We start from the raw sequence: 237,805 nt of genomic DNA, 5'->3' as shown, positions 1-237,805 counted from the left end.
ATGGCTCAAGGTTACCCGGCTAGGCTGTGGCAGGGCCCCCACCCGAGCCCGGAGGCCCAGCCGATGCTCCCAGGGGAGAGCAACAACTTCTGGGGCAAGCCGGGGAGGCAGGAAAGGCGGGCGAGGCGCCCAGGCCCCCATGGGCTCCGTGCGTCTGCAGGGCCCCGGAGGACGCACAAGGCGCGGGGCCAGCTGGGCGAGGCGGCGAGCCCGGCGCCCGGTGACGCTCCCCTGCGGGGTGGCGGCTCTGGCATCCGCCCTGCACCGGGCAGCTCGCTCCCCGCTCCCTAACCCGGAGGAGGAAGGTGGGGTCAGGGCAAGAGTTGAAAACGCAGGCAGGGAGGGGTCGCAGTGCTCACCTTAGTCTGACCTCCGAAGCCCACAGAGGGGGAGAGGCTTGACCGTGGTCGTCGCGTGCTCGAGAGCAGCAGTAGCAGCGCAGCTGACACTTGTGGCTCCTGGGACCCACTTCCCACCTCTCTCTGGTCTCCACTGGGCTCCCCTCCAAGGGGCAACCCTAGACGAATCAAGGTAAGGGGCAGTGAGTCTACAGGATCAGACCTGTGGGGGACAATGGGTGAGGGTATGCTTGGTGGCCCCAAGATCATGCCACACAGAACATTGTTAGAGGGGACCTTTGAGGCCGCTGGATCTCACTTCCTTGCTCTAATAACTGGGGAAAGTGAGGCCAAAAAGGGGTGGAGACAAATCTCCATTTCATCAACCACTTACAATTAGTAGGTCAAGCAGACAGGACCTTCCAAGGTCAGCGAGTCCATAGGCCACTTCACAGATAGGACTTAGGGAGGACCCAAGTCTTGCATCCATTTATTTAACATATTTATTGAGCACCTGCTGTGTAGTTAACAAATGGCTCTCAGTATCATCCCCCCCTCCCCCCTATTTTCCAGCCACAGGAACTGCATTTCATTAAGGAAAAGACCTGGGGCCTTCAGCAACCCTGTCAGCAGCCTCCGGAAGATCTGAGACATACAGGGCCAAGTGTTCAGTCCCACCTCGCCTGTTTCCCCTCCAAGAATCTCACCCCAACCAAGCTATTAGAATTAAGAGGAAATCGCAGGACATGCCTCACCCTCATCCCCCCCCCACCCCCCCCCAGCAAATGTGAAAAGGCAGAAGGGACATGGAATTGGTCACTTACTTTTCAGTCCCTTTCTGTCAAGTTCTCCCTCCTGCAAGCTCCCCCAAGCCCAGGGCTTATCAAACTTCTAGGAGTGGCAAACTTCTAGGACTCCCTGATCCCAAGTCCCAATTCAGGCATCTGGGGCCTGAGTTCCTGCATTTCTAATAAAGGTTTGCAGTGTTGCTGGTGCCATGGGGCCACAGACATTCTGAGCAGCGCTGGTGGAACAGGGTTAAGTCCAGAGCAGGAGGAAGACTACTGCTCCAGCTCCAAGGGGAGGCTCCTGGAGCATCACCTAACTCTGGGCCCGCCCCACTCCCATCCCTGGGGGCCCTTTGATTTCCCACCTAGCATGCAGCCAGGATCCGGGACCCTTCTCAGGATTCACCATGGCTATAGAGTTGGTTCGAAGTAGTAATAAGAGGGAAGGAGTTGAACCAGCACGGCCAAGGCACTTCTGGAGATGGCGTAGAAGGGATTTCATAGAGTAGCAATGGCTCCAGCCAGGCATATTTTGCAGGGCACTGGTTCTGGAAGGTGCTTGGTGAAAACAAATCCTGGTTGGGAAGGGCCCATTGAAAGCCTCCAGACCTTCTGGGGCTGGGCTCACACAAATTAGGAAGGGCATACAAATCCCAGGGTCCTCTGAAGCATCTCTCTTCCCATCTTTCGGCTTTTTTGTACGCTTGGCCATTGGATCCTTGATTCTGATCACAACCCGTGCCTCTTCCTGCTTCTCCAACTACTTCCCCAAGGAGCCCTCTCCCCCTCCATGCTGAGGACAGAGCCCGACTCCCAACTCCAGCCAGGAAGGCAATGCCGATGGTACCACTGCAGGCTGGGAGCAGAGACCAAGGTGCCCCACCTGAGCTGGAGCGAGGGGGCCGGCAGAGGCAGTGGTGATGTGGAAATGTGCTCACTGAGGACTTGCAGCTGTGACCTTTCATGGTTTGGACCGGGCAGACTCCAAGATTCCCAAGGGCCTAAAGTCCTATTGGCACCAGGGGACTAGGGACTAAACGTGCCTGACCCTGGCTGAGTAGGCCAAAGAACGAAAGCGCGTCTGTGCCAGGCCTATTTCTTCTTTATAATCAAGGAGCTTTTCAATTACAGCATTTTCCTCTTTACAGAAAACCTCAATGTAAGAGCCTTATAATCTCTAGCTTGTCTGGGGGGGGGGGGGGGGGGCAACGTTCTGAGACTGTCAGGGCCCCTGGGGAGAAGGCAACATGTGCTGTAGGGGGCTGGGCACAGAGCCTGGCATGAAGCCTGGGTATGCAAGGGAAGATTGGACAAAGGCCCCGCAGCTTTGCTTTCCCTGCCCTATTTCAATCCAAACCACTCAGGACTGACCAGTCACGCATGGCTGCCTCCGGGCACAAACCTTTTCTTTTTCACGTAATACACTGCGACCTAGCCACTACCCCTGTTCTCCAACTACTGAGAAATGAAAGCTGGCTTCAAAATATCTGACATCTAAGAAGTCTATAGATTGAAAAGGTGGGTGGCACAATAAACTCGGAATAATGCACAATGGAGTCCTAGAGTGGGAAAGAGGCCTCTTGGAAATTACTCTCCTCTCAATGCCCACCCCTCCCCGGCCTGATCAAAGGGGAGAGATGGTGCTAGAGACTGCCCAGCAGGAAAAGCAAGGGGAGAAAATGCAAAAGCAGTGGGTCCCCAAGGCGTGTTGTCTGTGTGGCAGTTAAGGTCTCATAAAAGGGCTGCGTCTGCAGGGAGATGGGAGAAGACAGTGCCACTCCAGTGAGCATAAGACAGGATGAGTGGGAGTTGGCACCAGGGCACGTCCCTCAGGGAAGGACACGGGGCCTCAACGTCTGGCCACCCCGATGCTGGAGACAGAACAGAGGATGCAACTCTGGGGAACCCACTCTTGAGGTCACAGGAATCTGGATCAGGAATGTGAACAGCTAGAAATCCCCATTTTGATAAAAGAGACAAGCCTAAAGGTGGGGCCAGCTCTGGTGATACCGAAGTAATAGATGCTCTCTCCCAGAGTTCTTGCCGTCACAGAAAAAGAGTGTCTAGTGGACCCTGAAGAGTTCCTTCATTTTCCTTGCTGAGAATATGTCATGCGGCCCATGGTGGGACGCGGCGATGAGTAAGATGGCTGAGTGAGCCCCTGCCCTCGGGAGCTAGAACAGTCTAATACTAATTAGGTTGATTCATGTCTGGGATCAGGGTGGTTTTAGGTGCAAGACATTAAGATCCAGCCCAGGCTTAACTCTGGCTCCCCAGAAAGGCAAAAACATATAAACATTCACTCTAGTTCCAGAATTCTAGACGGTCTAGCACAGCGCGGAGCCGCTCAGCCAGCGTCAGCGCATGCTACAGATGGGAGATGCAGCAGAGCACGCCAGGCAGAAACCAGCCACAGAACCGGCTCAGGACTCACGGAGAGGTCCTCAGAGGCGGCCGGTTGGGCGGTTTTCCAAATGCACTCCCCGGAGCTTCAAGGCAGTGGGTGGGGGTGGGGGTGGAGCTGAGGTGAGGCCCCACCGTCTCCTCCCACCTCGTTCATGTTTGACAACTTCCACATCCAGCTTCCTTTCAGAACACTTCGGCCCAAAGGGGAACACACTTGCCCAGGATCATAAAGAGAGGGGAGTTTAGTGTTTCCCTAGGTTACAAATCCAAATACAGCAGAGAACACTGGGGGTGAGGGGGGGCCAAGATACAAGTGTGAAAGCGGCTGGCAAAGACTCTACCCTGCACAGAGAGCCTAGGCCTTGTCTCTCCTGGGGCGTGTCCCCCACTTCCTGTGGCCAAGGGCCGGCTGGCCTGGCAGCACTAACGGATCTGGAATTGAAGCTGCCATTCCAGCTGCTGTTATGAGGCTGGCTCCCTTCCTGACCAAGAGCAATTCCACTTCAAAGGGCCTGGCCTCCTCAGTCTTAGCCAAGTCCTTGAAAGCAGGGTGCTTTTTTCCTTTTTTCTTTAAGGCCATTGGGGAAAACAGATGATGTCCTCTACTTGAGATCAATACAGTAATTACGTTGGGCAAGCTTAGGACTGACTTCACGGGGACTCGGACAGCCTCAAGAACGAGAAAGCGCGAAAGCCGAATGAGAAGAGCTGACGTGTCACTTGTGCTTGTGGGATGGAGGCCACCAGGCAACTGGATCCACCTCGAGGATCCTGGTGTTGCTTCTGCTGGGCAGGACACAACAAAGGCTTGGTCCAGTAATGAGCTGGTGCAGGTCCCAACCCCAGTAACAGCCCAAGGTCACCCAGGTCGTACTCCTCGACAAGCTACAAGATGAGTTCTGCAACCTTCTTCCCCAAATCTGATGAGGCTCAGAAAAGATGCTTAAGTCTTACCATATGAAGAAATACCACCAACTTGTCCGAAACAAGCATTTTAAAAAGTGATGAACCCTGGCCAGGTGGCTCAGTTGGTTAGAGCATCATCCGGATATGCCAAGGTTGTGGGTTTGATCCCTGGTCAGGGCACATACAGCAATCAACCAAAAAATGCATGAAGTGGAACAAACCAATGTCTCTCTCTCTCCCTTCCCCTCTAAAATCAGTTAAAAAAATTTTGAGTGATGAATGTTAGCAGTATGCTGTACTAATTTGACAAAAACTGGTCCTGTGGTTTACTTGTTGGGAAAGAGAAAGTGCAATAAATACCTGTTCTGTGTACTCTAGTCTTGAACAGTATTATTTTGTCTCAAGAGGTAAATATTGAAAAGCATGATTCTCAGGTCAGGAAAGTAGCCTGTGAGCACCATTACTCGTGCTGCCTGGTGCCTGCACAGCCCTGCCTCCGAGGCTCACGCGCGGCACCTGTTCCTGATGTCCTTGGCAGTGACGACCAAAACATGGGAAGCTGCCCCTCTGGGGCAGGACCTGCCCGTCACAAAGACATAAATCTTCAGTGCGCGTCCTAAGTGTTTTGAATACCTTCCAACATGATCCTGCAAATAAACAGAGTCAAGGCGGCTTAGTGTTTGGCCATTAGCTTCAGGGTCCTTACGGGCCAAGAGGAAAGATTTATGTCACAGGATATCCAACACCTTTCCAGTCATCATTTTAGCTCCAAGGGCTTCCTGCATAAGGTGGTTCTACACCTCCCAGAGAAGGGTTTCCAGGGAGCTTGCTTTTGCTAACTCTTTTTGAAGACTGGCTGAGAACTCCACAGCATTTTCTCATAAAGGCTAGTTAATTACAGAGGAACACAAAGTATTTTACCCCAACAATATTACTGCTTAACATGTGTGGGAGGATAAACAAGGCAGCAAACATTGCCTTGTTCTACAAGATAAGAAAACTAGACAAAGTAACTTTCCTAGTTACAAGGTAAGTGGTGAAATTATCAGGAACACAGGTGACCAACTTCTCAGACTTGCCGTTTCAACCCTTGCCGGCACACGTGCACGCTAATGCGAGCAGCTGGCAGGCTCCTGAGCCCCATGCACTCCATGGCCAGACTGGAAAACCCCCCACAAAGGTTTGGGATGTATGAGAGGGAGAGGTGGTTTTCTGTGCCTCCCTACTAGACTTTCCCTGGCACATAGGACTTGGCACAAAGCTCTTTGTTCAGTGAAATATCTGTCAAGCAAAGTGGTAGTGTTTTACAAGTGTTTCAAATTTATATTTTAATGAATAGAGGATTCCAGTGTCGATCATCAAATCCCCAGCTAAAACTGGTGTCCATACAGTATCTGAGGTTTGGAGGTGGTGAACTCCTAGCCTCAAGGATCAGAATTGCAGCGGGTGACGAAACCCTGCACCTTGTGGGAAAAGGTGGTGGAGTTAAAAGGTATGTAGGGTGTGAATCTTTTAAAAATGAAAGCCCTGGCTTTTCACCAGGCTGAACTCTGTTCACAGTCCCCTGTAACACTGAGCAAGCTGAGCATTAAAATGCCAGGGAGAGAGGATGTGATCTCTGCCACGGTTCTGTATCAGGAAAGACAGGCCTTAATGCTCATTTCACTTCAGCAGCTACATCAGTGATAAATCATCCCTTGGGTATTTAAAACAGGTTATTCAATCCCAGCATTAGCTTCAATTAACCAGGGTCTGACCACACAGACTAACCAACTGGACACTTAAAAGTAACAAAAAATTCACTCTGGATTATGATTCCATAGAAATAAAGGGACACTCATTTCTTTTTAATTTGGCAGAAAGATAACAGTAATTCTAAACAATAAAGTTCATTAATACACAGAAAGATACTTATTCCCCCAGGGAATGAAGATGTCCGAATGGCAACCCTATATTTCAGGCAACGGCACACTTTGTACCAGCATATGTTGTACACGGTAGTTTGGGATTAAGGAATGGTCAAAAATATAAGGGTGGTGGGAGGAGTTGGGAAACCTCAAACTTTATAATACCTTCTACAGAAGACTGAGCTAATAAAAAGTACACATGCACGTTAGAAAACCCATTGGGAAGTCTCTGCACTTCAATGTGGTCACAGCCAATTGGTCTCCATCTATTTGTAAATACAAAGCAAGAATTGGGTTTTAGGTTACAGCTTATACCTGTTTTCCCTGTACAAAGTGGTGAGGGTGGCAGCGTAAGGCCACTAAATACTGGGAAAAAGGTCCCAGCCCAAGGCTTCTCCACCTCAAACAGCAGAGGAGAGCGGCCTGTGGATGCAGATTCCAATTCAGTGGGTCTCGGCCAGAGTTCCTGCAGTTCTAATAAAGCTTCAAGGCGCTGCTGGAACAAGGCAGGTTGCCTGGGCAGGAGGAAGACAACTGCTGGGGCTCCGAGGACAGACTCGTGGAGCATCACCTGCTCACTCTAGGCCCACCCGACTCCCACCACTGGGGAGTATTAATAAAGGAGCCAGTACTGAAACTGGGTTATCAGCCTGGAAGACGTACAAAAGGCTGCTACTTTGTGCCACTGCATGAGAAGAAGAGACTCAAGTAACGAATTTTAAAACTATTAACAGCAGATTGGGAGAAATATATCAGGTTTCTGGGGGCCACTGACAGGTTGATGTCAATCCCCAGGAAGATTCTCCTCTGGCCAAACAGCTGCCTAGCAGGGAAAAGGCAGCGGCTGCCTCCAGCACTAAGCGAACTGTGCACAGCCTTTACCTTGGGAAAGAATACGTTATTTTATGCTTCAGCTTCACTTCTTTGGAGCAAAATAAAAGACTGAGATCTAAAAATGAGGATCAGCTATCCGTGATCTCGACCTTCCCTGGGCCGACCTCCTGGTGGGAACCCCTGGTTCCTAGGATGGCTTTTGAGGGTCCTGCGTGCAGCTCTCTCCCACACAGGCTCATTAGACAACCCCTGTGTCCTCAGGGCACAAAGACCGAAGACATTGCAAACACAGAGGGAAAACACAGCAAGAAGTTATAATTTTACCAAACAGCCATAATTATTCTGATAAAAAGAGCCATTCAAAAGAGATGCTGCCAAGGTTACTGGCCCATTAGAAACCTGCCCCTCCATTATTTGAGTTTAAATTTTCAGAAGGGGGAGCAGGAAACCTAGCACAAACCCAAGGCTAAAAAAAATGTTAGCAAGAGAGATGCCTGAGCCAGCATCTCTGCTCCAGAGATGTACATACATACTCAACAGAGGAGACAGTGAAACAAACTCCAGTCTTAAATTCCATTTAAAAGTCCTTTGATATTCTTAGGAATATTGCTTAGGTTATATGTTGCTAATAACAAGAATCCTGAATTGGATAACATAGCACACCCCTCCACACACTTTTTCCCCTTTTTCAAACAACGTGATGTAAAAGATCCTTTCTGGCCACTTCGGAAGAATGCTTTCGAAAAGAGGAGATGCAAGGATCGGTGGACTTGAGAGATGGGAAGACATTTTACAAAAGCCTTGTGTCGTCCACATGAACTTCAGTCCACTCCGCTCTTCTGACAAGGTGGCTGGATTTTTCAAAAGCGCAAGGTGGACTTGATTTCCCACTTTTGAGTAATAGCAAAACTGGAGGAAGATGCTACCACATGTAATAACATTCGTTGTCCTTTCCGCAATGCTTGAAAGCAAAAGCCTTTGAAGTCAAAAATGAGACAGAAGAGTCCCTTGCTCACTGCAGGAGACACTCGGGTGCCCCCTCCTGTACCCAACACTAAGACAGACCGCTGGGCAGCGTGTGAGGCGGGCACGCTGCACCCGACGGAGAGGAGTCTAATCTGAAGACACTTTTCCACAATTATGGCAAGTTCTTCACTTTCATGCTTTATTGAAAGTAAAATATGAATCAAAGACAGGTATTGGTAAGCAGGTTATGTCTCTAAAGAGTTACTTTTAGATCAGAGCAGAATGTTGTCCCATCTACTGTGATACAAATCCCTCATGGACCAATGCGTCTGGTATGAAACTCGAGCAAGGAAATAGAACAGAACTTGATTCCCTCCCGTGACTATAAATCTCATATGTAAACATGATTTCCTGTTACTGCTACTAAACTTGTTCGATCTTTATTGGCCCTTTTCCCCACCCCCACCCTTAAATAGAAAATCTGAAACATTTCCTTCAAGTCTGATGTCCTTCAGTGCAATCGGCTTTATTTGACATAAGGCATTTGGGACAGTCACTTTTGAATGGTTTTCTGCCTTTTGGAAGAGTCATGTAATGATTTAATTCTTAAATCCAGCTTTTCTTTAATGCCCTAACATGTCAAACTCCTCTTCCCTTCTGGTCATTTCTTAGCAGTCAGCTCAAGTGTTCAAAAGATTAATGTCCAAGGAGACCAGTACCTGGGGAGAGAAACACACGTGGAGGTAGGGTTGTGAACCAAAAATTAAAGAGCTCACGTATTCCATTCGCCCAGAACGCACGTCAATAGGGAACATTCAACTTAATAAATGAGCACGGCAGTCCCTTGACGCTGAAGGGTAAGAAAAAATATCAGCCAACCTGAGGCTTCAGCCAAACCCCACTGCTGTTGGAACCATGTATTTCCTGTGTGTCGTCGTCACACAGTTAATCAGATTTTACTGACACTTTCATTTGAATGCCATTTTTCATAAGGAAATTTTTTGCTTTGCTTTAACCATATCAGGAGTTTCTTTGTAGAGGAAGGCTTTCTATAGGCTAGCAGTTTTGTTCACTCATTTCCTTTAGCAAAGAACCACTGATATTTTATTCAAACTTACTCCTGGGCAAAATCACAACCCGCCACAGGCCCCTGGAGCAGACCGCAAACAACCAAAATGGCAACAGTGAAATCTGTAAATGTCAAAGGTCCGTATTTGATGATTAATAAATATTACTGGTGTGCATAACTATAGCAGCCAAGATGTACTACAAGGTACTGCCGTGTCTCCATCTAAAGTAATAATCCGAGAAATGCCGTAATGCTAAATAGACCAATGAAACCTTTTCACTGAACCGCATATAATTCAGCAAATTCTTCTCCTCTAATTCTTATCAGTTGCACACAAACTGTTTTGCTCTAAGATGGGACTGACAGGGTGAACTGGAAAAAGGTTAAATATAAACCTGGAAATGCCACTAGCTAATTCCCCAGCCTCCCCCCGAGAGGAAGAGAGCAGGATGGACATCTGGCGGTAGATACTAACACGCAGGCCCCATCTGAGGCCTGGGTGCCAAAAAAGATAATGAAGAAGCTCGAATAAAAAATGCATTTAACTAAAATTAATTTCAGTCATGAGACTCAGATTGAATTAAATTTTAAAATCAAATTATAGCCTTCACTTTAATAGAAAATTACAGTATGACTCTGACATTCATGAACAGAACATGACAAATGTAACTTACCTTTAAACCCTTCTTCTGGCATACACACTGGGGGGGGAAAAAAGCCAAAATGAAAAGAGCGTCGTGACAGAGAGTAAAGATCACTTCAATTCCCAAAGACGGGAAGTTTAAAATAACTTCTAATTACCTTCCTCACCCACAATGATTACTTTTGAAGTTATGGATGACAATCATCAGATGACATTTTTTGTTTTTATTTTTATCCAAGTAATACATATGCATCATTTAGAAAGTCAAATGCTAGTAAGTAAGGGTTGTAATAACCGGAGCCAGCACTTTGCACGACTCCGGGAAAGGCCTGGAGAAAATCCTGTGACTGACGCCCTTGAGCGCTGGTCCCCCCCGCCCCCCCATTGCCACAGTCCAGAAGGAACCACTTTGGACTGCTGCAGCCACTTCTTATGGTATACAACCTCTTTACTTCTAAATAATATGCTTATATTGCTATTTCATTATTTTAGACAAGATCGAACAACTTCCTCAAGGAAATCTACCAGCTACCCATTCTCCTGACGCAGTGATTCTGCTGTTAAGCCCATCTCCAGCATTTACATTATTTTTAACTCTATTAATGCTGCTTGTAGCTGAACCCGTTGCTGTACTCTGGCTATCCTGATTGTGGGGCATGACTGTTTCGTCTCTGTACTGCGTTATGGACGTGTTTCATTTTCTCTGTACCATCTCCCACTCAAGTGTAAACTCTTAAAGATCTGTGAACCTCAGGACAGTCACGTATCACCTTCCCCCTTCCCTGTGGACACCCTTTTCCAAGCCTGCATCATCCATTTCCTCTGGGCTCCTGTTTCCCACTCTGTTGACAGCTTTCAGTTCTACGCTCTCCTTCCTCAATTGTCTGGTGACCGAGCTGCCTGTTTCTGCCCAGTTAAGAACTCTGCTCAGGGGGCACTGGTGAGCTTCACTAGGTTACCTGGGAGATGAACCACTTTCTTTTTTATATCTGTAGGTTATTTTCTTGAACTGACCAGTTTCCCCAGAGTGGAATCTCCTCCTTCCTGTGTGGAGTTAAGAGATGGGCTGCCAGCGTTTGAACAAAGAGCTAGGGGATGGTCTCCCTATTTGGTACATAATGGGCCTCAGTCTCACCTTCCTAGTTTAAGTTCTTCAATGAGCTGAAACACATACTCTAGTTTCCATCTGAGGTGCAAGGGGAAGAGGCAGTGACACGGATGTAAAGGAAGGGGCTGTGAGAATCTGGGGGCACTGAGTTGTCTAACTGCTTTTTTTTTTATACAGTTTTCCAACCCAGTTTCCTGTTTTTAGGCGCACCCTCACACTCCCTTTCAGGGGTCTCTGGGCCCTCCAATTCCTGTGTGCCCGAGGCTCTGCGACTTGAATGAGCTTTGCTTCTTGCTGACCTCTTCCATCTGTAGGCTTGCATTTATTTCTGTGTGTTTTTACCAGGTCAGCTAAATAATTACTACTCTTCTCTCTGCTTTCCATTTTCCAAATTTTTGTAGATGCCTTTCTCTATCTATGATTTTATGAGGTAAATAATTTAAGATTCTACCTTAACATGCAGCTTTTTTTTAAGGTTAGAAGTATTGCAGACTAAAGTTTCAATGTCTATAATTCTATCTTCTTCTAACAAGTTAATCAACATATTCCTAAAATAAATTCGTCTTTACCTTGCATGACATCATCCATTGCAGCATAATCTGCAATTGGTTCATCAGCCTAGAAAACAAATGAGGACAATTCAAAACCACAGGGGAGAGGCAGCCAGGAGGAGCAGCAGGCGCTGAGGTCTGGCCCAGGCGCCGACTACTGTGTGGTCACAAGACACAAATCCAAGCACTGTCCAGGAGAGAACTGGGTTCAAGCCACAGCCGGCGATGTCCAGGATTAACAAAGGATGCCCTGCCAGTAATGGGTCCACACTCATCACCCAGAAAACTGCACAATGTCTATGGCATGTTTTCCTGCTCCTAAAAGCACCTCTAGATTTAGAAATGTTTAGACACCAAGGTTACTAAACTTTGACTTAATGTGAGTTAGGATGCTGGTGGTGACCCAGTGATTTAGGTGGAAATAAAGTCACACTGGTCCTCTAAAAATATCGACTCGGTTAAAAATCCATTTTTGTCTCGCCTCACCACCAAGAACAAAATATCCATATCCTTGTTAGAGCAGAAGCCAACACTGAGCACAAGTTTATGGTGGGATTAGCTGGAAGTGACCAGTAGAGTCTGGCCGTCCATTGGAAGTATACGCCCGTTAGTAATCCAGGCTGTTTCTAGGATTTTAGACAGGCCTCTTAGGATCCAGCAACTCAACAGGTTTTCAAAGCAATTCCACAGAACTGACAGTTCCAAGAAAAGTAAGAAGTAAACAGAGGGAGGGGCAGGCGGTAGGGGAAGGGTGTGTGTAGTGTTGGCGGCAGATAAGGGTCTGCTCCATCATTTCCAGGGCCTAACTATCTCACTAGAACCGAGGCCTTGGGGTATGAGAAGCATCGATTTCACAGTTCAAACACCTGACATTTTACCATGTGATGCGGTGGTGTCTGGCACAGTGAGAATGCTCTGGCCACAAAGAAACAAGAAGCAAAGGGATGTGACAAAATCAGATAGGTACCTCTAGACATGAGTGCCACGGGGCTAACGAGGCTGGTTCAATTATTCATTATTTTCTTCAACAACTTCTCAGAAGCCCTACTTTCTAAAACACCTTCCACCTCTCCTACATCCATTCTACTCAAAGCCAGTTTCCAAACACTGGACAACAATTCCATGAAGACAACCAAAAGTATTTTGACTGTTGTGGCCAAGCCTCAGATCTGTGTGTTTCCTAGATCAACTGGCCGATGCCTTTAAGCCAAGAGGAAATGAGGAGATGCTTTAATAGTAGGACTATGGTTAGTTCCACTGATCCAGAAGTTAGAGAAGAGGCTCAATCTAGATCTATTTTTTTTTAAACAAAAATTACGAAAACCCCACAAGACCCAACGATGCTGTGACCTCCTCTAAGTCTCCATGGCTCGGCCAGAGCTGCAGAACACAGAAGCCAGCACAAATTCCCAGCTGTCACTTGTTATTGCACCGTGATGAGGACCTGAGGCCACCGTAACCACCACTGCATACATTCACACATGGGTGTTCATCACCAAAACCTTGTAGAATTCCTCAGGTAGGGAAACTGTTACGTACCTTTAACAAAATGACAGATTCAGGAATGACACCAAGGGTGCCAAGGGTGGCACAGTCATCAGTTAAAATCTTTCCATCAATGGACAGGTTCTGGTCAAATGGAGCGACTGAAAATGCATGCATGATCTGTGCCAAAAAAAAAAGGAAAAAGTGTTTACTAATGAGAAAATGGAATTTCAGAATGAAGGAACAGGCCAAAGACACGGAGGCCTTTGGTACAATAACACAAACCCTAAGTGCTAGGAGAATGCTTGAGTATAATATTATTACACAGGTCTGTTCAACCAGTAGGTACAGCTTTCCTGCTGTATGGAGCAGATCAGGAACAATGCTTTCCTAAGTGGCTCCATGCTGCTTGGTAGTGTGTGAGTGTGTGTGTCTATCTGTCTGTCTGAAATAAGGAAATGCAGAAGCCATTTCTACTGCCAGCCATTTGCCCTGTGCCAAAATTTCCTCCTTTCTGAGGCAAGCAATACCACCCCCTCAAAACCTATCTTTGGGAAAATGAAATGACACAAACACTGAGCACCTTTGAGAAAGGAGAGGAATAAATTATACTTCATTTACTTTATGACATCACAGGTGGATGGCTTAGTAATTCGGAAAGCAAGTTTCCTCGGGGTTTAAGCAACTGTAAATGGGTAAGTCTAGAAGAAAACACTGACAGTTTTACAAAGCTTGTCATCCTATTAACTTGGAATTGCAGAGTCCCCTAGAGGAAAGGCTCCATCCAACATAAAAGCCTATTACATGCTTTTCAAAAAACCACCCGCCACCGCTGAGGATCACACGCATGCCCACCACAAACTCCGACACTGTCCAGGCTGCTGGCAAAAAGGTCACGTCTAGTTGAAGCTTTCAAAGCCAGCACCACTGGGCAGTGAGAATTACATTGCATTGCCCTTTGTTTTGACTCTGCCTGGATCACAGCGGTCCCCGAGGCAGGTGGGAGATGAGAGGAAGGACGCTGCAAAGGAACCGTGTCAGCAGAGCCCTCTTCGGGGGGTTCGCCCGAACAGCTGCTGCCTTCTAACAGCTCATTTGTGCAGGTGACACGCTCCTACATCGAGGTTATTTCTGCTGACTTTCTGACTGAATCTTCTATAATAGAAGCAGCACAGGCTTTTCAGACATCTTTATCCACAGGGGTTCTTTGTGCAGCGCAAAGGTTTTGAATGTTCGAGGTTTACCACTGACAGGCAGAAAGCCGGTGACAGAAGCAAGCCTTCTCAGATGTAAAAGGTACAATGACGGAGGAAAAATATGGTGCCAACATGTTTATTTTCAGAGCCGTGGGTTCAGCCGAGGGAAATACTGTTCCCAGGACAATCTGGATCGCATAACACCCTCAAAGGAAGCCTGTACTTTTGCCTCAATTACGATGATAAATATCAGCAACGAGAAAAAATGCATAACCGTTAAACTATGCCACATGAAAGTAGCAAAGAGGGAAATTTGGTCAACTTTTTGGATATATATCAGTGACTGAAACAGATTAGGGGCCAGATTTTTTTCACGACATCTTGAATTTATCAGCCCCCTCGCCTGGGATTTGAGAAATACCACTGGCATGCTCACTTACAGTACTTCAGCATCGGTACCAAGAAATAACACTACCACGAAGCCTTTTCAGCACGCCCACATTGCATTCATTGAACTGATTTGCAAAACAACGCATGTTTTGGGGGGATGGAGAGAAAATGATCTAAATGGACCTTTAAAAAACAAGTTAGAAAACACCGGTCTATAAAGAAGGTAACTTTAAAATTCTACCAGATAGACTTATCTGACACTAAAAATATTGTGATAAAAAGAATTTCTGACTCATTCGGGTGAATAAACAGTTAAGTAGCTGGCTTTGATTGCCCCTTAAATTTCACAGGTCCTGGTAATCGGCTCAAATACCTATTAAGTAGTCAAAGAAAAGCACACAGCACATAAAGTGAGAGAGCAATCATCCCGCAGCTGAGACATGTCAAGAAACGGCGCTCAGTGTTTCTCATTGGGAAGCCACCCAGAACTTGCTCAAATTTCAGAATCCAAAAAACACCTTCATCTTCATAGGAAGATTCTTGGCTATTCTGAAAACTTTGTTTTTTAAAAGAAAGAATTATTTTAATTTGGGGGCCTGCGGGCATTATTCTGAAATCAATAAAACCCTCTCTCAATGGCTTAATATAGAAGTGACAGAGGTCAACCTAGAAAAAAAGCAGTTACACATATAAACACAGGTGGAAAGCAGGAATTGATGAAGCTCCTCTTAGTCCACAACATACTCAAAGGAATGTCATGTTGTCCTTACCTGAATTTTCAACTCTTTTAATGTCTGATTAGCAGAAACAAGAAGTGCTTTCTCACCGCGAACTTTTCTGTGTCGCATACTCCGCCGAATAACTTGCTTTTGATAGGCAATATAATTTTGATGGGATATCTTTTGCCTCTTTGTTCCTCCGTTGCTCTGTAATAAAGATCCGAAACAAAGAAAGCACTGAGATGATCCACAGTGGTTCACACTCACAAAATCCACCAGGAGAGCAAAAGCAATCTACGTACTGGTCCCTCAACCATCTGAAAGTCAATGTAAAAAGTGAGTAGAAATTCGTTCTACTTAGCAGGCTCACATAAAATTGAAAAAAGGATGAATGAGATATACCTCTAACTACGTGTAAGTGCCAAGATTTAAAAAAAAAAAATTATAAAAAGGACATTTAAAAGCAAAATGATACATCTGACTTTAAATCAGAACACACATGATATACCGAAAAGCTTTAAGATTATTAATTTTTTTTAATCTTCACCTGAGGATGTGCTTATTGATTTTAGAGCGGAAAGGGGGGGGAGGGAGAAACATCAATGTGAGAGAGAAACACCAACTGGCTTCCTCTTGTACGAGCTTCGATAGGGGATTGAACCTGCAACCTAGGTATGTACCCTCCCCAGGGGTCAAACCCTAAACATTTTGTTGTACGGGATGACACTCCAACCAACAGGGCTAAGATTATTAATTTAATTCATCATCCTAATTTGTTTGTATTAAAAACCAGAAAGAGACACTGTGACTTGACATGATCACAATATGTAACTTTGCCTATGAAATATTCTAGCGAAACCATTAAACCTGAATCTAATCTTTTAGACCCAACTTCCAAATTAGAGAAAACAGAGAGAATAGAGAAATGTTAAAATCAGTAACATAAGGAAGTCGTCAGCTGGGTCTAGAATGTGGGACAATCTACAGGAAATCGAACTGGTCTCTGTCGATGTCAAAAAGGAAAAAAGGGGGTGGGGGGTGGGAAGGTAGGGTAACTATTCTAGATGTCCAGTCTGAACTGATCAAGAACACTGCGCGCTGCTTTGAGGGGAAATGTTGAAGACATGTCTGGGAGAGCTGGAGAGATCTGAGTACGAATGACAGGACACTGTCTTCACTTCTGTACTGGTTTAAGTACTTAGGTGTGACATGTCACGATGGACACGATTTACTTAAAGGCAGTTCAGCAAGAAAGTACAGAAATACACATGGGTACTATAACACATCTTATACTAGTCTAAGGAAAAAATAAGAGGAGACCAAACGTCTTTCTATAAGACTTCTATAGATGCCTCACCAAGAGGTCAACAGAGTCAAGATTCTTCTGCTAGGCAGGCCAAGCAATGAAAGAAACAAGAAAGTTTTAAAGATTCCTTTTCCCTGGTTTTATGAAATGTGAATGAGAAACTGCGAGGCCCTGGCTCTGGATTCCGTGGTTGTCACTGTGTCAGCCATGCACAGCAGAGCGGCTGAGGGGGAGTTACAGACACAGATGCCACACGGTCATTACCACCGGAGTTTCGGAGATTCACGAAGCAGATCAGGATGCAACATGGAAGAGCACTGGCTAGGCACTGCGCAAGGCCAGGTTCAACGATAATAGTCATAAGGAAAAGTTAAGTAAACAGGGGAGTTAAAAAAAGTCAAAGCTGATGGAACATTTTTCTCAATCTTGACTGTTGAAAGAAAAGGTAAAACTGGGCCTGAATCCCACAATTAGGAATATAAGGGAAAATATCAAAAATATCAGATTTTACTTTAGAAATACACAACACAAACAAATAACAAAGCCCTGAGCATTAAACAAGATATATTTTTTAATGACTGACTTTAAATGGGACTAAAAGCTTTCCCCAGAATTATAAAAAAATAAATAAAAATCTACAGAATTTAAATCCAACTTATCTAACAAAACCAGCCCAGGGTTTTAGATGGCTTTCAGTTACCTAAGTGATAGCCAATACTGGGTGCATTATTAACCTAAATTGTAGGCAAGGTCAAAGTCAAAGGAACTGGGTTGATCTAGCTTAGAGAGAAGAGGAAAGGAGATTTGCTCATCTCCATTAAGGACAAGCAGAAATGCATCATTTTCCATTACAGGGATTTAAAACAGCAATTATAAAAGCTATCTACGTACTAAGATACTGGAACGTACAGATGAACCTTGAACATGGGTTTGAACTGTGCGGGTCCATTTAAACATGAATTTCTTTCTGTAAATACAGTAAATGTATTTTCTTTTCCTTACGATTTTCTGAATAATATTTTTTCTATAGCTCACTTTATTATAAGAATACACTATATAATACATGTAACAGACAAAACATGTGCTAACCAACTATTTACATTATTGGTAAGCCCTTCCAGTCAACACTAGGCTATTAGGAAAGTTTTGGGGGAGCCAAAAGTTATATGTGAATTTTCAACTGTGCAGGGGGTCAAAAGCCCTAACCCCAGTGTTGCTCAAGGGTTAACTCTGTTATAAAGAGAAGGTTTGAGGAGGTTGACGTTCTGAAAAGGCCTGACATTCCAGGACTCCTCTTTCCTAAAGAAGTAAGGTTACACTTGAGATTTTTTTTGTGGGACAAGAACTATTTAAAACATTTTAGAGTATTACAACATCCAAACAAGGAGACAGAAGACAGAAGAAAATTATAAAGTAAAAAATGTAATTATAGCATAAAAAGCAATGTTTCCCAACATTCTCTATCATATTTGCAAATGTGAAATCTGTTGTCATCCACAACTGAGAAGAATTCCACATTCACTTTTGTAAATTGCTGTGGTTATGACCATAATGAATAAAACTACATATTCAAAAAAGTCAGCTTCCCCAAAAATCTCAATCACTTGAAAATGTAAAGAGTTTTCTAAATACTTCTTAGGCTGAAAAATAAAGCTTGAAATAACAGAAACTAAGGCCAATAAGAACATACATATCCAGCTTTACAAACTAATTTACCAAAAGAAGAGAAAATGAGTTTGTGTCACAGGTAATTAAAAAAAAGATGACATTCCCAACTGATTATTAGACCATACTCCCAAGAGATAATAATTACAACAGTATAGTACTGCCAGCCAAGAAAATTAAAGGGAATGTAGTCCTAAATCAGGATGGGTATGTACACACACACACACACACACACACACACACACACACACACACACTTTTAATATATCAACTACAAAAGCAAACAGACTTGACTGTAGATCTGTGACATGGAAGATGGACCGTATATGGAGATGGGACATGAAAAAGTTGACAACAAGTTACAAGGAAAAAAGATAGGTTTGCAAACACCTTCAAGAGACATATTATTTGACTCTGTAATCTCAAAACCCATCCCAAGGAACAGAAGGCATACATGTACGTAGATTTTAATAAGGGCATTATTTACCGTAGGAAAATATCGTCTCACAGCTGAAAGCCTGCATTCCTATAAAATGTGTAGATCCGAACTGGCACTGAAGCCAGGGGCCCCCCAATGCTGACTGACTGAAATACAAATCTGGTAGGACAGGTTTAAGGAGAGAGGCTCATCGCCATCAGCAGGGTGGTGCCCAAAAGCACACGATTTTGCTCTTTCATAGGTGTTTTACAGTTAACATTTATGAGATCTGACAGCCACGGAAGGCAAATGCTGACATCTCTCTCTGCCAAATGGGAAACTACAAATAACACTTAGCTCAGGGGGACCAAATTCCAAGTTAAAGAGGGCTTTTCAGACTTTCTCCATCAATGTTAAGAATGAAGTAGCAGGGCCAGTGTGTACGGACAGGCCAACCAGCCCAGAGAGCTCTGCTCTAACAGATACAGCAGATGACCACTGCAACACTCCCTCAGAGAGAATGCTGACTATAATTTGACTCTACTGCCTTTTGGCACAAAAAGAAAATAAATCTCTCACCTGTTAAAACTAAACTCTGGTTAGAGTGGAAATGCCATGAATTTAAGGTATCCACCGAATATCCTGGAACAGAGTGGTCTGACTTTTGGAGAAGCTGAAGCTTGGCTACATCACACATCGACCACGTTGATCTGGTCATCTGTCTACTTAGAGACCTAAAAATCTCATCTGTAAACTCCATTATTAAATCTACTATTTATTTTACATATAACGAAGGAATCTGGGATAACTAATTTTTTCATACTTAAGGATTCCACGATTAAGCAACAAACCAAGGTATGGGTCTTGTTTTAGTCTTCTTTCCCAGCTAAAAATTTAACTGTTACATTAGTTCTGGAGTAATGTTGTCCACAGCTTTGCTGTGGAGCGCCAGCAAAGCTAAGGAAAGGAACAGCAAGGGAGCGGCGAGCCACGCCCCACACAGCGCGGAGCGGCTCTCCCCCGCAGCAGAAGGCACGACAACGACAAGCAGCTGCGGCACGTACTTGATTGAAATCTGGGTCTTTTTCTCCGTCTGGTTTGGCCTCTTCCTTATCTTCCTCTGCTTCGGAACTGCTCACGTTCAGCTCCGGAGCCGAGTCCTTCATCACCTGAATGAGAGGGAGGCGGAGAGCGGGGTCAGGCCCTGGGAAGACGCGCTGCGGGCGCTGCCTGCCTGCCTTTATCATCGGGGGGCCACAGGCCGGGGGATCAAGACTCGGGGGCTCTCTGTCTCTGTACTTTGAACATGTTAGTTTTTACCCTACGACTTCTTCTTGTGCGTAATGCAGTCACCATGCACGTAAGCGATCTCTACAGAACAGTGACTGTTACAGGGCTGTTACAATGACGTTACTTCGCAGAAGTGCAGAGACGCTCTACATTTTCCCTAGCACACTGACTGTCAGGCCTTTTCAGGGTTCAAATGGCTCACACAGCAGGAGTCACGATGCTCCTTAAGACTGAGGTGACGATCCAATGTCACCCCAATAAATTCAATTAAAAACAATTTTTTTTAAAAGACTGAGAAAATGAAAGGCTCTTTGCCCGATGAAATACTGCTGTTAAACTCAAATAATAAAACCTTAGCTCAAGTGGGTACTATTTTATACTAGATAACAACATATACATGTACTAACAACAGGTACAAAAGACAAGAAAATTTCAAGGGGAAAAACTGAGACATTTATGCTCATTAACTTTATTTTCTCATTAATAACTAGCTAAATCCACATAAAATAACTATTATTCACTTTCAAATTGTTTAATTCTTAGGAAGTGAAGACCTTAGTTCAACTCGTAAAGCAGAACCCTGGACCTTTACAGCATACTTAGTAAGTCGCCTTCTATAACAATGTGTTTGGTAGCTATCGAATAAAATGTATTCTATTTTCTCTTAATTCCAAAAACCTTGGAATCAAATTAATAAGATGTCCAGAGATCTGGGTCAGGATCTACCTATGTTATCCCCAATAACAAATTTTTTAAATGCTCCAAATCCAACCCATAGCAAGTTTTAACACCTCTGCCCCAAAATTATACCCAAATCAATCCACTTCACCTTCGCTTATAAATCAAGGCTCTAAATTGGCCTTCCTACCCTGTTATGCTCCACCAACTCCAAGCACAGTGGCCAGGGTGACCCTTTCAGACCTTTCCAAAGCATAAATCAGATCATACCATAATCTTGCCTGAAACTCTCCAGTGGCTTATATCTTAGAATAAAATCCCAAATTCTTGGTATGTACAAAGTCTGACAGCAGTTGGTCCCTCATCCCATCACTATCCTTCCTTGGGACAAACTTCACTCTAGAACAGTGCTATCCACTTTGGAATCCAAGGGGCCACATGTGGCTATTTCAATTTTTTAAATTTCTTTTTTATGTAGGAGAAATATACTACTACTCAACCTCTACTGTAAGGCTGGCAGCCCTGAGAACTCCTTTGCTAATGTAGCATGTTATGGATGTGTTCCTGCTCCCAAAGCAATGAGGAGCAGACATTATTTCCACATGCAAGATATTTAAATGAACTAAAAACCCAGTCTCTCAGTCACCTAGCCACAATTCAAGTGCTCCCCAGTCACGTGTCCAGATACAGACCATTTCTCTCATTGTGGAAGGTTCTATTGGACAGCGCTGCTCTGGAAACGACGGTGTTCGCTCTAAGGCTTGGGCATACCAGGCTTATCCCTATGGCCCTTCCCTTTGCTTGGATACTCTTCCTAGGCTGGATCCAAGTCGCCTTTCTGTCTACTTCCTATCTACACTGTACCCTCCACCTCGATCGGCCTCTCACTTTACCCTGCTACATTAACTCCAAAACACTCCTCCCTGCTCCGTGAAATCGAATTAATTTATGGGTTACAGGTTTATATATTTATGGGTTCATTCTTGACCTTCCTCGGTAGGTACAAATATTCTTGAGGGACTGTACTTTGTCTTCAAACTGTATCCCCAGCAGTAAAACCATTCCGGGCACACAGGTAACATTCAATAAGTATTTGTATGTTGAGTAATAACTGAGTAAATCCACATACAATCACTTAACTGTTTTCAATTTGTATCTAAGTTTAATTCTTATACCAAATAGTGCCAAGGAAACAAAAATGTGCTCCTAGGCTGTCCCCAGTGAAACTCTAACAGCAAGTCAAGAGGCAGCTTGGCTGCCACCAGTCATGGCCAAAGGAGGCCGGTACCTTTTTATTGTCCACGACTTTGTGGACATAGATGGTGGCTTGAGTGTACTCTCGCAGGTCCCTCTGCTGCTGGCACAATAAGCCCTCTCTGCATTCCGGACAGAGTTCTGAAGAAAAGTGAAAGAGAAGTGACTGAGGACTTACTGTCCAAGAACCAAAGCTCTAAAGCCACGGACCAGAGTTACCAGTGAGTATTCATTCAACAATCGCTCGTATTTTCTATTAATTGTTGTACTGTTACGTGCAAATAGTAGTAATAAGGACACCCATTTACTATCGACAGATTGACATGCGAATAATGATACAATCACGTGGCAGCTCCCACCTGGGGAGTATTAGTGTGAACTGCGGCGCCACCTTTCACTTTAAGCAGAGGCCACAATGGTGACATGCTCCTCCTTCCCGACAGTGTCAGCTTTTCACTACACAAGCCAAGGGCAGCATGAACACTTACTAGGCTCAGAAATATGCTGTGTTTCTGAAGGGTTTACGTCGTTCACTTCGGTTCTTGTGATTTTAATTACATGATCCACAACGAAGAGCTTTTGTATCATTTGCCACTCACTGGGCCATATGAGAGCTATACTGTGCAAAAAAACACAACATGCCTTAAGACACATGGAAACTAAGAGAACTGACATCATTCATTAGTCTCCTAAGCCCAAATCATCACAACCACCACTTCATACAAAGGAACCAGAGGGGAAAGATACATCATCGTCAACGAGGAATGGTAGATTTTCTCACATTAACGAATGCTACAGAAGCAGAGAAACGAAATGGACTGGAGCTACATGAATCAACATGGTTAAATCTCAAAAACCTAAGAAGTTAGCTGCAGAAGGATAAATATAGCATGATGCCATTTATACAAAAATTTTTAATTTATTTAATCCTCACCTGAGGATGTATTTTTACTGATTTTAGAGAGGGTGGGTGAGGGGGGGGGGGAGAGAGAGAGAGAGAGAAACATCATTTGGTTGCCTCCTGTAAGGGCCACAACCAGGGATCAAGCCTGCAACCTGGGCACGGCCCTGACCGGAACCGAACCAGCGATCTTTCGGTGCACGGGATGACGCTCAACCAGTGGAGCCACACCGGCCAGGGCCAAAAAAAAATAATTTCAACCATGCAAAAAATTACTGTATGTATACATTTTTTTAAAAAAAGAAATACTTTCTGAGACTAATAACCCTCAAATCAGGACAGCGGTTACTATGAGTCAGGAATAGAGAAAGAAGGAAGAATGGGAGAAAGTACAGAGGGCCCTCAATTATATTTGAATTGTTTAACTTTTAAACTGGTTGGTGGCTCATTTATTTGTTTTATTATTATAGATATTTTCCTGGGTGCCTGGTATTTACAACAACAAAACAAACAAAAAAAGAAAGAAAAAGAGTTGAGGGGAAAACCTAGCTTCATCCCAGAGGAATATTTACTTATGTGTTTCAATTTTCTTTTCATGGTTTACAGGCAAGGTCAGAGGTATTCTACCTTCTCTTATATAGCTATTTTTAAATTATTTCAAAAGACAAACTGGTAACATCAGGGGTGAATTTCACAGATGAGCCCTTTTGGAACCACCTGAGGAGTGGAACAAAATATTGGTCTTAAGACCCTACAATTCCAGCTCAGTGCCATGCTGTCTTCCTCCTCTCTATTTTATGAAGCCTGGTGGCTACAGATAAAAAACTACAAGCGAGACCCTGGGGATTATGTGATCCTGGGGAAGAAGGCCCCCCAGAGACACTGTTACCAGCAGCTTGAAAGGAGAAAGCAGGGCTCCAGGAAGAAGAAACACAAAAGGCAAGGCGCCCGAGGTCAGCCTCTTGCCTGCTATGGAATCTTTCTTTTTCAAACAAAATGCTCGCTCTAGAAGAGCGCATATAAAAGAGAAAAACACACACAACATAATTCAGCAAAGGACCAGATTCTTAAAATGACTTTACGGCAGATGAGACATTTACTAATCATTAGGAACAGAAAAATCACATGAAGAGAAGAAACTCACAGTTTAGAATCTTCTTTGGTCATGGAAGCAAATGTAAACATGAGTCCCCCGTGGGGACACAGAAGAGCACTGTTTCCGACCGATGACACAGGACTACACCTGGTAGGTTTCCTACTCAAATGAGACAAGGAGGATCAATGTGCTTCACTACTGCATGAGTAAAGAGAAAATTAAGATAATTATCTAGAAATGAGAAATATACTTAAGGGGATATTGGTAATAAAACATTTCTTGAGTATTCCTTTAACTTAAAAGAAAGCTTTCAGTACATGCAAGTAAAAGTAACTAAAAAGATATCATGATCAGAACCCACGAATTCTTAAAAACATTAAAATCACAAACACTCCCCTGCCCCAAAAAAAGGGAAATAAAAAAATTTCGGATTGTACCTCACAAATTTCCGCCACTCTTCTACAAAGAACTGTGACACAATGTAGAGGACATCCGTATCCTAGAACAGAAAGGTGACATGCAGGAATCCACTAATTCACTGCGTCCTTAACACAAATCCTCTAGGGGAATATGTTTGTTTGTTCATGGGCTATGGTTTTCCTTTTTAAAGCTTTATGAACAGAACAGAAACACAGCCCGATACCAAGGAGAGCTAGAGTAAAGCCCCCTGATTAGTTAAAAACTAAACAAAGGAGAATCAGAGACCCTCTGGGGTTGTTTTGGAACAGTACATCAGGAATGTGGGGGTAAGGGGAGGAATTTGAAAGAGCCTTTAAAAAATAGGATGAATTCTATCGCTGGTGGGGATCATTATACCTCTGGCCAGTTACTAAGACAAGGTCTGCTTTTATCCTGGAACAAATTCGGGAGAGAAGTCTTTTGCTCATTCGCAATCATCTTATGTAAGGCTTCGTTTTCTTCCCCTTCTCTTTCCAGAATCTGAAAGAGAACAGAGCAATCAACCACCTCCTGCTGACAGCTCGGGGCTTGCCTCCTCCCCACACCCCCACCAGAAGAACAAGGTGACAAGCACTCCCAGCACGGCCTCCAGTACCTTGCACTGCGAACAGCATTCTCTGTAACTTGGAAACTCGGGAGCCTTTGGAAAGTACTGTTGCAGTTTGCTCCAGGCCTCTTGAGAAACAAGCCGCCTTTCGTTTTCAGATATGCACAACTCCCCTGAGTTAAAAAAAAAAAAAAAAATTACATTAAAAAAAAAGCTACACTCGATGTATAGCCTCCAAAAAGATACTTCCTATTTCTTAAACCCAAGAAAAATATTCTCTTCCATCTTTTCTAAAGTGTTCAATTCTCTCTTTCCTTAGTTTCAAAAATCTCCAAATTTTTAATTTCATCTAATTCTAAAGGAAACATTCCTTAATGGCCTTCATCTAGATCTGTGGTTGAAAATCCAGGTGATAAAAACAAATGTATGAGACGAGAGCCATGCATTCCCTATCCTTCTTCCTGCCAGTGAAAGGGGCCTCCGCCCACACTCATCTCTCAGTTTCCTGCAGACTGTATTTTCTCCCATTTGATTGTGTTACCTTACTGAAATCCTCCTGAATTAAAATGGTATATTTTCAAGGTGGGGTCCAATGCTCTCAGGGCCATTCTCTTAAGTTTACCGATTCAAAGTTAAGTAATAAAGCAATCCACTGTACAACTGGTAAACTGTCTCCAGATAAGATCCCATTAGTTTGCTACTGCCATCACCCCAGTCCCTCTGGATCCTTAAAAATCCCCGAAGAGAAAAGGAACAGTATAGTCACCACCATCCTTCCTGTTCTCGGAAGGTCTCACAATGCCCAGATGGCAACAACCTGCAACGTCGGCAGCCCTGCCTCCGTTTACTGTGTTGACACACCTACATCTCGCTTTCCAGGGTCTTCCCCCAACCCTCTCATACATTTGTGGTTCTAGTTTTCATTGTTCCAGCTGTTCCTGATTGTTAAATTAATGAACTGTACTTTGTACCTTTATGGGTCATTACCCAGAAAACCAACTTTAAGCTTCCAAGGCCTTATGCTTTTCTACCCTCACTGACCAGGTACCTGCATGTTTGTTAAGAGTAACAAAGCCAGGAGCTTTCTAAATACAGTATCATCATTCTTTGCTTCATATGTTTTACACAATAAACAAACTGAGAATCAGAGAAATTAATATACCCAGGTCACCACAGCTGGTGAGTGATGAAGCTGGGCTATGAACCCAGGTCTGTCTCATTCAAGCCCCATAGTTCTAATACCTAGAAATACATACATCTCTCATTGAGCTTTGAATAATTCCAAGAAAACATGACTTTGCTTTAATAAACTTAATACCAGAGAAAACTACGTCACAATGTAAAGTTTAACTTTCTTTCTGAGTAGGCCATTAACTTAAATTTCCTCTGAAGCTATAAAAACCTACTCCAACATGCCTACCCTCAGACACATTTAGGGAATTTTTGTAAAAGATTAATTGGGTTATCAAGCCCTAATACAGCATGTCTTTATAGTGAAATATAATGCAGCCACAATAAGGATTAAGGTAGATTTCTACGACCTAATTTTTTACAAAAGAGTTCCAAAGCAACTAAAATTTTAAAATGGTTTCCTTTTTTGTTCTTCTTCTTTAAAAAAACTCTTCCTCTGTGTGTAAGTGGTATAATCCAATTGGTTTTAAAGGGGGGTAGAGCCCTGGCCCGGTACTCAGCTGGTTAGAGTGTTGTCCTGATACACCAAGGTTACGAGTTCAATCCCCAGTCAGGGCACATACAAGAAGCAACCAATGATGCATAAATAAGTGGAACCACAAATCAGTGTGCGCCCCCCCCCCACCCCGCTCCCACCAAAGTCAATAAAAAAAAAAAAAAAAAAAATCCACCCTAGCCAGGTGGCTCTTTGTTGGATGGTCATCTGGTACACCAAAAAAGGTTGTGGGATGACTCCCAGTCAGGGCACATCCCTAGGGGTCGGGTTCAATCCCCAGTCGGGCAGAGATGGGAGGCAACCAACTGATGTTTCTCTCTCACTGACGTTTCTCTTTCTCTCTCTTCCCCACCCCCTACCCCTCTCTCTAAAATCAACTTAAAAAAATAAATAAACAAAATATTTTTAAGGGGGGAGAGAAAGAAGGAAAAAATAACACAAACACACATTTCGATAGGATTCAATAGACACTATGAATGTACGGCTTGTTGTTCTGATGTGGGAGTACTTTTACTTATTGACTGACAGTAATGTTGTCTGTGCATTACTCATGATTAGAAAAAAACAACCCAAATTTATTTGTGAAATCAAAGAAGCATTATTTATTTATTTATTTATTTATTTATTTTTTATATATCTTTATTGATTTCAGAGAGAGGAAAGGAGAGGGAGAGAGAAACATCAATGATGAGAGAGTCATTGATCAAGTCTGCAACCGGGCATGTGCCCTGACCGGGAATCGAACCCCGATCGCCTGGATGCTAGGTCGATGCTCAACTGCTGAGCCACGCCCAGCCGGGCCAAAGAAGTATTTTAATAACTCACTTTGCTGCAGTGTACTTGGTAATAACTAAAGTCCTCCACCCTAACTTCTTAGCCATGTATCTAAACTTAGTTTCATATCATTTTAATAACACCATGATTTAATATGAGTATTACTTATGACCTCACAATAATCAAGTTTTACCTGTGACATGAGTTTTTAGGAATTAGACTTGTATCCTGCAATAAATAACAGTCACTTGCATTTGGAAAGGGAAAGCCAATCCACTGAATCTATCCTGTAAGCAACATTTCTCAACATAAGAGCAAACCAGTCATGAGAGATTTAATTCACCAAACATAAATGGATAGCCTAATCCCCAAAGATTCTTCTGGTAAAAATAGAAATCCAGTTAGCAATAGGCTTAGATTCTGGATAAATAACTTCTCCCTCAAAATCTAGTTCAAACTATCATAATTTGGGCCATAGAACAACCGAAGAATGTGAAACAGAACAAAGCACTGCCCACCTGTTAAGCAAAGGAGATGTAATAAACAAGTTAAGTTATATAAAACTTATCCAGCCAAATGAACATAAAATTAAATAGATAGGAAGGCCTGATTACACGCAATATCTGCAATAAATGCCAAAGTCTATGGTAGTAGTAAATCTCCTAATGGAATATAATCCAGTGATTAATTCACATAAAACCTACCATATGTTATATATACACATGGCATAAATACATGAGGATTTTGTTATAAAAATAAGAAAATTCAAAACAAGGACTTCTAGATAAAAACAATGTTTTAAAACTGCATTTACTGTCAGTTGCCTCTTGAAACACCGATAAACCCCAGTAAAGGGATTTTTAAAAAGATATAAAATCTTAATGATGGATAAAAAGAACAGAGAGGGAACAACAACAACAATTTTAGAAGCTTAAAAGCAGACAGATGAGACACATGAAAAATGAATTCTAAATTGGCAAAAGTCAAGAAGTCACTAGATTTACCACACTGTGGAACTGCCCCCAAAGCCCAGAAACTGGGCACTCGGAAGTATGGGTGGAGTTAAAAAAATAGGAGAATAGATTAAAAGTCTACTTAAGAGGCACTACACATTTTCAGTCCCCCTCCTCTATACAGATAACTGCCCCTCTGCCCACTAAAGACCACAAGCTTCTCGGACGATATAAAATCTAAGGCCTCTGCACCAGGGCACAAGGATGAATGAGGCAATGCGCTGAGAAGGGGAAAAGGAAAGGTTTCCACACACTGTGCCGAGACTCCCAAGCCCTCTTCTCTCTGCTACCCCAGAACAGCGACAGCCATGCCTGCATTTTCCAGGCAGGACATGGAAGACACCTGTGGAGAAATGTGAGCAGCCCAAGAGCAGACACCGACACTGGGAACTCCCCAGCGAACAGCCCAGCCAGGGCGCCTAACAGCAGGGCCCTCCTAGACGCACACGGCCTCCGCAGAGCACCTGGCCAACAAGTGAGGCAGGGCCCGCACCAGCGCGGGGCAGTGGGAGATGCCAGTGAACACTGGGGACAATCTTACAAGCCGCCAGAAATGGAATGAAAGAATTACCTACAAATATGGACAAATGGCACAATGAACGAGAGAGCAAGTCCTTCAAAGTTTTAAAGGAAAGTAATCTGAGACAATTATGTACCTAGGCAAAACTATGCACTAAACGTGGTGACCTTGAGCAAGACTCTCGCCTCTCTATGCCTCAGCTGACTTACGTACTAGTACAATGGCCTCTCAGCATTGCTGCATAAATGAGTTAACATCTACACACTTAGGAAACTGTCAGCATGTGTGTGTAAACACTCAGTAAATGCCCACTATCACCTTACTACTACTCGTACTTTAGTACCACCACATTCCAGGAACAAATTTTAATATAAACCTAATGAGTGAAGTGGGGGTTTTTAAAAAATATATATCTTTATTGATTTCAGAGAGAGGAAGGGAGAGGAAGAGACAGAGACACAGAAACATCAATGATGAGTCATTGATCGGCTGCCGCCTGCAAGCCCCCTGCTGGGGATCAAGCCCAGAACCCGGGCATGTGCCCTGACCAGGAACTGAACCACGATCTCCTGGATCCTAGGTCGATGCTCAACCGCTGAGCCACACCTGGCCGGGCTGAAGTGGGGTTTTAAGGTCCAATGTCCTGCACATAGTACACCGACAGATGATGTCCACAAAAACAGTAGTTGAGAACTATCCTTTAAAAATACTAGATAACAAAGCAAAGCAACAAAAGGCCAACAAGTCACAGATCAAGCCAAAGATCTAAAAAACAGCTCAAGTATAATTTCTGCTGAGGAGAGCAGTACGTGTCCTGAAATCACACTCAGCTCTGCCGTGCTTTCTAATCAAAACTGTAATACTGAAATGACAAGATGAGACACGAGGTGGGACGACAGAGCAGAAGTCAGCGAGCTGAGGAATGTGACGACAATCTGAGATCTAGCACTGGTTCAATCAGCGGGACAGACCAAGCATCCCTCAACTCTCAAAATGAAGGCACTCATCCCAGGACCACGTCTATGCTATGAAGGTAAAATAAGAGTTGACAGAAAGCATTATGAGAAAAACTAATCTACTTTCGGCTATTCACTCCGCCTCCTCCTATTTACTTATTCAATCTCTCCACCACTTAGGAGGCCACTTCTCCTCTCACATTTGTTCTCCTGTTGTGTGTAACTAACTAGTGCAAGGGGGACAAACCGGGTGGCACGTGATGGCAAAGACAGGTGGGTCTGGGATGCAGAGACCTGAATCCAAATCCTAGGATGACCCCCACCCCAGTGTGTGGTCAGTAAATGAGAATGCCACTTAGCTAGTAAGCTAAAGTGCAGTAAGACAATATCCAGAAAAATCAGCATGCAAGGACCACTCAAGGGACAATTATTATCATCAGTGTCATCAAGGAACCTTGATATAAACATGCTAGTGTGCATGACAGCGTGAGACGTCATGTACTGGTTCATAATGAACCAATGAAGAAAGAACTAAAATTATTAAGAAACTAAACACAAAATACCCCTAATAATAATATATGAACACTGTTCTCAAAATGTTCACACTGGACAAAGGCAGTCATGGGAAGTAACTGAAATTCTTTCCTTCGACTCAGAGAGCCCTTCAAGATGAGAATTGACAAAAGTTTCTTCTCCACTGACTATGGGGGGGAAATCCTATTTTTTATTTTAAATTTTTTGCAAGGAGGGAAGAAAAGGTGTGAGGCACACTGGCATGAAATGAGGCAGTAGAAACTAAGAGTTAAGAAGGGTATGAGAGCGGAAACATCAGAATCAAGTACAGTTGAGAAAACCATGGCTGCCATCTCAGGGCCTCGTCCCTGAGAGAAAGTACGAGACGATTAACAAAATATTTACGATATGCTCAAGTCTGACCAACAGCGAAGGTTCACGCTGCTCGCTTACCATGTGGACACAGAATGTCTTCGTTAAAGTTTAATTCCTCCTCCTCTTCTTTTCTTTCATCCTTTGGTTCATCTAATCAAAAGAAACACAGATAGTAACTGCTCTGGCTGCTGTATTTAAAGTTCAAAGTAGCAGAGGTAACTCCGCACAATTCTGAACAAAGAAAACCTTACAGCATTCTCAACATTTGGCCTGAGTGATTCCTACACAGTTCTGCTGAAAGTGTGATATTTCTTTCCCTTAAAAGGGAAAAAGAATCTCCGAATGGCAGTTTCACGTTTTAAAGATTTAGGTTATGCAAGAAAATGTCCTTTTTTCAAATTGAAAATTAATTTACATATCCTTCCATTAATTCTAGTCAAGGTATTCAGAATACTGTGTCATAAGCCAAGTTAGTCATCCACATGTCATGTCATTCTCACCCACCCATTATTTGAGGGGTTGAAGAGAAAGCTTTAGAGACTAATGAAACAAAAACTTAACCTTTAATGTCAAACACATAATAAGAACTTTGCTTTTCCTAACATTTCCCTTCCGGTATCTACTTTTCTTACTTGCCCACACTGTATCAACATCAATCTGTAGCTGTGTATAGTGGGAACATGAAAAAATAAAAGAAGTCCTAAGTGCCAGGAGATAAGGATAGTTATCCTATGCATGGGTTTTCCAGGTTAAGTACATAATACATTTTACACACACACACACACACACACACACACACACACACACACACACACACACAACACATTAAGAAGTTCAAGTAGAGAAACGAGCAAAGGAAGGGGATGACCAAGTAACTCTGTCACCTCCTCTCTCTCATACAGGCACAAATACAAGTAACGTCTCAAATACATGACGACGTCAACCTCAGGGATGACTGTGAAAGGTAAGCCTTGACACTGCTATGTCATTTTTCATATATGTCAGACTGGAGAAAAGGGGTGTGGCGGATGTACTCTTCACATTGATGAGAGCATGTGGAAACAAGCCCCCGCTATAATTCCTGGAGGGAACTTATCAACGTGTCAGTTTACTGCATTTATATATGGGTATAATTCTCTGATCCAGCAATTTCTAGGAATTTATTTAAACTCTTCAAATTTAAAAGTGTTAAAAATCAGAGCTTAAAATAGTGGCTTTGGTGTTTTTACTTCCTCAAAGAGGTAGTGATATGAGAGATCCACAACAAGTAGGATCTGAATAACATGCTTGAATGCAGAAAATGCAAAGTATTTCAGTAAAATGGTTAAGAATATTAAAATGATAAAAATATATGTATGGAGATACTAATATTTGGAGATAAGAAAATTAAGTAAAATAACTGCTTATGGGTTACCAATCATACCTCTGAATTAGTAAACTGATCAAACCACTAGTTTCCATTTTAAATCTAAAAATAGTTCCTATGCCTTAATTTCCATTGATATCTTATAAAATACTGGTTAAAGAATTAAGTTTAGTGGTTTACTTAGGCTAACATAATTTCCTATTTGAAAGCACAGCTTCAAAAAAGCTCAGAAACCTTTAAAAGGAAAAAGCTATCCAAAAGCTGCCTTCTCTCCTGGAAGTACAAGCTCCTTTACTTGATGAGGGCAGCCTGTAAGCGTGGCAGACAATCTATAACCAAAACATCCTGAACTTACAAAATACTATGCAATCTGCAGCAGACTTACCTTTCTGAAAAACTGCGTGTGATTAACGAGAGAGGCCCTGAGTGCAAAGCATGCCAGGTTATAAAGAATTCCTCACATAAGCTGCTGAACCTTTGACCCTTGCTCGATTTCATTAGCTTAAAATTTTTTATTTGTTATGAGACATTTTTCAGAGCTTTAGGTTTCATAAAAATTGTCTTTAAAATTACATGGATGGGAAATAAAGCAGTTTACTAAAAGCAAATGTTTACGTTTTGCGGCAGAATTCGCCACACGCAGGCACAGCTCTCACAGTACCTTTATTCAGGGTGTTGCCGTTCACCTTCCCGTTGCTCTGGTCCGTGTCCCCATCTTGCTCATCCAGCTGTTCAAGAGCCAGTTGGCGCCAGCTGCGCAGGGACGACTTCCCCACCCAGAAGCCCTCGCTGCTGAGGAACAGACAGAAGGCGAAGTCACGGCGTCCCGTTTCCCAGCACCCCCGCCCTTCTTTCCCCGGCAAGGCCACACTGAAATGAATGCCGCATATTCAAAATGTGCCGATGGGTACACAATTCCTTTAACCCGATTCTTCCTTCTGGATGTTTCTACTCCTCACTGCTGAATTTCTTAGTTTGTCTCCATCCTAAACCTCACCCTGCTTCTAACTCTCATTTACATTCATGCCAATCACCCCAATCAACTGGCTGCTTCCTTCCACTTTCATTACTGTTCACAGCTATGTACAGCTGTGCCTCGAAGTACACACAGAGGCACTCACATATATACAGCCGAGTCTATACATAAACACACATTTAGGGGACTCAGTGGGCTGTTTGTGGAATGACCAAAAATGGTGAACTAGATTAATCTTTGTTTGGGAAATCTACAACTTCCATCAAGCCCAGACATAATAAATGCCGTCTGAGTCTATTGGATGCGGAGCCCAGAAGGACTCCATGGAGTGGGGCACAACATGCTCTAGAGGACGCTGGATGTTCCTTTCTTTCTTTTTTTAATTGAATTTACTGGGCTGGATGTTTCTGACAAGGATGCTCTGCCGGGTACCATTTAACACACTTCCTTCCCTCTCTGAGGCGGACACCCCCAGGCCTGGCTGGCTGATTTTCCAACTAAGCCTTCTGGAATTCCACGCCACAGGCTTCACTGGGCCTCAGATCCACATCTCTGTGTCTTTCTAACAGCCGGACACAGTCGCCAAGGCTGTAGACCCAGCTTGCCTTATCTTTGCCACACTGGCAATCACTGCAGAACTTAACGTGGCTCTGCTGCCCACACCATCACCCTTCTTTCCTCAAAAAACCCCAACTCCCTATTAGCTAAAAATAATCAGCTGCTTGGTTATTACGTTTTAAATTTTTTTAGTTTATCATAAACAATACACACTGGAACATACCCCTTTACTGTTGCTTTTAGCAGATTATTAACGGTTTTATAATCTTCATTTAGTTGGTTCTTCAGACGCAACACGCGGCAACGTTCCACTACACATTCCTTACACAGGGCTTTCACTAGAGGCAGAGAGAGCGAAAGAAAATACAGTTTATTCACACATAGGTTTCCTGCTAGGAAAATGTAATATTAAATGTTTAATAGCTTCACGTGAACACATCAAAGCACAGAACACGAAAGGGGAAAGAAAAGGGCCCAATTTAAATCACAGTTCCAAGAATCATATGAAATTTGATTCTTTGAAAGATTGTCTCATTGCAGTTTATTGACTGTAAATCAAAAACATCAATTTAGAAAGCAAAACTGCAGATGAGTATAGAGAAGGCTTGAATCAAGTAGTTAAATGTCAGTTTTTATGCTAAGTAAGTGGTACATGATCAGAAAATAGCATTTAACTTAGGGAAAAAGAGGGCAGTGGTGGTCATACAATTGTATTAGACCCACCTATAGACGGGGGGGGGGGGGGCTGTGGTGCGAGTTAGAAAGAAAACCGTTATGAGGAGAGGTAACAGAACCAAATAGATTATGGACACTATGTGGTTATTTACAGCTCTATATTCAGGGTAGAATCACGCCGATTTCATTCATAAGCTAAGTAACAATCTATAGATCTCACAGGGAGTTTAAGTACTTTGAATTAAAAAAATTTTTATTATTATTATTTTTTTTAAAGAGACAGAGAGAGGAAGGAAGAGAGGCAGAGAAACATCAATTTGTTGTTCCACTTATTTTTATGCATTCATTGGTGATTCTTATAGGTGTCCTGACCAGGGACCGAACCTGAAACCTTGGCATATGGGGATGCTCCAACTGAGCTATCTGACCAGGGCTCAAGTACTTTGAAGAGTAATGTATAAAGAGACAAAATACTACCAGATGATCTTCTCAAAAGTATCCTATTTGTCTGCTTTGAGAAAAAACAATGAAACTCAATGAGCAGTATCAGTTTCTTTCTTAATATTATAAATATACCATGTATAATGCTGCTTAACTTCTACTTCATTTAGCGAATCCTTTCCACAATGTGAGGAACATTTGGTCTAGCTTAGTTTGGGTCCAACAATCAGAAAGACCATATGGTGGGGCCTTACAGCATTGCTTTATTTTAAAGCAGAGAAGACATCTCGAATTACCAGTTAGTCGTGGTCCTCCTCCATATCTACTGTAGAAAATATCAGCTGCATATTCAGATATTCTCTTCATAATCGATATTTTATCGGGATGCAGCTTGTCATGGGAACAGAGGCAGGCATGGTTATCGATAGGCTTGGTAGGTGTCGACTCGTCCAACCACTTCTGCAGCCACTCGAGAGAGACAAATTCATAGGGCTCTGAGGAGGAAAACAAGGGGAAGAGCCTATGTATTTTTACAGCTTTCTGACTAAGTGATACATCCATTTTTCTCAACAGACAACGCAAACTCTGTCCAAAGTTAGCAGAACTAGAATCATTGTTGAGGGAATGTGTCTGCTGAGTATGACACCGAGCTCCATGTAACTGCCCCTATTCTGAGTTCAAGGAGCTGTGTGAGATGCTGCGTGTGACAGGGCGAGCCTGCCCAGTGCCCTAGCAGATCGGCTGGTATTATTAACCACATTCCACAAAAGAGGTATCCACAGAGAGAAGTGTCTTGCTTGATAACACAGCAGAGCTTTGATCAGGACACCGGGATTGTTGACTACAAGCCACGCTCCGCGCTGGCTGGTAAATCACATCACCTCACCCCCTACCGAGTTTATTTCAGAAATGATTTGCAGAAACCCTTTTTCATCAATACATGATAGACATCTGAAAATTAAAAGAAGCTTGACTGAGTCCTAAGCTTGAAATTAACCTCATCAGCCAGAATCACACTTTTCCAAGCCTGTTTCAACCACTGAACTTCTTCCTCCAAGATGATACGGGTATGTCGATGAAAAGGCATGTGATTTCCCCATCCCAATCCACATCGTGATCTATTCATTGCATCATTATATGTTTCCAGAAAATAAGTGATTTTAAACAAATTCCAAGACGGAATATACTAGAATTGAATGATCAATTTTGAAGTTGTAAAAATTAAGACAAAACCAAACACCTCAACATGAGTTTTAACTTGGGAGAACAGAGTGCCTGAGTTCCCTAAAATTAGAGATAAAGGGCCAGCTTTGATTACTTACAAAGATCTCCAGTGAGTCCCAGCATAAAACATAGAAGAAAACATACAGAGGTTCAATTTATATATTTGTATTATATACTACTTCTGATGAGATCTGAGGAACAGACAATTCAATTCAAAGCCCATTCTGAACAATTTCTTACTTCTCTGAGAGTTACAAATCTAGAACACTAACTCCCATCTTAAGTTTAGCATAAAACATTTCAATGTTTACAAAAACAAAATTTGGAATTACTGGATCCCTTATTTGTGCTAAAATTGCACATCAAGAGAGACTCCTTGCCGATCAGCTCAGACGCAGCTGCAGAGGAAGAGTGTGTGACTACAAGTGGAGACCCAGGTCTAATCCAAGTTCTGCCACCAAGAAACTGAACTTGAGCAAGTCACTTAAACTCTCCATGCTTCAGGTCTTTTATTTGTAAAATGAAGGTAATAATACCTGCCTTCTACCTACCTCACGGGGATGTTGTTGAATGTAAAAGATAAGATATGTGAAGCATTTTGAGCTTTTTGGAAGAAAAGAGATATAGAAAAGTTAATTATATATTCACACAATATATAAAAGAGGAGACCTTAAGATTCAGTATAGGTAACATGGCTGTGGCTTTTCACAATATATAATGCTATGGTTAATTAAATCTAAGACCTCTCAATCTCATTTGCCACTTATCAAGTTTAATCTGGCAGGGATAAAGTACACTGGGTATCTACCTTAAGAGTGTAAAGACACATGATCCCTCTCTAAGAAAGCAAAATCAAAGTATTTGACCTTTTCCCAAATATAGTCACACTGATTAAAATTTTTAGTAATCTGCCCAGCCGGGCATGGCTCAGCAGTTGAGCATTGACCTAGGATCCAGGAGATCGCATGCAGTTCGATTCCCGGTCAGGGCACGTGCCCGGGTTGTGGGCTCGATTCCCAGCCAGGGGCGTGCAGGAGGCAGCCGATCAATGACGACTCTCTCATCATTGATGTTTCTCTCTCTCTCCCTCTCTCTGAAATCAGTAAAGACATATTTGAAAGAAAAAAAGTTTTTTAGTAATTTGAAGGCTACTAAAGGAGGGAAAACAGGATTGTGACACAGAGCAACACTCAAGAATAATTCACCAGGTGTTCTTATTTCCCCCACAGCTGGGGAAGGGTGAGTAGAGGACAATATCTGCTATTGCCAACTGAAAAAAATAAGCTGTAAGAATCTTGACCTCTGTAAGAAATTTAGGGAAACTAAAAGAGCAAAAAGCATTCCTCGCCAGGGAATGTCTCCTGGATTCAAAGCCCAGGGTGACTATAACCCTGGCCCATATAGTAACGAACAACAGGACTCAAAGGCAGCTAGTTCAAGACATTTCCCAATCCCCTACAAAAAACTTCCGAGTGAAGCTTATTGTTTTGGTTCAATGTACTATATGAAGAGTAGAAAAATCACATGTGGTTTTATAGTAAGAAGAGGAAGGAAGAGGGCAGAGACTGGGCCTATAATTCTGGTGTAATTCCACACTCAGCCAGGTGTCCAGATTTCGGGTGCCAGTTTCAGTGTGCTGGAAAACCCATGGAAGTGACTGTGGTCACTCACAGAGCTCTTTCTCTCTCTCCATTTTCAATCTCCATCACTATAAAGAGTCATATGAATCTCTGCCCACAGCTTCCCTGAGAATGAAGGTCTGGCATATGTCTCAATAGTTAAGGCAGAGTCTGCTTGTGGAAAGTTTTTACACTACAGATGCTTCTGCACTAGAGAAAGACTCCTGGCAGGTTCTCAAAGATGTCCTCTACTTTTCTGATTCATAAACTACCTAAGCATCGCCTTCCAAGGTGTGGGTAAACCAACTTACCAAATGGCGATGAGGACTCTCTTTAATTATCAATTTGAAGATAACAAACTGTGTAAAACCTCAGCATTTGATAAACCAGCAAAACAACTGTTAAGACATTTACCAAAGGGAAATGTACATTTTGGTTCAAAGTTATTTATAAATTTTTAATGCCTGGATTTTGAACACAAAAATTTTCTTTTGGAAAGTTATGAAGTCTAGAAAGATTGAGTCATCAAAAATATTTAAAATACTTTATCTACAGATAATTTAAGACTATTTAGAGATAACTTATTTCCATTTAAATAAAAAAGGCCAAAAGGGTTCATGTTCCCCTTGAGGCTTCTATTTTAGGATAAGTGACTCTTCTTTAAATATGTTCACAAACAGAGATTCAGAAAGTGTAAAATGGAAGACTTTGGCCATACAAAAACATGGTCCCATACAAGTGGCCATATAAAATCCCATCAGCTTTTGGATTTTACAACATTTTAGGACAACATGGACTTTTAACTTAAGTTTACTACAAAAACTTAAGAAAAACTGTAAGGCTCACAATTGGTAAAAATATTAATAAAGCTATATTCTAAAAACATAAGCACAGTCCTTATAGACTGAATGAAAGAGCCAAGAGAAGCACAAGCATGTGTGAACTTGACGCATAACTTTGGACCATGCAGTTTGAAAGAGTTGGTCCAAAGAGCACTTTACTATAGACTTAGTAAGTCCCCTTCTCTTGTCCAGTAAATACTGGAAACTGAATAAAGTTCAAAAACCAGATTTCCAGGTCCCAACTCCTATAAGTGAATTTAGAACTTTGAATCATATGTTCATTTCCAAATCAGTTCCAATAAAATTAAGGCCAGTTTAATTCTTTAGGATAATCCCCAACCCTTGGATAGAGTGAGATTAACAGGTTACAAAGAAAGGTCAAAATCAAATTAAGATGTCATTTAGAAAGAACTTTTAAAAGGTATGCCTCCAGATTTAGCAATTTATATTTATCTTTTGTTTAAAGTTATAGCAATAATGGAAAATTAAGATCATCAAAAAGACAAAAACCACAAATACAATTATGCTTGAGTATTTATTTTCTAAAATTAGAATTAAACTGCCTCTCTTCTTTAAGTAGAGACTGGGTATGGGGGCATTCATCTATGAAATGACAAAGACAACATGTTATCACAAATGGCATACCAGCTTTAAAAAGTCGAAGTTTCCTTTTGAGGCACTAGGTAAACTTGCGTTAACATATACAGCAAAGGGATGAGCTGGATTATGTGGGACAATTCTTATGAAATTAAACGTCAGCAGAACTCTTTCCTATTCTCAGCATACTATTTGATATTAAATTTCAAAGTAATCTAATAGTATCCTAAAAAATAGTACTCAAAAAAGAATGCCTGTTAATACTGTGAGGGTACACAGTGTACAAGGAAACAGAATAGATGAGCTGCCTCCATAGTAACTCAATCAGATTTTTAAGAACAAGTTAATATCTCACAAAAATAGAAATAGCTATTGTGAGTCATATATGCAGAGTGCTGCCCTAAACTTTATCATTTATTAAGAGCCTCCGATTTTTAAAAGTACACGACAATGAAAATTATATGAAACGCTACACGTCAAGTTATTGCCGGTTTACATAGAATTTCATAGTGTATAAGCTGGCATTAGACACTGGTTAGAAGACAGGGAAGGGAAAAGTTAGTTCATACACATTTGTGAACATAAAAGAAACAAGGCACTCAATGGCAACAGTGCTGTCCCAGAATATCTTACAGACCAGCTCCAGCAGGTAACCTTTGGTACAGCTCCTTAACCTCTTCGTGCTTTGCTTTGCCTTTATCCACACTTTGCTTACGCATCTCGGCCATTTCAACACACCACTCCTCAAACTTGGAATTATCCCGATCTACCAGCTCTTGAAGAAAGGCTATTCAAAACACAAAGGAAAAAAAATAACTTTATCCTGTTTTCAGACAGAGTCATGCTGGTCTCTAAATTATGGTTTCCTTTTCCATTAGAGACACCCCCCGAACCTGAAGGCAAAAGTAAAACTGAACACAGATACTAGAGTGTTATCCCCTACCTGGTTGTCCATGACATCATAAGCCAATCAGAATCATCAAATGGCTCAGAAACACAACCTCAAAATACATAGTGCTGCCCTGGCCGGTGTGGCTCAGTTGGTTGGGCGCTGTCCCATGCACCGAAAGGTTGCTGGTTCGATTCCCAGTCAGGGCACATGCCCGGGATGTGAGCTCGATCCCCGGTGGGGGCATGCAGGAGGCAGACAATCATTGTTTCGTTATCACATCAATGTTTTTCTCTCCCTCCCTCCCTTTGTCTCTCTCTCTCTCTAAAAAAAGAAAAAAAAAAAAATCAATTAAGAAAATCTATAAAAAAAAAAACTATAAAAAAAACTATGGTGCTACAGAGCACAGAAGAGTATTAGGTAAAATGGCAACTGAAGAATGCCTTCAGGCCAGCAGCAACTCTTCCTTCTTTTTTAAAATCTAGAAAATTTATAAATAACCAGCTTTAAACTCACAAATACTTTACAAATTAATCAAAATAAAACCAAATCGCTCTTTAGCTACATCTTGATTACCTACTGGATTTTTAAAAATTGCTTTTGCTTTTCTTGGTGGGGGTGGAATGGGGTTCAGTGGAGTAGTTCTGTTAAAGGTTCCTTTATTTTAAAAACTCGCTACTTTAAAGCAAACTTATGATTATATCTACTTTTACCAATCTTTACCATATGCAATCAACCTATATTAATAGCAATTAAAAGCAATCTGTTCTTGTCATTGACCTCTGAGCATGGTATTCTAAAATATTTGCCTTACACAATCTGGGAAAATCGCTTACCTGGTACCTGAACAGTTGTACTGGGCTTTTCTTGAGTTTGTAGTCTATAAACCAACATGTATGCATTTCGAGAGCAGTGAGTTCCTTTGCCACACTTGGGTTTACGTGTCTGGGACTTAGAAGGTTCTGCTGAGGTAGGGAAATCAAAAGATGACTAAATTAGAATGCCTAGTTTGTTCATTCTTTTATTGGGGGGGGAGCGCGTAAAAGCCAATTCCTTCAGTATATGAGAAATTTTAACATGGATTTAAAATATTAAAAGGCAACACAAATTTAGCAGTTTATATAGTTGTTTGAATCTTTTAAAAAGTTTCATACCCTCCCCCCTTGCCTGCCATATTCCAATTTTTTTAAATAAGTATTTTTTTTTTTCATAAGGACAAACCTAGAACAGAAAGAAAAAAGTACTACTACTGAGTTTTACTTTAATGTTAGTCTTAAATTAAAAAAATAAATCCAGACTTAATTTAATTACCAAAAGATACGGAATGGCACATTCAAAACAACTGAAAAGAAACATCAATGAGCAGAAAAGAATTAAGTAGTAAGACAGTCAAACAAAACCAAAAAATTAAATAAGTCACAATTTAAAGCTACATGTCAATTTCATTCCTAGTAAGGATATCACAGTAAGAAAAACTATAAGGAAATGTTAAGAACTTGAGTATTGCTTAGGTAAAGTGGGAGCGAGACTGCTAAATGTCTATAAACACCCAAATGTGATTTAAAAATAGAAAATACTCTACTACAAGAATATAGTCACCACATGAGTATCTGTAGCAAGATTACCCATATGCCTTGAAAGCCAACTCCCAAATGCGGTGTTCCTCCCCGACACCTTGAGAAAGTGGTTCTGACCCATTAAAAAAGAACAGTGGCAGGAGACACACACTTAGCCACATTCCTTTTCTCTTTAGATTCCCCAGTCCAAACCTCACCCCAAAATGACAAATATGGTAAGAAAGTAATGAAAACCTCAGCCAAGATGCCTTCTACTGGAAGACTTGTTCACTCCTTCAGGGGATAAATGGGTATTTTGGCCTAAGAAAACCAAGGTGATAAGAGATCCATACTAGGATACTAATACAATTTCAAGAAGTACTTTTAAAAATATGTATGTATATATCTTTATTGATTTCAGAGAGAGGAGATAGAGAGAGAGATAGAAACATCATCAATGATGAGAGAGTCACTGATCAGCTGCCTCCTGCATGCCCGGCACTGGGGATTGAACCGTGATCTCCTGGGTCATAGGTCAATGCTCAACCACCGAGCCAAGCTGGCCTTTTTGATGAGGAACATCTCATCGCCACAATGGCAAAAAGCTTCCTCCCCAGAGGTGCTGCTGCACGTTCCAGGGCTGGGATAAGATACTAAACGAGGGGGAACAGATACTGCTTTTGGAGCATAGTCTCCTTGCTATAGTCACTTCCAAAAATAAATTTCCTGACCCAGAGACAAGGACCACAAATCCTACTCTGTTAAATCTGCTAGTCATCATCTTCAGCTTAATGCTCACCATCCTCTCCCACAATTAACCTGGTAATTGAAAATTAAATATTTGCCTTCAAACATGATATTATGGAAACCTCTGGAGCAAGCCGGTTTTCTAAAAAAAATATTCAAGCATTGCTAATAAAAGATGTTCAGAGATTTTCTGTTTTTAAGAAATGTAAATATCCTTGATAATCCATAACAATCTTGGGCCGTAATAATTTATTACAAATATTCCGGTTTAAAAAAAATTTATATTTTAAAAGGGCACTCACAACTTAAAGGTTTTACCTAGATCTTCCTCAATCCCCAGTTGTAATTTCTTCCCCTCCATCTTTTCTATGTCTTCATCATTGAACTTATACCATTCACCAGACTGTGGATCTTTCACGTGGGCAATGTAGTGGCCAGAATAAGCACTCACTCCTCTGTGTATGAGGACTGCACTGAGCTCATACACATAGGACCCACCTAGAGAAGGAGAGAGGGAGAAAGTGGAAGAAATTGAGGATAACAATATTTCTTCTTGTATCTAAGACTAAGTTATAATGAATACAATTATTTATGCATCTGATAGAATTCAAAACATGTCACCAAGGATTAAAAAACAAATTTAGACTTACACAATAATGTAGCAAGTTGCTTACAAGCTCTTAAGCAGCTCACTGTATCAGCGCGCCATCCCTCATATACAGACGGAAAGCTAGGCCTTTCTGGGCACCTGGGGCTACAAAGCTACTCTGTACTGTACTTCACCTTTCCGCATCAACTGGCTGGTCACATACTTACCAAAAACCTGTTCACATTCTCCAACTTGTCACAAATATCAATTATACAAACTAATAAAAGATGAGTTCAAAAGTAAATCTCTATTGTAAGAAAAATGTTTTAGAAAAAAAATTGGAGATAAGTCATTAAGAAAACCTGCCTTTCAAAATAGGTATAGACAAGACAACTGGAAACAACAGGAGAGAAAACATTGAAAATCTAGAATGATTCTATACTCAGCTGTCTTCCATAAGCATTTAAAGTTCCCATTCTACGTTATTTATTTTCCTTTTTTTTCTTCTCCCTCCCCTCTCCTCCCCTTCTACTTTAAATAAACAAAGTCTACAAATCACAGCCTGTATATTATGCCAGTGGTTTATGTAAGAAGAGAAGGCCTTATCCATCTAGTAATATATCAGCAAATGAACGAACATTTCTATTTTAAGATAAAACAAACTATTTTAAAGTCTGACAAAAGTCTTTTGAAGATTCTAAAACCAATTATAGGAAGGAAATTAAATAAGTGTTGGAAAAGATCACTTCTACTACATGTTTTATGATTAAAAATTAGACAATAAATTCATTAGCAATCCTACAACAGACATAACTATTAATATTGAAACCTGCAGTTTTTTCCTAACAAATAATATCATTAACATCTTTCCATATCATTAACTATTCTTCTAAAAATTATTTATAATAACTAAGTACAAGTTCTACACTATACTGGACCACTCCCATACTGGTAGCATCTTACGGACATTATAAACAATAATTATTATCTTTGTAGTAAAAATCTTTGCACGTATCTTTGACTATTTCATCACCATAATTTCCTTAAAACTGTAAGGAGTGAGTCACAAGATAGAACCAATCATTCATTCGACAGATAACAAACATGATGGACACTGTTTTAGGCACAGAGGATACAGGAGTTGACTGAAAGGACAGAGTCCCCACATACTTGTAGCTCAATAGGACACAGAAATGCAGATTAATATCTAGACCAAAACCCACCAAACCCACCCCAACTGAAAATAATTTAAAAATACTGGGTAAGAGCCCTGGCCAGTTTGGCTCAGTGGTTAGAGAGTCGGCCTGCAGACTGAAGGGTCCTGGGTTCGATTCCGACCAAGGGCATATACCGCGGTTGCAGGCTTGATCCCCAGCCCCAGTCATGGCTCAGAGGCAACCAACTGATGTGTCTCTCTCACATCGATGTTTCTCTCTCTCTCTCCCCCTTCCACTCTCTCAGAAAAGCAATGGAAATATATGTGTATATACATCCTTAGGTGAGGATTTAAATGAATAAACAAACAAACAAATAAATAAAACACTGGATAAGATAAAAAATTTAAAATATTTTAAAATGCATTAACTAACCTACAACAGGAGTTAATAGTCTTTCTCACTTTCCTAAATTAATGACGACAATAAACCACAGAAGTACTGGCAGGAACTATGATTCTATTACCAATGGAGACTACAAGAAAATTCATTTCCTTTAAAGGTTTTATTTTATGGTGTATTTGTGCTGTATGCTGCCTCCAGAACCTTTTTATGGAAAGAGACAGAGTTTATCATATAATTTCTACACCAAAAATTTCCTAAGCAGTACAATCAATCTTAAAAGGGAAGTAAGCCCGGCCGGGTGGGGCTCAGCGGCTGAGCATCAATCTATGATCCAGGAAATCCTGATCTGATTCCTGGTCAGGGCACATGCCCGAGTTGCAGGCTCGGTCCCCAGTAGGGGGCGTGCAGGAGGCAGCTGATCAATGACTCTCATTGATGTTTCCATCTCTCTCTCCTTCTCCCTCTCCCTTCCTCTCTCTGAAATCAATAAAGATTTTTTTTAAAAAGGAGAAGTAAGTAAAACAGTCCTTCCAGTAAGGGCAAAATGTTGGTGTTCTCTGATAAGAGTCACCGTTCGGTAAGGCAAAGACTATCAAAAAGGAGATGCAGTAAATAATTTCTTGTTGAAATCATCTCATAGCATCCTAGAACTTACCAGTGGTCACAGATATGAAGAATTACAATATATATATATTGGAATTATACCACCTAATGTTTTTGATAAAATGTTAAAAGAAAAAAATGAAAGGAGGCAGTTTGGAGACGCTTAATTTTATAAGGAATTACAGGTAGGTACGCTATTGACACTAAGGTAGCAAGTGTGGGTTCGGGAACAGTGAAAGTATCTTTTTCATTTCTTATCCTTTTATACCCTTAATTATGCAGATACTGATGAACCACCTAATCTTTGTTATGTACTTTACTCATAGACAATGGAAGTTATATCTCAGCTCACCTAAAAAGCCTTTGTTCCCAGAGATTAGCCAATAAAATGCAGTAGTACTATTCTGTATTCATCATAGGCAGATCACAAGTTACATTCTCTGAGCATTATAATTATCACTGCTCAGTAAAAATATTACCTTTATGTTCCACATAAGGCTCCATATCCAAAATCTCTGAGAAGCCAATGTAGGTATTCAGCTTTTTCTTATGTCCAGTTTGCCTAACCAAGAGGAAAGCTAATTATATTTATATTTAAAACAATCATGAAACAATGTATAAGCTCTGTCAGCTATCTTAATAAACTCAACAGTAGCTAGGTAGACTTCCTTCTTCAAAGACCTGTATGATTATAAGTAAACATAATACTGTCTTAGAATTGGGCAAAATAAATCAATTGCTTAAAAGGTATGAATTTAAAGTGCTAATTCCAACCACATCTTATTTCCAGAGGTTTTAATCTAATCACAAAAGCACAGATGCTCCTGCCTTTTTAATAAAAGAAATGCATATGTGTAGGCATTGCCTGATTTTAATTATAAAATAAAAGATATATTCCCATGGGGTTGGGGGCACCATACTGAGTGGAAAATTTATTCTGGTTCTTACATGATAATAATACAGAATGTCAAGGTAATTCAGTTCCTACCCAAGTGTTTGCTTTTCCTTTGCATTTTAAAATAATTTCTTAGAATAAAAAATGAGTCTCTACTTTTCTAGTTCTCAATTTTATATAGCTGGTCTCTTAAAGTTTGTGATAAAATCATGAAATGTTGGTATTTCAAAACAACAGGCTCCATCTATAACTTTCACCCTCAACTCTAGCATTTCAAATGATAAGCATGTTATTATCTTATCTGTCTACAGTGAGATCTGCGCATATTAGTCCACACTGAGCAGCAAACACTATCATCTGCACACACTTACCTGTCAAAGACAAAACGCATGAGCTGCAAGTTCAGCGTGCAGGGGAGACTTAGGAGGCGGATCTTCCTTGTTGCGTTCTGTTTGCTTTGACAGTTTTCACAGAAGTATCGATTGTCTCCTTCTAGTCGTTCTTCCTGATAAGGAATAAAACGTTATTTTTTAAAAACTAGAAGATGGAAAGATTTTTTAAAACTGACCTATCTCTGATGTAAAGCATAACTTCACTTTAATGAATAGCTCCCATTCAGGCTGTTTAAAATCAAGCTACTCTCAGTAATGAAGGACATGCAAGATAAAAAGCACTGCCCGGCCGGGCATGGCTCAGCGGTTGAGCTTCAACCTAGGATCCAGGCGATCGGGGTTCGATTTCCGGTCAGGGCACATGCCCGGGTTGCGGGCTCGATCAATGACTCTTTCGTCATTGATGTTTCTATCTCTCTCTCTCCCTCTCCTTTCCTCTCTCTGAAATCAATAAAGATATATTTAAAAAAAAAAAAAAGAAAGATAAAAAGCACTACTTAACATGACATGAATTTGTATACAATGATTTAAAACTGATGTGCCTTGGGGCAGGGGGGTGGTAGGAGGGGGTCAATGGGGGAAAAGGGGACATCTGTAATTCTTTCAACAATAAAGATAAATTTAAAAAAATAATAAAATTGATGCGCCTCTTTTCAAAATGTATAAGTATTTGTTTTGGGTCCTCTGTCCTGAAAATGCCACTTTTGGGAATTAAAAGGAAGTAGGTTTTGAAAAGAAATATCGCTCAGCAGTTGAGCGTCAACCTAGGATCCAGGTGATCGGGGTTCGATTCCCGGTCAGGGCACATGCCCGGTTGCAGGCTTGATCAATGACTCTCTCATCATTGATGTTTCTCTCTCTCTCTGCCCCTCTCCTTTCCTCTCTCTGAAATCAATAAAGATATATTAAAAATTAAAAAAAAAAAAGAAATATCATATGCACTTTGATGCAGCAAAATTAACTTAAAAATAGTGAAAATAGGTGTAAACTACACATGGGCACCAGAATACACAATCATTACACACACACACATACACACACTTAAAATTACTGAATGACATTCATGAGAGAAACCTAAAGGAAGAGTGCAGGAAAATTCCATGTTACACCTCATGGTGGTTTCTTTTTCCATCTTTCCTTTTTGTTTCTCTAACAGTGTTTTGATAGATTACTGTACTTAATACAACACTGGCCCCACCACTTTACTCACTTGGCTCCAGTGAAGTGAACACCACTCACCTGCCTTCCTCTTAACTCACTGGCCAGTCCCCTCCCCAGCATCCTTTGTCAGCTGCTCCTATCTCCCTGATCTCTTAACGTTTGAATGTCCTAGGGCTCAGTCCTTGGTCCTTCAGTGTTTGGTGATTTTACCCAGCCCCAACTTCTCCCCTCAACTATACCTCTCAAATGTAACATGCCCCAGTGCAAACTCCTAATTCCTCTCCCAAACCTGCTCCTCCCCCCATAGTCCTTCACATCTCCATATGGCAATGACATTCTTCCAGTGCTCAGGCCAACCTTAGGAATCCTTGACGCCTCTCCCTCCATATCCAATCTGCAAATTTTATCAGCTCTACTTTGAAAATACATCTAAAACCCAAACACAACTTACCAGCTCTTCCACTAACCCTTGGTCCAAGCCGCCATCATCTCCTCCTGTTTGCCCTTGCCCCACATCAGCCTACTCTCAAGAGAGCAGCCAGTTATCCTGTCAAAGCGGGTTGCATCCTTCCTATGCTCAGCTCTCCCAGGCATCCCACCTCACTCAGAGTAAAGGCCAGACTCCTGACAAAGCTCTACCACCCTATCTGAACAGTCCTCGGTTGCCTCTGCAACTTCACCTCCTGCCATGCTCCCCTTCTTTATTCACTTCAGTCACGCTGAACCCCACCTACCCCAAACATTCTCCTCCCAAATCTTGCATGGCTCATTTCACCTTCTATCATTTTTTTTTCCCCAAAAAAATATGTCTTCATTCATTTCAGAGAGAGGAAGGGAGAGGGAGAGAGAAACATCAATGATGAGAGAATCACTGATGAGCTGCCTCCTGCACGGCCCCTACTGGGGATCGAGTCCAAACCCAGGCATGTGCCCTGACTGGGAATCGAACCTCGATCTCCTGGATCCTAGGTCGATGCTCAACCTGCTAAGCCACGCTGGCTGAGCTGTCATTTTATTTCTAATTGTAACCAACCCCACCCTCACCCCCACCACATTCTCCACCCTTCTTCCCTGCTTTAGTTTTCTCCATAACACTCGTTATAGTTGACACTGTATGAATTTTACTTACATTTATTTTACTATCCCTCCCTAGTCCCAATACCATTACACTAAAAGCAGCTTAAAGGCAGAAATATTTTGTCTGTTTTGCTCACTATGGTTATCCCCAACGGCTGAAACAGTACATGGACACAATAACCACTCAGCCAACATATAGCTGAATGAATTCGATAAAGGAGTGCTTCTAGCATCTAATGCTTGTGCTAAAAGAGTAGGAAAAGTACAAAAATATTCTAAGAAAGCTTTATAATAAACTCATCTATTATGCTATGTGTCTGTTCCTCCTTGATAACAAAGGTTTCCTCTTAGCAGCTTTTCCACTCATAACAAAAGGGAACCACTTCCACATCAGCACATAAATCTAAATATACAGAGAGTAGAAATAGCGAGTGGCAGGGCTGAAGAATGACGACACTGATGTAAAACTATTTACATTCAACACATTCTAGTTCTCATTAAATGAAAAGGTAAATTAACCTTATGGTAACAGTTTAGATTTTCTTAAATACTCTACTACCCCCAATCACAGTAAGTTTTTACACACATAACTTTACCTATAGAATAGCCTGAAATAGCCAAAAATTATTTTAAGATGCAGCCTGCTTCCAATACTTGATAATTTAGAAAGTTTCTTCTAGATCATTACATAAAGAGACACTTCATATATAAAAAAACACACTGAAATAATGAATTTATCCATTAAGTAAAAAAACCATTCAGAATAGTATTTAACTGTTAATGAGCAGAAACAATATATACACTAAAATTGAATACCTTCAAAAATTCCGAGATACAATCTGTTAACTGTTTGTGGCCTTGGATATTTAACTCCAGTTCATAAAACTTTGATAAAAGCTTGGACTCTCTGCCACACTGATTGCATCTATAATAAAATAGTGATAAAATTAAGATCAGAATGGGAAAAACAATCGAGTTCTCTTGTATTACATCTGAGAAACATGGGTAGAAGCATTTATTACCTTAGTTCTTTCAAAGAAATTGTTTACACTATATATATTTAGAAAATAAATAAAAACAAAGTGATTGGTGAGGCCATGTATTTTATGATTAGGAAAATTTTTAAGAGTTATTTCATATTTACTCTTAGTATTCTAGCTGGCTTTAATCTTACTCTTTAAGCTCACAGCACAGCCATAAAATAAATGGCAAGAGCTCAACCAGACACAGTTCCCAACACCTCGGTGGATTCAACTGCAATTACCAAGTCAGTTGTTTCCATGCTCCCATGGCAATGTATTGCTATAAACATTTCAGGTCCCATGATAACTCACCAAAGCTTTAACTTGGAACTGAACTGAAAATTAGATAACATAAGAGCACCTGTCTTAGAGTAAAATGTATCATGAAAAAGCGGAAACACACTTACACAGTTACATAAGCATATTCCCCACAGAACTGTTGTTGGACAATGTTCCGCACATCTGGATTCTTTTGTTTAGACAAAGTATCTTCCAAAAGAGACATAAAGAGCTTTGAAAATTCTTGGGCATCCTACAAGTTTGGGTTAATAAAAAGAAAAATCATATCTTGCTTTTCAACTTCTGATACAAATAGTATTAAGTTAAATACTCCCAAAACTAGCTGTACTTTGGAGATTTTCAAACAAGAAATATGTTGAATCAGTTTTGTGCCCACATATGAATTTTCAGAAATGGGATCAAGGAAAATGTAAAACAAAACTGAACAGTAAATAAATGCTCTAATTCAAGATAGAAAAAAAATTTTTTTAAAGCATTTCATTTTATTTCTTTCTATAAACATTCTAAGTAATGCTTGGGCACCTTTTTATATTTAAAAAATAAACAAAAGGTTCTTACCTGCTGTTGCCCTGTGTCCAAGCCCAAGGCTTTAACAAATCCTGATGGATCGATGTATCGCCTATTACTGTTTTGCAACAAGGCAAACAAGTACTGGAGATGTTCACAAATTGTTTGAGGTTCATAATCTATTTTTAAAAAACGTTTGTTTAAAAAACTGCTACTTTAAAAAATGTATTTCATCTTCACATGAGAACATAATTAAACACCTTTACATCCAAACTGTATAGTGTTTTATTATCGTTTTAAAACTTCAAAAGAAACAAATTAATATCACATGTCTTTTGGAAGTAATGAGGTAGCCATAGCTGTTTATATACATCCCATAAAAGCAAGAGGCCATATGTACATTACAACAATCATAATCACAACCAGTTTCTAAAATGTCAAATCACACCAAAACATCCATTCCAGTAATAAAAGCCATATTTACCATTCATATAAGATGGCCAAATACTTTAATCAAATCTCATTAATGTGGACTTGCCACAAACAGAGCAAGTGACAGGAATCTCAAGCACAGATTCAAACTTGGATGAAGATTTTGCTGTTAAAAATCCTAGAAGTTTTGAGTAGCAAATTTTAATGAACTCAGGGAAGGTAAGCAAATAGGAAGCATAAATCTCAAGGGCCCAAAAAGACTTGAGTGATATCTTCTGTGCCAGTTATCAATTTATTGCACCTCACTTCCAAATCCACCCTTCTTTGCCTACTCTGTGATAACAGAGATGAGCTCTGCAAATATTTCTCCTTTGCCAGGTAGCAAAAGGTTAAGTCTTCTCCGGAGGGGGCACTGGAAAGTTCAGTTGTGCCTCTCACCAGGCTCCTGTGTGGTACAACTTTCTCAGGCCTCCAGGTTTTGCTCAGTACCACCTCTGGTAGCTTCACAGGGGAATGCGTCTGCTGAGGCACTTCCTCTTGAATGACCTCTCAGGTGACTTCACAGGGGGTTCTGAAGCTCAGCACCTCCCTATAGACAGTTTCTAGCACAGAGTCCTGAGGAGGCATCTCAGCACACACGGGCAACTAGTGGGGCAACTAGTGAGTCACTGTAGTGCCCTCTCCAAAGAGGGCTGGATCTCCGCCCCAGGGGTAGTGGCTGCTCCCTACATCTGCTACTCCTGTATTATTCCTGTTTAATTCTTACTAAACAATCCCCCATTATTTGAGTTTCCTGTTAATAATTCCCTATGCTTTCTCTGTTCAAATTATTGTGCAGTTTGTCTCCTGATTGAACTCTGACGGTTATCTCTTTACTACCAATTGTGACTTTCAGGAAATCAGTATTTCATTTGCAAGATAAAGATAAAAATCTTACTTCCTGGGGTGCAAGGGCTTTGCAGGCTGTTAAAAGCTATTCAAGTAAGTCTGTATCTACTCTAGCTCTCTTTACTTTACAGGCTAGATCTTAAATAACCAAATAACTCATACTGTCCTGGATTACATATTTGTAAAATAAGGGAATGGGTGAGCTGGGACTAGAACTCAGATCCCACCATTCCCAGAATAAACTCTTTCCACTACGCTGCACTGTGACTGTTAAGCTAACACCAGAAGTGTACTTTCTTATCAGAGAACAAGGGGAAGAACTTCGGTGAAATATTAGAATTTATGTGTTTAGAAACATTTTTTAAATTTCTTGAAGATACCCAAAGAATTCTGGCCACGGTACATCATTTTATGAAATAGAAATTTAGTTTTCACTTGTTATTTAACTGTCTTCTCATTGGTAAATTTATATTTCAGCAAAACAATGCTAAAAATAAAAAAATAATACATTTTATGACTCATCCTTTACATACACTATTACCTTAAATATTTAACACACTATTAATCTAGATTTAAATATTCAGAACTATAGAAATAAAGCACTGGGGAAACAAACTTAAGAATTTTTAAGCATTGTGTTGTGAAGCCAAGATCACTGTTCACGGGGACCAAGACCCTCAGGTATCACCACTGTCTGGAGGGCTGCGAGAAGATGTGGGGCTTACAAATCCTGTCTTTTCTCTGACCTCCATGTAATCTTCGAGTTACACTGAACTATTTATTAAAATACTTCAATGTAACCAACTAGGCAAAAGAGTAACCTTGTCTACTTTATTGACTGATGTTTACCAGTCACTAGAAATTAATGGACTACAATTACAGAGTATTACTTAGAAAAACTGTAACTGCAAACTGCGTAAGAATAATCGATTATAGCCCTGGGTGGGTAGCTCAGTTGGTTAGAGCGTAATCCTGATACACCAAGGTTGTGGGTTCGATCCCCAGTCAGGGCACATACAAGAATCAACCAATCAATGCATAAATAAGTGGTAAAACGAATCAATGTTTCTCTCTCTCATATCAATAAATAAAAAAAGTTACTGTTAAAAATTTTTTTAGCCTGGCTGGGTGTGGCTCAGCGGTTGAGCATCGACCTAGGATCCAGGAGATCGGGGTTCGATTCCCTGTCAGGGCATATGCCCGGGTTGCGGGCTCCATCCCCAGCAGGGGGCGTGCAGGAGGCAGCCGATCAATGACTCTCTCATCACTGATGTTTCTCTCTCTCTCTCTCTGAAATCAATAAAGACATATTTTTTAAAAAAAAAACAATTTAAAAGAATCATTAAATGTATTTCCTTCACTTGAATATTAGCCATTTTGTATATAAATGATAAAAATACAGTGGAAAACAATGATTTTGAATCCTGACAATGTTTATAAAGGACTACAACCATGCATGGCACGTAAGGAACACAGGAAATAAGTTTCCTCATTTGGGTGGTTCAGAAGTGATCTAGCCGGCAGTGTACTCAGAAGTGAGCCCGCACGCCCCGTGCCCACTGACCTTTCTCTTCCTGGATACCATCTCCCATCATGTAGTCGCTACAGGTGCTTGGACATAAGTAGAGCGCCTGCCGAAGCTCCAAGTTGAGAAACCAGACTTGAAGAAATGTGTTGACGTAACAAGTGGCTCCAAGGTTAGTGAGGCCCACAAATGAGTTCTTACAAAAACAGAAAATTTACAATTAGAAAAATCAATGTGCCTTTAAATGAAATTTTTAAAAATTATAAGCAGCATTATTTTTTAAATTTCAGATTACATATTTGTCAAAACTGTCTCAACCAACGTGGTATAACCACCTTCACCCTCTCGGGGCGGGGCACCATTCTGATAGAAAGCTTTACTGGGGCCGGCTACAGGAGTGAAAGGACTAGGACAGCACCTCAGCTCGTGGGCAGTCTTCCAGTCATCTTCCAGTCTTCTGCAGCCACTGACGTCTAAACTTACAACAGGGGGCTCTAGGAAGGATTAGTTTTGAACATGGGTACATAGGTTTTTCTTGTGCTATCTTCCTAAACTGCCAACATGCAACAGAATGACAAAGTAAAACTTCCAGAAAAGCTCCTTTAATCCTACAGATCTGGGAGATGGGAGAAAAGGGGAGTTGGCTGCAACTTCTTCCAAAGATAAGAATGAGAATTCCTGAACTTACAAAGAATCCTTCTGTTTTAAATAGAGAAATATCTACACAGCTGACGATTTTGTGAATGCCAGGCCTTATGATTAGGAAATAATGTACTAAAACAAAAAGTAAAACCATCTCTTATGTATATGATATATAAAAATACAAGCTCAAGAAAGCAAAGTGATATCATTATGGGAGCTCGGTCCATTGACTTACCACCTCCTTTAAAGAGATTTAAGAAAGAGTTCAAAATAAAATACGCAATGTTAAAGAGAACACAGAATCAGCATTTAAACGAAAACTACTATTGAAAGGCTTCCTGGATTACACAGCTACCTATTTCAAAGCAGACCATTAAGAACTGTTCCAATTAAAGCAGTTTAGAGTCTTATGTCCACTACTTATCTTAAAGCTGCACAGGTTACCTGAAATCAGTTTAGAGTCTTATGTCCACTACTTATCTTAAAGCTGCACAGGTTACCTGAAATGGTTCCTGATCACAGGCACAAAACAAATAAAAATAGGAACACCACATAAAGTCACTTAAAATGATGGCTTACCTTTTTTCTCCTCTCACAGTTGGGATCATCAATGTTATGAAAACTATTTTCATCTATTTCTCCTAACCAAATATGCTCACCAATCCCAACCAAGCAATTCGGATTTCCTTTGCAGTTTCGTCTACAAAAAAAAAAGTTTAATTTTAAAATACCACAGTTCCATGATAAGAAATATGCAGATTAAAGCTATAATGACACACCATTAAAAAAAAATCTATTTCTTATCTATAAGATGAGCAAAACTGAGAAAGGATACCACAGCACTCAGTTTGTAAGGCTGTGGAAAAGAGAACTCATTTACTGCTAATGGGAATGCAAACCGGTAGGACTCTGGTAGAGAGGGACTTTGCAGTCTCTAACAAATCTAGATATACAGCCAGCCACTTCATTTCTAAGAATTCACCCTGAAGATATAACCCCACTGGTGCAAAAGCACATGCACCAGGTGATTGCAAACTAGTGGAAACAAACCAAATGACCATCTGAGTGGATGTGGCACGCACACGTAACAGAGTATTACGCAACCGTAAAATGCACACACACAAAGCTCTCCATGAACTGAGGTGGGGTAATTTCCAGGGTATATTGATGAGTAAAAAAAGCAAAGTGCAAAAGACTATGGGTAGCATACTATTTGTGTGTGTGTAAGCAATAGCAAACACAAAACGGGTCAAGCAGAGACTAATGAAATTGGTTGCCTACTGGGATAAGGGTAGAGAAAGGAAGGGGGTGTGATTCCTCTGAATATACTATTCCACAGTGTTGAATTCTGGAGCCATCTCTCACACACACACACAATCAGTAAGGATGGGGGAACCCTAAATTCAACACAAACACATTTCAACTGAGTAACATCCACACTGGGCGGGAGGGGAGCGGGGTCGACTAACCCAAACAACCTCCAAGGTCCTCAGCAAGCTCATTTAGTAGTTAGTGCCCTTAGGCTAAAAACAAAAGAAAGAAAACACCAAACTCTTAACAGCTTCCTTTTCACAGAGACCTGGATTAACAATTCTGAAACAACTTTCTGTACATTCTACAACTCAACAAAAAGTAAATACACTGGGGACAAAGGGAACCAAGCTTTGGAGAGGAAGGTTATAACTCAGAAAGGGGGGAAGAACAGAATGAACCCTGCAGCACCAAGAGGTACAAAGCTAACCTCATGGGTCTTACTAGAGAGAGAGGCAGATCAGGGTTACCAGATAAAATATTTGTCTATCTGAAAGTTAAACTTAATTGCGTAGCCTAAGTGGGATAGGTTTTTGTCAGCTGAGGCCCTGAAAGCAGTAACGAGAGCACACCTAGCAACCAGATACTGATTTCTAAATATTCCCCACTAGAAGAACCCAGGGCTCCTTGGAGAAATGGCGTTGTCAAGGCCGGGCAGGCAAAGCACAAGATAAACATGGAATATCTTACTGTGCCCAAAAAGTAAAGATGCACTCGAAGAATGATACAGGCATGTTAAAAGGACAGCTTTAAGGGGGCTCCCATGGCCAAATCTGGAACCATTTGAGCAGCAAAATAAATAACGACAGGATTGTAACTACTGAATACAGTAGGAATCTACAGTGAGATGGGTGGATGGAGGGAGGGTGGATGGGAAACCTCTTCTTTAGAGAAGAGGGCGACTTACAAAGTAAAGGAAGGAGAGAATTAGAAAGCCACCATTTGGCGTCCATCAGATTAACTAAAGAACCAGGCAAGAATCATCAAGGACGCTGGTGCAGGCAAGTTCAAGAGAAGCAACAATATTTACAGTCTCATAGTAGCTCAGCACAAGCTGTTTAATTACAAAAGGCAGAGGAGTAGCTTTGAGTGGAGAAACCTGGCAGTTACCACCTTAACCAAGTGATCCAAGGTGAGTAACCAGTCATGGGTCTAACGGTTGACAACAGGCACCTCCTGATGTGATGCACTTAAGAGCAGCACCAGCCAAACCCAAGTTGAGGTACTTTCTACAAAATAAGTGCCCTGCACTCTTCAAAAGTGTCAGTGTCACAGAGTACTAAGAATGACTGAGTCATCATTCCAGATCAAAGGAGACCAATGAGGCACTGCATTGTATGAACGTGGGCTTTCTTTTGTTACAATGGACATTATTAGGTTAAGATGTGTGACTATTTCAGAAGGCTACCTACTAAAGCTTTACAGATAGCAGTAAAAGACTGGAAACATAATAAATGGCCAGTGATAGAAAACTGATAAAATAATATAACCAAATAATGGAAACTTCTGGAGTCAGGAAATAAAAGGGAGAAACTTTTTAATCTTGTGATATGTAACAACATCACTAATTGAAAAAGGCAAGGTACAAAACACTGTTTAAAAATGAGTGTGATAGGCCTGTTTGTTAGACAAAGGTAGACACTCTAAACAGGAAACCACCATCTGGGGGGGCCGCCTGTGCCCTCCCCGGCTGCAAAGAAAGAGGCAAAGGCTTCCCCATCACCCTCTCTCCCTTTCAGACCTGGAACTATGGAGTGTACTAGGTTCCAAAAGTAACTGTTCCTAATGTTCCACCTAAACATACTGTCTTCCTGGCTTAAAAAAATAAAAATGAAAACAAGCTTGGTCAACGTAAGAACAGCTCTGTCAGGTTTATGTCAAAGCCAGGCTGGAAAACAGCTTACTGAAAAAATAAAAGTGGAACTGATTCGCTGGGGGGGGGGGGGGGCGTCTGAAGGAAGTTACTTTCGTGCCTAGGACTCATCTCTAATAGGAGAGGACTACATCACAATGCTGAGAGTAAAAAAAAAAAAAAAAAAAATCACTCCTTTTCACCAAAGTAGTTTTCTCTTCTATCAAACAAACAAACAAAACCCGATTCAGAGACCTTCCCTTGGAGCAGCGACAAGGTTTACCAGGAAGATTCCTTTAAAAAAGTGACAGCCAGCAGCACTGGACCACAAGGTCTTGGGGGGCTAAAAAGAGTGAAAATCTACTAAAAACAAGTAGGTACATGATCCTTCAAGTCTGTTTTTCAAGGCGCACTACAAGGCTCATTTGTGCTTTCTCCTCGTGGACAGGATGGTGGCAAGACTTCCTCACATGACGGGTGGGGAGACAGGCGCTGTCCCGGGGTCAGGCACGCACATCCTCTCATTCCCTCAGAGAAGGGCTCCTGTGGGCTGGTTAAGGTTTTAGTCTCCTGCTCCAGACAGCAAAACAACAGGAAAAAATGAATTTAAAAACTGGCTCTCCTGTCCTCACCACCCCCTCCCCCCCAAATCCCGTGTCCTCAGTCTAAAGCTGGCTTCAAAAAGCAAATACAGCCCTGGCTGGGTAGCTCAGTTGGTTGGTTGGAGTATCCTCCTGATGCACCAAGGTTGTGGGTTCGATCCCCGGTCATGGCACACAGCTGGAAGCAACCAATGAATTTGCATAAATAAGAGGAACAAATTGATGTTTCTATCTCTCTCCCTCCTTTATCTCTCTAAAATCAATAAATTTTTTTAAATAAATACAAAGAGCTACCAAGCCATGAAAAGACAAGAAAGAAGGCCTAAATGCATATTGCTAAGTGAACGAAGCCAATCTGAAAAGGCTATGTACTGTGTGACGGACTAACTTACATTCTGGAAAAGCGGAACTATGGAGACAAGAAAGATCGGTGAGGGTGAGGGTGAGGGAGGGATGAGTAGGCAGGGCAGCGAGGTTTTTTAGCCAGTGAGACTGCTCTGTATGAGGCTATAATGGTAGATCCATGTCATGCGTCCAAACCCATAGAATATGTAACACCAAGAGCAAACCGTAAGTAAATAACAGACTTCGGGTGATAACGAAGAGTGAATGAAGGCTCATCAATTGTCAATAAATGAACCATCCTTTGTAAGACTGTCAAATATAAGTCTAACTTTTTCTTTTTTTTTAAATATATCTTTATTGATTTCAGAGAGAGGAAAGGAGAGGGAGAGAGAGAGATAGAAACATCAATGATGAGAGAGTCATTGATCGAGCCCGCAACCCGGGCATGTGCCCTGACTGGGAATCGAACCCCGATCACCTGGATCGCAGGTCGACACTCAACCGCTGAGCCACGCCTGGCTGGGCAAGGCTAACTTTTTCTTAATGACTAGATCAAAACCTCAGAAGCTGAGGGAAATGAGGTGCAGAGGATTTGTGAAGATAATCGTTTGGTTGTGTTAATTTTTTTGCTTAATTCCGCCCCCCTTATATAGGTCCTCCCTTTCACTTAGAGCTGTCACTTCTAGCATCAGAGAGGTTTCCCATTAGCACTCATTCAACCTTCTGCTTTGCTATGGTCACACGGGACAGGAAACCCTCAATTCTTCCATGCCCATACTTCCCGACTATCAAAAATAAGTAAGTGATTCCAGGTGGATCTTAGATCTAACTACGAAAGATAAAACGATACAGCCTGTGGAAGACAATAGAAGACAGTACCTTTAGGATCTTGGGGAAAGATTTCTTAAATGAGATACATGCAAAAAAAAGCAATAACCATGAAGAAAAATATTGACAAATTTAGACTATACTGGAATTAGAACTTCTACTAATCAAATATGCCATTAAGAAAGTAAAAAAAGCAAGATACCAGCAATACATATATTCAACAAAGCATCTGTATCCAAAATAAAGTACTATAAGTCAATAAGGTAATTAAAGGGACAAAAATGGACAAGAGCCCTAGCCGGTTTGGCTTTTATTTATTTATTTAAAATCTTTATTGATTTCCGAGAGAGGAAGGGAGAGGGAGAGAGAGAGAAACATCAATGATAAGAGTCATTGATGAGCTGCCTCCTGCACGCCCCCTGCTGGGGATGGAGCCCGCAACCCAGGCATGTGCCCTGACAGGGAATTGAACTGCAATCTCCTGGATCCTAGGTTGACGCTCAACCGCTGAGCCACGCCCGGCCAGGCAAAGATATATTTTTAAAAATATATTAAAAAAAAATTTTTTTAAATGTATATATAGCACCAAAAGATACATACAAGAATGTTCATTGCAGCTTTATTCATGACAGCCAAATACTGGAAAAATCCCTAATGACCATCACCAATAGAAAGGATAAAGTATACAGTAACACAATGGAACACTGCACAGCCCTAAAATGATCACACTGCTGCCACCCACAATGTGTATGAGTCTCACAATGCTGAGCAGAAGCCAGACAGAGGAACTACAATGTATACCTAATTGTATACAAAGTTCAAAATTGGCAAAATCTGAGGATGGAGGTGGTACTGACCAGAAAGCAGAAAATGGGAGATGGGGATATTCTGGAATGCTAGTAACATTTTAATCTTGGCAACAGATACATGACTGAGATAGTCCCTTTGTGGTAATTCATCCAGTGTAGTTCTTACCATTTGTGTACTTTACTGTAAGTAAAAAAACCAAAAAATAAAAAATTTTAAGTCAAGTAAATTTAAATAAGAACCATTAGAAAAATTCTATCAGGAATTAAGAAGGGTCTTGTCTTACAGATATTTTAAAAATATTATCAAGAAATTAGAACTGTGGTCCTAGTACAAGAGTATTGAGTCAAATCAACAGCAGAAAACCAGGCTAAGAAATAAACCCAAGTACACAGAAGAATTTGTCATATAACAAAAGTGGCTTTTTAATTAATGGGGGAAGACTAGATTACTCAATAAGTGATTTTTAAAAATTTAGCCATTTGATAAAAAGTAAAATAAAATAAAGATGGATCTGTACACTTCCCTCCCTAAATTAAATGCTGAAAGAACAAAGGTTGAATGCATAAAATGAAACCATCAGTACCAAAACAAAACATGAGTGAATATTTCTATAATCTTGGAGTTGGGAAATCCAGAAACCGTAAAGAAAAGCATTGATAAATATGACCACATAAAAATACGGGTTTTGATGCGCCAAAAGGAAAACCACCCACAAAGTCAAAAGAAAAAAAAATTTTTTTAAATGGGGAAAATGTCTTCAATAGAAACATTCAATAAGCTCTTGAAAATCTAAGAAAACAATCAACAATTCAAAACACATAATTCAAAGGAGAAATACAAATGGCCAGCAAATATAAAAAGATGATCAATGTCACTAGCAAAAAAATAAAATAAGCAAATGAAAATAAAAGATGCTATTTCTCACTAATCAGACTGGTGTTTGAAATAGGAATGCCTGGGGTGGGAAATGGTATTAAATGGTCTGAAATTTTACCATCTATCAAACTTTAAAATGGTCATGGGGGGGGGTAAAAATAGAAAATAAAATGGTCACTGTGCCCTTGACCTCAGGGATTCATCTTGCAACCTAAGTGAAAACACTGACTCAACCAAGACACAGGTATAGGGATGTTCACAGCAGCCCTGGCTGTAATATCAAATACTGGAAACCCAAAGGTCCGTCAACAGGGAACTGGGTACATTACAACACATCTACCTCCACACAATGAAATGTCCTGTAGCTACTTAAAAGAATAAAACAGATCCATGTGCACTAATACGGAAAAAGGTGTATTACCAAATAAAAACAAGTTGCAAAAAGTATGTTGTGTGGCACCCCTACCCTTTTTTGGAAAATAACAATTATGTTGTTTGTTTACATCTGTCTTACCGCTAAAATACGTGGCACGTGAAGGAGGGAACTTTAACTTCTGGGGCTTTATCCCAGAGCCACCCAGAACACTACCAGGCCCACAGAAGGCACCAAAAATATTTGTTGCATAAAAGAATGAATACTTACTCCAGCAAAGCATATTATCAGGCACTCAATAAATAAATATTTGTTGAATTTAACAGATACTACAAAGAAAGAAAGAAAAAAAATCAAAGACTAGTAGGGACTGAGTGAAAAAGGGAGAAAAAATTCACGGACAAGGACAACAGTGTGATCTTTTTTTTAAATATATTTTTAAAAATGATTTTGAGCCCGGCCGGGCGTGGCTCAGCAGTTGAGCACCCACCTAGGATCCAGGCGATCGGGGTTCGATTCCCGGTCAGGGCACATGCCCGGGTTGCGGGCTCAATCAATGACTCTCTCATCACTGATGTTTCTATCTCTCCCTCCCTCTCCTTTCCTCTCTCTGAAAACAATAAAGATATATTTAAAAAAACAAAAAACAACAAAAAAAAGATTTTGAGAGAGGAAGAGAAAACGGGAAACATCGCATCAATTGGCTGCCTCTTGCACACCCCCTACTGGGGATGGAGTCCACAACCTGGGCATGTACCTGACCAAGAACTGAACCAGCAACCTCTTGGTGCAGAGGTGGGGGCTCAACCACTGAGCCACACAGGCCAGGTGAAACAAGATATTCTTATAATTGACAGAGGAATGTAAAGTAGAACCATCGTTCTGATGGGCAATTTAGCAATATGAATAAAATTTTTTTAAAAATGTACAACCCTTACCCACCAATTTTACTGCAAGGAACTCGACTATTATCCTCATAGCTTTAAGAATTAAGACACAGTATTTGCAGAATTCTGTGGATATAGAATTTAGCATAGATTGCTTCCCTCCTGTGTTTATACTAAGCAGTCTCAGAAATATCAATAATAGTCATGATTCATCTAGTCTTTAAATGTGGCTAAACACCTCTGCAGCTCTGGCATCTCATAACAAATTGTGTAAAGTATAAAAGAAAACATTGATGAGACCATTAACTTAATTCTTTAATCTCTTCTTAAGAGTCGGAGGAAATGCTTAACTAAAGGGAAAAAGTGAGCCCTGGCGGGTAGGGCTCAGCTGGTTGGGCAACTTCTCCGGTACTGAAAGGTGGTCGGTTTGATTCTGGGTCAGGGCACATGCCCAGATTGTGGGCTCAACCCCCAGTAGAGGGCGTGCAGGAGGCAGCAGCCGGCTGAAGTTTCACTCTCACATCGGTGTTGCGCTCTCTCTCCGCCTCCCCTCCTCTCTATCAAAAAAATAAAAAATAAAAATTAAGATAAAAGGAAAATGTGAGTAGGGGGAAAAAAAGCCTTTTAATATTTAAATAAAAATTGCTTGGACCTTAGATTAAGCATGGTTTCAAAAGCATAAGCAATCCTTGCCCTCCCAAAAAAAGATAAACTGGGATACATCAAAATTAAAAGTTTTTGTACTACAAATGATACCATTAAGAAAGCAAATGAGCCTGGCCAGGTGTGGCTGAGCGGCTGAGCAGCCAGGCAATCGGGGTCCGATTCCCAGTCAGGGCACATGCCTGGGTTGCGGGCTCGATCCCCAGTAGGGAGTGTGCAGGAGGCAGCCGATCAATGACTCTCTAGTCATTGATGTTTCTCTCTCCCTCCCTCTCCTTTCCTCTCTCTGAAATCAATAAAGATATATTTAAAAAAAGAAAAAAGAAAGCAAATGATAAAATATTTGCAGATGTAAGGGACTTGTATCCAGTATGTATAAAGAACTCTCTTACAACTCAATAATAAAAACACAAATAATTGAATTTTAAAATGGGCAAAGAACCTAAAGAGACATTTCTCTAAAGAAGATATATGAATTGGCCAAAAAGCACATAAGAGACACTCAACATTAATAGCTATCAGGGAAATGCAAAATCAAAACCACAAGATACCATTTCACATTCACTAGGATGGCTATCAAGGGAGAAACTCAGGTGTAAAGATGGAGAAACTGGAATCCTCACCCTTTGTATGTAAAATAGTTTAACCGCTTTGGAAAATGATTTGTCCATAATGTCCACACAAAAACCTGTACACAAATGTGCAGAGCAGCATTATTCACAGTAGCCAAAAAGTAGAGTGACCCAAATGTCCACCATCGGATGAACATACACACACACACACACGTGGTAGATGCATAAAATGGAATATTATTCAGCATTAAAAAGAAATGAAGCCCCACTGGCGTGGCTCAGTGGTTGAGCATCAACCTATGATCCAGGAGATTCTGGTTCGATTCCTGGTCAGGGCACATGCCCCGCTTGCAGGCTTAATCCCCACTTGAGGGCGTGCAGGAGGCAATCAATCAATGACAACTCTCATCATTGATGTTTCTGTCTCTGTCTCTCTCCCTTCCTCTCTCTGAGATCAACAGATATATTTAAAAAAAAAAAAAAAGAAAATGACCTAAGAGCACAAGAAAAGATGCTCAAATTCATTAGTCATTAGGAAAATGTAAATCAAAATCACAATGAAATGCCACTTCAAACCCACCAGGGTGGTAATTAACAAACAAATAAACATAGAAAGTAACAAGTGTTGCCAAGGTTGGAGAGAAATTGGAACCCTCTTACATTGTTGGCGGGGATGTAAAATACCAGAGCAGCTATGGAAAACAGTGTGGCAATTCCTCAACAAGTTAAACATAATTTCCACATGATCCTGCAATCCCACTCCTTGGTACAGATCCAAAAGAACTGAAAACAGGCATTCTAACAAAAACCTGTACGCAAATGTTCATGGCAATACTATTCAAAATAGCCAAAAAGGGGAAATTACCAAAATGTCAATCAAGTTAACCATGTTAGGTGATGGTTGTGTTAATTACCTTGATCTTGGTAATCGGCACACAATGTATATCAAATCAGCTCGGTACACACTTTAAAATATATACAGCCCTGGCCGGTGTTGCTCAGTGGTTAGTGTCTGCCCACACATTGAAGAGCCTCAGGTTCTATTCCTGGTCTAGGACACATACCTTGGTTGCAGGTCAGATCTCTCTCCTCCCACCCTTCTTCCTCCTCCCTCCCTTCCACTCTCTAAAAATAAATAGAAAAAATATCCTCCAGTGAGGATTAACAATAAATAAGTAAATAAATAAATAAATAAAACTACTTGTCAATTATTCCTCAATAAAGGTTGACAGGGATTTTTAAGTCCATCGACTGATGGATAAATAAAATGTGGTATATCCAAACAATGGAATATTACTCAGCCATAAAAAGGAATAAAGTACTGGTATGTGCTACAACATACATGACTCTTGAAAACATTATGCAAAGTGAAAGCCAGACCAAAAAAAAGGCCACATATTTTATAAGTCCATTTATAAGAAATATCCAGAATAGAGAAATTCAGAGACAGAAAGATTAGTGGTTGCCAAGGGATGGCCAAGGGGAAATGGGAAGTACCTACTTAATGGATATGAAGTTTCCTTTTAGGGTGACGGAAAAAAAGTACTGGAACAAGACAATAGTGACGTTTGTACAACACTGTAAAGTTGTACAAACTGAATTGGATACTTTAAAGTGGTAAATTTTGTTATATATTTTACATACTTTTTACACAGTTTTTTAGAAATACTGATACATGCATCAATATGGATGATCCTTGAACATATGCTAAGTTTAAGAAGCCAGTCACAAAAGTCCACATATTGTATGACACCATTTACATGAAATGTCCAAAGTAGGTAAATTTACAGGCGGAAAACTGATGGATAATTGCCTGGAGCTTGGGAATCAGGGGGTGAAGGGGAGGACTGAGTGCCGTTCTCTAATGGGTACAGGGATTCTTTTAGGGGGGCCAAAATGTTTTTAAATATGTTTTTATTGATTTCAGAGAGAGGAAGGGAGAGGGAGAGAGAGAAACATCAATGATGAGAGTCACTGATCAGCTGCCTCCTGCTGGAGATCGAGCCCAAAACCCAGGCAAGTGCCCAGACAGGGAATGGAACCCTGAACTCCTGGTTCATAGATGGACTCTCAACCCCTGAGCCACGCCGGCTGGCCGGGCCAAAATGTTTTAAAATCAGCTTGTGGTGGTGGCTGAACAACCCTATTAACACACAAACCAAAACCACCGGACTCTACATTTTAAACAGGTGAATCGTTTATATCTCAATGTTGTTTTCAAAAAGAGAAAAACAACAACTACTTGGATGTAAAGTTTGCAACCGCAGCTTAAAGCTCACCTTCTCCAGGACATCCTCCTGATTGTGATCTCCGCCAATTTCTACTCCTTTACTTCCGTTACAATCAGAACCACGTGAAAGAGTTTACACGTTCTGGTTACTGTTACCTGACTATGCTGAAAAGCTGACTGAAGCTTTACGAATTCTATTATACACCCACTTCTGTCATTCCCGCACTTACTGTAGGGGAGTCGGATCTGCCCTCCTGGGGAGCCCGACGCCCAGAGCTTGCAACGATTCCTTTGCTTTATGGAAGCTCCCTAACTTGTCTGACTTCTCAAACTCGCCTTTAAGCTCCAAAGCGGAGACCATGACTTCCACGCCTTCGGGATCCCGCAGCAGAATGCAGTTCACTCCAGAAAGCCTTTCCTAAAGGGCCTGCTGAAAGGCGGCTACTGAGCATGCCCGGCTTGGCCAAGTCAATTGAACAACATTCCGGAACAAAAACTACAGTTCCCGCGTTAAAAGGTGGAAAAACAGAAGAGGCAGGCACAATGCCTAAGGATTCGATCTAAAGAGGCAGGCGGGGTTCAAGGGCTCAGCGCAAGTGAAAGACAAAACTTACACAGCTCAAACTCCGTACTTGGTAGAGAGGTGTAGAGTCTGAAGGACCAAAAAAAAAAAAAAAAGGGCTAAAAAAAATACTAGATTAACCAGAGAAGGGAGGTCAACAGGGGACTGAAGGGCACCGATGACGTAGGCTAACCATACGTTTTTCCAAAGCAACCCTATCCAAAAGTAATACTAAGATGATCAAGCTTTCAGCGTCAACACTAATGCAAGATACACTGTGATGAAGCTCACTTCGAGGAAGTTTCCTTTTTACGAACAAAAAAAGCCGAGCCGTGGCCAAGACATCCAACCAAGGCTGGCTAAGCTCTCGGCTCCTGCCTTTAACCATTTCCACCGCCATCTTCTAGGTAAGAGCCCAGAACCCTTTCTGAAGGGCTTTCGGCAGCATCACCGCCGTGCAGAGCCCGGGGAGGCTGCGTTTCCCAGGTCGCCCAGGCGGCGGAAAGCAGGAGACCTCCACCTTGCTCCTCTCGGTTCCTGCTAGGTGCACGCAACGGGCCGCAGTCTTCCTTCCCCCACCCCGACCCCCGGCCCGATTTTCCAAGGTCCGACGCAACGAGGGGCGCGAGGCCCGGGCGCGGGCCTCACCTGCACACGCCGCGGATGCAGGGCTCCAGCCAGATGCGGTAGGCGGTCTCGATGTGCTCCTGCGACACCTCCTCGGGCCGCACCGTCTCCGCCCAGCGCCAGGCGGCCTTCTCCAGCTGCAGCCGCGGGGCCATGGCCTTGGCCAGAGGAGCGCCTCCGGAGTCGGGCTGCCGCGGCCGCCTCCGCAGCCGCCCAATTCGGTTCCGCCACCTGCCAGCGATGAAGACCAGGCGCTCCCTCAGCCAGCTGGCCAGTCAATCACCTGCGCGCGCCACAGCCGCCGCGCCCGCCCGCGCCCGACCCGCACGACTGGCCGCAAAGCACCGCCGCCGACACCCGACACCGCCCCCCGCCCCTTACTCCCGCAGACGTTGAGAAGTACTCCCCGCCGCGATGGGCGCATGCGCGTTCCCAGCAGCCTTTGCGCCTCCCGCGCCTCTGGGCAGACGGCGAAGAGAGGCGAGCGGTTGTCAGGGACAGTTTTGCCACGTCCTCATCGGCGCTGCTGGGGAAGCAGCGGCGCAGCCCCCGTCTAGGGTAGCGTCCTGTGTCCCACTACTCTAACGAGCCGGCGCCTCGAGGGCTGGAGGCTGCCTATTCTTGCCCTCTGGTCCTTCCCCTTGAACCGTGAAGGAATCACGCGAGACGCTACTCAACGCACACCATAGGTCCGCTGAATTGTGGGGTGGGACCTGAAACCGGGTCACCAAAGAAAACCAGGCTCTGCTCTCTAGAGGAAGATTTAACTTGAACCGGGACCGGTTCCGACTCCTTTCCCGAGCCCTCCTGACGTCACGGGACGTTCTGGGCCTTTCCTGAACTAGAACTGGACTACGCGTCCCGGCATGCATTGCGCGCTGCCACTCACTGGATTCGAGGCATACTGGGATTTGTAGTCTTCGAGGGGGCGGGCTTGGCGTGCGGGGGATCGTGCAGAGGCGCACGCGGGGGCGGGGGCGGGGGCGAGGGCGGGCTGGGGTTTCCCTGGCCCGGAGGGTCACCTTTGCATCTTTTTCACTACTGTTGTCTGTATGTAATGGTCACTTCCTACTTTTTCCTAGAAGCTCTTCTCTAGCTGCCGGGTTTTAAAACAGTGCAGTTTGCAACGTCTGCCCCAGGATATGAAGAGTGGCCTTATCAGAATGTTTTGCAAACTAAAGGGCGGTGCTAGTGTGAGGATTTATGAGAACTTTACATTTAAATGTGCTCTACTGTGGTCTAAGCACTAATTTCTGACTTGGACTGGATGCTAATGTGTGCTAGTCACTAGATATTCCCTTAAGGCGTTATGAAAATGAGACGTGGCCCCTGCCCTTGGAGGTGGGTTAGGTGAGAAGGGTAGAAGCACAAAGTAAGGTCTCCTTCCCAGGCTGGGAAGGTTTGGAGTACTTGGGAGAAGGGTTCCCAGAAAAGGTAACTCTTGAACTCGCCCTTAAAAGAATGGAATTTAGCCAAGGTAGAAGAAAAGCTCCTTTCCAGATAAAGGGAACTACAAGGAGCAAAGGCACAGAAGAGAGAAACTTCCTGGGGTGGGGCTACAAATTCTGAGACTTGGAGGGGTGAGAGATAAGGCTTGAGAGGCAGGCCAAGACTGCCTTTATCTGCAGGACTCAAAAAGGTTTAAAGCTGGTAAATGATAAAAGGAAGATTTGCATTTTGTGTAACTGCCTCCCTTTGGATCAAGGTTAGGAAGTAATACAGGCCAGATATAATGAAAGCCTGAACTGGGGCAGTGTAATAGGTATGGAGTGAGGAGACAAATTTGAAAGATATTTAGGACATATAATTGCTACAATTTGATGATGTTGGTCTAATCAATTTCTATTCCCTTTTTTGTTGTTTGACCTTCAAGTCTGGGTTATGGCCCTTTCCCTGGTGCTCACAGCTTCCTGTGTCATCCATTGCCTCACTTAGCACATGATGAAACTGTGAATATTATCAACCTTGTGCTGTCAGTGCTGGACTCCAGTTTTCTAACTTGGGTAACTAACTGTATAGTTTCTACTGTTAAAAAGAAACAACAAACCCCAAATGCAATCACTTTGGTAAGCACCACCAAGATTTAATACAGGCACACCTTGTTTATTGTGCTTTGCTTTATTGTGCTTCACAGATGTGCTTTTTACAAATGGAAGGCAAGACTCTGCTTAATTGTTTCCAGTAGTGACAGGCAGCCCGGACCCATTGTCTGGCTTCACTACCAGTTAGTTAGCCTTCTATAATCTTTCCCATCTCAGCAAATGGCAACTTTACCCTTCCAGAAATTTTAGAGGCAACCTTAACTTCTCTTTCTCTTACATCCCCACCCAGTCCTTCCACAAATCCTGTCACCTGTGCCTTCAAAATATATATGGAATGCAGTCACTGTGTAGTTACTGTTACCACCCTCATCTTTCACCTGGATTATTGCAAAAGCTTCCTAACTGGTCTCCCTGTTTTCACCCTTGCCTCTTACTAAAGAGAAAACCACAGGCCCAAAATGGTGTCACTCTTGCTAAAAGCCTATGATACCAAACCTAGATTTACTACCTGTTCTAACTGCAGTTTCACTGTCTCCCACAAACATAATTTTCTGGTCAATACCAATGAGGTAATCTGTCAAGTGGGCTCTCTACCCCCCACGCCCCACCACCATAGAAAGGAGAGGCAACCTGCTTGATAAAAACCCTTCCTATTCCCCCCCCCCCCAAAAGATGTCTCCATCCAAAAATAATCATTTCTTTTCTTTTGTTAATAGCTCCCTTATCCCACCCTTCTTCCTATTAAAAACCTCCCATTGCTAGATGGGATGCTGCCAATTAAAGCTTCAGATTTACTCAGTTGGAATTTTTTGTTTTTTAACACCCTTTATAGCTGTTTTATAGATGGACAGCTCTCTGTTCAAAAGCCTCCCCACACTTCCCATCTTATTCAGAACAAATGACAAAGGCTCTCCCCTCTACACCTCCCCTCCCCAGACCTTTTTCCTACTGCTCTCTCTTCCCCCAGCTGGTCATGCGACGCTGCCTTCTTCCTCCCTGTTCCGTAACTACCCAAGAGCCTCTAGCCACAGGGCTTTCGAGGCTGCTGTTTGCTTTGCCTGGAACACTTCTGCACAGCCACATAGCTCGCTCTTTCACCTAATAAGTTTCACCAACAGGGTGGGGACCCTAAGGAGAAGGAACAACTTAGATATAAGGAGAGTCAGAAGAATTGAGTGTCTCAGAAGCTTAGGGAGGAGAGGAAAGTTTCAAGAAGATGGGAATGGCCAGCAATGTTAAATGCTCTATTTTCTTTCCCATACTTTGGCTCCCTTCACAATAAAATTATTGAAAGAATTATCTACCCCAAGCACCATCCAATAGAAATATGTTGTGAGCCACAGAAGTAAATTTAAATTTTCTAGTAGCCACATTTTAAAAAGTAAAAAGAAACAGGTGAAATTTATTTTAATAATATATTTAACCCAATATATTCAAAAGCTGGCCATTTCTACATGAAATCAGTATTTTTAATATGTTAATGAAGATTCTACCTTCTTGGGGGGGAAGTGGAGGGGGGAAGGTGTAAGAGGGCATAGAGGGAATAAATGGTGATGGAAAAAATTAAATAAAATTAAATTTTTAAAAATTCTACCTTTTTTCACACTACATTTTGGAAATCTGGTGTGCATTTTACATTTACAGCTCATCCCAATTCAAACTCACCACATTCAAGTGCTCAGTAGAAGACAGGAGAGTGGCTCCAGTAGAAGACAGTACAGGCCTGACTCTGGACTTCATCTCCTAGCCACTGTTAACCAACTCCAACCTGGCTCATGACCCTATGGCTCCTCTACAGCTGCTTTATCTAGGTTCCCATGATTTTTATGTTACCAAACCCAGAAATCTCTCGTCCTCAGCTCTCTGCAGTTACCAACACAGGTGACCTTTTGCCATCTTGAAATGTCCTTCCCCTTGTTTCTGGTTTCCACGTCCCTCAGTGGTCGCTCCTCCTCATCCTTTGCCACCTCCTCCCCTTCTAGTGGGCTTCTCAATGCTGGTGTAAAAGAAAAACTCATTCCTACGTGCCTCCTCTATTCTCTGTGCTCCACTACAGCACTGCTGCACTTACGACACCCAGATGTGTGAGGTTTCCACCCATCAAGCAATTCTGTGATACCACCTGGGTGTCCTACAGGTAACTCAGTTCTGACATTATCTACCTGTGTTATAGCTTAGTAAAATCTAGGAAAATTCCAGGACAGGACAAGGGATAGGGGAACTAAGGCGGATCGTTAAACAGCAGCTTGTGGCCACCTATTAGATCCCATCTTCCCTAAACCAAGGACACTTAAGGGTAAATGGTTTGCATTTCTCCTCCTCAGCCAGAGGGTAAATAGCGCAAAACACCCTATTCTTGGAGACAGCAGAAATCCAATTAGTGCCACTTGCCAACCACAACCAAGGACAAGTGATGCTAAGAGAATACACCTTGTTTTGGTGCATCAGTATAAAGCTGATGAATACTCTATTGATCTTCCCCAAGGCCTCCCCTAAACACCCAGCCTTTAAAACCTCTGAACAGGACTATCGCAGGGATGCGCTCTCTCTCCCCCCAGGGGAGCACGCCACCGCCATTTCCTTCTCCCCGCCAAGGGGATCCCAGGAGACCTGCAACCCCGGGAGCAATGGGCAGCGGCAGCTCGTCCCGGGCTGAGCCCCTGAACTTGTCTCCAAGGCCCCCTTTTCTCTGACTTCCCAGTGAGCCAGAGCAGCCCCGCCTCGGCCCTCCTGTCGCTCCTTCTGTGCCCTTCCTTGTTTCACCATCCCAAGTATATTTTTGCTGCGCCCAATAAATTCTTGCTTTCTTTTCTACACTTTGTCTCTCTCTTTTTTTTTTTAATGTATCTTTATTGCTTTCAGAGAGAGGAAGGGAGAGGGAGAGAGAGAGATAGAAACAACCATGATGAGAGAGTCATTGATCGGCTGCCTCCTGCACGCCCCCGACTGGGGATCAAGCCCACAACCTGGGCATGTGCCCTGACAGGGAATCGAACCCCGATCGCCTGGATCCTAGGTCGACGCTCAACCGCTGAGCCACGCCCGGCCGGACTCTACACTTTGTCTCTTGATTGAAATCTTTCCCTCAAGGAGAAAAGAGCTGAGGTCTCCTCATCGTCTCCCTGGTGACACCTGGAGATAGCATCAGATCACAGGTTAAGGATTCAGTCCTATAAGACTGCACACAAGCACACTCTTTAGACATCAGCTGCAAGTACAGGTTGTCACCTGTGCTTTTGCCCAACTAGCTATAAATTGGAGGTTCCATCGAACCCCCACCCCAGTTGGGTTAAATGAACTTGCTAGAGTGGCTCACAGAACCTGCAGCCTCAGTGTATTGGGACAATGCTCTAACCAGCTGAGCTACCCAGCCAGGGGCTTAGTTTTTTAGCTGCGCACTCTCTTATCACTTATGTGACAACAACTGTATGATCTTTTGTACAACAGGACTAGAAAGATAACTCGGTCTTTCTTCCAACATGATTCATCAGAATTAGTTTTTATTAGTTATTGTTCAGATTTCTTCGGCTTTGCAATCCATTATTGGAAAGGTTGTTTATACTCTTGAGGGCTGTTGTGAAACTTGCGATAACCTCTGTCACATTTCTTATTTACATGAACAGTAAGAGTTGGAAGGATTTTCCAGACTAGCTCTGGCTTCATACATTTCAAACCTATTTCTCCTCCAGTACCCTCACACTACAGGGGCCAGGAAAATAATGATTTCTATTCTGCACCTTCATATCACAACATTGGGAGGGCAGCACCGTGGGCATCGGGAGTATTCCTGGAAGGGACACCTGCCCCGTGCCAGACCCTGCTATGACCTAGGGGTTCAGAGATGGACCAGACAGTCATGGAGTGCAATTTTAGTGGGGCCAACACACAATGTATACAAGATATAAACAAAATCATTCCACTGAGTGCTGATAAGTTTGGGGAGATGTGATTGAGTGACAGGGAGAGAGAGTGCTAATTCAGATTGAGAGGTGCTCAGGAAAGTGTGGTCTGAGGAGGTGGCATGTGACCTGAGACCTAAATGACCTGAAGAAGCCAGCCATGGAATGCTATGGGACAAGAGCACTCCAAGTGGAGGGAACTGTGAGCGCAAAGGCTCTGAGGCAGGAATACTTTGTAGGAGAGCCGACTCTGGGTCTGGTGCTCCGTCACCACTTGCTGCCTCTCTGGGCCCTCAGAGGTCCCTTTGGTGTCCTGGGCCTCTCTGAAGCTCCATCCCCACAGTGCTGACTTATTCAGGAGGACAGCAGCATTCTGGGGCCGTGGGTCTCCTTCCCAGAAGCCCTGTGGCTCACCAGGATCTGAGTTTCCTGGTTCCTGTCTGGCAGGGATGAGCAGACATCCTCCCCGCCTTCTCTCCCCAGGCTCCAGCCCCAGCCCCAAATCTCCATGACAACCCTAGACACAATCCTGATCTGCAGGAGGATCTGGAAGGAAGAGCACAAAGATCACTGTGAAGAGGCCAGAGGAGCTGGCGAACTTGCCTCTCCTTGCTCCTTGTATCCTGCCAGCCTCCCCACTGGCCTGACCTTATACCCCAGTTTCCCCAAAGACCCCAAACTGAAGATTCTGCAGGTCTGCCCTCTTGCTGGGCACAGCAGGGCCTGGATGGAGGCCTATCTTCTGCAGCTGCCTCAAAGGCTGCTCCTGCTGGGGGCAGCTGCCCTGACTGTATCTGCTCTGGAGACCGGTGAGTCTAAAGGGACTTGGCTGGGGTGGGCAGGAGATTCGGGCCCCACCACCCCTAGAGACCGTTTCCTCAATCAGCACTCACCCTGATGGGCTGAGACCCCTTGAGTTGGGGGAGGCTGGGAGAAACCCTGTGCCTAGTCTTGCCTGGCTCCCCTAAGTCTACCCAAACCCCTCTGGAAGACTGGAGCTCTAAGTCACCCAGAAGCAGGAGTCTGGAATGGTGGGGAGAGCCCTCAGATCTGGCAGTGCAAACACTGTGGGCTTCGGAGTCGGACAGCCCTGCATTCACACACTCACTCTGCTTCTTCCTGCATTTCTACCATTGAGATTGTTGTTTCAACTCTCCAAGTCTCAATTTCTTCAGTAGTAAAAGGGGAATCATAATAGACCCTTGCGCCTTAAGAGAACTTATCGTGCATACAAGATGAGATAAACCACCCGGCCGGTGTGGTCAGTAGTTGAGTGTCCACCCATGAACCTGGAGGTCAAGGTTCAATTCCCAGTCTGGGGACATGCCTGGGTTTCGGGCTCCATCCCCAGTAAGGGGCGTGCAGGAAGCAGCTAATCAATGATCCTCTCATCATTGATGTTTCTCTCTCCCTCTCCCTTCCTCTCTCTGAAATTAAAAAACAAAACAAAACAAAAACATTAAAAAAAAAAAAGGTGAGATAAACCATGCAAGACACTTAGGCAGCCTGGCCCATTGAAGGTGCTTAATTCACCAGCTCTACACCTCAACCTCCACACTGGCAATGCTGCTCCCTCCTGGCTGAGGTTAAATCGGGTTCTTTTAGCAAGGAGAGGGAAAGGCTGGGTGGGCAGGTGCCCAACTGTGTCTACCCCATCCTTAAATAAGGCAGCAAGAGCTTGTACTGCTCTCACGCTCGTTAAATGCCATGTACCGTCTTAAGCACTGAACACATACATGTCCACAGTCCTAACTCCAAAATACAAAAAGCCGTGGAAACCAAAATTTGTTCTTAACTAATTTACTGGCAACACCTGACCTGAACTGACAGGAGGCTTTTATTTGTCCCGCTTGGGGGTAAATGTTCTTACAATTGCTCTGGAAAGTGTGATCATGGAGGGCTTGCTCCTATGGAAAATAATACAATAATTAAATAATAATACAAGAGTAAACTCTGTTTTGTGTACTCACTGTAAACCTACTTTTGCCCCACCCTGTATATGCATCTAATCTTTCTAAAACCTGGAAAATTCTGAAACACACTCCAGGGGTTTTGAATAAGACGTTGAGGGTGTAAATTAAATTTTTTAACCCTCACAAAATTCTGAGATTGCTTGCTCCTCTCCATTTTCCCGATGAGGAACCGGGCTCAGAGAGGGTGAGTGACTGACTCTGGGTCACCCAGCGCGGGAGGCAGAGCCAGTCCCGGAGCTAGCCACGCAGCCTCAGGGCCGTGCGTTTCCCCGCAGCCGACCTGGTGGACCTGTGCGGGCGGACGTGGCAGGGGGACGGGCTGCTGCTGCGCTCGCACCCGGCGTCCCGCAGGCTCTACTTCGTGGCCCCGGACACCGACTGCGCGCTCTGGGTGCGGACGGCGGCCCCCGGCGACAGGATCCGCTTCCAGTTCCGCTTCTTCCTGGTCTACAGCCTGCCCTCGGGGTCGCCGGCATCCCCCGCACCCCACGCCTCCACCCAAGGGCCTGCCGACGCCTGCGCCCCCGGCTCCTACCTGCAGTTCTACGAGGGCCCCCCGGGAGCGCCCCGGCCCCTGGGCGCCCCTCTCTGCGGCCTCACCATTCCTGCCCCGGTGGTGTCCACCGGGGACTTCCTGGGCCTGCGCCTGGTCACCAGAGGTCGCCAGCCCCGCGTGGACTTCGTGGGAGAAGTCACCTCTTTCCGGTTGGGTAGGTCACGGGGGCCTCCAAGGTGGGGGTAACTGCGGGCCTGGGGCGCCAATAGGGCACTGGACAGATGGAAGGGATTGGGTCCTAACGGAGAGGAGGTGGTGAGGGGTGGCAGGGTTGGGGGTGGTCACAGTAAGGGGCATTCCAGACCCAAAGAACCAACCCCATAAATCTGGCTTCCATGGATGCGTGTATCAGACACACACACTCCCTCACACCACCTCGGACTAACACCCACCCACTCACACACGCTGTACATGTACACAGCTCACACCTCCTACACGTATACTCACAACTCCACACTTGCACACCCGCACTGCAATACACAACCCACACCTCACACACTGCACTCACACATGCAATTCACATTGCACGCACCTCATACACCCACAGTACCACCTTGCACACTTCCATATCGCTCACACACGCTCATGTTCACACACGGTCTCCTCTGTCCCAGGCCAGCCCTTCGGATGATTGCAGAGGGGCCTAGTGAGGACTTGCATAACTAAGACAGAAACCCACTCGCACAAAGAAAGGGAAATGACGTTAATGCCGGTCACTTACTAAGCATGGCCTTGGCCCGTTGCATGCCAGATCTTGGTTCCTCACAGCAGCTCTGCTGGGCCAGTGTCCTTGTCATATGTACCGATGGGAGACAGGCCCAGGGCGGTTAAGTAAAGCAGGCCTCCCTGCTCACAAGAGAAGCTGCAGGGTTTTCACTGCTAGAGTATGTCCTCTTGCTCAAATAGAGTTCAGGGCTTTAGCACCAGCAGTTTCCCCCAGGACTGGAGACACAACTCACTCATGTCACAGCCAGTGTCACAGCAGAGGCTGTGTCCAGTGATGGAGAGCAGATGAGCTGCTAAAGCCTAGAAGATTCTAAAACCATGGTGCTTTATCGCCGTCTTGGGCTGAAAATCCAGGCTGGAGAATTAAACATGGGATGTGATTGTGAGCACTTCGAGGCGAGAACATGGGGGCTCTGAGAGCCAACAGAGGTTCACCAAGAACTAAACCTTGGAATGCCTGGGAGGAACTATATGCAATGTGTATCCTAAATCCTTGAGGCCATGACCCATGGTGCCCGGGGTCCCTTTCTGGCTCCTGCAGGTTCCTATGATATTGTTTTGCAAACAGCTCTCACTGGCTAATTAGAAATCAACCCCTCCTTTCCTCCTTGCCTCTGCTTTTCCCTTCTTCCATTTCTCCCAGTGGCCTTCTAGCCAGGGAGGCCAAAGATGTTGCTGCTGCTCTGTGTTTGGCAGGATTAGGCTCCAAAAAGAAGGTGGTAGTGGGGAAGCTCTTTCACAATTCTGGCTTCCTTGGATCGGTTTTGTCATTTGAATGAAGAAGGCTCATTTCACATCCTTGGCTACATGCACAGTCTCAATCGCTCACACCTGCAAGCACGCCCTGTCCGGCTCATGCACACACCCTTACGTTTACAGTCACATATGGCTCCCCATACACGACCACACTACTTTTCTCTCTCATAGACATCTACTCTTACACCTAAACACCTATATATTAGATTATGCACTTTAGTTGGCAAACGAAAGAAACCCAACTCAAGTTGGCTTATGCCAAAGGAGAACTTGGGGGGTCTCCTATAACTGGGATATTAATGTGTGATTCAGGTATAGCTGGATCCAGGAGTTCAAGTAATGCCACCTGGGCTCTATCTCTTTGTTCTCTCCCTCTCTCTGCATCGTGTGGGCCTGTTTGGCTTCCATCTCAGACAGCTTCTCTTTCTACTTGGCAACAAGGTGTCCCTGCAGCTCCAAGTCCACAATCACCCACGCAGCTCTAACCTCAATGAAATAGAGAGCAAGCATCTTTTTTATGGTTCTAGCAAAAGTCCCAAAGTCAAATCTGGTTTGTCATGGCCAGGAGAGGGAATGCCAGGCCCACCTCTGAGCCATGGTGTCGGGCAGTCCCACCTGAGCCAGCTTTTCTCCACAGAACGGGATGCTGGGTGAGCCAACCTGTCACAGCCTTGCGCTGAGTCACCCAATTCTTTCACCTGTGTGCAGATTAATTGAACAAATATTGAGCACCTGCAATGTGTCAGGTGCTACTCTAGGCTCTAGGGATCCAGCAATGAACAAAAGAGAAGCCCCTGCTCCCTCTGAGCTGACATTTTGGTGGGGGAAACAGACTAAAAGCAAATAGTGAAGTAAATCCTTGTTTTGCCCAGTCCCCCACGTGCTGCAGAGGGACTCAAATCAGGAGCAGGAGGGTGGGAGTCCTGGGGGAGGGGCAGTGTGCGGTTCTCCCACAGACGCTAGGGCAGGGTCACCAAGGTAGCGTTTGAGTGGAGACCTGAAGGGAGCCGTGCGTGACTCTGGGAGGAGAATGTCAGGGGGGGCTGACGGCCAGAGCAACGCCATGAGCGAGGGTTTGCTTGGAGGTGTTCAAATTCCCTGGGATACTGGAGGCTGTGTGCACGCACACACGCAGACACATGGTCACACCCTGCTTGCCACAGTGTTTATGAGCATGGGACTGAATTCCTACTCTGCTACTTAGATGTGAGCTGTGTGGCCTTGACCAAGTGACCTAACCTCCCTGTGCCTCAGTTTTCTCATCTCAAATGGGGTTAATAGCAGCATTTACCCCATAGGGTTATTGTGAGAACTTAGTGAGCTGGGATGTGAATGCAAGAAGTGTTTAGAACCATGCCCCACAAGGAACAGGAACTCAGTAAGTGTTAGCTGCCATCATCATCATCATGATTGTGCACGTCTCCCATGAAATTCTCATTCTCTCATCTGCATGCACATGGAAACAGCCTTCTCTCACCTTCCCCATTCCCTCACTATAGGACTGCACATCCTGCTATGCCAGGGGCTGGCCCAAGGTCCTCATAACACGCCTCCCCTTTTGGCCCTAGGTTTTTGTGGCCCCTACTTCCACTGTCGGAACGGCAGGTGCATCCCCCCGAGCCTGGTGTGCGATCTCTGGGGCATGGACAACTGTGGCGACCGCAGTGACCAGGCTTCCTGGCCACCAGCCAACTGCAGAGGTCAGTGACGGGTGCATCCTGGGCCCTGCTGAGCAGCTAGGAGGGATGCTGGGGCCCAGCTCCTCTTCCCCAGGGCAGGGTGTCAGTGGGGAGGCCGGAGGTAGGGGCATGGCGGGAGTGAACGGTGGGAATCGCTTTAGACCAGAGTATCTGAGGCTCAGAGCAAGTTAAAGCCAGAATGACGCTAGAGATGATCTAATGCAGCTGCTTTCAAGTGATATTTTGGTGGTGGAAGCTTTTCCTAAATGGGAACTTGCACAGAGGCCCAAGACATCAAAAGGAGAGGTGCTCTATTTAAGTGGACTTGGGGACTCCATGTCCCATTGAGGAATCTTTGACTCTCAAGACTGACTTTGAAAACCATTGATGCAGTCTGACTCACACATTTTACAGATGGGGAAACAGGCTCAGGGAGGAGAAATGCCTATGGCCCAAGGTCATAGTCAGTGAGTGACATAACTAGGAATGACCTCTGAGCACAGAGAGACCAGGAATATCCTTCTAGGAATCTGGAGATGAACCTTCTCCCCAACACGGCCGGCACATACTGTTGAACAAGTTGTTTACTGCAAAAAAGCACCTGGCAGAGGGGTGAGATCCAGCTTGCCAGGCCCCCCCCACACTGACCTACCAAGCCACTCAGTCTCCGTGGCAGGTTCCTAGCTGTTCCCTGACCCCGTCCCTGCAGCCCCTCGTCCCTGGTGGTCTCCTTTGTAATGCACAGCCACCTGGAACGTCTTTGAACTCCATAGCCACCTCCCCGCTCATCTCCATGTGGATGTGTAGGCGGCATCTCAAACTTAACTTGGCCCAGAACTGAACTCCTGATCCACCCTTTATTGCTTTTTGCAGCTCATAACCAAGCCACTGGTGTCAGTTTGTCTGGTATTTTTCTCAGGGTGAGACTGGAGTTGGGGGTCATTAGGAGAAAGACTACAGGGGTAACGTGTCGTTTGCATCACATGTGAAAGGTACATACCACCAACCTGACTCATGACTATGGATGTTGGCCTTGAGCCTGGTTGAGGTCGTGCTTCTCCACTTCCTTTCTGCCCACTTTCCATACCGTCCTCTTTGGGAGGAAGTCACTGTGCACGGCCGACACATAAGGAGCGGGGAGTTAAACTCCCTGGCCAGAGGAGCCACCTAAGACACTCAGTCAGATCATGTCACTCCCACGCTCAGAACCCTCTGTGCTCCTCACTCAAAGACAAAGCAGAGCTTCCCAGGGGCCCATCTACCCTCTTGCTCCCTCGGCTCCGCCACACTGATCCCCAGCAGCTCCTCCCACACTTGTCTTGTCCTGCCTCCAGTCTCAAAACTAGCTCCCTCCTCTGCCTGGAAGGTGTTTCCCCAGAGATTTTCATGTTCATTCCTTTGCCTCCTATGGGTCTCTGCTTAACCCTCACTTAGTGAGCTCTCTCCTCAATTCTTTAAAAAAAAGCAACGATGTGTCCATGGATGGGTGAATGGATAAACAAAATGTGATATGGCGCCTGGCCAGGAGTGGCTCAGCGGTTGAGCACCGACTTAGGATCCAGGAGATCGGGGTTCGATTCCCGGTCAGGGCACATGCCCGGGTTGTGGGCTGCATCCTTAGTCGGGGGCGTGCAGGAGGCAGCCGATCAATGACTCTCTCATCGTTGATGTTTCTATCTCTCTCTCCCTCTCTTTTCCTCTCTCTGAAATCAATAAAGATATATTTAAAAAACAAACAAAAAACCCAAAATGTGATATGGCCACACAATGGAATATTATTCAGCCCTAAAAGGGAAATTCGGACACATGCTATAACGTGGGTGAAAGCTTAAAGACATCCTGGTAATTGAAATAAGCTACACAGAAAAGGACGAGTACTGTGTATGATTCCACTTACACGAAACCTGGAGTAGTCAGAATCAGAGACTAAGTAGAATGGGGGGAGATAATGGGGAGTTAGTGTTTAGTGGGGACAGAGTTTCAGTTTTGCAAGATGGAGATCTGGAGATGGATGGTGGTGATGGCTGCACAGCCATGTGAATGTGCTTAATGCCAAGGGACTGTGCACTTAAAAAAACGGTCAATGGTTTATTGTGGTTTATTTTACCTCCAAAAAAAAAAAGCAACCCTGCTCCTATCCAACATGCCCTGGCCCTTTTCCCTGCTTAATTTTATCTCCGCTTGACAGAATTTCTTTTGTGTCTTCTCACACCAAACTGCCAGTTCCACGAAGACATTTTTGTCTATTTTGCTCACTGTTGTATCCCCCAGTCCCTAGAGCAATGCCTGGGTATAGCAGATGCTTGAAAAATATGTCAAATGAGTAGAGGAACGAACCTCTCTCTGTCTCAGCTTCCTTATCTGTAAAATGGGGTGATAAACCTCACTTTTCAGAGTTGTTACGAACTTTAAGTGAAACACAGTAGGGAAAGGGCCCAGCACTGAGCACGGCGTTTGATGCACAGAACACACTCAATACACGCACATCCGCCTTCCTGAGAAGTCTCTCCATTCATAAACCCCAGGCCCTGGAGCTAGACTGCATGAGTTCGAGTCCTCCCCTATCACGTCCAGCTGTGTGACCTGGGCAAGTGATTTAACCTCACTTCCCTGATTGATTGCAACAAACCTCAGAGAGGTTTGGGGAGAATTGAATGAGACATAGTCATGCCTTAGAAGGGGCGGTTCTCAGTGTTAGCTCTGCTATTTCCCACTGCAGGTCCCTCTCTGATGCCCAGCCAGGAGCGGAGTACGGAAGCCGATACCACCAAGCCCCTGACTGTCTCCCCAGCTCTCAGGTCAGCAGGCCCCCTCCAGACTGCAGCTGGGAGCAGTCCCCCAGCAGGCCAGGGCCCTGCACAAGAGGATGCATCTCCAGAAGGTAGATGGCTCTTGTTACCACCTCCTCTCAGTCCTCCCAACAAGATCACACTTATCTCTCTTCAGGTGATGGGAACCAGACAGCAGACCCGGGCTGAGGCCTGAGTGGACTCTCCCTTTCCTTCCCCAGGTCCCGGGCTACAGAAGGTGGCACTGGCCTCCTCGCTGCTCCTAGCCTCTGCTGGCCTCCTCATCGGCCTCCTCTGGTGCTGCTGCTCCTCCAGCCAGCCAGCCTGGAGGGCTGGTGCCCATGGCCTCTGCCTTAGCTGCACCATCTGTCACACATGTCCTGGCCAGGTGGCCCCTGGGAGGCTGCAGCCAAGCAGGCCAGCCTTCCAGGGTCAGGGAGGCCATCAATAGAGAGGTGGCATCAGAGGAAGGAGAGTGGGCTCTGGGGTCAGATAGACCTTGGGTTCTGTCCCCATCCCCCAGAGGGCTGTCTGACCTTGGGCAGGTCACATAACCCTCTGAGACTCAGTCTGCTCCACTGGAAAGTGGGATGTTCTCTGCCTCACAGGATTGTGGGGAGGGCCACAGGAGGTAACTGGCCCTGTACCTTGCGTGGTGGCTGGCACTGTGCTGGACCTCCATGCCCAGGGCAGGGAGCAGGGGCCTCATTCACTCGAAGCTGCCTTGATTCCCCCCCAGACCTCACCTGCCCTTTGCCCCGCCCTCAGGTTCCACAATCAAGCCCTTGTCAAAGACACAGGGGACTGCCCTGGCGGGGATAGCACCATTTATTAAGAAAGATCAAGACAAAGACCACAGGAGGGTCCCTTCTGGACACAGAAACCCAACATCTGGGGGTTGCTGGTGCGGAGGGTGCTTGCCCCCAGTTGGGCCCTCAGGTTCCCAGGTGGGGCAGGGCTGTCATGGCCCCTTCCTGTCTCGCTGTAATGAGTCCTCGCTTCCCCCAACCAAGGCACTAGCTCTTTCCAACCACTGACACCCTTATCCCCTCATGCCTCTGGGGCCTTCACTTCCAGATCAGTGGGGGGTGTGGCAGAGACTCTCTCAGTGCTGGGCTCTGCCTTTAGCAGCTCCTGGTAAGAGCTGGGGTGGTTTCCCTTGTAGCCCCTGAAGGCAGGGGCTCTGGGCTAGGTGTTGGGTGGGGGAATGCAGACCAGCTGGGCAGGCAGAGGTGAAGGTGGAGGGGGGCTGGGACAGGGGCTAACGGGTGGGGGCTGCCTGTCCAATGGTGAGCTGCCTTTTGCTCCACAGTTGGCACTAAAGAGCTTTTGCTACCCAGGCGAGGGTGGCAAAAGCCATTGCGACGCCCTTTGCTCCTAGTGGCTGGTGAGGACCCAGGCTGTACGCTGAGGTTGGGACAAGGGCTGCCCGAGGGCTGTAGAAACGGGCGGCCTACCTCTGGCATGGAGGCTCTGCTGGTGGGGGCACATCTGAGGCCACTCAGCCACCATGCCTGCCCTTCTGAGGCACCTGCTTCCATCCAGCCTGCCCTGTTCCCCAGCCTGCAGCTTTGCCCAGGTGTGTTGTCTGCGAGGTGGCATGTCTACCCTCCAGTCCAGCCCAGGGCAGTAGCAGCAAAGCGTGGCATCGCCTCAGTTTCTTACAAAATATTCATAATAATAATATTAATAATAATAGACTCGATGTTGTGGGGCTGGGGTGCTGCCCAGGAGTCCTTGTGGGCAGGCAGCTGCCTACGAGGGGCAGGGACGCGTGTTGGCCCCCGCCTGGGCGCTGTGCTGCAGGTCCAGTGGCTGTGGGGGAGGGGCGCCAGGGCCAGCAGAGTGCAGCACCAGGTTCCGGACACAGCCCGTGATGCCCGAGGAGAACCTGCCCCCGGTCCGTGTGGCCACGTTGGGGGCTCCGCCTGTGGGAGGGGAGAGGACAAGATCTGTCAGCTCCAGGGGCCCAAAGGACAGGAAGGCATGTGCTGTAGCTCTGTGGGAGCCCCATTCTTGTGCCGAGGTCTGAGCCCAGGACTTACCGATGTAGATGCTGCCCTTGGTATTGACCGCCACATTCGGGCCTGGGGACTGGCCGCTGACCAGCTCCTCACCATCCACCTGGATGGAACCTCTCCGGCCCTCTCTGTGGTGGGTAGAACTGGGTCAGGGCCTTCACCACCAATTCTGCATGCTCCCTGACCCAAGACGAATCCCTTCCCTTCTCCACAAAGACTCCCCGAGTCCATCCTTCCCCACTGGATGAGAGATCTGCCCCCCCCCCCCCGGCTTCCTAGCACCCACCCAAGTATCATCCACCCCTAGGTACTTACCCGCCCCCCCATGGAATTCTGTCCTGCCCTGAAGCCTGTGCTTGGCTCTCCCCGACCCCGGCTTCAAGTTGTCTCCCCAGAGCCCATTGCCTGCCTCCCCAAGCATCGTGGGGGCCCCTCGTCCTAGTGCCAGGGTGGGCTCCCTTACCGCAGCGCCGTCACCCGATGCCACTCGCCGTCATTGATGGGGTCCTCAGAGACCAGGCGGGCCTCCCCACTGCCCAGCTGGTAGCTGTGGTCACACAGGCCCAGGAAGGTGTGAGGTGGGGCAGGACAGGAGGGAGGGTGGGAGAGGTGTCACTGGGGCACTGGGAGCTGCAGCTTCTTGTGGGAGGAGCCATGGGGTTGACCAGGGGGGAAGCCACTGAGGGGATGAAAGGGGCCAGGGAAGGGAGAGGACCCACCTGAAGACAAGGTGCCCATCCTGAAGCCCGAGACTGATGAAGTCCTTCCCTTGGCCTGCCTCTCCCACCTCCTGCCAGGGAAGCACAGGGTCTCTGGGATCCCCAGCCTGGAAAGCTGAGGCCCCTGATGGTTGTGGCCTCACCTTTTTCTTTCCCACTGCCCTGGTCATCAGAGGGCTGGGAACACTAAGATCCCAGCTGGACACCCACACTCACCATGCCCTGCCAGAGCAGGAGGCCACTGGCTGTGCTGGTCCGAACTTCCAGCTGGATGGTCTCAGGCACCCTGGGCAGGCTGGGGTGGGGGGTGGGGGGGGGAGCAGGTGAGTCCCAGATTCCCATTCCCCTCCCTGCAACCTGTCATCTCCCGGGGCTCACAGGCTCTCCCAACACCCATCTCACCTCCTGGAGAAGACGTAGCTGGGGAGGGCTAGGAAGCCACCATCGTCGAAATAGGCTCCATACTGTCCTGGAGCATCTGCAGGAGAAAAGGGGAATGTAAGGCAGGTGCTCACCTGCTCAGAGTATCCATCTGGCATTGGTTCCCCTGGCCCCACCTCCACCCCGACATGTACGACCAGAGGGCTCTGAACCTGCGGTCCCTGCGTCTCAAGGGGCTGCGGACAGAATTCAGGCGCCTGTGAACTTGGATGAGAAAACATTATGGCTCTATGTTCACTCTCATCTCACTGAAATTTAGCAGTTTCTTTAATTATGCATGTAGGCAACAAACTAAAGGAGTAGCAGCAGGACCTGTGACTTTCTCACTGATAGATTTCCTTTACGGATTACAGTAGCTGCAGATATCTCAAAACATTGCTTACACTTACTGAAGTTCTGTTAGCTGTTAGGACCAGCACTAGATCTTGTTGTTTAATGTGTCAATAAAGAAGCACATAGGATACAATTGAGAACATTTAAAACACTTTGATAATCTTATTTCAGTATGATTGGTTTCCTATGCTTTTTTTTAAGCAGTCAGTAGGTCCAGGTAGGGTGAGCAACCATCCCCACTTGCTAAGTCCTTGCCCTGGTTTTAGCTTTGAAAGTCCCGCATCCCAAGGAACCCTTCAGCCCTGAGGAAACTGGGACAGTTGGTCACCTAAGTCCATGGCACCTGAAAGGTTCATAACCTTTGTGTTCCTTCCATCTTCCACATAGGAAGACAGGCTCTGGGGTGAGTAACTTGCCCAGGAAGCAGAAAGTCTGGATGGCAACCTGGACCTTCTGGCTTTAGCGTCCGTACTGTGTGCGGCTCCAACATCCCCAGCCCTACCTGCTCAGACCTATCCCACAGGCCAGCAGCTACAAGGGTTGGGGACACTTTGCCACCCTCTACCAAATGATGAGAGCAGATAACATTTACCACGTACCTACTATATGCCAATCACTGTGCAGGGAGTTCACATCCAGCTATAAACATAATTTCGTTTAACTGGATCCTTATAATAATCCTATGACTTACATGTGATATTAACAAAAGCTAACATACACCCACTCTGAACCAGACACTGTTCCAAGCACTTTAAATACATTAAATAATTTTACTCTCACGCAAAATTTTATCCAAAGCCTTGTGGAAGGATGTTACTTCTCTCCATTGTATACATGGGGAAACTGAGGCACAGAGAGGTTAAATGACTCACTCACAGTTACACAGCTACTAATGGCAGGGCTGCCTTCAGAGGCTATGCTCTTACCCATCACACTACTACCTCTCCTATTACATTAGTGATGACTACGAAGATAACATCTATAAAGCAGTTAGCACAGTGCCTGTGAATGTTCAATAAACATTAATTTTTAAGCATTACTACTGCTTTTAAACAGATTGCGGAATCCTTGAGAACAAGGATCCTCCCTTATTCATCTTATATTTACTGCCCCCAGGACAAGGATGGACAATGGATGTTTGTTGACAGAATGCATGAATGTGGAGGAAGAAACTGAGGTCAGAGTGGTAGAAGGGCCTGCCCAAGGTCACCTAGCGGGTAGTAGACAGTAGGACCCAGCTCTGTGTGGCTTGGCTCTTCTTTATTCTGTCTATTTGTGCCCAGTGAGCCTCTCACATGGACCTGTTCTGCCAGAATTAAAGGTGTGGGGGTAATGGGACAAGGGGGGCTGAGAGACTTGAAGTCAGGGAGGGGAAAAGCCCTCTCAGCTTCTCTGGCTGGCCCAGCAAATACGTACCATTGCCCCCACTGCCTTCAAGATGCCACTCGGACTCCATTGTGCCATGTCCAGAGCCTATGGAGAAAGGCAGGGTCCAGCCAGTGGGCACAGACACCCATGGGTACTCTGTCCAGCCCCAGGGCTCCAAAAAAGAGATGGGAGAAAAGCCAGGGCAGTTACCTTGTTCGCAGCGTGGGCCAGAGAAGCCGGGGGGACAGAGGCAGCGGGTGCCCTGGCAGGTGCCCCCATGCAGACAGGGCTCACGGAGCTGGCAGGGGTTCTCCTCATGCTCGCAGAGGTCTCCTGTAGGCCATGGCGGAGGTGAGTGGGCATGGGCTGAAGTTGCTGATGACCACCCTGCACCCCTCCCCCTCCCCTGGGCCTGGGTAGGCTCACACACCTTTGAAGCCGTCTCGACATAGGCACTGAAACTCATACTCGCCAGCAGGAAAGCACGTGGCGCCGTTCTGGCAAGGCTGGCGCTCACACGGGGAGCTGTCATAGCACTGTCCGACGCCCCGACTGCCCAGGAAGCTGTAGGTGAGGTCTAGCCGCTTTCCATTCACTGACACCTGTGGGCATAGGGACACTGAAGCACTCAAGCCACACAGGAGGCAGAGGCATCGGTGTACCAGCAGACAGAATGCAGGGGAGGTAGCTGGGAACCCAAGCTGGAACTGGAGCGGTCACGGGACTGTAGGGTAGGGAAGGGATGAGCAGGAGCATCTACTGTGCACCACCAACGTCCATCAGTACAGTCAATCGTCAGCGCAACCCTTCAAATTAGGAGCAATTACCCCCATCTTACAGAGGAGAAAACTGAGGCTCAGAGGTGAAGTTTCTGGTCCCAGGGGCCTTCAGCTACCTGCAGGTGGAGGGGCCTGGTTTTCACCCCTCCCCTCCCCATTAGTTCTCTGGAAGCTGCTCACCTCGCCAATGCAGCCACGGAAGGGAGTGCTCATGTTGGTGGCTGGGGACAGCTGCACAGAGGGCTCCACGCCACCGAGGTAGAGGAGGGTGTGCAGGTTGAGGCCTTGGCTCTTGCCTGGTGAGGAGCGCAGCACAGGGCGCCCGCTGTTCACCAGAAGACGGCCGTCCTTGTTGAGGCGCTCGGCAGACACACGGTGCCAGCGGCCCAGGGCCAGTGGCTCTGTGCTCCGCAGAACAGCCAGCCCTAGAAGGATGCAGGGGAGGGTTGACACAAGGATGACCCCTGCCCTGCCCCACCCCACACAGGGACTTGAGTAAATAGGGAACTTTCAGCCTCCTGGTGTTCCACGAGGAACCTGAGAGGTCTAGGGACGTGACTAAAGTCACACACAGAGAGGACAAACATGAAGGAACAGGGACTTCAACTGGCTGACTTCTGAACTTATGCCTCTGAGCCTCAGGGCACAGGCAGCCAGGGGGGGCACAGAGCTTGGCACCAAGAGCCCATCTGCACTTGGTGTCTGGTACTCACCTGACCCTAACTCGTAGCGGAACTCCAGGTGACCACCAGCCATTGCCAGGGACACAAAGTCTTCCACAGGCTCGCGTTTCCCTCCGCTGAACAGCAGGATTCCGTTGGGTGCCAGTGGCTTGAACTCAATGTCCAGGCGTAGCTCGTGGTGTGTGTTGGTGAGGGCGGGCAGCACCAGATAGGAGCCAGTGCCAGACATGGATGGGGTGGTCACGGTCACACCTGCAGCAGCCACGGCTCAGCCAGGGGCAGTGGGGATACCAGAGTCCCAGGAGGGGTCCAATTAGCCTCACCCTGCCCACCTCACTCCCTAGTCCCAGAGGCAACCGCTGTAGCTGCACAGAAACACCTGGCCCACCTGGCACTGCAGACCAGGCTGGGAGTATCTCCAATAAGATGGACAACCCTTCTGGGGGCTCTCGTGCAAGGGATTCAAGCTGGGCAGAAGCTTGGCCAGGTGACTTTGAGGCCCTCTGGCTCTGGTATAATTTTACCATCCTAGGGTCCAGCATGGCCTCAGAGGGCCCCTGCCTAGCTTCCCCCATTCTTACTGGGATCCCTGGGGGGGTCTCAGGCTGGGCTCCACTCACCTTCCTCACACCTGGGCCCGGAGCGGCCCAGGTGGCAGCGGCAGGTGTAGCCTCGACCATCAGGCCGGTTCACACAGGTAGCGTCGGGCCCACAGGCCTCTGGGGGACATACAGGCCATGAAGAGGACATTGAGGTGACCCAAGGGAAGGTGTGGTCCTGATGCCAAAGGCCTACCTATTGCACCCCAGGGTCCTTGGCTATCTAGGGCTTGGCCAGACTGAGGAGGGGGAATGGATTAGGCAAGGGTGGGGCCAGAGGAGGCTGGGCAGGGGGACAGCACGGGGGGAAGGGAATGGGTGACTCTGTGTGTCCATGGTGTTCTTGAAAGGCTGGACCTGGACAATAGTATGAGGGTGATGAGTGCCTGGGTAGCAGGTAATGGGGTGAGTGCCTTGGTAATAGATGGGAAGATGGTAGATACCTGGATTGCAGTGATTGGGGTGTATGAGTACCAGGGAATCAGTAATGGGGGGCGAGCACTTGGGTAGCAGAGATGGGAGGCAGAGTGAGTATTAGGGTGGCAGTGATGAAAGTCAGCATCTAGGAGGAGGGGTGAGTACTAGGGTAGGAGTGACAGCATGTGGTAAGTACAGTTAGCAGTTGGGGTATAGGCAGATATGAAGGGGCACAGGCAAGTACCCAGGGGTGACAGTGATCAGGAGGGGTGGGCACGCACCTGGGTGGCAATGCAGGGCCTGGGAGTGCTCACAGCGGCTCCCGGTGAAGCCAGCCGGGCAGATGCATACGTAGCTGCTGCTCTCCGAGTCCTGGCACCAGCCCCCATTCTGTAAGGCAGCCCCCGGAAGTCAGGCCGAGAACACTCTGGCCCTCCCCCACTACCCACAGGGCCCTGCTACAGCTGAGGGCAGTGGCCAGGGGCAGCCAGGTGGCATGTGAAGTGTGGGGTTACCTGGCAAGGCTGCTCCCGACAGGTGGGGCAGTGGGAGATGCCATGTGCTGTGAGGTTGAGGTCGTGGAAGACAATCTCTTCACCCTGGATTCGTAGCTCCCGGACACAGCCTGGAGGGGTGGGCAGGTGGATAAGCAAATATGGGGGTGCTGGGAGGCTGGCCCAGCCCCAACCATACTCTGCAGGCTCCCATGGGCTCTGCCTGCCAGCCAGGTAAGGCCTGGCCAGGGCTGGAGATGGGGAGGGGGCTCACCTATGAAGCCGCTGCTCAGCCCCGCTTTGGGGATGGCACCATAGTCAGGGTAGCCGCCCAGGTAGAGCTCCTCATTCAGGTCCAGGCCCTGGAACTTGCCCTGGGGAGTGGAAAGGTCAGGAATGGCAGACAAGCTGAGTGGAGGTAGGGCGGGGGCTCGGAATAGGGGGATGGGTTGGATCTCACCTGGGAAGTCCCGTTGACTGGGGCCAGACTGCCCACAATCAGGGAGCCCTGGGTGAGGCTGCGCAGCAGGGTCACGGTGTGGAACTGGCCCAGCGCCAGTGGTGTGGGGTGGCGGATGGTGGCCATGCCTGAGCCTGCGTCAAACCTGCTCCACGGGGCAGGGCCAGGGCAGGAGAAAATGGATGTCTGGTTTGTAAGAAGGGCTGGGCAGGGGGTCCAGCCTGGGCAAATTGACATCACCATTCCCTGCAGTCCTGTCCCTGCCTTGTCCTCCCACCCCATTACCCACCCCCAGCTTGCCCCATCACTGCACCTTCCCTAGCTCTTCTCTTTTCCCCACACCCCTTCCCTGGGAGCTTATCCAGAGCAGCCCCCGGGTTTCTAATTGCCTCTGGTTCCAGGGCCTTGCAGCCTGGCACCTGGCCTCACTGTTCCTCTGAGATCAACCTTGTTTCTTCCCTTCTTTATGGCTGGTCTTCCCCAACTAGAATATACATTCCCACAAAGGCCAGAACTTGATCTGCTTTGTTTATCCTTGTATCAGTGCCTGGCACATACATAGCAGGTGTTCAGCAAATAACTGTTAAATGAATGAATGAATGAATCCTGGACTGCAGCAGTCCCACCACCTAAGGACACACTTAGCATCACTGAAATTCTTCTGTGCTAGTCTCAGGCTGCTTCCTCCTCCACCTGGCTGGCATACTGTGCCTATTCCAGCAGACCCGGTGGTTACCGAGGGTAACGGCCACATCCCCTGCCTCCAGAACCTCCATGTACAACTCAGCCCAGAGTGGTGTATGTCTGACCAAAGCCCTGCAGTCTAGTCCCCCAACTCCCTCCCCTGTAAATGGAGAGGGTGAGGTTCTCACCGGAACTCGGGCCTTCCACCCACGAGGCCAAAGGAGATGAAGTCGGGCAGCCTGTTGGCCAGATTGGTGCGGCTGCCTGGGATCCGCTTCTGCCCGTTGTACAGCAGCATCCCTGGGCGGGCACAGCTGTGTAAGGGCCTCCCCGCCAGCTGCGGGCTCCCTGTCTGCCCAGCCCAAGAATGAACCACCCAAGCTGGTGAGCCCTCCACTCTAGCAGCGGTCCCTCCCTCTGGCACACCCCACACAGCCAGAGCCTTCCCACTACCTCAGGATGGTGCCCTAAATAGAAGGCCTTGCTCACAGCTCCTAGAGAGACACTGATGTGGCTTCACTCACACTGTAGGATCTACCTGAGCGAGGTGATGGAGGCAGACACTCACCCGAGTAGAGGAGGAGGCCTGGACAGTGCAAGTCAGAGCCCCGCAAGAGGTGGGAGGAGACAGATGAGAGAGAGAGAGAGGAAAGGGTGAGAGGTGGAAGGAGGGAAGACAGAGTGGAGGTAAGAATAGGAAGATGGGACAGGAGGCCTGGGTGTCGATGCACCAATGGCAGAGGGACCATGAGGAGGCTCAGATGGGAGATGTCTCAGAGGTGGGGATGGAAAAGAGAGGAGGCGTGAGAGAAGGCCCAGAGGGGAGGCCCGGCAGGCCTGGGTGTACTGGGACAGGAAGGTGAGGAGGACTGGGGGCTGCCAGGGCTCATACCATGATGGCAGTTACACCAGGAGATATCCCACCCCAGGCCCCCCAAATCAGCTTCTCTCCTGCTCACCATCAGCTGAGTCAGGCCGGAAGGTGATCTTGATCTCAAACTTCCTGTAGGCATCCTTGATGGTGGGCAGCGGCAGGAAGGAGTGGGGGGTCTGTGTGAAGTAGGGCACCACCCGCTCTGTGGGCAGAGCACAGTTAGAGACGATGCCCACCAGGCAGTGGGCAGGGCACTGCTGTCCCCAGGGGGTACTGTCTTACCTGGTACCTGCAGATTGGCAAAGGCTTTGACCTTGCCCTGGCGGTTAGTAGCAGTGCAGACGTAGGTGCCTGCATCCTGGGGTTGAACTGAGGGCAACAGCAGCATGTTGTTCTCCACACGGCTGTTGGGTGGCAGGTTACCATCCAGCTGCAAACACACCCACACTTTGGACCCTGGCCTTAGCCTGCACCTCCATAGGGTCTGTCTCCCATGTCTTCCTCAGGCCCACCCTCAAATCCTGAGTACTCTGTGCCAAGTCTGGGCCAGGTCCTGGGGGCACTCAGGCATGTCCACTGGTCCCCTGCCAGGCATTTTACCTTGCTCCAACTGATATCAGGAGTAGGGTAGCCAGAGGCCATGCAGGGGAAGGTGGCTGCAGAACCAGCAGGCACACGGACCTCTGGGGGTGTTGAGATCTGAGGCAAGGCTAAGAGGGAGGAAGGAGACAAAGACCATCAGTCTGATGACAGCAACCATTTGTGAGCCCAGCCGCCCAGCCTATGCCCTGACTTGTTCAGTCCTGGTTGCACAGGTGGAAGCGGACAGAGCCAGGTCCATTTGACTCCACAGCCCAAGACTCTTTAACGCACCTGCTAAGAAAATGGTGCAGCCCTTTGGGGACCTGAGAAGAGGTAGGTACTAGGGAAGTGTGGGTCAGGAAGTTAGGGGACAGAGCATACAGTTTGGGGTGAAAAGGAAATGACTTTGAAAAAAGCACAGCTTTGTGCCTGCCCTGCATCCACGGCCCTTGTTTTATTCTCCGTTGTGTCTGTTTGGTGTTTACATGTCTCCACCCTCAGATTGGGCTGTAGGTCTCCCTCACTAGAGCAGGTGCTCCAGTAGGTAAGGACTACATATCCGTTTTCGTCTTGATGCCCCTTGGTGTAGCCTTTTCCCACAAGTTCCAGCCTGCCCCAGAGGAACACTCACTTTTATCCCTGCTGCCACCACTATTATGACACCTGCCCCTTAAATACACAAAACTAAAAATTCCCAAGAGAGTGGAAAGGAAGAGTAAAGCAGGCAAGGCAGGAGATGGCAGCATGGGAAGCCCCTGCCATGCTCCCCAACCCCTGCAGAGGTCCCTGCCAGCCTTCACCTTGCACCAGCAGCAGCACATGGGACTGGGTGGTGCCGGCAGCGTTGGTAGCGGTGCAGCGATACTGTCCGGCATCGGCCAGCTCCACATGGGCAATCCTGACAATGCTTCCGCTCTGCATGATGCCAGGCCGCAGTCGTCCTCCAACTTTGCTCCATGTCACTTGAGGCTTGGGGTCACCCATGGCCAGGCACTCGAACTCCACAGCATGGCCAACCACCACAGTCTGCACGGAGGTCCGGATGTTGATGAGCACTGAGGGCAGGGCTGGGGGGAGGAGGCAAAGGCAGCATGAAGCCAACCTGCTGTAGGCCTTGCCTGAGGATGTGGGAAAAAGTGAGCACTGGGCCCCAGGCATTCATTTATTCCTTCATTCCCTTTTTCATGCACTCACTCACTAACACACTCACTAGCTTGCTCTTTTCTTTATTCCTTTACTCACTTGTGTGTCTACTGCCATTCTTCATTGGTTCGTCTGAGCACCCACTCCACCCACACCCCTTCTTCCTCCTTCCCTTGCAATATCTGTCACGCCCCTTACTCTATGCTAGACACAAGCAATATACTATCAGGTCATTCTCTTTATTCATATACATTTAAGGGGCTTCCTGGGGAACATGGTTCGTGTGCCCCACATCTCTGTCCCCTGCTCTTGGCAGAGGCCTGGTGCTACCATCTTACCTTGGACAACTAGCTGGGCACTGGCCTGGGCATGTCCCCATGGTCCATAGGCCTGGCAAATATATGTCCCTTGGCAGCTCTGGTCCAAGTTCTGGATTCTGTAAAGAAAAAATAATAAGTCATCAGTGAATAAAAACAATTGATGAGAATGCTTTGCAATTGCATGGGAGTTCAAAGCCATCAGAGATCAGCACATGGTGCCAACTTCATAGCCCAGTAACCATGTGAGGTAGGTAGGCTGGCAGGCAGGGTGGGTGTCACCACACTCATTGTAGACTAACACCTTATGGTCTAGACTCAAGATAAAAGTTATCAAGTAGCAGAGCTGAGATCTGGGTCACGTGTCTATATCTAGCCACAGAGCCCGTTCTCTTTCCTCTGTACAATAAAACAAATATGGGCCACTATTTACTAAAGGCCTTCCATGTGCTAAACACTGTGTTAAGTGCTTTAGATAATTTTGGTCTCATATAACCCACTATACAGCTGAGAACACTGAGGTTAAGAGACATGAAGTGACTTGTCCAAGGACACTGTTTCATGTGGAGCCCCAAGAGGGCAGATATTCTAATAGCCCCACTGTACACCTTGGGCTAGGGTGCCCAAGTTCGGTCCTGCCCCCATCTCCACTCACCGGAGCACCCCATCCTGCACACTGTGGCCAGAAGGCAGCTGACCCCCTTCCTTGACCCAACGGAGCTGGGTGTCTTGGTCATTAGGCACAGCACAGTGGAACTCCACACTGGCCCCTATGCTCTTGGTTTCCAGCTGAGGCGTGACCTGGACAGTGGGTGTGGATCCTGCTGGGATGGCGGTGGCAGGGAGAGAGCCGGAGTGGCCTGCGGGACAAGTATGAGGTTCTGTGTGGATATGGATTTGTGTGATCCCAGGACCCAGGGAGCCCTGATCCTAATATTTAGGGAATGTTCTTCTCCTGGTAGCTTCTCTGACCAGAGAAAAAAAGACCTTTCATTGGCAGATTCATTCATTTGCTCACTCATGCAGTCATTCAATCAACACATATGAGAGCCTGTGGGGCACTGTGCTTCCACAAGCTCTTGTCTAACCTAGGAGGATCCATGGCCATGGGGAAGCACCTACATGTCCTCCTGCAGGGGATAGATGGGGTGGGTGCAGATATATATTACCACCATTTACTAAGTGCCTACTGTGTGCCACGGGCTTCCCGTATGTGTATCTTTCTAAGTCAGCCTATGTGGGCTCCCCACTTTACAGGCAAAGAAACTGAGGTGTGAGACAACTTGGCCATGTCTTCCCACTGTCAAGTGACCAAGCTGCCCACTGAATCCAGGCTCCTTTGTAGCCCAGGTTGTTGACCAATGGGCTACATGCTTTTCCACTTCTAGAATTTGGGGCCAACAGCACTCATTTGGTCTTGTGTAATTGATGGAGGAGACCATGGAGATTGGATTCTTTGGAGATCCACTGAACCCTGGGCATGCCAGGGGTGGGTGCTGCCCTGTGGCACATGCATTGTCAGCACTGTCCAGCTTTTACTGAGCCCTTTCTGGGTCCTTTGGTGGACAAGCCCAGGGCCGCTGAAATGACTGTATCCAGGCCCTGCCCTAAGCATCCTTAGTCTGGCAGGTGAAGTCTAGAGGACTTATGTAAAAAGCGCTTGGCAGTGTGAGGTCAATGCCAAGGGAGAGATACAGCCATGAGAGCTAGAGGTGCTGAGAACTCAGTGATGGGAGTCTTCCTGGAGGAGGCGGGCCTGCTTCAAGCCTTGGAGAACAGGGGAAAAAGGAAGGATTTCCAGGTGGGGTAATGGAGGGAGGTCTTTGTGTCCTAAGTGGGAGTCCCCAGGTCCCAGTTGCTGGGTGAGTAAAGGGCCTGGAGGAAAGCTGACCCCTGTTGCCCAGCCTGAGCTGGTTGCTCACCTTGAACATGCACCAGGGTGAAGGCCTCAGCCGAGCCCACCTTGTTGGTGACCTGACAGCGGTAGCGGCCTGAGTCCTCAGGGGCCACAGACTCAAAGTGCAGCACCTCGTTCCTGGCCGTCACCCTCCTAGGGAGGCTGCCACCCACGCGGCTCCACTGGAAGGTGAGTGGGGGTGTCCCATGAGCCAGGCACTGCAGCTGCACCGTCTCCCCTGCCCTCACTGAGGTGTGTTCCGGGACTGTGGTGGCATACGGTGGGCCTGGGGTAAGGGGACATAGAGGTGGGGGTAAGGGGTGAGAACAGAGATCAGGATGAGAGCAGGAGACTAGTTCAAAGGACCAAGGAAACTGAATGATAAGCCCCAAGGACTAGGGATGAGGGGGTCAAAGGTCCCGGGAGGGAACGTGGGCTTTAGGCTAGGGGATGCTCTGGGGGCCTGAGGTGCACGGGACCTTCTGGGTGGGGTTCCTAGGGTTCTGTCCAGGGTGTAGCCTGGGGATGCGGGGGCTGAGACCTGCATCCAGTACACACAGGGTGGCCCAAGGAGGGCGGATGAGGGCCTTACTCTCCACATGCAGGAGGATGGTGGCTTCAGCATGTCCAGCAGGGCTAGTGGCATTGCAGATGTACTGGCCCGAGTCCTGCTGGGCTACCCGGGGGATGATCAGTGTGTCACCTTCCAGCTTGTGCTGCCAGGGCAGTGGGGAGCGCAGCTTAGACCAGTGGATGGTGGGCATGGGACTGCCTGTGGAGTAGAAGATGGTGGAGGTCACTGGGCTGCCTCAGGGATCAGCTGGGAGTAGGGATGGTGAGGAAGGGACCTGGGTGATCTCGCCCCTTCATGGGGGGGGCACTAAGTGGGCACCTCAGCAATCACTGGGAGATGAAGCAGCATGACACCATCTTCAGATTTCTTGCATCTAAAATTCAAGCCCCAGGGCACCACTGCTCTGCCTGCCCTGTGTGCCAGCCCCTGTCCATACCTGTGGCTGAGCAGCGCAGGGTGGCCGTGTGTCCAGCTTCCACAGTCAACTCAACTTCTTCAACCTGGACCTGTGGGGCCCCTGGGGTCATGTTGCCCGTGTCCACAATCACCTCCACCCGCTTCTGTGCTGTGCCCAGTGCATTCTGAGCTAGGCACACATAGGTACCCGCATCTGATGGTTTAGCTGACGAAATCTGGAAGAAAGCAAGGAGGATGGTCATGTGCACACTGAGAGGGGACCTTGGCATCAGCCCCAGCTCTGCCTTGGCTTTACCTCTTTCCTCTACCCTTCCCTTTGTTTTTAGCTTTCCTATTTGACTGGCTGCTTGAGAGCAAACACTCAAGACATCCCATTAGTCCATCTATCCACTCACCCATCAAACCGCCCACCTATCTATCCATCCATATACTCACCCATCTACCCACCTCCCCACCCATTCACCCCATATCTTCCCACCTATTTTCTTCTCTCCTTTCTTCCACTTTCCTTCCTTCTTCCCGCCCATCTTTGAGTCTACGCACCATCTACCTATCCCCTTCCTCCCTTCTCTCTCCATCCATTCATCACCCGTCCGCCATCCAGCATTCTTCCCTCCAAGCATCTGCTCAAGGATGGGCCCTGACTGGGCCTTAGATCCAGAGATAAAACTGCTCTGGCCTCTGCCAGGAGAAGCCACGCCTTACCTGTAGCACCGTGTGGCTGTCCACGAACCCAAACTTCTGCTGGTCCAAGTTGGTGGGGGTCCCGATCCGGGTCCAGCGAGCAGAGGAGCGGGGCTCCCCAGCGCTGACACATTCCAGGGTGATGGCCTTTCCCACTTTCACTCGCACAGGACCCTCGGGCAGCACAGACACCGTAGGGGGCCCTGTCCAGAGGAATAACACAGCTGATATACATGCAGGGCTCTGCTGGTCATGCTCACTGTCAGGATTTCATTCTCAGTAACTACCAGGTAGGTACTTGTCTCCCCACTGCACAAATGCGGAAACCAAGGTTCAGAATGCCCAAGAGGGAGGCAGTGGCAGAAGCAGGATTTAAACCTAGAGGTTCTGAGCTTGGAATCGGGGCTGGAAACAGGGAGGCAGAGCCCGTGGGGTTGGCGCCTCTCACCGTGCACACTGAGGTTCACAACGCTCTGGGCCACGCCGTAGGCATTGGAGGCCACGCAGCGGTAGGCACCGTGGTTGCTGGGCCGGGTGCCCACAATGGTGATGATGGAGCCATTGGGGCTGATATGGACGTTGTCTGTGGGGTTGGCATTGGGGAGGGTATGGTCAGTGAGGGTGTCCCATGCCTTGGTGCTGCCAGCAGGTATACCTCTGCCCACGCCCCTGATCCCTCCAGCTTGGGTGGTCAGCTCACAGGGTCACAGATGGCACATGAAAGAGTCCTTGCAGACTCCTGGGTCCAGTCCCCTTTACCATCCAGATGAGGACACTGAGGCCCCAGAGGGGAAGGGCCTTACAGGGTCACACTGTGAGTTTGGTGCCATCCTCAGCCTCTGCCTGTCCCCCAGTGGTGATCACTATGCATTCATACCTGCCTCCAGCCCCACCCACCCCACCAGCTCACCCTCTAGCTCTTGGTTCCGAGTCTTCCACTCAAGGGTTATGGGGGCTGCCCCATCGTGGATGAGGCACTTGAAGCTGGCATCCTGGCCCTGCTGCACTGTGCTGCTGGGTGGGTCGATGGAGATGACAGGGCTATTAAGGCCTGGGGGATGAGAGGTGCAGAGGGCGGCTCAGCAGGGCTGGGTTGGCTCAACCCCTCTGCCTCAGCCCCAGAGTCTCTCCTCCCTCCCCTGCCCATGGCATCTGCCACACTCACGGTAGGAGGAGCCCGCACTAGGTGGGACAGTGACTGTGAAGGAGGCCTCCCGCTCGGGGCCTGAACCACCAACTACGCGGCACACGTACTCGCCGGAATCGGCAGGGGAGATGTGGTGGAGCCGTAGCTGGGAGCCGTGGGTCTGTTGGAGCAAGGATGGGGCAGCCATCAGGCCAAAGCACTTGGCCAAGTCCCTAGGCCTGGCCATTCCAGTGCCCAAGAGTTCTCCCTTGGGTCTCGGAGCTCAGGGCTCCAGCTGATAGATGAGCATCATTCACAGAATCCTACACATCCAACCCACCCACTCTACAGAGGAAACTGGCTCAGGAAACAGTTCAGCCGCAGAGCCAGGAGAAAAACTGGGTGTCTCGACTCCCAGGCTGGTGAACTCTTCCCCCAAAAGAATTTTCTTCCCTGGGGTCCCCAAGCAGGCTGGGGTTTGCATGAGGTTTGGGGTGCAGAAGGCAATTGCAGGTCAAACCCTGCCTGCCTGGAACCACCCCATCCTGGCCCCTGTACCTGGTGCTGGGCGGGGAGGCTGCCCCCGCGCTTGTACCATGTGACCTGGGCATGGGCCTGCCCGGGAACCACACAGTTCAGGTCCAGGGTCTGTCCTTCAGCCACGTGGGAGGAGGAGGCCTCAATGTAGATGGGCTGGGCCAGTCCTGGGGCTGTGGGTACAATGGGTGGGTAAGAAAGACAAGGCTCCTGGGGGTGAAGGCAGGGACCTATGGTGGGGCAGTGAATGCCAACTGGTCCTCCTGGAGGTGCAGTGGCTTGAGAGTGGCTGACATGGCTGGGCACCATTGACCAAAGAAGGGTCTCTATTCCCTGGGGGCCAAGATGCCATGGTGGGACTCGGCGCTAGACCCTGGTGGTTGGGGGAACACCTGGAGGACCTGCATGGAGCCGAGCTCCAGACCCTGCTGGGAGAGGAGGGAGGAGCAAGGCCAGAAAGGGCCCCTGACAAGCCAGTGCCCAGCACCACCCACTGTTCCCATCACTCACCAGGAATGGGGCCTGGGCTGGAGGCCTCAATTGTGACCAGGACAGAAGCCTCCAGGGTATCTGAGTTGCTGGTCACTTGACATGAGTACTCGCCAGAGTCAGCTGGGGACACGTGGTTCAGCCTCAGCAGGGGTCCGTGGACCTGGCCAAGGTTGGGGTAAGAGTGGGGAGAATGAGCTGGGGGCCAGTGGCCAAGGCCTTCAGATGTCCAAGCCCTTTGGTACCTGTACCCCAGGACTGACATGAACAGTTACGCAGGCTGCACCCTGACATCAGACATTGTGGAGTATGTTTATTATGACATTTTTTCTGGAAGGAGGAAATCCAGTCTTGAGTAAGAGCTGTCGCCTTCTAATTCCCAACAAGGTGCTGGGGGGGAGGGTCAGGAGTGGCCCTGTGTGCCCAGCCTGTTGTTGATCAGTTGACACCCAGTGATCTTGGGGCCACCTTCCCTCTGGGGCTGGATTCCAACAGGCCTGCCTGGGCAGGGGTTGGAGTGGGGGGTACCCACATCTTGCTTTCTCCAGCTCCCTTACCTGGTGCCGGGCAGGAAGGCTGCCCCCTCGCTTGTGCCACGTGACTTGGGCATGGGCCTGCCCAGGCACCACACATTTCAGATCCAGGGTCTGCCCTTCGGCCACATGGGAGGAGGAGGTCTCAATTCGAATGGGGGGGGTTCTGCCTGGGGCTGTGACACAGGTAGAGGTCAGTGAGCTGGGAACCCCACCCCTGTGCCCTCAGCCCCTGCCTGGATGCCCAGATGTTCAGGCCAGAGACCATGGGGAGGTGACTTCCATTCCCCCTTTCCCATTCTCCTGAGGGGGGGAGCAGCTAGGCTGGTCTACGGGTTAGAGGCACCTCATTTTCCCAGCCCTGCCCCAGACACTGGTCCCACCATCTCCTCCTGTGCTCCCAGCACCATTGGCAGCCAGGGCTCAGGGCTAGGCACCTCCACACAGATCACTGATGTTTCCTAAACTTGAGCAGTGTGTGGCTAAGAACTCAGACTCTGGGGCTAGACTGCCTGGGTTCAAAACCCAGCTCTGCCATTTATTAGTTCTGTGACCTTTGGAAAGGTGCTTGACCTCTCTGTGTCTCAGTTTCTCTATCTGTAAAATGGAGAGAAGCAATCATACCTACCTCTAAACATTATTGTAAGGATGAAATGAGTTAATATGGGTAAATACAACATTACTTGTGCTATATCATGTTTATTACTTCCTCATGCACTGTTACCATGATGTCTGATGTAGCCATGTGCTCCCCATGCTGTTCATTACATTTTCCTTTTGATTGACTCACTTTAAAAAACCCTTTAATACTTAGCTCCATTATAGGTCATAATTTCCATGAAATCATGACAGGTCTGATATGTTGCCCTTTTCCCCCTAATATACCACTATTAATATAGAAGATGTCTATTAGGATGCCACCTAAAATCACCCACACATGCCCCCTAGAGTTCCTTACAGGTGCACTTCCAGTCTTTAGGGAACTCAGGTAAGTCTTGCAAGGGCACGACTATCTCCACTTTACAGACGAGGAAAGTGAAACACAGAGAGGAGAGGACTGTGCAACATCTCAGATTGTGGACAGAGGAGCTGGAACCCAAGCCCTCACATGCCAGACTCCAAAGTCTGTGCTCTTGGGTCCTAGAGCTGAACCCCACTTGACCTGATTCCTGACCTCTGCCTGCTGGGTCCCCTCGCTCCCTTCTCTAGCCTCCTAGCACCACCATAGGGACCCTCACCAGGGACAGGAACAGCGCTAGAGCCAGAGGCCTCAATGGTGACCAGGACCGAGGCCTCCAGGGAGCCAGAGCTGCTCACCACGCGGCACATGTACTCGCCCGAGTCAGCTGGGGACACCTGGTACAGCCGCAGCCGTGAGCCGTGAGCCTGAGCGGGGACAGGACAGGGAGACAGAGGTGCAGACATGGCATTCGGAACCCTTGAAGGATGGGGGTCAGGGAGGCACTGCACCCCACAGGGTTGCCCAGCCTCCTCCCTGGGCAGAGCTTAGGGGGCAGACCCTGATCCAGGGCCTCCACAGCCAGCAGCCCTCCCACTATATCCTGCCCGCAAACTCCCATACCTGGTGGTGAGCTGGGAGGCTGCCCCCACGCTTGTGCCATGTGACCTGGGCGTGGGCCTGTCCAGGGACCACACAGTTCAGATCCAGGGTCTGCCCTTCGGCCACGTGCGAAGACGATGACTCAATTCTGACAGGCACGGCACCACCAGGGGCTGGGGCACAGGAACACCAAGTCGGGGGTTGGCCATAGTCAGATTTGGGAATAGCCATAAAAGCCCCACCCCCGAGGGAATAATAATAGCTAACACTTATTAAGAACTTACAGTGTGCTGGGCACCGCTCTAAGCATTTTATGTATGTTACTCAGTCTTCATAAACTTTCTTTGATAACTGAAACGTTCTAGCACCTGCACTGCCCAATACAGTGGCTACTAGCTATTACATGTGGCCACTGAGCACTTGAAATGTGAGGATATAGATTTGAAATTTAAAATAATTTAATTGCCACATGTGCCTGGTGGCACTGTTTGAGACAGCTCTATGAGGCTGGGATGACCAATATCCCCATTTCACTGAGGAGGAAACTGAAGCTGGGGGAGGAGAGTAACGCACTCAAGTCCCTTAGTGGTACAGGCAGGATTCAAACCCAGGCGCCTTTTTGCAAGGCCCTTCTTGTGAAAGGCCCAGTGTCTCCCAGTCCCTTCCAGGGTCTTCATCAGACTCACCGGAGGGGTTGCCGGCATTGGGGGAGACTTGGACCATGATGGAAGCCTCCCGGGCATCGATGTTATTGTTTGCCCGGCACACGTACTCGCCCGAGTCGGCCACAGACATCTGGTGCAGCCTAAGGAGGGAGCCCTGGGCCTGGGGGTAGACGGGAGAGGAAGGAGAGAGGGAGTCAAGGGGCCAAGGGGTCACGGGCTGGGTCAGGCCTCCTCCCAGGCCTCCCTTGTCAGTCGTGCTGAGGCTACCCTCTGTCTACCCAGGGCAGGAGGGAGGATGGCCCCAGGGTTGCCAGCTAATGCTTCGGGTTCTTTGCCCACGGGGCTGTTCTTGCACACACCCCAGGAGGCGAGGGTTCCACCAACCCCATTGCCACTCTGTACCTGGTGTCTGGCAGGAAGGCTGCCCCCACGCTTGTACCATGTGATAATGGCCTGGGGCTGCCCAGCAACCACGCAGTTCAGATCCAAGGTCTGCCCTTCGACCACCGTGGGGGACGAAGACTCGATCCTGATCGGTGGGGAGACACTGGGCACTGGGGACAGAAAGGGTTGGATATAGCCAGAGTCAGCCAACAGGGATGGCGCCAGGAACCTCCCCCTGCACCTGCTTCCTGAGCCCCCTGCCTTGTGTGCTCTCACCATGGGAGGAGCTGCTGCCCTGGATGGTGACAATCAACGAGGTCTCCTGGGAACTGGCGCCATTACTGACATGACACACGTACTCGCCTGAGTCCGCTGGTGTCACCTGGGGGATCCGTAGCCGGGAGCCCACGATCTGAGGGGGAGCAAGTGTCAGTGGGTGAGGGCAGCATCTCCACATCTTGGGCACTGCTGCTGCCAGCCCTGGACTCCAGGGGCGTCCTTGCCTTGCCTGGGGCTGGCCCTCACTCTGGTCTCCTTCAGAACTTCCTCAGTGGCCTTCCTCAGGCTCTGGGCTGGGGTGTGTACTGTTCTGCTGAGGCCCATTCTGGTGACTCCACAGTGCCCTGCTGTGGCTCCTGTTACACTGCTATCAGATGACATGTCTGCCTCACTCTCTAGCCTGTGAATTCCTTGAGGGCAGGCACCTGTCTCATTCCATTTGGAATCCTTAGTGCCAGGTGCAGGACTTGGCCTGGAGCAAGTTCTCAGGGAAATGGACTGAGGGAGTGACTCACAGAATGTTCTGTTAAAATGCAGGATTCAACTGAGGTCAGAGGGACTTATCTCTATATCCTCAACACTGACACTGGCCCAGGGCCCATACAATGGATGAAAGAACATTCGATGTTTGTTGAATGACTAAATGATCACAGAGGAGTTAATGAAAGCCCCTCCTGATTCCCATCAGGGCCCTCCCTGCCTGCTGGCTGAGTACCTGGTGCCGGCTGGGTAGGCTGCCTCCACGCTTATACCAGGTGATGGTGTGGGGGGCTTGGCTGGCCACCAGGCAGTTGAGGTCCAGGGTATGTCCATTGGCCAGGGAGGCTGAAGAGGACTCGATGCGGACTGGGTACACCACACTCTGGGCTAGGAGGGTGAGACGAAGGCAGGGTGTGGGAGCCACTGAGGGTGGAGAGGCCCTAGCAGCCGCACACCACTTTCTATGACCCCCAAGATACTCACAGTGGGAGGGGCCAAGGCGCTGTTGGATGGTGACAAGGACTGAGGCTTCCTGGATGCCTGAGCCACTGCCCACACGGCACACGTACTCCCCAGAGTCGGCTGGAGTCACCTGGGGCAGCCGCAGCCTAGAGCCATGCACCTGAGAGGGCAGGAGGCAGGCAGGTTCAGAGCTGGGCATGGGCTCAAAGCCAGGCTCCTGTTCCCTTCTCTGGCCCCTCCCAGCCTCGCTCCCCCGCTGGAGCTTGAGGGAAACACTTCCAGGGAGAACAGCCATTCGTGACCCTTCAGTTCCCTGTCCCAGTGTGGAGACTGGGTCCAACAGGAAGACGTGGGGGACCAGCATTTGTTAATGTGCTACAGCGCACGTGAAGTAGGCAGTGTGAGCCCATGTGGCAGATGAGGACACTGAGGATTGGAAGGTCAAATGACTGGCCTGAAGTTACAGAGCAGGCCAGGGGCAGAGAGCAGCATCTGAACTCGAATATGCCTGAATTCAAAGCCTGCGGTTCTTATTCTGTAGTCACAAAGGCCCTTCAGGCCTTTATTAGCTCCCCACCTCCTACCTGGTGCCGGGCAGGAAGGCTGCCCCCACGCTTGTGCCATGTGATCTGGGCGTGGGCCTGCCCAGTGACCAGGCAGTTCAGATCCAGGGTCTGCCCTTCTGCCACGTGTGAGGAGGAGGACTCAATCCGGATTGGGAGGGTAACCCCGAGCGCTGCAACGGGAGGAGGAGGTGTGGGTGAGGGAAGGTAGGGGCTTTTGGTCTTCTGAGATCCTGCCATTGCTGAGTGGAAGCCTCCCCTGGCTGGGGCCCTAACCCTCCCCTTCCCCCAGCACCACTTACCAGGCACGGAGCCTACAGGCTCAATGGTGACGAGGACAGAGGCCTCCAGGGGCACTGAGCCCCCTATCACGCGGCACACATACTCGCCCGAGTCAACTGGGGACACCTGGTATAGCCTCAGCAGTGAGCCGTGGGTCTGGCAGGAATGGAGGTGAGGTCAGAGGGGGCCCTATGAGACCCCTGCACCTATAACATGCCTCTTCCTCTCTGACCCCTGAGGCCTGGCCATTAGCTAGGTCCTGCTTAGGGGTGGCAAAGAGGGGGGTATCGTCCCAGCAGTGGTGGGTGGCCAGGAGGAGCCATGGTGAACCGGACAAGCACTAATACCACATTCCATCAATTCTGAGACACTTTCTGATGTCTCTGAAGTCCCGATGCATCTTACAGTGAATAATCTTACAATGAAATGGCAGCGTTTTTTTCTTAGAGGCACATAAAATAATGGTGTATCTTGAAATCAATGGCATCCTAAATTCTATAAAATACCGTAATAGCTAACGGTATAATAACCACACAGCTTATAGCACTTTCTATGAGCCAGAGCTCTGAGTGCTTTGCATATTAATTCACTTCTTCCTCAAGACAATTGTGTAAGGTAGGTGCTGTTATTACCACTTAACAGGTGCTGAAACTATGGCGCAGAAAGGTTAAGTACCATGCCCAAGGTCACAAGCTAGTAAGTGGTCAAGCAGCATTCATGCCGAGGACTGCCGTCCAACAGTCTGGGTTCTAACCATTCACTATACGCCCGTTCAATCGGGACCAAGGCTGCCCCTGCCTCAGAGGAGCCCCGGCACTCCCCATCTCTGACCCCACCACCCAGGGGCCTCCCTCCTGTCTCCTTCTTGGCCCATCCATCCTCTAGTCCTGTACCTGGTGCTGGGCAGGGAGGCTGCCCCCGCGCTTATGCCACGTGACCTGGGCATGGGCCTGCCCAGGCACCACACAGTTCAAATCCAGGGTCTGCCCTTCAGCCACATGGGAGGAGGAGGGCTCGATGCGGATGGGCTGCGTGCCAACAGGAGCTGGGGGAGATGGACAGCGGGTCACTCCAGCTCTTTGCAGCCGCCCCTGTCTATCCCCTTTCTCTGTCCCAGCCCAGCCTGGTGGCCCTACTCACGGTAGGCAAAGTTGGCTCCCTGGGTGCCAGTTACTGTGACTGTGATGGAGGCCTCCACACCATTGTTGGCCCGGCAAACATACTCGCCCGCGTCAGCTGGTGACGCCTGGAAGATGTAGAGGCGGGAGCCGCGGACCTGGGCAGCATGGGCAGGGGTGTGAGAGGGTTTCCCAGAGCCCAACAGATGCCCCCTCCCCTTTCCCTGCTCCTCTGAGCCAGGAACTGCCAGCCCCTCAGCTCAGAGGCCAGGATCCCTGCAATCCTATCCATGGCTCAGCCTGGCTGACGCCCTCCCACCTTTTTGCTACTGTGTACCTGGTGCCGGGCGGGGAGGCTGCCACCACGCTTGTACCACGTGACTTGGGCATGGGCCTGCCCTGCCACCACACAGCTCAGGTCCAGGGTTTGCCCCTCAGCCACTGTGGGGGATGAAGACTCGATCCTGACAGGAGGGACAGGTCCTGGGGCTGTGGGGACAGGGGTGAGGGTGGTAGATGCTACCAGCAGAGAGGGCAAGAGCTGCCTATCCTGGAGCCAGCTCAGCCTTGTCTTCTGAGGCCAGGCCCATGTCCGGGGGCTGGTGGCCTGGGCTTGATGTCCTCAGCTGAGCAACCCCAAGGGAAGGGCCGGGGCAGGGGCAAAGCCTTGCAGGATGGAGCGAGGAAGTGGGAGAGACGAATGTGGTTGAGGCTGGGAGAGAGCGTGAGGCAGCAGCAGAAACAGGAGAAGTGACGCGGCCAAAGACCGATGGGCAGATGGTGAATAACTCAGAGAGGCAAAGTCCGCCTGGGCTCCAATGTGAGCCTCCTGCCCCAAGTCACAACAGGAGTCCCTAGGACCTCAGCACCTTGGAAGGCTCTCACCCTCCTCCAGTAAGCCCTGTCATTGGCAGTCACTCACCAGGTATGGAGCCAGTGCTGGAGTCGGAGGCCTTGATGGTGACCAGGACAGAGGTCTCTAAGGGCCTAGAGCCAAGGACTACTCGGCACACGTACTCGCCGGAGTCAGCCGGTGACACCTGGTTCAGCCGCAGCAGCGATCCGTGGGTCTAAATGCAAACAGGGAAGGTTGGGAAGGAGCCAGAGCTGCCCAATCCAATCCCTCCAGCAGGGTGGCCATGGGGGGCTGCTGTACCTGGTGCTGAGCGGGGAGGCTGCCCCCACGCCTGTGCCATGTGACCTGGGCATGGGCCTGCCCGGGCACCACACAGTTCAGATCCAGGGTCTGCCCTTCAGCCACATGGGAGGAGGAGGACTCGATGCGGATGGGCTGGGTATTTTCCTGACCTGGGGCTCTACCAGGAGCTGGGGCACAAAGAGGGTGGTCAGATGGGAGGCCTTTCTGGGGCCGGGACCATGCTCTTCTGGCTCAGCATGGCCAGCCAGACCCCTCTTTCTCTCCCCAACCTCCAACTCAGAGTTCAAGGTCTATTTGCCCACACCTTAATCTGTGATGAGTTGCTCTGGTCTACAGGGAACCAGGGTCCTTTGTGCCCAGGCTAGGCCAAAAGATGCAGGCAATGCCACAGCTCCCTTCTATAGTGTTTGCTGTTTTCCTGCCATATGGTGGTGGTACTGTTCTCATTTCACCCAGGAGGAAACTAAGGCCCCAGAGGTTAAATAACCAGTTCAGGGCTGCCAAGGGGTAGAATCAGGATTTGAACCCAGAGTAGCCTGACTCCCTACTCAGTGTTCAACCCTGATTCTGATGCGTCCTGATGAATTCTGAAAACAGTATCCTTATCATGGGGCCCCAGGTAAACTGGATCAACCTTATCCCCACCTCAGTCCCCTCACTGCCCCAAGCAGGGAGCAGAGGATCAAAGCCTGCCTAGAAGCCCCTCTTGCCCTGAAGAGACCACAAGCACCTTCCCTGGGAACAGCGAGGAGATCCCAGGGCTTGGCCTCTGCCCAGGCCCACCTGGCTCCTCACCTGGGGTGTAGCTGGGGCCTGAATGGGTGCTGTGCAGGACAGAGATGGTGATGGAGGCCTCCTTGGAGCCTGACCCATTCTCTACTCGGCACACATACTCTCCGGAATCAGCTGAGGAAACCTGGGAGAGCCGAAGTAGGGTTCCGTGCACCTGGATCGGGTGGGGAAAGGGGTATGTGAGGATGGGAAGGGGCTGTGGTCACCACTCTCTAAGCTCCCACTGGCTCCACTGAGCCGCCCCCTGCCGGGAGCTGGAGAGGAAGGAAAATAAGGGCTGATCCTTGCTCGGAGGGTGCCAGGGCTGCGTGGGCCTCCCTGGGCACAGGCCCACCCCCAGGACCCTGCCACGGGCTCAGGGACCCTCATACCTGCGTGTGGGGAGACAGGCTGCCCCCTCGCTTGTACCACATGACCTGGGCTTGGGCCAGCCCTGCCACCACACAGTTGAGGTCTAGTGTCTGCCCTTCAGTCACAGAGGGTGATGAGGACTCAATCCGGACTGGCGGGGGGCTGGCACCTGAAGCTGGGGGCAGCGGGGAGTGAGTAGGCCGCAGGGGAGCCCTGGCTTGCCCTCCCCACTCCTTCAGTCCCCAGAGGCCCTGCACCTGGAACGACGACCACTTGGATCCGGGCCTGCGCGGTGCCCGCAGGGCTGGTGGCCACGCAGAGGTAGAAGCCGGCGTCAGCGGTCGTGATGGCTGGGATGAGCAGCGTGGCGATGTCTGTGCGCTCAGACCGGGCCTGCCACGCAGGAGAAGGGTCAGCCGCCCGAGGGGCTGAGGCAGCTGGCAAGGGCTAGCCAGTGAGGGTAGGCAGAGGGGGCAAAAGGTCGAGCCAAGGCCAGAGCCAATATTAGGGCCCAGTTGGGCACAAGGAGGATGGAGCCAGGCCACCCTCTTGGAAGCGAAGGGAACCAGAAGAGGTGGAGATGGGGTAGGATGTACAGATGGAAGGGGCAGATGGCAAGTGCTAGGACTCTGTTAAGCCTGTGGGCCTGGCCTGGATGGATCCCCTCACCTGTGGGGGAAGGCTGCCCCCTTCCTTCCTCCAGGTGATGGTGGCACTGGGCACACCTGCAGCCCTGCAGTACAGCCTGACAGTGCGGCCTTCGTGCACTTGGGTCCTCTCTGGACTCACTTGGACCCTGGGCCCATTGCCCCCTATAGACAGAGCTCTGTGAGAACACCTCTCTGGGCTGCCCATGTGTTCCCAGCCCCACCCTCAGCCCTGCCCTCTCACCATGCACATGGAGCATGGCCCTGGCCACATGTTGCCCGGTGCTACTGTGGGCACGGCACAGGTACTGTGCTTGGTCCGAGGGCTCGACAGCTGGCAGGAGCAGGATACCACCATGGACTTGTGCCTTCTGAGGAAGCTGGCCACCAGGGCCCCCTAACATGGAGAAGTGGGGTCAGCACCTGCCGGGATGGGCATTGCTGCCCCCCTCCCCCGGCCTAGAGTGCTGCCCCTGGCTTCCCATATCCAGGAGAGCCAGGCGCTGAATGTGATTTCTGCAACGGCCTCACCTGTCCACTCAAGGGTGGGCGTGGGGTGCCCTGTGGCGCTGCAGCGGAACTCGGCCAGCTGCCCAGGCTGCACTGTGAGCTGCGGTGGGTGGATAGAGACCACGGGGGCAGATGGGGTGCCTGAGGCTGACAGGGGAGGAGAAAGAACATGTGGTTGGGGGAGTGTCTTCTGACCCATGGCAACAGCCTCTAGGCTGCCCTCTTTGCTTCCACTCCAGCCCCTCATGGCCATTTGTCCGCTGAGCAGTCAGAGGGAGCCTTTGAAATGTCAATGGGATCTTGTTATTTCCTAATTTAAGGCCTATTTATGGCTCCCTATCACTTTTAGAATAAAATCCAAACTCCCTGCTGTGATCCCCCAAGTACTACATGCACTCAGCTCTGCCCACATCTTCAAATTTATCAGCACCGCCCTGCCCCCCCGCCCCCCCAGCTCCACAGCTCTAGCCACACTGGCCTTGCCATTTCTCAAACACATCAACATGCTCCTGCTTCAGGACCTTTGCACGGGCTGCTTCCTCTGCCAAGAACACTCTCTGCCAACTCTTTGGGTGGCTGAACACCTCTTCCTTCAGGTCTCAGCTCAGATGTCACCTCCTCAGAGAGGCCCTCCCTGACCACCCCATGTAGAGTAGCTCACCATTCTCCCACCTCATTTCTCACTTTCCCATCACCATTTATTACTATCCCAGCACGCATCACCGTGCTGTAATTATGCTGGATGTTCATTTGTTCCCTTGTTTATCTCCGTCCTACTAGAACATGTATGTAGTGCAAGAGGGCAGAGCCCCTGTTTGACCTTCTTTGTCCTGTTTCTTCAGAGTCTAGGCCAGGACCTGGCATATCATGGATGCTCAGGAACTGTCAGCTGAACACAAGTCCTGGTGGGCACTGGGGAAGGCTGGGGTGGGTGAGTCAGGCATGGACATGAACAGTATACCTTGCACATGCAGTGTGGCTGTGCCCTGGTCCATGGCGAACATGTTGGAGCCGGTGCATACATAGGTGCCCGCGTCACTTGGCTGGACATTGCGAATGGTCAGGATGCCGTTGAAATCCATGGCTCGGGCTGGCAGTTTCCCATTGTGCAGGCGGGTCCACACCAAGGTGTAAGCCGGAGACTGCAGGTGGGGCAAGGGGATGGGATGGGGGTTAGGGGTGGTGCTTGGAGACCCCAGGAGACAGAGTCTCCCCGGTGACCGCTCCATGCCTTGCCCACCTTGCTCTTGGCTGTGCAGATGAAGGTGACATCGGCTCCGGGGCGCACACTTTGGCTCCGCTGCTCCTCCACTGTCACTGTGATGGGCTTACCTGGAGCCTCTGCGGGGATGGGAGGCCCCCAGTGAGTGATGTGCTGGCCAGGCCCCTATCCTGTGGCCAGTTCTCTCTCTCCTTCATCTTGTCTGGGTGTCACTTGCTTCCCTGTCTAGCTTAGATTCCATTCACTCCCTGGCACCTCCCTCTCTCACCCATTGGAACTCCACTGTCTGTCTGTTTTCTGCTGGCACTGAGCAGCCAGTGGGCTGTGATGGAGAACATCACACCATGATACCACTTGGCTCCAGTTCATGACCACAGACCACAAGTGAGCTCTGAACACTTCGTACTTCACTGCAACTGGGCCTCTGTCTGGTTCAAGTTTCAACCTTCCCCAAAACCATTTCACACCTCCTCCCATCCTCTCCACCCTCCAGAACCTCCTTCCACTTTCATAGCTAATGGCTTCAATTCACACTTGTTGAGAAGACTGAAACTCCTAGACAGGAATTTCCCATCTTCCCTCCTTCCTGGTCCCTGAAGAAAGAGACTCTTCCCACACCCCCCACTTCTGAGTGCCGGAGCCCCTCCAAGGACTTCCTCCCTCTGCTGTGACCACGCTTGCTACATCAGTCTCTCCCTCTCCACTGGATCATTCCTCTCCACAGACAAATGTATTCTAGAATTTCCCATCTCTGAAAAGGCCCCCTTGACCCCATACTCCCCCCAGCTACTACCCCATTTCTTGGTCTCCCTTCAGTGCCAAGACTCTTGAAAGAGTTGTCTACACTGGCTGCCTTCCCATCCATTTCCTGCCTCACTCTAACCCGGTTTCTACGCCTTCTCTCCACTGAAAACAACCCTTGTTAAAGCATGATCTCCAAGGGCTATTCCTTGGCCATATCTCACTTCCTCAGGGCATATGGTGAGGCTGAGCGCCCCCTCCTGGAAGGCTTCGCCCCTCTGGGCTTCCAACACGCACCTCCCTGGTCTCCTCCTTGCTCATTGGCCCACCTGCTCAGTCTCTTCCTGTAAAAGAGACTCTTCAACTTGACACGTTAAAGTTGGAATTCCTTGTGGCTCTGTCCTGGCCCTGTTCTCAAGCCACACTCTCCCTGGGTAATTTCACCCTGCCCCATGGCTTTAAACATCACCCTTATGCCAACAGCTTGCAAATTCATCTCTCTGGCCAGAGCCTCCTTCTTGAGTTGCAAACTTACATATCCAATGCCTACCTGATGTACCTACTTAGATGTTTCCCCAGACATCTCAAACTTGGGATTCTCCCTGACCTGTTTGTAGCAGGTGCTGCTGCTTGCCCCGGCTCAATCCCCTCACCCTGTCCATTCAGTGCCACCCCGTCTGACGCCTGCCAGCTGCTGCACTTCTTTGCACCAGGACTTTCTCAGGTCACCAGAGACCACTGTGCCTGCCCAAGAGGTGGGGCAGAATGCAGGGGAATTGATGCTCCTAGAACAGGCCCCAACTGATGGCTGATAAGAGCTCCCTTGATCCTGGGGCAGGGTGACTCCAAGGTACACATTTTACTCTGGAGTTTCCCAGAGTTCCTTTGGCTGCATTAAACAACTGCTCATGGTGGTAACTTACTCAATAACACCTTTACTGGCTGCCTTCTCTTCCCTGTCTTACTTCTCTGAATAAACTACTTACACATAAATCCTTGTCTCAGATTTAGGGGAGCCCAAATGAAGACACCCTCCTATTAAGCCTCTCTGATCTCAGTAAATGGGACCCCACTTGCCCAGCTGCTTGAAACCAGATGGCTGGGCAACACCCTAGACATTTCTCTCTCCCTCAGTGATCACAATCAAGTCTTGCCACCTCTGCTCTAAAACCAGTCTTGACTCCATCACCTCTCTCCATCTCCATGGCCAGAGGCCTTGTCCAGGCAACCACCATCCCCTCTGGTAGATGGGTGCACCAGCTGCCCGGGTCTGCAGCCTCAGCCCAGCCCAGGACAGGCCGTCTTGGGGACGAGGGAAGTAGGAACTCACCAGTGACCAGCAGTTCTGCCCGGCTGGTATTGGCGTGATGGAGATTACGACAGGTGCAAATGTAGACTCCAGAATCCGAGGGCTGGACACTGGGGAAGTGGAGCTCAGAACCTGGTGGGGGGCAGATGGGAGCTCGTCAGTCCAGATGCACTCCTCCTCCTACCACCCTCCTGCCCTGTGTAAGGACAGGACCCCAGCAGGACAGGGGCAGGCCTGTGTCTCCCTTCCCACTGGGGTTGGGGCCACGGGTACCTTGATGTCGCTGCTGGGTGCTACTAGGCAAAGGCCGTCCGTCCTCACGAGACCAGTAGAAGTAGTGGGGTGGGCTCCCACTGACCTGGCACCGCAGGGAGTGGGGGCCACCTTGGGGCACAATGCTCCGAGTTGGTTGTACCTGGACTACCAGCGGGGATTGGTCTGCTGGTGGGGAAAGAGGGGGACGGGAAAGCTCATTCAGGTAGGAGGCCCCCCGCATGTGGCACTATCTCAGTACCTCTACCTTTCCAAAGACTGGCCTACCCCATTCCCAGCCCTGTCCCCCAGACCTAGTACCTCTCAAACTCCCTAGGCTCCATGACTTGCCCATCACCCCAACCTGGGGCCATGGTCCTACTTACCCTGTGGTAGGCATCGGCCCCCCCGCACATTGGGGTTCCCCACATAACCTGGGGCGCACCTGTAGGGGAGGAACAAGGAGTAGCTCTGTCAGCTCCCCGGGCACTCAGGGCCTCATGGTAGACCTGGGAGCCAGAAGCTCAGCCGGCTGCCCAGTGTGGGGTGGGAAAGCTCAGGGCTCTCAGAGCATTTCAGACACCAAAGAGGCACCAACACAGGGCCTTGGTGAGCTGAGAAAACAGGGTGCAAGGGAATATCAACAGGTTGGGTATGGGGGTGGTAAAGGCTTTATTCCCCAGGCAAACACTCATTCAACTAACATCTATGAAGCAGCCATTATGCTCGGTTATGCAAATACAACAGTGGACACGGAGTCCCTGCTCTTACAGAACTTAACTGCTGGGAAACCAGCATGAAAACCATGTAAAATGAGAGTGAGGGACAGGTACCGGGGGCTGTGAGTGCACAGATCCAGCCCTGAGAATGAAGAGGCTTCCCACAGAACGGGGCTGCGGAGCTGTCATTCCCTGGGAGCAGGCTGCACTCTTTAGAGAATTCATCACTGTTTGTAATGATGTATTCGTATGATCACTGTTTCGCTGTCTTATCTCCCATTCCAGGTGGGAGACTGCACAGGGCTGGACGGAATCTGTTCTGTTCACCACTGTATCTCCGCCAGCTCCGCACACTACGTGGCACCCCATAGATGCTTGATAGAAATGTGCAGAATGAGTGAATAAAGCTGAGCCTTGGAGGCCGCATGGGAGTTAGCCAGGAAGGGGAAGTCTGAGGGTGAAGAATGTTCCAGGTAAAGGAAATGGCCCATGCAAAGACCTGAACATCAAGTAGTCAAGACTCTAAGCCCAACTAGAGCAGAATTAGGTGTTGGAAATGGAACGAGACTGAAGAGTGACAAGGCTACCTAAGGAGCTTGGGCTTGTGCCAAGGGCAACAGGGAATCAAGGAGAGGGACCTGGTCCTGGTGGAGAACTTTCTGAGCAACACAATCTAGGGCTCTCATCTAGGAGTTTACCACACACCCTCTCCCTTCACTCTTCCCATTTGCAAACTTACTGTTCACAGTACTGGCCAGTGTAGCCAGGCTCACAGGCCGTGCAGCGGTACCCACCAGCTACCAGGCTCTCGCAGGTGCGGGAGAACCTGGGACAGAGGAGGCCAAGGTCAGGCCATGGGATGCCCACACCCCACCCTGCTCCCTTCATTCTGCCCTGAAAGCCAGTGCAGCGCCCTCCACTCCCCAATGGGAGTTCTTCCTTGGGCCTTGAGCAAGGGCACCCACATGTTCTCCGGGTTGGTCAGCGGGCAGGCGCAGGGCTGGCAGTCCTCAGGTGTTCCGGCTGTGGCATCTCCATAGTAGCCAGCTGCACACAGCTCGCAGAACTCTCCGGCGGCATTGTGCTGGCATTGCTGTGAGGTATAAGGATGTCAGCCACTCACCCTTTGGCAGAATTTACCAAAAGCCTTATAATTTTGGAATCCTTCGATCTGAAAATTCCACATTTGTGAAGTATCTTAAAGAATGTTCAGCTCAGTGGTGTTTATAAAAGTAAAATGCTGGAAATAAACCTAAACATCCATAAATAGGGAACTAGATAGGTTAAAATCAATATACACCCAACTATCTATCAAGAATGATGATGCTGATTATGTTTCTTACATTTTTTCTCCCTAAACACCTGTAATATCGTAGGAAAGTAAATGTATATACCTGGGTATGCAGGGGGGAAAGTTTAAAGATAGATGCTTTATTATAAAAACATGTGGGTTTCATATTTGTCTCTGAAGAGATTCATGTTTGTTTTATTAATGTAGCATGTTGCTTGCGCTGTCAACCACCTAACCCTGACCACATACCCGGAGGGCTCTACACAACTCGCTTTGAAAAGTTCGGGTATAAAAAGTATTTAATGATATGGAAAGATGTTCATGAACTTGTAAGTGAAAAAAGTTGATAACTAAACACAATGATCCTATGTTTATACGGAAAACAAAAGGTATATTAATATATGTAAATATTTACCTAGAAAAAGAGCAAAAGAGCTGCTCACTAATGTTGACAGTGGTTACCTCCAGGTGGTAGGATAACAGGCAATTTTTACTTTGTTTTGGGTTAACTCTGTAGTCTGACTCTTCTACAGAGAACATGTGTCACTTGCGTGATACAAAATTACAGGAACCGAAGCTTTCTTTATAAAGATGGATGTTATTCCATAGGTCTGGCTATCCTACTGTGCCTGGAGCCCCTTGGTGACCAGACCTGCTGGTCTAGGTTCTTTGCCCCACAGGCCATGCCCTTGACCAAGCCCTACCTTATCAAGCCCACCCCCTCCCTATCCCACAGCCAGCCCTGGTACCCCACCCAGTTCCAGCCAAGCTGACGCCTGCCCTGGCCCTGCTTGCATCTTACCGAGCAGGCCCCGGTCTCTGGGTGGCACAGGTCCGAGTGGCCATTGCATTCACATAGCTCACAGTGGCCAAGGTAGAGCCCACTCCCAGTGCGTGTGTAGCCCGGGGCACAGTCCTGGACAAGGAGAGAGGAAGGTTGGTCTCCATTTCCAGTGCGGTCCCATCCATAGCCAGTAGACCCAGAACCTCACACCCTCCATCCTTTCCCACCATCTGGACTCTCATTGGCTCTTGGAGGGAAAATCCCAGGCCCAGCCCTGTATCACCACGTCCTCTCTCAGCAGCCCCCCTCCATGTCTTCATCTTCACTCCAACACTCCAAAGCTGGGATATTGTCTGACCCCATCCTGGCATCGCCAGCCACTTAAATTTACTGAAATACTAGTTCATCCTGAATGGAGAACCCATCTGCATCCCCAGGACTCTCTTCCTGAAAATTCTTCTGGCAGGGTCTTTATTAAAAAACTTAACCCCTCGATGGAAAAAGAGGGTTCAGGAGACCTAGATTTGGAACAAGCCCTTGAAAAGCTTTACAACTATTCACTGAATAAAGTGAAAGAGGCGGCACTCATACAGCCAAGAGTGTTTTTACTCTCTGAGTGAGTAATCACAGGCTCTGAAGACAACGAATTTCTGCTCGCCACTCCTTCTTTGAAATCTCTCCAGGCACTTCCTCTCTCCCCAACCACTTCAAAGGCATGTTTATAAATCTGTTTTGCTTCACTGCAGAAAATGTGCACCAAGCATTCTACTTTCCCCAGGGGTTCTCCTTCAAAATGCGTTAAATTTTATAATTTCAAGGGACCTGAAGTTCATATATTTGGATTTGAAAGTTCTTGTGGCCACAGCAAAGATGTAAAACTGCAGAGATGTGGACTTCCCACTGTGGGGTTCCCGAGTGGGTGGGGGGGCATTCCCACAGTGGACCTCCCAGGCCCCTGCCTGGTATTGCAGCCCTGCCCCCTCCCCTCAGTGATTCCTTTCCCAGCTCCACATTCACTCATCAAATGCTAACTGGTTGCCTGGGTGGTCAGCAGTAGGCTCAGGCCCGCTCTCCTGGAGTTTGGTATCCAGCCATCCCTGCAGGTGCTTTTGGATTCTCTCCAACTGGCAGCCCTCTGTTCCACCCCCACTGTCCTTCCCTCCCAGGACTCCATCTCTCCCCCTGCCCCATCCATCACATTCACCAACAGCAGAGGATCTTTCTTGGGGCCCAGCTCCCACTGATAGTCTTGTTCCAAGCCTAAGGAAGTTCCCCCACCCCCATCCCCGTTTTCCAGGGGTGACCCTTCTGCATTGCAGGCTATTTCCCCACACATCCCTCCTCAGTGGCTGTGTATTATGCCTTCCTGCCTAGAATCCTACTCCCTCTATGCTGTCCCTCTCCTCTCTGAGACACTTCCATGCTCTGCTTTGGGCTAGAGCACTGTGTGTCAGGGCATGGTCTCCCTGTCTCTGGTAGACACAGTGAGAGCATGAGCTGGGGCTTAACCTCCAGAGATGGTAAGCCATTCTCCCTTCAGTGCCTATATTTTTAAAAAACCTGTTAAAAGGGAATTGCACATTTCCAGGGCTGTTGGGAAGAATAAATGAAAGATTACAGAGTACATTAGAGTTATGACTCGTCACAGGTTGTGGAAATGCCAGGTGACCAGCTTGCTATCCAGCTGTGCCAGAGCAGAGGTATCTGGGCTGGTCACACTCACCTGGCAGGACAAGCCGACATAGCCTGGGGGGCAGCGGCATTCCTCCACCTCCAGGGCCGGGGGTCCCTGTGAGGGCCCTGGCCGGGCGACCTCCAGGCTGACTGCGCTGATGGTGGCCGCCAGTGGCATAGAGGAGAATGTGGCCCGGACCAGGAGCTCGTCCAGGTCAGCCAGCGCCATCAGGAGGTGCTCCCGCGTGGCTGGCTGCCCGTCAGGCCGGCGCCAGAATTCCTGGGTGGGGGGATGACAGCGCATGGGTGAGGGGTATTGGACTCTGTGTGATGCTTCTGCAGCCCCCCCACACCCCATCCTCCAACTCCTGCCTTCCAGGTACTGGCGAACAACTCTGAGGTGAGGGTGGGGGAGCGAGAAGCAGGGTAGCTGGTGCCAAAGCCAGGCTCCAAAGCAAGGGTGGGCTGGATACAGGGTGGCCGAGTGCCCCTTACCTCTCGGAAGACAATCTCATAGCTCTTCCTCTCGGAGCCTTGCAGTGCTGGCTGGGAAGCCACCAGCATGATGTTGTTGCCCTGGGGAGACACCAGAGGGATTTGGAGGGGAAATGAGAGGCTCTTGGGAACAGCAGAGTCCTCCACCAGGTTCCAGCCTCCCTGTAACACCAGCCTCTCATCTCCAATCTCCCAGCTTATGTGCCCAAAGGAATCCAGTACACGCCCACTGCCCCCTTTGCCCAGCAGCTGGGCCCCTGCCTGCGTAGTGTGCAATCAGGTGAAGAGGTGGGGGCACAGGCCTAACTCCCCCAGCTGGTGCCAGGCCAGCTGGGCGATGGGCTGAAAGGGCAGAAGAAACAATGCGGGTGACCCCTTGCTCCCCCATCTGCCTGCCCAGCATGAAATCCACGTGCTCACCATGATCTGGACGTCAGGGTCAGAGAGCGAGCTGCCCTGTGCCCCCGCTGTGTAGGACAGGGTGTACCGCAGCTTCCCGCCATAGGCCGCCACCTGCAAAGAGGCAAGCCCTGCAGTCACAGGCTGACTCTGCCCTCCCCTGGGGCGGGATATAACCATACAGGTGCGGGGGCCAAACCTCTCAAGGTGCTTCTGCACCTGCACCTGTGCTGTCCTCCCCCCACCCCCAACCAGAGGCTGGTGGGTGTGCATGGCCTGTGCTTGCCTAGGAGACAAGCTCACTTCCTTCAGGGCCTCAGAGCTGGTGGCAATCACTCTGAGCAGCCTCTTTTCTGTTTTGGGGGTTTCCCATTTCCAAGTGCCTGACAATCACAGCAAACACGCTCCAAGTCTCTTTCCATTAGAAGGAATTACCCACAAAGTAGACAGGGGGAATTACAGTGACCACCAAGGGGAGGTTGCAGAAGGTCCCAAGTTCTTAGCCAGGGGGATAGGGCTGAGGGTGGCCCCTCAGAGGTCTTGTCTCCTAGGCAGGTGGGTTTTGTTTGCTCAGAATCCATTTCCCCGATTTTTACAAAGTGCAGCCTTGGTTTCCTTTAAAAGAAACCATGTCCTACATGCAGGCCATGTAGTTTCAGTGGAGACAAGAGCCAGGCCTGGCCAATCTGAACATTCTACCACGCCCCCTCTCCGCTCCATTGGGGGTGCACACGTGAACCTGGCACATCTGCTCCTTCTACCGGAACAGAAAAACTCCCTTTACCAGCCACGCTGGAAGCCGGAGAAGGACGACAACTGAGATAAGTTCTAATGAACCCCTGGATCCAGCCATGCCTGACACCAGATATCGTTGGACTTACAATAGATTCTTTTCTTTGTTGCAGAGAAGCCAGCTGGACTTAGGTTTTCTATGGTGCACAATGAAACGGCCCTTACACCTGCCACCGAAGGCTTTCACTTGGGCAGCCAGGGCCTCAGCTCTGACCCACAGGACTTTTCTTTCTTTCCTCTGCCACCAGGGCAGATGTTCAAACCAATACCACAGTGCATCAGGCCTAGCCCATCTATTCACTTGTTTGTTCATTCAGTTTTGAGCATTTATTAAATGCCTATTGACTACATGCCAGGTCCTGGGCTACATGGGCCCCGAGGATATTCTCCACAAGCTCAGGGTAGGGTAAGAAGTTCAGGGCCATAACCAAATAACCATGAAACCCCTGGTTTCCTGTTTGCTTTGGATGCCAGCAAGTTCATTGCCAAGTTCAGGACCAAGCTGCAGGCATGTGCAGCAGGGTGGCTAAGGGAGCAGACTGTAGTCTGAGACCAGAGTTCAAGTCCAGCTGTACTGGCTGGACAGCCTTGGGCAAGTCACTGAACCTCTCTGAGTCTTACTTTCCTCTTATGGAAATGGTGGTAAAAATAATACCTACCTGGGAGGATAGCATGAGGATTAAGTAACACAGGCCACGTAAAATACAACACTCAGTATAGTGCCTGCGAGCACACAACCCAATGCCGCCAAGTCCCCATCTCGTCCAGCTCCGCCCTAGGCTTCAGCAGAGCTCCCCATCCTCATTTTCCCCGGCCAGACTTTCCTGTCTGCTTCTCTATGTTTTACTGTGTTGCAAATGACATGTATTTTTTAGAAGACTAAATCATTTTTGGAACAAGATAGAGGTGATGCCGATACTAACACTGATGTTAATAATAATAACGCTGCTGCTAACAGGCATGATAATCAGACCAGCCATGAACTCTGAGAGGTCAGGGTCTTCTGCTCATACACAACAGAGTGCATAGTTAAGTACCTAATTAATGCTGCTTCTTTTTTTTTAAAAAAAAAAATTTTTTTAAAAATTAGTTAAGTACCTAATTAATGCTGCTTCTTTTTTTTTTAAAAAAAAAAAGGAGAGGGAGGGAGAGAGAGAGAGAGAGAGAGAAACATCAATGATGAGAGAGTCATTGATTGGCTGCCTTCTGCATGCCCCTGACTGGGGATCGAACCCGTAACCTGGGCATGTGCCCTTACCAGGAATTGAACCCCGATCGCCTGGATCCTAGGCCGACGCTCAACTGCTGAGCCACGCCCGGCTGGGCTAATTAATGCTTCTTGAATGAACAAATGTAGTGCCAAGAGCTACAGGGTAGCACTCGCAATCCGGATACAGAGTAAAGGGAGCCTAAAGAAGGGGTGTCTACTTCCTTACGCTCCCTTGAAGGTAAGAAAACCCCTCTGCCAGGGGCTGGTGGCCGCTGAAGAGCAAGGGCTGATCTTGGTTTAATCTCAGCCGTACTTTGACCTGAATGTAGGACTCCAGACAAATCCCTTCCCCTCTCTGGGCCTCGGTCTACCCATCTGATCATGAAGGGCTTTGACAAAGGGCCCTCTGATATTTCAGAGTTGATGACACCCCTGTAACCCTCCCAACTCCTTGTTACCTTGTTCCCCAGGAAGGCTCGGGGCAGCTGCCAATAATAGAGGCTTTCAGGAAGCAGAGAGAAGCCTTCGAAGGAGAGAGAGAACTAGGACAGAAGGACAGGAAAGGTGAGAAGGGAGGGAGCAGGTGCGGGGCCACAAGGGCTGAGGACAGAGCCTGCACCCCACAGCCCAGGTCCTGGCCCTGCTCTTGGACAACTTGCTCCCCCTGTCTGGACCCGACACCCCAAGTGCTCTCGCTGGGTGTGGTTTGGGTCTGTGTCACCTCACACCTGGTGCATGCCTCTTGTGGACCCCAAGGTGACTGACATGGCACATCAGAAATCATTTTTAAGTTTAATGGCCGTCTTAATGTGTACTTAAAAATGTACAGTTAGCATAACTGAGTTAGTAGTGATTGATTTAAAGGAAAATCTGAACTAAATAACAGTCCAGGCAGTGTGCAGAAATTGTCAAGTTGGTTCAGAACCAATCGATGTCTAGAAAACATGTGGGGGCCCCTCGGTGGGTGCCTGGCACATACCTGAGAGCCTATGGAAGAAGACAGAGAAGCTGAGGAGGAGGCGGAGAAGGGTGGAACTGCTCGCAGAGCAGCTGCAGGCTGGGGATGGGGCAGGAGCCCCGGGGGAGGGGGGTGGGGGTGAGCAGCAAAGCTGGAAAGGAGCTGCCAGATCTCGGCATCCATCCTCCTCTGGGCCTCGTCCACCTGGGGACCAGGAGAGGAAGGACAGAGGAAGGAGCAGAGAGGAACAGGAAGGGTGCCACGAGGCTCTGTCCTCCCCTGGCTGCACCAGGCCCAGCCAGCCACCTGACGCTAGGGCCTTGTGCCCGCCACCCTTTGCTCCTCATGAGCCGAATGGGGCTATCCCAGGATGGGCCAAGGTGACTATGGGCCCTGACAGTGGAGAGAAGCCCATATAGGGGGTGCACCCGGCAAGAGAAGGGCAGACCCAGAGGCATCCGTGTGAAGGAAGTGCTCCTTGGGCCTCACTCGCTGTGAGAGTACCCATGATGCAAGACCAAGCCACTCATGGCTCTGGAAAGTTTCCCAAGGACAACACTAGAATGGATTGGGCATCGGGCTGGGGCCTGGTCTGGCATGACAAAAAAATGGCTCAGAAAGGCCAGGGCCTCGGCTCAAGGCTCCTGCTTAGACTACATTCTCTGGCCTCTTCCCTGGGGCCCCTGACACAGACTGTTCAAGCCAGGCCCTGAGTTACCTGTGAGAGCCGCTGTGCAGGGCCCCTGCCCTCTGGGGGTCCTGGGATCCTCCCAGTAGACACAGCTACCCGCAACTGCTCCTCTGAGAGGGATGTGCGGTTCTGATGGGTGGAGGGCATAGGCCAGCTCAGACATCCCAGGGCCCCAGAGCTGGAGCCCTGGAGAGTGTCCTCTCCCCGTGGATATGATGGCCAGAAAGGCTCACACTGATTGAGGAGAAAGGCGCATGCTCCTCTCTCCAGGCTGGCACACAGGGATTAAGTTAGCTCCAGGCTGCTAGAGGGGCACACACACAGAGGGTTGATGGAGGCTGTTTGGGAGGCAGTGCTGGGACAACCTGGGGGCCAGATATAGTCATGCGGCTTTTAGCACTGAGTTAGTTTCCCTGCCACCTCAGCCACCACTCTGGCCACAGACAGTTGGCACCAGAACTGACCACACAGCAGATGAGGCACACACCCTTCCTGACTCTAACTCCCAGCATCACAGGGGCTGGGGCACAGCAGTGAGCTGACTGTGGAGCCATCGGGCACTACCTGGCTTCATGCAGACCCACACTGCCTTGGGCACTGGGCATCTCCCCATGCGGGGCTGAGGGCATCCAAGGACACACTATGCCCATGCCACATCAACTTCACACCACTGAGATCACAGGCCTACCTGGTGAGCCCGGCGCATTCGCGCAAAATATGCCTCCCTCTGTGGGGCATAAGGAAATGACAGGAGAGGGAGTCAAAGAGAGAGGTCTGGGAACTGCAGGACAGGGCAGCAGGGAGGCAGACAGGGAGGCTGGGAGAGGAGGAACCCAAGAAGGGAGAAGGGACTAGAAGGCAGCCACCCCTGGGAGGAGGCTGGGATACTTGGGTCTGTCCAAGGAACAGGGACAGGGCAGTCTCAGGACTCCCCCTCCTAAGTGTCCCTGATCTCTTTGGGACCCTAGATAAGGGGACACATCTGCTTGAACACCAGCCTTAGCCAGCAGAGGACTCCTGGACCAAGACCTCCTTTCCCTGGGTGCCACCAGATGACCTTAACTACCCAAGGAACACTTTTGGGCAGGCTGCCCTGGAGCCTGCCCCTAAGACCCTGTGCTGCATAGTATCACCGTCACCATCACCAGCACCTCCCCACTAGACCATGACTCTGGAGTAGCAAAGGCATGTTCATGTCTGACTAGTGTAGTTAAGGGTGGTTTCAGACCGGGACTTGAATCCCAGCATGGTCACCTTCTGGCTGTGGGAGCTCAGGCAAGTTACCTAACCTCTCTCACCTTAGTTTCCTCACTGGTGAAATAGGGCAGTAGGAGCTCATACAGCTGTGACTTGTGATATGTAAATAAGTGCTTGGAACAGTGCTGAGCACGGAGTAAGAGCTTAATAAATATGACCTATCATAAAAATTATTACTGTACCCAACACCAAGCACAGAGCCGGCAGCACAGGTGAATTCTGAGTGAGCAAATGAACGAAACTGAAACTGTCTCCTCTGTCCTTGTTTTGAAGGCCTCGTTCAGGACCTCACTGCATGGAAGCTAAGAATCATGAACAGGAGAGTACTTACTATGTGCCAGGCACGATCTCCAATCCTCCCAGCCACCCTGGAGCTGAGGTTTATTAAAAGGCAGCCAGTTGGTAAGTGGTAAGGTTTAGACTGAGGCCTATCTGACCCCAAGGGCTGTGCACTTAACTACGATGTGGCTGACACCTGCCTGCCGGCTCAGACTGCTCTGAGGTCAAATCGAGTCTGAGTCCCCACTGGCTCCAGGGCTCAGCAGGGGCCTGGTCCAAAGCTGACAACCGGGGAGGGCCTGCCAGCCCCTGAAGCGTGTCATACCTTGTCTCCCTGGTATATCTCCGGCAGCTGCCAGTAGAAGGACTCGTGGCCAAGTTGGGCGAAGTTGCCAAAAGAGAGCTGGGTACCCTCAGGCACGGGTTCCACAGTGAAGCCTCCCATCAGGCGGCTGTTCCGCTGTGGATTCACCAGGGCAAAGCCTTGGAAGTCCCCAGGGGCAAAGCGGGTAGAGATCTAGAAGCAGGAGGGTGTATGTCAGCTTGGGCACTGGGGCTGGCCCCTTGGTGGGGGAAGGGCAGGGGAAGGCAGGAGGGAAAGTAATGGGGATGGCCGAGATCAGGGCTGGGACAGAAACAATAAAGGAAAAGGAGGGATTGGGCCCAGTGCTGACATAAGCAACAATGGGGCCATGGGGAGTATTAGGGCAGGGGCGAGGGTTGCTGGGATCTGTGCTTAAACAGGCAATAATGGGGGCATGGACATAGGGGTCCTCATAGACAGTGGGGACGCCAATGGGCCAGGCTTCTGCCTTGGTGCCGGGGTGTGCACAGGCTCTTACCAGGTGGCGGGTATAGGAGGAGCTGGCACACTGCTGGGTGATGCCCATGCAGAAGCAGGGCAGGCAGCCGTCCGGGTTGCTGGCACTCAGGTGGAAGTGGTGGGGCCGGCAGTGGCTGCAGGTGAGGCCTTCCACCCGGGCCTGGGAAGATGGGTGAAAAGGTGGGTGCAGGGAGCTAGTCTGGGTCTCTTGCACCTCCAGCCGCCTGTGAGGCCAGTCTTCCCAGTCATTTCCAGCAGTTCTAGAAGTCCCTTTGGTCCCCATGCCTAGGCCCAGCTTCCATCAGCTGCTGCCTGACTTCCCACCAGCCTCGAAGCAGTGGGGCTGAGAGGGGCCCTCTTGGGGAAGGTGGCTGGGGAACAGGCACACACCCAAGGGTACGGTGAGAGAGAAGGCCTGGCAACCGCTGTGGCTGCAGGTCAGGGCCTCATAAAGGGCAGGGTTTGGACTAACCTTGCACTGGCATTGGCCAGCAGCGTCACACTGGCTGCTGACGCTGCCCTGGGGGTCACAGCCACAGCCGATCGGCTCTGGCATTTGGCCGTCTCCTGTGGTGGAGGGAAGCCACAGCTGGAATCCCAAACCCACCACCAAGCACTCCCATTTCTCTCACTCCCTGGTCACCTAACTCACCACTGAGAGAGGGAGTGTTTATTTCTCCACGCCCACAACGTGTAGGCCTTTTACACATTCACAGCAGCCCTCTGGGAGGGGCGTGCCTTTACTATCACCATTTTACAGGTGAAGAAGCTGAGGCTCAGAAAGGGAAGGTCACCTGCCCCAGGTGGAAGTAGAACAAAGGCTGTGTTCTAGTCACCCCTGGGGGAGACTGGGCAGCCCAACCCCAAAGGCCTCCCCAGCCTTACTCACTTCGGCATGGCTGGCCTTGGCTGGGATTGCCATAGTAACCTGGGGCACACCTACAGAGAGAGAAAGCACTGGATGAATGGAGGGCAGAACTACAGAATCCTGGTGAGCCCACAGTGAGCCAGGGATCAACGACCTCCCAGCGCTGGAAGGAACCAATCAGCCTCTCACCCATTTTATAGACGGGAAACAGCTGGGAGAAGAGCAGGTGCATGCCCTAAGAATTATTGTTGTGCCCAAACACAGAGCCAGTGTAGTTAGCATGATCAGGCCTCGAGCCTACAACTTTCACAAGGTGAGGGGTTTTCTGGGAAGACTCTGGCCTGCCTGGGGCAGGGGGTGCTGGGGTTTGAGGTGAAATGCAATCCCAGATCTCTCAGGACCTCAAATGGCAGCCTCAAGGTTGAGGCTCTCAGGGAAGGGAGCTGATCATCTTCTGGAGGCTTGCGTATTGTGAGTGGGAGGCTTCTGGCCCCTCTAGGTCAGGAGGACTGGGCCCAGCCTAACTCCAGGGACAGCCCCTCCTGCATGCTACCCACCCTGCCGATCACTGGCCTCACCTCTCACAGTGACGCCCACTGTGGCCTGGGGAGCATGAGTCACAGGTAGGGTGGCCATCTGTGTCCAAAAAGCAAGTATGGGTGGCCCTGAGAGTGTGGGGGCAAATTTCCAGTTAGAAGGTCAGCATCAACTCCTTCAGGACCAGGGGAGAAGGGAGAGGAAGGGCAGGCACATGAACTAACACATTTTGAGTGGCAGCCATGTACCAGGCACTTTTCTAAGAGCGCCATGTGCGTCATCTCATTCAATCCTTACACAAGGAAACAAGGCAAAGTACATCATTACCCCCATTTCACAGATGAGGAAGTTGAGCCCCAGAGAGGGAAGTGTATCATATCTTAAAAAGACACACTGAGGAAGCGGTAAGGCCAGGATTTAACCACTGCCTTTCAGAAGGGCCTGGGAGGAAGGGAGTCTGGGAGGGGCCAGTGGACATTTCAGGAAAGGGCAGGTATAGGGAGGGAGTGGACGCACTGGCCAGCAGAGGGGGGTCCATAGCATGGGCATGGCTGGCAGTCGTGCGGTGTCCCTCGTTGGGCATCCCCGTAGTATCCCGGCTGGCACTGCTCACACTGAGGGCCCTCTGTGTGGTGCTGGCAACCCTGAAAGGGCAGAGCCTGGTTAAGACTGGGGCTCTGGAGGCCACAGATCCCTGAGGTAGGAAGAAGGGTGAAACTCACCTGGCAGTCACCTGTTTCGGGCTCACAGACCTCCGTGTGGCCGTGGCAGCTGCAGCGTTCACAGGTGCCCAGGTAGAGGCCGCTAGGCATGCGTGTGTAGCCTCTATCACAGTCCTGGGGGCAGAAAGATGGCAGTGGGAGGGGCTTCCTCAGCAGAACCCATTCTGGGCAGGGACCACAGGGTGGTGGGGCTGGGGTGGGCTTAGAGAGGTGGAAAGAGCTAACAGTGGAAGAGCCAGGGAGGACCACGGAGGGGGCTGGCTGGACAGGTGTGTGGGCCCAGGGCTCACCTGGCAGGATGGGCCACGGTAGCCGAGTGGGCAGGTGCAATGTTCCACTTCCACTGCAGGATCCTGACCAGTGTCCTCAGGCACAGCCATGTCCATGCTGATGCCAGAGACCCTGGGCATGACAAAACCCTATGAATGAGCCTCGCTCTACGTCAGGCATCTCTGGAATTCTATAGGCGATTACCTCACTCACCCTCCAACAGTTGTCATGATGCTACTGGGGCCCCATCCAGTTCCCTAACTAGGTGTCCATCCCCCAGCTGCTGCGAGGATCATGGTGAACAGCTTATACCTGTAACTTTCTCCAGAGAATGCACCTTCCTCAGCCAGAAAGGTCACAACACCCCGCTTCCTGTGGTGACCAGTGACAGACCGACCCAGGGCACAGAGGCCCCTTTGCCTCCAAGCAGGATGACTCTGCAGAGCTCCACGGGGATGAAGCTGAGGCTCTACCTGAAACTACTTCCTTGCCTGGCACTTCCCCTTCCTGTGTCCCTCCCTCCCCCAAGGTTCTCCCTGTGAATCATGTGCACCCCAATCCTCATCTGAAGCTTTGCTTCTAGGGAACCCGACCTGAGACAAGCCCTGTGAGGGAGGCAGTTATGATCTCTGTTTTACAGATGGGGAAAATGAAGCACAAGACGGCCACACAGCCTGCAAGAGGTAGAGCTGGCAGTCTGGCTGTACCACATCATACCACTTGGACTGGAACCACCTGCCCAAGGCCCCTTCTGCCCTCCTGCCCCAGCCCCAGACACCTGCTCTCAGCGGGCCGCTGGCTGTAGGATGCCCGGATCAGGAGGCTATCAATGGCTGCCAGTGCCATCAGCAGGTGCTCCCGTGTGGCCGGCTGCCCATCAGGCCGCTGCCATGCTTGCTGCCAAGGCAAGGATACATGTACTACAATCCCTGACATCCTGGAATACTGACACCCCTGAGTAGGAGAAGCAGGAGGCCTGCCCCTCCCCCCGGAAGGCTCCTGGGACAGTGTTGCTCACCTCCCGGAAGGGTACAGTGAAGGTGCTGGGCTGGCCGGGGCTAGGCTCCCGGGAAGGGTGGTGCTCCAAGATGATGCCATTGCCCTGCAGTACCACCAATGGCAGCCTGTGCAGGGGCGGGGAGCCAGGCTGGGGCTGCTGGGTCACTGTGAAGCGCAGCTCTCCTCCATAGGAGGTGACCTGGGGCACAGAGTGAACAGGCACTTAGCTGGGGTCCACACAGTAGGGCCCTCCCACTGCTCCAGCCACCTCTTCTGCCTCTGTTTCCAAGCCTTTGCCTGTGCTCTTCTTGCTGCCCAGAATTCCTTTTCTTTTCCTACCCCCTGCCCACCTTGTCCCCCCGGAAGGACAAAGGGAGATTCCAGAAGTAGGGTTCAGATAGGAGTCTGTCGAAGGAGGAGAAGACCAGTTCTCCAGGTGCGGGGGATGAGATGCCCACGGTGGTCATGTGGGTGTCTGCAGCGTTGATCAGGCTGAACCCACTGGGTTCCTCGGAGGCCCCTTGCACCTGGGAGAGGAGAAGAGGGTGGGGTGGAGCTGTGGCCTGAGACTGGCCCTGAGCCCACCCAGTCCTGGGCTTGGCAGTCCCACCTGTTTCCCCACCCTACCGCCTCAAGTAGGTACCTGGGTGCGGCTCCAAGAGGAGCTGGTACACTGACGGCTGACGCCCATGCAGAAGCACTTGAGGCAGCCATCGGGGTTGTGGGCACTCAGGTGGAAAGAACCAGCAGCACACTCATTGCACAGGCGCCCCACCACGTTGTTCTGCAGGCACAGAGCTGGGAGCTGCAGGATGGCCCATGGGGGGGGGGGGCTGCCTGGAGCTTCCAGCCTAATCCACCTACTTTCACATGGGGACCCAAGTCCAGGGGGAGCCATGGAAAGAACACATGTAGGAAGGGTCGCAACCATGTGAACCTTAATTCTCACTTAAAGGAAGCTTATGCAAACAATCATTCTTTCCTCTTCTCTTCAGTTGCTAGGGGGCTCCCAAATAAACTTAGATTTAAAGTACAGCAGCTTGGTTAAAATAATTACTGCTACCATTTATGGAGTGTTTCATGCACTTTGCTAGTTTCTGTTCACCCATCATCTCACTTAACTCCTCTAAATATCTTGAAAGGTATGGGATATCTGCATGCTTCCCATGAGGAAACTGAGGCTCTGGGGTGGAAAATGATTGACACAAGGTCACTTGGTTTGCTAATTCATTCTGGGATTTAAGGTCAGGGTGCTTGACTTCAAAATCTGTTTAATTCTTTTTTCCAATGACACTCTTTAATGCAAATGACTTCCCTCCTCTGAGCCTCTACTTCCTCACCTGTAAACTGGCAATGCTAATACCTACATTGCTGTGTCCATATGGTCAAAGCAAAGGTACAAAACAGATACAATGGTTGTACAAAGAATGACTAGAAAAGAATATGCGAGTTGAACCTGGGTCACTTGGCTCCACAACCACCTCTCATGAGGGGAAGACTGGCCAGCCAGGCCCATCAGCCTCTGGCAAGGACACCACCCACCAGTCAAGGAGCTATGAAGGGAATGGGCCCTCCTTTCTCCCTCTCTCAGCTGTGTGCTGGGGCCCAAGGCCCCTGGGGTGCAACAGGGGAGATATGCATACCTTACAGCGGCAGGCCTCCCCAGCGTTCCCCAAGCTGCCTCGCTCATCACAGCGTACAATCTCCTGGTCTGGAGGCACAAAGTGGGTGTTGGCAGGGTAGGAAGAAATGATATAGACATAGTCCGGGCAGATGCGGGACAGAGTGGGGCAGCTCCCCAAGGATCATGGGGTTTGTGCTGGGCTCAGGACTGGGGCCTAGTAGGCAGCCGAGGGAGAGGCCACGGGAAGGTGGCTGTGATACTCACTGGTGGGCCTGCACTTCCCACCCGGCTGGATGGGGTTGCCTTCATATCCAGGAGCACAGCTAGGGGAGACAGTGGGTTGTGAGTAGCACTTCCATGCCCCCACCCCATACAAACTGCTTCACCCTGTCCCCTCCGGCCTCTTTCACCTCTCACAGCGGCGGCCTGTGTAACCTGGGGCACATGCATCACACGTGGCTTGGCCATCTGTGTCCAGGAAGCAGGTATCTGAGAATCTGTGGGTATCAAGTGGTGAGGACATGGGACAGGGCTACAATGATGGGCGAGGCCAGGTCTTACAGTCCCACATGGAGAAATGACTACTGTTCACATAGTCATGATGTCACCTCCCTTCCCACCTATTTTGATCTGCAGCCTCATAGCAACACTAGGGATGCAGATGGGACCATTACATGGAAAAGGAAATTAAGGCTCAGAGAGGTCAAGGAACATAGAACAATTCAGTGGCCAGGTTAGGATCTGAACCCAGGTCTCCCACCTCTTTGCCCAGAGTATGCCCCTTGCTTGTTGCACTGCCCCCTCACCCAGACTTATCTGCTCCATTTCGAGCTGGGTCCTACCTGCGGGAGGCATCGATGTATGGGCAAGGGCAGGGCCGGCAGGCAGTAGCTGTGGCCTTTGTGGCATCCCCAAAGAAGCCAGCCTTGCATTTGTTGCACTGTGGCCCCTCAGTGTTGTGCTGGCAATTCTGGGAGGAAGGGGAGGGAGTGGCTCAGAGTCTGTAGAGCAACCCTCTGGCCCCAAGGGGGGCCACACTGAACCAGATGGGCTCTGTGAGGGTGGGCCTCTGAGGCTGCCTCCCCCATTATGCTGAAATTACTCCACAGCTTTGCAGACAGGGGAGCATCCAGCTGCATCCTGATGAGGAGCTCATCACCCCACATGGCAGCCTGTCCCACAGAAGGTTCCAAACGCCTGCTTTCTACTGACCTAAACCTGCCTCCTTCTTCTAATCTGTACCCACTGGCCAGGTCTGCCCTCTGGAGTCCCTTCCTTCTACCCCTGACAGCTCTGAGCCTTCTCTTCTGTCAGCTCCACAATCCCAGCTCTCTCACTATTCCTAAGAAATGGCATGATTTATAGTCTCCTTCCCCTGAGGGCTGCCCTGCCAAGGGCCAAGCTTTGCACAGTACTCTCCAGCATTGGTCTGGCGAGGGTGGAAGAAAGTAGGACTTTCATTTCCCTCATCTAAACATTATATCTCTATTAATGCATCCAGAGGTCATGGTAGCTTGTCTGGCCATGACCCCTGCCTTTGTCCCCTGCCCCTAGCCAGTGTCCAAGTGCCAGCTGGCACGACTCACCAGGCAGTGGCCATACACAGGGTCACAGTAGCTGGCATGGCCATTGCAGTTGCAGCCGGAGCAGGTACCCAGGTAGGGCCCACCAGGCACCCGGGTAAAGTGGGCATCGCAGCTCTCGCAGGATAAGCCAGAATAGCCAACAGGGCATCTGTGGGGAAAGGACCAAGACAGTGGCTGCAGGAACCGTGAAGTCCTGCTGTTTCTCTCCTATCCTTGCCAGGGTCCCTGCTGGGTTAGGCACCTGCACTCCTCTACACTGTGGGCACGGCCGTGGCTGGTGGCGTAGGTGACAGTGGTATCCATGGAGATGTCGCTCAGCCCCACACTGGCCATCTTGGCGTACACTGTCTGGATGAGCACGGCCTCCAGGCTTTGAAGCACTTGCATCATCTCCGCCCGCTGAACTGGCTGGCCAGACTCATGGACCCAGTGCTCCTGGGTGTGGACAGAGGTGGCAGGGTGGAGGTGGGGGTCAGGTGTCAGTGCCTGCCCAGCCCATACCCCCTTTACCCCCAGCCCTGAGGGCTTAGGCACCACCCACCTCAGAGAGCTGGACCTGGCGCTGGTTCAGAGCACCGGGCTGGGTGGATGTGTGGCCTCGGGAGAGTAGGCGATATCCAGCACCCACGAGGACCACGTCCGGCCGCTGCACTGGCTCCAGCGTGCCTCGTGCCACCTCATAGCGTACCTTGTAGCGCAGTGAGCCACCGTAGGAGTCCACCTGGCAGAGACAGGGCAGATCAGGGCAGGGCAGCCATGGACATGCTTGATGCCCAGAGTGTCCAGTCATCCCCCTCCCATTTACTCTGCAGACCTGGTGCTCACTGTGTGCCTGGCATGGAGTTGGGCACAGAGAGCAGAGATGGGTAGAACCTAGGCTCTGCCTTCAGGGTGCTCAGTCCCGTGTGGCAGGGAGTATGAAATGCTATGCCAAAGGTGCCCAGGGAGACTAGAGGAGGGGCCCTTAACTCAGCACTGGTGTGGGGGTGGTCTGGGAGGGCTTTCTGAAAGCTGAGGCGGCATCCCTCCCAATCCGAGAGGGATGAAGAGCTGCTGCCCACAGGAGGCTGTGCTGGGGCACGACCAGAACTTTACCCACAGCTATCTTCCCTGCTGCCACCAGCTTCAGAGGGAGCAAAGCCCAGGCAGGTTCTGGGCATGTGAGGGGGGGCTCGGCCCCTTTCTTATCCAGGGTGGCAGCTGGGCCCCTCACCTTGTTGCCCAGGAACTGCTCAGGCAAAGCCCAGAAAGAGTCGTGGACCAGGAAGCGTCGGGACAGGTCAACCAGCTGGAACTCCTGCAGAGCAGTGTCGATCTGCAGCTGGGTGGAGGAGAGGGGTGGCACGCCGGGCTGCGCGGGCATTGTCACGTTCACGCCTGGGGGTGGCAAGAGGAGGGGTTGAGGGCCATAGCATGTGACTGTCCCAGACACTACCTTAAGGATGGGAAAGTTCTGGGAGAAATCTGATTTAGAGAGAACTTTAGTCTCTCTCCCAAAATAAACAACAAAAAAAGTTTCTTTCTCCTCCTGTAGTTTTGGTGCAGCATTTTCCAAAGCATGCTCTAGGGAGAGCCAATACTGTGGAATGATGGTTGGGAAATATTTGGGAACCATAGGGTCAAAGAAAGGTCAAAGAGATTCTTTGCAGCAGGACTTCTCAGGGCCTTTTACTTGCCAACAGACCCAGGGACTGTCAGGGTTGGAAGAGCCCTCAGGGGGCAGTAAAGAGCTACACGGGACTGAAGAACAGGCACCCAAGTCCTGGTTCTGCCACCCTCCAGATATGAGTCTGGGCAAAGGCCTCAGTTTTGCTATATGTAAAATGGGGTAATGGTGGCTTGCCTGACAGGGTTATTAGGAAGATAAAATGAGCAAACTGATATAAAATGCTTAAAACCAAGTGTGTGGCACAGAGGAAGTGCTCAAAAAACAGCTGTTATTGTTGTTGGATGGTTAGCTGTTGTTGCTGTTACTGTGACCTGTGATCTAGCCCAACCTTCTCCTACACACATGCGCACACACACGGAATTCTCTCCACAGCATCCTCCCAGATCTCTAGGGTAACACCAACCATCCAAGAGAACATTATGTGATGATGGAAATAGCCTGTATCTACTTCCCAATATGGTAGCCACTAACCACATGTGGCTCCTGGGCACTTGAAATGTGGCTAGAGGAAGTGGACTAATTTAAATTTAAATAGCTACAAGTGGCTAGTGACTACCACATTGGACAGCTCTAAGGGATGGGGAGCTCATTACTTCTAAAGGCAGTCCCTCCCAAGTCTGGACATGAATGACTCTCAGAAAGTTCTTCCTTACCCTGCTTCTATATCTGTCCACATCTGCCAGTAGCTTTTCCCCTTGACCCTAAATGTGCCCCAGCAACCATGAAGGAGCCCCTCATCTCCAGAATGACCATATACAGCCCCTGAGACCAGGCTATACTGCCCCATACCTGCTTTCCTCCCTCTCTTTCAGGGATGTTTTTAGGCCCCCTCTATCCTGGTCACCATCCATGTACAGGTCACCTACTCAATCTGGAATTCCCCATCCACCTTGACCACTGTGATTCCAATCAGATAGGCCTAGGTTCCAGTTCTGCCTCTAAAATAGCTGTGTGACCCCAGGGAAGCCCCACCACCCCAAGGAGCCTCGAGGCCCTTTATCTGAAAAGAGTTGAAAACAGCCCCAACCTTGCCAAGACTATTAGCCACCCAATGACTGTGTGAGTCAAGTCACAGGGCCAACTGAGTGCTTGTGAAATGGTGCCTGTGGCCATTGTTATTCTAAATATACCAGGGAACAACTTTGGGATGTAATTACACTTTATAAGAGTCTCTCTGAGGTTCCACAGCCAACAAAGGAACATAACAGGCAACATGTGTTGAGTGCTTTCTGTGTAAGGTGCTAAGCCCTCCACTTGTACTTGATCTTCTGTGGTGAAGGAAATGAGATGAAGGGCTGCCTGATGTCAGGTGGTAAATGACAAAGCTGGGACTTGAACCCAGGTCTGTCTGATGTCTGGGCCCATGCCATTCTGCCTCTCAGAGCAAGAGGACTGAGTCCAGCTGCCTGCCTTAATGTTTGGGAAAACAGGCCCAGAGGAGCCATGACACTCCACCAAAGTCACATAGGCAGTAATTGGTGCAGCTGGAGGTCAGCCCTGGGCTCAGATGCTAAAGCCTGGGCTCTTATGCTCTGGGGACAACGGCACCTCTCAGTCTGTCAGGCTGAGGATGACAGTAGGGAATACTTACTGGGCACTTACCATGGACCAAGCGCTATCCTGCGAGGCTGACATATATTAATACATTAAGTCATTAAGAAAACCTGGGAGGTAGTTAGTCTTTTCTCCCCATTTTGTAGATGAGAAAACTGAGACACAAGATAGGAACTTGACCAAGGGCAATAAGGGTCAGAGTCAGGATTTGAACCAGGAATCTGACGCCAGAGCCCATCTTCTTCAAAACCTGAGGCAGGCAAATATCAAGAGTGGATTTTTGGCTTTTCCTAAAAATGTTTGTTTTCCCTTTGAAATGCTTTTCTCCCAGGGCTCAGCATTTGTTCAGCAACCCTGTGTCCCTCCTGAACCTGGCCCCACGTGACCAGTGCTGCTGCTCTCCCATGTCTGTCCTACAAGTCCCCTGGAGCCTGGTGCCTGCCTCCCACCCACCACAGCCCCCGCCGCCTGCCCACTCGCCCACCCAACCCACTAACACACCCTTGAAGTCATCAGGCTGGTCAAAGCGCAGCCGGATCTGGTCTCGGAAGCGGTGGCTGCTCTGGCACACGCTGGTAACACCAAAGCAGAAGCAGGGCAGGCAGGAGGCGCTGTGCTCCAGGTAGAAGTGCCCATCGGGGCAGGGTCCTGCTAGGCGGCATAAGAGTGGGCTGCAGCAGGTCCTAGGCAGGCAGCCCTGGCACCACCCCATGCTCGGTGCCCGCTGGTCTGATGGCGGTACCTCGCTGCGGAATGAGTTCCAGGACACCGTCAGGAATGCCGAACACCATGCCTCGGGCATTCATGGCCTCACAGGTGTAGGCACCCTGGTCTGCCTCCTTCACGTCTCGGATGGTCAGCGTGCCTCGGCCTCCCTCACTGGTCACTGTCACCCTGGTGGGCCCCAAGACAGAGGCAGGGTCAGGCCTGGGCCACTGACGCAGCCTCCTCTACGTCCCAGTCTCCACCCAGGCCCAGGGCCAGACCTGGGATGAGACGGGATATGGCCCCAGTTGAGCCGCCAGTTTATGATGGGGGTTGGGACACCAATGGCGACACAGGTGAAGGTCACTGTCTGGCCCCGGGAAGCTTGGATCAACTCCTGAGGAGGGGTCACCACCTGGGGAGGCACTGGGAGACAGGAGCCAGAGTGAGGAGTGGGAGGGGAGAGGGGAATAGGAGTGGGAGGGGGAAGGGCTCAGAGGAGCCGGGCAGAAGCAGGGCTGAGGCTGAGACTGTAGAGAGGGGCGCCTGGAAACCAGCCCAGGGCCCCCAGCTCGCCCCCCAGCTCCCTGCTCACTGCAGCCGAACTCGTCGCTGCGGTCGGGACAGTCGCTCTCCTCATCACAGTGGAAGCTGGCTGAGATACACGTGTTGGTGGAGACACAGCGGAACTGCGTGGGCCCGCACACGTCCTCAGGGCGCTTGGCAGCTGGGGAAAGAGCAGGTGGTGTGGGCAGCTGGTGGACCACCCCCATTTCTGACCTATGCCCACAGCCCCTCCTTCCCCAGGTGTTCCCAGGGTCACTCTCTCATCTCATCCACACGACACACAACTACCCTGACCAGGCCCAGACACTGTTGCCACAATACTACCCACAATGTCACGGTCATCAATCAGCCATCAAACAGCTCATCACATTCCCCTGCCCCACCACTCGCTCCACTGGCATTACCCAAAACCTGGCATGTCACAGTCACTTAGTTCCTCCAACAGTTGGCCACCCTTAGAAGCACAAGACCCCTGCCAAAGGCATAGCCAAAGTGGCTGGTATCTGTGGACTCCAGGTAATAGCCAGAGAAGTTCTCTCTAGCAAAAAGGCCTTGCAAGGGGCCTGCCACAGCCCTGACCTTGCTGCTCTGTACCCCTCTCACTGGCTCAGGATGGCACCTGACTTGAGGCAGCTACCTATGGACTGGCCAGAGGCCTAAAGTTGGCATGGTGCCACGGCCGGGCCCTGGCTTGGCATCTTTACTAGACAGTGACTGACGGTTATCCTCAGGGAGACTGAGCTTGAGACAGACACAGACAGGGACAGAGATGGCAGGGTGGGGCAGGAGTGGAGGCCACATGTCCACAGAGAAGGAACTGAGAGGAGGCCAGGAGGCAGCCATCTAAGACATTACCTCAGGGTCCTCTGCCCCAACACCCTATAAGGCCCAAGGCCATCCGGCTGTCATAGTCTCTGTTCTGTGCTCTGTCAACAAGGACTTCCTTTGACTGTTTCCTGGCAGAGGCCTGACTTCTTGACTCTTTCCCTGCTCCTGGACAATGGATAGATGGATGGATGGATGGAGAGTGGGAAAGATGGACAATGGATGGATAGATGATAAATGGATGGAGAGATGGACAGGAGGAAGGATGTTGAAAAATAGATGGAAAGACATATGGATAGTTAATGGATGGATAACAGAATGAATGGGTGGTCAGATGCACAGGCAGATGTTGGATAGATAGGTGGAGAGATGAAGAGCTGTGCAGCCAGACGATGGATGGATAGTTGGAGGAAAGAGTGAGTGAATAGATGGATGTGAGGGAAGAAGGATGTTGGACAGATGGACAATGGATAGTTGAAGGGCATATGGATTAAGAGCTGGGATGATTAAGGAACAAATAACTCAGAACTGGCTCTAGGTAAAAAACCTCAAGGCCCATAACAGGAATGCTTTGACTCACACATACATCAAGGACCCCATCATCAAGGGACCCAGGTGTATGTATCTAGCCCTCCGACCCACACACGAGCATAAATGACAAAGACAAGATTAATGGTAACAAAATAAAAAAAAGAAAGAGACATTAACCATGGGCAATCTGGCTAGACTGCTTGCTACAAAGACCAGCTCAGAGCCAAGGTCTCTCACTGCAGGGGCCAGAAAGAGATACACCGTAAAGTCTGTCTCCAGGGCCTTCACCACTCAGCCAGGGAGAGCAAGCAAACCTGCCCGAGAAGGGATGAAACGGGTGGGGTGAGGTTGCTAGGTGAATCCTGGGACACTCACGGCAGTTGGCTTCATCGGTGTGGTCCTCACAGTCAGAGTCACCATCACAGCGCCACAGCTTGAGGACACAGTGCCCGTTTCCACAGGGGAACTCATTGGGTTCACAGGGCGGAGTGGGGCCTGAGTGAACCAGGCAGGGTTCAGCCAGAGGCCCGCCCTTTGCCAGCTCCCCCCACCCCGTACCCCCTACCTCTACCCCTGCCCAGTCCTCACCGCAGTCCAGCTCATCACTGCCATCCTTGCAGTCCTCCTGCCCATCACAGACATAGTCTTTGGGGATGCAGTGCCCGCTGTGGCATGTGGCCTCATGGGGTCCACAGGGCACAGGCCTGTCAGGACGGGGGAGCAGATGCTGGGGAGTCAGGGTGCCTGGTAGTAGCCGTGTGGTGGTTACCTCTGGCGAGGGTGTTATAGGTGGTGTCTCCACCAGAGAGGGTGATATGGAGCTGAGCTCTGGGACTGGCTCTTCTGTGGACACAGACCACTTGATGTTGGCAGGAGGGGGTGACTCCTCACCCCTTGCCCCCAACGTTCCCCAGGCCCTCCCTGCCGCCAGCCTCCCCAGGGCCCTCAGTGCCCTGGCCCTGACCCTGGTATCACCCTTCCATGTCCCTGTCCACCTCTCTCAGACCCTTCTGCTTGCACCAAACCCTCACAGCCTGCATTGGCTTGAAGACCCAGGCATACCCTGACCCTTCCATGGCATCTGCAGGCCACTGTGCCCCCAGAAAGCCCCTCACCACAATTGAGCTCATCAGACATGTCCCTGCAGTCAGGCCTGCGGTCACAGCGATACTCCAGGGCCACACACTCATTGTGGCTGTGGCAGGCAAACTCGGTCTCAGTGCAGACTCTTGGGACCTGGGGCACTGTGGGGTTGGAGGGAGTCAGAGAGGCAGGTAGAAGGTGGACGGAAGGCATCAAGGACGACATAGGCACTGCATGGCTGGGAGTGGGCTTTGGTGCCCTGTGTCAGGCCATGTGGTTTTTGGCAGACTCAGCAAGGGCAAGGAGCACATGGTGGACACATCCACAGCACACGAGACACAGGATATGTGGCAGTAGCCTCACTAGTCCTCACACACAATTAACATGCCACACACATGCAACCACCACATCACACACATGCAGGCCACAACCTGGCCCAGCAAGGACAAAGAGGAAGAGAAGAAGGCGTGGCCCATCTTGCCCTCATGATCTTTCTCTCCATCTATTAACTTCAGTTACCCAGCTGGGCCTGGATCTGGCTTACACTCTCACCTGGTGTCACTGCGGCCGCCACAGCGGCCAAGGGGGGCGGGGGTGTCTGTGCTGGAAAGGAAGGCGTGATCAGCACCCATTCCACCTGGGGCCTGGGACCTGGGAGCTGCAGGGCTGGGCCAGGCCTATCCCACCATCCCTAGCCAGGAAGATTCATTGAAAAACCAAAAGGGCAGGACCCCCTGCGACCTTCAGACCTGGGCTGGGGATGCCAAAAGGGCAAACTTAACTTTCAGGTGCATTAATTAAGGTTTTATGTGCAGAATGAGGGAGGTGATGGTTTCACTATATTCTTCTGATTGGGCTACACCGTGGTAGAGAGGGAGCTTGTTCAGTGCTGGGTTCCACTGAGTCAGAGGGGTGACATGTTAGAGCCTTCCCAGGAGGGGACTGAGATGGAGATGGCCGAGAACCGTAGCTTATAAGGAATGAACTGGGACTGTTTTGCCAGGAGAAGAAAAGACTCAGGGAGTCAAAACAGGAAGCAGGGTGCAGTAAAAAGAATCCTGAGCCAACTGAGAAAACAAAGGCCAGGGCTCTGCATCTGACAGCCGGGTAACTTTGGGCCAGTTTCCCATTCTCTCAGAGCCTTAGTTTCTCATCTGTTTCTCATCTCATCTTATCATAGGTTCTGGCAAGACTGGCATAGACACAAGGTTTGGTTTAAAGTCTGGCTTTTCCACTCCCCATGTATGTGGATCTGGACAAGTCATGTTTCCTTTCTGGGCCTCAGTACCCTCATCTCTAAAGCGGGAGGAATAATATCTACTTCACAGGAATTATTGTGAAGAGCGAAGGGGAGGCTGGGCATAAGGGCCTTACAGAGTGCCTAGCATGTAATCAGTGCTCAGTAAATAAGTGTTGGTTATTATCAAACACAAAAGTGTTTGGATCTGAAAGTACTGTATGAAGAAAAGAATTATTACCTATTGTCAATGAATAAAGGTAGAGAGCAGAAATTGGGTCTAGTGGGTACATGGTAGAGAAAACAGTTTATGCTCAACCCAAGCCAAGACTGCATAAAGGTCGATGGGGCAGACTCATAAGGTGGTGAGCTCCCTGTCCCTAGTGGTATGCAAACCCAGGCTAAGAGAGCCCATGGTGGGGACACTCAAAAGGGATCCACCCAAGTCAGATAAACTGGAGGAGGTGATCCCAGCCTCCAGGATGGGCTCACCTGTGCCTAGGTGTCGAAACTGAAATCCCTGGAGAGAGGTGATATAAGAGGCAATGGAGCCGCTAGAGATGACCGATCGCAGCACCTCCTGAATCTGAGCCCCATCTGCGTTCCCTTCGGAGCCCACATCCAACTCCACAAAGACCCAGCCGTCCAGCTCCCTAGGGATGGGCATGGGGCGAGAGCAGGGTGAGAAGATGCCTGTGGTCTCAGCTCCTCCCTTGGTGCCCTGTCAGATGGTCAGACCTGATCTTGACTCTTCCCCAGCTCCTGGACACCCTGTATCCCAAGCAGGGCAAGTTAAGGTCCAAACTGTCTCCCCACCAATTCCTGAATTTTCACTAATAGAGATCCACCTGATTAGGTCTCTTCTGCCTCCCCTCCTAGTACCCAGGCTTCTCCCCATCTTTGTCAGCTTCCTCCGGGTTACCCACCAGTCCCTCACCAGCCCCCACAGGACCCTTCTCACTTGATGAACACCACACTGACAACCTGGTCTCCAGGAATCTTCAAGTATTCTGACTCCAGCTGGGGAGGGACACAGCACCATCAGCCTCCGGATACCTTCACTCCCACCCTCAGTCCTGCCCACCGACGCCTGGGGAGCTGCCCGAAGCCCCTTCACCTCACCGTGTCTACCACGGCCTCGGACACTTCTCGGAAAGCCTCAGAGCTCGCGTCCTCCAGCTGAGGGCTGTAGTGGATGGAGCGGGTGAAATTGACCAGGGCTCGGAAATAAACTGCAGAAAGGGGGGGAGAGGTGTGTCACCATGTGGTGACCTCAGGTAGTTAGGCCAGTAGGTGGAAAGAGGGGGATGGTCCCAAGAGGCCTCTTGCTGAGGCTGACACTCGTGTGGCCACAGCTCTGCCCAGAAATGCCCCTATTAGCACACACTACAGGTCTGCCCAGGGGTCAAAGCCGAGGCCCCACACTTGAGTGAGGGGTTTCAACTAACAGGGCAAGTGGCCTGATACAGAAATCAGGCCAGAAGAGGAGACCCCTGGCAGCTCAGAGGAAGGCCGAAGAAGACTGGCTTCCAGAGGAGGTTGGCCTGGTACCGAAATTCCTTGCAAGTGATCAAGATGTTTCCCACTCTTCCCTGGCCAACTCGCCCTCACCCCTCAGGGCTCAGCTCAGCCATCACCTCCTCCAAGAAGACTGCCTGAACTGCCCTCCTCCCCCCACCCTGGCTGGGTTAGAGACCCCTCCTCGGGGCTCTCCCAGCCTCTGTTTCTCCATCAGAGCACCTTCTAGCCCACGTTGCACAGATCCTGCCTGAATATACATGGATCGTAGAGCATCTTCATAAAACTCAGGGGTTCTGAGGTCAGCCACATCTCAGGCACCGACCTCACCTCTCTGAGCTTCCTTGATCAATTTGGGGCACTAATTACATTAACACACTGGGCTACTGTAGGGAATAGGTAATATCATGCTTAAATGCACCATCTCCCTATGTGCTCAGATGCTGCACCTGGCATGAAACAAACGCTAGAAAAATCAGAAGCTGCTGTCAACTTTCTCTCTCTAGACTATGAACTTGAGGGGGGTGGGGACACTGCAGATCTTACTCCTGTACCCCCAGTGTTTCATAGCACCTAGCACATGGTAAGTGCCTAATAAGTGATGGCTGAATCAATTCATATCAGATTGGTGTGAGCATATACAACTATTGTTTCTTAAGCACTTACTATACACATTTTATTTTTTGTTTTTTTTAAATTCTCATCCGAGGATATTTTTCCGCTTTTCAGAGAGAGTGGAAGGGAGAGAGAAAGAGAGAAACATCGATGTAAGAGAGACACATCAATTGGTTGCCTTCTACAAGTGCTCTGACTGGGGCCGGGGATTGAACCTGCAACCGAGATACATGCCCTTGGCCAGAATCGAACCGGGACCTTTCAGTCCATGGGCTGACACTCTAATCACTGAGCCAAACTGGCTAGGGCTATATACATTTTATACACGTTAAATCTCATAATATTCATGAGTTCATATGGGAGTTATAAATATGAGTTAATATGAGTTGCAACTGACTCATATACATATGTGTATATATATACACCAATCATTTCTTGAGCACCTATTATGAACAAGATTTTTTTATGCATGAATTCTCAATGTCATGAATTAAGCACTCTGTAAATGATAAATACTGAGTTGACATGAGTTACAAATAAGTTTTCAATATATACAGAGTTCTTAGCACAGAGCCTGGCACACAGTAGGTGCAATATATTGTGACCAATTACTATATGAGAGGCAGAGTAGCTTAGTGATTAAAGGCTCAGCCTTTAGAGCAAAACTGCCACTTACAGCTCTGTGACCTTGAGCAAGTTACTTAGCCTCACTGAGCCTCAGTTTATTCATCTATAAAACGGGAATAAAGTAGTGCCTACCCCGGAGGGCTGTTGCAGAGTAAGCAAGTTAACAAATGTACGGTGCTTATCAGTGTCCGGCGCATACTGGGGGCTGCATGAGTTAGCTCTAATTATTCCCTCTGGTCTTTACGACGAACCTGAGGAATGGATTTGGTTTTATTTCTCTCCATCTGAGAGCAGTATTCATTGCTTTATCGAGAGCTTAGTGTATGCCTGGCGGTGTTCCAGGGGCAGGGTATATAGCAGTGAACTCCACCAATGACAGTTCCTGTCCCCACAGAGATCCCTTTCTCGTGGGAGGAGAAAGGAAAGGTAGGGTACTACTCTCTCGGGGTAGCCAGGGAAGGCCTCCCCTCAAAGGGGACGCTTGAAGGAGATGAGCCGCGGGGAGGCAGCTGGGATAACAGCATTCCAGGGTGAGGGAACAGCAGCTGCAAAGTCCCTGAGGCAGAAGTGTGCTCAGAGAGCTGACAGATGACCAGCATGTAGGTGGCATCAGCTGGGCCTTCCTCCTCTCTCTTCACTCTGTCAGGCCCACAGGTGTGCATGCCCCCAGAACCAGGGCCCTCTCCCTCTGAGGCTCGGGCTGAGCAAGCCCGGGCAGGGGTGGGTTGGTACAGGAGTAAACTTAAACTCCTACCCTACACTAAGAGAGGGTGCTTGTAAGGGCAGCGCTGCCTGCTCTGAGCCACAGGGACCAAGCTGGGCGGCGCTCCTGGGTGCCAGGCAGGCGGGGCTCTGGGGGCCAGAGTATGGGAGCCACGAGCTTGGCCACAGAGGCCCCTTGTGAGCGGGCACAGAGGTTCATTGAGAGTCCCCCCACCCTGGCCCCTGGCCTCAGCCCCACGGCATGGCGAGGGCGAGGAGGCCAGGCCTCTGCCCAGGAATGTGCCCACTCCTTGGGGAGGGGCCTGGGTTCCACAAAGCCCCTTTCTACTAGGGCCTGGGAAGGGCACGGACCCTCTAGCCTGACCCCACCCCCGGCTTTCTTGCAAACCAGGGTAGGTCAGGGCGAACCCTTCCTTCTTCCACCCTGGGATGTGTCCCTGCAACTGGTGCCTGAGGGCTGGAGCAGGTGAGGCCTGTCTGTTTCAGGAACCAGTCCCCAGAGCTGAGGGTGCTGGAAGGGGACTGGGTGTGCTCACTGGGTGCCTGTCTAGGCCAGCCCTCTCCCTCCTAGCCCTCATTCTGACCCCATCTGGAGAGTTCACTTGGAGCCAGAGGCTGGAGGGACAGGAGGCCCAGAGCTGCCTTGCACCCAGGTGGGGGTAGGGAATGCAGGCTACCTCACCTACTCCCCATGCTCACTCTCTGCTCACCAGAACTCCCACACTCACCCAGGCCCCTGAACCCTAGCCCTGGGTCCCTCTGGATCCCTCAGGTGGGCCCAGGAGCAGCCAGTCCTCAGACACGAGTTGCCTCCAGACTCCAGCACTCCCCTCCCCCCCGCCAGGTTGCCATGTCCATCCCTGCAGGACCAGCACGCCATGGGGAGACTGAGTGCCCAGACAAGGCCTGACTGTCCTGGGCACTGGGGGGAAGGTGGGCCAGCTGAGGTGGGGCCATGGTTGGCTTGGCCCCCGGCCCTGTAGGGAGGTGCCTCTGAGCCTCAGGTGTGACATGAAGTGTAACTGGGAGGGAGGGAAGAGGAAGGAAAAGGGGTGAGAAGGGAGAGCTGGGAGAGGGGGTGGGCAGGAAGAGGAATGAGCCCACCTACCGGCTGGCAGGTCACTTACTGAGAGGAGACGCCTCACCAGGCTCCGAGACCATCATGCCAGGCACGGGAAGGTGGCCCAGGGGTGGCCCAGGGCCTGCAGAGTGGAGCAGCAGAGAGGGAGGCGAGGAGGGGCAGAGACCGCAAGCGAGGTGGAGAGAACCAAAGGGAGAGGCAGAGACATGAGGAGAGAAAGAGAGACACCAGAGGGGGGAAACGACAGAGATTTGAAGTCAGAATCAGAGATTTGGAGACAGAGATACAGAGATGGAGACAGAGACACAGAAATGGAGATAGAGACACAGAGAAGGGGGGGTGAGAAAGAGGTGAGACAAAGGCAGAAGGAACCCAGGGAAAGACAGAAATGGGGGCAGAGGTGGGAAGACGAAGAGAGGAAGACACAGAAGGAGACAGAAGGGTGAGGCACAGAGGAGAGAAAACAGAGCAGGAAAGAGAGCCCGGCAGGGGAGGCGGGGAGCAGGAGAGATATGGAGACAGGAGTCAGAATGGGACAGACAAGAGTGGGAAAGGCAAAGGGACAGGTCGGAAGATGGAAAGAAATCGGATGAGGAGAGGTGGACCGGGGCTCTCAAGGAGGGGCACAGGGGAGTGGGGTTGGGACAGGGCTGGGCAGAGCCTCGGGGAGCCACAGCCCTGCCAGAGGGAAGAGGAGAGGGGAGGCACCATCTCTGGGGCGACATTCTAGGGTCTGGGGTTGGGCCCAGGCCCCGGCAGGGGGCACAGCCAGGGACTGCATCGTCACAGTCAGGATGGCCCTTGCTTAGCAGCACCCGGAGGGCAAGGCTGGAGCACGCATGCCGAGCGCCTGGGAATCAGAGACACACCTGCTGCCTTCCAGGCTAAGATTCAGCCCAGCTGCATGGACCCGCCCCAAAGGCAGTGCCAGTGCCAGGGCTTGGGTCTAGAAGGTTTAAAGCCCTACATCGTCCCACGGATCAGCCCTGCCCACAATGAAAGGGGCCCTCCTCACGGGCCCTCCCCAGCTGCTACTCCCCATCCCCATCCTTCCTCAACCCCTGGACTCTTCTGCCCTCACAGCTGCTTCTCACGGCAGGAGATGGGCTGGTAAACAACTCAGAGTGGGCAGAGCTGCTGCAGTGGGCAGCCCCAAGGGGGGGCCATAGATATCCCAAATGGACAGGGTGGACTGGACCAGGGCCTCCACAGGCAGGCCTGGCTTGGCAAGAGGCAGCTCCCAGGGACGCATCAGCACAGGCCATTCTGGGGTGTGAGCTGTGTGCATGGGGCGCACCTGACACTCACTCCTGGGCCACACCCAGCTCCCAGGCATCCTGTAGCCCCGCAGAGACCTACACGTGGAAAAGCTTCAGGCACTGTCTGAGTCCCAGGTGCTGGGAGGTCACAGTCAGGACTACTCCACCCACAGGCCAACCCTCCTGTTTGCACTGGCCTAGGTAGGGTGCCACCCTCTGGCAGTTGGATGCCCCTGAGATGTCAGCAGAAGGGAGTCGACCCCACCCCTGGAGAGGCCCAGGCCAGACTTGCCCAGGCCTGCTGGCATGGGCAACACTGGGTGCTGTGGGGCTGCCTAGTGGTCAGCCTGAGCCGAGCCCTGTCCTTGGCCCTGATCACAGAGTGACCAGCACTGGCTCCCAGAGATCAGCAGGAACTATATGGAGTTGTTGGGACTCATCACCAGGTAGCTCCTTCTTTACACAGAATCCTAGGATGGAAGGAAGCAGGGACTCTGAGTCCCCATCCCAGTGCTGGGCCAGTCCCTGCTCTGGCCGGGCACTCAGGGTGCTGGCAGAGTGGGCAGCTGACAGAGCTCCTGATTCCTTTCCCTCCATGAAGCCCAGCCCTCTTTCCCTGACCTAGGAACCCCTGTCATCCCAGAGGCGACTTACCCTAAGGCAGGGTTCCCTTCACGTTCTGGGTGAGGCCTGAGTGCCCTATGCCACAGAGCCCCTCTGCACCCACCCCTGCCTGGGCTCCCCAGCTCTGCAGCAGCACCTAGGAGGACTGAGAAAGAACTCCCCAGCTCAGCAGCCCTGGGAAGTGAGAAGTTTGCTTTGAATGCCGAGCGGCTGGCTTTCAGCCCCATCAGAACCGGGCATTCTTATATGTGGTCATACTACCCTGAATGTGCCGATCTCTGCTCACAGAACTGAGCATTTCCTGGCATAGGCAAGCACAGAACCTGGCCATGCCCAACCTTGGAGGGACGTGCCAACCAGTTCACACACCTGTTACTCAGGAGGTACAAGGACACCTTCACAGCAGGCCCAAGGAGCCCTCTGTGGCTGGAAAGACCTACTGTGGGGCTTTCCCAGGAACAGGATGGGCCTACAGGATGCTTCCAGCAACTTACCCATTTGGAAGTCCCCGCTGCCCACATCCCCGCTGCCCAGGTCGTCTGCAAGCAAAAGAAAGACTTATTCAGCAACAACAAATATTTGGTGAGCACCTACTGGGTGTCAGGCACTGTTCTGGGCACATAGTGGAGAAAGTCATGAAAATACAACTGTTACCTCCTCCCTAGGCCTAGGGAGAGCTGGCCTGGAGAGAGGGTGTGGGCCAGGGTGTCTGGGGGAAAGGGGCCAGGCCAGACTGGCCTCCAGTGAGGACAGGAGGTAGAATAGGGGTGGGAATTGTCCTCCACTGTGCATTGCCCACCACCTTCCCCATCAGTCCTGACCATCCTGTCTTAGGAGGGGACTGCCGCAGCAAAGGAGTTGCCACGGGCCCAGGGTCACACAGGTTGTAAGCGGAGAATCCTGGGGGGTCACTGGGACCAGGGCTCAGAACACACAGCTCTTAGTCCATCTTTGAGGTGCCACCTGGGCCAAGCTTCCTGAGTCCTCTTTAAGACCTAGTGGGGACAACCCCGACTTGGCCCCTCAACCCCTCCACTCCCAGCCACCAGAACCTTCTGCCCACCTCCGGAGGCTTCATCAGCCAGCAAGTCCTCATCGTCAGAAAGGTCTGAATAGGTCCAGCCTGCTCGGCCCGCCGTGACCGTCTCCGCATCCTCAGGTAGAGACAAGCCATCATATGCTCTCAGCCCATGCGCCACCTGTGGGAGACCACACAGATGACTGTGTCACACTCTCCAGCTCCTGCCAAGCCCAGGACCACTCCCCTCCCTTCAAGAGGGACCCAAAGCCCCACCTTAAAGCCCTCCAGTGGTTGACGCAGATGTGGTTTGGCTGAGAGAGTCGGGCTGGGGCTGAACCACTATTTTTGACTTAGCTTCCCCAAACCCCAGCAGCCCCTTGAGGCCTCAGAGCCCAACCCTGAGATTCACCGAGTCTGAACAAATCCTCAAATAAACGGACGATAAAATGAAAATCATTTTGGTGACGCCTCTTCTTTTGGATAAGGCAAGAGCTATCCAGGACATGAGTTAGTGGACAGGAGGACACAGGCAGGTAACTGGTGGACTGGGCCAGCAAAGGTGGGAACACAGGCAGGTGGAACAGTGGCCAGGGTCAGCGTGGATGGGGGACAGAGGCAGAAACTGAGGGTGAGTCAATCGAAGCTGTTGCCTCCAATAGCAGCTCCCCACCAGGTCAACTTGGCCACCTCTTTCTGCCTCAGTCTGGCCTCCAAATCTCCAGGCCACAGGGACCATATTCCCGCCATGTTGGAGTAGTTCTGGCACTTTCTGCTGCACTGACAGGCTCATCTGTGCAGAGGTGAGGGTGGAGCCCAGCAACTGGGCTGAATGGGGGCAGACAGGCATGGTGTCAACTCCATGTGACCTCAGGCTGCTGCTGAGCCCAGCACAAGCTCCATGACGGGCTGCTGAGACCCTGCACCCTGCAGGCCGAGGCAGATGCCCCAGCAGCGGTCACTCCTGCCTTTCTCAGTTGTGGGTGTGGGCAGTGAATGCCTCTCTCTGAGACAAAATCGAGATTTTTCCAAAGGAGTTTTACCAAATCACTTAGAGGAAAACTAACCCATCGGAGCCCCAGGGAACCCAAGTGCCTCCTCCCACAAGTGTGCATGGATTCGCTGTGGCCCCATAATGCACGTCCAGGCCCAGATGGCCTAGCAGGAGCGTCTCATGCCCTGCCCTGGCCTCGGCCCTATCTGGGGAGCCCAGCCTGGCCAGAAGGAAATGGTCTTGCTTGTAAAAACCAAACCCAGCCCTCACTGGCTAGACAAGGTGGCAGCAGGAGAGATGCCAAGGAGAAGGAAAAAAAAACGAAGAAACAGCCTGTCCCTCTCTTTCCCCACCCCCCAACTTCACACAGTCCATGTCCCGTAGCCTCTGGCCTTCCCTCACACGGGTCCCTCTGCGCCAGTGCCCTTCCTCCCTTTGTTTATCTGGCTAGTTTCAATTTATCTGGCTAACTTCAATTGTCTTCCAAAATTCAGCTAAACATCACCTCCTTTAACTGCTCAGTAATAAAAAGGAACGAATTACAGATATGCTCGGCATCATGAATGAACCTCTAACACACCGTGCTAAATGAAAGAAGCCAGGCACAAAAGACTCCCTGCCCTATGAAACTCTACCGGGGAAAAGTCTAATCTATAGTGACAGAAAGGTCAGCAGTTGCCTGGGACCAGGGGTGGGGTGGGGCTGGCCGGGACGGGGCACGAGGGAGCCTTCTGGACTGATGGTTCCCTGGGTACATACATCTCCTTCTCATTACTGAACTGTACACATGAAATGATGGGTACATTTTACTGTGTGTATTTTATACCTCAATAAAGATGACTAAAAAGAAAATCTATGAGAGACTGTCCTAATTCCTTGCCTTTTCCAGCCACCTGCGCCCCTGGGCTGGGCTCCGGGCCCTCTGGGGCTCACCCTGTAATTGCCTGTACCTCTCCTGAAATAGAGGGACCTTGAAGGCAGGGACTGTGATTAATCCATCTCTACCTTCTCAGCTCCTGTGTTCAATATACACTTGAATGAATGGACAAAAATGCTATCACCTATTAATTCTAGCAGCTGCCTGAAGGTGACCTGCTTTGGAGGGTATACAAACCCCCATGCAGTCTCTATGCATCTCCTGTTCTAGGCTGGGAGCCTGCTGGAGGCAGGGGCTGAATGCAATTTGGTCATCTTTGTGTTTCCAGTGCCACCAAGCCTTGCGTAAGGCCTGCTCTGCCCACTTCATCCTGTGCTATGGCCTAAGGCCCGTCTCTCCCCCTACAATCCATGGGCAAAACCCTCCTCCTATTCCTTCTCCTCTCCCCACCCTCTCCCTCTGGACAGGGTGGCCAGTGAACTTCTAGGCTGGGTCATGAAGTTCACATCCAAGAGTGAGCTTTAGAACCTCCAGGAGGTGGTGAGACATAGATTCCTGGGCTGCTTCTCAGAGCCACTGAGTCAGGCTCACTCCACCTCAGGCCAGAGGGTTAGTTATATATGCTCAGGGGTTTCTGAGACTCCCTGGTTAAGAGGGCAATGCTCCCTACCAGGGGTTCTCCCTCCCCTCCTGGCTAGAGGGCAATGCTCCCACTGGGTGAGGGTGGGGGTCCTAAGCACACCTAAGGGGAGTGTGAGGGTAGTGCTGGTGCAGGGGCACTGGCACTGGGCAGAGGAGGTTAGAGGGGCAGGCTAGGCAACTCCCCACCAGGAGAGGGCTCTCCCTCTGCGTGTCACTGATGTGTCATTGACACGCCCTCCTCCCTCCCAAGGCCAGAGGAGGGCTGCATGAGGCACAGGGATTCCTAGCACCCCCTAGACACCAGTATACTGTCTGGAAAAGGAAAACCCTGGTGAACAAGGTCCAGAGCTTCTCCCAGGGAGGGAGAAGCCAGGGGGAGGCTTGGGACTGGACAGGAAATAGCAAAGTGAGATTCAGCTTGGAAAAAGTGCCAGGAGCACACATCTGCAGTGACAGAGGAGAGAATCCAGTGCCTATTGGGCCTGGACACAAGCCCCCTACCCCAGGGACCCCAGGGAATGGCCCTTCCACATGCCCGCCTGCCCTTGCTTGCAGCCCCCTCCCCAGGACCCACAGCTCCAGGGTCAGATCAGGGCCTGGAGCAAGGGCCAAGCCAGCAAGAGCAGAGACTTCACTTGTGAAAAACTGAAGATCAAAAGGTTCTAGCAGCTGTATTTCACATCTGGGAGGGGGGATGGAGCCAGACCGGAAAAAGGCTCCGGAAAGCGCCCAAAGAAGCCTGAGACGTGACCATAGAAGGGAACTTGGATTCAGACCTGGAAAGTCCAGGGTCACCTTGGGGAATAAAAAGAGCTAATTTATTGGGCACTTAATAGTAAGTGACAGGCACTCCTTTAAGGACTTGAACGTGTTAACCCAGGTTATAGGTGTTAAACAGTGCCACTGTAAAGATGGGGAAATGGAGCAGACTCTGGTCACCTGCTTGAAGACCTGGGTGGTAGAGCTGGAAATGGAACCCTGCTGGTCTGGCACCAATGGCCGAGCTCTCACCACTGCACCACACTGCCTCTGTAATCAGAGCTGTGCAAAGCCAATCTCACCAAGGTCACTGAGTCACTCCTGCAGTCTCTCAACCACACTGCATTCCAGTTTACAAAGCATTTCCTCGGCCTGTGTCATTTGACCCTGACAATGGCCCCCCTGAGGTGGCTGAGCAAATGTGAATGGAGGAAACTTGCCCAAGATCAGCGGTGAGTGTCTGGCAGAGCCAGGACTGACCAAGGACCCCAAGCTCCCTGCTCACCAGGAAAGGAAGTAGGGCTAGGCCAGACCAGGAGCCCAGGGCTGGCTGGCCCCCCACCCCCAACCTAACCAGCTCCCAAGATGGATCACAGGATGCATAAGTTGGCAGTGGCCTGGGCCCATGCAGCGGGTGCCTAAGGTCTCAAGGAGCACCGTCAGAGACTTTCTCAAAGGCAGAAATAGAACCCAGGTTTCCTGCCTTCCTCCCAGAGGAACCCGGTACTTCAGGCAGGCGTTGGAGAAGAATGATGGGCCGGAGAGGAAGGAGCCAGGCAGGGGGTGATTTTCCAGACCCTGCAGATTCCTGTGGGGGTCGTGGGGGCAGCTGACTCACCCAGGCCAAGGTCAGAAGACTGTTCTAGTGTGCTGGGAACAATTGTTTAGGATGAGGGTGTGGGCGGGGTGGCCCCCTAATGAGTATAGGAGGGATTGGGGGGGATTGTACCAGACAGACAGGGAAGCGCCCGCTCCCTGAGGCTGGGGTGTGTCCAGGCCCTCCTGGTGAGGATGAGGGTGCCCATAGAGCTCCAGGTCCAAGCCCTGCAGAGGCGGTTGGGGACAGGGGACAGAGGCTGGGCCCTCTTCTGCTGGCCTGGGTAAGGACACAGAGGGAGGCAAAGATGTCTGGGAAGAGCGTGGAGGTGAAAGTCAAGCTATTAGAGGATACAAAAGTTGGAGAAGGTTCGGGGTACAGGTAGAGGTGCAGACCCAGATATAAGAAATAGGGTTTTAAAAGGAGTTTAAAAGTGAGGACTGGAGCCTGGCCAGTGTGGCTCAGGAGTTGAGACCCCGATTCAATTCCTGGTCAGGGCACATGCCCGGGTTGGGGGCTCGATCCCCTGGAATTGTACAGGAGGCAGCCGATCGGTGACTCTCTTTCATCATTGATGTTTCTGTCTCTGTCTCCCTCTCCTTTCCTCTCTCTGAAATCAATAAAATACATATTGTTTAGAAAAGTGAGGACTGGGGGTCCTGCAAAGGTTACATGTGTAGGTAAGAGTTTCTGGAGCTGCTAAAATCAGAGTGGTAGGAAGATGGCGACACAGTGAAGAGGTGACAATAACGGTCAGACTCCACAGAGGGCTTTCTCCATGCCAGGCCCTCAGTTAATAATCCTCAGCAACCGGGGAGGGTTGGCACTACAGGGCCACTATCCCTCATTTGCAATAAGGGAAATCCAAGGCACTCTGAAAACCAAGAGTGTGTTTTTTAAAAAAATAAGTTTATAACAAGCTCATCTGGTGCCAAGTCCTGACCTGAACTCGCATGAAGCTATTAATAGCTTATTCACTCCACTCCGGTGAGCAGTCATACACTTTGCTGCAGCAATATTAATGTGTTTTATTGTGGGGTGTTGCCCCAGACTCTACTGAGGATGTCACATCACAGCTGGCACGTGCTCTGTGTCACCTTTCTCAGGTTTGAAAACTTCTGAATTCCAAAACATGACTCACCCCAAGGATTTCAATGAAGCAACTGAGCTTGTACTGTTATCCCCATCTTGCAGATGAGGAAACTGAGGCTCAGAAAGAGTCATTCAGTATGGTACCTGTATATAGTAAGTGCTCAGTAAGCATTAGAAGTAGTACCACGTAGGGCGTACAGGGCAGAGGTGAGGGGATGAGAGGGGATGAGGTGACGCATGGAGTGTGGGGTGTGGGCTCAGGCCTAGGGTCAGCCTCCAGGTGTGGGATGAAGGGAGGGGACTGGCTCTGCTGCCCAGGCCCTGGGCTGGCCAAACAGGCAGGGCATTGGCTGAGGGTGACGGCAAGGCTTAGTTCCAAGGCTCAAGTTGTCTGCCTGCTTTGAGGCCGACTCTGGCACAACCGGCTGAGGACTTCAACTTCAGGCTTCTCCAGGGACATTCTTCACATGCCTTGGGCAGACAGCCCACCCTCCCCTCCACGGCCCAGGCCTGAGGCTGAGACCCCACCACCCCCGCAGCTGGGCAGAAGGTCTGAGCACTGCAGTCCCCAGGGTGGCTGCAGCTGCCCAGGGCAGGGCTCCAGGCATCTGGGCTGGAGTGAGCTCACCCCATCGAAATCCAGAGACAGTGTGGGGGTGGGGGACAAACGGGCCCCTGCCTGCCCACCTGCCTCCTGTCAGCACAGACTCTGCCTCGGTGGCCCCTCCCCTGTGCCTGGCAGAGGAACTAGCAAATGCTGTGCCCCACAGCCCCCAATTCTCTGGGACACTGAATTCAGACAAGTCTCTCCTGACCCTCTCTCTGATGCAGGCTCCCAGGTAGCCACACAGTGGTCTCTCCTCTGTGCTACAACCCAGGTCCCAGATACAGGGTCAACGTGCTCTGCCCTACCCACAGGCCATGGTACCCTGTCCACGGGCAGCAGAAGGCAGAAGGGAAGGAATCTGTTGGGGCAGCACTTTGTTGTGCAAACTGTCAGGGGTGGGAGAGCCAGACACAAAGGCCAAAAGGCCTTTAATCCCCTGGCAGGCTGAGAGGGGCGCCGCTGGGCCAGAAAGAAGGTGGCCACAGCTTCCCCTGGCATGCCTGAGCTGCCCGTGCTACCTGGGAGGCCTGCCAGCTCTCCACATTCAGGCTCCCAGGGCAGCAGGACTTTTCCCAGCCAGCTGGCCAGGACGAACAATGATCCCCAAAATAGGGAGAAGTACTGAGGCTCCACAAGTGAGCCTGCTGAGATAGGTCTTTGCAGGTGCCGGTGCTGAGATGAGTTCTGTGCAAGGCTTAACTCACGCAAATCCACAACCTCATAAGGCAGATACCGGTGCTCCCTGACTGTACAGATTACAACACAAGGCTTGGAGAAGTGAAGGCCACGCAGCTAAGGCAGCAGGAATCCAGCTGGAAAGCAGGGTCCACCCTCCTGTATTTGGCTAGCTCCGAGGCTCTGACCCCTGCCCTCTAAAAACTCACACCAAGGCCCAGGACCTGGAAAGGCTGCATTCCAGCCAGGGCCTGGGGGAACACCAAGGGCCCATTAGGGCCTTCCACAGAGACCATGGGAGCCAGAGCTGGGGTGTGGGATTCCTTGTCCCAGCTCTGCCCAAACTCACCATGTGGCCTTCGACAACCTCCTTGACACTCTCCCCTTTTAGCAAACTGCAGTGAGCCCCTATATGTGCTAGGCTTCCACACCAGCCATCCCTGTCAATGTGAATGAAAGTACGGAGGGCAGAGATTTTCATGTGTTTTGATCATCGTTGCATCTCTGGAACAGAAAACACATACTAGGTGCTCAGTTAATATCTGCTGACACACTGACAGACTGAATGAACAAACTTGGAATGAGGGGTGAACTGCTTTGGGAAGTGTGGCTGAAGAACTCTGGATCTGTCTAGCCATTTCCCAGGTGCAGCTGACATTGTCTCTGCTTTGAAGGCCCCTCTAATGTAGCTGGGGTGTGCACCCTAACAGGTCTGCTCCTGCCATGGCGGAGCAAGAGCACTTTATTCCTCAGGCTCAGAGAGATATGGTCAGTGGGGCAGAGGGCAGACTCTGCTCAGACACTCTGACTCCAGGTCACCTCAGCCACTTTCTAGCTGTGCAGCCTCAGCTCTCTCATCTGTAAAAAAAGGGATAACCAATCAGACCTGCCCAATAAGGTTTAATTCAAGTCACTTTGACCTTTATTTATTGAGCACCTACTATGTGCTGGGCTGTGGGAATAAAACTGGGAAGTAGACAGGCACAGAACTCTGTCTTTCTAGGGGAGACAGACCATTAAACCCAGCGATGACAACACAGTGTGTGGAGAGCTCTGTAGAGGAAGGACAGGGGCTGGGAGAGCCTAGAGGAGGGCCCCTCACTTGGTGAGGCAGAGTGGGAGTTTGGGGAAGGTTTCCCAGAAGAAATGACAATTCAGCTGGGTCTGAAAGATTATTTCACCTAAGCAGGGTAAAGGGAGGAGTGTGCACCAGTCAGAAGGGAGGGCACATGTCGAGGTCTGGAGGTGGGCAAGTGCATGGCAGCACCAGGAGGCTAGAAGTCTGATGCAGTGGGACACGGTGTGCCAGGTGGCACACGATCAGAGGGGTTCAGCTCTGAATGGTCTTTTCCGCCTAGAGAGCAGTGGCCCTTGGTCACGCTGTTGCCATGCTGCTAATCAGAGCCCAATTCTCCCAGTCCCCCCAGAGTCCCTGCACTCTCCTCCTTCCCCCACAAACACCACAAGAATGGGCCTCTCCTGGTGCTGAGTGAGCTACCTGCCAGCTTACAGGGAAGAAGCAGGAAGCCACCAGGAAATGACCCTGCCTCAGCCAGTTGCCAGGTGCCGCTAAGGCGGTGGAGGTGGCCAAGCGGGAACAACTTCCAGGCTGGGCAGCCCAGCAAGAAAATCCCCAGGGGTTGAATATTATCCGCCAGGCACTGTTGGTGCCAACAGCGCCCGTGGTGTTCACGTGCCTGCCTCCTGCCCCAAGGCCTGGCTTGGTTCTCAGGTTCTCTGCCTCCCGGGTGGCCCTGCTGTGGAGCACTGGTGGTTCCGTGGGCCTTCAAGGCCACACCAACCTGGTTGGGCCTGCCCATGTCCACCAGGGTCATTGCCCATAGGTTTCATGAATGAAGCCCCTACTACAGTGCCAGGCCTATGGGAGGATGGGAGAATTATTTCACAAATTGTTCTTGAAATGAAACACCACTTTTGACAATGACCACTTCCTGAGCCTACTAGGTTAGGCCTTTCCATTGCTCTTGACTCAGCAACGGATTAGAAGAAAAGCCTCTATTATGGCCAACCCCACATGGTCTGCCTACACACCTGCGTACACCTACACACACCTCCCCAACCTCCTCTCCCACTGCACTCTCCCGCTCACTGCCACATTGATCTCAACAGTCCTCAAACACACCAAGCCCCCTCCCACCTCAGGGCCTTTGCACTTCCTGTGTCCCCTGCCTGGAACATTGCCCCCACCCCCATATGCTCACTCCTTCTCTTCCTCTAGTTTCTGCTCAAATGTCACCTTTACAAAGACCCACCCTGACCACATCCCAGGTCCAGAATCTATTATAGGTAGCTCTCCAGCATTTCCCTTACCCTGTTTCATGGCATCTCACCATCTACATTCAACTCTATGTTTACATGTTTATCTGGTTATCATCGGTCTCCCCTATTAGAACATCAGCTCCACGAAGGCAGGGACTTTGTCCACTTTGCTCACTGCTGTATCCCCAGTATCTAAAGGTACCTGGCATATGTGGATGCTCAATAATATTTGTTAAATTAATTAATGACTGAAGTTTACAAATGAAGACACTAAGGCTCAGAAAGGGGACTTGCCCATAGTCACAGAGTTGGATGGGCTGAGACTGGAAGCCAGATCCCTGGTTCCAGACTGCAAACTATACTACTGAGCCTTCCTCCTGCCATCTCTGAAACCTAGGGCTTTCCAGCCAGGAGGCCCATCTCTGGGGAGACAAGAAGCAGCCCACGGTCACTGAAGAGAAATCTGCCCATTGCCCAGATCAGTATCCCAGGGAGTGGAAAGGGGTCTCAGAGGTGAGCTGTGCTACAGCTCCGGGCCCAGGGCCTTGCGCAAGGCAGCCGACAGTCAAGCCTCCATGGCTCCACTCCTGCTTGCTCCCATGGGCATCAGCAACAGGAAAAAACAGACTGGACCGGCAACCCAGCAGCTGCAGCCAAGGAGGCCAGTTCCCCCGGCCCTCCAGGGCTTTCCCCATCTGCTTCCTGAAGGGGGAGAAAGCTGCAGGCAGGGCTAGAAACACGGCTGACCAAAGGCCTGTGAGCAATAGAGCTGGAAATAAAAGGAAGGCCCCATCCCCTTTCCTCATTCATGACTAGTGTCCATCCCAGGTCACAGTAACTCTGGACAGGAATAGGCATGGGGGAGCATCTTGCAGACAAACACATCTGGGAAAGGCTGGTTGCACAAAGCTGAGCTGGTTCCCTAAGTCCTAATGTCTCTAACACCATGATGAGGAAACGGGGTGAATAGTGTTTCCCAAACTTGCTTAACTTGGAAGTCTTTCTTCACGCAGAGCTCATGGGACTAGGGTTCCACAGAACATATTTTGGGAACACCCACCCCAACGTATACCTTTCCTTCAGCTAGCTGCTAACTAGCTCTCCCTAAGTAAGGTTTTAGATGTAAGATATGACCCATCACCCCACTGGGGGCTGGAAAAGGGGGTTCTTTTTTTGTAATCCTCACCCGAGGGTATTTTTTTCCATTGCTTTTCAGAGAGGGTGGAAGGGAGAGGGAGAGGGGTGGGGGGAGAGAGAGAGAGAAAGAGAGAGAAACATTGATGTGAGGGAGATACATCGATTGGTTGCCCCCTTACACACCCCGACCAGAGCCAGGGATCAAGCCTGCAACCAAGGTACGTGCCCTTGGCAGGAATCGAACCCAGGACCTTCAGTCTGCGGGCCAATGCTCCAACCACTGAGCAAAACGGGCTAGGGCTGGAAAAGGGAGTTCCTGAAGACAGAAAAGCCCCAAGGAATGAAGTGCTGATAGAGCGGGCCAGGTGACAGGCTAGTTGGTGGAAGGAGGGGTATGTTCTCTCCTTGGGGTGAAACTTGTCTGAGCCTGAGAAAACCCAGCTGCTCCTTCCCTTGCTGGCCATCAGCCTACCCTCTCAGGTAATGATTCCCATCAGAGGGGACAGAGACGGTGGCCCAGTGTCTGGTCACTCCTGAACCCCTAGGACCGTATAGAAGGTTCCAAGGTAGCTATGCCTTGGAGAGGGAGGGAGCTGAGTGTTCTAGGGAGAGTTCAGCTGAGTGCAGACTGGGACTGGGGATTGCTGGGGGTGGAGAGGGGGCGAGGAGAGAAAAGAAGGGGCTGGAGTTCCTCTGGGCAGCAGGGTGGGCCATGAGGACTAAGAGCCGGCTTCCAGCTCACTTTGCTGTCTTGGGCAAGTCCCTTTTCCTCTCTGGGCCTCAGGCTCCCTCTGTCAAATGATAGAGATCTCAGTTTTCCAGTCTGTCCTCAGCAGCCTGGGGAGGCCACTTTACAGAGTGGGTGAGGGGGTGGGGGGCAGACAGGTAGTTTGGACTCCTTACACCAAATATTCACTTCAATAAAATAAAAAAAATCCACCTTTTCCATTTTCCATTCTGACCTTTTACATAATATGTCTGGTTCAGCCCCTGGTTAGCTATGAGAAAGTCACTTCACCTCTCTGGCACCTTTATTCCCTCATCTGTAAAATGGGTGTGATAATTCATAACAACAGTATCTACTTAATAGGGCTTGTTGTAAGGATTCAATAAAAATGTAATATGCTACAAACAGCACTAGCACATAGTAAATGCTCTCTTTGCTATCATCAAAATATTATAGTATTTAATCAAAGTGCTATTATTTTGATTGAAATAAGGGTTTCACAACTTAGTAATGATAAATTTGAAAGCTCTCAATTTAGATGATCCCAAAGGTTCCTTCTGGCTAAGTCATGTTAGAACACTGAAATTCTGAAACAATATGCTTCTAAGATTCTAGGCTGTGATTCCCACCAGCAGAGAGGGCGGGGCAGATGGAGGGCAAATGACCAGCAAAGGGTTACCACCATCACCATCTGTTTATTTATACCTCCACCATCACCCTGTCCCAGAAGACTCAAAGCAGCTTACAAAAATGTACATATAACAGCAAGAGAAAATTAACTAAACATATGTAAGAAAAACTCAGGTTGGGCAGACAGATGGAGCCTGGAGTGAGGTGAGTAGACAAAGTATGTGCCAGAGCTGGAGGTCTAGGAAAGCAATGACTCACTGCTCTAAGCTTTTTGGTAGCCAATGGGAAGAAGGAAATCTGACCAGTCCCTGGATTCAGTGTCCCATGAGGTAAAAACAAACCTGTTGCTTAGAAGCACAACTAACTATTCCTGAGGCCAAGAGCAGGGACAGTCCCAAGGGAAAGGTTTGTCTGGTGCCCTTCTTTGCCACTCCCAGTGAGGCCAGCATCCCCTTGGAGTTCACTGACCATGACCCTTTGAGGCTGAACTCAGGGTCAGAGTCTACAACAACTGACCATCACCACCATTCACCATCTATGGGCACTGGAATAGCGGTCCAGGCAGCACCCCATCATTCTTGGTCTGGGCAGGATTACCCATCCTTCCCCAAGCCTGAACACAGCCAGTGCCCAAAATAGCCAGAGCAGGAGAGAGGGCCAAGAGGCCCGGGGCAGGGACCTAGGTAGGCCCGCCCACAGCAGAGGGCCCAGTGGGCCAATGAACACACATCCCTGACACACAAAGGAGCACCTTCACTAGGGCACAGGGCCCTCCCTGGGAGTCCTCTACCCACCAAGCTCCCCCTCAGCCACACGCTGCTCATGTAAAGCCCAGGCAGCTGCTCCACCCTTCCCACAAGGCGGGCCTTCCTGCAGCAGCCAAGTGGAAAAGTCTTCGAAGAAACACCACCCATACCGTGTAGGAAAGTGCTCAAAGACCTCCTGCCCCCACCTCCAGGATTAGCCTCCCTCAGGATCCTCCTGGGGCCCCCAGCTGCTGGCCAAGACAATAAGGGCTATTCTGGGTTGTGGGGTATTTAAAGCTCAGGCTATGCCTCTGTCCCTGGGGAACAAGAAGCCTTGACCTCAGCAAGACCTTCCTGAAATTGTTGCTGTCCAGACTGTGATGGCTGCGTCCCATACAGTCTGCATCCAACCTCTCCTGCCAGGCCTGAAGCCCTTTGGGATTTGGTACAAGTGCCTCCTCCCCCAGGAAGCCCTCAGGGCCACTGCCCAACACCCTCAGAAGAGCTGAGTTCTGGCCCCTGCTCTGCCACCAATCTTCTCAACCCCCATTTTCTCATCTGCAAAATGTGGACAATAATACCATTGTGTGTAAAGCGCTTGGAGGCTTCTGCGGTTAAGATGAAGTCGTGTCTCCCCAGACACCTTCGAGGGGGCAAAATGTAAGCAGGGATGGGAATTTTGCCTGTTTCATCATTGTGTGTGGTTTTTTTCTAGTACCTTGCACACAGAAGGTGCCTAATAAATATTTCTTGACTGATATAAGTATTTTTGGAATGTGTCTGTAACCCCCATAGAACCATCCACAGTACTGGGCACACAGATGGCTAATCCTCTTTGATAATACTGCCAGTTCTCAGGCAGAGCACTTAGAACATGCTAGGCTTATGCTAAGTACTTTACATGGATTATCTCATTTAATTTGCTCAACAATCCCAAAAGCTAGGCACTATTATTATCTCATTTACAAGCAAGAAAATGGGAGTTCCTCTCCCAGTGGTTAAAGAGCTTGCCTGGGGTCCCAAAACTACTAAGTGGCCAAGCTGGGAGTCAAACCCAGGAACCCAAGTCTCTATCACCCTGCACAAACAAGCCCTGAAGAAAGGCAGCAGGGTGAACACTGCGCTGGGAGCCAGGAGCCTGAACTCAACCGCTCAGTAGCTGTGTGACTTCAGGCAAGTCACTTGTCCTCTCTGGATCTGTTTTCTCTTCCATAAAAACAGGGGCATCGATTCCTATTTCTCTGTGCCCCGAGTAGGATCAAAGGAACTAAGGGATGTGACCAAGTCTCCATATCAGCCCTAACCCCTCTCCAGGGGCAGCAGCTCTTGGCTATGAAGGATGCTGGGAAGATGTCCTGGGGAGGAGGGCGGTGCCCAGTGCTGGCTCTGGAACAAAGCTCAGCAGCTGCTGACAACAGCTGGTAAGAGCTCTGGGCCTGGCCCAAGCATGGGGAGAGAGAAGGGGTGGGCTAAGAAGTCACCTCTGGCCCACTGTCACCATTCCCTGCTGACAGCTGCTGGGGCTTCAGAGCCAACAGCCCCATGGCAGGAGAGGGTGGGAGCAGGCTGGCCAGGTCATCTCAGTCCTCATGCTGCCAACTGCTCAAATCCCAGGACGCCTGGGCCCGCTGGGCCCAATGGCCAGGACACAGGCCTTGCTGCCCCACCCACAGCCCTTTACCCAGTTCCTTGGGAAGTCTGGGGTGAGGGTGGAGGGGCTGGAGCAAAGGTCTGTGGGCCAATCATGCCTTGCCGGGGGCTGGGCTGCCCCAGAGACCCTGAAGGGAGGATGGGCAGGGCTAGACGGGAATGGTGTTTGAGGAGAAGCCTTGTAATTTTCCTGGCAAATGGAAGGGGTTGCAGGCCATTCAAGGAGGCTCCTTGGAGCCTGTGAACTTGGCCTTGGCTGGCCCCAGGCCCCTCTCAGCCCCCTCAGCTCCACTCCCAGCTCAGTGCCTATCCTTTCCAGTGCACTCCATCCCACGCAGCTCTCGCTTCTCTGAACTCAGGCATACCCATAATTATGACTGACCATATTTTCCGAAGCAGTGGAGAAACAAAATTTAACAAAGGATTCCTGGGCCACTTCCGGTGTCAGAGGCAGCCTGGGAGATATAGTTTGTACTCAAATTCTGTGGCATGTTCATGGTCTTTTGGGAAGACTACTGTTTTTATTTTATTTCATTAATAAATCAAAGCCATCCTAGGAAATGTGTATTGACCACATGCCACCCTACAATATCCTAGCCTGGCGAATTCCTAGCTGGGTAGCCTTGGGCCAATCCCTTGACCTCTCTAAGCCTGTTTCCTCACCTGTGACCGGAAATGAAAATGCCACCTCACAAGGTTGCTGGAAGAGTCCACAAGACAACCTAAGAGCTTAGCCCAGTGTCTGGCACTTACTAGGTTTAAGTGTCACTTCTCCCCTTCCCTCCCCTCCCACCCCCACCCAGCCAGGACTTCACAAGCCCCAAGAGTGACCTTTCCAGAGCCCCCCTGGGAAGAGCAATTCCTGTTATGCCCCCCACAGGCTAGGTAAGGCTCAAGAGAAACCTGCCTCGCGGGGAGCCTGGGCTGCAAAGGCTCCACCAATCCTGGGCTGTCAGAGATGGGAAGGATCACCTAGCCCAACACCGTCACTTATCAGAAGAGGAAACTGAGGCCCAGGGAAGGGAAGTAAGAACATCAAGGAGGACCAACCAGTGTTGGAGAGCCTGAGTTCAAGTCCCATCTGTGACAGTGACAGCCCAATGGGAGTTTCGTTACGTCTTTGAGTTTTGCTTCAGTGCCCCCACCACCAAGTGTTGCCATAGTGATGAGCTGGAGGACGCACGGAGAGGGCTTAGATCAGTGCTGGCTACTCAGAGGGTACAGCAGCTCTAAGAAGAGAGGAAGTCTCGCAGCAAGTTGATGGCAGAGGCAGCCCTGGGGCCCAGGTATTTTGGCTTCTAACACAGGGCCTTCTTCCATAATGTCACCTCCGTCCCCTCCTTCCCTAAGACTGGAGTCCAGGGCCACACAGATGAGGACTTTGGGAGGGTGGCATGAAGCTGGGTCTTTGTCAGGGGTTTGATTAGAGCCTGAGCCCCCAGTCTCAACCCCTGGTACTTAGAGCTGGTCCCTCTGGCCAGGCCTAAGCCCCCAGGCAGACAAGCCCAGCCGAGGAAATGGCAGGAAGGGCTGGCAAGTGAAAGGCTGGTGTCCTTGGCAGGGAGAATTCACCTCCCCAGGGACTCAGGTTACCGGAAAGGAAACGGTAAATCTCCAGCTGCCTGCCACCTCTGAGCAGGAATGTGTGCTGCCTGCAGGAACATCCTGTCCACCTGCCCCAAGCAGCCCAGGGAGAGCTCCGGGCCCTGGCCCAACCTGTGCCCCCTGCCCCACCCCTGGGGTCTCAGGCTGATTTCCCCAGCCAAAGGGCATCTGTCATTCTAGGGCAGTAGGAGTGGCTGTCACTGACTAATTACAGAAGAAGAGAGGGCTGGAAGGGCACCCCAAAAAGACTGAGAAGCCACCCCTAAATCTAATCTGTTCAATGCTGCCAAACATGGATTCTGAGACCCAAATTTGGGTGAATGTGATCTCGTTAACCCAAGATAGGAGGCGGTACAGTGTGAGCTCTGGGGTAGGACTAACCCTGTTGGAAATCCAGCTCTGCCACTTGCCACCTGGGTGACCTTGGGCGAGTCACTGCAGTACCTCTCAGTCCTCATCTCTGATGTGAAAGTGACAAAGCCATGATGGGGACCCTGGGAAATTCACGGGAGTCGCTTACTACAGGGCCTGGCACAAAGGAAGGGCCTGATAAACAGTGGCTATCAAGTATTGAGAAGTATTGGGAAGGAGAAGGGAAATAAGCAATCACTGTTACCTGTTACGTAAGCAGGTTCCATGAGCTTTGCATGTTTTCTGCCCTCAGGGAGCATTCTACTTGGCGCCAGATGAACCATAAACTAATACTTGTCAAATGGTAAGAATGCTGAAAAGAAAAGCCTAGCAAGGTGAGGGGGACAGGGAGTGGCAGGGTGCAGCCGCTGTGCTCCACAGGCCACTTAGGGAAGGTGACAAACAGGTGCGAAGGAAGTGGTGCATGCACAGAGGAAGTACACTCCAGAGACAGGGCACAGCAGCTGTAAAGGCTCCAAGGCAGGAATATCCTTGGAATGTTCTGGAAACAGCCAGAAGACCAGTTATCTAACTCTCACAACTGCCCTGAAGTTATCCCTACTCTTCAGATGAAGCACAGGAGACTCAAAGAGGTTTAAGTGTCAAAAGGAGTGTCAAAAGGCCAGGATTCCAACCCGTCTTTCCAGCAGTGTCCAGAAGCTATTGTCCTCAGAGCTCCCATGGAAAGAGACAGAATGGGACAAAAGCATGTTAGTTTTTCAGTCAGAGTTCAGAATACCTGATTCCTCCAGCCTGGCTGTGTGATCTCAGACATTCATTTCCTTGCTGGGCCTTCATGTCCTCAGCACAAGCCTGGACCAGTGATGCCTGATCATCTGCCTCCCAACTGATGCAGGAGGCCAAAAAAGGGGGGAGGGGAGAGTATGATGCTGGGAGATGGCCTTGAGCTTCTCTGGCATCTCAGACCCAAAGCACCTCCCAGATAGGTGTGAATGCCGCACACAGGCCCTACCAACCTGAACTGCCCAGGGTGACCTCCTGCCTGGCCCCCAAGTGTTTGCACCCTGCCTACCCCTGCCTGGGCCTTGTCCCCACCCAGCACCCAGGGCCTAGCCGCAGCTGGGAGTCTGTTCTACACTCCAGCTCCAGGTGTCAGACATGCCCCTCACCCCAGGGACCCAGACCAGGAACAACTCCTGGTGTCCTGACCCATGACTGGCCTTTGTAACCAGGGGTGCTAAAGCAGGCCAGCCCTCACGGGCACCGGGCCAGATGCTGAGGCCCAGCCAAGTGCAAATAGCATGCTTGGTGCCTAGATACAGGCGTGTTAGAGCGGGCAGGCTGCCCACTGGCCCCGTCACAACAAACCTTCGTCTCCGCCCTGCTGAGAGGGGCCCAGGCTGCCCCATGGGAGCTGGGGACTGCCAGGGAAGGCCTCCTCCCTAACCCCCTCCCCCAGGAATGGGCAGTGGGAATCTTGGAGGCTGGACATGGAGATTTCAGATGCGAACAGTTGAACAGGGAGATCAGCAGAGACAGACTGAGGGGAGTGGCTGGGAAATTAAGGGAAGGAGGTGGGCTGGACGGAGCCAAGTCACAGACTTTTTAACATCATGGGTGGGGTCAGGTGAGGGGACAGTGAAACCTCCCAACTGCTGAGGAAAAATTGCACAGGAACACAAGAGGGGCAATCCTGTCCACCTCCACCAAGGCCCAGGGGTCTGTCAGGGCTTCATAGCCTCGGGGGTCCCAAACTGGGACAGGGGGCCAGTAATAATGACAGCCACTCCTTGCCGAGTGCGCATGGCACTTTATATGCACCAAACCCACCCACTAGAGCTTTCTGCAATGATGGAAATGTTCTAGATCTGCAGTGTCCAATAAGGGAGCCACTAGCCACCTGAGGCTATTGAACACTTGAAATGTGGCTAGGACAACTGAATTTGTATTTTTAAATGTTTTACTTCAGTAAATCTTCAATTGGAACCGTCACACATGGCTAGGGGCTACCATATTGGACAATGCAGATTACACCATCCTTCAACCGGGACTGGAGGAAGCTGAGGCTCGCACAAGGCACACAGCTGCTGAGCCACGGAGGCAGCATCAGAACCCGGGCCTGGCTGCCACACTGCGCTCCCCACCCAGGGTTATTGTCAACCCTGGGAAAGGCTAACGGAAATCGTCCGTGTGTGGGCGATAAGGCTGCAGTTAATCAAGACGTCAAGTCTCTTGCCTCTAGCCTTCAGGAGTAGCTGTCAGCTACACCGGTTATCACACGCTGACCCGGAGCTCGCACAGGCCATTTTTAAGTCTTTGATTTCTTTCTTTCTTTTTAATTGTCATCTGAGGATATTTTTTCCATTGCTTTTCAGAAAGTGGGAGGGAGAGAGAGAGAGAAACATCGATGTGAGAGAGACACAATGATGGGTTGTCTCCTGCACGTACCCCAACCAGGGCCAGAGAGCGAGCCTGCAACTGAGGTACGTGCCCTTGGCTGGAAACAAACCCGGGACCCTTCAGTCCTCGGGTCAACATTCTAACCACTGAGCAAACTGGTTAGGGCAAAAGTCTTTGACTTCTTGACATGAAGAAAGGACAGAATGATAATAGAATACTCCCAGCTGGTTGAGGAGCCAAGTCTTGGCAAAGACTGGGAATCTTGGATGACAAGAAAGCTGAGCCTCGCCTCCCTGCCTCATCACCCCATGCAGCCCCCAGACGCTCCTGAGAACTGGATGACACTCCCACAGGACACATTTTCCTGCCTCTCCCAGAATGCTGTTGCTATGCCTCCCAATCTAAACTACTCATCCATCCTTCAAGGCCTGGCTCAATTACTACCTCCATTCTGAAATCTTCCTGGATGCCCCACAAAGATAACTTTCTCTCCCACACATCCATAGGACTTAATTTCTACCTTTCAGAGAGCTAGAGATTTTGTCTTCATTATAGTCACTTAAGTAAATGTCTCTACCATCCTGCTGGAACCAAAGCTCCTTGGGGACAAACACCAGGTTGGGTTTTTTTCATTATATATATATTTAAACCTTTAGATATTTCCCAATGCTGAGCAGCAGCTAGTGGATAACAAATACATATTTACTAAGTTGAATTGAATTAAAATAGTGACTTAGAAGTTTGGGGACTAAATTTTTTATGGCTCTGCCCCAATCTCCTGTGACCCTGGCAGGTGTCCCTTCTCTGCTCTGCACCTCAATTTGCCCATCTGTAAAATGGGGGCAGAGATGGTCCCCACCTTGTTAGAAGATGATTTGTACTTATTATATTTATTTAACAAACATGATGTGCCAGGTACTTGACAGATATTATCTTCGTAACAACCCCATGAGGTAGGTATTATTAATAACTATCTCCATTTCATAGAAGAGGAAACCGAAAGTGAAATTAAATAGACAAATGAGATAATATAAACCAAGTGCTTCGTACAGTGTGGCACATGGTAAGTGCTAAATAAATTACAGTAACTTCTTTTTGGTTGTTGTTCTGTATAATAAAGAGTCTACAGAATTGAGGGAAATTTAGGATACTTTCTCAGAGCTGGACACATAGTAGGTGTCCTGCAAAATATTTTCTTCTAGATTGACTCAGTCCCAAATATTCCAGTTTAGTTAGGCAGGGCGACCCTAACTAAGCCCAGGCCAGCTCCTGCTCTGACTCCCCCGCCCCTCTCCTGACCTGCACGGCAGTAGCTACTGTCTGTATCACAGGCGACAGCAGGAGAGAGCACTCTTTTCCTGCCCCCTTCTTTCTCTGAGGACCCAAAGTGTGCAATGATTTTGGGGAGATGACTGCTGTCCAGCTGTGTTGATCCCATGGATAATGGAGAGAAGAGTTGGATTAAGTCTCAAAGGCAGGGGACATTCTTGACTTTTCCAGTCCTGCCAGTGGCTTTGGTACCACATCTATCTCCCCAACCCTGGCCCAGACCAAAAGAGGGAAAGAAGGGGCAGAATTTGGGAGAGAATGAACACTGATGGAGTTTCTATTTTGGCCCCTCTTCATGCCTCAGCTTTCACAATGGTCTATTCATAATAACTTCTACACCACAGGGGTGGGCAGTTTTCAAGGTAAAATGAGACAATGTATATAAAGAGGAGCCTCCACAGCTTTAACATGCACAGGACTCTCCTGGGGATCTTGTTAGCACAGATTCGGATTCAGTAGATTGGGGGGGGGGGGGGGGCTGAGACTCTGCATTTCTGGCCAGCTCCCAGGTGAGGCCCAAGCTGCTGGTGCATGGAAGACCCCACTGAGTTAGAGTAGCAGCACCTTGCACAAAGTAACCCTCAATAAAAGCTAGCTGCCCTTTTTCTTCTAGAGATGTAATCCTTTAAAAACAGGGGATTGGAACCGTTATTTCACCACTGGTAACACTGAGGTCCAGTGAGGTTGAGTGACTAGGAGGCTAGGATTAGAAGCCAAGCCTGCAAATCCATCCTTCCCATGCATCACACCACCCCAAGCCCCACCCGCCTCAGTGGCAGCCAGAGGCTTGGAGCTGAGTACACAGCAGCCCTGCCCCTCAGCCCCATCACAGGCCCCTGCTGGGTCAGCCAGGCTCCAAAGAGGCCTTGGGCCACCACCTTCACTCCCCCAATGGCAGCTTCCAGCAGCCTCCTCCTCCATCGCCTTATAAAGCGACCGGTGCTGTTCTTTTCCAAGTTGCAGTTTAATTTTATATGGAGTGAACCGACTGTCCTCTCCCTGCAGCCTGGGCCCGACTGCTACACACATTCCTTCTGGAGCAACATTACCTAATTTAACCATACCCCTGCTCTCCGGGGCTCCCAAAATAGCAGCTGCAGTGGGGGGAAATGCCCTAATGGTATCAAAATAAATAATTCTCCCTCCTCCCCCACTCTTGGCCTGCACCAGCCTCAGGACCCAGACCAGGGAGGAGCCAGGGCTGAGAGGACCAAGGTGGGCCTGGGGGAGACCGAGAGACCCAGCCAAAGCCTCACCATCTCCACCCTTCCAGCCGTCTCCATACATGCATGTTCCTGGGATCTCCCGGTGCCCCTGCCTCCCCGAAATCCTCCAGCTCCTACCATGGGCCAAGACTAGGATTCAACTTTCACTTTCTCCTAATAAAAACTACAGTAGTAATAACGGCTACCATTCCCCAGGTATTAATTATGAACTAAACACTTCCCATACCTTGGCTTGCTGACAACAGCAAAGGATTAGTGTTCTGTTTCAGATGAGGAAAGGTGCTCAGAAAGGTGAAGTGACTTGCCCAGGGTCACACAGCCCGGAAGTGGCAGAGTTTGGGTTGGAAGCCAAGCCCAGCTGCCCCAAAGCCCTAACCATCACACCATCTTCTGGCTCCAACTTTTCAGCAGAATCTGAGCCCAGGAGAAGAGGAGCACAGGCGTTCTTATGAGCTAGAAGAGGCTTGCTCACCTGGCGTATTACTGTAGAGTCTGCTCACATGGCTAGCGCCAAATCACAGGGGCCTACTATACCCTAGCTCACATTTTACTCAGATCCTATAGGCACTAAGTCTGTCCCCAGGACCCCAGGGGCAAAGGTGCTTATCAATCTGTGACTCCAAGCCCCTACTCCCTGTTCCCCCACCCCATGTGCCCCAGGGCAGGGCTGCCACATTAAAGCAGGGAACACCCAGGCTGCTGACATACCTCAGGTGCAACCAGTGGTTAAGGAGCTGGGAGGGTGGGCCTCCCTCTCCCCTGCTCTCTTGCAGCCCAGAATAATCATTAACTGGGGCAAAGCCAGGGGAGAGCCGAGGCAGAAGTCTGGGCTTTAGTAGCCTTAGGGCCAGCTCCAGGTCCCTTCCCAGCTGGGGCATTCTGGGACCACCTTCCCGGCCACACAGCTGGGCTGCTAAGGCTCCTGGTACGGAAAGGAGTGACTTGGACCACCTGGACCCAGGCTGGCCAGGAAGGCTTAGCCTGGTATCACCAGGACAGGTGGCCCAGCAGGTGCCTGGAGGGCACTTACAGAGGTCTAGGCCCTCTTCACTCCCAGCATTATTAAGACCTGTAAGTGAAGCTGGACAGAAGGATATACCCTGAGGCTTGGGGCCTTCTCAAAGAAGGGGGTGGGGGCGGTGCTAGGCACAACAAAACTGAGCCTCCAGGTTTACCTAGAACCCAGTACCAGGAACAGTCTTGAACGGGGAAAAAAGAAAATCACAAAATAACAGTTCTTGTTATTAACCAACTGCCTCTTCAGGCTGTAGATTTACATGATCTCTAATCTTCACCAAAACTCTACAAAGAAGGTTTTACCATTCCCAATGGACAGATGAGGCTCAGAGAGGTTAAACTACCAGCCCATGGTAACACAGCAATAAGTGATGGAGCTAGGCCAGGACTCAGGGCCATGCCTTCTGCCCATGATACTGTCCCAAAGTATAACCAGTAGAATGAGCTGGCGGGGGAGGGCTAACAGGCCACATAAGGGAGCCTCTGAGGCCCCAGGGGTGAGAGAGCTGGTGCCGGAGGGGAGGGGGAGTGCCCGCCGCCCCCCCCCCCAGTCTGGATATGCCAAGTAAAGGTGGTCCCTGGGACTTCCAGTATCTGCCAGGGCAAGAGCTGGGACTTCTGGGAGACTGGCAGTAGGTAAGAAGGGATGCCTGAGGCCTGTGTGAAGTGGGGCCTCCTGGAGTGTTGGAGGAAGAAGGTGGCTCCTGCAAAATCCCCTCCCCCAGGAGGTCACCATTCCGCATCTTCCTCCTTCTAGAGAATTCCCTTCAACTGCTCAGGTGAAACTAAGGTGAGGCCCAGGCAGGCTGAAAGCTTTGATCTTATCACACATTCCTGCCCCAGCCCCAGCAGTCCCTGTCCCCTTTCCCTACCCCCTCCCACCCCAGGTGGAAGAACAGGCCATCTTAACCCTTTCCTCCCACTTTCTCAAGCCCAATCTAGGCTTGAGCTGATCTCCGCCTCCCTCCCAAGCCCCCAGTAGAGTGGGAAGAGAGAAAAGAGGAAGGAAAGCGGAAAGCGGGAGCTTCAGGGCCATACAAGTCATTTAACTTGCTCAGCGCCACAGAGCCCCAAACCTGAGCTCTGCAGGCAGCTTCCATTTCTCCTAAATTAAAATAACCAGACTCAGTATAAATACTGCTCACTGCTTTTCACACCCATGAGCTCATCTGAGACTCACAACAAAATCAGCCTGCTCTCCTTTCCACCTCTGTGGGTCTTATCCCCTGCCCTACCCCAGGGGAGCTGTCTCCCCAGACCGTCTCTTCCCATAAGCTAATTGAGAGGGAAACAGACTGTTCAGTAACTAGAATAACAAATGAGAGCTGACACAGATGATGACAAAGACCCCAGATATCACCAAGAGGTATGTGGCCCTGAAAACCTGCTATCAATCTCTTAGAAGTCCCTTCCTTGAATACAGCCTCCTTGCCCCTCAACTTTTTATTAACTTGTCTCCCCTATTAGACTAAAATCTCCTTCAGCCCATGCTTGGTGTTTATACCTAATAGAGGGCCCAGCACAGAGCTGGTACTCCATAAATGTTTGCTGAATGAATGAAGAAATGAGTGAATGGTCCCATTTTTCATTGGAGAAAATTCAGCTCAGGGAAGTTAAATGACTTGCCTTAGATCATACAGGCAGGGCCAGGAAGAGTACAGGAATCTTGTGCCTCCTAGTCTATGCTCACTCACTAAACAGACATTAACAGAGCCCCTGGATGTTAGCTCAGCAGCAGGTGCCAAAGAGGTGACCCAACATGGCAGATCACCACATGGGTCATCCCAGGTCCACATGAGAGGACAGGCAAGTCTTCAAGGAAGTCTAAGGGAGCAGAGTTCCATCTCCTTCATCTGCTTCCCTAGCCCAAACCCTGGCACTTGTGGGCTGCTTGTATCAATGACTGGGGACTGGTAAGGTGGTAGGCTCCCCAAGTTGGCTGCCACCCTTGGCCTCAAAGAACAGAATGCCACCAACTCTTAAGGGGAAGCTAGCAGTTTCCTCCAAGAACTCAAGATCCCTTTTCTCTGAGTTGGGAGGTGGCCAAAGAGCAAGAAAGAAGCCCATTTTGTGGGTAGGAAAAGTAAGGCCCAGGCCTTGACCTATTGCCTCCTGGTCTGGCCAGGTACAGGGCAGGGGACTGGGATAGATGTTACCTTGGCTACCATGGTGACTTCCTCTCATTCTTTCCCCAGTGTTAATGACTCCAGCAGCAGGCCAGGACTTTCCTGCCCACAATCTAGACAACAATGCAAATTTAGGGACAATGGGGATGACTCCCTGAGCCCTGCCCTGGATGTCTTCCTCCTCCACCAGCCATATCCTCCATGTCCTTTAAGCCCCACTTCCTCTGGAAAGTCTTCAGGTAACTCACGCCAAGCTGATCTTTGCCTTCCCTGACCATGAGCTACTGTCTGGAGTTGTGGTGGGTACTTATGGTTCGTGAGTCCTGCCTCTGCAAGACCCAGAGGTTCTGGAGAGGAGGGACCATGCCTCTAACTTCTTCCAGGAGGACTGACAAAGCTGAATTCAGCTCCACCTTCCTCTGCACCTAGTTGTGTGATCTTGGTCAAGTCACTGCCCTTCTCTGAGCTGCTTCTCATCTGGAAACTGAAAGTATTATCTCAACTACAAAGGAAAGTTGATAATGCAGGTAAAACACTTAGCACGAAATCTAGCACACAGTAGGTCCATAGGCAATGAACGAGTGAAGAAATAAATGGATGAATTCTTGACTCATCAACTACACAGGGATGTTCAAATGACACAATTTGGGGCTTGTATGTAGATTCTGCCCCCCAGCTGGGTCATGCGCTTCTGCGCCTTCTAATTCAGTCAAGCCCCCAGTATAGCAAAAATTCACTGACTCCCAACAGCAAAACCTACAGGGAGCCTGGGACATGACTGACAAGGATTCAGGTTCCCAAGGGTCTCAATCCCAGGGAAAGCCAAATCCATCTCCCTAGAGAATGTTATCACTAAGTTGAGATAGAGACCCAGGGGCAAAAGGCACCCAAGCCTTAGAAGCAGGAGCTGGATACATCCACATGGCTTATATACAACTTACTGTAGCCTCTGCCAAGGCCGGCCCAGTCTACCTCCTCCAGGAAGCCTGTCCTGACTATGCCAGTCCTTCCAGATTGTCCTTTCTATGCACCCAATAGGAAGGGACCACAACTTTGGAGTTAGACAACCTGAGCTCTACTCCCAGCTGTGCCATGTACTAGGTGGATGACTTGGGCCAGCCATTCCCCACTCTGAGCCTCAGTTTCACCCTCTGCAAAATGGAGATTACTGTGCCAACCTCAAAAGATTGCTTGGAAGATTATATTCGATAATACATAGAGAGAGCCCCTCAAAAAGCCTGGCTCAAGAGAGGGCGGCGGTTTCAATCAAGAGAAGGCATTAATGCTTACTGGGCATTGGCTGATGATCTGGGTGACTGAAGTCACTGGGGAGGAGACCTGGTCTCTATTCCTCCCGCCCAAGGGTCACAGGAAGGCAGATGGCAGGTGAGGGAGAAGAGCTGTTAAGTGATAGAGGCCACTGGGTCTAGGATTTATGAGGCCAGAATTTCAATCCATCCAGCCCAATGAGGGATCCAAGAAGAGGCATGATCCCAGTTCCCAACTATTTGAAAACTGGAAATACCAAACAAAGAGAGGGATGAGTCAGCTGGGGTGAGGAGGGAGACTAGGACTGGAAGATGGGGCCAGAGCTGGCTCTTTGGGTTGAGCATGGGGAAGGGGGAAGGGAAGAAGCGGGAGCGCGGACCTGGAGGGTGGGCTGGGAAGGGGCCAGAGGCAGCTGGGAATTCCCAGCCCCACCCCAGGAGAAGCATCTGTAGGGTCACCCGAGGCCTCCTCTGAAGTCCTCCCCTTGCCCAGCCCCAGGCTGCCTCCCTATCCCTACAAACGAGGACTGGGGAAAAGGTGGGGAAAGATGCCAAATGTTAAAAAATGAAACACCTGGATGTGATCCATTTGGCAGCCCAAGGCCAAGGCACGGTGTCAGGGGAGAGGTCACCATGAACTTTAGTCCTACTCTTTCTGAGAGCCCACAGGGGCCAGATTTAGAGCTGTGAGGCCTCATCAACCCTCAAAAATGAGAACCTGCTACAGGTTTTCCCAGGGCTCCCTGGGCAAGGTCCTGCCACCTCCGGTGAGGGCCTGAGGTAGGATGGAACGGGGATGGAGTTCCCTCAGCCGCTCCCCTCAAGATGCATGAACATCCTTTCTGCACCCATGGGAGTCTCTAGGCCACACCTCTTGTTGCTCAGAGCCCACCAACTGCACACATCTGGGAAGGGGACAACGGGTCCATAGGCCCCAGCCTTTCCCAGGCCCCACCCTGGGGTGTGCCCCTCCCTCTCCCCCTCCAGGAAGGAGCAATCAGGGTGGAAGGGTGGACTCTGTCCTGCAGCTGCGGTCTCAGTGGGGGAAGGGGAGGGGGCAGTGACAGATCAGATGCAGTCACATCCAAGGCTCTTAGACTTGGGAAGAGAAACAGAAAGAGCAGGAATGATCCCTTTCCTCGGTCATTCATTCAACAAGCCTGGAGCAGGGCCTGGGCCAACAGATGGCAGATGGCAGCAGTCCTGATGAGAAGAAACTGTGCCATGCTGGGCCCTGGGAACTCTGAGTCATATACTACTCTGGCCTTGCCCTGTGCAGGAACAAGACTAATAGAGCAGCCACCAATTGTCAAACACCTACCACATTCCGGACACAGCCAGGTACGTCCACCTGGTCTCACATTCACTTGGGAAACAAGCATCATGATCCTCATTTCTGACCTGAGGGTCAGAGAGAGGAAGCAACTTGCCCACACACTCACACAGCCACAGTGTCCAGGGAAAGGGGCACAGACAAGTGGAAGACAGCAGGGTAGGCACTCAGGCTTTTCCCCTGTGTTCCAGGTCTCAGCAGACAGCAGTGGCTTGGAACAGTAGCTCCCCTGCGTTCAGGGGCCAGAAGCAGGAGCTGGGGCTTTCTGGCCTGCTGGCTTCCTCAAGGTCATTAATTGATTCACTCAATAAATGTTTACCTCTTATCTCTTAGCACAAGACAAAGAGCAATGAACAAAACTGAGTCCCCGCCCTCATGGAGCTTCTGTTCTAGACAGTGAAAGAAAGTCAATTCCAATTAAACACACAGATCTATACAGCAAGAGCTCAGGCTGTGGGGTTCTAAGGGCTCAGTGTCTGTAGCTCCACAAATGTACACTCAGAAAGACCCCCTCTGAAGATGGGGCGCATGGAAGGGGCTGACTGCCCTAGCTGACAATCCCACACCACCCCCACCCTCATGCCATCCCCTCCATCCCTGCCATTCTCCACCTTCCTCCCAAGCCTGCACCTCCTGGAGTTTCCCCATCTCAGTGGCAGCTCCATCCTTCTGGATGCTCAAGCCGAAGGTTGTGGAGATGTCCCTGACTCCTCTCTTTCTGGCCCACCCACACCCAGTCCCTCAGCAAACCCTGCCGGCCCTACCTTCAAAATACACTCAGTATTTAACCACTTCTTCCCACCTCCATCACTCTGGTACAGCTTTCATTGTCTCTGGCCTGAGTCATAGCCTCCTTGCTTTTGCCCTTGACCCTCCATGCCCTCTTCTCCACACAGCAACTCGAGTGATCTCTCATCTCACTCAGAAGCAAATCCAAAGTCCTTCGCATGGCTAAGGATCTGCCGATCTCCCCTTGCCAACCCTCTGGCCACATTGACCACGCTCCCCTGCACTCATGCCGTTCCAGCCACATGGGCCTCCTTGCTTTCCACAAACACGCCAGGCACACCTCCGGGCCTTTGCATGAGCTGTTCCCTCTTCCTGGAGTGCCCTTTCCCCAGTTATCTTCAGGGCTCACACCCTTACTTCCTTCAGACGCCTCTGTTTAAATGTCATCTTATCAGAGGATTTCCTGACCACCTTATCATTCTCTATCCTCTCCTCTACTTTATTTTTTCTGGCACTTATATTTATTGTCTGTCTTCCTGCACTAGCTATAATGCAAGTTATATGAGGGGAGGCAATTTGACTTTTTTGTTCTCTGCCGTAACTGCAGCACCTAGAATAAGGTCAGGTAGTTAGAAGATGCTCAATAAATATTTGTTAAATGAATTTTAAGTCTAACACACACCTGTAGAAGATTTAGTGTGCAGAATGTTTAGTCACATTATGGGTCCATTCATTCATTCAATGCATCCTGTAAGCCTCTGTGTTCCAGATGCCCCCTAAAATCCAGAGCAAAAGAGAAACAAGGCACCCTCCTTGTGTCCCAGGGAAAGGGCTCTGGTAGACAGCTGGGAGCTGGTCCTAAGGACATCTCAGGGATGCCATAGATACCCCTGGGGATGCTCTGAGGTCCCTGCAACTGTGGCAGGGGTGGGCACCAGGAAAAGAAGGGAGGGTGAGTTCTGGGGGCAGCTGAGACTTGAAGTCCCCACATTCCCTGGCCTCAAAGAGCGGCCTTGTTCCCAGGGCTTTCATGACGGGTGCCCCTGGCCCAGCCACCCCCAGCAGCACGAGCCACTCCCCTCTCAAGGCCTCTATTGACATGGCCGACGCCACCAGGCTGGGCAGTGAGGCTGGCGGCTCCCAGCGAAGCAAGTTCCACACATTCTTCTGGGTTTCAGTCAGCCAGCTCTGGGCACTGGGGTAGCCAGCAAGCCCCAGCCAGGCCCTGGGAGCAGGAGAGGGCATCTCGGCCCAAGAGGCCAAGGCCCAGGTTGGGGCAACATTCCAGCAGGACCCTCAGCCCAACCTCTCCTTTCTTGGCAGGAGTGAGGTGTGGGGAAGGCCGGAGTGGGCCCTGGGAGGAGAGTGCAATGGGCTCACAAGGTCTTTGGGAAGCTGCTGGGGATGGGGTTACATTAGCTCCCTCTTCCTCCAGCCTCACCCCTCACAGCTGGGCTGGGTTGGGGAGGGCGGCAACAGGCCAGGGCTGGGAGTTCTTCCCACATACCCCAAATGGTCTGAGGGTCCAGAACCCACATGACTGGCCTCTGAGCGTCCTCTGAATCATCATTCCAGATCTTTCCACATTTGGGGCAGCCCCTCCCACCCTCCCTTCTGAGATTCCCGCCCCAAGGCCAGACAGCCCTGAAGCCTCTGCAGACTCACCCTAAACCTTGAGCCCTCAGGGGAGCCCAGTGAGTGTTCCATGCAAGGCAGCTGGCCAACCTTCCCCCTCACTTCCCACACAGGGTAGGGCCCAGCCTGGCCTACTCTGGTCTTAAAACTCCTGGATTAATCCAACTGTCTATAGGGTCTCAGGGAATATTTAATGAGGAAATTAAATAGTTAACAAGCCTACAAATGAACAGCCAATCCCACAAATGACTGCCCTAGAGTTTAGTCTTTCTAGGTTCCAGCCCAGGCAGGCCCTATGGACCCTGCAGCACGCTCATCCCCAGTGCCTCTTATCCCAAAGCCAGACCTGCTGCTACTCTTGCCTGAGCTAGCTCCTGCACTACGTAGGACGAGTTCTTACTTTTATCAACCTGACAACAGTTTCATCAACATCTACTGCCTGTCTGCTATAAGCAAGTGGGAAAGCAGGTAGAGCAGTGAGGAGAGCTTCATCTGGTTTCAAGGCCTGGCTTGAGGTGCCACCTGTATAAGTGGGAGTCACTGGGCAAGTAACCTCTCTGTGCCTCAATTTCCTCTGCTTAGAGAAAACCAACTATAGTAGTAGCTATAGCTTAATGCATTCAACTGCTATAGTTACTGAGCACAGGTGCTAAATATAAAGCAGCAGTGAACAAAAACACAGAAGGTCCTGCTCTCATGAAGCTTACTTAAATGGGGGGGTGGGGGGTGGAGTACACAAACACATGTCAGATGGTGACAAGAAAAAAAACAAAGCAGGGTAAGGGGACAGTGAATTTTGGGCAGAGTAGCAGAGTAATCGGAGACCTGAAGGAAGTGAGGCAGAGGGTCACACAGATATTTGTGGGACAAGCGTTCTAGGCAAAAGGAACAGCAAATGCAAATGCTCTAAGGTGGGAGAGTGTTTTGTATGTTTAAGAAACAAAGACCAGTGTAGCTGGGCTGAGCAAATGAGGGGAAAGTTGGCAGGAGGAGAGATTCAAGAGGTAGCAGGAGAAGCCAGATCTCATAGGGGTTTGTGGGCTACATTAAGTCAGGAGCTTGGGTCTGACTATGAGCAACATGGAGAGTACGGAGGGCTTGTGAGCAGGGGAACATATGAGGATCTGTTAAGAAACTTGGTGCCCAGCAGACACTGGGCACTCAATAAATGTGAACTATTCACATTACTTTGTCATCAGCTGGCCTGGCACCCCAAGACCTCCCTCGCCACCACTCCAAGTACTAAACCCAGTTACCTTGTGCCATCTTCCTTCCACCCATCTCCCGGGCCCAGCCTCAGACCCACAGATCCCAACTTGCCTGCACTCAGCCTAAGAACAGGCCTGGGCCAAGCCTGGTGGGGGCCAAGACTCCCAGACACAGGGAGCTTGGCCTAGGGCATGGGGGGAAGGGGTCCATCTCTGTTCCTTCCAGCCTCCACCTCCCTCTATGGACTGACCTGCTGCCCTCCCTATGGAAATCTCCAGGGCACAACCCCATCTCAGCAGCAGGTTTGGAGCAAGAGGGACAGTGGCGGGTGGGCAGGGCAGCCAGTTATGTCAAGTGCGGGACTGAGGTAAGGCTGCCCCTGAGGGAAGGGGAGGCTCCTCCATTTCTGGCCAGCCCACAGCCTTCCCAGAGAGGAAACCCAGTTGAGGCAGGAAACAGGTATCTCAGTGATTTCCCGCCTCAGCTCTGGAAAACACTGTAATCACCGTGGCCTCCTCAAGACTCCTATCTCCTGGCAGGGCGGGTCTCAATAAAGGAAGGGCTAAGGCCCCAGCAGGAAGAAAAGAGGTCAGCAGGCCAAGGCAGGCCCTGAGTCACCCAGACCTGGTCCCCCTGCCCCAGCAAGCCTCCCCACCTCCACTGAAATTACTCCCACTTAATCACAGACCACTGTTTCCTCTGTCTCCTGCTCCTCCTGAGGTCTTGAGCTCCCTAAGGGCCATCTTACCCACTTATATCCTACCCTTACCCACTCACTATTGGCTTATGGATGTGGACTGAAGGGCAGAAGAAATAAATGGCAAGTGGGCAAGGAGGAGCCCAAGGCTTGCTGGAGCACTGGCTAGGAACCTGATGTCACTTAAAACTTACAACAAACTTCTTACCCCTATTTTACAGATTTGAAAACTAAGGCTCAGAGAGAGAAACTTGCCCCCCAGATTGCAGAGCTGGAAAATGGCAGAGCTGGGATTCAAACTTGGGTCTATGAGCCTCCAGAGGTGAGCTCTATTCCAGGCCTCCACCATTAGCCTGGGGTGAGACAGTGAAGACCTTGATGAGCTTGCTGAGGAGACTCTATAATCTACAGGATTGGAGCTGCCTATTTACTGATCTCAGTTCTGGGAAAGCACAGATTGGGACTGATCTTGCTCTCCCATAAACCCCACCCCTAGCACCATACCAGAGGCACTGGTGCACAGTAGGTGCTTAGCAACTATCTGCCCAATGAGAATGAATGAACCCTGGCAGATTTGGCTCAGTGGTTAGAGCATCGGCCCAAGGACTGAAGGGTCCTGGTTTGGATTCCGGTCAAGGGCATGAATGGCGGTTGCAGGCTCCATCCATGAGTGCCGGAGGCAACCAATCGATGTGTCTCTCTCACACTGATGTTTCTCTCTTTCTCTTTCTTTCTCCCCCCCCCCCACTCTCTCTGAAAAAAAGGGAGAAAGAATGAATGAACCCTGACCACCTGCTCACTATCATGGGATGCTGCTCAATGAAGATGTGTTGAATGAACAAGTGAATGAGATGACTGACTGCAATCCGGGAATTTCTGTGGAAACTCCTCCCCCCACAGCAAACAGCTCCATCTCCTCCCCACTCCTGCCACTGTAGAACCCAGGCATCCAGGAGCCTCTCATCGGGAGGCAAAGCTGGGGGAAAGTAAAAAAAGTCAGACAGCCCATGTGCTAAGTTGATACCTACTTTTTGGGAAAGTGAAGATCAGTGTTGGGAGCTGCGAGTTCAGATCAAGACTGGGGAGCAACTGGATGGGCTCTGCTGGATGTGTTGCAGGGAGAGGCTGAGAAAAAGGGTTAGGGAAGCTGCCCAGATGAGGAGGGGGTAGGAGAGGTGCTGAGAGGGTGGAGCACGAGAAGTGAGGTCTGGGGTGGGGGTTAACAAGTGACTCAGGAGGGCAGAGGTGAGAGGGAGCCAGCAAGGGAAGGCAAGGACAGGGAGTCAGTCACTGGGTAAACACTGGCTGGCTTAGAAAAATCCCTCTTTTGGCTCTGAGTACATGGAGGCAGGGGCAGGGACTGCTGTGGACCACCTCAAAAAGGGTGGGGGTGGTTCTGTGGTTCCCCACAGCAGGCCCAGCTTCCCCGATGTGCCCCCACCCACATCTGCCACCAGCTCCCTGCCCACTGACCCCACCCCACCCTCCCGGAGTTCACTCAGGTCCTCACAGCCTCTCCTGTATTCTCTTTTCCTCTACAGCGGCCCATCCAAGCACAGAGCAGGGGATTAGGCGGGAGAGGCAGGCCTCCCCCGCACCTTGAAGACCTGGGGAGGGGAAAGCTGAGGAAGCAGATCCACCCAATGTCCACCACACAGCAGGCCCAGCACCAGGCACTTTCCTGAGTATTCCATCCAGTTCTACCAACCACCCTTAAGCTATGCACTTGGAGGCCACACATTTTAAGTTCCCTGTAGGCATGTGGGCTGGACTCAGGGAGTTTAACTAGCTTGCTCCAGGTCACACAGCTACTCAGTGAAGAGCAGAGATTCAGGGATTGACTCGAGTCCTGGGCAGTAGGACTCCGGGTCTGGGGGTGTCACCCAAGTCTCAGTTGTGTTCTGAATGACTCTTTACTTGTGCCTGCCTGGTTACTAGCTCCCCAAGGGCACAGACGCGTGGTAAAGTTCCAGTGAGGGCTGATAGGGTCTCCATCACCACTGAGAGCCCCTTTTCCAAGTTGGCACAGTAAGGGGTGCCCTCCCTCACCCAGCCAAGCTCCCACTCTGCTCAAAAGTTTCTCAATCTGGTCCCCAGGAATGGAAGGCCGAGCCATGCCTAGCGCGACTCGGAGATTCGGCAACGTGGCTGGGTGACCCACGGGCTCCCACGCGGGCAGGCCCCGCCCCCGGCCCCACGCAGGGTTCCCTGGGCGTCCCCCAGGACAGCCCCACGACGGAGGGTGGCGCCAGCCAGTGCCGACCCGGGGGTCCCTGACGGGCGCCACCGTCCGGAAGGAGAGTCCGAACAGCGCAGCTTCGGCGCCCCCGCCAAGTTGGCGGGGCGCGGCGAGCAGGGCCCGGGGGCGCCCCGTCCCTCCGCCCCGCACACTCACCGCGATCAGCCGCGCGTGCAGCAGCAGCGCCAGCAGCAGCGCGCCCGCCGCCCGCCGCCCCATGGCCGGGCCGCTCCGCTCACTCGCACGCTCCGCGCCCGCCCGCAGCAGCCCGCTCGCCAGCCTGCGGAGTCCTCGGGACAGCGCGGCCCGCTCCCGCCACCCCACCCCCTCCGCCCCCACCCGCTTCGCCTCGCCTCGCCTCGCCCCGCCCCCGAGGGCGGCCCGTGCCCCTCCCCCCCGGGCCCCGGACCGCCCCCTGGAGCTCCAGGCCCCGCCCCCGGGGCGGCGGGCTCCGCTCTCCGGAGCCAGCCCCGCCGCCAACTGGGCCTTTGTCTGGGCCCCCAGCCCCCTCCGCGCGGGCGGCGGCCCAGCCCGGCTCCCCGCCAAACCCGGCCTGGAGTATGGGTTCGGACGGGGGCCGCGCCCTCCCTCCACGCGCACGCCGCTCCTGCACCCCCCACGGGCTGCCAGACCCCCAAAACCACTTTACACCTTTTCACGCTGCACAAACGGACTCCCCCCACGGGCAACTTCTCGAGGACCCTCCCGAATTCCACACGCACTTTTGACACATGCACCTGAGCACCTGCACAGGCCCTCAAGCCAACTTTCGCTCCCAGGACACTTTCACACTCACACAACTTTCAGGCACTAACACTTTCATCTGCTACCCGCGGTCACTCAGCACATTTTCACTCTTGCACCCAACTTTCATACACAGTCTTCACAGACTCAAAAGAGCACTTCATCTCTTCAAAACTTTCACCTCTGCAGGTGACGCAGTGGACACAACTTGCACACACACTCAGCGGCTCGCATTCATAGGCACTTTAAAAAACAAAAAAAATTTTCTTCAATCCTCTCCTGGGGAATGAGGATATTTTTTCCATTGATTTTAGAGAGAGTGGAAGGGAGGGGGGAGAGAGGGGAAGAGAGAGAGAGAAACACTGATGTGACAGAGGCACATAGATTGGATGTCTTCCACACTCTCCTGAACCGGGCGCGGGGATTGGACCTGCAACCCAGGTACTTGCCCTTGACCAGGAATCAAACCCACCACCCTCCGGTGTGCAGGCTGATGCTCTCTAACCCCTGAGCCATGCCGGCCAGGGCAATATTCACATTTTTACACAGACTCACATATGTGAACCCCAAGGCATGAAGCATTAAGGACATTTTCACACATAAATTCCTCACAGGTGCTCACAGTTCAAACACACAGGCCAACAATTTTCTCTCGTGCATATTACATTGGCCTTAACTTGTTACATTTTCTCACACACTAACCACAGTGACTTACAGTAGGCATTCCATACTGAACTGCCCCCGACGCATGCCATTTTCCACATAAATCACTCACTGACCAACTTTGATTCACATAAGTCACAGCCCCAGTGCCAGAGACACACCAACTCACACATCCAGGCCCAGACACAGACAGACCCCGCCAAAGCCCCAATCACAGGTGCCGGGCAGTAAATCACAGTCCCTGATGATCCACATCTGACACAGGCCCACAGGCAGCACACGTGGCCACGCCACCAGGCCGCCCCACCGCCTACACTCAGGGCTCCTTTCTGCCTGAAAATTTCCAGGACAGCCCAGGCTGATGGGTGGGGAGAAAGCTGGTGTGTGTGTGTAGCTTAGAGGAAAACCTTCTGAGTAATGATAGAGGGAGGAGAATAAAAACTGAAGTTTCCATTGTTTCCTTGAGAGTTGCTAGGTTCCAGAGACTCATGGCTGGGTTTGCAGCCAGGAGTGAGGTGAGCTGTGGACAGAGGAAATGCCTAGCTCACTGGGTGGCACCAGGCCTGGCTCTGGAAGGTGTGTTCCCTGTGATAGCAGCCTGCAATCTACCAGGCACTCTGGGGCTTCCTATTCAGGCACCTGGGGGATAGAGAAAATGCCATCATCCTGACCTGCATCCCAGATTGGTGCCCCATCTCCAAAAGATGGGGTTCTCCACTCTGTGGGGCATATTTCTCAGGGACCAGCTCAGAGCTGCAAGGGGCAGAAATATATCCACGGTGGTTCTGCCAACTCCCTGTGTCCGACCCAGATGCCAGGCATGGTACTGAATAAGGTCTGTTTCTTTCTTTTTTAAAAAATTGATTTTAGAGAGAGGAAGAGAGAGAGGGAAGCATGCATGTGAGAGAGAAACATCGATTGGTTGCCCCAACAGGGAACCAAACCCGCAACCTCGGTATGTGTTCTGACCGGGAATCGAACCCACCACCTTCTGGTACTGGACAACACCCCAACCACTAAGCCACAGTGGCCAGGGCAAGGTCTGTTTCTAATCTGGACAGGGAGATAGAGGTGGACAGTGGAGGGACATCAGATATGGGCCTTGGTGAACCCCTAATCTGATGGAGGGAAGGGGAAGGATATGGTCTCCGTTTTCGTTCCAGTGGAGAATCCTGCCTCCACCACTGTGCTGTGCAACCTTGAACAAAGTATTCAGCCTCTCGATGTGACTTCATCTCATCATCTAGAAGAGGAGAATGATGCTAAGATCTCCCCTATAGTGTTATGAGAATTAAAATGAATATATACTTTTAAAAAAACAGTTTCAGGCATATAGTAATCACTAAAGAAGTGGCACTGTTTCTGGGTGAGCTCCCAATCTGAAGAGCTCACTCAGCTCAGCCCTCCAGTCGGTGGTGAGGGAGGCTCCAGTCTGATGGAGGAGCAGCTTCTGCACCCAATGTGTTGCTGCCAGTCTGAAGGCCCGATGCCACCCCCACCCCCAGGATCTCCAGTCTGATGGAGGACTACAGCCTTGTGCTTCAGAACTCCCTGTCTAATTGAGGTAGGTTATAAAACTCCGCTGACTTCAGAGTTGCTGGGTGGCCAGCTCTGGTGGCAAGGTTTTTCCAAGGCCTTGCCTGCCAGTGGAGGTCAGCATCCGTGACAAATCGCATTTTGTGAGCTGCCTCAGTGTCTGTTCCCTACCTCGGGCCCTTTAAGTCCCAGAACTTTGGCTTCTTGGATGATTTGCTCATGAGCAATGGGAAAAGGGGAACAAGTAGCCCTTTGTAGATGTTTGGTCAAAAACTAAGCCCAAGCTATAAGGTTGGGGAAAGAGATGGTAAAGCAGCCTGGAGACGGGAAGGAGCTGGGCTGAGGCAGAGAGCAGGAAAATACGGACTGTCTAGAAAGCCTTCCAGAGTGACTCCACCCCACCCTGAGAGCTGGTCATCCACCTATTTATTCAGCATCCTCTCCGCACTAAGGGATTTGGCAGACTCTGCTTTATTTTGCAGTCCTTGATATCTTTAGTAAATGTTCTCAAGTTGCTTTGTTTAGGGCTTGGCTATCTCCTCATATGGCTCAGAAGGGGAGCAGAAGCAGGGCCTTCTGGGCTTTGCTGAGCCTGGGAGGCGCCTATAATTGCACTGTACGTACTCATAACTCCCAGTGCTCCTTACACTCCTTGGGGAAGAAACAACTCAAGTCTTGCACAAGGTTCCTTAGATAAGGAACAGGCTACAGGGTTTGGATAGGCAAGAGCAGCCAAGTACTCTGGCGTCTGAGAGACAGGAGTCAGGGGGCCTTCTGGAACCAGTAGCCAGAGTTAGTGAGTCGCCTGCATACAGCTCCAAGAGCCACAGGACTCAGCTTCTCCTGGCTTCCCCTCCCACTCCGATTCTTTTCTCTGCCTCGGACCTTCTTACTCAATTCACATTTCTTCCGTTCTTTCTTCATTCATTCAGGGCTGCCCGTGGACAGTTGAATGGGTTGGTCACTGAACAAGGGTGTGCTGCCAAGTGGGCCCTGTTGTGAGGCTGTATCTGCCCAGAAGGGGTACCTTTTGCTAATATGAGCAAAGGCATTGTATGGACTAGCTGTGGCCCTGCATTCTTTTGGTAATGAAAGTAAACATCTGTTTTGCACAAGGGTTCCAATGCCCGTGTGGGAAAACAGGTGTTGGCATGGTAAGGAGGTTACTAGGTAAGAGAGTGGAGCAGGAAATTGATATTGATGGGCAGCGGGGGTGGAGGAAAGGACAGAGAAGGGGAGGAAGAAGAGAGAGGACATAGTTCTAAGCAGGCAAAGTTCCCTTGGACAGGGAGAGGACCCTGCAAGGCCTGGCAAGCTAGAGCCCTGCCCATTTTCCCACTCACATCCCTCCCCTAGCATGCTTTCCACGTGCTGTTTCTCTTAGACCGCTTTTTTCACCCAGCACCCACCTCCCTTCACCCGACTCTCTTTTAGAATCCAGCTTAAACTCCATGTCACCATAGGAGCCTTCCCTGACCTCCCAGGCTAGCTCTTGTCCCCTGCTGTACTTTCCCACAACCTCCTGCCACCCCAACATTTTTGACAATAGCAATAATTGAGGAGATCATTTAACATTAGGAGGCATAATGAAGGCAGAGAGCATGACTGTCTGTTTTCTGTCTTGGTCCCAACTATATCTCCTGTGAAGAACACAGTGCCTAGCATGGAGCTGGCACTTGAATAATTTTATTTGAATGAAAAGACAAGTTGATTTAAGCACGTCGTAAGGCATAAATGTCCCCCTTCTGGTTTGTCCTTGGGGCAAAGATAAACTCCTTTCACCATTTGATCAATATTGAATCTCATTTGATCACCACTACATTCCTGGGATTATAGACAAGTGAGTGTATTTTATTACTTCCCTCTCTCAGACAAGGAAACTGGAGCCCAGGGGATGAAGTGGCCTGCCTGGTTCACACAGTCAGCACGTGGTAGAGCCAGGATTCACATTCACGACTATCTGACTTTAGAACTCATTCCTAATCCTGCCCCCCGTGTAGGGTTGTGGCTTTTATAACTTGAATTTGTTACTCACACTCCCCCACACCCATCGCTCCCCTCCAGCCAGGCTGGAATTCTTATGGTCTCCACATACCCCCTCACATTCTTGCCCACGCGTCCCCGCCTCAGCCATAGAAGTTTTCTGTGCAGGACCTGTAATCAGAGCTTCAAAAACGTTCATTTCCCTCCCCTTGTCACTGGACACATGTGCACTTTACCTCATGTGATCCATGTGATCTCATGTTTTGCTTTTCCTGCTTAGCATTCCTTTCATAGACACAGTTCTGTGTGTCAGTAAAGACCAGGGCCACTTAAAAATGGCTCTGTGGATCAGTGCCAGTCCCCAAACTGTTTAGTACCAGTCTGAGATGAGATAAGCTTGCTCAGAGTAGAAACCAACCGTATCAGTAAGCACTCTGTTTAGTTTAGCTGACACTTTTTTTCTTGCAATACCTTGTCCGTTTTGGGAGCAGCACTTAGGTTTACATTCTGGTACAAGGTCGTTATTGCAGATGGTAACTGTTAGCAATCTACAGGCCAGCTACTTTAAATAGCACTCACATGGAGTTTGCATATAGCATTTCTAATAATTATTTGGTGTTGCGCCTCATCGACAGATAATCGTTTATTAACCCTATCTTATGGTTGGATGGTGGTTTCCAGGTCATTGTCATTCATACAACATTGCTATGAGCAGGTATGTATGCGTCCCTGTATTTACTTTTGCAGCTCCTTCAGTTACTAAGGACCACAAATCTGAGGCCAGAGAGGTTAAGTGACCTCAGCAGGATCACGAGTGGGAGAGGCAGGCCTTCCACCCAGACCTCCTGACCTTGGTCCCTTGTTCCTTCCTCCAGCCTGCACTGCCCTTTCTACTGGGCAGATTTTCCATTCCTTTCATGCTTTTCTTTACTAGGCTATGAATCTTTTGCAGTGTTCCTACGTGCTGTCTTTTGGAGCTTGAGAAAAATCCTTGTGGAATGTCCTGTGCCTTCTCCCTCAGAGTTCCCCCGGCTTTGTTTCAATTGTTCACGAGAAATTCCTGCCCTGTTGGGAGGGCCCCAGGAAGCTGTGAGGAGATTTTGCCAAAAATGGTGCTACCAACTCAGGCACAGCACACTGAGGCGCTTTCCTTTTCCTCAGATTTCAACATAAAAGAGGGCAGGGTGGATGCAATTGCTGGGGAGGGTGTCCCCATTCCTAGCTTTAACTTTCTTACATAGAGCAAGCAGGACTAGTCATGTGTAGACAAAGACGATGTTAAGGGTTAAAATGGGCCTCAGGGATGGGGCGAGTGGTGGGGTGGGCTAAGGCTTAGAGGGTAGGTTCAGGATACGGAAGGGTTAGGGGTGGAGTAAAGGGCCTGGAACAGGGTGAGTGTGTCTCTCAAACACACCTTGGTCATACAAAAAGCTTCATTTATTTTCTAGGATCTTGGAATAGTGATATCAAATTATCTATTTGAAAAGGGTCACACCAGGCCCAGTCGGCGTGGCTTAGTGGTTGAGCATCAACCTATGAACCAGGAGGCCATGGTTTGATTCCCAGTCAAGGCACATGGCCGGGTTGGGCACATGCCCAGGTTTTGGGCTCGATCCCCAGTGGAGGGCTGTGCAGAAGATAGCTAATCAATGCCTCCCTCTCATCATTGATGTTTCTATCTCTCTCTCTCTCCCTCTCCCTTCCTCTCTCTCTGAAATCAATAAAGACATATTTTTTAAAAATTTTGAAAAAGGTCACATCAGATTTTTAAAAATACACAAAAATAATTCTAATATGCACCTATACCCAACATTACCAAATGACACAGGGAACAGTGGCTTGGGAAATTGAGACCACAGGTGACCTTTGAGGAATTTTCTCCCTTTGCTTACTACGGGAAAAAATGTCCTGTAAAAGCATGTACCAGGTTAACACTGCCCTGTTCAGAAGACTGGTGTTGGGGGCAGCCGAAACCCCTGGAATTAAATACCATTCAAAATCTGTTCAATAAATACTAAGAAACAAACAGCTATTTTGGATAGAAAAGACATTGGCTGAGGGCCAGAGGCGTGAGTTAGAATCCCAGCTCTGCTACTTATCTGCTGCAGGAGCTTGGGCATGTCACTTTCTCTCTCTGAGCCTCAGTTTCCCCCTCTGCAAAATGGGGTACTAAAACTGAGCCTCACAGAGCTGAGGGCTGAGAGCCTATGTTTCAGGCCTTGGCAGCATGCCTGGCACTCAGCATGGGTGCTTAATAAACGATGACATACTTCTGCAAGCGTGAAGGACTTTCCCGGCCACCCCCCGCTGCAGGGACACCTAGGCCACTCTGCACACAAGATGGATAGCACAGCAGGCCGTGACATTGTTCTGCAGCCCGAGTGTTGCTTCCTGTTTACATGGACCCTGCAGATGCATGGTTTGAACAGTGGATACAGGGATTTCCTGTGGCCTCCGCAGGGCCGCATGAAGCAGAGGGCCTTCTCTAAGAGCCTTAGTTTCTCTGGACTTGGGCTGAGTGACTGCAGGAAGGGATCTGTGAGCAGTGAGTATTTATCCTGAGAAGGCTGAGCCAAGCACAGAGATCCTGTCGCTTTAGGGTACAATCTAATCCCCAGCCAATGGTCAAACTTCATTTGAGCACCTACTATGTTCTGGGCTCTGTAATGACATCTTTATTCATTGGGGACCCACAGTATGCATTTGTGGAGCACCTATTACTTCCAAGATGTTGTAATCACAAAGATAATAATTATTATTGAGCATCTACTCTGCACAACCATATTTTGAAGAGCTGCTGTGTTCTGTGCACTGTAACCATCTTTATCACATCATTTATGTGCCTGAACTCTCTGTGCCTCAGTTTCCTCATCTGTACAGTAGGGACAATAGTACCTTCCTCAAAGGCTTGGTATGAGGATTAAATGAGTTAATACATATAAAGCACTTAGGGCCTGAGGTAAAGTTAAGAGCTTAATAAATGTTGGCTGTCATCGTTAGTTATTGAAAATCCATTGTGCGCAAGTTACTGTAATTCTCTTAAGATAATAGTAGTTACATTAGTGAGCACCTACCGGACACAAGGCCCTTTAATCAACATCAATATAATAACTGAGCCACTATTATGACCCAGGACTGGGCTAGATAATAGAGACCTCAAGAACAGTGTCCTAGGCAAGGTCTTACACTCTTATTAGGGGAAATTGGACCACTTTTGAGGTAGGCATCTCCAGAAGAGTCAGGGATGACTCTTATGCAAATATGGATTTAAAGCTGTAAAGGAACAGCTTTGAGTGGCCAGATAAAGTTTGGGAATCAGGGCACTCTAAAAAAAATCTTTTTAAAAAAAAATTTATTGATTTTAGAGGGGAGGAGCAAGGAAGAGAGAGAGAGAGAGGGAGAGAGAGAGAGATGAAGAGAGATTTGGTGCTCCACTTATTTTTGTATTCATTGGTTGCTTCTTATATGTGTCCTGACAGGAGATCAAACCTGCAGCCTTGGTGTATCCAGACAATGCTCTTACCAACTTAGTTACCCTGCCAGGGCTTCAGGATGCTCTTGAACTACCTCTTGAACTGGGCCAAAATGGATTCTAAAAAGTTGTATTCCTGTGAATGTTCACCTGGAGAATAGGTCACTGGAGGGCTGAGGACCCCTCGGACCAAGTCTTCCTGGGGAGAAAGAGATGCTGGAGAGAGAAAGGAACTGCTGAGCTTTGGGCCCCCTCGGACCAAGTCTTCCTGGGGAGAAAGAGATGCTGGAGAGAGAAAGGAACTGCTGAGCTTTGGGCCCAGGAAGGATTGCCCTTGTTCTGAAGGGATAGAACAGAAGTGGGGGTAAACTCAATGGGCTGGGGGTTCAGTGCCCCTTTCCTTTCTCCTACCCTTGGAGCACCGTGGCGATCTCACAGTAGGGATATTCAGGCTTGCCACCTTCTCTGCTTGGCCATAGGGCTAGGCCACAGCAGGCCACCTCCTCCAAGAGCCATGGAACCTTGTAGATCTCCAGGTTCTGCATTATTTCAGGGTCAATCCCATTCCACACTCTAGGCTGCTATTGTCCTCATATTTCCAAGGAGACAGGAGAGCTTCAGCAAGAAGGGTCTGGCTGGGCCTGAAGTTCAGAGCCACACAGAAATGGGCCCCGAGGCCTAAAATGACTCCTAGGCAGCCTGGGAAGATGTCTCAGGACTCAGGAGGCTTGAGTTCTTGGGTGGGGGTATGGGGTACTCTCAATTTTTCACCTCAGGATTCTCTAGGCCTGGCTTGGGACAGGAGGAGAAATGCAGAAATATCAGAGTCTGGGGGCCCTTAGAGGTCACCAAAGCTACCCCACTCATGTTACAGAAGGGAAAACAGAGGCATAGAGAGGGGAAATGATGTACCCAAGGTCTCTGGGCAGCTGAGTGGCAGAACCAGTTTGGAATCCAGGTCTTCAGAGTCCCTCACCAGCAGGATGCTGGATACCTTGGATGCTTTGTGGGGCCTGGTTTCTCAGCACTCAAATCAGTTGAATCTGAAGGTTTGCAGCCTTCAGTGGCCCAGGAAACACGTTCTCCAATGAAATGTGGGACTACATCATTCTGACCTTCCAGCCCTCACCTGGCTTGGACAGAACCATTTTTTTTCAGAGATTTCCCAGGAAGGGCCATTGTTTCACCTGCCACTATTCCAGGTTGCCTGTTCCAACACCTCTCACACTGACCATTGTAGAGTTTTCCCTATATCCACCCTAGGCCTTGGTCATCAAAACCATATATTTAAAAGAATAAATATGCATAAAACACTTAGAACAGTGCCTGCCACATGATAGGGGCTCCACAGGGTCCGTTGTCATTACCATCGTCATTATTTCTACCTTTCTGCTCACACAGGGCTGTGCTAAAGTTAGTAATCCTGGAAAAAGAAGAGTTTAAATGGGGATTGGGTATAAACAGTCAGTCTGTTTCTTTACATGGAGGAACCAACGGTAAGGGAGGCTAGGAACCTCTCCAGTGATCCATGCAAGAGAAAACCCAGAGATTCCAAACTGAGACCTGTGGGCTTCATAATCAGCCAGCAAGTATTTTTGTTCAGCCCATAGAGCATTGTGACATTTTAAAATTTGTTGCTGCCCAGCCGGGCGTGGCTCAGTGGTTGAGCGTCAACCTAGGATCCAGGCGATCAGGGTTCGATTCCCGGTCAGGGCACATGCCCGGGTTGTGGGCTGCAGCCGATCAAGGACTCTCTCATCATTGATGTTTCTATCTCTCTCTCTCCCTCTCCTCTCCTCTCCCTGAAATCAATAAAGATATATTTAAAATAAATAAATAAATAAATAAATAAATAAATAAATAAATAAATAAATAAAATTTGTTGCTAACATATAAAATTCAGATTCCTGGCTTTTCTTGAAAAGGCAACAACCCATTTGAAACTGGGTTTACACCAGGTATTCCCTCTCCACTCAGACACAGTCTTTATCACCCCCTACTATTACCCTGCTCAATTCACCCATTAACTTATTTTTCCATTGGCTTTTCAGAGAGAGTAGAAGGGGAGAGAGAGGCACATCAATTGGTTGCCTCCTGCACGCACCCCGACCAGGGCGGAGGATTGAGCCTGCAACCAAGGTACGTGCCCTTGGCTGGAACTGAACCTGGGACCCTTCAGTCCAGGGGCTGACGCTCTAACCACTGAGCAAACCTGCTAGGGCTCACCCATGAACTTTTAACTGCCTGTCCCATAGGTCCTTGACTTTATAATCCCCAATCCAAATGGCTATTTCCCCTCAATGAAGCCTTGGAAGGAGCATTTTGCCACAGACAATTTATTTTGCACAACTGCAGCTTGATGGACACGCGTCCATTGCACAGTTGGTGTCAACGTCACCACCAGTTACAGGGTTTGGACATGGGCTCGAGAGGGGCATTCCAGCCCGTGCGGATTGCTTCCCAGAGCTTGGGCAGACGGCCTAAAGAGAAGATCCCATTGCCAAACAAAGGGAGCTCGGGCAGCTTTATCCCTGGCCCCTGTGGCAGCATCGGAGTGACGTCCTGGCTGTGCAGCCGGCGTGAGCAACTTGTGTTGATGGTGTTATCCACACACTGCAAAGCATGGACGCCCTTGGTGGACGGCACCATGCGGGTGCTGGTGTTGTGAGAGGCGACCATGCTGGTGCCGGGGTTGGGGTAACTGCAGGGGGAAGAGTGGTCTGGGTGATCCAGGTAGATGGAGTTGGCAGCCCGTTCTAGGTAGTTGGCTGCGAGCCTTGGCAGGCTCAGTGATTTGGGGCAGTTGGTGGATCTGTCAAGGTAGTTGATGCCCCTGATGAGTTGGTCCAGGAAGGTGGGGCTAGAGTGGTCTGAGGGACCATCTGTGCAGAGCAGGCAGTGGAGGCTTTCTCGGCAATCAGGCTTTTTGGCCACCTTGGGGCGGTTCGCCAGGTGGCTCGTCTCCACGAACCTGGAGCTGTAGGGCCGGCCCATGCAGACTCTCCTCACTGGAAGTGGGGAGCTGGAGCCGTTGGACTGCTCCGAAGAGCTGCTGCAGCTGCTGAAATCCAAGCCACTTGAGGTGCAGGGAGGTTTGAGGCTGTTAGCTCTGGTCACAGGGTCTTGGGAGCAGTGTGGAGTTTGGACCAGAAAGGACACATTGTTGGGATGGTTCAAGCGGCTGTTAGGGTTGGAATGTCTCACCTGGGGCCCAGACATCAGCCTGATATGAAGATAAAGCTTCGTGGCACTGAATTGCTGTGGGCTCACCTGGAAGCTGGTTACCTGGGCCTGGCGAGGAAAGTTGGGTCAGCTTTCCTCGGCTCCCTGCCACCTCCCTCCTAGATTTCTCTCTAGGTGTTCATCTGCCTTCACAGAGCCAACACCACCCTTCTCCCCATTTCCCTCCTAGACCCAGGGATTTTGAAACCAGAAGACAGACACTCTATTCTTCAGACAGCACAAAGAGAATGGGTAGGAAGGCATGACCCTGAGAATGACGGAGCCAAAAGACCCCCTAAAACAAGTGGGGGAGTCTCCCTGTTCCTCTAGCTCTAGCCCACATTCTGTAATTCCTGTTCCCCCTTTAAGCTGGGGCTCCAGAAGACCATTGAGGCCGAGGACTGAATCTCTAATGGTGAAATTCCAAGCACCGACACAGGCCTTCTCTCAAGGTAATACCAAATAGCTAATCATCAACTACACAATGTGCTCTGAACTAAAAAAGTGTCTTAGAAGTGATGTAGTATTATGCGCACTCTCTCTGAGCCTGGACCTTTGCTTGTGTCTTACATGGAATTATACCTACAAATCAAGGTGGTAGTTACTATTCTATTCCTAGTTGACAGATGGGGAAACTGAGGCTCAGAGAGATGATGTGACTTGCCTTCAGATCACACAGCCTGTTAGAGGTAGGGCCAAGGTACTATCTTGGGTGTGTCTGATGACCCCTGAAAGACAATGCTATGTCGTCGGGGTGACTTTGGCCTCCCTCACAGCCTACTTAGGAAGAATTCCCACCATACCTGCTCTGCCTGCCTGGATGGGGGTACAATGGGGAGAACTAGATGCAGAGGGGCACTTGCTAACCCCATAACTAAGTTGATGCTGACTTTAGGAACCCCAAAGGGTGGGGAGCAGGTGGTGTGACAAGCCGGCTAGTGAGGCTGGACTTGTGAAACCAGAACCTTCTACGATATTTGGCCTTGAAATTCTCTAACAGTAGAGGGTTTCCTCATCTATCCCACAGGAAGGAGTTGAGTATTGGGACTTCTACTCCTCCTAGTCCAAAAGTGGACACTTCATAGGGACCAAGCCCTGACCAGGCCAAAGAGATGCCCGGTCCATTTCACCCCGCTTCCCATTCCTGAGCCTGCCTGGACGCAGACAAGGGCAGTGTCGTCCTCCCGTCCCTGTTCCCATTGTCCCTGAGTTCCCCAATGCGCCCCCACCGGAAGGAAGGCTCTGACTTCTCTCCCCAGCAATGCCAGCTTGATGCTAATTTTCCACTTCTGCCTGGTGTGAGCCGAGCCGTAGTTGAGCCTGTTCCACCCAGAAAACAGCTGCCAGCCCCTCTCCCAACCCATGGCCCTTCAGCTGCCCTTGTTCTTTGGTTCTGAATCGAGTGGAATGTCCAGACCTTGGCCTCTGCCCTCTCTGGTCCAACCCCACCCCATCTCCTCCTCTGGAAATATAGGAGGTAACTGAAGGCTGACCCCCACAGGACCCCGCCCCTCCCTTCCTGGCTGGCTGGGCCCCCTCTGCTGTAAGGGCCCTCTCCCACTCTCACTCTGTCTTTAGGAGGTAGATGACTTAGCCTTCCTCTTGCTGTCCACTGAGGACACCCTCATGCCGCCACTCCAGACTGCTGGCCATGTCATAGAATCATGGAATCCTAGAGCTGGGAGGGGCCTCCCGGGGTCATCCTGGTCAGGCCCCTGCCTCAGGGCCAGTGTCACTTTAAGCCTTCCAAGACAGATGGACCCTATTTTTAAAACAGGGCTGGGATGGACGTTTTCCAGGATTCCTTGTTGTTTTTCAAAGTGTTTAATTATGCTGAGAGTCAGGAAGTTTCTGCTGGGTCTAATATAACTCCTGTTGGCTGTGGTCAGCATCGATTCTCTTTTCTCATCGTGTCTGTAAACATTTATTGAGAGGCCCTAGAGTGTTATCCCTTTGAATGGCCCATTCCAGGGCATAAGAGCACCTTCTTTCCTCCCTTCTCACCTCTTCCTCACACCCTCAGCAACCTGGTTTGAGTGCCTGACATGTGTGGTGCTCTGGCTGGAGCTTGAGACTTTTTTAAAATTTTTTTATTTTTATTTATTGATTTTTTTTTTTGAGAGAGAGGGAGATTTGTTGTTCCACTAATTTATGCATTATTGGTTGATTCTTCTATGTGCCCTGACTGGGGATCAAACCCACAACCCTGGTGCTTCAGGATGATACTCTAACCAATTGAGCTACCCAGCCAGGGCAGACTGAGGCTTCTTCAGGGAACAAATCTCAGCTCCTTTCAAAACCCCTGTGCCCCGCCTGGCCGGACATGGCTCAGCAGTTGAGCATCAACCTAGGACCCAGGGGATTGCCATTTGATTCCCGATTGGGGCTGGCAAGTTGCTGGCTCAATCCCCAGGGAGGGGCGTGCAGGAGGCAGCCGATCAATGACTCTCTCATCATTGATGTTTCTATCTCTCTTCCTCTCCCTTCCTCTCTCTGAAATCAATAAAGATATATTTTAAAAAAAAACACCACAAACAAAACCCCCATGCCCCTCTGTGAGACCTGGTCCATAGGGGGCATCCAGTACATAATTGGTTGAATAAATAAATAAAATCCCCCTTTTCAGTCCTCATTGTATTTGCCAAGAACTTTTCTTCTCATCAAGAACTCCCTCCATCATTGTCTTCCCTAAATATTGGCAATACAGGTTTACTTTTAATTTTGAAAATGTTTCCACTTACTAAAAACTTACAAGACAATGAACTCGCATATAGACCTCATCCAAATCCACTATTAACACTTTTGCCACATTCGTCAACCCCCCCAATTATTATTTTAAGCGTAAGTTGCAGACAGTAGCATCTTTATCCTTGACTGCTTCAGCATGTGTCCCCTACAAGCTGGGAGAACAGTATTTTCTTACACATCCACACTACGATGACCAAACACGGGATGTCAGCCTCGACACAGTGCTATTATCCGACTCGGGATCAGGCATGGCCCTTAGTTCTCAGGTCTCTGGTTTCCTTCAACCTGGAAGTCTCTGTCTTTGTGTCTTATGACATTGACATTTTTGAAGAGATGGGCAAGTTGTTTTGGAGAACTTTTGGGTTTATCTGATGTTTCCTAAGGATAAGATTCAAGATTACAAAGCACTTTTACACAGAAAGCTCTGCGTGCGCCCTCCCAGCCCACAACCCCTGAGAGGGAAGGGGTTTTTGCACTGGGGCGGGGTGATTATAGTTGCTGAAACAGGGAGATGGGAGGAAGGATCAGAGCCCCCACCCCTGCTCCCAAGGATGAAGAGGAGCCCTGGGGAGCCGTGGGCCAGGGAAGTGGTGTCAACAGTTCCTTTGTGGGGCCTCAGCCAGGCCTGGGGGCCTGGCCTCTGTGCCACTTGTCCTGAAGGTACCCAGGCATCAAGATCACTGGCCATTTCTGGCCTGGGCACTAAGAGGCTCTGGAAATAGCTCCTGGAAAATTATTTTGGGAGGAATGTGCCATTCCTCCTCCCAGAAAGCCAGGCTGTGTCCCATCAGATCAGGAATGTCTCTCTATGGCCTCTCCAACTCCAAGGGATCTCTAGGACTTCTGAGGACCACAGAGGCCTTCTGAGACATAAGGGGCTGGGAGCCCTGAGAGGGAGGGGTTGTTTTGTCCTTAGATCCTGGGCATTCAGGACCCAGCCTACAGTCAGGGCAGCTGTCTGACTCCAAGCACAGGGGACACTTGAAAGGGGAGCTACGGGGAAGCAGCCTGCCCAGCTCTTTCCCGGGCCCATCCCCAAGAAACTGACATTGGTGGAGCACCTCCTATGTGCCAGAGAACCTGACATTGGCAGCTCCAGGAACTTCACATCTACTTTCTCTTTCAGTTCTCACGGCACCCATAAAAGGCAGGTATTTTGCTTTCTAGGTGAGGTAATTAAAATTCTGAGAGGGGGCCCCCGTGTGGCTCAGTTGGTCGGGTGTCATCCTGTGCATTGAAAGGTCGCCAATTCAATTCCTGGTCAGGGCAAATGCCCGGGTTGTGGGTTTGATCCCTGGTTGGAGCGCATGCAGGAGACAGCCAATCAATATTTTGCTCTCACGTCAATGTTTCTTTCTCTCTCCCTCTCTCTTCCTCTCTCTCTAAAAATCAATTAAAAAAAAGATTCTGAGAGTAACAGATTTACCCAGGCTCAACCAGTGGTCAGAATTAGAGCCTGGTTTTCTGGGTTCTATAGGCGTAAGCACTAATTGAGGAAGAGGGTGCCCCCCCCTCACTCAGTGAGGACTCAAACTGAGTGGTGTTGGGAGGGGTTGGAAACACAGGTTGGTAGGCAGCTGTGGCCCTGTCTCCCACCAGGCAAGTGCCCATCCTCCACCATCCAGCCAAGCCAAGCTGCTTCTCCCTCCTTAGCAATGCAGGGACTGATGTCAGGGTCTCAGAATGTCCTGAGTGGGTGGGGGCCCCTCCCTGCACAGTCTCCAGCCACAGTGGCCCCCCCTCTTTGCTCCATGGGAGCACTTCCAACCTTGGCTCCTTAGCTCCATTGCCAAACCAGCTGCAAATTGTGGGCTTTCCATTAGCCTTTGTCTCCCACTCACTCTCTCACCTTACTCCCCCTTCCTGTAGTCCCACCCACATCCTTGGCCCCTCCTGTGCCCCACCAAGACCATCAGGAGCCCTTTCTCCACCTCAGGCTCCAAGAGTTCAGGGGCATCTCCCTCGCCTGGATGCTCCTGCCCCATTAATGCACATGCTGCTTATAAATTACCCCCCATGCCACTAGCTGTTTTTCCCCTCTCTGGGGGCCGGATGTGGTGGGAAGAGCGTTCACTTAAGCTCTCAGCCACAATGCTCTTGGAAGCATCACAGGTAAGGAGCAAGCCCAGCTCAGTTCAGGGGACTGCTAGAGCCAAGAGCAATGACATTTTGGCTGTCCCACCCCGCTTAAAGACATATGTGCCCAGCCTCAGGCGACTATTGCAGTGTGACTCACCTGAGCCCTTACCTGGAGTGGGGCCAGCCTGCCTGCAAGTCTGAAAATCTTTCTTGGGGTTGGTTCTGGCTCTCCCCTGGCTGCATCCTTTCACCCATCCAAGCACAATGAATGAATCACACGCTCTCACCCCCTAACACCCTCTAGGATAGGGCCCTCTGCTCACCAGCTGCCAAAATAGCGCTTCCCCAAGCATGTGGAAGGTACAAGCCAGGACAGATCTGAGCTCAGGAGCACTGGGCCAGGTGTGGCTTGGAGCCCCAGCCAGTAAGAGCTTCCTTCCTGCCAAGCAGCCTCAGGGCTTTTGGGGTACAGCAGCCAGTCCTGGCAGGGACAGAGCTCCTATCTTTATGGGGTGCTGGAAATTCCCTCTAAGGGCTGGGGTGGGGATGATGGTCCTATGTAGGCTTATGTACCACCTTGCTGAGAGAAGCCATGGGAAACAGGATAGCAAGTACCTGGCTTGTGCTGTGACCTTGGGTAGCTGAATCCCAAACCTCAATCTCCTGTTTGTGAAATGGGGGGAAAGAGGGTGCCCAGGGAATGCCGTTCACCTGCCTGACTTGCAATGTAGCTGATGTTTATGACCCCACCCCCACCCCCCACTGCCACAGGCCCAGCGGAGCAGCAGTGGCCTGAAGTAGCTCACAGTGGCCCACAAGAGCCAGTTGTTAGATATTCTGGAATTTGGGGAACTGCCTGTTAAACCACTGGTGGCTCAAAATCAGCCATAGTGGGGATATTGGCAAAAGGGACACGGGAGAGGGAGGTTTGTTTCGTTTCGTTTCGTTTTGTTTTGTTTTGTTTCTGCATACCTCTGAAGCTGTGTGACTATGGCCAAATGATTTAACCTTTTTGAACTTTTGTTTCCTTATCTATAAAACTGTAATGTGTATGAAGAGGATTCTTTGGAAAGTCACGTCACAGGGTGACCTGATCATAAATTCCTAACTGGGCAGGTCAGGGTGGGTAGTCCCGCCCCAGGCATATAACTTCTTTAGTGAAAAGCTTCTCTTGGCCTTAAGCAAGCCCTGCTCCCGGTTTCTGTGCATCCTAGGTGAACAGTCTTTGAAAAGCCACTTTCAGACCCCTCCTTCTAAAGAGTGTGCATAATCTTTTTCTTTTTTTAAAAAAATATATCTTTATTGATTTCAGAGAGAGGAAAGGAGAGGGAGAGAGAGAGATAGAAACATCAGTGATGAGAAAGTCATTGATCGAGCCTGCAACCCGGGCATGTGCCCTGACGGGGAATCGAACCCCTATCTCCTGGATCCCAGGTCAACGCTCAACCGCTGAGCCACGCCCGGCTGGGCGATTGCGCATAATCTTAACTATCCTGTACTTCAGTCCCCGCCTCGCTTTCTCTTATCTTCTTGTAATCTTCCTTACATTCCTCCTTAATCTCAAATGCGGAAAGGAAACTGCAAAACTGTCCTTCTCTGAAGCGCTTGAGATCTTGCTCCCCCCATATGTCGTCAGTTTTGGCTCAAACAAACTCTTATACAAATTCTCTACAGGTTTGGGCATTTCTTACGCTGACAGTAATAATGGCCTGTATGGATTGATTGCTTTCTGTGTCCCAGCTGCTATGTGTGTTGCTGGGTGTAATTTTATGTGTCAACTTGACTGGGTGACAGGATGCCCAGATGTCTGATTAAATGTAATTTCTGGGTGTATCTGTGAAGGTGTTTCTGGAATAGATTAGCATTTGTATTGGTAGAGTGAGTAAAGCAGACAGCCCCCTGCAGTGTGGGTGGGCATTATCCAACCTGTTGAGGGCCTGCCAGAGGTCTGGGCTAAACTGCGTGTTTTTCATACCTACAACTATAGACCTACTTTTGCCCACCCCTGTGTGTGTGTGTGTGTGTGTGTATGAGAGAGAGATGATTTCTAGAGCTAGGATTTAAAACTAAATTTAATCAAAATTACAAGGACTCTCAGTTTCAGACCTGAATAGAACAAAAAGGGGAGGAAACTTGAATTTGTTCTCTGCCTGGCTGCCTGAGTTGAAACAGTCATGGTCCTTGCCCTTGAGACCTGGACTGGAATCTACACTCTCAGTTGTTCCACTCTCAGGACTTGAAACAACATCAGCAGCTTTCCTGGGTCTCTAGCTTGCAGACAGCAGATCGACAGGTTGTGTGACTTCTCAGTCTCCATAATCATCCAAACCAGTACCTAATAATAAACATTTCTCTCTACATATATATGTATATATGTATAATATATGTATAATATCAGGTCCTCAATTAGCATCACTTCGTTCAACATCATTTTGTTATGTTACCAGACAGGGGCCAGGCCCAGAGTGGGTCTGCCTTGAGCCAGCCTGTAATGTATGAGTTCTTGACTTCGTGCAGGAAAGGTTTCACAACAGGAGTCCAGGTGATTTTGAGAGTATGCCAAAGCTGGGACAGTTAAACATGGAAGGGCCTAGGATAGAAGAAACAGCAGGAGAGAGACTAGTGGGGGCTGCTTTGCTCTCTAGAAACTATGGGGAAGAAGTGAGCCGAGGCAGGGCTGCTGTCAGCCCACTGGAGAGTCGGAGAAAAGGGGGCCTTGGGAACAGGTTCAGGGAGTTAGCCCAGGACAAGCTGCCCCTGTCCATTGCTCCCCTGGTTGCAAATCTCCTGGAATCCCTTAGAGTTTAGGAGATGCATGTCTGTGGGGGAAGGAGAGGGTAAGGGAAAGGTGCAGTGTGCTCCTAAGAGGGAGAGTGCACACTGGGACCTTCTTTTTGAGGGTTTTTAAAGGCTTGGGAGTTTAGAGGAGGTCTTAGGGTAGGATCTCAATAGAATATTCATCAGCTTTTCAAGGTGTGTCCTTTCAAGGTCATGGTTTCCACTGACAGGTCAGTGCAAGGGCAGGAGGTCATTAGTCATTGCAGCTGGCCTGGCTTTGCTGCTTTTCTGGGCCTGGAGCTGAAATACCACCTAGGCCTAGATGTTATCTCTAGAGAGGAAAGTTCAGGGCAGGGGTGTCTAAACCGCATGACCAACGATATGAAAGGTCAAAGGGTCTAAACTGAATGACCAGTCATATGCCAGGGGAGGAAAAGCCACCCTGGGGCAAGGTCTGGAGCCAGTTTTGCCCATTCGTTGCTAGGCACCCGAAGCTTTCTGCCCTGGAGATCTTCTGTATTTGGCTCTAAAATGTTTGGCCAATTTGTTCAGCTATCTGTCTCAGTTTCCCCATTCCACTGGCCAAGGAATTTTCCTAGCTTCTTACTATCCTGCGTCAGTTAAAACGCTGATAAGATGCGGTAGGAACTTAACTCTTGTTCATATCAATTATAGTTAGCATATGGTAAAATTGGTTTTGTAAGATGTCATTTCACTTAAAGTCACAGAACCTACTGCATACGGCTCTACACTGAAAGTTTGTGTCCCCCCAAAATTTGTATGTTGAAATCTAATACCTAGTGTGATGGTATGGCGGTGGGGTCTTTTGGAGGTGAATAGGTCTTAGGGATGCAGCCCTCATGAATGGGATTAGTGCCCTTATAAAAGAAACTCCAGAGAGCTCCCTTCCACTGTGTGAGGACACAGGGAGAAGACAGCTGTCTATGAACCAGGAAAGGAGCTCTCACCAGAAACTAAGTCTGTTTGTACCTTGATCTTGGACATCTCAGCCTCCAGAACTGTGAGAAATAAATGTTTGTTATTTAAGCCGCCATCCAGTTTATGGTATTTTTGTTACAGCAGTCCAGATGTGGATTAAGACTATTTCCTATTCCCATTAACTCAAAGACATATTGAAAAAACAGATACCTCTAGAAAGAGGAAAATGAATCTAATTATTAACTGGGGGGGAAAAAAAAGAATATTCCCTATTGGTTCTGTTTCTCTAGGGAACCCTGACTACTACACTATACTAAGTACCTTAAATACATTCACTCATTTATTCTTCGTTGCAACCCTACAAGGTAGGTCTTAATAGCATCCCCATTTTTTTCAGAAAAGAAACTGAAGGGCGGAGATGGGGTAACTCACCTAAAGGAACCACAGTAGAGACCCCAGTAATCTGGCTCGGGTCTGCCTGCTAACCACTGCCCCTACTGTCCCTAGGGCCATCGTCGCCTTGCCTTTTGTTAAGCATTTACTGAGTGGAGATGCTATGCCAAGGGTTTTCATCATATAATAGGTATTCCCCCAAAGCCCTCCAGCCTTCTGGGGCTACTCTTCCTTTAATAAACAATAAAATAGCTCAAATCTCCATTCCCTGTGCCATGGGAAGTTCAGAGCCTTCCTAACTTTTTCTGAGACTCTCAGGGGGCTATTATGGCTTCTTGTCATCCCTCACTGTGAATTCCTGCTGCTGGACTAATTCTCAGCCCTCTCTTGCTGTCCCACCTCTGGTGACTGTCATCTTCTCTCAGCAAATTCTCACCCCCTCCCCCGGGCCACTGTGACCACTCCACCTTCCTTACCCCTGTCCCAAAGCACCACAGACATGGAGTTCTTTCATGTGACAGACTTTACTGAAGGTCCAGTCACAGAGGGGTGACAACATGGCACAGGACAGAAAACAGCCCAACATGGAATAAATGGCCATCGCTCAGTTCTTTGCGTCTTTTGGTCTCCTCTCTCCTCAGGCCCAGGCCGCCCACCATGAAGCTCACGGGAGACCCTTCTCCGTCTCACCTTGCCGCACCCCCTGCCCCTGTTCTGGGGCACCCACCTCCCACAGGCCTCCTACCCTTAGGCTGCCGATGCCCATGTCCACATTTCTGGTTCTTCTTTTTAAAAAAAATATTTTTAATTTGTTGATTTGAGAGAGAGAGGAGAGGAGAGAGAGGGAGAGAGAGAGGAACAATGATTTGTTGTTGGTTGGTTGATTCTTGTTTGTGCCCTGACCGGGGATCGAACCCACAACCTTGGTGTATTGGGACGATACTCTAACCAACTGGGCTACCTACCCAGGGCTCAGGTTCTTCTTTGCACCCGAAAAGTTGCTCCCTAGCCTCTCACCTGGGTGGGGTGGGGGGAGGTCATCTTCCGTCCAAAGGTGTTTTCCTCCTGCAGCTCCCATGAAGCTGTGGCAGCAACTGCGGACAATTTTTTCCATCTTGTAAGTGTTTTAGCTGACTGGATCTGTGCAGTACTGTTGCGAGATAAAGGCCTTAGTCTTCCTAGAGAGAAATTTAGCAATGAGCTTCTGCTTCCTACTGGTCCTACCAGCTGTAGGGACTTGGGCGAGTTACTTCCCTTATCTGAGCCTCAAATGCCTCATCTGTAAATGAGATAATAGAAACCACTGCCCCACAAGGATGATCCCTCAGCATGCAGTAAACTCCCTGCAAACACTGGCCATTCATTATTTGACAGATGAGGAAATTGGGCTCTAGGCCCAGTTATGTACTAACTTGCAGGATGACCTGGGCTTCAGTTTGCCCAACTGCATGGTCTCTGAAGCCCACTCCAGGTAGGTCATTCTCACTAATGGCCCCCCGGGCATCTTTACATCGTGTGCCTGGGACCTGATGGGACCTCACCCTATGTTGTCTTCATCTGGCTGTTCATTGGAACCCCGTCTAATAAACCGGTCGACATGAGCGAAGTGTTTTCCTGAGTTCTTCAAGCTGTTCTAGCAAATTATTAAACCTGAGGAGGGAGTCGTGGGAAACCCCGAATTATAGGCGGCAGGTCAGAAATCTCGGGGGTGGCTGCTGGGACATGTGATTGGTTTCTGAAGTAGGGGCAGTCCTATAGAACCGAGCCCTTCACCTTGTGGGATCTGCTGCTAATACCAGGTAGATAGGTCAGAAGCGAACTGAAGTGTTGGATACCCAGTGGGTGTCAGAGAGTTGGAGAACTGGTTGGTGTCAGAAAACATCTCACAGCCTCTTTTTTTTTTCTTTTAAAAAAATTTTTTTAAACTAATTTTTTAGAGAGAGAGGAAGGGAGATGGAGAGAGAAACATCAATGTGAGAGTGCAACATCTATCAGCTGCCTCCTATATCCCCCCAACGGGGGGGGGGGGGATCGAGCCTGCAACCTGGGCATGTGCCCTGACTAGGAACTAAACCTGCAACCTTTCGGTACACAGATGAAGCTCAATCAGCTGGGCCACACCAGCCAGGACTCACAGCCACTTTTTGAAGAAGATCTCACATGCATGGAGCCCATGAAAGAAAATGTCCCAGGAAGCAAGGAGAACACCTGGTTCAGGCTGGGAAGGGAGGCAGCAGCGGCCACTCTGAAGTATGATAAAGCTTGGTGGCGGGTTCCCAAGGGGCATAGTACTTTTTAAAAATTTTTCTGTATGTTTGACATATTTCACAGTCATCAAGTTAAAAAAAAAAAAAAAAAAAAAAGCAGGGATGGGATGTAGTAGAAAGAGCCCTGATTGAGTCTGGAGTTCTGGGTCCCAGTTTTCACTTATGCCGTAGGACCACTTTGTGATTTGAACAAGTCACTGCCCTCCTGTGAGCCACACAGGCCAGTCTCTAGCAGCCCTGCCAGTGCTGATCTTTTATTGTTTGGTTTTTGTTTTCTTCAATCCAAACATTTATTGAATGTCTATTAGGTGCTTATCTATTTACATGTCTGATCTCCTGAGCAGACATGGAGCTCCTGGAGGGTAGGGGCTGTTTTTCATCTCTGTCTCCAGTGCTTGGCACAGACCTTGGCACTTGGTGGATTCTAGGAAGAAAGGAAGGAGGGAAAGAGGGAGGGAGAGAAGGAAGGAAGGAAGGAAGGAAGGAAGGAAGGAAGGAAGGAAGGAAGGAAGGAAGGAAGGAAGGAAGAAAGGAAGGAAGGAAGGAAGGAAGGGACTGTCAGGCCATATCCTGTACATCTCTGCTCCTGAAGGGTTTGGGATCTGTCCCTAGAGGAGAGGCTGGGGTCTCCTAAAGACTGGAGCTCACTCAGGGTCTCTCCCCCACCTGTGCCCCTGGGATGCCTGAGTTGGGTTGGGAAGTGAGGGCGGTTGTAGGAGCAGGAGGAGAGCCTGCTTGGGGACCTAGAGGCCTCCACTTCCTGCTATGAGACCCTGCCCAACCTGGCTCCAGCCTGGACATCTGACCCCACCAGGACAGTGCCAGGAAACAGACCTAAAGGCAGGAAAACTCTGGGCTGGCATGGGCCCAAGCCCCTACCAGTCCTGAGCTGAGCCCAGAGCAGCGCTCCTTGCCCAGCCTGGTGGAGCTCAGCTGCTCTACCCTAGCTCCTTGGCACCTTCTTTGTCCCCAAGACCCCTGCCAGCACTTCAGTCAACACCGAGCAGCCTGCTTGGCAGGGAGGGCAGCTGGGTTTAGGATACCTGGGTTCAATTCCCACCTCTGCCTGTCAGGGTCTGGGTAAGCATGGGCACTGAAACTTGCCTGCCTGAGGCTCAGTTTCTTCAGTGTGATTCATGCTTAGAGTTCTTATGAAAATTGAAACAGCGAAGGTCTCATACCACATTCAAGAAACTCAAAAATAAGTTAAGCTTACAGATACAGCTGAAGCCACCTGGAACGCTGCCAGCTTAACTCCCTCCCTTCTTGGAGAGTGTCAAGATCTTTGCTATCATGTTTATTTTATTCTTACACATTTCTATACAGCCTACGGCAGTGTGTAGAATTTGCATGTTTTCAAATGCTGTGTATATTATGTTATACTGAATGCAATATTCTGTAACTTGCTTTTTTACTCAATGAAATGCTTTTGAGATCTATCCATGTTGATACACATAGCTCTAGTCCAATAATTGTCACTCTACATTATTACTGCATTCTACAAATGTACCACAGTTCATTCATGCTCCTGTCAATATACACTTAAGTTGTTTCCAATTATGTTTTGTTATTTCAAACAATATTGAAATACATATTCTTGTACATGCCAAAAATGAATTAAGCAAAAATGAGTGTTTTCAGGTAGCTTACATGCATTAACCAGTGGTGTCCACTATTCATTTTTTAAAATTATTATTAAAAAATATATATATCTTTGTTGGTTTCAGAGAGAGGAAGGGAGAGGGAGAGAGAGAGGTTGAAACATCAATAATGAGAGAGTCACTGATCGGCTGCCTCCTGGATACCCCCAACTGGGGATCGAGCCCACAACCCGGGCATGTGCCCTGACTGGGAATCAAACTGCCATCTCTCGGATCCTAGGTCGATGCTCAATCTCTGAGCCATGCCCGGCGGGGCCTCTATTCATCTTGATGACAACATTTTCTGAACCCAAATCAAAGCAAACAGCTTGACAATGGGACAAATCATTTGAGGATGGGACTTTCTGGAATGCAAGAGCAATAATTCCCCCCCTCTGTTCAGTGCTTCCCATGGGCCAAGCCCCATGCTAAGTGTTTTACCTACTCACAAACGCCCTGTGAGGAAGCCACTGGTCTTACCCCAGCTGAGGAAACCAAAGTGCCGAGAGGCCAAGTATCTTGGCCAAGGTTACACAACAATGGCTGAGCTTAAATTCAAATCAAACCTGGATCTGTCCGACTTCATTGCCCATATTTTAACCAGACCAGAGGGGCCCCAGTAACATCCCCCAGAGCTGCAGGGCAGTAAATGTAAAATGTCTCTGTCCCAGCTGCAGGCTCAAGGAGGCCTTCCTGAAGAAGGGGCCGGTCCCAGCTGGCCTGGAGCATTGCAGCCCCGGGAGGCACCTGGGAGGAGGAGACACTTTGGTTCACAGCCCGAGGCATGCAGATTTTGCACAGCGCCCCTGCAGTCGCCACCCCTGACGCCACCCATTCCTGGCCACATGCCTTCCTTGCATTCTCTCTTTCCCCTAACTCCCCTCCGAATCTGTCTGCTGCCCATCCTTTCCTTCAGTTCTTCCTTTTACCTTTTTTCCCCTTCTTGGGTCACCTTCCTTCTTTTTATTCCTTCAACCATCCATCCATCCGTTTTTTTCATCCACTCACTTAACGCGAACTGAGCACCAAAGCTGCGCCAGGGCACTGGGGCCTGGGTGATGCAGTGCCTGGAACTGGTGGTGCGCGTGTCCATCACACTCAGCTAAACCTCCACGTGGGACCCGAGACCTGTCCTCGCCCGCAAACACACCCAGACACAAGCAAACCGTTACACAAATCTACTAGGAAAACTCCCCAAAACCGGGGTGGGGGTGCTGGGGGATGGGAGTGGAGGGATTGAGCAAAAAAGAAAAAAAAAAGAGAGAAAACTCATGGACACAGGCAACAGTGTGGTGATTGTGGCGGGCGGGGGCGAGGTGGGTGGAAGTGGAAGAGGGTATAAGAGGGATAAATGGTGACCGAAAAATTATTTATTAAATAAAATTTTTTTTTAAAACCCTGAAGAGACAGCCACGGCTCTCGGGTGCCCCCTGCTGGTAACATGGGAGATTACACCCTGAGCTGGAGAGTCCCAGCGTGTCTCTGGGAAGGGGCTGCTCCGGCTCCCAGACAGCACTTTGCCTGCACTGCAGCTTCTACTAGCAATTCCACTTTAGGGGATCCTAAGGGTGGAGTTCTTGTCAGAAACGTTTAATACCCTAGCCTTTATCAGGCCCAAGCCAAAGGCCAGAGAAGAAGTGAGAGAGAGTGTTATGAATTGAATGTTTTTGTCTCCCCAAATTCACATGTTGAAATCCTAATCTTCCCAGTGTGGTGATATTAGGAGATGGGGCCTTTGAGAGGTAATGAGGCCATGAGGTTGGAGCCCTCATGAATGGGATTGGTGTCCTCATAGGAAGAGGCGTGAGAGCTTGCTGCTTGCTCTCTGCTCTCTGCTCTCTGCCTCTGCCATGTGGGGATGCCATGAGACGACCATCTGCAGGCCAGGACACTGGGTCAGCCAGTGCCTTGATCTTGGACTTCCCAGCCTCTAGAACTGTGAGAAATAAACGCCTGTTGTCTAAGCCACTAGCTCTGTGGTATTTTGCTGCAGCATCCCAAGAAGATTAAGGCAGTGATGTTGTTTTAATGGGGAGGAGGTGTGTGCTCTTGTGTGTGTGTGTGTGGGGGGGGTGCGTGTACATGGGGGAGCCAAGGTGCAAATTCTGAGCATGTGCTTGCATACCATGCCCCGGGCATGATGTAGATGTGCATGTGAGTAATTCTAACCTGCGCACACTAGGTGTTTTTCGGGAGTGTGGGTGGGACAACTCCCAGGGTTTCCTAGCGGGACTGGGCCCCAGATGACCACGAATGCAACCAGTCTTGGCTTCCTTCCTTCCCTTCACTGTCTCACTTCCTTGCTTCCCTACACATGTTCCTCGGGATCACCCCTAAATAAACTGCCCGCTTTCAAATCCTTGTCTGCTGCTGGGCAGCCCAAGCAGAGAGGCCACCATGCTGAGGCTGGCAGAGAGCAAAGATGGCAAGAGCTGGGTCTACGGTGGCATCACTGCACCTCTGAGTTAACGAATCAGCAACTCTCCTACCCTCGCCTTCTGGTTAGGTGAGAAAACCTGAACCATTTACATCTCTTTAAACGGAGTCATCTGTTTCTTGTGGCTGAAAGCCTTCCAGGAACAGGAAAGCTACGGGGCATAATTCCACGTAAAGGGCAAGTCGGTGGCTGCGTGAAGATGAGTCACAGAGGGAAGGGCGCTGCTGAGTGTGTGCGCGGTGGCTGTGCATGCGCACCGTATGCACCGCGTGAGTGCCTGCTGTGTGCAAGTGGTTGTGTATCTGGGACACAGAACTGGGTTGGCCTGACTTGTTTGTGCAAATCCCATGTGATTCCCCTGTCGGTTCCTGGCTTCGTCTTTCTTGAGCACCTCCCTTGCCCTCAGCCCATTCGTTTCTCCACCGCCCCCACCCCGGTTACCTGGACAACCTCTGCAGACTCCCAGCTAGCCTCCCGATGGTATTCTTGCTCCTCTGTAAACGAGTTTCCACGCAGCAGTCAGAGATACAGCTTGAAAACATACGCTGCGACATGTTGTCTCCTTGAAAGGCCTTCAGAGGCCCTTTGTTGCTCTGAGGCGCCTGCCCTGCAGAGGCCTCCATCCCATCCCATCCCATCCCATCCCATCCCATCCCATCCCATCCCATCCCATCCCATCCCATCCCATCCCATCCCATCCCATCCCATCCCATCCCATCCCATCCCATCCCATCCCATCCCATCTCTCCCCTCCCCTCCCCTCCCACGGAAGCTCCAGCCTTTATTCCTCACTGTGGCTGGGCAGGGGGGTTGGGGGACTGACTCCTGCAGGCTGGATTTCTCAGGAACCAGTGACACCTGCTTTCCAGCTGGGTTCAGCCAATAGGAGACACTGGTGGGAGACTAGAGGGCAGTAGGGAGGAAGAAACTAGGGTATTTTTCTCCCTACGCCTCCTCTGTGGTTTCCACTTAACAGGTCTGGGCAGGGTGACCCTGGCTCACCGCCTCCTTCTGCCTCTCCACCCCAGAGGCAGCTGTGGCTAATCTCGGGGTTCCTCCACCGTCCCTGTTTCTTCTCAGTACTTTTCTCACCTGGGCAACCAATTCCCTCGATTTCAAATACTTGAGATTCTTTTTTCTGGTTGACCCTGGCTGACACCATCAGCCATCTGACTCCCAGCCTGTGCAGGGCAGAGCCACGGGAAGGGCAGAGAACAGAACCCGGGCCTTGGTGTGCCTCCCCCGTGTCTACTCTCCCACCAACCCCGCCTTCGAACTTGAAGTCAAGTCCTGTGAGCTAATAAATTTCCTAATTGTTTACCTGAGACATGGCTTCCAGCTGCTTGCACCTGAAAATTATCTGTGGCATTTGGTGCCAGAGACCTGTAGCGGCCCCCAGTGGCTATCCCCGCTTTTCTCTATATTAACAGGAGTTTTCCTGGCACACAGGGCATTTCCCAGGCTCCCAGGCAGCCAGGGGAGGCCCTAGGCTGATTCCTTTTTTTTCCTTTCTTCTTTTTTTAATAAATAAGCTTTATTCATACCATCAAAAAATTTACAATGTCAGGCAGGTTTCCAGCTTTCCCTCTTGGCTTCTCACTGAGAAATTATCAAGTAATTGAAATCCAACATGTGGTTCCTACAAACTTTTCATTCTATGGTGGGGTGTCTCTTTCCTTGGGGTCTTTCGGGGAATGGCTAAGACCTGCAGGTCTGGGCTGGAAGTGGCACAAAGCAGGCGGGAAATATTTAATTACTTGGGCTGGCTGTGAGGCAGACTGAGCTGATTTCTGACCACTGACAGAAGAGGCGAGCATGAATTCCAGGCTGGGTGCTTAAAGATAAAGCACATGCCTGCGCTTTGCCATTCTGTCTGGAATGTGGGTGTAGGGTAGGAGCCATCGCTGCGCTGTGTGAGTTTCCTAGGGTCACAGACTGGGTCGTTTAAACAACAGGATGTATTCTTTCACAGTGCTAGAGGCTAGAAGCCTGAAATCTAGATGTCAGCAGGGTTGGTTTCTTCCGAGGGCTGTGAGGGAGGCTGTGTTCGGGGCCCCTCTCCTTGGCTTGTCCCTGGCCATGTTCCCTCTTAAGCGTCTCTCTCTGTGTCTTTTTTATAAGGACCCTGGTCATATGGGATTAGGGCCCACCCTAATGACCTCATCTTAATTAATCACGTCTGCAATGACCCTCTGTCAAAATAAGATCACATTCTGAGGTACCAGACATTAGAACTTCAACATAGGAAATGGGGGTGGGGGACACAACTGAACCCATAACACATGGCCTGCAGGTGAGGGCACACCCTGGGGATGGATTTCACAGAGCAAAGCTGCAATGCCAGCTTGGGCTTTGAAGTTAGAGGGGAATACATTTTTATCTTATTTTGGGCACTATTATTTGGGGTCTCGGTTACATTCATCCAAACGTGTGTCATCGGTCAAGGTCCAGGAAGGGAAGAGATGTCAACCCCAAGGGGTAACTGAGGAATAGTTAACAAAAGTGCAGACAGGGTTGGAGAAATTAATAAGAACGGCAAAGCATCCCATGGCTAGCAGCAATGGGGAGCTGATCCCAGCCCGGGCCGGAGGGGTCAGAGGGAGGAGGCAGGTCATGGAGCCAGGGCCTTTGGTGGAGGGATGTGGCCACTGCAAACCTGAGGCCCAGCGGGGAGGGGCTGGGGAATAGATACTGGAACTGCTCTCTCTTCCTGTCCTCCAGTCCCCTGCTGGCACCTTCCATTGGCTGAACCAAACCCAGAGGACAAGGGAGCCCACTAATGCTGCCAACAGGTCGGCCAATGGGGCAGGGTGGGGCAGGGTGGAGCTGGGTGGACAGCAGATGGAGAGTGTGCAGCAGACTGGCACTGAATCCCTGCTGCCCACTCTCCCTGCTGGCTGCGAGCTCAGGAGGACGTGTCACCCTTGCAGAAGGGTCCCTGCTGACCAGGACAATGCCTGGAATCTAGTAGGTATTCAACAGATACTTGTGCCAGGAGGGCAGGAGAGTAAGTGCAGGGGAGCTTTACACCTCCACACCCCCCCCAGAGCAGCTGGACGGCGGTGTCCCCCCTCCCACCCCCCTCCCACCCCCCCACCCCACCCCCACTCAGGCCCAGGCAGACATGGCATTAGCTGTGGAAAGAAGGCTGTCCATGCTCCCCATCCCTCCCAGCACCATGGACCAACAGTCCCCTCAGATCCCAGCTGAGGCCATGGCTTCCTTGGGACAAGAGCCACCTGTGTGCGGTCCAGCCCTAGGCCTCCTCAGTGGCTTCTCGATGCATCGCAGGGCAGAGGGGTGCTTGTCTACCCTGGGCCTCCTTCCCCATCCCTGAGGCTGGGCCGTCCCATCTGAGAGAGATGGGGCTGGGAGAGGGGAATCCAGGGCAATGAGGCACCAGAGAGTTCTGGACTTAAGATCACTGTGTTGCCCTCCCCGGTTCTGCTCAGTGGCTAGAGCGTCCGACTGAAGGGTCTCGGGTTCAATTCTGGTCAAGGGCATGCACCTTGGTTGCAGGCTCAATCCCCAGCCCTGGTTGGGGTGTGTGCTGGATCAGCCAATTGAAGTGTCTCTCTGATGTTTCTCTCTCTCCCTTCCACTCTCTGAAAAGCAATGGAAAAAATATACCCGGGTGAGAATTAAAAAAAGAAAAAAGAAAAAGATCACTGCATAATTCACAGTGAACATTGGCACCTTAAAGGCTCTGAGAAGTCCTGCAGGAAAGAATTTGAACTTTGTTTAATCTTGTATTTTCCAATCCCATTTGACCTTTGATTCTTTACTGTGTGCCCACTGGGTTCTCTTCTGAGAACAGCTGTGAACAAAGCAGACAAAGCCCCCTGCCTCATGGGGCTCCATTCCCATGGGTCCATTTGTCACAGAATATCTGTTAATACCCTTTAGAATGCTGTTTTTCCGAACCACCATCCCAAGGCTGCCGCTGAGCTTCCCCTGACACATAGAGTCCAGCCTCCAAATGTGCCTTTTATGAACGTCAGGGTCAATTTTACTTTCAGGGTAGGAAGAGTCAGGCATCTAAAGAGTCCTCTAGGTTCCTTCGTTCAGTCGTTGACTCTTTTGATGTCCTGTGCATATTGTTGAGTACCTACTGTATGCCGGGCCCCTTGTAGGTATGGGATTCAAAGGCAAGTAAGAGAAAATTTTGTCCTCATGGGACATCCCATCAGGTGGGAACTAGAAATAATGGAACTCCTAAGAAAAGGCTCCCCAGCTGCCTACCCTTCTTCCCCTCCCCACACCTACCTCCTAATTCCCCATACTCTCCTCACTCGGACCTCCCCCATCCACTCAGGATGCGGCTTGCTGTGCTTCAGGCTGAGGCTCACCATGGAGCTGGCCCCTCCAGTTCCCCTGGCCAGCTCCCTCTCCCCAGGGGCTGGGAAGAGGCTCACCTTTAGGGATTTTGCTCCATCTGTTCCTAGGCCAGAAAACCTCCAGAGGATAAGTCAGTAGCACACCTGACAGTGTGTCCACAAGGCCTGGAGGTGAGATGATCTAATGGATTGTGATGGGACAGTTGTCCTGGATGGCAGAGGGCCAGGGTGGCTGCATGTCTGTCTGCAGAGTCCACAGAGAGGCTCAAGGCCACCTGAATAAAGGCTGGGACAGCTTATCATGTGAAGTTGGGGGTGGCTGTGGGTAACCCTCTGCCAGGCCAGGCAGTGATAAACCAGGGGACCTTAAGCCAGTCCTCACAGATCTCTGGGCCTTAATTTCCCTGTCTGTCAGATGGAAGAAATGGATTAGATCATTAGATCATTTTAGGCTCTGTTTCACTGTTTTTCAGTGGAATCTGAGAGTAGCTAACCTGCTCCACCCCCCCCCCCGCCTCCTCGCCCCCCCCTCTTTCTTTCTCTGCTCAGGGTCTGAGAAATGACTCTGAGCTTTAAAGCTGAGCAAATAAACATGTCCAGGCCATAGGGAACAGGTGGTGAGGGAGGCACAGCTATTTTTATCACAGGTTGAAGGATTTTCACAGCTGCTTCTGTTGTGTCCACACACTTTCCAGGAGCCCAGGCTATTGGGGTGGCAGACGTCACTGAGGGTGTGATGGGAGGGGGTGCAATTCTGAGAGAACCTGCCCAGCTGATGCCTGATGTTCCACCATTAGGGACCCATCTAAAGCAGCTAAGCATTGCCCTCCTCCCTGGCTTCCAGAGGAGGGCTGACAGCTGAGTCAGTAACACTGGCAGGAAGCAGTCTGGCCATTCTCAGAGCATTGGGTGTTGAGGGGTGACTCAGGAAAGTCTGCAGGGTCAGTTTGCCTTATTTAGCAAACGTTCATTGAGCATTGGTAACATGTTGGCCCTGGGCTGGCGGGCTGTTTCCAACAGCCAACAAGGATGTGTGTGAACGAAGTTCACAGGTTTGTGCCAGGCACTGTGCTTCACACGTCACAAAGGTGACCTCAGGTATTGCTCTGTCTCCAAAATATGCCCTGATCCCACCCCTATCTCTCCATTTCCACCTCTTCTGCCCAAGGCCAAGCCCCGCCCCCTCACATTTGGCCCCATGCCCGAAATAGCTCCATCTGGTCCCCCTCTCTCTCACCCACAATCCTTCATGCAGCACCCAGGAAGGTTTTTTTAAAAAATATGTCTTTATTGATTTCAGAGAGAGGAAGGGAGAGGGAGAGAGAGAGAGAGAAACATCAATGATGAGAGAGAGTCATTGATCGGCTGCCTCCTGCACGCCCCCGACTGGGGATGGAGCCTGGAGCCTGGTCAGGTTATAGAACTAGATAAATCACAACCCTCAATCCATGACAAGCTCTCATCATTTTTTCAGGTGTCATGAGTTCACTCGTGGGCCACTTTTATTTAATCAGACATGTAGTTATTTTAAATAATGTAGTGCCTTCAAAACCACATCTAATATAATGCCATGGGTGAATCTCAAAAGTATTATGCTAAGTAAAAGACACCCAGAAACAAAAGATGCAGACTGTATCTTCCGTTCGTAGTCAAGATTCTAGAAGAAGCAAGACTGTAGTGACGGAAAGCAGACCACTGGTTGCTGGGGCCGGGTGTGGGGGTCAGACAGCATGAAACCAGGTAGGAGGAAAATTGGGGGGTAATGAAAATGTTCTGGCCCAGCTGGGTGGCTCAGTTGGTTGGAGCATTGTCCCATACAGCAAAAAGGTTATGGGTTCGATTTTCGGTCAGGGCACATACGTAGGTTGCAGGTTTGATCCCTGGTCAGGGAGCATATGGGAGACAACTGATCTATGTTTCTCTTTCACATCAATGTACAAAAAAGTCTCTCTCTCTCTCTCTCTCTCCCTCTCTCTCTTCCTTCCTCTCTCTCTCAAATCAATAAACATAGCCCTAGCCGGTTTGGCTCAGTGGTTAAGAGCACCCGTGGACTGAAGGGTCCCAGGTTCGATTCGGGCCAAGGGCACATACCTCAGTTGCAGGCTCGATCCCCGCTCCAGTCGGGGTGCGTGCGGGAGGCAACCAATCGATGTGTCTCTCTCACATCCATGTCTCTCTCTCTCTTCCATTCTCTCTGAAAAGCAATGGAAAAAGTATCCTCATGTGAGGATTAAAATAAAGAAAGAAAAGAAAATCAATAAACATATCCTCAGGTGAGGATTTAAAACGAAATAAAAATGTTCTGTATCATTATTGGGAGGGTGGTTACATAACTGTATGTTTGTCAAAACTTATTAATCTCACAGTTAAAACTGGCCAATTTTGTAACGTAAATTAACTTCAATAAACCCCAAACAGGAGCAACTACGAAAGCAGAGCCCGGACCCCCAGCAGCTAGCCTGCCGCCCTGGCCCGCGCAGCCTGGCAGCTGCCCTGCAGAATCCTGTGTCCGTCAGGCCTCCGCTCGCTGTTTTGTACAGTATTATTGCCTACGTGCGTTCCTTAAAAAGCATACGCTAAATTTTGAGGTGTTTTTAACTCCGTAAAAAAGGGTAGTAAACTGCCTTTAGTTATTTAATTTACCTACTTCTTCCTTACCTTCCATTCCCGGGGATTACCCCGAGGCGTGGCCTTTCTGCCTGCTGGTTGGGGCCCCGCCCTCCAGGTCTACTGCACACATCCAGCCATTCTCCTTTTTCTTTTTTTTTAAATATATCTTTATTGATTTCAGAGAGAGGAAAGGAGAGGGAAAGAGACAGAAACATCAATGAGGAGAGAGTCATTGATCAAGCCCGCAACCGGGCATGTGCCCTGACCGGGAATCGAACCCATGATCGCCTGGATCCTAGGCCGATGCTTAACCGCTGAGCCACGCCCGGCCAGGCCAGCCATTCTCCTTGATGGACACTCGGGTTGCGACTGAGGACCGGGCTGCCTGGAACATTCTTGTGTATGCCCCCTGGGTACACATGTGCAAGGTCTTCTCGAGGGTCTGTACTAGGAATGGAACTTCTGGATGACAGATGAATTCAACTTTAGGCGTCACCTCTTCTTTGACCTTGTCACCCCCGTGCTCCACCTTGACTGTGCTCCAGCCACAGTGACCTCCTCTCCTTAAACAAGCCGAGCCCGTGCCTGCCCCGAGACCTCTGCACTTGCCGTCTCTCCGCCTGGAGTGCTTCCCCTTTAGGGCTTCCCATGGCTGGCTTTTCCTTAATCTCTGGGACTCACTCAAACATGACCTCCTCAGCTCAAATGTCACTCTCCTTGCCCCCCCCAAGCGAGTCCCTCCCATTCCCACCCCACATTCTCTTTACAGCACCTATCACCACAATCAGAAATAGTCTTAATTTGTTTGTTAGTTTGTTATTGTTTCCCCTACTAGACTCAAGCTCCAGGAGAGCTGGGACCATGTCTTATTTACAGCTGCACCCCCTAGTACAGCCTGATATAGAAAAAGTACTGAACAAACATTGTTTTTTATTGAGGTGGATACTAATATCAACCACATGTTAGAGATGAGAAACCCAAGGCTCAGAGAGGTTAAGCCATGTGCCCAAGGTTGCAGCTGGGAAGTGGCAGGATTTGAATCCAGGTCTGACCATTTTCAAAGCCCACGTTCTGGCTTATTCTCGTGTGAACTCCCCTTCCCCCTCCCTGTTATCAGCAGGCCATTCAGTGCCACCTGTGTAGCTACAGGAGAACTCTGTGGCTACACAGGTGGCATTGCGTAGAACTCCAGGTCCTGCCATTGGCTGTCATTCCCCCATTTGCAGTGGGTGGGGCCATGGCCTTGGACCATGGGAAACCTGGCCTTCCACCACCTGTTCCAGGAATGGGGCCCAGTCTAGTCCCCCACCTACCTTCTGCCCTATATTAGAGTCCGGGCTCTGGGTCTCCTTCCTATCACCTCAAAACTCACGATGCTCCGGTTGCTGAGTTCTCTCCTACTGGTGGCCCTTGGTAAGACCCCAGCCTGTGTCTGTGCTACACTGGGTCAGGAGCCCTTGAAGTCTGCCACCTACCCTGGGTCCCATGAACCCAACACCTATAGGAGGGGGTCTTCAGCTTATACCTAGGGCAAGCTTGGGGGGCTTTCAGCTTGGTGCTTGAGCAGGATAATGGAGGGGATGCTATGCTTAGGAGAGAGACCCAAAGGGCTATGGTGGGAGCCTTCAATGGGGGCAGGAAACAGTCTAATGGTGAAAGGTTTGGGCTCTGTGGTTAGACTGCTTAGGTTGGAATTTCTGCTCCTTTCCTTAACCCTCCATTGCTCCTCTCACAGTCCTACCCAGCTCCATATTCTGTGGTCTAACCTTTTCTTGGTCTCTCTGCCGTATTACATTCCAGCTCAGGGCCACCTCCTTTAAGTAGCCTCCCTTGACTGACAGTAATAGTGATCACTTCTCAAAGGCTCTTAGGCTCTAGGCGCTGTTCTAAGTGCACTAAACCCTTCAATGTGCTGTGGGAAGAGGCCACATGTTCGTCTCTATCCCGGGACTCCTGGGACACTTCTCTCGTCCAAATGCTCATTGTTCATATGTGGCTACTGTGGTCCAGAGAGGGGAAGGGGCTTGCATGGGGTCACATAGCCAGTTTGTGGCACAGCTGGAACTGGGACCTGGAATTTTTCTTTGCTTTTGAGGACCCTCTAGCTGACTGACACCTCTACTCTCTCTTCCAGCCTCGGGCTGTGGCCGGCCTTCTTACCGCCCTTCCACCCGTGTGGTCAATGGTGAGGATGCTGTCCCCTACAGCTGGCCCTGGCAGGTAAGAGCAATACCAGAGGCACTGTTTCCCACCATAGGCTCTGCACCTCACGCTCTGACTGCAATGCATCCAGTCTTTACCCTATTGCTTTGCTTCTGGAACCCACTTCAGCTTCCAAGGGCCAGAAAACCCTTGGACAAACTACTCCGTGTGGAAGTTTTGCCCATTCAACCTGTGACCCTCACTGGGCTGTTTGCAAGTTAAATGTGGAATCTGGAGCCGGAAATGTTTAACCCAAGGGTTGGTGCACTAAGTAGAAGTTCAGGCTCTACATATAGGAAGGGAGATTTCTGGGGACTCATTTCTAGACTCCTTGAATTATATAAAAGGGCTATAATGTCAAAGAGCAATAAAGGAATTAAAGGCTTTATAGAAGTCAGTGGAGGGAGGTACAGAGGGCTAGGCTCACTGGACTAACACAGTAGCTGCTAGCCACATGTGGCTATTTAAATTCAAATTAATTAAAATTAATAACGTTAAAAATTCAGTGGCTCGCCCTGGCTGGTGTGGCTCAGTTGGTTGGGCATCATCTGTGCACCAGGAGGTTTCCAGTTCAACTCCTGGCCAAAGGCACATGCCCAGGTTGCAGGCTTGATCCCCGGTAGAGGGCTTGCAGGAGACAGCCTATAGCTGTTCCACTCCCACATTGCTGTTGCTCTCTCTCTCCCTCTCCCTTCCTCGCTCTCTCTAAAAATCAATAAATTATTCTTAAAATTTTTTTTTTTTTTAATTCAGTGGTTCAATACTCACTAACCACATGTGGCTAGTGGCTACCATATTGGACAGCCAAAATATAGAACATTTCTATCACCACAGAAAGTCCTATTGGATGGCACCGCTTTATAGCAGGGGTCAGCAAACTTATTCTAGAAAGGACCAGAGAGTGAATATTTTAGCCTTTCTTGGCCACATAGTTTTTATTGCAGTGACTTAACTCTGCCATTGTCGCATGAAAGCATATAGATGATACATAAATGAATAAGTATGATTATTTCCCAGTAACCTTACGTACAAAAATAGACCATAAGCTCGATTGGGTCCACAGGCTATGGTTTACCAACCTTTGGTTTAGCAGGAGCTTTTGAAAATCAGAATGTAGGAAATGAGAAGAGAGGCAAAGGACTTGGGTGGGTTGTGCCTCAGAGGGCCCACGAAGCCTTGAAAGAACTGAGGTGCAGAAGAACTGGGGCCTGATAGAACAGAGGGCCTTGGGGCTCTCGAGACAGAAGATTAGAGGACAGAGACTATGGAGGTCCCCAGGAAGGTCATAGGGCTGGGGGCTGAAGGTCTTGGACAGTCCAAATGTGATTCTAGTGGAAAAGTGACAGGGCCACCGTGAGCAGTTGTGCAGGTTGGGCACTGCATCTTTCTGGAGGGCACCATTCTTTTCTGCACTATTCTTTTCGGCATCCCCTCTGGAGTTGTACAGTGCACAACTTACACAGCCCTGGGTAGCAACCCTCGTTGTGGGGTCCAAACCACTCAGGCTTCTCCCTCCCTGGCCCCCAGATCTCCCTACAGTATGAGAAGAATGGAGCCTTTCACCACACCTGTGGGGGCACCCTCATTGCTCCCGACTGGGTCATGACTGCAGGCCACTGCATCTCGTGAGTTCTCTCACTTGCCCTGTCCTTGCACGTGATCCAGGCAGGCCAGGGTGGTGGGTCACTGTGGGAGGGAGAGAGGGAGGGAGGGAGGGAGGGAGGGAGGGAGGGAGGGAGGGAGGGAGGGAGTTGGGCCTGGACTGACCTTGCCTCCACTGGCAGGGACTCCCTGACCTACCAGGTGGTGTTGGGAGAGTATGACCGGGCTGAGGAGGAGGGCCCCGAGCAGGTGATCCCCATCAATTCTGAGGACCTCTTCGTGCACCCACTCTGGAACCCCAACTGCGTGGCCTGTGGGTAAGTGAACTCTCAGGCCTGGGACCTAGGGGCTCTTCTACTCATCCCTCTGGAACCCAAAGGCAGTTCTGAGAAGACTCCCAGGGTCAGTGGGGCTGGGTCCAGCAACCTGTGCCCGGGTCACACACACTGAGGGTCTGAGCCGATTGGGAAGGTCATGGCTGAGCAGGGAGCTAAAGGGGTTGAGAGGGAAAAGAAGTGGGGGGCTAGCCAGGATGTGAAATATCTGGAGCAGGGGCTGGGCGGTGAGGCTTGGTCTGGCCAGAGGAGACAGGCCCCCTGACTCTCCCCTTGTCCCCAGCAACGACATCGCCCTCATCAAGCTGTCGCGCCCTGCCCAGCTGGGAGACTCGGTCCAGCTCGCCTGCCTGCCTCCCGCCGGGGAAATCCTGCCCGACGAGGCGCCCTGCTACATCAGCGGCTGGGGCCGGCTCCAGAGTACGTGCTGACGCTCGGCCGGCCGCGGGGACAGTGGGCAAAGACAGGGCCTGGGAGCCGAGGTTGAGGGCAACACCAGGACTGGTGCTTGCACTTTTTTCCCATTCCTCCTCCAGCTGCAGGCTTCTCCCCGCTCCCCCCAAACATGAATATGTTCAATCGAGGGTTTTTAGTAAGTGCCAGGTGCTGGGGATGCAGGTAGATTAAGCGGACAGGACCATATACGCTGGTGGGAAGAGAGTCGCCACCTTCCCCATCAGAAGAGCTGCCTGCCTCAAACCCTCCACCCCACAGTGGGGCTCCCAGCCCTGACCCCCAGGCCCCAGCCCAAGTCCTGCACCCCACAACCCCCCACTCAGCACTCTCTACCCCGACAGCTGGTGGGCCACTCCCCGACAAGCTGCAGCAAGCCCTGCTGCCCGTGGTGGCCCATGAGCGCTGCTCCAAGTGGGACTGGTGGGGCATCTCCTTGAAGAAGACCATGGTGTGCGCCGGCGGCGACATCCGCTCCGGATGCAACGTGAGTCGCTCTCACCTGCTGAGGCGGTGCTGGGCTACAGCCACTCAGCGGGCGGGCAGGGCCCTGGGGTACCACGTCTGCCTGGACGGCGTGGGAGGAATCTTGCCTGCTTGCCCATTCAGGCTCCAGGTCAGGCAGGACTGGGAAGAAACCGAGTAGTCCAGACACACATTCTCAGCCTGGGGGTCATGACTTTTGGATTCCACCTGGGCAAGTCACTGTCCCTCCCTGGCCCTCAGGCTTCCCTATCAACACAGCAAAGGATATTGACCTCTAAAGTCATCTTCGACTCTGTTGTCCTAAAGTTATAATTAAACCAAACTATTATTGTATTATAAGTGAATATGAACATTGTTAACTGTGGCACTAATGATGGGAACCATCATGTATTAACTGCTTCCCTTCTACTAGGCATTGTGCTATGATCATGTCTATCATCTCATTTAATTCTCACAACATCCCATAAGACCGATACTATTCCCCATCATAAATGAGCAAATTGAGGCTCAGACAGGCCAAGTAATCAGGGTTTCTTAAATCCCCAAAATCAGAAGCGATTCCTTAAAGCTCAGACATGGTTCAGTTCCCCACTGCTCTCTGACCCTTTTTCCAGGGTGACTCTGGAGGACCCCTCAACTGCCCTGCCGCAGATGGCTCCTGGCAGGTCCACGGTGTGACCAGCTTCGTTTCTGCCTTCGGCTGCAACACTCGCAAGAAGCCCACTGTGTTCACCCGTGTCTCAGCCTTTAACGACTGGATCCAGGAGGTGAGCAGGCAGGCGAGCCAGGAGGGCGCCAGGCGCTGCTCTTCTGAGAGGTGCCGAGGGGAGGGGGCTGGAAGGAGGGTGAGAACAGCAGATCCTGAGGAGGGGCTCAAATGATCCTAGAAGGTCAGTAGTGAAGGGGGCCCTTGGTGACATTCCAGAGGGTTTGGGGGTATCTTCTGCTACAATGTGGCCCCAAGAGCTGAGATGCCTTCTGGATGGAGCTTTGAACTGCTAAGCTTTCTTATTTTAGCAAGTGTTTATGAAGTACCTCCCCTGTGCAGGTCTTTTCTTGTCATGAAGGACAGAGCGATGTGTCTAAGGGTTGCCTCGTGGAGGGACAGATAATTAAATGAGCAGTAATGATGAGCTGTGATAGCAGAAGCTCAGGCCCCAGTGAGAGTGCAGATATCATCTGGGGTTGAAGGGTGAGGGGGGATTAATAATGTTCATAATAGTAATAGGCACCATTTATGAACTACTTTAATATATATCAGGCACTGAAATAAGCATGTTAGTTAACAGTTTAATTAAAAACCCCCATGAGGCGACTACTATGATTATCCCTATTATACAGATGAGGAAACTGAGACTCAGAGAGGTCAAGTCACTCTCCCAGGGTCACATAGCTAATGAATGGCATGGTTGGGAGTTGAACCCAGTTCCGTCTGGCTTCATAACCTGTGTTCCTAACTAGACTATTCTGTGTTTTTCCCCCTTGTTTTTCCAGACCATGGCAAACAACTAGAACCCAGGCCTGGGTGGTGGGACTGATCCACACTCTTTGCAAAAAAAATAATAAAGATCTTACAGAAACTCTAACTCTAGTCTTGTTTCCTTCGACTCACCTCTTCCCCTCCAACCTTTCCTAAAATCGTAGATCTTATGTAGAGACAAGACCAGATCCAACTCTCTCATATAACAAAGAGAAAAAAATGAGACCCAGAGAGAAAGGAGTTGCTACAGGATGACCAACCATCCCGGTTTGCCTGGGAGTGAGGGGGATCCCAGGACACAGGACTTTCAGTGCTGATACTGGGAGAGTCCTGGGAAGCCGGTCACCCTATATAGCGACACACAATCATTGGCTTTTCAATGCGGGCAGAAAAACATGCTAGAATCTGCAGAAAAGCTGACTTTGCCAGCTCCTTAGGAGGCTCATGATAGAGTGGGAAGGGCCATATTTTTTCTGCTTCTGCTGATGGGCTGGGGAAGGAGGACTACAGTCCCTCATTCATTCAACAAGCATTCATCCCTTGTTCCAGACAAGGGCTCAGAGGGAGATGACATGGTTCTCGCCCTGAAACAGCTGATTATTTAGATAGAAATAAGTATATCAGAATCATCCATTAGTACATTTACTAGCATCTTCTTTGTGGAAGTTCAGGGCTGGGAGTATAGACGTGAGTGGGACAACCTGGGGAGAGCCCTTGCTGGTGAGGGGCGAACGCACACACAGATGTGCACTCAATGCTGGAAACGAGGTCGGAGCCCTGGGAACTGATGTTGACGTCCAAGACTGCTCCCACGCAGCCAAAAGCAACATTAAAAACAAAGAATTCCTTCACTCGTGTTTTTCCTGAATACCGTGAAAGGAAATATGGTCCCAGTGAGGACATACATATATCATTTTTAATATTAATGTTGTTTCATTGCCCCCTCCCTTTAAAAATCATCCTTCTAATTTTGAAAGTTGAAAAGGTACAACATAGCAAATAATGTAGGACACACCCAAGTAGCTTCCCTCCCGAATGAACAAATTTCACATTTTTACTTCATATTTTCTAAAATAATAACTACAGTTAAGGTGGAGGCTCCTTTGAGCTCCCCCTAGAGGTCATCATCATCATGGGTGTGGGGCCATCAACACTGTTACTGCTTTCCCTTTAGGGCACATAGTAGGATAGCTCTTGCATGCCCCCTTGAAGTCCAGTTTGGCCATGTGGCTTGCCCTGGCCAAGGGGGAGACTTGAGAGACAGGACAATTTGCCAGGCTCTCTTTCCCTTTCCTCTGGTAACTGGTGGCTACAGGTCAGCCTGGTCCCAGAGTGAGGAGACATGGAGCAGAGCCTCTGCTGACCCCTGCTGGACATGCAGCACAAGCAAGAAACAAACTTGTTAGAAGCCACTGTAATATGGGGTATTTGTTACAGAAGCATGGCCCTAACCTATTCTGACTGATAAAATGAGTTTGGTGTTTATCCTTCTACTTCATGCTGTTATATTTTTATCACATATATAAATATCCATAAACAATATATTGCGTTGTTTGAGTTTTTAAAAATACATGCATGGAAACAGACTCATAGATAAAGAGAACAGACTGATAGTTGCCAGAGGAGATGGGTGTTGGGGGACTAGGTCAAAAAGGGAAAAGGATTGACAAGTACAAATTGGCAGTTACGAAATGATCAGGGGGATGTAGAGCACAGCATAGGGAATATAGTCAACAATATTGTAATAATAAGTATGTATGGTGCCAAGTGGGTACTAGAAATATCAGGGGAATCACTTTGTAAATTGTATGATTGTCTAACCACTATGCTGTACACCTGAAACTAACACAAAATAATATTGAATGTAAACTGTAATTTAAAAATGTTTAAATAAAATAAATAAATAAAAATACATGCACAGCTTCATGCCGTGTAGATGATTTTGCCTTTTCAATCCAACATTATGTTTCTGAGCATTATCCAGGCTGATTTATATTCCTTTAGCTCACTGCTGCTGGTTTTGCAGAGTCTCCCATTGCACAACACCGCTAGTTATTTATTCTTCTCCCCCTGCTGATGGACATTCACAGCAGGGCCAATTTTTTTGTGGTTACAAATGGTGCTTCAATGAATGTCCTTGGACATATCTCCAGGTGCACATGTGTGAGCTTCTCTAGGGTATATTCCGAGAAATGGATTTGCTGAATGGGGGTGTGTATGCTCATTCACAACTTTACCAAGTGCCAAATTGCTCTCCAAAGTGATTTGTATCAACAATACTTCTCAAAATTCCCATTTTTTCCCTTTTCCCACCCACTGTCTCCACATATTATAACTGCCCCACATTTTTCTCCTAAAACCACTCCTGGAATCTCAAGTCTCTCCCAGAAAACTCTCCTCCAGCCCTTACCCCCACTCTAGCTCTTACAAAAGTCCAAGAACTGGTCTGGCAAAGCCCCAGTGAGGGCAGGGAAGAAACTGCATCAGGTGGAGCAGAGGCCTCTGCGTCATGGGAGTGTGGGGGGAGATGGGAGAATTTCTGGAACCAGCATATGTTAATCATTTGTGTTGAGTCAGACAGACAATGCCAGGTGATAGATATAACCGTCAGGTGTTCCCAAGGCACAGCAGGGTTGCAAAAGCTGAATATCTACTTCTTCCTAATGGGTCAGGGGAGGGCCCTTGGACAATCTTCCAAAACAGTTTTAGGATAAAGGGCAGTCAAATGTGTAAAATTCCACCCTGTGGCTGGGCAGTGGGTCTTCAGGGGCCCACTACCCAGCTTCCAGGGGAGGCTGAGAACTGCTATGACACCCTCCTCATATACATGGGCAACAGAGAGTTAGGAAATCTTGCCTAAAAGTGCCACCAATTTTATCAGTAATTCAATTTCCTCTTCTGTAATCTTCAAGTCTCAACAATTCAAATCCTTTTTCTTTTTTAATCCTCACCTGAGAATATTTTTTCCATTGATTTTTTTTTAGAGAGAGTGGAGGGGAGGGAGGAGGGGGAGAGAGAGACACACACACATCAATTGGCCTGCAACCGAGGTACTAGGAATTGAACCCAAGACCCTTTAGTCCACGGGCTGATGCCAAACCAGCCAGGACAACAATTCAGATCCTTTAAAAACCATCTAGTCAACACTTCTGGTCAAGACGGCAGCCTAGGTAAATGAAAATCCCATCCTCCCACAAGCACATCAAAGTTACAGCTACACTACAGAGCAAGCGCCATTCAGAGCTGCCTGAAACCTAGCTGCTGACATCCTACAACTAGGGCTGGAAGAAGCAGCCACGTGGAGACTGCTGCAAGGGGAGCCGTCCAGCTCCAGCGTGGTAATTGCTGATATAAAGATGGTATTTGATTTCATTCCAGTGGGACAGTGACAATGCCTGAACTATCTAGCCACACGAGCAGAACAGAAGTGCGAAACAACAATGTCTTGATTTATGTGGAACAGGTTACCGATCAGACGCTGAGCCTTCCCCTCATCATGCTAGGAGACACCCCTGAAACCTGCTAGCGTGGAAGTACATGGTCACTATGAAACAGATGAAGCAGCTTTTGCTGAGTACAGTGCCCTTTGCAACACTGACACAGGGCAAGGAAGTGTTTGAGGCCCGTATCTATAAACAGGGCTTTGCTGGAATCCCCAGAACCAAGACTCTCTAAAAGGATTGCTTTATCTCTGCAGTATAGATGCCAAACAGACTTACTAAATAAATATATCTTTCCAGCTTTGGCCAGGTGGCTCAGTCGGTTGGAGTGTCGTCCCATACTCTAACAGGCTGCAGGTTCCATCGCCAGTGAGGGAGCATACAGGAGGCAGCCCATTGATGTTTCTCTCTCACATCGATGTTTCTCTCTCTCTCTCTCTCTCTCTTTTTTTAAATCCTCATTTGAGGATATTTTTTCCATTGCTTTTCAGACAGTGGAAGGGAAAGAGAGAGAGAAAGAGAGAAACACTGATATGGGAGAGACACATCGATAGGTTGCCTCCCTCACCCACCCCGACAGGGGCCCAGGATGGAGCCTGCAACAGAGGTATGTGCCCTTGGCTGGAATCGAACCCGGGACCCTTCAGTACTCCAGCAGATGCTCTAACCACTGAGAAAAACTTGCCAGGGTTCTCTCTCTCTCTCTCTCTCCCTCTCTCTCTAAAATCAATAATAATAATAATAATAATAATAATAAACATATCCTTGGGTGAGGATTAAAAAAACAAAAAAACAAAAACATATATTTATTTTAAAAAGAGCATCTTAAAAAAGAATCATATAGTCTTGAAACCTATATAATTTTATTAACCAACATCACCCCAATAAATTCAATAAATTAAAAAATATAGTCAATTTAATTTTTTGAGTAATTAGAATGGCAACACCAACTTTTTTTGTTTTCTAAAGCGTGAAGAACAATGCACCTGAAAAAGCATGATGTCAATACTTCAATTCCCTTTCAAAAAGGAGAAAGGATCAGCTCTCTTTATAATCATGACATCAATAATCTAGTTCTCATTTAAAAATCATTAAAGTGTCAATTATTCATTTTTTAATCTTAAAAGAGGCAACAATTCCATTCTTTCCCCTTTTTCAGGACATTAATATTGGCTACATTTTAGAAAATTTTCATTTTGGGAAAAATTTTTAAAAATCCCTCACATTCCCACCTCTCTTACACAGCCGCTACGATTATTTTGATATGCCTCCTTCCACTTCTTTTTCTTTGCATTTAGAGCCTGGCCGGGCATGGCTCAGCGGTTGAGCATCGACCTAGGATCCAGGTGATCGGGGTTTGATTCCCGGTCAGGGCACATGCCTGGGTTGCAGGCTGCAGCTGATCAATGACTCTCTCATCATTGATGTTTCTATCTCTCTCTCCCTCTCCTTTCCTCTCTCTGAAATCAATAAAGATATATTAAAAAAAAAAATTAAAAAAAAGAAAAAGAAAACCTATCAACAGTTAGATTTAATGGACATGGACAGAGCACCTGTTGGCATTCCCTGCCAGGCATAGGCAGAGAAAAAGTGACCCAAACTTGAGCCAGACCCTCACTGAGCCCACAGCCTGGCTGAAAAGCTGGCAGGTACACCCAAGCAGGATTGACTCAGTGTTCCAATGCAGGCCCAGAGTGATATGGGGCCTCGGGAGCCGGTTTCACACTGGGATGGGAATATCAGGGCTCTTGGCCCTCACATCCAGATGATTGAGGTATCAAGGGATTCCTGTCAAATGTGAATCTGTTGAACCTTTTGTCAATACCAAAGACGCAGTGCTGAGAAACTTCTCTGTTTGAAATCATGTCAGTGAGACAGAAACATCCCCCTCTTGTCTAGCGGGTCAGAGCCAGTTTTGACACAGAGAAGCAGCCTGGATTACCAAGCCAGGTGCAGAGCCTCAGATAAGGTGTTTTGGGACACGACAGTCTATATTTATCTTAACTTTGTGGTAGCCAAGAAAACAGGACCATGAGTCCACTTCTCAGCCCAAGCCAGATGTTAACCCCCTTCCACACAGCCAGATTTGCTTTGAGCCTATCAACACTGCTTCATTTCAATTTCACCTAAATTCCATTTTCCTTCCAAATCCTATAACTCTGTTTCTTCCTTTATTTAGTGAGACCCCATAGTTCCCCTGGGTGCTTGCTGAATCAAGTTAATAAACCCAACTTTGTTAAACTACACCTGTGTCCCTGGTGGTCTTTATCAGATTGACTTTATCATAAAATTCAAGCCTTTTCTCTGTTCATTCATTCACTCATTTATTTACTCAACAAATGTCTGCGGGGCTATGCTCAGTTTTAGGTGCTGAAGACGTGGTGACAGGATGACAATTGGAAGTCTTTAATCTAGTCCAGTCCTGTCATTTTACTGATAGGGAAACCAAGGCTGGGAGGAAGTGGAAACTGCACTTAGGAGTGAGTGGGAAAAGGGCCCACAGTGCTAGGGGAGGTAGGGGTGGGACCACAGCAAGGAGCCCTAGTTCGCCAACTACCAGCTGGAGTACCTGGCCATCTAGGAGTTTACTGACCAGCAGTGGCAGTCTAGACCAAAGGCACATCTTCCCTTCCCCAGGGACACTGGCTTTTGGGGGCTTTGAGGTGACCCTCTTAATTCCTTTGCCTGTCCCATTTGGAGAGTCCAGTAAAAGGAGAGTGGGATGAGCCACCTGAGTGCCTCTTCCTAACAATCAAGTCCCTTCTGTTTCAGGGTTAAGAGCCAGGTGGCAGGGCTGCCTTGCTAAGCATCTCTGCACTGCTTCCTATAGGCTGTGCTATTATTTAACCTGTGTGTGCAGACTCAAACCCAAACTCAGCATGACTTTAAAATTTCAGTTCTTAACCATCAGCAATCGGGAAGTCTTGGGAAGAGACACACAGGACTAAGAGCACCCTGTTAAATACGCACGGCATATGCCCACTTCTGTCTGGGTAGACTGAGGCAGGGGCCCTTAATAGACTGTGCCCACTTCCTCATGTGAAGTGATTCAACGGGGCGCCACACAGGTCCACTGTCTCCAAACAGCAGCCACCCAGCCTTCTCTTGCGGTTTCTTCCCTCTGGGCGGTGCAAAGACCCAAGGATGTAACTTCTGGGTGGACCGCTGACTCAGCTGCGGGAGGGCTCCTAGAGTGTCTCAAACCCTCGCTTCATCCTTTTTGCATTCTGCAGTTGGGCAAACTGCGGCTCAGAAAGACAAAGAACTTCCCCGAAGCGGAAAAGCTGCCTAGGATGTACCCAGCGCTCCGCACGGTAGACAAGCTGAGGACTAAGGCCCGAGGAAGACCTAAGCCCATCACGGGTTAAAACCATGAAGTTGCGTAGCACCCCCAAGGCCTAGAGAAACCCGGCCCCTCTAACTTAGACCCCTTTCCACTTCCAATTTCCGGAAGGGCTCGACTTCCGGTTCCGGGAATGGGGTACAAAGCTTTGCGCCGGGGCGGTGGTCTCCCTTTCCCGAGAGCGGCCTCCGCTGCCTTGCCCGACTCGTGAAGTGGGGGATGCTCAGGTGAACGCTCCCTCCGCGTGCTTCCCTCGGCGTCCGTCCCTCGCGCAGTCTGTTGGGAGCTGGGGACCCGGGCGTCAGCCGGCCTTAGGAGTCTGGAGGCCCCGCTCTTGGGGGTCAGCCGGCTGCTCCGCCCGGCCAGACGTCGGGCGTCGCCTCAGCTGAGGAGTAGGTCCCGGTGAAAATCCCCAGAGGCGCGTTTTCCCGCCCCGCCTGGGACCTGTGAGCCGCGCCCGTATTGGTGGGAGGAGTCGGGCTCAGCTCCCCGCCTAGGCGCCGGGGATTTTTCCTCGGCTGAGTGGTCTCATCACGTCCTAGCCTTGTGACCTTTCGCACGTCCTCTCTCCCCGAGCCTGTTTGCTTATCTGTGTCTGGAAATGACAGTAACTGTCCCACTGGGTCATCGGGAGGATTGGATGGAGGAAAGCTGCCGCGAAATGTCTGGCTTGTGAAATTCAACAAATAGTGGCTGCTGCTAATAGAAACAACCGGGGCGGTAGAGTCGTATCAAGTGTTTAACCTGAGTGGCTGAGGAAGCACGTAGAAGATAATGTAAAGTGCTCAGCACAGTGTCAGATAGGAAATAGTGTTGAGTAAACTGTAGTAAGTGGTGAGAGCAAGCACTGTCAGGTGGTCGTCTAAAACGGGTAGGATTTGCCCTGGCCAGTGTGCCTCGGTGGTTAGAGCGTCGGCCCGCGCACCGAAGGGTCGCCTTTCGATTCCGGTCAACGGCTGTACCTGGGTTGCTGGCTCGACCTGGGAGCGTGCAGGAGCCAGCCAATCCATTTTTTTTCTCTCTCCCCCTATTTCCCTCCCTCCCTCCTTTTCACTCTCTAAAAATCAATAGTAAAAACGTCCTTGGGTGAGGAGTAACAAGAAAAAAAAATTAAAACTGGTAGGATTTGCCCTGGCCGATGTGGCTCGGTTGAGCGTGTCCCTTGCACTGATATTTCCGGTAGGGGGCGTGCAGGAGGCAGCCGATCCCCAGTAGGGGGCGTGCAGGGGCAGGCGATGAGAAACGGTCCATGTCGCGCCCGCTCTCTCCAATTTTTTAAAAAAATTGAAAAAATAAAACTGATAGGATTTACAAGTGGGGTCCATCTTTCAGAGCCAACCTTGAGAACTGACCTACTGACAAATGAGACTATTCCTAGAGGCCAGGGTTGTAAAATTCTGTGGTGCTAGAAACTAGAATTACTAAAAGGGTGTTTTCCTAAGTGGGTTAGGGATTTTTCACTCAAAGGTTTTCTCCTTGAGTTGTGAAAGTGATACCTAGTTGTGGTTAAAAAGAAAACAGTACAGCCCTAGCCAGTGTGTTCAGTTGGTTGGATCATGGTCCTGTACCAACTGAAAGGTTGTGGGTTTGATACGGAGTCAGGGCATGGAGGGAAGGCAACCAGTGTGCTCTCTCACATCAGTGTTTCTCCCTCCCCCTTCTCTAAGATCAATAAGCGTATCCTTGGGTGAGGATTAAAGAAATAAAAAGAACAATACAGAAAGAGAAGGTTTCCTCAGATGGGATTATACTGTGGGAATTGAACTGCACCTTGGTGATGTGATGACTTATGGACATCTTCACATATCAGCACCCTTAGGACTACTTCATTCTTTTTTTAAAATTGATTTTAGAGAGGAAGGGAGAAAGACATAATGTATTGTTCTGCTAACTTATACATTCATTATGTGCCCTGACAGGAGGTGGAACCCACAACTATGGTGTATCATGATGATGCTCTAACCAGCTGAACTCTACCCAGCTAGGGCCAAGCTTCATTCTTTTTTTTTCTTTGCCTTAGCTCTACCTTAGCTCTTTTTTTTTTTTTTTTAATCTTTATTCATTTCAGAGAGAAGAAAGGAGAGGGAGAGAGAAACACCAATGATGAGAGAGTCATTGGAGATCGAGCCCTCAACCCGGGCATTTGCCCTGACCAGGAATTGAACCTCGATCTCCTGGATCCTAGGTCAACGCTCAACCGCTGAGCCATGCCCGAGCCACGCCCGCTGGGGCTCTACCTTAGCTCTTAAAGTAACACTTGCTATTATTTCATGAGATAGATGGGGGAAGGTAGAAAAGACAGTGGAGTAGATGTAAACGAACTGATCTTTTTCTCTGTATCTTAGCACCGCTTCGCAGTTTGCTTTTGGACATCACAGATGCTATGTAAAAATGCTTGGAGGTAGCAAATACCCATGGTTTTAAAGATTTTTTCCCTCCTACAAATCATGTGCATATATACTTTTTTGTTTTAGCATAATATAAGGTACTGTGAAATGGGCGGAGGGCAGGGGGAATGGATGAAAGGTTCTCCAGCTAACAAGGCCAGTGTTCTTCATTCTTTCTGCTTTGAGCATTTACATTTTTCATTGTGGTAACCATTGACACATTTCCTCAATTATGTCAATTGATCCAGCAAGAGGGAATAAAAATAGAATTTCTAGTAGCTTTATTAAGAAAACCTATTACAACAGAAACAGACTCATAGATACAGAGAACAAACTGATGGTTACTAGAGGGGAGGGGGGTTAGAAGGATGGGTGCAAAAGGTGAAGGAATTAAGAAATACAAATTGGTAGTTATGAAATAGTTATGGGGATGTAAAGTGCAACATGGGGAATATAGTCAATAATACTATAATAGCTATATATGGTGCCAGGTAGGTACTTGAATTATTGGGGGGATCACTTTGTAAATTATATAGTTGTCTAACCACTATGCTGTACACCTGAAACAATACTGAATGTCAACTGTAATTGAAAAGTAAAATTAAAAAACAAATCTGTATGCATTTCTGAAAAGAAAAAAGGAAACCTGTTAAGATTGGAAAGCTGATGGAACCTGGGTCTGAACCAGATCCAGGAGATCAGGGTAGTTTTAATAGCCTTTGTAGTCTATTTTCACTGATCCTAACTTTTCTCTTTGTGTCTAGGAGCCCGAGTAATCCTTTTCCATAGTTCCAGAATGGAGACTGAAGGAGACCCAGAGACACAAAGAGATAGAGAAGTCCAGAATGATCAAGTAATGTCACCACCAAAAGAGATGATGGCTAAGGAGCCAGCAAACGTCCTAATAGTGGTTCCCCAGGCCCAGGTTCCACAAGAGCCTTCTGTGCATTCACCGAAGAGCCTTGAAGATGTTGAGACTGGGCCAGGAAGGAATCCTCTCAACCCTGTAGTCTGCAGGCAGATGTTCAGAAATTTCCACTTTAAGGATGCATCTGGGCCCAGGGATGTCTTCAGGAATCTTTTGGAGCTTCTTAGGCAGTGGCTGAGACCTGATATTCACACAAAGGAGCAGATGATAGAAATGCTGGTGCACGAGCAATTCCAGATCGTCATGCATGAGATGCTCAGAGCTCAGGAGCAGAAATGTCCATCCGTGGTCAGATTCACTGGCTAAGTCTCACTGCTCATTTCTTGCTCAACCTACACGAGACATTTAGTTAAAGGTTCTCTTTGTTGCAGGTTCCTTTGTTGCAAGTTCCATGGGAAATCTGAACCTCGATTATCTTTGTTTGCCTTTGACTAGTTGTAATAAGAATTGATCAGAACCCGTGTTTGGGCCTGTTTTTGCCTGAGGCAGCTCTATTTTCCTGGGACTGTGAACTCCACAAGGAGTTTCTCTGCCCTCTTGTTAGGACAATCAGCCTGCTGTTTATTTTTGCTCTGCTGAATGTCTCCCTTTTTGCACTTTGTGACATCCTTTAATATATTTTTATGTATCCAAAGAGGTAGTTGCTTCAACTTGCAGAATTCTTGCTTGCTGTTGTGGCATGAGTGGGAACTTCTGTAACCCCACCAGTAACTCATTTGGGATGTCCTTGAAATATTAAAGTTTGGTTCTTAATAAAAATGTTCTGTGGTAATTTACCAGTGTAGCTTTTAGTAGTTAGCATTTGAGAAAGACAATGACCGGGAATAGTAGAGCTAGAGATAAGAACTATAACTGTAGCATTTGCTGAGCTGGGAAATAGGAACAGGCCTGGCCTTTGTTTTCAAAGTCAGAATTTAAATTGGACAGAATAGGGTCATAAGAGGTAAGTAACTCTTAGGCAGAACTGTGTGATTTGCTCTTTCTCCATTTCCATTACCTTTGTTCTACAGTTAGTCTTCCTACAGAACTCACTCTAAAGCCATCTCACAGTTCAGTTCTGGTCTTCCTGAAACAGGTTGTTCTGGCTTTCTGTGTATAGAGACCTGTACTTTGGTTGACAGCTGAGACAGAGCGGTAGCTGTGGTGGTGACAGTAAACAGCAGCTGCTTCCCCAGCATGACTCAGTCTGAGGAGCCTTTCTGCTTCTGTGGCCTGGCTCTTGGCTTTATAGATCTGCTCTCGTAACAAACTTGGTGCCGATTCACAACTAATCTTTTGAGTTAGGGGTGATTAGCTCCATGCTGCCAGTGTTTAGTACTTATTGTGCCTTTGGGACCGTTGTAGATGCTAGAATACAAATATAAAATATGGTGAACATAAAGACAAGTGAACTCTGCCTCTTACTAACTAGGTTAAGGTTTTCTAGTCTTAATTCTAGGAGTAAATTTAACTTGGATAAAGAGTTAGTAATGCTCATAGGGTCCTAGTATCTCTAATACTTCAGTTTGTTCAAAACATTGTGAAGGTATCTCCTTTGGTCTGCAGGGATCAGGAACTTCTGGTGTTAATCTCCTTGCCTGCACCAGTTTCTTAGCTGTTTCAATGATCTCAAATTTTGCGTGCAAGTAAAGGGGTTTTATGGCAAGATAGCTGAGGTTTCCTGAATTGAGTGAACCTACCACAGATTTTTTTCAACCTTGGCACTTTGGGGTCAGATAGTTTTTTGTGGGGGATTGTCCTGTGCATTATAGGATCCTTAGCAGCATCCCTAGTCTATAACCACTAGATGCTAGTAGCAACTCCCCTAGGTGAGATAACCAAAAATGTCTCCAGCCATTGCTAGATGTCCCCTTAGGGCAAATTTGCCCCTGGTTGAGAACCACTGATGTAATAGAGCTCATCACAGACATGCCTCAGATAAGCAACATGGCCAGTAAGTGGAGGAGCTAGAACCTGAGCCTTGGATTTCTGTCCCCCTAGTCTTGGGCTTTTTTCCGTGTTTAGAAATGTTAATTAACAAGTGTCTCTTGAGAATCTCCTGTGTGCATAATGTTTCTTTTGCTTTACCAAGTTGAAAATAACATTTCTTAGATTCATTTGATAAAGAAAAATGAAAAAAACCCACCAAAAATGGTACACAAACTCAATTCCTAGGTAACAGCTATTGACTTTTTGTTGTTGATTCTCACTCGAGGATATTTTTTCCATTGATGTTTAGAGAGAGTAGAAGAGAGGGAAGGGGAGGAGAGAAACATTGATGTAAGAGAGATACATCTATTGGTTGCCTCCTGCAGGTACTCGGACTGGGGCTAGGAATGGAACCTGAGACCCTTCTATCCTCTGTCCTACACTCTAACCACTGAGCCAAACTGGCCGGGCTGCTATTGACATTTTTAAGGTAAAAGATATATTGGCATGTGGATAGAAAAGTCCAACAGTATAGAAAGATATAAAAGGAAAATCTAAGGCTCTCTTCTCATTAACACATACCTTCCAGAAAATATGAATTATACTTATGTAAGCAGATACATACACGTGTCTGTACACATCCCTTTTTTATTTATACAAAATACATATTATACATTTTTAGTATATATATATATTTTCCTGCCCAATAAGCCTTAGAGGTCTTTTATTTAAAATTTTTTAGCAGCTTCAGAATAGTTTTTTGTGTGGCTGATACCTAGCCTAACACTTACTAGTAAAAAATGCAAAGTAGAGTAGGTATGGAGTCAACCTCCAAAGCAGAAGTGAGGTTTAGAGAGGTAGGTGACAGAGCCAAGACTCAATCCCCATGTTCTAAAACCAGAACTGGTATAATTCACAATTGCCCAGCACTGTCTCCCAGCAACCTCTGGTACCAGCTCTTGCCCAGGGTTGTGAATTTATAGATGAGATTCCTTGCCCCAAACAACCCAGTAAGAGGAGAAGCTGGAGTTCATCTCTCTTTCATCTGGCTTTAGCCCCATGCCGATGCCACAAGGTTACACTGCCTGGATATCAAAAGAGTAAACCAATTCCGTTGTTTTAACGCTCTGTGGAGAATTGGGAGTACAGTAATTCCCTATCTTGCCACTCCCTGAGATTCCTGTGCTTTTTACTCTGGGCACTACCCAGGTACCACCATTGTCTTGTCATTGTCATTTCTTGAATCAATATAGTTCCCAATTCTAAAGCACCCTGAGAACTTTAGTTCTGTGAGTGATGGGGAAGGAAGAAGACAATGGAGGAGCCAGAGGGAAGTATTTCTAAAATGTCTTGGATCTAATTTTCCCTTTGTGATTGTTTTGATTACAAATTCCACAAAAGAGTAATTTCATCTAATTATTGAAAAATGCTCTTGCCAGATGGTGCTGGTGAAAATCAGTGTTGGCACCACAAAGTAATATGAGATTGCTAGCAACTGGCTGGTGCCACGGAAAAATGTCATCTGTTGGGCAGCTACTCCCTGAGTGAGTGGGTGACTGGCCTCGGCTGCTGGAGAGAAGGCCAACTCCAGGAAGGGTGGGGACTCTGAGGGGGCCATGGTGGTGGCAGCTGGAGAATTCAAGTGTAACTGGCCTTCCCAGGAGCATCATGTGTGGTCAGTTTCCACAGGCCACTCAGTACAATGCACTTGGCAATGACAACTATTTTGCTAAGCATTTTCCACCCACTGCCATGCATTTAGTGTACATTTTTCCTTGGCCTGGAATGCCCCTCCCCCAGTCTTTGCCAGCCTGCTGCTATTCATTCTTTTTTTAAAAAACAAAACATGTTTCTATCGATTGTTAGAGAGAGGAAGGGAGAGAGAAACATCATTGATCTGCCTCCTGCACTCCCCCTACGGGATCGAGCCCACAACCTGGGCATGTGCCCTGACCTGGAATCAAACCGCGATCTAGATCCTAGGTCAGTGATCAACCGCTGAGCCACGCCAGGCTGGGATGAAGTTTTTTTTTGATGTCTGCCTTTAATTGGCATCTGAAGCCCTCCAGTGAGCTGTGATAACACATCAGTCCGTGTTTATTCAGCAAATATATATTGTGTACCCAACGTGCCATGCCCTGTTCTAAGTATCACACTGTAGTGCGGCTTCTAGTTTGTGTCCCCAGGCACATTGTGAGCTCCATGAAGATGGAATCTATTCTTGGCCTCCAACATAGGTATTGCACATAGCTGATTCTCAAGGAACAGTTTTTGTGGGAGACACGTGATTGCTCCCTGGTTTAAGATGTTTCCTTCTAGTGAACACAAATAATGTAGAGTTCATGGGGGACCACTAAATGTTACATTGGGAAGAGGGCAGGGAGTGAGATTCATTCCTGTGTAAGGGCTGGTGATGGCAGTTAAAGAAAAAAAAAAGGCCACTTCGCTTAGGCTTTACTCTGGTGACTGGCTTCCCTTTCCATTCTGCACCTGACCTTGCCATGAGGTGAGGTTAACAGCCCTGCACTGCCTCTGCTTGAAAGCTCAAAGGACCCTTGGCACCTAGCAACAACCTGACTGCCCAGGGTGGTGATTTTGAAGCTGGGTGTGTCTCCTGGGCAGGAAGCCACCTACACCGCCAAAGCAGCCAGGGCCTCCCCTTCACTTCCTCTGAGCCCAAGCTCCACCTTTGATTGGAGCCAATACTTAGTGTTTTGGAACCCTGTCTGAGGAGCACAAATGGGATGTTTCTAGTAAAGATTAGTGTTTACTAGGTGTGTGAACTCAGTCAGGTCACCTCTCTGAGCTTCAGTTTCCACACCTGTCCTTTCCTGTCTTATTTCTAGCTAGGATCACCATAGCACAGCATCAGGAACAGGGACATTCAATAAATGCAATTGTACCTAACTCTGATTGGTCAGGGGAAATGGTTCTTTTTCAGCTATCCCTTTGATCTTGTCCTGAGCCCCTCTCTTAAACAGTTCATCTTCTGTTTCCTAATTCCTATACATAAAATCCTGTTCTTACCCCGCTCCTCCCCATCCGTCTCCTTGGTGCTTGTCTTGTTCATAGGCATTATACCTTATCGGCGAAAAAATTCTACACTTAAAAATCACAAGTATTCTGGTCTTTAGGCCAATACTGTAGTGACCTTTAATTTTTTAAAATTTAAATTTAACATGCATCCTGTAAAGTGCACAAATCTTAATGGTACGAAGTGGGCATACCCCTATAACCACCTACCAGATGGAGATACAGACTATAATTGTACCTCAGAAGTCTCACATGCTTTCCTACTCATTAATCCCTGAGAGTAACTGCTGATACGATTTCTATTGCCCTAGAGTAGTGTTGGCTGTTTTTGCACTAAATAGTATATACCCTTTTTGTCTGGCTTCTTGTGTTCAATATTGTGTCAGTGAGCTTCATCTGTCCCTGCTTTTCCATGCCTGTGCACCTGAACATGCCTGTTCTTTCTGCCAGGAAGCTTTCTATTTTTCCAGCATGCCCCACCCTGGCCTGGCCAGTCTGTGCACATCCTCTAGACTCAGATCAAAATTCACTCCTCAATAAATGTGTTGAAGAAATACAATAAATGAAGACATAATCCCTAATCAAGGAATTAAGGTCTCATAGTGGGACAAACAACAAAAATAAGTGCTAGGACAAGAGTTTGTACAAGGATCTAGGGGAGTAATAAAAGTATTCATAATAGTTATGCCTAACATTTATTAAGTACTTCCTGTGTTCCAGGTATTGTTTTAAGTATCTATCACATATTATCTCACTTGAAATTCACAAGAAATCTGGAATATAGAAACTTACCTTCAGCCAAAATGAGGCATGGAGAGGTTGTTAGTAATGCTTGCCCAAAGTCATACAGTTGGTAGATGGAGGAGCTGGGGTTCAAACCCAGCGTGATCAGGAAGGTTTCCCAAAGGAGGGGGTACAGTAAGCTCAAATATATCTGAGAAAAACAAAGAGGGCAGCATGGCTGGAGCCCAGGGAGTGGATGCATGGTCCAGGGGAGGTTGGAGAGATGGACAAGAGCCAGGAGAAGGCATTGAAGGGGTTAAGCAGGGGGATATAGGTCACTTTTGCATCTGAGGTACCTAGCACATAATAAACACCAACTGTTGAATACTGGTCACAACTGCCAATAACCACGTGGTCCACAGGAGTGATTCCCAGATGGTTTTCAAATTAAAACTTCATCATTGTGCCATGTGCCTCTGGGTTCTTACTAAACCCTACCGGATGGGGATGGAGTTGCTCAGTTACTTCTAGACTTTTCTTTCCTCATCCCATCTCATCTACCCTTCTTTAGTGACCCAGATTATCTCCACCAGAGACATGTAACAGAGATGAAAGCCTGGCAAGCCTGTACCAGTTGGAGAAAAGGCAAGTGCGAAACAGGTTTGGTCAGTTCCGGCCCTTTCTCTGACTCCTAGAAGGGTCAAGGTCCCTGGTCAAGCGTACTGATGCGGCACAAAGGGAAGGAGGGAGGCTCAGCGGCAGGAGGGGCTGCAGAAGGGGTGGGCGTGGGGTCAGAGCCATGGAGTAGGCAGGCTGTAGCTGCAGCACCTCTAGCCTCTTATGGAACACATCTGGAGTCCTAGCAGCAGAGTGAGGCTGTTCACAAGGTCTGAGCCATTACCAGCCAGCAGAAGGAGAGACCAGCCAGTCTCAGGTTTTGATTTAAGGAGGGTAGCCTCATTTAAGTGATAGGAATTTGCACAACAAAATCAACTTTTCAGTAACAGCAGTGAGACTCTGTTTTATTGAATTATTTTTAACCTTTATTTTTATGAAATATTACCCATGAGAAAAAGCACATGACACAAATGTACAGTACAGTAAATAATTACGAAGCAAACATCCATGTAACCATCATCCAGGTCATGAAACAGAATATTGCCAACACCTGCCCCCTCCAGCCCCCATCCCTCCTAGATTACAACCTCATTTAGGGGCAGCCAACAGCTGGATTTTTAAAAATAATAATCAATTCCTGACTTTCCTATATGGTTTTATCACCTATGAATCACATGGCAAGCCTTATATTAGGATTTTCTCATGTAAATCCTAGGACTGAAGACCAAGCAGGTGAGCCTCTTGAATGTGGATCATCCTCGTCTTTCGTAAACCTTTTCAGGCTCTGGGGAGAAGGTGGTGGACTTGTGGTCTTCAGCATTTGGCAGACAACACAGTTTGGAGGCTTCTCTCACTCAGCCTGTGTTTAAGTGCTCACTATGTTTAAGGCACCTGAAGAGTACAGAGATGCTTTCAAAACCGCGCCTGCCCGGGATCTTGCAGCCACGCAGAGACAGCATGGAGATACATGCCAGAACAGGGTGAGGGCCTGAAGAAGTCCCCAGGTAAGTGCTATCGGTGTTTTTCAGGAGGCAGAGATCCCTTTTGGCAGCCGGAAGCAGAGCAGGCTTTGTGGAAGAGGTGGCATTAAGTTCATTCATGCATTATTTATCAAACATTTTTGATGGCCGGGCCAGCAGTGTGTCATGAAATTAGGTCAAAGCATACAAAAATGAGTAAGATCCCTGCCTGCTCATAGACTAATGGTTGTGTTAGCACAAATAGAAATGATTCTAATATGATACGCTCAAAATACAAAGTGTAATAAGAGTGATTGTGGCCTGGGGCTGTCAGGCAGGGCTTCAGAGCTGAGGTCTAGGATAGTATTTGAAGGAGAGAGGAGTAGGAGTTTGGCAGACAGAGAAGGGAACCACTGAATCTGCAGAGGCGCTGAGGTGGGAAAGGACACAGGTCAGTGTTGGCAAAAGGTTGAGTTCATAATGGGAATTGACAGATAGAATGGATGAGCAGGAAAGGTGTTCTAGGCAAAGGGAACAGCGTGAGCAGGGGTTTAGTGGCAAGAAATTATGGTACCTGAATGCACAAAAGGAAGTTGTCAGCATAAGGCGTGTGATGGAAAGTGTGATGTTTAATCTTGTGTGCCAACTTGACTGGGCCATGAGGTGCCCAGATATTTGGTCAAACATTATTCTGGGGGTGAGGGTGTTTGGGGATGAGATTAATATTTGGATTGGTGGACTGAATACTGCAGACTGCTCTCCCTAATGTGGTAGGACTCATATAATCAGTTGAAGGCCTGAATAGAACAAAAGGCTGTCCAACCCTCGAGTTAGGGAAAATTATTCCTGCCTTTGGACTTAAACTGAAACATTGGTCTTTCCTGGGTCTTGAGCCAGCTGGCCATTGGACTGCAACTGAGACATCGGCTCTCCTGCTTCTCATGCCCTAGGACACTTGGACTGGAACTACACCATTTGCTCTCCTGGGTGTTTGACTTGCCAACTCACCCTGCAGATCTTGGGACTTATCAGCCTCCATAGTTGTGTGAGTCAATTCCTTAATATATATAAAATAGGAGATATAGAATAGGCAGAAAGAAAGGGAAATAGATGTAGGTGTAGCTCTTTCCTATTGGTTCTGCTCCTCTGGAGACCCCTAATACAGAAGGGAAAAGCAAATAACTTTGGAAAAGCAAGTTGGTGCCAGATCACCGAGGACACAGAATGCCTGGTTGAAGGACTTAGAATTTTACTTGGAAGATAAAGGAGAAAACACGAGGGATTCCTAAGCCTGCAAGTGACTTGGTAAGAGCTGATATCTGGGAAGATGAAGGTTGTGCTGTATAAAATGAATTAAAACAGAGATTCTCAAAGGATACCTCTAGAAGTTGGGTATTAATTTTGTGGGTACAGGATCTATGATGCAGGAAAGGTTGGGAGCCCCTGGCTGTACAAGGGTGTGGGGGCCCAAAGCAGATATGAGCACCACAGAACCTGGAACAGGTGGGAACTGGAAGATGATTTCAGTAGTGCTGATGGGACTTCTGAGTAGCTGAAATTTGGAAATGGGGGTGGGAATAAGCACTGGAAGAGGTAGAGATTTGGGAATCATCTACACAGAGGATTGTGGCAAGTACCACACAAGGGCAGACATGGGGGGCAGGGGTGGCAGAGTGATTCATCAAGAGTCTCACAGTTGAGGCAGAGACCTACTCAACCTGGCTCAGGCAGTATAGGGATTTTATTAGCTCATGTGGCTAAAGCTGAAGCAAGACAGAATCCAAGGGCTCAAACAGTGCTGCTGGGACTTGGTGTCACTGTCCCCATCTCTCAGCTCTGTTTTTCCCGTCTTGGTCTCAGGCAGCCTCTCTCCTTGCAGTGG

At 49.3% G+C, this 237,805-nt stretch overlaps 5 protein-coding genes across 13 annotated transcripts; 2 read left to right on the top strand and 3 right to left on the bottom strand.

The window, feature by feature from the left end:
- Positions 1–6,264: 6,264 nt before the first annotated feature.
- Positions 6,265–66,784, bottom strand: USP48 (ubiquitin specific peptidase 48; the record flags this gene model as incomplete). 6 transcript variants are annotated; one of them, XR_013999404.1, is made up of 27 exons in its annotated part: positions 66,400–66,779; positions 54,420–54,540; positions 53,238–53,394; positions 50,405–50,532; positions 49,954–50,078; positions 49,341–49,449; positions 46,266–46,399; positions 45,479–45,561; positions 42,567–42,746; positions 40,782–40,910; positions 39,694–39,843; positions 35,071–35,268; positions 33,882–33,996; positions 32,786–32,916; positions 30,837–30,908; positions 24,969–25,093; positions 24,731–24,853; positions 24,352–24,413; positions 23,963–24,073; positions 22,406–22,536; positions 21,952–22,058; positions 19,760–19,864; positions 15,414–15,513; positions 13,056–13,181; positions 11,535–11,583; positions 9,889–9,915; positions 6,265–8,864 (listed from the first exon to the last, which is right to left on the bottom strand). XR_013999404.1 is itself a non-coding variant. In XM_081145262.1 (27 exons), the coding sequence occupies exons 1-27, from the start codon at positions 66,531–66,533 to the stop codon at positions 8,842–8,844; spliced, it is 3,111 nt and encodes a 1,036-aa protein (XP_081001388.1). In that variant the 5' UTR covers positions 66,534–66,784. The 6 variants fall into 6 exon arrangements, 5 of the variants coding, with proteins under 5 accessions (XP_081001388.1, XP_081001389.1, XP_081001390.1 ...); XM_081145262.1 differs by having other exon boundaries at positions 15,358–15,513; positions 66,400–66,784; XM_081145263.1 differs by having other exon boundaries at positions 15,358–15,513; positions 32,786–32,913.
- Positions 66,785–73,046: 6,262 nt separating this feature from the next.
- On the top strand, positions 73,047–81,249 carry LDLRAD2 (low density lipoprotein receptor class A domain containing 2; the record flags this gene model as incomplete). The annotated part of the gene is made up of 5 exons (XM_081144350.1): positions 73,047–73,128; positions 74,568–75,002; positions 77,899–78,030; positions 80,729–80,890; positions 81,020–81,249. The coding sequence occupies 5 exons, from the start codon at positions 73,047–73,049 to the stop codon at positions 81,247–81,249; spliced, it is 1,041 nt and encodes a 346-aa protein (XP_081000476.1).
- Positions 81,250–81,608: 359 nt separating this feature from the next.
- On the bottom strand, positions 81,609–178,487 carry HSPG2 (heparan sulfate proteoglycan 2). 4 transcript variants are annotated; one of them, XM_081145383.1, is made up of 98 exons: positions 178,335–178,487; positions 145,406–145,541; positions 144,837–144,881; positions 139,018–139,127; positions 138,857–138,915; positions 138,388–138,548; positions 137,211–137,261; positions 136,691–136,819; positions 136,164–136,418; positions 135,951–136,070; positions 134,248–134,379; positions 133,934–134,078; positions 133,690–133,841; positions 133,449–133,595; positions 130,938–131,101; positions 130,266–130,445; positions 129,966–130,159; positions 129,725–129,872; positions 128,981–129,108; positions 128,549–128,635; positions 128,403–128,461; positions 128,158–128,225; positions 127,158–127,298; positions 126,865–127,041; positions 126,534–126,713; positions 126,294–126,412; positions 125,536–125,647; positions 125,246–125,359; positions 125,040–125,167; positions 124,565–124,651; positions 124,008–124,057; positions 123,591–123,685; positions 123,138–123,278; positions 122,621–122,812; positions 117,130–117,222; positions 116,710–116,790; positions 116,264–116,494; positions 114,559–114,672; positions 113,431–113,558; positions 113,205–113,291; positions 112,133–112,191; positions 111,768–111,935; positions 111,516–111,626; positions 109,463–109,563; positions 109,184–109,364; positions 108,244–108,369; positions 107,957–108,109; positions 107,735–107,877; positions 107,323–107,458; positions 107,086–107,240; positions 106,718–106,868; positions 105,920–106,089; positions 105,686–105,833; positions 105,101–105,252; positions 104,786–104,921; positions 104,539–104,690; positions 103,666–103,801; positions 103,385–103,536; positions 102,822–102,960; positions 102,574–102,725; positions 101,856–101,991; positions 101,598–101,749; positions 101,217–101,355; positions 100,552–100,703; positions 100,208–100,355; positions 98,994–99,145; positions 98,458–98,599; positions 97,969–98,120; positions 97,450–97,591; positions 97,195–97,335; positions 96,733–96,867; positions 96,306–96,487; positions 95,620–95,815; positions 95,202–95,381; positions 94,635–94,895; positions 93,368–93,572; positions 92,734–92,831; positions 92,053–92,319; positions 91,271–91,380; positions 90,953–91,100; positions 90,756–90,872; positions 89,985–90,096; positions 89,113–89,257; positions 88,927–89,026; positions 88,674–88,783; positions 88,440–88,548; positions 87,763–87,861; positions 87,173–87,394; positions 86,640–86,884; positions 86,111–86,282; positions 85,891–86,013; positions 85,729–85,785; positions 83,941–84,016; positions 83,755–83,833; positions 83,539–83,609; positions 83,283–83,366; positions 82,844–82,947; positions 81,609–82,726 (listed from the first exon to the last, which is right to left on the bottom strand). In XM_081145383.1, the coding sequence occupies exons 1-98, from the start codon at positions 178,395–178,397 to the stop codon at positions 82,554–82,556; spliced, it is 13,260 nt and encodes a 4,419-aa protein (XP_081001509.1). In that variant the 5' UTR covers positions 178,398–178,487; the 3' UTR covers positions 81,609–82,553. The 4 variants fall into 4 exon arrangements, with proteins under 4 accessions (XP_081001509.1, XP_081001510.1, XP_081001511.1 ...); XM_081145384.1 differs by having other exon boundaries at positions 111,768–111,932; XM_081145385.1 differs by lacking the exon at positions 137,211–137,261.
- A 10,483-nt stretch (positions 178,488–188,970) lies between these two features.
- LOC308560411 (uncharacterized protein) lies at positions 188,971–189,795 on the bottom strand (the record flags this gene model as incomplete). The annotated part of the gene is made up of 1 exon (XM_081144349.1): positions 188,971–189,795. The coding sequence occupies one exon, from the start codon at positions 189,793–189,795 to the stop codon at positions 188,971–188,973; it is 825 nt and encodes a 274-aa protein (XP_081000475.1).
- Positions 189,796–213,399: 23,604 nt separating this feature from the next.
- Positions 213,400–218,616, top strand: CELA3B (chymotrypsin like elastase 3B; the record flags this gene model as incomplete). The annotated part of the gene is made up of 8 exons (XM_081144348.1): positions 213,400–213,439; positions 214,161–214,246; positions 215,756–215,853; positions 216,013–216,147; positions 216,449–216,585; positions 216,963–217,105; positions 217,719–217,871; positions 218,599–218,616. The coding sequence occupies 8 exons, from the start codon at positions 213,400–213,402 to the stop codon at positions 218,614–218,616; spliced, it is 810 nt and encodes a 269-aa protein (XP_081000474.1).
- Positions 218,617–237,805: the final 19,189 nt, after the last annotated feature.

This window comes from Miniopterus schreibersii, assembly GCF_964146895.1.
Source record: "Miniopterus schreibersii genome assembly, chromosome: 8".
NCBI classification, from domain to species: domain Eukaryota; kingdom Metazoa; phylum Chordata; class Mammalia; order Chiroptera; family Miniopteridae; genus Miniopterus; species Miniopterus schreibersii.
This window is presented reverse-complemented; position numbering and strand designations above follow the sequence as displayed.

Bases quoted from the DNA above. Each gene is read 5' to 3' on its own strand.
- HSPG2 (XM_081145383.1), bottom strand. From the start codon at position 178,397: ATGGGGCGGCGGGCGGCGGGCGCGCTGCTGCTGGCGCTGCTGCTGCAC. The intron at 116,495-116,709 runs GTAAGGGGCACT...CCCCCCACCCAG, and splicing joins ATGAGATTGTCTTCCGAGAG to GAATTCTGGCGCCGGCCTGA. The intron at 94,896-95,201 runs GTAAGGCCCTCA...CCCTTACCCCAG, and splicing joins CATCCTCCTGCATGTGGAGA to GCCCACCGTATGCCACCACA.